Source organism: Xyrauchen texanus, chromosome 6 (genome assembly GCF_025860055.1).
Source record: "Xyrauchen texanus isolate HMW12.3.18 chromosome 6, RBS_HiC_50CHRs, whole genome shotgun sequence".
NCBI classification, from domain to species: domain Eukaryota; kingdom Metazoa; phylum Chordata; class Actinopteri; order Cypriniformes; family Catostomidae; genus Xyrauchen; species Xyrauchen texanus.
In genome coordinates, this window is record NC_068281.1 from 16,715,395 (window position 1) to 17,003,752 (window position 288,358).

General features: G+C 38.7%; 6 protein-coding genes across 14 annotated transcripts in view; 1 reads left to right on the plus strand and 5 right to left on the minus strand.

The window, feature by feature from the left end:
- Positions 1-20,374: 20,374 nt before the first annotated feature.
- dhx9 (DEAH (Asp-Glu-Ala-His) box helicase 9) lies at positions 20,375-36,179 on the minus strand. 2 transcript variants are annotated; one of them, XM_052129186.1, is made up of 28 exons: positions 36,082-36,179; positions 35,509-35,629; positions 35,287-35,427; positions 35,044-35,176; positions 34,703-34,833; positions 34,244-34,392; positions 33,264-33,310; positions 30,436-30,572; positions 30,261-30,350; positions 30,013-30,168; positions 29,769-29,846; positions 27,376-27,567; positions 27,127-27,268; positions 26,864-26,946; positions 26,560-26,716; positions 26,288-26,385; positions 25,898-26,111; positions 25,663-25,757; positions 25,503-25,576; positions 25,033-25,185; positions 24,708-24,868; positions 24,484-24,595; positions 23,480-23,641; positions 23,236-23,363; positions 22,886-23,115; positions 22,672-22,787; positions 21,990-22,190; positions 20,375-21,834 (listed from the first exon to the last, which is right to left on the minus strand). In XM_052129186.1, the coding sequence occupies exons 2-28, from the start codon at positions 35,617-35,619 to the stop codon at positions 21,507-21,509; spliced, it is 3,819 nt and encodes a 1,272-aa protein (XP_051985146.1). In that variant the 5' UTR covers positions 35,620-35,629; positions 36,082-36,179; the 3' UTR covers positions 20,375-21,506. The 2 variants fall into 2 exon arrangements, with proteins under 2 accessions (XP_051985146.1, XP_051985147.1); XM_052129187.1 differs by lacking the exons at positions 34,244-34,392; positions 34,703-34,833; positions 35,044-35,176; ... (1 more) ...; positions 35,509-35,629; positions 36,082-36,179 and adding an exon at positions 33,433-33,531.
- Positions 36,180-39,009: 2,830 nt separating this feature from the next.
- rasal2 (RAS protein activator like 2) lies at positions 39,010-189,483 on the minus strand. 7 transcript variants are annotated; one of them, XM_052128706.1, is made up of 18 exons: positions 188,593-189,483; positions 122,477-122,604; positions 121,684-121,810; positions 92,351-92,460; positions 89,573-89,685; positions 68,021-68,174; positions 65,494-65,592; positions 64,819-65,373; positions 64,230-64,374; positions 61,544-61,688; positions 61,168-61,404; positions 60,074-60,275; positions 58,070-58,269; positions 54,794-55,751; positions 54,551-54,682; positions 53,063-53,265; positions 50,616-50,703; positions 39,010-39,688 (listed from the first exon to the last, which is right to left on the minus strand). In XM_052128706.1, exons 1-18 carry the CDS (start codon positions 188,720-188,722, stop codon positions 39,521-39,523), a joined length of 3,894 nt encoding a protein of 1,297 aa, XP_051984666.1. In that variant the 5' UTR covers positions 188,723-189,483; the 3' UTR covers positions 39,010-39,520. The 7 variants fall into 7 exon arrangements, with proteins under 7 accessions (XP_051984666.1, XP_051984663.1, XP_051984665.1 ...); XM_052128703.1 differs by lacking the exon at positions 188,593-189,483 and adding an exon at positions 158,363-159,143 and having other exon boundaries at positions 92,351-92,457; XM_052128705.1 differs by lacking the exon at positions 188,593-189,483 and adding an exon at positions 158,363-159,142 and having other exon boundaries at positions 58,070-58,248; positions 92,351-92,457.
- Positions 189,484-189,824: 341 nt separating this feature from the next.
- On the minus strand, positions 189,825-192,506 carry ankrd45 (ankyrin repeat domain 45). Its single transcript, XM_052129258.1, has 5 exons — positions 192,254-192,506; positions 191,593-191,760; positions 191,420-191,514; positions 191,142-191,280; positions 189,825-190,952 (listed from the first exon to the last, which is right to left on the minus strand). The coding sequence occupies exons 1-5, from the start codon at positions 192,489-192,491 to the stop codon at positions 190,921-190,923; spliced, it is 672 nt and encodes a 223-aa protein (XP_051985218.1). The 5' UTR covers positions 192,492-192,506; the 3' UTR covers positions 189,825-190,920.
- Positions 192,507-271,242: 78,736 nt separating this feature from the next.
- LOC127645168 (uncharacterized) lies at positions 271,243-273,987 on the plus strand. The gene is given in 5 exon segments (XM_052128682.1): positions 271,243-271,695; positions 271,698-271,752; positions 271,755-271,794; positions 271,796-271,934; positions 273,898-273,987. Coding segments are annotated over 5 exon segments (777 nt in total).
- On the minus strand, positions 273,036-279,277 carry plk3 (polo-like kinase 3 (Drosophila)). Of its 2 annotated transcripts, none has more exons than XM_052128786.1 (15): positions 278,989-279,277; positions 277,981-278,088; positions 277,752-277,868; positions 277,527-277,656; positions 277,324-277,411; positions 277,147-277,242; positions 276,792-276,990; positions 276,500-276,626; positions 276,291-276,400; positions 275,676-275,793; positions 275,272-275,355; positions 274,995-275,157; positions 274,646-274,775; positions 274,407-274,520; positions 273,036-274,281 (listed from the first exon to the last, which is right to left on the minus strand). In XM_052128786.1, the coding sequence occupies exons 1-15, from the start codon at positions 279,199-279,201 to the stop codon at positions 274,084-274,086; spliced, it is 1,995 nt and encodes a 664-aa protein (XP_051984746.1). In that variant the 5' UTR covers positions 279,202-279,277; the 3' UTR covers positions 273,036-274,083. The 2 variants fall into 2 exon arrangements, with proteins under 2 accessions (XP_051984746.1, XP_051984745.1); XM_052128785.1 differs by having other exon boundaries at positions 276,291-276,403.
- A 2,422-nt stretch (positions 279,278-281,699) lies between these two features.
- The window catches only part of LOC127645252 (calcyclin-binding protein-like), an 8,057-nt gene continuing 1,398 nt past the window's right edge, over positions 281,700-288,358 (minus strand). The window contains exon 6 of the mRNA XM_052128808.1: positions 281,700-282,136. Coding sequence (XP_051984768.1) covers positions 281,977-282,136 — 160 coding nt within the window. The 3' untranslated portion in view covers positions 281,700-281,976. The remainder of the gene's footprint in view (positions 282,137-288,358) is intronic.

The following is a 288,358-nucleotide window of genomic DNA, read 5'->3' on the forward strand; positions in this document are numbered from 1 at the left end:
TACAGGGGTGGGCGGGAACAGAATTTCATACCTGTGATTCCAATCGAAGCGATAGACTGACCATTAACCATCCATAAACATATTTACCTGTTCGAACCAAGCCTTAAAGGAATGCTCCGTGTTCAATACAAGTTAAACTAAATCGACAGCATTTGACTCGTCCCTCCTTTTCTTTAAAAAAAAAAAAAAGCTAAAATCTTGGTTCCAGTGAGGCACTTATAATGGAAGTGTTTATGTTAAATACTCACTGTTTCAAAGTATAGCCACAAGACATAAAAGTAATTAGTTTAAAATTATTTGTGTGTGATAAAATCACTTATTAATTTTTGCTCTCTTAAGTTATAGCCTAGCCAATTTTTAAACTTCATTACCATGCCGGTAATGTCAACAAACCCTAAAACGACTGTAAAAATTAGGATTTAAACAACTTTACAGCTCAAATAATGCATGAGTTTTAACAGAAACATTTATGTAAGCCTACTTTTTTAAAATTATAAGTTTCAAATGTCTTTTTAAACCCTCCAAAATTGTCGGCATTCACTTTCGTTGTACCCATTTAGTTCCATTGTATATACCTCACTGTAAAACTGGATTCTTGCCATTTTTTTGTGGTAACCAACATTATGACGCAAATGCTGTCGATTGAGCTTAACTTGTATTAAAACCGGGACATTCCTTTAATGCTTCATCAACAATTGTAAAGAAAATTATTTTGATTCACCAGACCACTTTATTATGTAAAAACAGTGTAATGTCAATTTCCGTTTCAACGTATGGGCATGATTTTTTCAGTATATAAAAACTAAAGCAGCAACATCAAAATAATTATAATAATAATTATATTAAATAAAATAAGGTATCAGTAATGCAAATAAAAATAAAAGTAATAGCAATATTGGCCTTCAATAAAATTAAAATAACACTTTACAATAAGGAACAATACTTTTACAACATTTATCATTCTTGGCTAATGTTAAATTCACAGTAGCCTATACACAATAGTACATTTTTTTAATCAAAAGTTGTATGTTAACATTAGATAATGCACTATAAAGTAACATGAACTAACAATGAACAATTTTATTTTTATTAACTAACATTATCAAAGATTAATAAATGCTGGTAAAAAATATTTTATTCGTTTGTTAATGATAACTGATGCATTAACTAACATTAACGAAAGGAACCTTATAGTAAAATGTTACCATAAAAATCAACAAAATGTTAATGAACAAAGAATACAGATCTACAGATATGTTACAGATCTACACAGACAGCTCTAAATTACATTAATTGAAACAATATCACACCTTCTTACAGTGCCATCAAAATTAGATATCCAAATAGTTTAGCAGCCTTCACCTAATTTTTAGTCAATGTAAACATTTCAGTGACCTCTACTTTCACATTTATCTAGAGGTATCTTCAAAGAGACATAGTTTTGGGATGAATCCCCAGTGCTATGAATAACAAGAAGATAGTTGTTGCATGGGGTCAAAGAGCAAGGTTATATATATATTCACCAGGCATGGGTATTGATGGGGGGGGGGGGGATTGGAAAATGAGAGCTGGGGTACTGTATTATCTGAAAATGTATAGTCTGTTTTTATCTGTTTTAGTGGCACAGTGCCTTAAACAGATAAGATAATTCCCTAATAATTAATTGTTTAAACAGGATATAATCAGCAGTTCAGAAATGTCATGCTTTAAAAGAATTAAAAATTTAGAGCTGCTCAAATTTCCCCTACAAAAACACATAACAATACCCTTTTGTATTATTACTTTTCCTTATTAGTACTTTAGTGTCTCATAAAGCCATAACATTCCAAAACAAATAACATCTCAATTCTAAACATTCAGAACTAAGAATCTTGACATCTGACAATATTATAAAACTTCTGACCTTGTGCAACAAGCTCTATACTTGATTTCTGTCTATCCATCAATCGACTAGTCTCAGTGAGTCTCACTACATGCAGTCAGGGAAATGAGAGTTATCCATTTGTCAAAATGAGAAATGTGTGTCAACACTGTCAAAAAGTAATTCATACAGAGATGGTGCCCATGATTCAAGCTCAGGCATGCACAGGATGTGCGTTGTCTCACTTCTAATGTTTAACTCATTCATCAGCAATTTTTCTCTAGGGGGCTTAGTCTCTTCAAGAGACAGGAGGTAAGTGACTAACCCTGCAACATAACCCAGACGCTACTACCACCGGTATATGTTCTCCCCAGATATTCATTCTCTGGTTTTGGTTAAATCACATGTGAGGACTATATAAAGACTACAGTACTAAAGAAACAAAAAACTGCAAAGTTTGTAAAAACTTTCCAAACATTATTTATTAAATTAAGAAAAACATACAGAAAAGGAAAAATAAGAGTGAAACGTTAATGAAAATGTAAACACAATTATATTTATAAGTTATGTCAACTGAGCACGAATTTACATACATAACAGACAATTTAATAAATATGTAATCTTGAATAATAAAACATCCATTGGCTTAGTAAAACATAAAACCTCCTCTGTGGTTTAAAGTCTCCCTCTATCGGTAAATAAGCGCCATCACTCCAAACCAAAGAAACTCCGATAAAGGTCACATAGCAGAAGCTTAATTGATGATGATGATGATGATGATAATGATAATAACAACAATAATAATAATAATAAATATGATTAGCCTATTATAAACCTGATATTGTTACATTATAAACCTAATGTGTTAAATAATAATCGGTGACAAATATCTAGTTTTTATAATAGCCTACCTAATAAACACAATGCTATACCATCCGGGATAGTAGCTAAACTAAATAAATCGCCCCTAAACGAATCAAATAAACACTCTGTAGCCTATGTTATTATTATTATTATTAATGTATTTATTAGGTTGGTATGAAGGAATAATAAGAAATATTATAAAATGAAAATGATAATTTTGACAAAAATATCTTTAGTGGTTTCTAATGCGAAATAGTGTTCGATTTCGTGTCGTTTCGCGCTCGTGAAAGAGACTTGCGCTCTCGCAATAGCATGTTATTACCTATACTGTATTTTGTATGGTTTACATAATGGCATCGGATACGTTCACATATATCAAATGTGACGTAGACTGTGGAAGAAACGGAAAAATTCGGTCGATGTAAAAATAAATATATGCCACTTTAAGGTATAGCCTATAGGCTCGGGTCCGCCGGTGTTTTTTGGGCGGCACGCCGCCAGAGGCTTGCCATGGTTGGTCCTCCGCTGGCTGATGGCAATTTGGTCCACTGTGGCAGGTCACACTACATGCTGCTAATGCAGAATGTATTGTTTATAACCACACTTGACAAGAATTAAATTGCACCTCAAAATACAATGCAGATTTGCTTAAAATGGCCATAACATAAACACATATTGAATTTGCATCACAAAATGTATTACTGCAAACTGCTTTTATGTGTGTTTTGTTTAACGCTCATCTTTTTTGAAGACGAGTTTTGGTGAATATAGGACAAAAATGACAGGACATGCATCTTTATTTTACTAATAATAATACATTAATTCAAAACAACGAGACTGGTTTTAAGACACAAAATGCTAAATTTCGTAGGCTATAAATGCTAAAAACATGTAACAAATAATATGCTCTGCATAGGCAAGCACTTAAATAAAGGGGTATGGTGTTTGTAAAACACCATAAACACACTAGCCTGTTTGTAAAACACACTAGCCTATATAATAAAATCTTAAACTACAAAAAAGTGCAGGGGTGGTATTTTGCACCACGGAATAAATTAATATCCATTAATTGACCCTGAAAAACGTGTTAGTGTTACATAAAGATTGTTAATTATTTCTAGAATGTTTTCTCTTTGCATATATTTATCTATACATTTAAGTATATTTTGTTGATGTATTTTAATTGGTGTGGATTGAATGTGTGACGAAGCAGGCGGAGAATGGGGATCTATATGCAGCAGTTTATTCAAAAAACATAAAGAAAAACTCAGAAGAAAGCAAAACAAGGGAGACCTGGCACAGAGCATCCAAAACATGCAAGAACTAACAAGGAAACTAAAAGGGCTTATATACACAAAAGGAACAAACAAGGGAATGAGGAACACATGGGGAAACAATCAGGGAGTGAGAACTAATCAGGGGAAAACCCAATCATAAAATGAAACTACAAAAAGGACTACAAAAACCAAACAGGAACTAAACTAAATTTCAACATAAAAGCACAAAACAAAAGAAAACAGTGAACATGACAGAGCCCCCGCTTTAAGGAGCGGATTCCAGATGCTCCAAAAGGCACAAAAAGAGAAAAAAAAATAAAATAAATAAAATTGTCCAAGGGGGCACAAGGGGCAAACAGGCAGTCCAAGGGGTCACAAGGGGCAGACAGGCAGTCCAAGGGGTCACAAGGGGCAGACAGGCAGTCCAAGGGGTCACAAGGGCCTGGGAGGCGGCCACAGGACGGGGAATGGGTCAGGAGGCCTGGGAGGAGGCCACAGGACGGGAACAGGGTCAGGGGGCCTGGGAGGAGGCCACAGGACTGGAACAGGGTCAGGAGGCCTAGGAGGAGGCCACAGGACAGGGACTGGGTCAGGGGGCCTGGGAGGTGGCCACAGGACAGGGACCGGGTCAGGGGGCCTGGGAGGAGGCCACAGGACAGGGACTGGGTCAGGGAGGCCTGGGAGGAGGCCACAGGACAGGGGCTGGGTCAGGAGGCCTGGGAGGAGGCCTCAGGACAGGGACCGGGTCAGGAGGCCTGGGAGGAGGCCTCAGGACAGGGACCGGGTCAGGAGGCCTGGGAGGAGGCCTCAGGACAGGGACCGGGTCAGGAGGCCTGGGAGGAGGCCACAGGTCAGGAGGCCTGGGAGGAGGCCACAGGTCAGGAGGCCTGGGAGGAGGCCACAGGTCAGGAACAGGGTCAGGGGGCCTTGGAGGCGGAACCACGGAAGGCCCTGGAGGCGGAGCCGTGGGGGGCTCGGGAGGCAGAGCTGAGGGGGGCTCGGGAGGCGGAGCCGAGGGGGGCTCGGGAGGCGGAGCCGAGGGAGGAGGCACCATAGGAGTCTCTAGAGGCAGTGACCTGTAAGACTCTGGAGGCAGAGCCGAGGGAGGCGGAGCCGTGGGAGGCTCAGGAGGCGGAGCTGAGGGAGGCTCAGGAGGCGGAGCCGCGGGAGGTAGCACCGTAGGAGGCTTTAGAGGCGGAGCCGTGGAAGGCTCGGGAGGCAGAGCTGAGGGAGGTGGTGCCGTAGGAGGCTCTAGAGGCGGAGCCGTGGAAGGCTCGAGAGGCGGAGCTGAGGGAGGTGGCGCCGTAGGAGGCTCGAGAGGCGGAGCCCTGGGAGGCTCGAGAGGCGGAGCCCTGGGAGGCAGAAGCGTCGAAGGCTCAAGGAGCGAAGTCTTGGGAGGCTCGGGAGGAGCAGCCCTGGGAGGCAGAGCCCTGGGAGGTAGAGCCGTGGAAGGCACTAGAGGCGGAGCCCTGGAAGGCTCTAGAGGCGGAGCCGTAGGAGGTGGAGCCGTGGAAGGCTCAGGAATTGAAGCCATGGGAGGCTCGGGAGGAGGAGCCCTGGGAGGCTCGGGAGGAGGAGCCCTGGGAGGCTCGGGAGGAGGAGCCCTGGGAGGCTCGGGAGGAGGAGCCCTGGGAGGCTCGAGAGGTGCTGGCTCTTGGACGGTCATGGCTGCTGGCGTTGGCTCTGGGACGGTCGAGGCTACAGGCGCTGGCTCTGGGACGGTCGAGGCTACAGGCGCTGGCTCTGGGACGGTCAAGGCTACAGGCGCTGGCTCTGGGACGGTCGAGGCTACAGGCGCTGGCTCTGGGACGGTCGAGGCTACAGGCGCTGGCTCTGGGACGGTCGAGGCTACAGGCGCTGGCTCTGGGACGGTCGAGGCTACAGGCGCTGGCTCGCTGACCGTGGCAGGCGTAGGCTCTGGCTCGCTGACCGTGGCAGGCGTAGGCTCTGGCTCGCTGACCGTGGCAGGCGGAGACTGGGGAGCAGAAGCCTTTCCTCTTCTCCTCCTCCTCCGAGCGAATGGAGCTGGCAACGCTGGCTCGGTGGCCGTGGCAGGCGTGGGCTCGGTTAGTTCTTCTGTGACGAAGCAGGCGGAGAATGGGGATCTATATGCAGCAGTTTATTCAAAAAGCATAAAGAAAAACTCAGAAGAAAGCAAAACAAGAGAGACCTAACACAGAGCATCCAAAACATGCAAGAACTAACAAGGAAACAAGGAAACTAAAAGGGCTTATATACACAAAAGGAACAAACAAGGGAATGAGGAACACATGGGGAAACAATCAGGGAGTGAGAACTAATCAGGGGAAAACCAATCATAAAATGAAACTACAAAAGGACTACAAAAACCAAACAGGAACTAAACTAAATTTCAACATAAAAGCACAAAACAAAAGACAACAGTGAACATGACAGAATGCTTGTACTGCTACTGCAGAATGTACTCAAAGCATGTTGCATGTAACCACTTGATAATAATTAGTAAGAGAACCTCAAAATACCATTTTGATTTGTTTAAAAATGCACATAATATACTTTTAATGTGTGTAAAAGGCTCAGCGTTCTGAAGGAGAGTTTTAGTGAATATTTTAGACAAAAATGACAGGAAATGCATCTTTATTTTACATCTAAGTATATTACAAATAAAAAATTAAGAAATAGCTGAATAAAATAAAATGGTGAGACTGGTTATGACTAAATCTTAAACTATAACTAATGTGGCATTTTGCCCCATTATCATGGCCCTAGGGTGGCATTTTCCAAACATTATTAATAATAATGTAATAATTGAATTAAGTTATTATTTATGACCATTTCAAACACTCAAATAAATATTTCACATAACTAATCTGATGACATTTGCCACTGTCACTGAGACTGTCACACAGACTGTCAGAAAGAGAGACAAAACAAAAACAGCATGAAAGTGGCCCAGTCCCAAATGGTCGAAATGCAAAAGAGCCGTATGCAAAAATGCAGTACACTCACTTCTCTGTGCAGATGTCCAGTGGGAATAACTGTACAGTTGAGGAACAAGGAGTTGTTCTTGTGCAAATCCTTGTGGTAGAGGAACATGGAGACCTTTAATTGGGTACAAAACTTTTAGGAACAAGACAGATCTTTCCTTGTATCCTCTGCCATCATCACAGCTAGACATTTTTCTCCTCTCTGGACTGAAGGAAGAACTTCTTTTCACCCAAGCAACAAATGTTTCTTTTTTTTTTTTTACTTTCATGCAAAGATGGCTTTGCTGGGATGCCATTAAATCACTTGAGGATGTGAGGTGTCAATATGATTTATTTAAGATTTTTCATTATTTCAAAGGATAGTATCAAACACATTTTTAGCTATTGTATTTCTTTAAGGCCAACTGTGTAAAACTACAGTTAAATGTAAAAAGGTCTGTATGGTATAGAAAAGTTATCTTTGTGCAGTTTTGCAAAGACTGTTTGGTGAGACTGAGTTACCCATTTGTCTTTTTGTTCACAGTTCAATGTTTGCTGTCTCAGCAATCTGGTGCACCAAGGACAAATGTTATTGTCGCTCCATATAAGAGCCAAGAAAGATTACGGAAGGCAGTGATGTCACATGAACGGCCGAACATTGACACATTGGAGACCGCACCCAATTGGAGTACTCATAACAAAGATTGAATCCTTTAACTGAATATCAATATACAGTACTAAATGTCACATTTGCCAACATTAATGGTTAAATTGAGAAGCTTCTGTTTTTGTGATGTTTTCAGATTCATATGTCATGGCCCAGGAATGTCGGGTTCGGGCAGAAAATGGTTCAAGCCTGGAAACAGAGCTAGAGTCTCACCAAAGAAAGAGAAAGAAAGATTTAGATTTTGGCATAAAAGGAAACTAATAACTACACTATACCCTCTGATAACTTCATGCTTGCTGTCATTCCCAGGGAAAATCCTAAATTTGTTCAGACTGTCTCACCAGTGACAAAGACACCCAAATTTGCCCCCAATAGGGTTTCTACATTGAAATAATATATGAGGAAGATTTCAATTCTTGGTAAGGAGTTGTTAATGCAAAGTATCATTCTAATTTTCACTACCTGCATTTATTTGTACAATTTGCAATAGCACCCCCAAGACCCTGTTCTCATCCCTCTTTGTCACTCTCAGCTGAGGGTAAGTCTGAGTCCAATTTTAACTTGTCACAGACTCGGACTCTAGGCTTTGAGACTCTGGAGTTTTTCCAAGTCCAGCCGAGTCTGTGATGTTTGTGATGCAATTAAAAATAAAATTATAATAATTAAAGCTGGATGCAGAGATGAACGGGCCCTTGCACCCTGGTGCACGTTGGGGCTGCTGTGCCAGGGGAATGTCACTCCAATTGGTTTAGCATTTTTTAGCACTTAAATGTTGTTAAGAGTGTATCACAGTGTAAAACATGCCATTTCCTGTTGCCAGTAGGTGGTGCTATGACTATAACTGAATATTGGCATACAGAAGTGTTCAGGCCAGGACTCTTATAAAACATGTGAAGTTTGGAGCAGATAGGACATTGTATGTTTGAGTCACAACAGCTTCCTGTTTCATGGCTAACGTCGAAATATGCCAGGCCGCCACAGACATGCCGTTCAAAGAAAACTCAAAAGCTTCGCAATTTGGCATCGCCAAGGCCTTTAGGTTAGAATAACAAAATATAAAGTAGATCTGATGAAATCTCTAGGAGGAGTTTGTTAAAGTACGAGGCCTGGAAATGGCAAAAATTGAAAATAAAAATGGCTGACTTCCTGTTTAGTTTAGGGCATGGGTCCCACACCTAATTCTGAAACCCATATCAGATGTACATTTTCACCACTTCTGATGCGTGTGCAGAGTTTCATGAGTTTTCAAGTATGTTTAGGCCCTCAAAAATGCGCTAAGTTTGGGGGGAAAATTATAAACTCCTAGAAGAACAATAGGGTCCTCACACCATCGGTGATTTTTATTGTAAACCACCAGGTAACATATGCATGTCTTTTTTTAGCCTATATTTCTGACACTTTTGAAGAACAATTCTGTTAAATTTATGTTAAATTCACTTAATTCTAAGATTTTTACACTTTATACAGCAGTATACAATGTGACCACAATACATTCATTTTTAAGTATTTCTTAAAATTTGTATTTATTATTAGGGCCCAAGCACAAAGTGCGTAGGACCCTATTGTTTTCGTTAGGATTATTATTATTATTATTATTATTATTAGGGCCCAAGCACAAAGTGCGTAGGACCCTATTGTTTTCGTTAGGATTATTATTATTATTATTATTATTATTATTATTTTATTTTTTTTTTACGACTTACGGGGCACTTTTGGGGCTCTTAACATGCTCAAAAACTCTTGAAACTTTGCACACGGGTCAGAACCTGCGGTCATTAGGGCCGGCCTGAAGCTGGTACCCGGGCGTGGCAGGGGGGCTCGACAGCGCCCCCTGGAACAGGGGCCGAAAACTTGGTCTATAACTCAAACACGCTTGCATGTAATAATATGAAACTCGGTACACATATAGATCTCATCATTTCATATATCCTTCATACTTTCACTTTTTACCCCAGACCAACAGGAAACCGTCTATTTAGGGTTGTTTGAAAAACGCACGCAATGGAATTTGGAATACTCCTCCCAGAGAACTCCACCAATCGCCACCAAACTCGGTCAGCATGATGTCAAGACATTGACCATGAAAAATTGCCGGCAGATTATTGATATCTCCAACGGTTTGGCCGTGGCAAGGAAACGAAATGATGGCGAGAAACGAGAAACAGTCAGAGTGTTATAACTTCTACATACATTAATTGATCTCGATGAAACTTCAGCGGTGTGTTCGCTGTAAGAGGCCGATCGCATGGATGTGACTATTGTGAGTCAAAGTTATAGCGCCACCAACTGGCAGAAGGAAGTGTGTCACTTTCAAAATGCTTTAAAATCACCCACTTATTGTTACACGATTTACTTCAAACTTTAGGTGTATAATGTAAACACACGGCAGATGTAGACGTGTGAAAGAATTATTGATATCTTAAATACTGCTGTCGCGGCAGCTCTTCAAACTTGAATTTTCTTTTTGATGCCTGGTGCAGGGGCTCAGTAGCGCCACCTTCAGACAAAAGTGGGGTATTGGTTTCATACTTTGACCTACAGTCAGATATTTTGGTTTGAATGTGGAACACATTGCACAAGAACTTTGAAGCTCAAAAAAGCACATAAATGAAGCTTAAACAGCAAGGAAGTGTGTTATAACTTCTGCATACATTACTTGATCTCGATGAAACTTAAGCAGTTTCTTCACTTGAAGAGGCCGGTCGCGTGGATGTGACTATTGTGAGTCAAAGTTATAGCGCCACCAACTGGCAGAAGGAAGTGTGTCACTTTCAAAATGCTTTGAATTCACCCCCTTATGTCTCAATTGAACAAACAGTTGATAAAGAAATCGGTATCAATATATTGAATTATGAATTATTTCACTGATCAACTGTGATGTCCGGTTAAGATGAAAATAAACTATTACTCTGTCTAAGCGATTATCTTTCTGAAACACGTCACAAAAACTTACAGAAACGGATAACACAAACATGACGTTGGAAATATACACTTATCAGTATAGTTATATTAAACTTGTCTATTTCAGTTATAAAGCTGTCTCATATGTAATTTCTCCTTTAATTCTATAATATAACCACTAGATGGAGGTCTAAGCACATTTTCTGTATTCTCGTTGTTTTAACGTAAGAAGAACACTTGTACGTGTTGACTGTTGAGAACGGTGTTTGGAGATTTTAAAAGACGCGGACCAGACGGAAAAACAAGACATACTGCATCATTGCGTTCAATATTTTAACGAGGGCCACTCGTACGCTGTACACGGTGTAAGCATCAGCTTGAGGACTCTTCAAAATGTATATAGGTCTCAGTTCTGGATGGAGTTATTTGCAGACCTTAGAGATGCTGGATACTTCAACGGGAGTCGTGAGCGTCATTGCTTTGGTGATACAATAAAAAAATACTCTACAAAAAAAAAAAAAAAAAAAAAAAAAACAGGGTTTCCACGGGGTCTTAAAAAGTCTTAAAAAGTCTAAAATTTCAAAATCACAATTTAAGGCCTTAAAAAGTCTTAAATTTGCTGAAGTATTGTGTTCTAGGTCTTAAATAATTTTTAACAGGTCTTAATTTTCCTACGTCCATGTAAATCTCATTTAAATGCTCCCGCAGCGCTTTGGAATGTTTCTTTTTTTTACTTCCGTGGTGTTGTAGTTTCTTATTTCGCTAGTCCAAATATAATTCGCTGTATTATGACTACAAAATAGACCAACATGCAACAGCCAGCTTTGAGCTTTCGTGTTATTGGCGCGAGTCTCTCGGATACAACAGAAAGACGTTAAACGGATTTTATTCAGCTATGAGGAAGTGCAAGTTTAGCGATACTTGGCTTGAAAAATCTGAATTTCGTGCTTGGTTAAACCCAGTTGCAAATAACGCATTTGAAGCCTACTGCTTATGCAAGAAAGCTATTAAATTGGGAATGTTGGGTGTACGGGCGCTGGAGTCTCATTCAAAAAGTGAAAAATATCTAACTGCTGTCAAGGGTCTCCAGCAAACTACAGCCATCAGCCATTACGCGCTTTGGAATAGCGGATGATGACTAATTTCCAAAATCACGGGACCGTTCGTGCTGATGTTCGACGAAAGTCTTCATCGCACCACCAAAACGAAACAGCTGGACCTGCACGTACGTTTTTCGTCTGCTGCGAATGGGTCGAGACTGCAATAAATAAAAATAAAAAGGAATAGGCTACAATGAATGATCTATGGCAGGGCTAGTATAATGGTGGCCCCCAGATCATCTTTATCTGACCCTCCAACAGTTTTTTTTATTTTTAAAAACCCTCACAATCTGATATCAAAGTGCCCTCTCAGCAAAGGTTTAGCGCGTTCATAGGCAACCGCATTCATCGGTGAGTTTAACAACGCTCATTGTGGCGTACAACACCATTCATCGGTGAGTTTAACAACGCTCAACTGCAGGTAAAGCAGCACTCAGAGGTGAGTTCAACCAAAACAACGCTAAACTGCATGTGGCTAATGTTTACACTCAGGGTACATTACGGCATGTTTTCCATAACGTTACGACGTTCTCAATATAATTCATAATCACACGTTTATAATGAACAACGCGTTATGGTTATTGTGTTATTAAAAACTGTGTACGCAGGTGTTACAGTTAACATGGTAACACTAAGTTACACCTGGTTTACTTGTATGTTACTGATTAAGAAGTAATGTAAAAAAAAACAGTTATAACTGCATGAAGATGAATGGTAACACAATACTGGCAAAATACTGTTTACATCTTGCAAATGCATATGATTCAAGACTACAATTCCCCCAGAACGGAGGGAGGGGCGGGGTGACCAAACCTCATTATCATTTAAAGTCATATGCACTGAAACGGCGTGCTGAAAACGGAGCTGTTTTTGAGCAGTTAAAATTTGTGTTTTCTTAAAACACTAATGAGAATTTTTAATAAAAGTATATTACAAAGTTTTCATTTAGACCCTAAAGATTCATATTAACTTGTACAAAAATGGCATTATATGACCCCTTTAAGGTTACAAATACACACACACACACACACACTCCATCATTGCAATCTTGACATTGCAGCCTGTTCATTATAGCCGCAATAAAATATAATAATAAAATAGTAAACCTACCATATAAAAATTACTCTGTTTAAATAGTCAGTAGTACAATTCGTATCATTCACAGTAAGCACCGCTCCACTGTGATGTTTCCAAGCATATTTTTGCGCATGCAAAGAGGATGATTTTCTACGTCGGTATTGGAGCGTGAGTAAAGTACAAAGCCTATAATAACTGGCAGAAGGCAGTAAGAGAAACAGGAAGTCTGTTATAACTTCTGCATACATTAATTGATCTCGACGAAACTTCAGCAGTGTGTTCGCTGTAAGAGGCCGATCGCATGGATGTTGCTATTGTGAGTCAGTTATAGCGCCACCAACTGGCAGAAGGAAGTGTGTCACTTTCAAAATGCTTTTAAATCACCCCCTTATGTCTCAAGTGAACAAACAGACCAACAGAAAGTCAGATATTTTGGTTTGAATGTGGATTTCTTGGAATTTGCACACATCTTCTCGACGGTCGAAGCGAGCTTACGTTATTGCCCGTCGTGCGCGGCGACCCTAAAGGCCCAGGGGTGGCGGTGCCACCGGCTTGGGCCCGTCATCGCTGCTCGCAGCTTTAATTATTATTATTATTATTATTTTTTTTTTACGACTTACGGGGCACTTTTGGGGCTCTTAACATGCTCAAAAACTCTTGAAACTTTGCACACGGGTCAGAACCTGCGGTCATTAGGGCCGGCCTGAAGCTGGTACCCGGGCGTGGCAGGGGGGCTCGACAGCGCCCCCTGGAACAGGGGCCGAAAACTTGGTCTATAACTCAAACACGCTTGCATGTAATAATATGAAACTCGGTACACATATAGATCTCATCATTTCATATATCCTTCATACTTTCACTTTTTACCCCAGACCAACAGGAAACCGTCTATTTAGGGTTGTTTGAAAAACGCACGCAATGGAATTTGGAATACTCCTCCCAGAGAACTCCACCAATCGCCACCAAACTCGGTCAGCATGATGTCAAGACATTGACCATGAAAAATTGCCGGCAGATTATTGATATCTCCAACGGTTTGGCCGTGGCAAGGAAACGAAATGATGGCGAGAAACGAGAAACAGTCAGAGTGTTATAACTTCTACATACATTAATTGATCTCGATGAAACTTCAGCGGTGTGTTCGCTGTAAGAGGCCGATCGCATGGATGTGACTATTGTGAGTCAAAGTTATAGCGCCACCAACTGGCAGAAGGAAGTGTGTCACTTTCAAAATGCTTTAAAATCACCCACTTATTGTTACACGATTTACTTCAAACTTTAGGTGTATAATGTAAACACACGGCAGATGTAGACGTGTGAAAGAATTATTGATATCTTAAATACTGCTGTCGCGGCAGCTCTTCAAACTTGAATTTTCTTTTTTGATGCCTGGTGCAGGGGCTCAGTAGCGCCACCTTCAGACAAAAGTGGGGTATTGGTTTCATACTTTGACCTACAGTCAGATATTTTGGTTTGAATGTGGAACACATTGCACAAGAACTTTGAAGCTCAAAAAGCACATAAATGAAGCTTAAACAGCAAGGAAGTGTGTTATAACTTCTGCATACATTACTTGATCTCGATGAAACTTAAGCAGTTTCTTCACTTGAAGAGGCCGGTCGCGTGGATGTGACTATTGTGAGTCAAAGTTATAGCGCCACCAACTGGCAGAAGGAAGTGTGTCACTTTCAAAATGCTTTGAAATCACCCCCTTATGTCTCAATTGAACAAACAGTTGATAAAGAAATCGGTATCAATATATTGAATTATGAATTATTTCACTGATCAACTGTGATGTCCGGTTAAGATGAAAATAAACTATTACTCTGTCTAAGCGATTATCTTTCTGAAACACGTCACAAAAACTTACAGAAACGGATAACACAAACATGACGTTGGAAATATACACTTATCAGTATAGTTATATTAAACTTGTCTATTTCAGTTATAAAGCTGTCTCATATGTAATTTCTCCTTTAATTCTATAATATAACCACTAGATGGAGGTCTAAGCACATTTTCTGTATTCTCGTTGTTTTAACGTAAGAAGAACACTTGTACGTGTTGACTGTTGAGAACGGTGTTTGGAGATTTTAAAAGACGCGGACCAGACGGAAAAACAAGACATACTGCATCATTGCGTTCAATATTTTAACGAGGGCCACTCGTACGCTGTACACGGTGTAAGCATCAGCTTGAGGACTCTTCAAAATGTATATAGGTCTCAGTTCTGGATGGAGTTATTTGCAGACCTTAGAGATGCTGGATACTTCAACGGGAGTCGTGAGCGTCATTGCTTTGGTGATACAATAAAAAAATACTCTACAAAAAAAAAAAAAAAAAAAAAAACAGGGTTTCCACGGGGTCTTAAAAAGTCTTAAAAAGTCTAAAATTTCAAAATCACAATTTAAGGCCTTAAAAAGTCTTAAATTTGCTGAAGTATTGTGTTCTAGGTCTTAAATAATTTTTAACAGGTCTTAATTTTCCTACGTCCATGTAAATCTCATTTAAATGCTCCCGCAGCGCTTTGGAATGTTTCTTTTTTTACTTCCGTGGTGTTGTAGTTTCTTATTTCGCTAGTCCAAATATAATTCGCTGTATTATGACTACAAAATAGACCAACATGCAACAGCCAGCTTTGAGCTTTCGTGTTATTGGCGCGAGTCTCTCGGATACAACAGAAAGACGTTAAACGGATTTTATTCAGCTATGAGGAAGTGCAAGTTTAGCGATACTTGGCTTGAAAAATCTGAATTTCGTGCTTGGTTAAACCCAGTTGCAAATAACGCATTTGAAGCCTACTGCTTATGCAAGAAAGCTATTAAATTGGGAATGTTGGGTGTACGGGCGCTGGAGTCTCATTCAAAAAGTGAAAAATATCTAACTGCTGTCAAGGGTCTCCAGCAAACTACAGCCATCAGCCATTACGCGCTTTGGAATAGCGGATGATGACTAATTTCCAAAATCACGGGACCGTTCGTGCTGATGTTCGACGAAAGTCTTCATCGCACCACCAAAACGAAACAGCTGGACCTGCACGTACGTTTTTCGTCTGCTGCGAATGGGTCGAGACTGCAATAAATAAAAATAAAAAGGAATAGGCTACAATGAATGATCTATGGCAGGGCTAGTATAATGGTGGCCCCCAGATCATCTTTATCTGACCCTCCAACAGTTTTTTTTATTTTTAAAAACCCTCACAATCTGATATCAAAGTGCCCTCTCAGCAAAGGTTTAGCGCGTTCATAGGCAACCGCATTCATCGGTGAGTTTAACAACGCTCATTGTGGCGTACAACACCATTCATCGGTGAGTTTAACAACGCTCAACTGCAGGTAAAGCAGCACTCAGAGGTGAGTTCAACCAAAACAACGCTAAACTGCATGTGGCTAATGTTTACACTCAGGGTACATTACGGCATGTTTTCCATAACGTTACGACGTTCTCAATATAATTCATAATCACACGTTTATAATGAACAACGCGTTATGGTTATTGTGTTATTAAAAACTGTGTACGCAGGTGTTACAGTTAACATGGTAACACTAAGTTACACCTGGTTTACTTGTATGTTACTGATTAAGAAGTAATGTAAAAAAAACAGTTATAACTGCATGAAGATGAATGGTAACACAATACTGGCAAAATACTGTTTACATCTTGCAAATGCATATGATTCAAGACTACAATTCCCCCAGAACGGAGGGAGGGGCGGGGTGACCAAACCTCATTATCATTTAAAGTCATATGCACTGAAACGGCGTGCTGAAAACGGAGCTGTTTTTGAGCAGTTAAAATTTGTGTTTTCTTAAAACACTAATGAGAATTTTTAATAAAAGTATATTACAAAGTTTTCATTTAGACCCTAAAGATTCATATTAACTTGTACAAAAATGGCATTATATGACCCCTTTAAGGTTACAAATACACACACACACACACACACTCCATCATTGCAATCTTGACATTGCAGCCTGTTCATTATAGCCGCAATAAAATATAATAATAAAATAGTAAACCTACCATATAAAAATTACTCTGTTTAAATAGTCAGTAGTACAATTCGTATCATTCACAGTAAGCACCGCTCCACTGTGATGTTTCCAAGCATATTTTTGCGCATGCAAAGAGGATGATTTTCTACGTCGGTATTGGAGCGTGAGTAAAGTACAAAGCCTATAATAACTGGCAGAAGGCAGTAAGAGAAACAGGAAGTCTGTTATAACTTCTGCATACATTAATTGATCTCGACGAAACTTCAGCAGTGTGTTCGCTGTAAGAGGCCGATCGCATGGATGTTGCTATTGTGAGTCAGTTATAGCGCCACCAACTGGCAGAAGGAAGTGTGTCACTTTCAAAATGCTTTTAAATCACCCCCTTATGTCTCAAGTGAACAAACAGACCAACAGAAAGTCAGATATTTTGGTTTGAATGTGGATTTCTTGGAATTTGCACACATCTTCTCGACGGTCGAAGCGAGCTTACGTTATTGCCCGTCGTGCGCGGCGACCCTAAAGGCCCAGGGGTGGCGGTGCCACCGGCTTGGGCCCGTCATCGCTGCTCGCAGCTTTAATTATAATTGTTTTTATTGTTGTGCATTGATGTCACCGATACCAATTTGGGAGCAAGAGCAGTTCTCTGCTTGATCAAATCACTGCACAAAATTACTATAAAACGATATATTTTTTAGTCTTGTTAGTTAGTTTAAATATTTAAGAGAATAACTTTAAACGTTTGCCAGCGAGGTAAATACAATTATAAAATCACACGCTAACCTATAATGAAATTAAAATGAAAAGCGATAGCCTATTTATGAGTGATAGCCACATTTCAGCACCTCTCATATGGAAAGCGAAAGTTCGTTGTTACATGTATTTAAAAAAAATTATCGAAACGCCACAAATCTAAACCAAAAATATTTCTAAATTCAAGTTACACTTCAAATGAAACTAAAAAGAAATCATGTATAAACACCTCTCCATATCCAGACATTTTACACTCTCCAACTTCCTTTGAAGTGCTGTAAATATCACTCTATAACAACAGGTGGAAAATTAACAATTCAAATAAGATTATAAATACAAGTGTAAATACAAAGATAATAATAATATATCTTGAAAAACAAACCATGACCTCAAGAAACACAAATCTCACACAATTTGTTTTTCATAATCAGCTACAATAGTGATTGAACATAATTTGATGATCCACTCACTGAACTTTTTTTTACCACTTGCTGGTTGAATCTCTATACTATAACTGGAGATTAGATTCTGCAATAAATTGAACGGCATCTATGCTTATATTATTCTATTTGTTTCCCTGTCTCAACCTCGGGACTCCTATCCTGGGGTCACCAGAACCGGCTGGATCAAGCTCCGTTCCTGCTTCGTGTTGGACTCAACTGCTAGGTGTCGCTGTGTGATGATGACTAAATGCAGCCGGTGCCAGCCAAACATCAATTCAGTCTATTATGATGGACTTCAGAGGACAAACTGATGCCAACTGCAACCATAAGACATGGGACACTTCATATGCCATTGCTTGAACCATGGATTTAGGATAGACCTCACTTAAATTACTGGCCAGGTTGAACTGCGATGCACATCACTGATTTCTGCCTGCATCACCTCGGTCTAATGATTAACTGCACTCTTGAAATGTAATACATAGACTAACAATGAATTGCCAACAAAGCCTTTCATCAGCCAATTAAGAAGGACAATTGCATCTATGTGAACTTCTGCAGTTAATACAGGATGGACTTCAAAGACATTAGTCATTAATCTTACAGTTCATACAAAATCTTTGGGTTAAACACTGACCCTTAACACTTACTTAGATTAAACATTTTAAACCATGACTTGCAGTAGAGATAAGTATTCAGACTGATTTAATTTTAACAGGGTAAACATTCTGCACAATCTGCTTAAGAAAACATGGTTTTATTGATTTTAACTTGTATTGGTCAAATGTATAATTTAGCATTTTTCATTATTAAACAAGTATAATAATAATATGTTATATATGTATATATAGCTATACAAGATCATAAAATATTATTCAAATTAGTTAGATGAATAAAGTACACTGATGACAATACATACAATTTCATGTCAATTAAACACATTACTATGTGTAAATGTTTATTTAAAAAAAATCAATGAAAAGAAATTGGCCAGAATATTTGAAAAGAAACAAATCTAAATATATGTCTAGCATAATAAACATACCTCTTAAAGTGTAGAATTTATTTTGCATACAAATTGCTCATACTTTCACTCTCTGTGAGTTTGTTGCATCTTTATTCTGCAGTGTTTTAATTCCTTCACCGGATTATTCTTTGAGAAAAAACAAAAAACAAATGCTATGACAAGCACTGTTTCTGCTATCCTTTAAACAAAGCCTCAAAGAAATATTTTCTTGTTTTCTGTATTTTTATCAGGTGTGAGCATTATTCAGCAAGCTACACTTCAGCTCTTTGCGGTATGAATATATTATGCAAATGACTACGTATTGCTCATAACTTCAATGTTTGCAGATTTTATATATGCTGCTGTTATTATATTTGTTGCAACTTGCAGTTATTTCTCATTTTGTAATTATTCAGAGCTCATCTTATACTTATGTTGCCTTTGGATATCACCATTATTGTGATTTGTATGTGAAATAATGAGATCCACCCGAGGTACATATGTACTTGGTAGTGTGCTAACATGTACAAGTAATAAAAAGTAATTTAATTTGAAATGTGTGTTACAGTTTTTATTAATGTTCACTATGTATTTGGGTCTGCACAGGCATGTTGGAGCCCAGGGTGGCTGCCTATGGTAGAACGAGCTTGTACTTGCTCAGCAACGGGCCAGCCAAATTACTCAGCAGCCCAAGGGAAAAATGCCCGGGGTTCTCAGTGGCCAGTCCAACCCTGGTGTCATGTATTGGGGCAGATTGCTGCCATCTGGTGGGGGGGGGAAATCATGTCTTGACAAAAATAACTTGTAGATTCTGGAGAGAACTATTAGACAAACTAATTTATTTGTGTGTGATCTTCATTGTAAATGTGTTATGGTTTCAGCCATGCATTTCTGTCTCTGTGTTGTGCATCGTGGCTGAATTATTGATTTAATTTGACAAATTTCTTATAGTCTCACCCATTAATTTCTGTGTTGGTGAATGCATGCGTTCTGCATTATTAATATGTTACAGACTCACCCCTTTATTTCTGAAGCAAGATACATTTAGATTATAAATCTACTTATAAGCCATTGAATAAAGTATATGAAAAGTATAGATAAATAAGTTTAAAAAACCAATTATTTTTGCCAAATTGTGTGTGCTGTGCATAACTATGCTCAGAGGATCACATAGTCACTTCACCTGTTTTTCAATCGGTTGCAGTCGAGTCACACATGCACTACCTATGTAGTGTTCCAAATTGGTTTCGTATAAGGCATCATTTCAATTATGATGTTGCCAATGAAGACAGCTGCCTATGTAGGCAGGAGACAGCTCACCAAGTTTTGGAACAGACCCATAGTCCCACCCATTCATTCATGTGTGTTTGTGAGTGCATGTGTACTACATTATGGATGTGTTGTAGTCTTTCCCTTTAACATCTGTCTGTGTTTTGCATTGTGGCTAAATTATTTATTTTATTTTAAAAAGAAAAACAATGCTCTGTGTTATAGTCTCACCCATTTATTTTCTATTGAACAACACAAGTGTCACTTTTGTCACATGGCCTACTATTTAATTTTTTTTTTTTCAGATGGCAAATGTAGGAAAACAAGTAACCAAGCCTCAAGCCACTCAGGTGAAGTAGACAATTTTTATTAAAGAAAAAATATTGATTTCAGTCAAAAGAGACTGAAAAGTGCATAAGTGTTAAAATGTTTGAGTTATCAAAGACGATGGTTTCTCTTCTGAAAGATCTTTCCTTAACTCAAAATAACGATCATATCCATGGCTAAAGGGTGAACAATGTGAAACAAACAGCCAAGGTAGCTAATGCAATGGAGGACTTGCAGTTGCATCCCAGAGGGAACCAAATCAATCAGAGGTGTCAAATGCTTACTCAGCATGAACATCAGCATGGGCAAGGTAATACATTTTATTGTCAAGTTCCATCACAGACCTTATTCAGAGTAGTGGTACATTTTGTTGGGAATGAAAACAAGGCTGTAAGGGATAGATTTACAGTTGCTTTAAATGGGCTGTACAGTTACTGGTTTAAACTAGGTTTTTTTTGGTTCAGCTGCAGAAACATTGAAAAAAAAAAAAATCATTTTCAAAACACACCAGAAAACTAGTTTATACAGCTTAATATGGTTCATGCCATTGAAAAGACTGCAAGTCAATACCTCACAGCTTCATTTTCATTAAAAACGATGATGCGACTCTGGTTACTCAAATCTCAATAGTGAAGCCCCGTTGTGGAGATTTGAGTCATCGTCTAATAATGGAACTTGACAATGTAATACGGTTTCACTACGGTTCCTCACAGATGGAAAATATGTTGTTGCACTCAAATTTATTAGAATTATTTTCCCCCAAAGTAATGCTTATTAAACTATTTAGTATCAGAAACACCAAAGGTCCACCAAAAAACACAGGTAACAACAGCTACTAGGTCAACTGTTTAATTTCTGTTAATATTTTTCATGATTTTTTAACAAATAATATTAAAGGAAAGTTAAGAGAAGTTTCAATCAAGAGATTGAGCAATTAAAAAAAGTGACAACAACTAAACCCAAACATACTTTTATACCTCCAAAAGATACTTGTATTCATGGACACATGCTCAAACATCCAGCTTTAAAAGCCACCTCTATTGCCACCCCTGTTTCCTCCCCAACCTCCTCTGAATCCCCTCCCTCCATATCCTCCACCCCCCCTGTATCCACCACCACCACCACCATATCCTCCAGATCCCCTGTATCCACCCCCACCACCACGATACCCTCCCGACCCTCTAAAGCCTCCTCCACCACCCTGGTAGCCTCCACCTCCTCTGTATCCTCCACCAGACCAGGATCCACCCCCACCACCTCCTCTGTATCCTCCTCCACCTCGGCCCCTGAACTCTCCACCTCCTCCAAAGTCAGTACGGGCCATCTTGGGTGGCCTTGGACCATCTCCAAAACTGTTAAACACAAATACAAAATGAATCCAATTCCTAATGTTAGCAGTAAAATGAGAATGAAGGCAAGATTCTAAATTTTAAAAGAACTCTTTTGCACCAATTTACATTAATCTTAAACAGGCTACACAATTTAATACAATGAGAGGTTTCCTCACCGCTGGTTGGTGGCCATGAGGTTGATGCCCGCCGACGAGGGTCTAGACACAAGCCGTATGACGTTCAGCAAGCGCTCATTGAGGGGATCCAAATTTCTGATGTATTCTGGGTCTTTGGTTACCTCCACCACCAGGGCTTCCATAGCTGCCCTAAGGGCTGCCACGCCACCAGCTACATCATGGGGAATCTGCAGTTTGATCCTACAAAAGAAAGGGATTGTCTTGATGAAAAAGGTTTTGATTTGTTAACTTATCTTATTCAACAAGATAAGTATTTTTATTTTTTTTTAATTCAGACAGATTCTCTAATGACTCTTTCAGGCGGATTTGTTAAGAACCAAAGCAATATTTGTTTCCGTTCACAAACCAATATAAGCTGATAAATTAGACATCAGTATGAGTTGTGAGCAAATTTTACTCTACATAGGAGTAATACCTAGCCAATGAGAAATGTCCATGACTTTTACATTAATTTAAAGATTTGAATCATTTCCATGACTTTCCCAGGCTTGTAACACTCTTTTTATAAATTTCCCACCATTTCAGAATTTTCCAGGAACGTGGGAACTGTGCTTTGGATACAATTATGTGCTCAATATAAATTATGGTTATAAACCTAGGAATACTGGAGCACAATATTTGTTTTTGTTTTGTTTGTGGCTTAACTTTATGAAACACTTACCACTCATCAAGCTCAACAATTTCCCCATTGGAGGTGATCTTCTTTGAGCCAAAAAGAATCAGCTGAAGAGGGCTGACAAGGGTCATTCCTTTGGCTGAGATGGCTCGAGTTCGGATCTGGAATTACAAATTAATTGAAATGGATTCATTTCAGTGAAATAAATAGCTAAATAAAACTATTATTTGAAGTAGAAAATGTAAAGTCTCAAACTAACCTTTTCCCCAAAGACAAAGAAGGGAGATGGGTAGTTCATATCATGGTTGCTGAAAGGACAGTTGACTGAGGATTTGTGAATGAGAGCATTTCGGCCTTCTGTTGTCAGAATCTTCCTTTTCTCTTTGTGGTAACACACGTTGGGGTAAGAGCCAAATGTCAGTAGAGAGATCACCACATCCAAGTTATTGTCTGGTCCCACATTGTTAAACATTTGATTCATGAGGCACTCTAAAAGGCACAAGATATAAAAACAAAATCAGCATCTCAAATTACATTGATGTTTACAATTAATAGAAGCATTACACCAAACATTATTGCACATAAAAGTGTCTAGAAGCACTGGTGAACCTTCAGGAAAGCCCACGTTGACTAGGATATCTTTCAGTTGGACCTTGGCCTCCCAGGTCATCCTCAAAGTAGGCATATTCAGCCTCTTGTGTTCACAAAACCTGATTTCTGCATCCTCACCTCCCATTCTGTAAGCACAGTAGCATATAAAAATCTGAATCTGTTTAAATTGATACTCCCCTAACAAATTAGAATATCAAATGTGAAGCGTCCAATTTGAACTGTGCTGTCCCTTATGACCCACCTGACTTCATCCCAGGCCTGGAAGACAGAGAGTAAAGCCACGTGGTCTGAAAAACGTGTGCCAGCATAGTTCCTATGGACGAAGCCGAGGCGTTTGCCCTCATTGATGAAGGGCTCGGGGAAACAGGATGCTGCTGAGATGGTGCACACTGCATCTCCAACACTAAACAAATGCACCAACACATGCACTGAGTGAATACACTGTGGTATATTAATATATAAGTATAATTGGGTGAACCACACAAAAAACATGCCCATTTCACATTTCATCCCAAAATTAATGTTTTTATACAAATGATATAAATATAAAAAAGAGCATTGCATTATTATTTTGACAAATTCCTCAAATAATTTTTTACCATACTGTGTCCAGAACCTTTACTGTTGCTTTTGCAACTCCTATTATTCTCAAAGCTCACTCTCATAGTCATTTTTATTGCAAGAATGATTTTTTTCTGTTTTACACCAGCATGAATTAAAAGCAAGACAACAAATGTTCTAGGGCTTCACCATCCTATTGTACCCTAGGGTGGCACCAGGAACTCCACCAGCTGCACTTCCTTACACGTTCTACGTTATTCAAGGACCCGATAGCAGTCACGGAATCGATAGCATCGCAGCTTGCACCATGTCAGATTACCCACCCCATCCAACAATAGCGGAACCCTACACAGGCAGGGCATCAGTTTGTCCAGCGCTGACCCTGACTACGATGATGATAAATAATTTACAAATTACAATAAAAAGAAAATGTGTTTTGTTTTAAAGATTACAGTAATAAGAATTAGATTTTTGAGGCATCCTTTAATAATAATATAAACTGTACATAAAATCCATCAGATCTTTTTTTCTGCTCTGATCAATTAAAAGGCAAAAATTTCTTGAAGCAAAACTAAATATAATTTAATTTCAGGTTGAAAATGACCTGGACATGTTCTTTTTGGGTTTTGTGAAATTTGCTCATTTCAAAATTTCAACAGCCAAGGCTGGGTAAACAACTCTTACTTAAAAATGCATCCCATGATCATCATCTTTCCCAGACGAGGTTCAATTGGCAGTTTGGCCAGAATGCGTCCCAGTGGAGTCAGCTCATCATTACAGTCTAGAGCATCCAGCTCTGGAGAATGACAGAAGATCATCACGGTAAGAATGCAATATTAAGCATTAAACGCACTGCTATGAGCTTTAATTTTAACTGGTTCTGGCAACAACTAACAGTGAAGCTGTACCTCTAAGTGTATGTTCTGCCTCAATAACAGCATCCAATGGAGGGGGCTCAATGGCTTTAGACAGGAACTGCCCAATAGCACCAAGTCTCAGTAGCTTAATACTGAGGGCCACCTCATGCAGTGGAGTGCGGAAAATTTCTGGAGTCAAGTGAGTCTCTAGCCTGCCAAACAATCATTGCAATCATCAGTTGATTTCTCGCTCCAGAGTTGTTGTTGTTTTTTGGAGTATAGCTTTCTTTTCTTAACTGGATTTAATTAAGCTACTGATGAATGAAAATGGATTGTGCTGAAACAAGTAAAAGCCCATTTCTGTGGCAATTCATACTTGTCAAAACGAGCTCTGCTGCACAGGTGAAAGCAGAAGCCTGGTCTGACTCGACCAGCTCGTCCTTTTCTCTGCTCAAGGTTGGTCTTGGAGGCCCAAACGGTGGCGTAGTTTGTCATGTTGTTGTGAGAGGTGAACAACTTCACTTTCTGCCTGCATGACACAAATTAATTTTTTACACCATTTGTTGAAAAACTTAAAGAACATGTAGTGGGAAAAAATACATGCAGGTTTCAAACAACTTGAACAATTTTCATGCTTTTTCTATGACTTTTCCAGTCATTTGTCATTACTGGATAAGGATTTATTTTTAGCCAATTAAATATTTTAGAACGGAGCACAATTACAAAAAAATTATATTGATATATTTTAAGATTTTTTTCCAGCCTGGAAATCACAATTTTAAACTTCCCAAATTCCAAGTTTTCCATTCATAGGAAGCATGTACATGAATCAAAAGAATCATTTACTTGCAGGAGTCAATGACGAAGACCACATCATTGATGGTGATGCTGGTCTCTGCGATGTTGGTGGACAAAATCACCTGTGATGTTTTTGCAAAATGTCAGGTATTAAACCACAAGCATATGTGAATTCATAAACTAAATCAGTAACCAAAATTCTACAAACCTTAGTCACGCCATCAGGGACAGGTTCAAACACTCTCCTCTGTTCCTCTCTGGGGATCTGAGAGTGGAGTGGAAGAATTCTGTAAAGATGACCACCTGAGTAAGACACAACATGGGAGGAATCACTAGAATGAACAGTTTAGGTGATGTATATCCAAGTCAAAACACTTGAATGGACAGTCTCAGTGAGATGAATTCAGATAAGAGTATAATCAGAGTAATGTTAAATTATTTACCGAAGTGCGGGCTCATCTCCAGATGTTTCTGCATGGAATAGATGAGGTTCCAGCCTGGCAGGAAGACCAGCACTGCTCCGGGCACTTGCAGTGTTTCAATGTACTTCAGCAAAGCCTCAATCAGCTCAAATGGAGTTTCCTTCTCATTCAGCTGAGACATGGCACGTTTGGTCTCTGGAGTATATTCTGGTCCACAGATAACATTACAGTTCACCTAGAGGCATGAAATATTAAAAACTAAGAATTTCAAGATTCAGTTTCAGGAATATTTTTCCACATACACCTGACACCTAAATAACAACACAGTATTCTATGGGAATTTCTGGTGCCAATTTTACTCCAGCGGTTTTATACATCATATTTTACAAAAACTCATAACATTACACGTACCTCTTCGTCTCCCCCCTCTTCATCTTTGTCTTTTTTCTTCCTATCTGTAGGTGGTGGTACAAACTGGGTCATCTGGATGCAGTCTTCCAGAAAATACTCTGGAAATATTAAAAGAATAATCAGATTGACTTTGAGGTCATTCACTCATCATTAATGAGCAATGGGCTTTCAAACATAAATAAAAAATATTTTATCTATTACTTAATGTTAATATTTAAGTATTGTAAAATGGCATTATAATACAGAGCATTGTGAAAATTAAGCTATCTGACCTTGTACGGCATGTGCACGTCCATGCACCTCGATGACAGGACAGTTAAAAAAGTATTCCCTAAACATGGTGGTGTCAATGGTAGCAGACATAAGGATGATGCGTACATCAGGGTAGGCCTGGATCACATCTCTCAACACTACCAACAGGAAATCAGTCTGGAGAGACAAAGACACAATAACATACTCCACTTCTAAGAATGTGATGAGAAAAAACACCTGTAAATTGCCAATTGTCAGATAATAGCAGTGAAAAACATGAAAAGTAGAAGTATCCATTATGATACATGTTAACATTGGACTTACATTTAAGTCCCTCTCATGGATTTCATCCACAATCACATGACTGATACCACGGATACCAGATTCCAGCTTCCTTAGCAACACACCTGTAAATAAATGGTAAGTTTATGGTTACTATGTCATATCATACAATTATCTTTCTCAGGATGACAGGCTTGTGATAAAGTGAGATATATACTGAACACCAGAGGACAGAATTTATACTAAAGAGTCTACAGACACTTTCCGCTCTGTGCAGCAGTGAGAGATTAAGAAGTGGAATGTACCAACTGTGCAGAAGAGGATGCTGGCGTGAGGTCTGGGAAGGACAGACTCAAAGCGCACACTGTACCCACAGCTTTTCCCTGCCTCCTCTCCTCTCTCAAAGGACACACGTTCAGACACTGACACCGCACTGATCCGTCTCGGCTAGGACAATAAGCAATAGCATGGGTCACAATACAATAATACATAAGTGCTGACTGAGTAAACAATGGGACTTCTTCAAACAGAACAGCTTTCTGTACTTGACTCACCTGCGTAACAATGATATTGCATTCAGCTGCCTTGCCTCTATGTATAAACTCATCCAAGATGTACTGAGGAACTTGAGTGGTCTTTCCACAGCCTGTGGCTCCACGGATGATGACCACTGGGTTATTGTGGATGGCAGACATGATTTCTTCTTCAAAGTTCTTCACTGGAAGCTGACTTCGCTCCTTTAGAATCTGTCGGAGACCAAGAGAACAAGATGCTAGTTGATCCGAGGACCCAAACACTGTATGGACCACAATTCTTTCTCTGTTGGCTATACCGGCATTATATTTTTCCAATTTTGCCTACTTTTAAAATCTTCACTTAGGGATTAACAATGCTCAGAGAAAAAAAAATGGGCTTCCAGGGGCCAAAGAGAGATAAAGCAACAATCCCGATAGTGCTACGACGTCTGGAGATCGCCCGTGCTTATTGCCCACGACAAATACTGGCGCTCCAACATATGGCGTGCACATCTCTTGCCACAGCAAATAATTATGGAGTACTTTTATGATGCCTTTATGTGCTTTCTGAAGCGTCAAAAATTTGGCACCCATTAACTTGCATTGTGAAATATTTTTCTAAAAATCATAATTTGTGTTCTGCAGAGGAAAGTCAGTCATACATGGCATGAGGGTGAGTAAATGATGAGAATTTTCATTGTTGGGTGAACTATTCCATTAACACTCTTTTAAACACCCATATTTGCAGAAGTGTCATCACAAATTACAATAACAGCATAAATGACACATATTATGGTCATGTATAGGATGTTAGTGCCATGAATTCACAAGGAAAACATTACAAATTACACATTATCCACTGCGCATATATATATATAAAACTTAAAAAAATCATTGAGTAGTTCATACAGCTTCTTTTACTAATCTTGTGTGATTTCCACTCATAGAATGAGACATGAAGTCATTGATAACACTGAGCATTGATAATGTCAAATTACTTGATATTTTACACGTACTCTTGAGCATTCTCATATTAAAATGTACCTCTAAACTAGTGGTTGACCGATATGGGTTTTTTAATAGCCGATGCCGATATCCAGAGAGCAGGGTGGCTGATAAAATGCAGATATATCACACAATATAATAAATAACAAACATAAAATTGCTAAATAAATAAATAAATAATAATTAAAAAAAAATATATATATATATATATATATATATATATATATATATATATATATATATATATATATATATATATATATATATATATATATATATATATATATATATAAACTCTTAGCACTATATTTACTATTTTAAATGGTAGATGGCAGTTTCTTCAGATTTCTGATTAGTCATCTATTTGCGCAATAAGAAATTGTAAATATATTAGGAAGAAAGAAATAACAGTACACACAGTAGTCCAGCAAACTTGGATGGCATGAGCACATTAACAAATCACATTTACTCAAGAAATACCGAATCAAACCAATTGTACATACAGTGCATAGTGAATAAGACATTTATTATAGCACACGAGAAGCACTTTTACCTTGGGCTGCATCCGCAAACGTAGACAGCTGATTTGCTACTTTGCTGCCTAATCAATTAATGGCTTAACTGAGAGCTGTTTTGAATTAATGGAACTATTAAGGAAACTGGTCTGCATGCAGTTTGAAAAGCACCTTATTTTCATCCTACCTCCGTATACAGCCTCCGGAGGCAGCCTTGAAATTGCACTCAAGCGCTCGTGCGGAGCAGCAGCAATCTCCTGACAGTTTAAATGGCCTGGATCGCCTGCTTGGATTGAAATGGACTGACCATGATGATTTGGTCATGAGGAGAGAGGAGATTTTGATCCTGACGTTTTTGATTCAGGCTGATGGAATACGCGCTTAGATGAGCTCTAGACGGGAAAACGCTGGATTTTTGTGAGGTTTGTGAATTACACCGGTTAAAACACGATATCTGCAAATGGCATATAATATACGTTTTATTGATATTTGCCTTTTTATCATTAGACAAGGCAGTTAAGTAACAGGGAACTCTTGAGAGAAAAAAATGAAACAGGCCTGTCAGGCCAGCACTTTGATATGTGAACCGTTTAAATGACACTGAGTTGCACACTATTATTGTAGTAACACAATGGCATGTAACAACAAAACGAACCGTGACTGGTCGCTTCACATGCAAGCAGGCAATTCTCGGCACCCTCAAGAAACATATCGGCCAATGCAGATAATTTAAAAAAGTCCACTACTCTAAATGCCTCCCCAGCACCAGGGAAGGTGTCAAAATGTCTGAAAACAGCTGTCTCAGCCTTCTTTTTGGCTCTGAGCAAAGAAGCACTTTGCCATGAGAGTGCTGGGACCTTAATACACTTATTTTAATATTCACATAGACTTTCAGAGGTGGTTTTTGCTCACCGTCTGTAGGTTGTTGTCCTGCTCAAGCTGATAGTTCAGCTCATGCTGCAGGTCTCCACTGATCTGTTCTGGGGTGCACTGCAAAGCAGGTGAGCAGCGTTGTCAACACATTGGAGGAATGCAGTGGGTATTACAATATGTTTTAACTCCAAAAAAAGACATGAAGTATGCCATATCACACACAATTCTATTGCTTACATTCAATTAGTTAATACAAATGCTCAATGCAGAACTGTATACTTACAAATGCCAGCGGTCCTTCATCTATGTTGGAACTGGTCCATGGGTTCCAGTTCACCTGTGGAGGAGACCACGGCACCACTCCTGCCATGCTCTGCCTCTGAGAAGGCTCAAAGTGTGCTAACTTCCCTTGAACCAGAGAAACTGGACTGTTGGGGTCCTGAGGCAAGAACAGGACACACAAAGAAAGTTCTTTAGCACATACTGCATGATTCTCACTTCCTGACACTTGAGTTTTTAAACTACACTTACAGGTGGAGGGATTTGGATGCCAAGTTCCTGCACAATACTTTGCACTTGTTGCTGAAGATCATCACTAAGATTTACTTCATATACATCCACCTGTCATATCAAGAAAAAGAGACAGTTAGATTAGTCAGTAAGCACAAAGAGGTCCAAGATTGTTGATTCGGACTGCTGAACTCACACTTTCTCCTTCTTTCTTCTTTGTCTGCCCTGTGTAGGCTTCTATAACCCCCAAATGGTAAAGCTGACGGACCAGGGACAGTGCACAAGACTGGGCGGCCATCTTTTTATTAGAACCATGTTCACGGGCAAAAATCTCTGAAGAATTAGGACAGCATTAGCAGGGACAAGACTTTGTTGATGTAAAACTGTTTCAGAAGGGATTTTCACACTTGAAATGGTTAGGAATTAACCCTGGTTATTCAGGTATTGATGTTTCATACTGTACATTTGTAAACCATGGGTTAACGTTTTTATTTGCATACTTATGAGGTTGCTAACAATGATTTGACAAAAACGTTTGGTAAGCACTGAGGCATTATATAATAAGCTGCCTGTTGTTGAACAACTTTCTGAAACATTCTAACACTGCATCATTTTACACTGTATAACTTTGGAACCGCAAATGTGGTCCTAGGGCTGGGCGATAAAACGATTTCGATATGGCATCGCGATAATATTTATTTAGACTACGATGATAAACTTTTGACATGTTTACTCGATATGGATAGACCTAACAGCCTATTACAAAGCAGAAATAAACAGACAACAGCCAGTCAGAACGCAGATTTTGGCTTGTGCGTCTAAGTACACGCCCATTTGCTAGCAGAGCACTGTTTGAGCTACCGGCAGTGAAGAAAGTGAATGTAAAGAAAAAATTAGTGGAAACGACGAACACGAAAGCGACGGTGAAAGTGAACTCGAACTATCTTCCAAAGCTGAGGAAATTTTTGACAAAAAAAGGTAACAAGGCGTCAATTATATGGAAGTGGTTTGGATATCTGAAAAGCGACGACGCGCAAATAAAGACGGTCTGCAAAATATGCCATCGGTCGGTGATAACCAAGACGGGAAACACAACAAACCTTTTCGGTCACCTGAAAAGGTACCATCCCAGCGACCACACCGAGAGTATGAAAATGCGGGCCCATGTTAATGTTACTTCGTCCACAAGTTTTGCCCAACATGCTAACGTTAGTTAACGCCAGATGCTGTGGACAGACTAGTCTTTCTGGCAAAAAACCTATAATAGGGTAATTAGGGTTACATATGATGAGCATTACCTAAATGGTGTAGCATAGTGACTAGTTTACAATGTTTACATTTTGCACTTTTTACTCAGATTTCTACCTCCAAAACATTTGTACGGAACAGGATTAGGGACAAGCAATAATAAAAAAATAAAACCATCTCGAGATTAAAGTCATTATAATGCGAGATTAAACTCGTTAAATTTCGAGAAAAAAGTCGAAATACAATCTTGAGAATAAACTCATTAAATATCGAGAATAAAGTCATTACAATGCGAGATTAAACTCGTTAAATTTCGAGAAAAATGTCGAAATACAATCTTGAGAATAAACTCATTAAATATCGAGATTAAAATCATTATAATGCGAGATTAAATTTACGAGTTTTTTCTCAGAACACAAGTCGAACTTTATTCTCGATATTTAATGAGTTTATTCTCAAGATTATATTCGACTTATTCTCGAAATTACGAGTTTAATCTCGATTATAATGACTTTAATCTCGATATTTAATGAGTTTATTCTCAAGATTGTATTTCGACTTTTTTCTCGAAATTTAACGAGTTTAATCTCGCATTATAATGACTTTAATCTCGAGATGGCTTTATTTTTTTTTATTATTGCTTGGCCCTAATCCTCTTCCGTACATTTGAGATATTTAAAACCAGTACACAATTAATATTTTATTTATCTGACAGTTAAGTACTTAAATCTGCCAGGGACTTTGTGGTTCACTTGTTTACATTTGTTGTCTTGGTTGTACCTCTACAAACATTTTGAAATGTTTGCTGCCCTGCCAAAGAAATTTGATGTGATAGTACTGTAGTCACAGCTTTTAGTTTTATATTTTATAATAAGTTACAAGGCAAGCTAACTTGCATTGTTTTGTCAAGGCAGATAAAGCATGTTTGCTAAAAGTAAAATGTTAACATTTAGATTTAAAGTTTATCAATATTCTTTTATAACAAAATATATTCTCAACCAATCCATATTTGCACAGTTAAATGTTTGCATTGTTATTTATTTATGTTAATAAACTATATAGTTCAACAACTATTGAACCTTCTGGTTTCTTCAGGCATCATTATCAGTATATTTTTCAAACGGGCAGCATTATTAAATTATATATCGTAACAAATATCGATATCGATCAATATGGAAAAAAATATCGTGATAATATATTTTGCCATATCGCCCAGCCCTATGTGGTCCTATCCCTACTCTGGTGCGGAGTTTCATAACCCCTGGTCAAAATCAGTGCTATGCCCCTTTCAAAACTACAAGTGTGAAACATTGCTTTTTATTGGGTTAATACAGGGGTCTAAAAAGATGACAACCCAGGGTTAACGGCAGTGTGAAAGGCCCAGTTGAGTGGCAAACTGTCTGTATGATACTTCTCCACATTGCTGCCACAGCCTTGTTTGGCCTTAAAATTATGTAAATGGTTGTGAAGTAGTGGTCAACCGATTTGGGTATTTCAATGGCTATTGTGGATACAGATATCTAGAGAGCAGGGTGGTCGATGGCAGATATAGTTAATACAATTTATGCATACAAAATAACAGCAAATGAGAATTGTTTTTTATTCATTGACAAGGCCGTTGGTAGACTTTGGTAATTAAAAAGAGAAATTTAAATTTCTGATAATAAGCAAAGCCAATTATTAGTCAATAATCAAAACATTTACAAATATCAGCCAATTAATTGGACTGAAGTTTTTCTTGATTACTACTTTCAAGTAATTGAAATAGCTACTTACTTCTACCCAGCTGTCGCACAAACAGTGTCATCTCAGCAATAAAACTCCTGAAATAAAGCAAGATATAATAGCGAGCTGGCTGGACAGAACATTCAGTTCTCAGGTCTTTAAAACTTCACAAGCTAACAACAATGGTGAACAAAACAAAAAGCATACTCCACAGACTGACCTCTTAACTGGACAGGTCACGAGTTCAACCGTAACATTTCAACACAGGGTGTGTACAGGATAACCCAGTCTTCGTCAGGTGTTTTCTGCTGGACTTTAAACAGGGAGTTTTTTCCTCTCTAGGTCATGGAGGCCTCAACTCCTGATGGACAAGTGACACCAGAAATCACAACCAGACATTACTTTGCCTCTACCATCTCTTAATTCAACCAAATCACAGACTCACCATGTGACCTCTTAGTGCAGCCTAAGTCATGTCACATGTTTGTCCCAATGTAAGGTTGTGATTTCTGGCATCTCTATTGCCCTCCCTCTAGATAACATATAGTGCATGCATGGGTGAATCTCACGAAAACATGGACAGGTCATATTTCAACCCAAAATAATAAGAAAAACAAAGAAACATACTTCATGATCTTTGAGCAAATATAATTTGTGCAAATATATAGATTCTAATTATTTCGATTGTAGGGTGAAATGTGACCTGAACATGTTTTTCACAGGTTTCATGAGATTAACCCATATACGACACATATTCTGTAAGGGAACTTCCAAGAGGCTGTGTACAGTATGTTCTCTGAGATCTCCTTGAGGTTAGATGCACATCAAGGAGTTCTCTGTCATCGTTTCAGTCCAGCAGAAAAACAAACCCTCAATATGTTAAATTTAAGATTTCTTGATGAGGAGGATTTAGTGAATAATTAAAACTCTTAGCCAACAAATGAATAAATGCCTAAAAAGCAGGTGAAATTCAGTAAATTACTGAAAAACAAAGTTGTTGTAGTAAATGTTTTTGATGGGGACATTCTGACCTGTTGTGGTCAGGCCCCACTTGGCTATATTTGTAGTCAGTTTGGTTTTTCTCCTTTTGAAAGAACTGATTCAGACGAGCCTTCGCATTGTCCAGTGTCCAGTTCCCATGCAGGCCAGCATTCAAATCAACCCCCTCCGATTCTAAAGTCTTGAGGAAGTAAAATTTTATGAGAATCAGTACTTTCCCCATTCTGTAATTCTTTTTATATTCAAAATAACATACTATTACAGTACTCATCCTACTTCTGTATGCATAATATGCGATGTATGTTCATTTTATGCATGCATGGAACACCCAGATGACCTCTGCCTTTGCCAAAACATGCAGTATACAACAGAACACACAGCAAACAATATTGTGCCGTTTACTTGTCATTTAATTTCCAATCTGACGAATGAATCTTTTTTTTTTTTAAATCTTTTTCCACATCTTAGTATTTGATCTGATGAAGACCTACTGCTTTAGCCTCCTGCTCATCTCTCTTGGAGAAGTACTCTTGCAGGTTAGCTCCTCTCTCCCATTGAGCATTACCAAAGCCTGAGTAGCCCAAACCTGTGACTCCGGGGACAGGTGCAGAACCTTGAGGTTCTGAGACATGGGAAGAACTTCAGCATTAGAACAGTTCCTTTTTAGTCAGTGTCACATATAAATAAAACCACTGTCATTTCATGTAACTTGAATGTTCATTCATGCTCAACTGTAGCCTGCACAATCACATATTCAATAGTACAGGGCAAGGCAAGGGCAAAACAAAAATAGTCATATTCAAATTCTGCTGTAGTTACTATCATAACTTACCATTACATTTTTCACCTGGTTCTTTCTTCACAGCCAGATGTGGAGGTAGTGGACAGTTGGATGGAAGATTTCCAAACTCAATATCACCACCACCACCACCACCACCACCATTTCCTCCATCAGGCACACTGACCTGAAAATAAAAAAACTCCAACTGAGACCTTTGCCTTATACCAAACCATACAACAAATATGTAGGCAAGAACTTGAGAGAAATGTTAATAAACATAGATGTTGTACTGACCCCTATTGCAGGAACTTCATTAGCATTTATCTCTTTTGTTCGGACAAGATAATTCACAAAATCTCGGGCAGCATTAGACTGGGCATCTTTTTTGTTGGTGGAGTTTCCCATGCCGATGTAACTGTAACCCTCAACACGCACCTTAGAAAAGAAAACATGGTTTTTGAGCAAACTTTAGAGCAGCTACAAAATAAACTACAGATGGATCAGCACTGTTCTTACCTCACAAGTGAACTTCTGTCTGTTTTTATTTCCAGCTGTTCGGGTGTCATAGTTTGGCGTTAACTTCTTTTTTCCACACCAAGCATAGAGGAAGTTTTTAATGTCTGCCATTGTTGAAGGCCTGCATGTGAATTAGATAAATGCCATGAAAGCAAAGATTTAAGAATAACAAACCACCATTAGAAACTCAATATAGGTAAACTAAGCAAACACCTACTCACTGCAGATCAGAGATAAATCTAAACATGCAGAACTGATTCCAAGAATGAAGGCCAAATAGAAGAGTATATTTGAACAAGAATAGGTATATCCAAGAATCTACATAGATTGCAAACTCGTGAACCTGACAGCACAAGAAATAATACATCTTTAAAAGAAAAACAGACATTTCTAAACAGGTTTTCGCAGCATATGAGTGCATGTAATCTAGTGCAATGAATGGGCTAACATTAACAAGCAAACACGCTAGCTAGCCGTCCTTAATGCGTACAAAAACGGGTTAGACAGCCATATCCACTTCACAGAAGAATATAAAATAAATTAAATTCAATAGAAAAAGGCCTCTGTTTATACCTAATAACGGTCCCCTTTTTATAAATTGACACAAGATGTTCAGTGAAATGTGTCTGTTACACGGAGACTCGCCATACCAGTGTGAACGCGCAGATTAGAACAGGAAGTGACGTAAAGGTGCCCAAATTCACAGATCCCAGTACGCACTTCCATGAGTACGCACAACGCAGAGGATGTTCATACCATTCTGTGGTTCGTGGATTTGAAAGAGTATGGCATCCGCTGCAGGAGTCCATACTTGTATAGGTATTTCTTTAAGTACAATAATTAGGTGGCTAACGTTATTAGCTCAGAACCGTTGTCAATGAAACAAAAATGATGATCCTCCACCAGGGGGCGCACGGGGACTCTTAAAGGTAAATCTCCCTTTCCGCCCAATTAAAATCTCAAAGTTGTTTTCTCGCTGGAGACATACTGTACAAAATGTATGATCGTTTTTAATGTATTAATTTCTTACTATTGATACAAATTAAATGCTGTAGAAATTATAAAAATATCCAGTAATAACAAACAATGTAACTGGATAATGTAACTGGTACCATGTAATGCCATATGTATAGACTACTTAAAGAGTGATGAGGACATGCACATTTTATTGGAATTCTTTTCTTGAAAATGTTCACCAAATTCTTGCATTTCTAACAAGATAAGAGAAGTAAATTTTCCGAGTGTAATCATGAACAATCTCTTTATAAACCGATTTATATTTCTCTGTTTTTTATAGTAACAATTAAGCTGTTTAGCACATTATTCTTATTATTATTTTTGCGTAGTAAAAATGTATTCATGAGAACAAATTTTTCAATAATAAAAAAAAAACTGCGATCTGGACAATGGTGTAAATCTAAATGACACTTAATTGCCTTTTAATTGTAAGCAAGTAGTGATGAGTATAAAAACAGAACAATTATGTAGACTAAACATACATGACTAATGGAAGACAATGGCAGAGTCTGAATTAACACAGCCTACCTCCCCACAGTTTAGCGTGGACATACTCTATATGGACATACTCTATAAAAAGAGTATGTCCAAAGCGTCAGTATTCATAAAGAGCAGGTGAGAAAAACCTGGATGACCTACTACATTCGACGTGCGCATCCAGTGGACACTGTACTATCCCATAATACCAAGGTACATATTCGTCACATTCAAAACGCTGAATTAAAAATTAAATAAAAAAATAAATAAATTATATATATATATATATATATATATATATATATATATATAAAATAGTAAAAAAACGGCAGAGAACCATGCCATCAAGTGACTTATTCCAACTGTGAGTGCTATGTTTTCAAAGATAGTTTGTTAAACTGTTAATTGTTAATCAAAGTTAAACTGTTATTGTTAAAAAAAACAAACAAAGTAAATCATTTTTGTGGTTGTTGTTATTATTTCATATATTCAGGCCAGAGGACAATTCCAGCAATTTTTTCCTAATACTCACCTGCATACCTCAAGAACATACAATATTACCGGTCGAGAAGTACGTTCTTCCTCAAATGCAGTGCATACTCTGACAATATGCACATTTGGATGCAGCCAATGGCCGGATTGTTAAACCCCCACCCATTTTAAGCTAATTACAAGGGCACCTACTATTTCATTAGTTACAACAATCAGTCTGAAAACTTTATGGAAAAACAATATATTTTTTTTTTTTTCACATTTCAATTTCAAGAATAAAGAACTTTAAAATTGATATTTTAAATACTCTGGTTATTTTTGGCTTCAGAATGTAGTAATATATATATATATATATATATATATATATATATATATATATATATATATATATATATATATATATATTTGTCAAGGGAATGTCTTCTTGATAATGTGCAAAGAAAATATTATGCATTCTACCATGCCACTAAGGAGAATAAAAGATAGTAGAAAATCAAAAACACTGAAAGTTTCAGATCACACAATGTAGACAACATAATCAATGAGGCCACAATCCATCTTTATTCTATGCTCAGCTGTCAACTTCTGAACTTTGAGACTGACCATCAAACATATCACTATGAGAACAGCAAACACTGAAGAGTTCTGTTCCACAAAATGTTAAAGAGATTGCTGTTCATATGGATAGAGTGAGAACATTGGGAAACAAAGGCATTCAACACAAGATGTCAACACAATAAACTGGATCAGAATGAGGGCAGTGAGACTGTAGGTTGACGGTTTCACAGTACTCTGGTCAGATACATGAAACCAATATGAGGCAAAAGTTTTGTTAAGATAAGGTGAGTGACAGCCCTCCAGTTGATGCATCATATCCCCAATATATCCGACCAAATAATATGGTTAAATCATCATAATATTTAATTTAATCAATTCACTATTTCATTTAATGGTCTATAATTTTGTAACAAATTATAGGCATAGTTCACCCAAAAATGAAAATGTTGTCATCATCTCACCCTTATGTCATTCTTAACTTGTATGACTTTCTTGCATGTAACCCAAAAGCAGACATACAGAAGTATGTCTAAGCTGCTCTTAGCTATACAATGAAAGTGGATTGGGACAGACATGGTCACTATTGACTTTCATTTGCTCCACACAAGAAAGAAATTCATGCAGATTTGGAACTATATGAAGGTGAGTAAATGATGACAAAAATTATATTTTTGAGTGAACTATCCCTTAAATAAACATGTACTCTTATTTTCTGATTAACTGAACTGTGTCTGCATTCAATGTCTCTGTCACCTCAGTCACAACAACCTTTTGCAAGATGACAACATAAAATAATATAATACAAATAATAATAATATATATATATATATATATATATATATATATATATATATATATATATATATATTTATACATATATATATACATAGTATATATATATATATATATATATATATATATATATATATATATATATATATATTACAAAGTTGTGTTAGAAAACAGTGCAAAAAATTACCTTCTGTTTTTACCTGTCAGCTTCTGTTACCTGCAGACATTTACGACATATGACTAATACCTATGTGCTTTTATTCATATTTTCTTTTAAAACAATTTAATTTTTACGATATGTACATCTCCTTCATATATCTTAATATCTTAATAATTACAAACCTTTTCACAGTCAAAAATCTGCATTTAGGCATATATCAATATTTAAAATAAAAAACAAAAAACCCACAAACTTACTGACTCAAAACTCTTTGCTGAACAGTCCCACGCAATTTAAAACACTCCTCTCTGCAGCAGCATTTATGTACATAAACAATATTAGATAATGTTAATTTACATTAATAACCAGACATTCCTTGCAATTGCATGTATACAGTAGTCAGTCAATTTAGCCTCCAGCTAAGGGTGCCCTGTCCATCTTGAACTTCACTAATCAGTGCCAGAGATTTTTCTTGTTGCACCATTCAGTATGGCTCTTCAAGTCCATGAGCACCAATCAGCAACTGCTGTTCTTGAACTCTCCATTCTCAGTGATGGAGAGCTTGGTGGGGTTGGTGGGCGACAGTCCATTGCGGAGGTTGTGCATGCTGTAGCGTTCTTTAACCTGAGTCAGGGCACTCATTAGCCGTGAGTTAGCTGCATCCAGGGAGCTGATCCTCTTCTCCTGTGAAAGAAAGAGAGAGAGAGAGACAGACAGACACACAAAGAGAGAGAGAGCGAGAGAGAGAGAGAGAGAGAGAGATGTTCATAAAATGTACAGGGGGATTTAGTGGATATTTTTAGGTCAATCTGACAAGAACCGATAAAATAAAAATAAAATAAAAAATAAGTCTATTGTTGTATTGTTTTTATGACAATTAAAGATGCACTAAGTAACTTTTTGTTCATGTTATCTTGGACTTACAATGACACAGTGTGGATGCAGCATAATTCAAAATCGATAGATTTCAGTTGCTGATGCCATTGTAGAAATTCACTATTCACAATCAGCCATGATTAATTTAATCCATGAGTGAAACGGTTACTGAGATTAAGCGAGTAGTATTCAGCAAATTATGTGATTCTAAAATTGCAGCCCCCATGAGGGCACCCCCTCCCCCATGTAGAATAAAATAGCTTTTATAAGGTTACACCTGATTTATAAACATGTTTCAAAATTACTATTAATTTCTTTAGGAGTAAAACTTTTGTAATGTGGAAAAAATTACTGAGTGCATCTTTAAACACCCCCTAAAAAAACTTTAATGTAAAAAAAAAAAAACTCATTATTATAATTCCCAAATTAATAAATAATAATGCTTCATTATTTAAACTGTCAAGTATATATTTCCTGATGTGAATTTATAAAATTATTTTCAATTAATCATGGATGTTAATATAAGGTTTTAATTATAATTAAATTATATATATATATATATATATATATATATATATATATATATATATATATATATATATATATATATATTGGGGCAGATTAATGTAAGGGGCAGATTCACCAACAGCATTATTGAAGGAGCAAAGTGGATCTATTTCAGGGAGCATGTTTCTTAAATAAAGATTGACTGGGTAAAAACAGTGTAACAGTTTAAAGGACACATCCTTAACCTTGTTAGTAATTAAATATTTGTGAGGTAAAGACCATACGACCTGCGTCAGACATGCTTGTGTCGCGTCTCAGGTGTGTTGCGTCATAAAAGTAAAATGTTTAGATCAATGTGTCAAGTGAAATATAGTTTAATACTCAATCTTTAAACACATCTTGTGATCCCTTGGTTCGCACGTTTATGTTATGTGTCCGCTGAAGAGTTGTTAATGTTTTGTTCACTGTATAAACTGTGAATTGCTCACACAGCTGAAATTTCACTTACTGCCCTCTGAAGTAAACAGGTGGTACTACAAGCTTGAATCTCTCAGGAAAGCATTGCGATATATATATATATACACTCACCTAAAGGATTATTAGGAACACCTGTTCAATTTCTCATTAATGCAATTATCTAATCAACCAATCACATGGCAGTTGCTTCAATGCATTTAGGGGTGTGGACCTGGTCAAGACAATCTCCTGAACTCCAAACTGAATGTCAGAATGGGAAAGAAAGGTGATTTAAGCAATTTTGAGGGTGGCATGGTTGTTGGTGCCAGACGGGCCGGTCTGAGTATTTCACAATCTGCTCAGTTACTGGGATTTTCACGCACAACCATTTCTAGGGTTTACAAAGAATGGTGTGAAAAGGAAAAACATCCAGTATGCGGCAGTCCTGTGGGCTGAAAATGCCTTGTTGATGCTAGAGGTCAGAGGAGAATGGGCCGACTGATTCAAGCTGATAGAAGAGCAACTTTGCCTGAAATAACCACTCGCTACAACCGAGGTATGCAGCAAAGCATTTGTGAAGCCACAACACGCACAACCTTGAGGCGGATGGGCTACAACAGCAGAAGACCCCACCGGTACCACTCATCTCCACTACAAATAGGAAAAAGAGGCTACAATTTGCAAGAGCTCACCAAAATTGGACAGTTGAAGACTGGAAAAATGTTGCCTGGTCTGATGAGTCTCGATTTCTGTTGAGACATTCAGATGGTAGAGTCAGAATTTGGTATAAACAGAATGAGAACATGGATCCATCATGCCTTGTTACCACTGTGCAGGCTGGTGGTGGTGGTGTAATGGTGTGGGGGATGTTTTCTTGGCACACTTTAGGCCCCTTAGTGCCAATTGGGCATCGTTTAAATGCCACAGCCTACCTCAGCATTGTTTCTGACCATGTCCATCCCTTTATGGCCACCATGTACCCATCCTCTGATGGCTACTTCCAGCAGGATAATGCACCATGTCACAAAGCTTGAATCATTTCAAATTGGTTTCTTGAACATGACAATGAGTTCACTGTACTAAAATGGCCCCCACAGTCACCAGATCTCAACCCAATAGAGCATCTTTGGGATGTGGTGGAACGGGAGCTTCGTGCCCTGGATGTGCATCCCACAAATCTCCATCAACTGCAAGATGCTATCCTATCAATATGGGCCAACATTTCTAAAGAATGCTTTAAGCACCTTGTTGAATCAGTGCCACGTAGAATTAAGGCAGTTCTGAAGGCAAAAGGGGGTCAAACACAGTATTAGTATGGTGTTCCTAATAATCCTTTAGGTGAGTGTATATGTAACATTGTTTCCTGACAGGATGCTTACATTACTGTCTATTGGTATCACATGCATTTTTTATTTTTTTTTGCATAACAGAAATGAGAATTTGGTTGGCAAAATAACCCTTTTATTCTAGAAGAGGATAAAATTTGTGTATAAATGGCAAAATTTATGAATTTTTCCAGAAAAGGATTAAATAAAATATTTTATAATTTGTGTATCTTCAAATGTATAACCAAAATAACTTAATTCAAAAAAAATCTTAAGTAAATGCGACCCATTCGTAATTTGTGCCAGTCAGGCGTGTGAACAGTAATGCATGCTACAACAGAGCTGCCTTCAACAGTCCACTAAAAACAAGAGCAAATTTGTGATGGGAGCAAGAGGACATTAACTGAAATCCTGCAAAAACAACATAAGCAAACATAAAACATAGAAAAGAAAGCAAGGCCTTCTTCACACTACAAAATAACTGCAGTGGCAATTTGTGTGGAGTGCACACCTAATATGGCTCAGGGAGTGAGGCAGCAAGGGAATCGGAAAATGACTAGGCAAAAATAAGGTGGGAAATAAAATCAAGCAGCCAAAAGCTAGAGCTCACAGATACCAGGAACTGCTCACTATCAACACACATTCCTCAATAGCACCTTTTGAATACAAAATCTAGAAATGTGTAAATGGTGTGAATGTTCACTAACCCTTTTTTCTCTTTTATGTTTGCATAATTCAAGTATCTAAAGCCACACAATTTTAGGCATTCTTCATGTCTGTAGCACTGTACGGGACAAGTTAAGTGAACTTTGGTACTTAAGGCCATTTTATACTTCTGCGTTGTACCTACAATGGTTACAGTGTAGCCTGACGTGAACCTCTCCAAAAAATTATCTATGCGTCGTGTCAACACAGACCACAACAGCTGTGATTCGTCCACTTTGTAACCAGAGACCGTCCCCCAGGATGACAAAAATTATATCTTAAGTTCCGTCGTATTTTCTCCTAGATTTTTTCAAGAACTATGCATCCTATCACTGATCTGTCGTACTTGGACTTGTTTTGTTTTTCGGGACTAACATCTGTTTTTATATTCTGTTCATGTTTCATGAAGTAACAAGCGAAAATGCAACAAAAGCCACATCTGTTTATAACATATAAACTCTGTTCTTCTTTCCTCTGGGCTTTTACTAGATACAGGTATCTGGTTTGAGGCTCTGAAACAATTTTTGTTGTATTCTACTCGAGGACTTTCTGATCTGTATGTTTTGACCTTATGATTGACAGTATTGTGCAATAATAATATTTTATAGGGGTGTAACAGTTTATCGTGGCACGATACATCATAATTAAAACATTTTGATGATGCCCATGATGGAGATGGGAGGGTTTAAAAAAAATAAATAAATAAAATTCATAAAATGAATCACTTCATTGCACATAAGGATCTCTAAAATATGATTGTACACTAGCAGCCACAGGTGTTGTATGATGAATTTGGCTTAAACTGTGGAAACTGAAACCAGTAGTGTTAGAGAGATGCACCTTTTCAGCGCAAGGGATCAAATACCCATTTGAAGCGTAAGAATGATGTGCTCTGACTGCGTGAGAGAAAATGAAAGTTTAATATGGTTTTATGGTTGTGCCATATTAATCTACTATACGTAAATAATGCTGATCGCTGAATATTATGTATAACAATGCTATGGGGGAATATAATCCTCATTTCATCAGTAAATTATTATTATTTAACTGGATTAGCAAGCACTTCCATTAAATATGTATTTTTGAAAATAATATTTAGATGTAATCAGCGACAATACTCAATTTTATAAAATTGTATTAAAAGTTTATGTTATCAGTGATAGTGTGTAAGCTATATGTATCTAAAATAATTCCATATTTTCTGCAAAGCAGTTATTCATATTTCCATTTGGTGTTTAAGATTATATATGCAGAAGAATTCCAGCAACATGATTTGGATCTTGGAAAAACCCAGCCTTTCAGTTTGGAATGTTTCCACATCATAAATTACAGGCCGTCAGCCGGAACCCCCACACAGTTAAACCAAGCTTTTCTGTGTATGGTTACAAGGACCATCAGATTTGCACAACTCTAAGACATTTCATCTTAATCTAGCCTTGCTAGATAATGCTGAAAATCGCTTTGAACTGTGGTAACATTTGTACCTGACAAATTAATGATTATAGACTGATGGAACTCTTTAAAATGTGTGTAGCGATGTGCAATCACCTATAATTGATAAATCTTTAATTTAGTATGATTCATCTCATTCTACTAAGAATGGTAACTATAAGGCTTAACTTGATAAAATGCAATCCAATGTGATTTTGTAACCAGGGATTTTCATGCTTTGTTACCTACACGTATAACAGCCATGAACATTTTTTATGTTTAGTATGTAAGCGTTCGCTGGCGTATGCAGAGAAAGCTGAAGACAGCGAATATCATGTCTCTTGTACCATTCTCAAGATATAAAATTTAATGATTAAATATGCACTCGTTTTGAGCTGGATATTTTTAAGAGTCTGAAACAAAGGACCATAACTCAACTGTCGGAAAAGACAGTCCAGCTGACCATGTGACTCTGAAAAGTCACTTCTGATTGGCGCAGGACACCTTTGGGGATGCGGCCTATTTCAGTTAAAATATTTCCAAACAGGAAGAACACGCTCTCTTGCCTCTTCTCTCTTCATCCTCTCTTCTTGTGGATCTTGAGGCTTTTTGACTCTCCGCACTTCTGCCTGACTCCGCTGACGGCCAGGTCGTCGCCATGTGAGGTCCAAGGGAGCTTGGGACTCGACGTCCTGAGAAAATTCATCACTCTCTACGGCCTCGCTTCAAAGCTAACCCCATAATTCATACAGACAAAATCATCATTCTTACAGAGATCCAAAACATCAATGGAACAAACTTTCGACAAAGAACGCAAGGAAACACCAAAGACATGCAAGTACATCTCCAATACTGTGCTCAAAGTGCTGTGTATTAATTAAATAATTTGGGTAATCTGATAGCAAAACGATATAGACTCAAAGAAGTATAAATTGTTCTTAAGGTATTAACAATAGACTCCGTGAAGTTCATTTTCACTGTGTTGATCATTTATTTCACATTCTGTCACTCTTTTCTCCAACCTGTCTTATATGTGTTAGATTAGATTTATGTTTAGAATAGTAATAAAGTTTGTCTGTGTTCAAAGACGACTTGACTGTGGTATATTTTGATAAATAATCTCATTCCTTTTTCTAAATGATTTCACTTTAATTTTATACCTAAATACGTGTGATATTATTTTCAATAAGTCATGAGAATAATATTACTCCAATAAGTTAATTAATCATATTTCACTTATTAAAGCTAATTCCTTACAGTAGAAATTGTGAGCTGATACAACTAGACGTTGTATTACGAATTCAATTCTGGAGAATCTATTAAGACAAATAATCTAGTTATTTGTCATTTATCTAATTTATAATGATTGTCGAACGCGACTAATTCCATTATACATTTCATTACCTAATAAGGCACAATAAGGACAGTTTAATTTAGTCTATAGCTCACATATTTCAAGACCATAAATTTAGCATACCAAATATCCTTACATATAATGGTGTGGGAATGAGGGCAATTTAAAGTTCACTCCTAAATGTTGCATTTCCTTTATTCCCTACACAGGCTTAGTTTAAAGAATTGTGAACTGAACTGTGAGTTCAGTATCACGAACCAAACCATGAGATTAGTGAATCGCTACACCCCTAATATTTAATAAGTAATGAAAATGGACCATTTTTAATTTGTCAGCTGATTAAAAAAGCACCTGGTGAAGAGTTATATTACCTATATACATAGTCAAGTCCAGCTTCAAAGCTTTAAACAACACCAATTTTGTGTTGGTCAAGTGAAAGTTACTTATTAATTTGATGATTTTTCTTTTCAGCATGGACCAGCATACAGTATATTCCTGATTTATTTTCTCTCTGCAAGGCAGGCAACATGTATAATAAATAATAACTACCTAAATACTACATATCTGGTCTGCAGAGAAGGTGACTGGCTGCAATCTGCCGCCGCTCCAGGACCTGTACGACTCCAGGACCCTGAAGCGTGCTGGAAAGATTGTGGCTGATCTCTCCCACCCTGGCCACAATCTCTTTGAATCACTCCCCTCTGGCAGAAGGCTGAGGTCCATCAGGACAAAAACCTCACGCCACAAGAACAGTTTCTTCCCATCCGCCACTTGCCTTATCAACAATGCCCGGTACTCACCCTGACACTCTCCACACTCCATCTCCGGCTCTATATTTCACTGCACTACTCTGCTCTCTTTTATTTTATACTTATTTTGAATTGATACTGCGTGGACATATATATATATTTATATTTATATTGCTTATATTTTAATTCTTGTTCATATATTTAGAGATCGTGTGAACGCACCTACAACACAACAACAAATTCCTTGTATGCGTAAAAAACGTACTTGGCAATAAAGCTTTTTCTGATTCTGATACTTTGATTAACTTGTTGATGCTAAAATAATGTAATAAACACTGCTAAAAATTGCCTATGTTTATTTTTTAAACAAACAGGTATTTCAGAAATGAAAGCATTTCTCTCGATACATTAGCACTTGGCTGTGTGATCCCAGAACAACCCAGACACACAGCAACGCAGAACTATAAATGCAAACCACTGCATTGGCCACTGCGCGGAGCCTACGGCATATGTTCAATGCAGAAGTATAAATCAGCCTTTAGTGTTAGGGGTTTGTTCAAATTCCTAAACCCTAAGTATGAGCAATACTTTTCAAACACAAACAGGGTTCCAAAGCTCTCCCACACCTAAGTAGTCCAACCCTAAACTCATGCCAAAATGTCACAGAGCTGCATTGCTAACACTTCTCACCAAGTCGACCAATGAATGGCTTACTTGTAGCGGTCTCTGCACATTAAGCTGGGATTGGAGAATTGATTTAACATGCTTTAACCCTTGTTTCATTATATTTGTCTGAAGTGGAGGGAAACTAAATGGCTTAGAGGATTGAGTGTTGCACAGGTCCAGGCCAGGAATGGGTGTTGGTCTGGGGTGTGTGCTTAAACAAGCCTAAATGCTGAAGCAGCAGAATTGTCTGCTTGTACTTGCCTGCTGGTATTACCTCAGTTCCATTACCGACCTGGAATTCAGTAGGACACAGTAGCAATGAGCCATTCAGCAGCCTGTTTTTTTAAATACCATCTGAGGTTTAGTAGGGAGTTCATGGCATTTTATTGAGTAGCAAGCACAGGCCTTTGCATCTCAACCAGACAACAGACTAAAGGGCTGACATAGAAGATCTCCAAACTCACACAAAAATTAAGACAGGTAGGACATGGCTACTATGCAAGCACATACAGTTGAAGTCAGAAGTTTTCATACACCTTAGACAAATACATTTAAACTCTGTTTTTCACAATTCCTGACATTTAATCATAGAAAACATTCCCTGTCTTAGGTCAGTTAGGATCACTACTTTATTTTAAAAATGTGAAATGTCAATAATAGTAGAGAGAATATTTTATTACTTTCATCATATTCCCAGTGGGTCAGAACTTTACATACAATTTGTTAACATTTGGTAGCAATGCCTTTAAATTGTTTAACTTGGGTCAAACATTTTGGGCAGCCTTCAGCAAGCTTCTCACAATAAGTTAATGGGATTCTGGCCCATTCCTCCAGACAGAACTGGTGTAACTGAATCAGGATGCTAGGCCCCCTTGCTCGCACACGCTTTTTCAGTTCTGCCCACAAATTTTCTATCAGATTGAGGTAGAGCTTTGTGATGGCCACTCCAATACCTGACTTTGTTGTCCTTAAGCCATTTTGCCACAACTTTGGAGGTATGATTGGGGTCATTGTCCATTCGGAAGACCCATTTGTGACTGAGATTTAACATGCTGGCTGATGTCTTGAGATGTTGCTTCAATATATCCTCATAATTTTCCTTCCCTCATGATGCCATCTATTTTGTGAAGTGCGTAGTCCCTCCTGCAGCAAAGCACCCCACAACATGATGCTGCCACCCCCCTGCTTCATGGTTGGGATGGTGTTCTTCAGCTTCCAAGCCTCACCCGTTTTCCTCCAAACATAACGATTGACATTATGGCCAAAAAAAAGTACCATTTTTGTTTCATCACACCAGAGGAAATTTCTACAAAAAGAAAGATCTCTGTCCCCATGTGCACTTGCAAACTGTAGTCTGGCTTTTTTATAGTGGTTTTGGAGCAGTGGCTTCGTCCTAGCTGAGCAGCCTTTCAGATTATGTCAATATAGGACTTTACTGTGGATATAGATACTTGTCTACATGTTTCCTCAAGCATCTTTACAAGGTCCTTTGCTGCTGTTCTGGGATTCATATGCACTTTTCGCACCAAACTACGTTCATCTCTACGAGACAGAATGCGTCTCCTTCCTGACCGGTATGATGGCTGGGTGGTCCCATGGTGTTTATTCTTGCGTACTATTGTTTGTACAGATGAACGTGGTACCTTCAGGCATATGGAAATTGCTCCCAAGGATGAACCAGACTTGTGGAGGTACACAAGAAATAGATTTTCCCATGATGTCAAGCAAAGAGGCACGGAGTTTGAAGGTAGGCCTTAAAACCCATCCACAGGTACACATCCAATTAGCCTATCAGAAGCCAGGGCTCATAAAATGCATGCGCAGCTCCAGCACGTTAGTGAATGGCGCTGCTCTGATTACACACACACTCGTGGCTATTTTTAGCCTTCACAGCCGTGTGCAATATTTGAGCGCTAATCACGAACAACATCTCGGATGTAGATGCTCAAAAGTTCGGTTCACTTATAATAAGCGTTTAGAATGGCAGTGGAGATGCTTTTTTTAAACTAAAATTTTAATAAGGAGCTAATTAAACTACTGTGAACTTGCCTATAAACAGACACATTTACAGGACTTCCTGGAGAGTTCAGAATGTCAAAATAAAAGCACGAGGGTTTAAAAGATAAAGGTGCACGATTTTGATATATTACTATATATTACAATTATAATATATTATTATTATTATCATTTATTTACAAATTATAATAATATTTAAGTTGAATGGGTTCCAAAAAATAACAGTGTGAATGAAAAGTGAGCTGATATCTTATAACAAATTGAACAAAAAAAGTCCAGAAACAATTTTGCCAAAAAAAAAAAAAAAAGACTTTGACTTGAATAATACTGGAATTACTGTTAATTTTGCTGCTACATTATCCAGTATACTAGTTAACAATAAAATATTTCTTAATAAGCTATACATTTATATTGAAATAATGTGTAGTTAGAGGTTTGTGTTTCTTTACATATTAAAGAGCACACCCAATTAGCTCCCCACAATAATGTAAATATATTCTAAACTGATTAGGCAAAAAAAACAACACTGTTCTCGGAAGAGAAAAAGTGGTATTGGAGTCGACGTGTTAATTTTGCTCATCAAAACATACTTTTACTCAAAACATGAGTAAGTAACCTAGAAAATTACAGTTTATTTTCAACGAGGTGCCGACTGCTTAAAGGGTTGAACTATCTTTTATTCTGAGTGCATGTCATGTTTAGAATGCATTAGATTTATTTTAGGCTATATTGGTCTTTTCACATTTTTTTCTATCCTATGGACACTTTATTTTTTTTACATTGTAACTGTTATTGGTTAACGTTCTTTACTGAACAGCTGTCATATTAGATCAGTGGCTATTGCATGACTGCATGTCGTGAAATAAGTTTTCAGCACATTTGTTTTCTCTCGTCAATTTTGCTTAGTCTACCTGTTAATTATATTCAACAATGCCCTGACTGTTTTAATATGTTAAGAAACCTTTACGTGGTGAATTCTGTTTAGAATAGGCTGGGTTACTCTATTGGTCCTGCACTATTCATTCAACTGTTTGCTAACGTTGATTCAGTGAATGCGTGTCATGATCTATATTTAATGTACAATGAACATAATGCAAGGCAAGTACGTTGCAGATAAATGCCCCTTTTCAGTGGAATTTAGCGTCGGATTTGGAATAGATTAAGTATTTTAAATGGGTCGCATAAACAATTTTCGTCTTAAACATTTTCGCTTAAACGTCAGTGAAATTAGTCACATCCCTAGATTTCTAGAGAGGACATGTTAAGTGTAAAGGTGTAGGGTTGTTGATTAATGTTCATATGTTGATAAATCTTCAGTCTTGTTAAAAGTTCACAGTTATGTTTTTGTCAACGATCCAGATTATTAAATAAACAGGGCACTTTTTTAGGATTCGTTAGAATTTTAATGCATTTTGTTAACATTTAATAGCCATTTATACAGCTAATTTTAGAAAACGTCTGACTTCAACTGTACATTCTAGATCCCTTGCATTTAACGTACAGGTTAATCTGGTTATCTGCAGTACCTGGGCATCAATTATCTTCTGTTTGGCATCTATGACAGCCTGCATTTCTGCATGGTCTCTCTTCAGTTCTTCCTCCACGGCCATTAACCTGTTAGAGTAAAATGACACAGACAACTAATAAAATGACCATTAATTAAATGTTTTTGACATTATAGTTCTTAATGATTACATTTCTATATGGTAGTCATCAGCCTAAGACAAATGAAATCACAGCAAATATTATATTATTATATAATATAATGTACACCATTCAGCCACAATATTAAAACCACCTGCATAATATTGTGTAGGTCTCCCTCGTGCCACCAAAGCAGCGCCAACCTACATCTCAGAACAGCATTTTTCTCACATCTCCAAATCCCAGGAGATCAGAAGTTACAGAAATACTCAAACCAGCCCATCTGGCACCAAAAATCATCCATGCGATTATCTAATCAGCCAATCGTGTGGTAGCAGTCATGCAGATAAGGGTCAGGAGCATCAGTTAATGTTCACATCAATCATCAGAATGGGGAAAAAATGTGATCTGTTTATTTGGACCGTGGCATGGTTGTTGGTGCCAGACGGGCTGGATTGAGTATTTCTGTAACTGCTGATCTTATGGAATTTTCACACACAGTAGTCTCTAGTATTTACTCCGAATGGTGCCAAATTTTTTTTTTAATTCAGTGAGTGCCAGTTCTGCGGATGGAAACACCTTGTTGATGAGAGAGGGCCAGACTTGTTCAAACTGTCAAAGTCAAGTAATTTTTATTTGTATAGACATTTTCACAACACACATTGTTTCAAAGCAGCTTTACAGGATATCATACATTACCAAAAACAAAAAATTAAACTGTAATATCTATAAATATCTTACTAGGGCCTATTCTCTTCAGCCTGTATGTGAACGAGCTGCCTGAAGTGTGTCCTGAAGTTGGTCTTCAGATGTATGCCGATGACACTGTGGTTTATGTGTCCGGCAAAAGCCCTGCTGTTATCAGCAGTACACTGACCAAAAGTCTTGAGAAAGTGTTTAATTGGCTAAACAAATCCTGTTTAACACTTAATCTGAGGAAAACTAAATCTATGTGTTTTTCTATAACAAGAACTCAGACAATAAATGCCCTTAACATTAAAATGAATGGCAAACTCATCGATCAGGTAGAACAAGAAAAATATTTAGGAGTGATTTTAGATTCGCAGCTAAATTTGAAAAGTCATATTAAAAACATTTCAAGAAAAATGAAGGCCAGTATGAACTGTTTCAGAATGATCAGGAGCAGTCTAACATTTGAATGTGCACATGTCTTTCTGAACACAATGATCCTGTCCCACCTGTCGTATTGCACCACTGTTTGGTCTCAGACCAGCTAAACTACCCTAAAGCCTATTGAGAGGCTTTATAACCGTGCTCTAAAAATTTTAGATAAAAAGCCCATTCGATTCCATCACTGTTATATTTTAAGTAAACATAAAATCTTACATTTTGTTAATTTTGTTAATCTTAGACAAATAGTTGTTTTTTAAATGTTTGACTGGACTTGGACCTGAGCCACTTTGTAAATTTGTGAACAAGCTGGAATCCTCCAGATCAACAAGAGCTGCTACATGTGGAGACTGTAAAGTTCCATTTTGTAGAACATCTTTTGCCCAAAATGTTTTTTCTGTTAAAGGTGCCAATCTGTGGAACTGGCTTCCTACAAATATAAAGACTTTAACTAAACTGTCCACCTTCAAAAAACTAACAAAAGCCTGGTTCATACAGCAGCAGCAGTGTGATCATGCCATATGAAATGTATAGCTGTGTGTATGTGAGGTGTGCATCTGTGTGAGTTCGAGTGAATGTGTTTATTTACTATACTAACTTTTATTGGTGCTAACTGGTTTCTGGACATTTTATTGTATTCACTGTAAATTTTTATTCCTTTATTATCTTAACTGTTAAAAGCCCTTCTAGGGACAGGTGTTGCGAATTAGCCACGGCTATAAACACTGTGATACAGGCATCGGATTGTTCTTTATGTAATAATCTATGTTTTCTTTTTGTATCTGTCCCTATTCAAATAAACAACAAATAAATAAATAAATAAAAATAAAGTTTGATCATTGCGTAGTTTGATTAATTATGATTGTAAATTGTGTATAGAAATGAAATAATTAAATAATAATTGTATTTAGATCCCCTGTGAGCAAGCTGTGGCATTGAACACAAAACTCCATAAGATACAACCTGAGCCACAGCCGCCCCAAGACACTACTGAACAGAACACTAATATACTGTACAGGTAATAAGTAAATAAAAAAGAAACGTGTAAGCACAAGATTTAAAACATTTAAAGCCTTAGATGTTTTCTGTGCTAAAAGGATGGTTAGGATGGTTAAGTCCCAAATCCTTAAAGAATTGTTGCACTTTATGCTCTCCAATTTTGCTCATATTCACAAACAGCCTTTGTTCATCCACTCACCTGCAGATAATACTCTTCATCTGGCTGTCTTTCTCTTCTTGCTGTCTGCGCAGACAGTCCTCACTGTCCTCCAATCGAGCCTTGTATTCCAAGAGCAGCTTCTGCATCTGCTGCTCCTGTGCCAGCAGCCGTCCCTCATACTCCTCCAGTCGCTGACTAGACGCCCGCAGACGCTCCTTCAGCTTTGAGATCTCCTGTTCATACTTCAGAGGGGAAGGGCAAAAAAAAAAAAAATGGCTAAGACCTCTTACAGAGAGTATCTGTCACATATTTGAAGCCAGTTAAATAGTAGACACTTTTGCTTTGTGCTTGAATCCGTAAAAAATACACATATTAGTTACTGACTCTGAACAGTATCACAACAACCGTTTTGGTGGGAAAAATTGCATTCTGAATGTCACACCTTAAAACTAATTATAATAATAAATCATCCTAAAGAAAAGAATGCTCAAAAATCAAGATTTTCACATTGACTGGCAGTGTTTGATAGCCACACAAATGTACACCAAAACAAAATATGCTTAAAGGAATAGTTCACCAAAAATATAAATTCTCTCATCATTTACTCACCCTCATGCCATCCCAGATGTGTATGACCTTCTTTCATTTGCAGAACACAAATTAAGAATTTTGAAGCTCAAAAAAGCATATCAAGGCAGCATAAAAGTAATCCATATCACTCTAGTGGTTAAATCCATGTCTTCTGAAGTAATTTAAAAAGTGTGGGTGATAAACAGATTGATATTTAAGTCATTTTGTCCCTATAAATATCCACTTTCACTATCACTTTCGCATTCTTCTTCCTTTGTTTTTAGCAATTTGCATTCTTTGTGCTCATCGCCACCTACTGGTCGGGGCTGGTCAAAGGTGAAGATTTAGTAAAAAAAGGACTTAATATCGATCTGTTTCTCACCCACACCTATCATATCACTTCTGCAGACATGGATTTTAAACACTGAAGTCTTTTATGCTGACTTTATGTGCTTTTCTGAGCTTCAAAGTTCTGGCCACCATTCACTTGCATTGTATGGACCTACAGAGCTGAGATATTCTTCTAAAAATCTTCATTTATGTTCTGCATAAAATAAAAAGCCATCCAAATCTGGAATGGCAAAAGGGTTAGTAAATGATGAGAGAATTTTCAGTTTTGGGTGAACTATCTCTTTAAAATGTAAATTTTTATAATCAAGGGCTTCCTACAAACACTTACAAGGAAAAAGCAATCATGCTTGGGTCTCTTGGGATTACTGCTAGTTCAAACTGCCCCAACAAATACCAACAAACATTAAATTCCAATGGTTAAGTTTTGTTGGATCAGTGTTTTAACTCCTTTAATTAACATTTAATTAATGTTTGTTAGGGCAGAGTGAAAATTACAGTTGTTTCCAAACATTCTAAATGCAATAGCCAACTTTATGGTATCTGAAATATTAAAGTTTGTTCAGGAAGTGTGAACCAGCCTTGAGAGCAAGTCTTTTTATACAGTACCTTCTCTACATGTTTGCCATCCTCTTTGCTTTGACCTTCCTCTTCTTCATCCTCATACTGGCCATTATTCAGAACCCACGCTGCTGTTCTCTCCACTGGGGACATGGTGACCGATTCTACAGGGGACTGGACCTTATGAACACATGCAAACATAACATTACTTGGGGCTCAGCACTTCCTAAAAAAAATCTAACTCTATTGCCAGGTAATGCAAATGCACTTTTTCCTCATGTAGGCTTTTACCTGTTTGATACCTCGCCCTCCAGGTACCGAGCTGTTTCTGGAGCACATGGACTGCTGCTTGGGTCTGTCTCCACTGTGCTGCATTGGTTCAGTGTTGATGCTGCTGCTACTATGCAGGGAGGTGCTGTGAGGAAGAGATCTAGGGGTTCTCGCTCCCACATTCCCTCCTGCCAATCCTGCTTCACGACTCTGCTGCTCTACTTTCACAATATGTGCTGTCCCTGTGCTACTTTGCCTTGGCACTGCCACAACCTGTGCTCCAGAGTTCGAGTCTGCCAGGGGCGGGTGCCAGCGTGCTGTGAGAGGAGGAGTCTCCTGCCCTTGTATGCTTTTGTGGTTAAGTTCCTCCTCCACGCTGCTGATTGAGGGCATCCTGGCCCTGGGGGTGGCACACCGCCCTGATGTGCTGGGGCTGGCGCTATGAGAGCTGCCTGTGCTCAGGTTCTCTGAGCTAGAGTCTGGCTGCAGGAATTGGACAGAGTGTGTACACTGAGTCGAGTGCATGGATTGTGCATGCAGGTTGCTGAGGTGGTACACGGGGTTCTGGAATGAGAGCGGCTGTAGGCTGCGTTGCTGGCTAAGGGAAAGGTGGAGAGGACGGCGCACCTGGGGAGCACTCTGAGGCAAGTTGTCCCGTAGCTGGGGGACTTTTGGATGGATTGCAGTCTGGTACTGGTGTGGAGGAGGCAGAGGTCCGATGGATGCCTGAGAGCCCACCTGTCCTAACCTTTGTGGGGCTTCGTGGAGAGAGGTGGGTGCTGGATGGCCCTGTGGAAGGTAAGAGTCCTGGAGGTCCATTAAAGATATGCTGCGTCCATTAGGGAGGGGACTGTCTCGCTCCTCTTTGTCAGAGAAGCTCATGCTGTGCGCAGAGGACTGCTGGCCCAAAAAGGGATGCTTTCCTCTGGCTAAGGCCTCCATGTGCTCCTGGACAGGGGATTTGATGCTCCTAATTTCACTAAGGAATGAGATACACAAGAATGCAGAAATTAGGCTAATATCAGCTAGTAGTTATAAATGTTTTATACCTGTTGGCAGAATAAAATAATTAGACTTAGGGTTTTAGCATGCCATCTGCATTGATGCCTTGTTAAAGGGATAGTTCACCCAAAATGAAAATTCGGTCATCATCTACTCACCCTCATGTTGCTTGAACAAGTTGTTATTCACAAAAAATCTTGCCTTCCACCCTAGCTCTCAAATCGCATTCATGCTTTCACAGGATCAAACAAGGTTTGACCATTTCATTTTGGTCTTTTCCTTACACAAAGCTGCTGTATGGCTTCAGAAGACTTAGAATATGGTTTATGAGACTAAATGTTTTCATGATGCTTTCTGCTCGTCTACCACTGGTCTCCACCCACTTTCAAATATGATAAAGAACAGCTTGGACATTTGCCTACAGGCAAGGCTTTGGGGCCAGATGGTTTTGCTGCTGAAATTTTTAGATCTTATGCTACAGAACTGGCTCCACTTTTGTAAGAAGTTTATACGGACTCATTAAAGAAAGGAAAGCTTCCGCCAACCATGACACAATCCCGGATCAGATTCTTAAAAAGGACAAAGATCCAAGAGAGTGTAAGAGTTACCGTCCAATTTCCCTGATCCAGCTAGACGTAAAAACTTGGGTTAACCGATTAAGTTATGACATCTCTTATACATATAGTTCAGGTGGGGTTTATTTGGGTCTGTAGCTTTATTTGGAATGGTAAATGTCCCAGATTACATTTCAACAAGTTACATAGGCTGATTGACAAAGGTGGGCTAGGCCTACTAAAATTTTGTTTTATTATTATGCATTCAGTCTCAGACATTTGGCTGATTGGTCGCTCCCCACCTGAGAGAGCCCCTCCCTGGTTTCATATTGAACAGGAAGTCCTTACCCCTATTTCCCCATTACAAAGTCTTTCTATCAAACTATCCAGAGAAGTTAAGTCACACCCTGTTATCTCGCATTTGCACGTGGTTTGGACAAAAGTGTCCAGAGTGTTTAATTCAACATTTATTTAAATGTTGGCTGAACCCTAAATTATATATTAATTAAGTCCCCTTTTTGTTGGTCAGAGTGGATTGGGAGGGGGGTTTCTACACTTGGTGACCTACGTATATGAGAATGGAGTGCTGAGATCTTTTGAAAATTTGGTTCAACATTTTGAGATTCCTAGATCCCAGTTCTTTAGGTATTTACAGCAGCTCCACCTGTTCTGTACTAGTTTTGGGAGTAGTATACACCCTGGTAAAGTGGCAGATACTCTGGAAGTGGTGATTACTGCTTTTGGAAAAGGTCACAAAGTATCGGTGTATTACTCCTAGTTAATTCAGAGTCAGGGGGACGGAGATTTGTCTTCTCTCAAGAGATTATGGGAGAAAAATTTAAATATGGTATTGGAGGAGGAAGTGTGGGCTAGGATTCTAAAAAGCATCAAGTCTATATCTAGAGATGCAAGCATGATGCAATTTAAGATTTTACTGGACTACCTATAGATTGTATAGGTTGGGTCTTAAAGACACACCCACCTGCAGTTGGTACCTGCAGTTGGTGCCAACAGAAGACAGGACACAACACGTGTTTGTTCTTGATGTGTAAAGATCCAAGAATTTTTGTACTTTATGTGTGAGGTATTGGAGACTGAATTTTCATTTAGCCCCAGACTCTGTATCATTGATGATGGGATGAGTCTTAAAATTGGGGACAGATCTTTAAAAAGTTGGGTCCTAGCTGGAGTCATGATTGGTAGGAAAATCATCCTCAGGGCATGGAAGTCGGCTGGGGCACCCTCATTTAGGGAGTGGTGTGGGGAGATGGGTGGGTTTTTAGAGGGTTCTCAGAGAGGGGCTGTGGAGAGGGATTTGTAGTTTAGGTGGGTATGTATTTTATTGCTGTTGTCTGAATTAATATCTTGTTTTTTTATTAAATTATTTTATTTGTAATTACATTTTTTGATGCTCTAGTTGTTGGTGACCACAGGTGGGGGGTGGGGGGAATGTTCAGGGGGAGGGGGTTTAACGTGAATAACTGATTCCGTTTTTTATGTTGTGTTTGTAAGTTTTTATGTTTGGAATCAATAAAATTGTTAATAAAAAAAAAAAAAAAAAGAACAGCTTGGACATTTTATTGATTGCAAAAAATAAAATAAAATATCACATGTTGAGCAACATAAGGGTGAGAATATGACAGAATTAAAATGTTCAAATGTTTCAAATCGTAAATGATTAATTGCACTAGTGTTGCAATTTTTCTTAAAACTGTTTGTGAGGTTTCCTAGAATGTCCTACCTGTCTGCTGGGTCTTCAAATATTCTTTGCAGTCCTGAGGAAACACTTCCACTGATGTCGTGAGAGGAGCTATGGTCCTGGAAGCGCCTGAGTTGCTGCTGGATAGGGGTGGGGCTAGAGAGCGAGCGGGTGATATCGCCAAGGATACGTGGCAGGGGCCCCAATTTGGCCACTGTTGCCTGCAGGAAGGAATTGTCACCCTGGGTTGGAACGTTACCATGGTAACCAGATTATGGGACACATCCCGAGAGTTTGAGCCCGAGAGTTTGAGGGTGTAGATGGCAGATTGGTGTGTTGACAGGAGGGTTTTTGTTTGGTCGAAATATGAAGCACCATAATGCATTGGTGGCAGAACAGCATAACCATGGAGACACAGTGTGTCGGACAGGAAAGGGTAGAATGGAGAGTGGCATGTGTAAACAGTGGAGAAAACAAAAGGAAAATTCAAATTAGGGATAAATAAAAGAAAAACAAAGACATGCTTCTACAAATATCAAAAGCCATTCCAAAACAAACTGGTAAAAAATGGTCAAATGCAGTGCATGCACCATGTCAAAAGACAAATGAAGGTTATGCTTGAGACTAGATAAACGAAGGGTTAAGATGAAACAAAAACATTATGCCAGGGAGGTTTTAATTGCAGTCAAAAAAAAATCATGCAGGTGAGGCAAGAGTTAGAGGGAAGAGCATGTGGGAATGCAATGACATTGCACAGACTGTTTCAATTTAAACAGGGCTAAAACATTGAGGATTGCTTAACATAAGCATTGAGACAATGTCAAATAACACTGCAAACAAGTGCAAAGCCTTTTCTGTTACACACGTCTGTTTGACAGTAATGCAGGTCAGGTTGGCAATAACATTTACAATAAGCTACAAGATAGCATTCCTGACATAAAGCACACAGCTGAACATAACTAGATATTTGCACCAATACCTTTACAGTATAAATTTTGGTTCCTGATTTCAAAGTGGCTTGGCTGCCTGGGAACTAATCCTTAGGAAATTTTACTAACATAAATTCTATGTACTAGGCAGATGTGTTTATACCGAATAATCCTACACAGAAAACATTATTTGTTTAAATCGAAGATATGTACTAAAGCCCTTAAGTTTAATCTTAAATCAAGACTTTTAGCCAAAGGCAAGTTTCAATATAAAGACCAAAGTATACTTCAATTTTGAAATGTTTGCATACAGTCGAACGTGAGCCTGTCTAATTATACTCCATAATCCATAAAAACAGAGACGGAACGGACGATTTCTCTTCAGGAGTTTAGACCCATAAAGATGTCTTTATATTCCTTCAGACATGAGATATACAAATGCAGATATCTCCTGACCGCCTCACACATGTGCGCTTAACGTGCATATCCACTGTTGTTTTTACCTTCGTCTCCTATTATTTACCAGCGATTATGTCTTCTAGCGTTTCTTCGTGACAGCAATGGCTCAAATGTGAGATTTGCCACCTTGTGGATCCACTATATTTGAGCAATTGTTTGCAATTCTTGCAAATAATTCCAGGCACATGCGCATTCAAAGATGAGCGGTTAGAAAAATCGCTCTGCACGCATTCAGTGCTCAAGCACTCTGCTTGCGCACTGAATTTATTGATTGTTAAATATCTGCTTGATAACGAGATTTGCGTCACACGTCCTGTCTGACCGAAGTATACTTTGAGCTTAAGAGGTATTGTTGCAGCTCAGCGAGTATTGATGCTGACTACCACCTCTGGAGTCACGAGTTCAAATCCAGTGCGTGCTGAGTGACTACAGCCAGGTCCCCTACGCAACCAAATTGGCCCGGTTGCTAGGTAGGATAGAGAATCATGGTGTAATCTCCTCATGGTCGCTATAATTTGGTTCTCGCGTTCGCTCAGCAAGCCATGTCTCAGACCCGGATTGAGGCGAGTCACCATGAGGACATAGAACACACTGGGAATTGTTCAATCCAAATTGGGGAGAAAAGGGGAGAATTGTTTTTTATTATTGATTTCAATACCTTGTCCAGTTGAGACACCACCTCCCACAATAGCGCGTGCAGCACTGATAGCTCGCGGCCCAGGTCAATGTAGCCCTCAAAGCCTGGGGTGTTGGAGATGGTCTCGAGGTTAGAGATCTCCAGCAAGAAACGAGTCATACCAGCCCACTCGTGCTCCAGAAAGTCATTCATGAAGGCCATGTACTCCTCTTTGTTCCCAAATCTTATGTAACAAAGAATGAGAAATGCATGAGAAATTCTGAAGTACTAAATTGCTCTAAGCAGACAGAAACTAAAGTTGACAATGTTTGAAAAACCACAAGCATATAAAAGTATGTAGGGAGAAGACTTTCATACAGTGGGGGATAAAAGTCCACTTGCTACCTTTCTACTTTTGGTTCAAATTTCTTCTATTATACATTGTTCAAATTCAATACCGTTTCCCCCACATAACAAATTATATAATAACTTATCAGCATAATATTATGATAATAACTCTAGAGTTATCAGATTTGTTTTTCTTTATCAAGCTGTGACAATTTGCAATTTTTCCCCAAAAAACTGTTGTTTTGATACTGTTCAGAATCAGCTACTAATATGTGTATTTTTTTGTTTTTTAATAAAAATAAAGTATTCATTAATTGTTACAAACAAACATTGCAATTGTGCTACGCTGGTATCAGAGGGTTGAAGCACAAAGCAAAAGTGTCTACTATTTAATTGGCTCCAAATAGGTGATAGATATTCTCTGTAAGAGGGTTTCACTCACTAGAGTGAAAAGTTGAACTGAAAAATGTACATGAATTCAGAATATCTTAATATTTGGTAATTCCCAAATTTTCTGTCACAAATTTACTTAATTGACTAGTGACCTAGAAATAGTGCAGAATCTTGAATATTTCTTATTTATTTACATCATAAAGTTTGTTTGATCAAACTATTTCCAGGTTTAAAAATCGATTCTGAATTACAGATGTTCAATGTAGATTTATTTGAACCCCATTGTATATTGTACATCTTATTTAAATCCTAAAACCACTTGGAAGTTAATATTTTGTGTTTGATTTGGTACATTATAAACATTGTGCATGGTATGAGAAGTGATCTTGACATACTTGGCAAAGTTAGCAAGATTCTGGATGACTTTGGCGATGAGGGTGAGTGTTCGCGAGGTGCGGTCGTCTGGATATTCCTGCATGAGACTGAAGAGGGATGGGGACATGATGGCAGGACAGAGGAAACGCAGGAAGAGTGATGCGCTAATAAGACGCTGACTGATGTCCTGCTTCCCTCGAGCATGACACTGCTGCTTCCATGATGCAAATACCTCCTTCAGCTCCCGGGGAAAAACACTGACCAGGGCACAGCAGGAAGTTAGGATGGAACTGAAGCAATTGCAAGCATGAGCACACTTAGGCATATGAATAAAACCAAAAGGACTGCGAAGGATGATGTGTTCTGGGTGTGTAAAACTTTTGCTAGTGTATTTACCAGTAAGAGTTGATGATCTTGCAGAAGGCCAGCTCACAGCACATCTTCAGGTTACTCTGGTGTTCTTGCAGCTCACTGTTGGAGCACTTAGATGGATCCACTTCACAATTCTCATCAGACTCATACAGCGCTTTAATAAATTCTCCTACAAAATAGAGCGCACACATACAGAATGTTTATTTGGTCTTCATTAGTAGGGATGGGAAATGTAAGGGATGTAACAATTCTGGTTCAGATTCTATTTAAAGTTTTTTTTGTGTTAAAACCGAAACATTATGCCACAAATGCTGTATATTGAGCTTTATCAAATCAAATCAAATCACTTTATTGTCACACGACTATATACACAAGTGCAACTGTAGGTGAAAGTCTTGTGTGCAGTTCCGAGCAACATAGCAGTCATGACAGTGACGAGACATATACCAATTTACAATAAACAACCTATTTACACAACACAATTTACAAATCAAATGTACAGTAAACAATACACACAATTTAGAATGCACATACAATAAAAAATAAAAAGTATATATATAAAAATATATATATATATATATGCTGTAGATCTATTTTGGAGAATATAATTATTACAGTCCAGTGTGAGATAATAGATTAATAAAGTGCAGTGCTGGTGTATATTGATCATGAGAGATCAAGTGTTCAGAAGTCTGATTGCTTGGGGGAAGAAACTGTCATGAATGTATGTATTGAACCCATAATAATACTTTAAAGGTGCTGTGTGCATTTGAGCTGTTCTGGAATTAAAACTATTCTTTGAATTAGACATGCACCTTAATGAAGGTTAATACATTCTCCTATCCCAGCTTAATATTCAAAGACAACTTTAAAGGTGCTGTAAGCTATTTTTTTATGGAAAGTATGCCAAAAATGTTCCTACTCCCTTAAAGATATTAATGAAATAAGTGTCCTGAGATATCTCACTGATCTTTACCAGTCAATCATTCTGCTCATTCTCAAAGTGTTGTTTTTGAATGTTGAATTTGACAGCCACAGGAACAAACAATGCTGCTCTTTTGCTTGGGTTTGGTCTCAAAATTATCTTTTTGCAGGATTTTGGTATGAGGGGGCATGGTGAATTAAACTGCTCAGTCTCGTGAAAGCTTCAGAATGCTAAAATCACTTACAGCACCCTTAAAGTAAGCCCTCCCAGCAACAGAGTTAGTGGTGGGACTATCTGTTTGTTCGATCTGTAGCAGGAGGGGGGCATATTTGGAAGACTGTTTGAAAACAAAGTTTAATTTTGCGATTCCGTTCGGTGGCACAGAAATTTCAGACATACGCTTTAAAGATAGTGATTTTTAACGACATCATGAACAATTTTACTAGTAATTTAAAAGTAGAAGGTTTGGAAAATGTCTAGGTTACTGTTGTCCACCACAGCAAACAAAGAGCTGCTCGGAATCATCTAGAGCACAGTGTGCGGTCCAAAATATGTGCGCAAAGCACGCACCGGACACGACAATGATAAGGCTGGGTCTGCCTTCTCCTGGGAGAGTCGCTTGCAGGTTCACTGTCTAGCCCTGAAGGGGGGCTTTAGGACGTACAGCGATGACGTGAGCGTCTGCTGGACCGGGCTCCAGGCAAATGTCACTGAGCTGTGACTGTAGGTGTTTGGCATCAGACACCCATGGGAATGGCGTGAGTGGTTTCCCTGCCGGCCCTCCACCAGGGGATGGAGTGGTTTAGAGGCCAGCTCCGTAGTGGCCATCTCGCTCTCTGCAGGGAGCTCTACGCTGGGGCCGAGAACTGGGCAATCCCGATGGAAGAAGGCGCGGCAGGCGGCTGAAGTGGCTTTCCCCCGGAGGAATGAAAGCCGCGATCGTAATGCTGCCATGGTCATGTTCTCGCAATGAGAACATGAACCATTCGTAAATGCTACCTCAGTGTGATCGCAGCCCAGACACGCGAGGCAGCGCCCATGACCGTCAGAAGCGGAGAGATATCTGCTGCATCCAGGAACTACACAAATGCGGAAAGGCATATTTAAAAAGACGCATCTTTAAAAAGATGTTCAATGCCAATGTGTTACTCTTTTAGAGAAAATACTCTTTTAGAGGGTGTTTGCTCTTTTAGAAGCGCTGTTGAATCACCCAGGGGAGCAGACTACACTGGCATGCAGAGAAGAGAAAACCCCCGGCAACGCGCTGTAAGATCCAATAGCAAAAGCTCTGTAGCTTGCTGAACACACAACCCCTCTGCTCCGAAGAAAAAATCTGACTAAACAGATGCATTATTCTCTCTTTTTATACCCATATGTTGTGGGGAGGGACATGCAAATTCTGTTTGCCAATTCTCATTGGCCTTTTTTAAAGCTCAGTGGCAACTGAGGCTCTAAAGAGAGACCCCTAGTGTCACTTCACCGACACAACGTCGAATGAGTGACAGAAGGGGAACAAATCTCATCACTACCATCAGCAGCCTGTTGTTAAATGATTGTTAAATTTCTGTCATTGTCAAAATAAAAGACAGATTTAAACAGAACAAACCAGAAACTGTTTTATAAAAATTATTGTAAAATTGGCATTTTTACACTTTTACCTAAATCTGACCTCATTAAAAGTGTTCCAGAACATTAATGGAATTAACCATGATGAAAACAGTTCAGTCGGTTCTACATAAGTTCTGAATATTTATTGTAATATCCCACAATAAACACGTTATTTACCTAGTGCATCATGTAGGTACTTCTGTCCCACCACTTTTAGGTATTCTTCTATGGCTTTGGTGGCTAGCGTATTCTCCCTAAAGATCAGCACATCATGGTCAGCACAGCGATCCACCTCTGACATCACTAGATCCGTCAGGAAGTCCTGATTGAGACAGTTTAGATCAAGTTTTAGAGACCTATTCAACCTTAAGCACTCTATTTAAATCACAACATAAAGCCAAATTCTTTGACTTAAAAAGACTTGATAAATTAATAGTTTAAGGGATAGTTCACCCAAAAATGAATCATCATACGTATACTTTCAGGTTGTCAGAAACATATGACTTTATTTGTTCCATGGAACAAAAAAGGTGTTGGGCATAATTCACCTGTTTTAATACAATGAAAACAAATGGTGACTGAGGCTGTTTATCCCTAACATTTTACCTCATCTCATTTTGTGTTCCACAGAAGAAAGAAAATCATTTTTAGAACATGATTAGGTTTGGAACAACATAAGGGTCAGTGAAGATGACAGAATTTTCCTTTTTGAGTGAACTACCACTTTGAGTGGAAAAGGTTCCTGCGAGTACTACTGGCATTGTACCTTTGCCCTTCCTGTGCTCTGCAGAATGTGAATTAGCGCACTTGCCACCTCCTCTTTGTTCTTCACACTAATGATGGGCTCCAGCACAGAGCACAACATGGTATAGTTATTGGTCACAAACTCGGCAAACTCCTTGTACTGCTCCATGGGCAGGATGGAGATGGTTTGGAAACGAGATTTGATGCGGATTGAGGGGCCTCCACCTTTGGTTTTGCTGGTCGTGGGAGTGCTGACAGGATACCATTTCTCCACAAACTGCCTTCCCATCACTCCCTGCATGGGGATATTCACCAAACCTACATAGTTGTTCTTGTCTTTTTTCTTCTTCTTATCCACATCACGGTAGATGTGCACAGTGATGCTCTTGACCGAAGGAAGGCTGGAGAACTCAAAGTACTCCCCCCAGAACAGGCTGTCAGAGCGGGTTTTACTGGTGGTGCGAGCAAACAGCACGTCATCCAGACACAACTCACAGAAATACTTCTTTTTCGGGGGAAAGTCTTTAGCTTCGATGATCCAAAGGCGAAGGACATTATCAGCCCGCCGACAGTTGTCCTGGTGATGGAATGGGAATGATTAATCACAACAGCTCATTTTAAGTACAAAACAAGCATACAATTGAGCGAGTTTGACTTTTGGACTCATGCAAAGATATATTAAACATCTGACAGTCACCTTATTAGGCTGCACAGTTCTCTTGAGGTTCTCCATCCATTTGTCTCGTTCAGCGGCCGAGGAACAGCTAAAACACTTACTTCCACCCGAGTATGTCACCTGAATGATGATGAGGGAGGAATACAGCAATTTACATAATTTATTTAACCTACAGGATAGAGCTTACAAATTATTTAACACTTAAAAAAGTACTGTAGCAGTACAATGGCTTTGAGATGGCAACAAAATGTAATTCAATTATGGTACCATGGTAATATAAACCATGATATCTTCTGATTTGCATGTCCATGTACTCTGGTATTTCAGTGGTACTATATGGTTTGACCATGGTACATAATATTGCATTACCAAAATGGTAGTGTCCAAAAACGGTACATTCTTTTTCCATGACATATATTTTTATGGTAATACTTTTTGTAAGAGAGAAAATAGAATGCTGCCTCATCTTTACACATACTCAATAGGTAACATTCTAATCACGGAAAGGAATTAAGTTAAGCTCAATTGACAGCATTTGTGGCATAATGTTGATTACCAAAAGTAAGGCACTTACAATGGGAGTGAATCTGGACCATTTTTGTAGGGTTTAAAAAAGGCAGAAATGTGATGTGATATAAATTCATAAAAGACTGTGATATATATATATATATATTTTTCTCCCCATTCCCACCATTTTGGAATGTCCGATTCCCAATGCGCTCTAAATCTTCATGGTGCACTTGCAAAGTGACTCGTCTCAATTCGGGTGGCGGAGGATAAATCTCAGCTGCCTCTGCGTCTGAGACGTCAATCTGTGCATCTTATCATGTAGCTTGTTGAGCACGTTACCGCGGAGACATAGCATGTGTGGAGGCCCACGCTATTCTCCATGACATCCACGCACAACTCACCACGTGCCCCCACGAGAGCGAGAACCACACATTATAGTGACCACGAGGAGGTAACCCCATATGGCTCTACCCTTCCTAGCAATCAGGCCAATTTAGTTGCTTAGGAGACCTGGCTGGAGTCACTCAGCACACCCTGGATTTGAACTCGCGACTCCAGGGATGGTAGTCAGCGTCAATACTCGCTGAGCTACCCAGGCCCCCGACAACACCACATCCTTGAGTAATCAAGCAAAATTGCTCATTTGGTACTAGAAAATCACTTGCAATTATATCAGACACAGTTGAAAGCTATTTGGTTCTTTAAATGAAGCTTAACATTGTCTTTGTTTTTGAGTTGCCACAGTATGCAATAGACTGGCATGTCTTAAGGTCAATATTAGGTCAAAAATGGTAAAAAAGAAACAGCTTCCTCTAGAAACTTGTCTTTCAATAATTGTTTTGAGGAATAAAGGCTATACAATGCTTGAAACAGTCAAAAAAAATACTTCATACAAAGGTGTACACTACAGTCTTCAAAGACAAAGGACAACTGGCTCTAACAAGGACAGAAAGAGATGTGGAAGTCTCTAGTTTGAGAAATAGATGCCTCACATATCCTCAATTGACAGCTTCATTGAATTCTACCTGCTCAACACTAGTTTCATGTACAACAGTAAAGAGAAGACTCAGGGGTACAAAAAGACACTTTTGAAACAGAAAATCAAAAAGAAAAGGTTAGAGTGGGCAAAGAAACAGACATTGGACAACAGATAATTGGAAAAGAGTGTTATGGATCTTAGCCTCATTGAGCTTTTGTGGAATCAACTAGAATGCAAGGTGCATAAGACGTGCCCGACAAGACAGTCACAGACAGTGCTACAGGAAGCGTGGGGTGAAATGTCACCTGAGTATCTGGACAAACTGACAGCTAGAATGCCAAGGATCTGCAAAGCTGTCATTGCTGCACGTGGAGGATTTTTTGATGAGAACTCTTTGAAGTAGTTTAAGAAGTTAAATTGTTAAATTAGTCAAATTGTAATAGTAATGTTTCATATTATTAATGTCCTGACTATATATTGTGAATATTTATTATTTTTTTTTAAATAAAAGGAAGAACAAGTCAAGTTTTTTGTTGTGTAATGCCACAAATGGTTTTTGTTAAGCTTAACTTGTACTGAACCCAGAATATTCCATTAAGTAATATTTGACCAGCATTTTAACTAGTGGTCAAAAATTGCCAACATAATGAAGATATAAATACACTGGAATCGTATGGATTATTTTTATGATGCTAAATGTAATTTTTGGAGCTTCAAAAAGTTGGCACCCATTCAATTGCATTTTATGGACCTACAGAGCTGAAATATTCTTTTAAAATCTTCATTTGTGTTCTGCTGAAGAAAGCAAGTCATACAAATCTGGGATGGGATGAGGGTGTGAAAATAATGAGAGAATTTAAATGTTTGGGTGAACTATTCCTTTAACAATGCTGCCACTACACCCCTAGGTGTCAGTATAAATCCAAGTCAAAGTGCTTAAAAAAATTACTGATTATAATGGCTGAACTTTAGTCTGGCTCACTAACACAAATTATAACCCATTTTGGAAAACTCCATAGAACTAAAATGAACATCAAAAGATTAAGTTGGACTGTGTACCTCAAAGCAAAATTTCTGTCCTAGTATGCTGCTGTGTAGGGGTTTGATGTAGACATCCTCCTCCACACTCAGATCGAGAGCTTCAGCAGCACTGCCTGGACTCAGCAAAGACTCATGGGAACACGACTCCTTCAGTTTAGGCAGGGCTCGTGACCTATGACAACACACACACAAAAAGCAGACATTTATAAATTATAGCAGATTTTACCTCAGTTACCCAAAAATGAGACATTGGATTAAACCAGATTAGCATCATTTAGCAATAATTACATCCTCAGCTCCAATTCTGGTATTTCATTGTCCTTACTGGGTACACAATGTCCTCAGCTGCAAGATTAGTAAAATGCAGTTTTGCCTATGCTGAAAGAGATTCAATATACAAAAGTCAATACATTCTAAAAAAAGCCTGTCCTGCTCTGAATTCCTTTCAGCTAAGAAAAAAACCAAGCGATGAATACAAAGTAAGGCCACAAGGAGGCAGCAAAAACAGAGTGAGGCAGTTTCAGCACAGCATATGAACAACATGATTGCTAAAAACACCGGGTATTCCTTTAGCATAGTTAAAACAAAATTTTTAACATCAACTGAAATGTAAAAAACGAATTCTACAATCTCCAGAGAGTTTATACCTACGAAAAACAACTAAAGATCCAATTGAAGGAGTATCCCCAGAGCATATTAGTATATTACTGCATCCCTGAAGATAGACCGAAGATAGTGCAGCAACTTAAAACAAGTATGATGTTTTTTCACATCCTTCTACATTGCAGGTATGGCACAACTCTGCTGTAGCTCAGGTGAGGTTGTAGAGAAGGGCAGCAAAGTCAAACTTGATGGTGATAAACAAGAAAGAAGGCTGGCCAATCCAAATTCCCCATGAGAATGTTACCATGGGGACAGCCCTATGAGGAGTCCAGGAGCAGACTACACAAACATCTCAAACACTTCCACACACATCTCACACCTGCCCCACTGCCACAGCTGCACAACAGCCACACCTTGGCATTTCTCACGTGGTTAATTATGTGTTTATCATGACAAATTCCGCATTTTGTTATATGTGTTGAGTATCTTTCAATTCCAACATAAGACAAGAGGACCAGAGCAAACAAAAGAACAATCATCACATAACTTTTGTTTTGTTTCTTAACAAACATATATAAGACAAGTCCATGGTCCTGTTTTGTCTAGACTGCAAGCGTGTCATAGTTACATCTATAATGGCCATTTGCACAAATAGAGTAAACCCACACAAAGTTTCAGTTCAGTTGGAGAGCAGGTTGGTCAGGAACATCCAGAGGCTAGAGCACGTTCACAAATCTGTATTCTGTATTTTTTAGAAATATCTGGGTGCTTCTGATCACATGGACATTTTTTTGAATCAATGCCAAATACGTAATATAATCCGTTGCAGATTGTTTTACATCTCCTTCCAGGAAGCAAATCAGAAAGCAATTAAATGTTTAGGCTTCACAACCTGAACCCAAAATCCTTTCATGTCAAATACTTGACTTGATAAATTCTAAATACATCGGCTCTAAATTAAATCATCAACAGATTTTACACAATAATTTGTAGGACCTAGAGTAGAATATCAATTGGTATTATACAGTAGTATTACATGCTATTATATGTTATTATAAGTGAGATTATACAGATGTTATAAAAAATATATTTGAATTTATTACGAAGGCACATTTTGAATTTCTGAGGCATTTGTGTCACTTTTGGAGGCATTTTTGCCTGAAGACTTCATAATTTCTGGCACTGCATCCATCATCCATCCATCCAACCAGTATCTTTTTCCCTCTCCTTTTTCAGAAGTGAAGTACTCTGAATGGGACAGCTGATGCAGAAACTGTGAAGAATAAAAGGCTCACTTCCAGCTTTCGATATGTTTCACCTGCGCTGACTCGGACAGCTCAGCATATCAGTGCACAATCAGCCCATATCCGGACACAGCTCTCCCACATTATCCCGGAAATCTGATCACTCCACTGGGACTCGACAGGCACAACATGGACTGCAGTGCCACATTCAAGCTCTTTACCGTCAAGGCTTCCAAATCCACTATGAATACAGGGCTAGTATTTTCATTCAGACCACATAGGAAGAGGTGATTGTGCCACAGCATAGATCAATTACTTCAAAGCCTCTAATGCACTATTTACATGTTGTTTTCAACTAGAATTTCAAATGTGTTCCCGGTTTCTACAGCTGGCTATATAGTTAAGATAAAAAAACAGAAAACTAGCCTTATCCGGAGAGAGTTTTAGATTTTTAAATTGTAATGTGCTACAGACCAAAAAGTAATTAGATTGCAGTAACTAATTACTTTCTAATCAGATTACACCTAACACTGCCATCAGGAGGTTAAGTGTAAGTCAGTAAGTGTGTATGCAGTTTCTTAAAGCTAATGCGGAAGGCAAGATTTTCAGTGAATAATTCCTTAAAAATCTAGTCTGTTCCTAACACAAAGCTTCAGAAGACTGTTTTTGGACTACTTTTATCATACGTTTGTCCTTGGCACTCCACAAAAGGAAAAAATAACAGGTTTTGATTGAAAGTAGGTACAGTATATAATGACAGAACCCCATCACACACAAACTCCTTTCAAGCATTGCTGTATGAGCAATTTTACTCAATTCTAAAATAAACAGATGCACTCAATCCACATGGAGCCACGTGAGAAATCAGCCTAATAGGAAAAAAAACATCTTTATTAAGGGAATATTTCATCCAAAAATGAAAATTCTCTCATCATTTACTCACCCTCATGCCATCCCATGAGAGTATGACTTACTTTCTTCTGAAAACACAAACAAAGATTTTTAGAAGAATGTCTCTGTTCTGTAGGTCCACACAATGCATGTGAATGGTGACACCAAAACTTTGAAGCTCCAAAAAGCACATAAATGCAGCATAACAAAATATGACCAGTGGTTAAATCCATGTCTTTAGAAGCGATCCAACTGATTTTGGATGAGAACAGACCAAAACATACCTCCTTTTCACATTAAACCTTGACATCAGCAGTCTTCTTGGTAATCATTATTTCAAGCTCAGTAACATATTTCAAGCCATCTAGTGCTCTGTGCAAGCATCAAGCACTAGGTAATGTAATCAAGCTTGAAATCATGATCATGCCAAGAGACTGCAATGCCAAAATTTGCAGTAAAAAAGGAGTTACATTTTGGATTGTTCTCACCCAAACCCGATCAGATCACTTTAGAAGTCATGGATTAAACCACAGGAGTCGTATGGTTTACTTAAAGTTTGGAACATTAAAGTTTTTGTCACCATTATCTTGCAGTGGATGGACCCACAGAGCCAAGTTATTCTTTTAAAATTTTTTGTTTGTGTTCTTCAGAAGAAAGAAAGTCATTCACAACTGGGATGGCATGAGGGTGAGAAAATATGAGAGAAATTTAAGTTTTGGGTGAACTATTCCTACTATTCATCTGTAGTCTAACCACAGCAGCTGTGTCCAGTAGAGTGCAGCATTATATAATGCAAATCCACCAGAAACAACCAAAAACACAACCAAAGCCCATTTACACTAGATAGATTTGGCAGATGCTTTTATCCACTGCGTTCAAACTATTCTTTTTGTCAGTAAATGTATTCCCTGGGCATTGAACCTATGACCTTGGTGTAGCTAGCACAATGCTTTACCAAGGACTACAGTAAAACATACAGACTCTTCCAGCCTCAAATAACACAAACAGTGGAAACACAACTGCTGGTTCGTCATCACAGGTAACCAGCACTAATTCACCCCTCAGGCCTGTGAGACATTAATTGTACAGTAATAAATCAAGAGTGACTTTCCCTAATGCTATTAACAGCCCTGCTTAACCATTAATCCTTCAGCTGAAGCAAGATTTACGGTACTTACACACCCAAGTGCGACATGGCATGAATTTAAATCAAGAGACAAATCTAACAAATCAAATCAAAAGAAAAAAAGAAAACAAAAAGCCACCGCCCACGTGACTAGATGTCGACCGATATATCAGATTTTCTGATTAATTGGGGCTGATAGTTGCCTTTATTTAACTATTGGCTATCTGATAAAATCAACTCCCATAGTTATTTTTGGTTTCATTTCTCCGTTGCTGGCGCTGGAGCATTCTCTTACGAGAGGTTCTCTCGTATTGCGTAAGCTAGCTTACGCTACGGGAAAGATTAATCTTTTCTGAGATACTGAAGCCAAAAAATTATCCTTAATTTTTGTATCCATTGTCAACGCAGTGCGGCAGCTGCAGACCTTGAGCGGGCTAGCTAGCGAGCTCATAGGTTGCTCTGTGGCAACTGCTGCAGCCTATAGACGAGCTTGGGCGAACTCGCATCCAATGAGAGGCGTCCGCGCGCTCACTGCATCAAAGCCCGCCAAAATGGGCGTGACTAGAGTGCATATAAGCGTAGTTCGTAGGCTGGAACCCTGATTTTCATCTCTTCAGCAAAGCTCTTCCCATCGCTGACCTGGAAGCCGCGTCGCCGTTCGAGGGGCATCAAGCAAGCGTGGACAGCGCTAGAAGAAGCCGGCCGTCTCAGCCACCTTCAGCCATCCTGCGAGCTCGCCATCCGACGGCGTATCCTTTTATTCAGCAAGCTAGTTCTCACGAACTATTCACAAAAAGTACTGGCGTCTTTTTCAAGATGCCTCGCTCCACTTGCGCCTCATGTCGCGCCCTTCTCAGCACAGGAGACCGCCACATCATCTGCGCTCTCTGCCTGGGACTGGGGCACGCAGAGCTCGCCCTCACTGAGGGCGGATGCGATTCTGCGAGGAGCTACCGATGTCGACCCTGCGGGCTCGACTTCGAGCGATCAAAGCAGAAACCGCCAGCGCCTTACCTTCAGTCAGCGCAGGAAGAAGCGCCGCTCACAAAGGCTGCCGGAAACTGTGGTTGAAGCGACTGCCTCGCCGAGCCTCTCCCTCGAGCATCGCTTTCACCCTCCCGCCCCGGGACGCGCAGTTGCCGCCGGCGGCCGCACTGCTGCCATCTCGGATGGCGAGGCGGAGGATAAGGGCCGCTGTTCCATCATGGCTTCGGACAGCGAGAGTGGTCAGGCTCCCAAGCCTCCTCCTCGGCCCAGGAATCCAGCAGGACCGCGCCGAGTCGAAGGGGAGTTAACACGCCTCCTCACACAGGCCGTCGACTGCCTCGGGCTCGAGTGGTCACCGCCCCCTGAGCAGGCACCCAACAGACTCGACGGCTGCTTTCTTCAAAGCCATCGCCGCTCTACACCCGAGGCCCGGGCCGCTCCCTTCCTGCTGGAATTACATACGGAGCTTGCAAAGTCGTGGAACGCTCCTTTTTCAGCCAGGACCCGTTCCCACGTCTCCACCTCTCTCGCGTCGGTGGACGGCGCCACTGAGAGAGGCTACTCCTCCATCCCCCCGGTCGAGGACTCGGTAGCAGCACACTTTTGTCCGCCCTCCGCGAGATGGCGTTCCAAGCCTGTGCTCCCGTCTAAAGGTGCGTACACACTGCCAGCGACATCGCGCGCAACAGCGACTCAATACCATTCATTTTCAATGCGAGCACAGCGACTTCCGGCGACACGAGCTGTCGCGACCGTTGGCACTAGATGTGGGCGTGTCCAGCGACGCGACAAAGTTGAGAAAAGTTCAACTTTGGAGCGACTAACGGAAGCGACAGCCAATAGGAGAGACGACGGGAGAGCTCACGTGTCCCTTCTCTCTCTATCAAGACAGATGAAAGGCTAATTCTTGCTGTTAGAAATTTCCCAGTGCTCTATGATATGTCTCTTCCCACGTACAAGGACATTTTTAAGAAAAATACTGCGTGGAAAGTTGTATCTGAGATCGCGGGGATTTTATGGACCCAGAAAGACCGGCATTTGCATTTTCGCCGGAGATAAACAGCCGCTATGGCAAACAGCACGCCTTGTTTCTCATTCATCTTTGATATAAAGCATTTTATGTACTGATTCCATTTATATTTAGTCTTTTCCCTCCAAAATGTTTGTTTTTAGTGGCAAGAAAAGAGATTCACTGTCAACAGCAATGGAATGACATCCGTGAATGTCATTTATAAACGTTACTAGGCAACCAGTAGTGGGAACACCCACTAGCGACTTCACCGCCAGCCACTGGCGACTTGCAGCGACAAAGTCGCTGGCAGTGTGTACGCAGCTTAAGGCCTGCAGAGCGACTTCCGCCTATGTTGGCCGCGCCTATTCCGCCGCCGGCCAAGCCGCATCTGCTCTGCACTCAATGGCCGTTTTACAGATCCTACAAGCAGACCTTCTTCGGGAGTGGGATGAGAAAGGCAGGCACCCAGAGGCTGTTACTGATCTACTGGCGCGACAGACCTGCGCCCTCGGCTACCAAAGCTGCAGCCCAAGCTCTAGGGAAGTGCATGGCCTCGCTGACTGTGACCGAGAGACACTTATGGCTAACACTAGCCGACATGGGAGAAGCAGAGCTCCCACGTTCCTCAACGCACCGCTCTCTCCGACCGGTCTCTTCGGCTCCGCGGTGAGTGGCATTGTTGACCGCTTCTCAGAAGTCCAGAAAGCCACCCAAGCCATGAACCTCTTCCTGCCGCGTCGCGCTAAGCTCCTCTGCAGGCCGCTCACGTGATCAGCCTCCTGCACGAGCCTCTTCACAGCGCCCAGTTCAACAAACTCAGACTTCTCAGCGTCGACAGGGCGGCCGCCCTCGATCAGCGCTCAGACAGCCGCCGCGAGACCGCCGCCCCAGCGGGCCTCGATTTAAGGTAGCGCTGAAACCAGAGCAACCGAAGTCTTCTTAACTTTGTTGAACAAGCGACGGCTCAGTCCGCCGCGGCGGACCACCGTCAAAGCTTTGCCCCTGTCAGTCCCCTTCTCTCAGGCTACTACAGTGGTGAATTTAGCAGCCAACAAGCCGGTGACACTGCCCGCTTGCCTGCACTCAAACGCCGTTTTCACGGCGACCCAAATAAATCTTTAAAGAGCAAACATGTCTTATGTGTAGAAAAAGTGCCCACAACCCAGTGTTCAGCCCTACACACAAGCATAACACATCCCGTGCCCCTATCAGAGCACGCTCTCATAAAGCGATTCACGAACGGCTCGGCGTCAGAGTCAATGAAGGCGCCCACAAATGCGTCGTGCGTGCCCATTCTCTGCCGGCTCTGTCACACGACCAGCCCTATGTGTAGAAAATGTGCCCACAATCCAGTGTTCACTTCTGCACACAAGCACTGCATGTCTCGTGTCCCCACCAGAGCACGCTCACATAAAGCGATTACTGAACCGCTCGAGCGTCAGAGTCAATGAAAGCGCCCACAAATGCGTCGTGCGCCCATTCTCTGCCCGCTCTGTTACACGGCCAGCAACCATTCCTCTGTGTGTAAGTCCCGTGCCCATGACTATGCTTGAGCATCACGTAACAGATGTGACTCTTTCCCCATTCATTCCAATCGGAAGTCACTCACAAAACAGCCTGTTCATGCTGTCTGCAAGCAATCATGCATGAACACACTAAACGCAGCTCACACATTTTGTTCACGCTCTGTGTGCGGCAATCAGAGCGAATTGGCCATTCACCCTCTAGCGCTACGCTTCAAAGCGTGGGAAGCTATTCCAGGGATATCCAAGTGGGTGTTAAGCACAATACAACAGGGCTATTTGCTACAGTTCGATCGCCGCCCCTCGCTTCAGAGCTGGCTCGAAACCACTGTGAACACGGAAGCAGCGTGCATGCTTCGTTCAGAAATAGCAAGCCTTCTGTGCAAAAGTGCCATAGAAAAATTGCCACCCTCTCTGAGCGAAGTCGGGGCTTTACAGCCGTTATTTTCTTGTTCCCAAGAAAGACGGCGGCCTCAGACCCATATTAGATCTCAGGGTTTTGAACAAGGTGCTTGCAAAAGACCGCTCAAAATGCTTACAATCAGGAAACTCCTCGCAGCATGTACGCCAGGGGACTGGTTTATTTCTCTCGATCTGAAAGATGCATACTTTCAGATTCAGATAAATCCCGTCACAGGCCATTCTTGAGATTCAGCCGACGGCCAGGTTTATCAATACACCGTCCTTCTGTTCGGCCTGTCCTTAGCACCCGTACTTTCACGAAGTGCATGGATCGCGGCGCCGCACCTCTGCAGAGTCAGGGTTTGCGAATTCTGAGCTATTTGGATGACTGGCTGATTATGGCTCAGTCACATATGGAGCTTCTGTCTCACAGAGCAGTTCTCCTCAGCCATCTGAACAGTTTGGGTCTTGCAGTCAATTGGACCAAGAGCTCACTACAGCCCAGTCAGACCATTTCCTTCCTGGGAATAGAACTAGACTCCGTGGCAATGACGGCTCGCTTATCTACACAGCGCGCACGCCGTGTTCAGCGACTAGCCGCATCTTTTCAGATGAACAGCCTCACACCTCTGAAGAAATTCCAGAGAGTGCTAGGTTACATGGCCACAGCCGCAGCAGTACTTCAGCTGGGTTTACTGCACATGCGCCCGCTTCAGCATTATGTATATCAGCTCTGCAGCCCTGGACAGTGGCCGAATGGTATCAGCGGGGAGTGACAATGGGAGCTGTATCTCGCCGAAAAGTCATCTCGACAGACGCGTCCAACACGGGTTGGGGCGCCGGTCTCGCGCAGGGCTCTCCGGTTTTCGGCCTATGGTCAGTTCAGGAAAAGCTCCTTCACATAAATTGTCTGGAAATGATAGCGGTCGAGTACGCCGCGGCGCTTTCTCCCGGTCATTCAGGGTCACCACGTCCTGGTCCGTTCGGACAACAGATCTGTGGTATCCTACCTAAACCGTCAGGGCGGTGTCAGATCCAGGAACCTCTTCCATCTGACAAAACGCATACTGAGTTGGTCTCAGTGCCACCTGCGCTCGCTGAGGGCGACGCACGTGCCAGGCCACCTGAACGACGGCCCAGACAGACTGTCCAGAGACAATATTCCCCCAGGGGAATGGTCCCTGCATGCTCAAACAGTCCAGACGTTATGGCACCTATTCGGCAGAGCAGAGCTAGACCTCTTTGCGTCCAAAGAGAACTCTCACTGCCCAATATTTTTCTCGAAAAGCGAGGACGCGCTGGCCCGGCCCAGACACCCGCTTTACGCCTTCCCTCCCGTCTCGCTATTGCCACAGGTAATGCAGAGGATCAGGGAAACGCGTCACTCGGTGCTCCTCATAGCCCCGCGTTGGGAGAATCAGACATGGTTCCCGGAGCTTACGCAGCTGTCACTGACAGCGCGTGGCCCATCCCAGTGAGAGCAGATCTCCTCTCTCAAGCTCAGCGGCACAATCTGGCATCCCCACCCAGAGCGCTGGGCTGCATGCGTGGGTGATCAACGACTACCCGTCGCTCTGCCAGAAGGAGTAATAAACACCATCATACACGCTAGAGCCCTTCCACGAGAAGACTCTATGCGTCAAAATGGTCTGTGTTCTCAAAATGGTGCACCGACAGAGACCTGGACCCGCGGACATGTGGGGTGTCGTCGCTGCTCAGTATTTCTACAAGAGCTGCTGGATAAGGGCAGATCCCCATCCACGCTCAAAGTGTATGTGGCAGCCGTTGCGGCGTTCGCTGAACCCCTGCACGGCCAGTCATGGGGTAAAAACGAGCTGGTCATCCGCTTCCTCAGGGGAGCTAGAAGGATGAACCCCCGCGCTCCCATCGGTTCCTATCTGGGATCTTTCTATAGTTCTCGAAACTATGAAAGCCCCCTTTCGAACCACTTCAATCCGTGGATTTGAAATACCTTTCACTCAAAACCGCTTTTCTGACTGCCCTGTCATCAGTCAAACGTGTGGGAGACCTTCACGCGCTGTCTGTCAGCTGTGTGTCTTGAGTTTGGACCAAGTGACTCCAAGGTCATTTTAAAGCCTAGACACGGCTATGTTCCCAAGGTGATCGGTACTCCTTTCAGAGCACAGGTCATTTCACTATCGGCGCTGCCAGCATCCGATCATGAACGCGACGCCAATCTCCTTTGCCCGGTCAGAGCACTGAGATCGTATACTGCGCGCTCCGCTGCTTTCAGACGCTCCGAGCAGCTTTTGTTTCGTTCGAGGGCGCACCAAAGGTCTCGCCGCCTCGAAACAGACACTATCTAGATGGATAGTGGACGCTATTGCTGCTGCATACGGCGTCAAAAGACCTGCCATGCCCGTTGGGCATTAGGGCTCACTCCACTAGAGGCATGGCATCCTCGTGGGCATGGTCCAGCGGGATTTCCATTCACGACATATGTGTGGCAGCGGGATGGACTTCCCCTCCACCTTTGTCAGATTTTACAATATGGAAGTGCCCGCTCTGCAGGCAAAACTACTAGCGGTTTAATACGCTACAGCTCCCCTGGTGAGCTGCACTGATGGGACGCATTCCACACAGACCGGCACCGCCGCTCTGTCGTTCCCTTCCCACTATGTGCTTATGTATTACACAATCAATGACCCGCATTCTTGCCGGCCAAATATTATTTCCCCACTCATAAGGGCTCCCCGGGTCCCCCTTAATTCCCTGGGGCTCATACAGTGGATGCTTGGCGACGCGGCGTTGACAATGGGTTCCCATAGCGTAAGCTAGCTTACGCTAATATGAGAGAACCTCTCGTAAGAGAACGTATCGGTTACCTAACGTAACCTCGGTTCTCTCTAGATGAGGGAACGAGTATTGCGTAGCCGGCCGTGCTTTCGCGCCACGGCGACTTTTTCGCTTCAGTCAATGAAAACCAGGGTTCCAGCCTACGAACTACGCTTATATGCACTCTAGTCACGCCCATTTTGGCGGGCTTTGATGCAGTGAGCGTGCGGACGCCTCTCATTGGATGCGAGTTCGCCCAAGCTCGTCTATAGGCTGCAGCAGTTGCCACAGAGCAACCTATGAGCTCGCTAGCTAGCCCGCTCAAGGTCTGCAGCTGCCGCACTGCGTTGACAATGGATACAAAAATTAAGGATAATTTTTTGGCTTCAATATCTCAGAAAAGATTAATCTTTCCCGTAGCGTAAGCTAGCTTACGCAATACTCGTTCCCTCATCTAGAGAGAACCGAGGTTACGTTAGGTAACCGATACGTTCTACAGTCTGAACTGCAAGGTTCAACAATACAACAGCACCATCTAGAGTTAAAATGAAAAAAAAAAAAAAAAAGAAAAACACTGACTCTGCGTGGAGTTTCTTTTGCAACATGACTAGGCTATTTATGGAGATGAACACCTCAAACGCAGGTTTAAAACATTGACATAGAAAAGCCAATGTGTTATTATTGTCAAGGGACAATAAATCAGTAATTTAAGACAACTAAAGGTGGTTTGATAATTAATTTGTTTATAACTAATCGCTGCACTGGAGAATTGCATTGCCGACAAGGTGGAGAGGATGCTAACATTAGCTGTTAAAATGGTTAGAACAGTGCTATAAAGTCAAGGATGGAAACTGCTTACCTTTCCTCTTAATACACCGGTTTGAATACAAAAAAAGTCACTTATAAATTTGTGAAGATCCGTTAAGGTTTTTTTTTTTCTTCTCAGGGTTGGGGCATCCAAATTGTTACAGTCAGAATATTAAATCAATCATTAATGCCAACCTTATATGAATATGCTGCCTGAGTTTTGCATGCTTCATAAGACCAAGCACGATCACAGTACATTGCATGAATGCACGTACAGAGGAACAGTTTTATAGTGTTACATGTAATAGTTTTTTTTGTATAAAGTTTCCCAAAGTTTTCTCCATACTGACAAAATGAACTTCTGTACAAGCTTCCTAATTTTATGATGTAGTTATGTACAAAAACAAACTAAGCATGGTCAAATACCTGTATATCCATCTTAAATAAATCTGCTATTCATGAGAGGGCACATTGTTATATAATACAGTGTGTTCATGTGAGGGCACATATACTATAGACAATGCCATAAACTTAAGACTTTAGATCAAAATGTCATTAAGATCACAAGATCAATAAGCATATATTTAGTCATGAGTCAAAATGTTTAACTTGTAATGTAGGTGCATTTTAAGTTGTAGCTTTAACCCAGGAGCTTCCGATAGACAAACTACCTCAATAGTTTCAGCCAGAAAGTTTGTCAGACTGAACAGTTTACCATTTCTTTTACAAAAGATCTCATGGTGCGCCAGGTCCCAGCACAGCATATTTTCCAACCAGCTGCTCTCCATAAGACACAGTCATGAATTTAAAAGAAGACTAGCTTTGCTATGCAAGTAAGACCCAAACCCTTTACTTACACTGTGACAGTTGGGCAATCTTCAGTTGGTCGATTGATATGGGTTTTTTAAATGGCAGATGCCGATAAAGACATCTAGAGAGCTGGGAGGCCAATCAGCATTATAATGCAGATGTATTTAATACAATTTAATGATAAATAATAAGATGCACACAAAATAGAGCAGAACACTTGAGTTCGGAAAGTAAAAATCTGGTTAATTTTCTCAATTGACAAATTGAATTTTAATGATAACTTATAAACCTTTAAACACAGACCTATCATATGCTCAGAGGTTGTTCATTGATGGTATATACCTCTACTGGAGCCATCAGTCTGCATTATTTCAACTTCGCTGCTTAACAAAAAAATGTCTTGGTATGTGCACGAGTAGTCGAATATTCGAGTATTCGTTCTGCAATAATTATGTGAAAAGTAAAAATGCTATTCGAATTTTACAAAGTTTTGCTTTGCTGGCCATATATACAGTGAGATGCATTTTAAATCCTGAACACACAAACTAAAACTGGCAGTTATAAGAAAATGCACTGGGTTGCACTGTTGAGAGTGGACACAATTTGATCACATTTGATGAGCAAACCGTTCTGTCAGTATGTTTAGATGTACACCAAAAAGTTGGTTATTGCGAGAATGTGGCATACTATGAGAAAGCTGGTCTCCAGTTTAAATGTACTGGATAAGCGGCGTACTCTTTACTCCCATATATTTGCAACTCGTCAGAAAGCAGCGTCCCTGTTGCAATGTCATCCCTGCAACGCTTCTGTAAACAACATACATGGCATCCGAGAAAGACTATGCTAGGGAAGGTAAGGGACATTCCATCATTTAAACTGGTGTGTATAAATGAGTATAGTTTACTGAGCACATGGATATGCTTGTTTTTCTCAACAAAAACATGACATGAGATACAATATAAACATAACTATTTTATGTTGAGTGTTTATATTCGTCCTGTTCACTAATTGCTTCAGTCTACTTTATTAGCGGTTTATTTTTCTTCGCTTTGCATGTTTAAATGCTTTAATTCTATACATTATTGATGAATGCCCATCCCTAATTGGTTAAATAGAAGAATTCCTGCAGAATGACTACACTATCCATGATCCAGCAAAGAAAGATCCACCAATCAGAGAACTGCAGCCAATAAAGTGTGCCAAACAAGTTCTGAAGCAACCGCTCACTCACAACGCACTGTTAATCATGCAATCAAGTCAATCTCCCTACAATCTCAAACTACTTGTATATTTGACAATTTGACAGTAGCAATACAACGTATATATATTTAGTTTCTATACTTATAGTAACCAACTTTAAATTAATAGTTTTATATTTTCTATTGTTTTTAATTAGGTTACATCCAGGGTCTGAAATTAAAACCCACCAAATGCAGGTAAAAATTGTCAGTGGCCGGTAACTCCGTCACTCTTACTAGCCACTTTGGCGGGTGACGTTTTTAGGGTTTTTCCTGCATTAAATATTCTGTGAATGTTAGGCGACTCAAAGCAAATTTAGTTGTATTTATCTTGTGCTCAGCGTTAATTAGCACTAAATATGCCTCAGAGAAAAGATCGCTAGAGCTATGGGACAATGCAGAGCAAAACTTGCTTAGTTCAGTCAGGCTTCACTTGAAATCGTGGCGGCCGGTGGAGACCATAAAATTTATATGACCCATTTGAATTCTTCAGAGAACGTTAAAGTATAAACTAGCGCTATATGGCAGAATTCAAACCTCTCAAACTGCTAGACAGCCCAAAATTATAAACCACACTGGAGACAGTGTGGTTTAGAGTGGAGACAAATACACACATCAGTTTTTAAAACACACATCATCATCCTTACTAAAATGTTTTTGTTTTTTTTTTACTGATAAATGGTATTGATTAATTTTAATCAATAACATTTTTATCTATTTTATCTATTAGGATGAATCTATTACACTTTATTTTTAAAGGTTTAAATTTGTTTAGGATTTTGTTTTTTCCTAACAAATACTATAGTTTATTTAATTTGTTTAGTTTTTTAGAAAAGACTATTTACATGAACTAAACTACAGTCATGAGGTGCCATCCATGGTCTGACCTGTGCTAATGACATTATCATTAAAATGCCACTGTTTAACAATGGTAGAACAATGGCAAACTTTCATATATAGAACAATTTAGAATTAAGGGGTCTAAAATGCAGAATTTGGTTAGCGAAAATGCTGAGTTGCTAGTGATCTTGGAACAATACAAACCACACTGGCCGGTGAGCAAAAAAGTTAGTTTCAAACCCTGGTTACGGCATTTGCAATGTTCCATAGGATTGTAGTTTGTGTCCTCATTAAAGAAGGTAAGTATGCACCTTTGTCTTTTTGTCAAATTTTCAAATATTTCTTTGCTTAAAATCAAAGTTTGTAATGTGATTCACCTTGGAGTTGGTTGGTTTGGTTCATGTCCTAGAACTCTTTTATGAAGTATTTTATGAAATCCCATTGGAAGAAATTAATGGGAAAAACACTTCCGGATCCCAGATGGCTGAAAAGGTATGCAGGCATTGTTGCACTCCATTACTTAATTTAAACGAACACTTATTGTACACTAATTTTCTAATATTAACAAACAAGCAAACAAAGAGAATTCCCCAGAAAATATGATTTATCCATTGACGTGGCTGTCGTTAGATTTGGGAATTGACATTATGTAATACCTGGCTCATATATCTGTCTATCACTAGTGTTGTTTACTCAATATTAAAGAAAAAAAACCCTAATCACTAGTAACTATCAGAGCATGTGAGTGGAGCGTGGTCTTAAGTGTGACATTACCAGAAAGCACAAGGATGAATATGATGAATATGTTAGCTTAAAAATACTGTACATTGGCAAAACATATTTCCTTGAATCCTGGCAAACACACAAAAAGTCTTTGCATCAAAACTAATAAATATGTATGATCTTGCGGATCAGTGTGTCCAAATTTGCAGATGCAACATTCTGCTTTCATGCCTCCATTGTACAATTGAACATTTGATCATTTGATTGGTAAAGATTTCCGCTGTCGCATAGAGAATTTCATAGCGGAACTCACTTAATTGACCGCCCGTTGCTTTGATTTCTGCACTGGGATAAAGTGGGACATAACTGCTGGTCAGTTTCCCAAAGCCAAATCAGCACCTTAACGATTACTAGCGTTTACAAAAAAAACCAAAAAAAAAACCAATGACACTAGATTAGTGGTTGCGGATAACATATTTCGACATCGCTTGCTGGATTCATGCGCAGAGAAAAAAAAGACATAAATGATTATAGCCTACATTAGAAAAAACTAAATGTAAAACTTTTTAAAACCTTTTTTAAGACCTGAACAAATAAAATTAATACCTTGTGTCCATAGCGAAACACAAACCCACACAATCTTAAAATAAATAATGTATCACCAATTCTTTTACTTAAACAGGCTGGGGCACACATTCATCAATGTGAATTAACACTGAAAACAGGTTATCAGTTTAAAATACTCAAGACATATTTTAACACACACACACACAAACACGCAAATTGATTGATTTATCATTATATCACTACATACAGTACAAAGTCCCCAAGCCACTGGGGCTTGCGTCAGGAAGGGAATCCACTGTAAAACCTGTGCCAAGTCGACCCCTAACGAGAGCAGCTGAAAGAAGAAGATGATATCACTACTTATAAATTAGAGGCTGACCAATATTGGATATTGCTGTTATGATAATATATTGAAAGAAAAACAATAACGGATTAATCTGACAATGGTTGTTAAAATGAATAGCCTTTATTAAATGTGTAAAATAAATTCCAAGTCTTTCCTTCCTGTGACGGGGCGAGCCAGAGAGGCTTCAAGAGTCCAAATTTTATTAAATCCCAGATGCAGTTTATTGTGTGACCATAATACCAATAACAACAAAAAAAATTTTTTTATGCATAATGCAGGACTTTTAACAATAAAAAAGACCAAAATACACCAGTGACTCATATTTAGAAATGTCCAATGTCCGTGCATCACTGCTTCCAGCTGCTCATTTAAACAGAAAGGGGAAATAAAATATGCTCTCTTACAATAATCTACAACGTCTTACAATATAAATACTTCTAACACATCATTATTCATCAACAGTGAATCATCAGTGATCCCTTGTCATAAATGTTGGGTACTCACTGATTGCGGACCCCTTTACAACCACTGGAAACAGTATCACAAGCTCCCAGAGTGCTTGGAACAGTGTTGTATCTTTTAAGGACACAGGGAAGGCATTTATTGATTTAAATCATATACTCCTTAAGTTAAATAATCACATTATTGTTTTAATCACATTATTATTGTTCTAAGATATTTAAGAATTTTTATGACCTTAAATTTGAGAAAATTGAATTTAAGAAATGTTTTGACTTTTTAAGGACCTGCGGGAACCCTGATATAAATTTTCAGGACACTATAATTTAAAGATAATTAAAAAAAAATCCAAATAACTTTACAGATCTTTATTGTAAAGGGTTTAAACAATGTTTTCCATACTTGTTCAATGAACCAATCAATAAACAATTAATTAACATGCACTGGTGGGAACGGTCGTTAAGACACTAACAGCTTACAGACGGTAGGTAATTAAGGTCACAATTAAAAAAGTTAGGACACTAAAGAGACCTTTCTACTTACTCTGAAAAACACCAAAAGAAAGATGCCCAGTGTCCCTGCTCATCTGCGTGAACGTGCTTACGCATGCTGCATGAAGGAATGAGGACTGCAGATGTGGCCAGGGCAATAAATTGCAATGTCTGTACTGTGAGATGCCTAAGACAGTGATACAGGGAGTCAGGAAGGACAGCTTATTGCCCTTGCAGTGGCAGACCACATGTAAAAACACCTGCACAGGATCGGTACATCGAGACAAGTACAGGATGGCAACAACAACTGCCTGAGTTACACCAGGAACGCACAATCCCTCCATCAGTGCTCAGGCTGTCCGCAATAGGCTGAGAGAGGCTGGACTGAGGGCTTGTATGCCTGTTGTAAGGTAGGTCTTTAACAGACATGACCAGCAACAACTTCGCCTATGGGCACAAACCCACCTTCGCTGGACCATACAGGACTGGCAAAAAGTGCTCTTCACTGACGAGCGGTTTTGTCTCACCAGGGGTGATGGTCGGACTCACGTTTATCGCTGAAGCATTACACTGAGGCCTGAACTCTGGAGCGGGATCGATTTGGAGGTGGAGGGTCCATCATGGTCTGGGGCAGTGTGTCACAGCATCATTGGACTAAGCTTGTTGTCATTACAGGCAATCTCAATGCTGGGTGTTACAGGGAAGACATCCTCCTCCCTCATGTGGTACCCTTCCTGCAGACTCAATTTGACATGACCCTCCAGGATGACAATGCCACCAGCCATACTGCTCATTCTGTGCATGATTTCCTGCAAGACAGGAATATCAGTGTTCTGCCATGGCCGGCGAAGAGCCCGGATCTCAGTCCCATTGAGTACCTCTGAGACCTGTTGGACTGGAGGGTGAGGGCTAGAGCCATTCCCCCAGAAATGTCCAGGAACTTGCAAGTGCCTTGGTGGAAGAGTGGGGTAACATCTCGGAGCAAGAACTGGCAAATCTGGTGCAGTCCATGAGGAGGACTGTTCAGGGAGACATTATTCCATTTCTGTTAGTCACATGTCTGTGAAACTTGTTCAGTTTATGTCTTAGTTGTTGAATCTTTTTCTGTTCATACAAATGTTTACACATGTTAATTTTGCTGAAAATAAAAGCAGTTGAAATTGAGAGGACGTTTTTTATATATATATATATATATATATTGGACAAAATCTCACTTTATGCAGGACAAATATTTTTTATTTTTTAAATCCATGGTTAAATCCTGCTGTACAAATATAGAGCGCATGCACAACATATTATCTTTTGATGCATATAAAGTCCAGATTCTGCTGGACTGTATGCTGCTTTAAAAATATTAAGGAAAAACAAAGGGGGCACATGGTATTTACTTATATAATAATTGAAGGGAATAGGCTATTAATCAAACAACAATACTGAAAAAGAGAAAAAAATTCACTGCTCTTTTCTCGATTACTTAATTTTAAAGCTGAACACAAAATTAGGATGAGAAATTGCTCATTTTAATTTACAGACCCCAAACTCTGATAGCATTAGATCAGTATAAATATCAAATCTACAGAGTAATCATTCCGTAGAGACTGAAAACTGAAAAACAATTGTGAATTTCACGGTTACCTGTAATATTTACCTGTAATAATGAAAACATATACCAGCCCATGTTTTCATTATTGCCATCAACAAATCGAAAAAACTTTAAAGTTGAAAAGACTGTTTTTCTGGGTCGGTTGTGTCACCCAGATCCAGTTTAAACTGAAAAGTGCAAATTTGCACGTAGGCGAGTTTCCACACCACTGCACATAGAATGTTTCATCACTTGTAGAGGCATGTTTGATGACGTGTTTAAAGTAAATGAAGGTGATTAGAACTGAAAACAAAAACAATTTTATGATATTATTTGAAGATGTTCAATGGCATATGTGCTAACAGAGAAATTTGACTGTTTACAAATTATGTAATTAGACCCAATTATCTAACAGCCATTGTAAACCAGTACAAAATAAACAGCGAGATTTTATATACTAAAACATAACAATACAATCACATAATTTCAGATTAGAGGTCGACCGATTAATCGGCCGATTTTTTGCATTTTTTTACATAATCGGCATCGGCCAATATCCAAGTATATCAAGCCGATTATTAGGCAGGCGCATGTGTTCGACGTGCACACGTGTTCGACGCACGCTGCCCCTAGAGTCATTTTCCAGCAGAGTGAGCAGACCTCATCCAGTGCCTAAGGAAGGAGCTAAGTTCCTTGGAGAAAACAGTAAGGATTAAATTTGTATAACTTCTTTATATTTAATTAAAAACTTTTGATATGTTACTGCCAACTTCGAGAAAAAACGCGACAAACGCGATAGGCGACATGACATTCGGCTACTTTGGATATTGATAGCGTAGTTGAAGTTGCATTATCACAGCAGAAGGGTTGCTATCATATCACAATAAGTAAGCAAGAATTTTGCAATTACAGACAGTGAATCTGACACTTTTATTTGTTCTGTTTGTGTGTCTTATATTTGAGAGGGTTGTCACTCAATGCAGAGAAATAAGTAATAAAAAATATACCAACGCGCTATATGCTATTGAAGGACTGGCTTTGGTAAGCTCGGACGTTATCGGTTCTGCTGTCGGTACTGGAGAAATTAAGAAAATACATTTATTATTGCTATAAAGAGAAAGTTATTTTATCTCGCCAGCCATTTCTATGTATAATAATTCTATGAAACCATTTGTCTGTGATGCAATTTAGCTATTCGCTGTCAGAGAGAGAGAGAGATCTCGCGCACAGCGAGCACAACACAGCCCTGCAAAATGAGTGACAGAACTAAACATTCAAACGTAGCCTGGTTACACTTTAGATCTGTGATTATTAGTCTGATTTTATTTTATATTTCGCCTTCCAAAGATTATAAAAAGAATATTTATACATAAGCCACATTCTGTCTAGCACAATTTCCTTCCCTTCACAGCGGTGCACTGACATTTCTCCCTAAAACTCAAACTTAACGTCAGAATCAGCACGATCGGTGATTGTTGTAAAATGCAGTCTAGCTACTGTTGCTAAATTGCGGGACGCGTTTAATAATAAAAAGAGCGCAAGAGACACCGTTCCCAAGGCAGCGCGCGCTCCGAAACACACCGCAACGAGACAAGCTAGGCTATTTTGGGTTTCATGTGGGCGTCTAAACGATCAACAATACACAAAAATATGTCTAAACGACCGGCTTGGAGATTCACTTAAACACAGTTTATGTCTTAAATGGACGTAGTTATGGAAATAGTTGGGAGAAAATATGCTGCATCAGGAGTCTATTAGATCTGAACTTGGTCTTAAAGGGGAAGCAGTCTAATCAACATGCTGATGACTGAGCCATTACTGCGAATCAAACAACAAAAGGCAAAGAGAAAATCACTTACAGCTCTTGAATGAATAACTTCTGCATTAATAAGCATTAATCTATCTATGATAAACTATGCAGTGTTATTTTACAATTGATTACTTTATTAGATTTCTTTTTAGACCACACCTGAACAGTAATGTTAGTACACCTTCCTGAAATTAAATCACTGTGCCTATATAACATTTATCTTTGTTTAAAATATATATATATATATATATATATATATATATATATATATATATATATATATATATATATATATATATATATTATAACAAAAAGAACCGTTAAGAAAACCGTTAAAGTACCGGATCGATAAGCAGTATCGGTAAGATAGTAATACCATTAAAACCTTAACGATACCCATCCCTAGTTATGCCTGTGCTTCTCTTGGATGCTCTGAATATTGGATTACGTGTCTGGATTGCCCCTTAATTAAAGCTGCATTTGGATCTCAACCTTCGTGTCTCGGAGCAGTTCGTAACACCTGCTTTGTTTATTTTATATATTTGTTATACATTATTTATACAATATGTTTTTACATTATACATTTTTAATTTAAGTGTCAAGTGTTCAATAAATGTATTTGTTGAGAAATTTTGTCTATCTTAAGTAATTATTTGTGTTACATTTTATCTTTCAAATAAAAGGTTCAAATAAGAGGTTAAAAACAAGCACATATTGGCCAAATATCAGCCAAAATAAATCGGCAGCATTAATCGGCCATCGGCCGACCCGGATTTCAAAAGATCGGCATCGGCATCGGCCTGAAAAAATATCGGTCGACCTCTATTTCAGATGTGTATGTTACTAAGCATTTCGTAATTGAACAAATGTCATCATATAGCCTGTATGTCACCAAGATGGGCACCTCAGTCCATGTGGGCAAAGTGGCATTTGCTCGGGCGTGTGTGCATGTCTCAATTATACTACAGAGAAATTTCATGTTGGAGTGGAATTTGAGCAAACTTTTTTACAGGTGAACGTGAGTGCACGCGCATGGAGCGGGGTGTCACACCGCTCCGCTTCGCTCAAATGCTCTGGTAACTATTAACCATAAAAGAGTCAGAAAAAATATATATTTGACCAGTATAATACAATGTCACATTGCCAGAAAAATGGCTTTGAATCTATTATCCAAAAGGTAAATATTCTTTCACAGTTGAAATCTGGGTGGAGACACAGAGTCACAATGATTGAGGGAAAATGAATGTAGTATTAATTTCAATTAAACACCACTCTGTGTAAACTCTTGAGAAAAAACCCAGCAAAAGCTGTACCTGTCGTTTTCTGTAGGTCGCAGTGATGGTAGTCTAAAGCTTGTGTTGCGGTCAAGCTTTGTCTGACTCTTTGTCCTTTTGATGGATCCTTTCAGTCGTTTACTTAAGAACCCCTGCGAGGTAGAAAAGGAAAGAAAGTCAGATGAGTTGCTTTTAGAAACTCATGTTCTTAGTGAGTCAGTAAATGATGGACTGAGAATGCCTATGTGCGACTGTGCCCTGCATGACTCTTGCTCATGGTTAAGTGTCTGTACTATGCACTGCATATGACTGAAATGTGATGATCAATTATGCATGGAGAACCCGAGGAGTGAACACTACCATCACATTGAAGCATACAGTAACTTCACAAAGACTTCTGTAATCTTTCAAAAGCATGTTTCATGCTTTCGACAGACATATCAGCCTATCTTGGCCATTAAAATGCACTCGCAGAGTAATAAAATGCAGCCAAAGCTGGCTGGATGGTTTAACGTCTGCATGAAGCACAGTTAGTGTTTGCACAACATCTAGAAGGAAAACATATAAGTCGGTGAGTTCAAAAGGCCACCTGCATATTTTTTGTGAGTAATAAAAGGCTCTACTTACAAGGGTGTTCAAAACAGGAAAAATAAAAAGTACTGTGGCAGGGCGGAGGGCGGGGCCGGGTCGTGATTCTACCAACCCGGTCCCTTATCAGGCTAATCAAGCATCCGAGAGGGATAAAGGCAGAATGCGGAGGATTGTGCGGGAGAGAGAGATAGTTTACGGACATGCCCGTCATATGTGTGTTGTTGTCTTTTAAGTTTATAATTAAAATATTGTTTATACAGTCATATCGGTGCAAATTCTGAAGAAAAGAGGAAGGAGGAGGAGGAAACAGAACACTTCTTTATGGACATGCAGTGTAGTAATCACAGAGGGTATGCTTAGTGACTATTAGGGTTGCAGCAGTATACCGGTTTCACGGTATACCACGGTATGAAAATTGCCGGTTATCATACCATGTACATTTGCTTATCTACGGTATTGAGAAAAAAATGCAACCGGACGGAGAATCCTCCTTTCCTCCTCGTCTGCCTGTCAGACTCGTCAACTTGCACCACACCCTCAAAAAGGAGACTTTTTTTTTTACACATACTTCAATTTAAAAAAAATGGTTTCAAGTTTCAATTATAATAAAGTGTTCATTTTAAGGGTCATTGTAACTGATAATAGTAATTGTGTAATACCGTATACCGTGAAACCGTGATATTTTCTGAGACGGTTATCATACTGTGAAAATCTCATACCATTGCAACTAGAAGCTATGTATTTAAATCCAGTGCAATGATGATATGAACTGTCTAAAACACAGGGCAGGGAATGTAAGTGGATTTGCCCTGTTCAGATCAGTGATAGCCAGTAGGTGACCATTTGGCTACTAAAAGGGCCATTAGCAGAGAAAAAGAGCAAGACAGAGAGAAATCATGTGATGAATTAGTAAATTAGGAGCAGATATTCATCTTACATAAAAAAAAATACAACTTTAAGATCAATAGATGAAATTGAGGGAAGCAAATTTTTTTTAGTCTATATTTTTACAGAACAGTAATATGGGGGTAGCGTAATAAAGGCTAATAAGATAAGGATAAATAGAGAGGGAAATTACAGGAAACAAGAATGAGACAGATCAGAGAGGATTTGAGGGCAGGAAGTCTGTTTACTTCCCATTTGGAAGACAGTAAAGAGAAATGCACTCACACATACAAATAAATCATGTGATGACAGGTTATTTCTTAAAGAATCTCTGAGTTCAATACAAGTTATGCACAGTTGATAGCATTTGTGGCATAATGTCCATTCAATGGGACAAATTCAGGGTATAGTGCAGGCTTTAAAGCAGTATTCACATACTTCATTTATTAATTATATGCTGCCTCAACAGAGCCATTTAATCCCACATGCTAATAAATGTCCTCATATAATATCAAATTACTTTTGATAAATCTGCAATGAGTACTTAAGGAAACGAATGAAATGATCAATCAGTGTGCTTGTTCTGTCTTGATTTTTTTTATACTTTATTATCATTATATATTATTATAATGAATCACTTATAAACCAAAGCCCAGAAATGCTTGGGGTATAAATATCTGCCTTGGCCCACTTCCTGACTGGATAAAAATATCATCAAACAATTTGTAAAGCATCTCATAGGTATAGACTGCTCACAATATATTTTGTTTTACAATACTTGTGTTGGCAAGAGCGCTTGTTCATTGTTCAAACATTATGTTTACTGCAGCATTGAAAAGATTGCTTTGTATATGTTCAAAAGCATGTTTGCCTTTAGACATACAGTACATGTAATATATAAATTGCCGATTTCAGTTTTGAGCAAACTCTGATTGAAACAACTCTGTCCCCACACAGGAATTTGCCTGGAATAAGGAAAACCATCCGTGGCTGACAATAAACGGAGAAGGACTGCGCATCACTAATCAGGGGCTCAGGAGGGTAATTAAAGTGGGGCATTTATCCCAAGAAGGAATTCTGGTCTATTTCTACATCAGAGCTGTCTGACTATATAACAAGTCTCTTGACAGAGCTAATGACTGATGGAGTGAGCAAACAGGCGTAGGGTGCTATAATGGCACTTGAAAGAAAAAGAGAAGACATATTGGAGGCCCAAAAATCAAATAATGGCTATCTGAAGGATAAAAAGCATGGCACTGCTGACTGAGAGAGGTAGGCGGTGGCCTGTCAGATGTGATGAGTTGGTGTAATGCTGATAGGAGTGCAGGAACTGTTACTCACAGGCACTTTGAAGGGCGAGGAGTTGGGGCCATCCAGGGAGATGTTCTTCTCCGAGCTGTCCAGCCCCGTTATGCTCCTCCGCCTGGGAGAGTGCTCCGCAGATGCTTCTGCTGTGAGGGAAGAGAAAAAGGAAGGGATTTAGGGCTGTCACAATTATGAAACTTGGCTGACGATTAATTGTCAAACATGACATCATCATAAATCATGTATCATAGACTCTTATTTAAACAGACACACATTCAACATGGCCTTAACATTAATTTATCAGTAAAACAGGGTAAGATATATGCAAATTAAATACTAAATACATTTTTTCTACATAAAAATGTGTTTATGTACCATTATATAAATAAACACATATTAGAGGTCGACAAATATTGGATTCTGCTTATAGGATAATGTGTTCAAAGAAAAGCAATTGATCTGCCTTTAGTTTTTAAAATTGGTAGCCTATATTCAATGTTCTTGGTATTTCCTTCCTGTGATGGAGAGGGCCAGACAGAGGCTACAAGAGTCTTATTTTATATGCACAAATGTATGCACTTCAATGCGTCCAGCTGCTCATTCAAACAGAAAAGGGAAATAAAATGTGCACTCCTACAATGATCTATAGCATATTACAAAATAAACAATTAAAGCTTGAGTATGTAATTTCTGCGACACTATCGCCACCGAACGGATAATAATCTTTGTTTTTAAAACAGCTTTCTGAATACACCCCTTGCCTGCAGTTGTTCAAACAGTCAGATAGTCCCGCCCCAACTCACGCCATTGGCCCGGTCCTAATACCCAATCTTGCAGTCTCGGCCACTTGAGTGTGCGTGCACGTGACAGGAAGTAAGTGTTCAAGACTGTCCCATGTCTAAAACATGCCAAAGCTCTGTGCTCTTAACTCACACTAAATCGCCACTAGTGCAAATCCCGCTTCAGAGCGGTCTTTCAGGCCAAGTGTATCCCAGAGTTAATCACTTTCAGGAGCCACACTCGTCTAACCATGCGATCGGTGTATTTTCGCCATGATGACATCAAGGAAAGTTATTTATTTATTATAATCAGTTAGTGAAACATAATTGAAGCATATATTTATTTTAATATAAATTAAAGTATTCAACATTACATAACATGTTTAGGATGGCTTAATAGCAGCATCATAAATCATATTCTGTAATTATTTGTATTTATATATCTTTTTGTTATCCTTCTGGCCCAGTAATCACCTTATTTTGCTCTTGCCTAATACTGCTGGTCATTTTGGTCATTTATCAGCCAGTGAGGCATACAATATGCGGTCTAGTAAATGTTGTTTTAAAATAAAACATTTATCAACTACTACTACAGGCTATATCTCATCTTTATGTATTTAACATGTAAGTTTTAATGCTATTTATTAGGGATGCACCTATCCAATACCTCGATCAGTATCGGGTCTGATACTGAAGCTTCTAGACGGATCGGATATCAGTCCAACGAGCCCGATCCAAATCCGATACTGTGTGTTTGTCATGTCCATTAGTGTCAAGCTCCATAAATTACATAAAAGAACCATATAAACACCATTAAAGCAGTTTATATGACTCAAGCATTTTATTCAAAGCCACTTGAAGACGTGCGATATCTCTGTGAATCACAAATGCTGTGTTTATTAAGTAAATATATAGTTAGTGCAGCGCCAGCGCATTAGTGAATGGTGCTGCTCTGTTGACAAACTCACACTGGTGATGCAATTTTTAGCCTTCACAGTGGTGCACAATATTTGAACGCTACTCAAGAGCAGCATCTCAGATGTAGATGCTCAATAGTTCGGTTCACTTATAATATGCATTTAGAAGGGCACTGGAGGTGCATTTTACCAGAATTTGAATTAGAAGTGAATAAAACTACTGTGAACTTGCCTATAAAAAGACACATACAGGTCTTCCTGCTGAGTTTAGAATGTCAAAATAAAAGTGTGAGGGTTTAAAAAGTGCACAATTTAAATACATTACTGTTGCATTTAAAATGAAAAGTCAATTATAATAATATTAATAACAATTTATTATCAGTGCATCCCTACTTTTTATTTGTTGTATGAAACCACATGCTGATAAGTTGTGTAAAGCAGTCTTTGATCCTCTTATATAAATGACAAGCCAAAGCATATCATTTAAATTGTTTGTATTAGTAGCTATTAGTGGATCACACAGGTTTATAGAATAAAGATTTCATTTAAATTAAGTTTTAAGCAGTGTACTGAGAAACAAAGTAGAAATAATTTGTTATATTTCATATTTTACAGCAGATAAGGACAACACAATTTTACAGTTACGTTTTTTTATGTGCAAAGTATTGAAAATCAAAATGAATAAAAATAATGAACTTTTACAATTATTTACAATACAATACACTTCCAACAACCAGTAGTGTATTAATAAATGAAAAGATAGGTACAATTTTCAGCTATTTATTATTTTAAGTAGGCTATAACTACTTAAGGATAATAGTCTACTATAGCTACCAAAAACAATCAGTCTTCAGCTGAGTAAAAAGACAATAACAGCTGACGCAACCATAACCAACATCTCTAATTCTAAAAGCAATCAACCGGTAATCAAAAGTCATACACACACACACACACACTCGCAGTCTTCACATCTACTTGATAAGACGCAGTCTTCACATCTACTAGTGTTTGGCCACACTAGTGGCCAAACACCGGAACCATGTAAGACAAGTGGGTAAGTAGGCAAGACCAAAACTTCAAGTGGGGGTATTGGGACATGGCCACAAAGTGCACAGGCAGAGAACGTAGTTCTGATACAGGCTGATACATAGTTAGACAGGCAGGTAGGACATCCAATTATTGCATTTGGGATGAATGCACTGATTGTACGGGCCTTTTACAGGCCTGTGACTGCCACAGATAATGGATTTTTTTATTTTTTTAATCAGAACACTTGATTTATTGATTGCTGTCAGAAAGCAAAGAGACTTTCAACCAGTATAACAAAAAAAATGCTTTGATATAAATTGCATACTCCAGTTTTAAAAGAAAACATTGTTATATTTCATCAACACTATATCATCATCAATCGTTGATCATAAGTGATCACTTGCAATAAATGTCTGATATGGCTAAATGATTGCAAATTGTTCTTCAACAGCTGAAAACACTCACAGCCCCTGCAGTGCATGCATTTGTTTAATTAAATCGTATTCTTTTGAAGTTTGATAATCACATTAGGTCATATCACGATTCTGGTCTTTTCACCTAGGAATAAACTATGACTTCCTTTTAAGGCTTTAAAAACATATGAATGACATGAACATACTTAGATATCGCTCTCAATTTTAGTTTTGGTCAATTTTTCATGTACAGTTGTTTTTATATATATATAATATATTATTATATCTATATTATATTATGCAATATTTCACACGTTATTTTAATGTTCTGATTAAACCCACAAGCCCTTTTTTGTCATAAAGTAAAACGTTTGAGATTTTGTTTCATCATTTTATCACCACACAAATATAGTAAGCATGCATCTCCTCTGTCACTGCATGTCATAACACAGTGTGTATGAACCAGCAACATTTGCCATTACACAATCTCTTAACGTTAAACCGGAATGCTTTGTTATCAAAGTTTATACTCGTTCGTTTTAATTTTCGTGGGAGTTTGGCGTGAGCCTCTGTTGACAGCGTGCGCATCAGAAGCTGGTTGACCACCGCACAGTGACGCTCAGACTATGAGTTCAACTGAATGACACACAAACATAATCGACATAATCAATATAATATCGATATAGTCACTGATACATCATGATTCCCTAATATCAAAATGTGTCCCCAACTTGTTCAAACTGACTTATACTGACAAATCTTAAAAATGGAGTCTGTCTAATGAAGTCTCCTGCCTTCTGTAAATCAATGTCTCTAATAATGATGCCCAGCAGGACACTAACAGTACATCAGTCTTGCAGATTCACAAAGAGCTTGCGTCTCGCTGAAGTGCAAGTCATACAGGCTTAAAAGAGTGATTTAACCCAAAGCTTCCAATAAGTCCGCTTAATAAACCACTCATCCACCAGTAAATGTACACGCTACCTGCCGACATCAAATTCCAGATGGATGCCTTTGTGGCTCTTATATAAAACCACTCTTAATAGCTGAATGTAATATTAGTGATTTTCCTCTTAGAGTGAAGTTCATTTTTTATTTTCCCACATCATTTTATTCTGCATTTGCACAGGCCATGCAGTCTATGTGTGTCAAGGATACAGCTAGGTGCAACCTACATCTTCACTGCTTCACTTAGGCTCCCCCTTCTTGCAGATCAACCTGTAATGAGTTAATTCACCCTGAGCAATAAAAACCCAGTCCATCACTGAGCAGGAACTGCTGCAGAACTGACGCCTCAATATGTCTGCATTGAATCAGGGGACACGGTTTAAATTGTCCCTGAGGTCTTGGCCAAGATGCTCGTTCTGGTTTCACTTGCAGGCCTCAGTGAATCCATAGAACAGAGATTGAGCAGCCCATTGCTACTCAAGTTGGAAATGGAACAGTTCTTCCACTCACAATTGAGAGCTTAATACCTCCATTACAAAACACACACACAGGGATGTGCAAAACTACATGTTTTCAAAACCGGCTTACTGGGTTGTCTGAATGACTAGTTGGCTTTAAGGGTTCCAGCCCGGTCCTCCCCTTTAGTTGTCAATTAGGCAGGTTGAGGGTCATGTCCATTAGACATGTTTTTCAAAAGGTGTTCACATAGGCCAGGTTCACACAGTCATTTTTTGGGTGTCATGACAGCAGCTCGAATACTGTCTGTATAAACTAACAAACACAGTCCAGCCTGTATTCTAAATAGGGATGTGCGTAATGACTAATTTCACTGACGTTTAAACGTAAATTTACATTTGACTAGTCTAAAAAGTAAGAAACCCTCAGAAAACAGTGTTTATGCGACACATTTTAAATATTTAATATATTCCAACAGACAAATCCGACACCAAAGCAAGGGGCATTTATCTGCAGTGTGCTTGCCTTGCATTATGATCATTGTAAAATATGTACAGAAAATGACAAGCATTCACTGAAACAACATCAGCGAATACAGGCATATTTTTTTAAAACAACTGAATGAATAGATCAGGACCAATAAAGCAACCCTTATAGCCTGTTCAAAATGGATTTCAATTAAAAGTTACTTAACATATTAAAACAGTCAGGACCTTGTTGAAAATAATTAACAGGTAAGACAAATCTACGAGAGAAAAAAAATACACTGAAAAGTTGCATTGTGATCTAATATGATAGGACATTTTCCTGCACGTGCCAAGAGTGAGAGAGGGAAGAAGCATGCTCGGCATGAGGTTACATGGAACTTTGTATACATTTGCTCCAGATATCCTTTTTTATTAATTGTGTTAACTATATTTGAAATGTAACATTAACATGACAGCAATTTAATTTACATAAATGTGTAAAAAATGTTGAACAGATTAATGGAGAAACATTTAGACCACCTAGTAATTCCAGTGTCGACTAACAGCATCTGTACCGTTTAATTGACTAGACTTGCACATCACTAATTCTAACACCAGTAACAATAGTCACAGTAACTAAAGTCAATATCAAATAAGGCGGCATCTATAACACTGGCTAATCTTTTCACAATTTCTACAATTTCGGATGACACATGCCTAATTTCTCCATCTCAGTGAGTTTCTGCATTTCCAGAAGAGTGGCTCTTGCATTGTATGATGTACAGTATTAGACAAATTAAGGGGCAGTCACAATAGGTTTTCAACACACAAATTTTTGACAATGTAACGAACCCATCAGGATGTAAGGGCTTCTGGTGTATGTAAATAATATATCATAAATAACCAATAATAATATATAAAACATTTTGAAAGATATTGTCTACTCACTTTCCTGCAACAATAAAACTTGCAGCTTTGAAATATGTATGTAAAGCAGTTCAAGGGAAAGGAGGAGGCGAGAATAATAGTATAAATAGAATAATAAATAATAGTTTAATAATAAACTGAACGGAAAACACACAAACACACACACAGAGCAGCTGCATGTCATTCTCTCTCTCGAACCGTTGTCATCGGCCGCCCTTTCCCTTGCGCGCTCCCATCAGGCTGATTGGGAAACCGGGCGTGCATTGTTCCAGCCCGGTCCGCCCCTTCAGTTGTCAAGTTCAGTCCCGTTCACACAGAAAGGGTTTGCCAAAAATGCAGTTGAGAGTACTGAAAATTTACGAGCTCACTTCGGTTATACAATGTGGTTGTCCCTCTTGTAAATAACTGTACTGTGTGTGAATATAACTGTATTAAGCACTCAAATACAGGACCGAAATATGTATTCTGCTGTTTTGTGGATGAGGCCATAGAATGAGTAGTTGTATTCAAAAACAGCTGTGCTATAAAATAGTTTAACTATTTTATAACTTGGCATGTCATCTTAAAAGCTCATAGCTCAGAGAGTAATTGATTTGAAATGTTATGTTGAAGACTGTAGATATATGCTGTCATGGTATTGCTTTAAAGCATGCTGTGAGAAGTTGGGAGGATTTTTTGGGAGGGACTCCTCATTCCCTCAAAACTCACTGCAGATTAAAGTACTGAAGCTAGAAATTTTTTGTTAAAGTCACTAGTCGACCACACTTATAAACTTGTTGGATGACTACTCTACCATACTGACCCATCCCAAACACACAAACACACAGTATAGTCCACACCAACGTATCTCTCATCAAACGAACACAAGATGTAAAGCAACATCTCTTCTTTTTCTCTCTCCCCTTTACTCCCCAATTTAGAATGACCAATGCTCTATTAGTCCTTGTGGTCGTGTACTGACTCAACTCAATCCTGGTGGCGGAGGACGAATCTCATTTGCCTCTGCTTCTCAGACCATCAATACGCACATCTTATCATGTGGCTTGTTGAGCGCGTTACCGCGGAGACATAGCGCATGTGGAGGCTTCACGATATTCTCCGCAGCATCCATGGATAACTCACCACGCACCCCACCGAGAGTGAGTAACACATTATAGCGACCACGTGGAAGTTACCCCATCTGACTCCCTAACAACCGGGCCTATTTGGTTGTTTGGGAGACCTGACTGGAGTCACAAAGCAACATCTCTTAAAATCTATGCATCCGTCACACTCGCATCTGGCTCATCTCCACAGAACCAGTGATTAACAGCTAAATTTAGCTACTTGACCTGTTTTTGCAGCCGAGGACTGGCCCAGTCAAGTTCTGTGCAGTCTGTCTGACAAACCCAAGTCTAACAGAAAATCACAATGCTACGCTCACACAGTCAAGTGTTTGGGATTAGCAACTGTATTTACCAACAAGTGTCCTGTACATAAAACAGCTTGTGATAGCCTTGAGTAATGCCTACATACCATGGTGTATAAAGACTTTGTATTGCACATTTAAGGATTTTTTTCTCCAAAACTATTTCTTTAAAACTATTTATCCTCTCAGATACGCAGCCAAAAACTCTCCCTTCCTGATTTTTTTTTCTCCACCCAAACACTAAACTTCTTGCTCTTGCACATTTGTTTTCATAATTTCTAGTGATGCTCCGATTGATCGGCCGCCGATCATGATCGGCCGATGATCATGATCGGCCGATATTGGCTTTAAATAGCTCAATCGGCAACCCCCAAAAGCGCCGATCAAAAAAGCCGATCACGTGATGTAAATAACTCGCGAAACTTTTCTGCATGTGGCGCGCGCAGGAACACAATAGCAGAGCAGAGCTGGCTAGACAGCAGCAAAATGACTTCTCCTTCTCCCGTCTGGAGGTTTTTCAAAGTGTCAGACAAAGACATAAAATTAGCCATATGCAATACATGTCGTGCTGAAATCCCTCGAGGTGGTATACACCAACGGCATTTTAATACAACCAACATGATTAGGCATCTTCGAACACGCCATACAACAGCTGAATATGCAGAGTATGAGAGACTAAACCAGCCGACGCAAACACCCCCATCCCTCAATCAGCCGACTGTGAGTGATGCCTTTAAACGACGTGAACCATACAGCCGGGATAGTAAGAGATGGAAAGACATCACGTCCAGTATCATGGAATTCATTTGCCTCGACGAACAACCTCTATCCGTTGTGGAGGATAAAGGGTTCCGTCGCCTGCTAACCTGCCTTGATCCACGATACGACCCCCCAGGCATGAAATATCTAACTGATGTGTGTCTCCCCGCGTTGTACAAATCCGTGCACACACACATTGACAAGCTTCTGAATGATAGCGTACATATTAGCTTCACAAGCGATATATGGAGTGCAGACGCCTGTCCAATGTCCCTGCTAAGCTTAACAGCGCACTTTATTGACTCAAACTTCAAAAGACACAACATTGTGCTACACTGTCAGGATTTCACGGGGTCACATTCTGCGGAGACTTTGGTGAACGCATTTAGCGGCATGTTTCAGTCATGGGGGATCCAAAAAGAGAAAATCAACGCAATTCTAACCGACAACGCCAAAAACATGCAGAAAGCAATGAGAGACGCAGATTTCCCTGGCCTGCCGTGTATGGCACACACTCTCCAGCTTGCTGTGCATGAGGGGGTATTGTCCCAGCGAAGTATTTTGGATATCACAGCCTCAGGGAGACGCATAGTTGGGCACTTTAAACATTCGCCGTTGTCTTACAGCCGGCTGGAAAATGTACAAAAGCAACTCGGCCAGCCTATTAAAAAACTTCGCCAGGATGTGTCCACTCAATGGAACAGTACATTGTACATGCTCCAGAGTCTATTAGAGCAGAAATTGGCGCTTGCAGCATATGCTGTAGAATACGAATTGCCATGCACGTTTACAATTCACCAGTGGAAATTAATCGAAAATATGATCTCCATCCTTGCCCCGTTTGAAGAGCTGACACAACAAATCAGCTCCTCAACTGCGGATGTGATTCCGTGTATAAGAGCTCTCACCCGACTCTTGGAGAAGACGGAGTCTGACCATGGCATGAAAACATCAAAAACAGTGCTACTGGAAGCTGTCAGAAGACGATTTGCTGACATTGATACACAGAAGCTATATGCAATTGCGACTATCCTAGATCCAAGGTAAGAGAAACTTATCACTTATCATTAGTCTTCCGTCTTTCAGTCTCAGGCCAACTACCTCTTTGTTTAAAATACGTAATTATGCTTTTCTTATGCCTTATTTGAAGGGATCAAATATATTATTAAATTAATATAGTAGACTTGCTAGGCTTTAGTAATCTAAAATATTTTTAAACTATGTAATATTTTTTGTCATAGTTGGAAATACTATCGAGTAGGCCTATTTCATGTTTTGAGATGTAACCTGTAGGCCTATGCATTGCTCATATTGACCGTTTAACCGTTAACCTAAATTTTTTTGACCGATTAATAGCCTTTTTTTTGCTGCATGGTTAAAAAAACTATATGGCTATGCCTATATTTGTTAACTCAATGTGGCGCATCGATATGCAACTATAGCCTATAGACATATTTCAAAAAAATAAATAAATCCGGTTTTCAGCTGAAAACTGATTCAGTGTTTTCTTTTTGTCGTCATAATTTAATTGTTTAAGTTAAAACTATATTTATTTTAGGCCTATTTTATGTTTTTTATTTATTATATTCAGTTTTTCTCTGTTGACACTGTCAGCAATGCTGCAGGTGTGTGAACATTTTATATGAATCCAGATTCTGTTGTTGATCTGTTTGCACGTTAAACCCGTGATTTTTTTTATTTATTTTTTACGGGTCACAGACACTCGTAAATTAAATTTTGTCTGTTGAAAATTAACCGAAATGAGCATTCTGACACAAATGGATGTGTGCATGGCATGTCACTCTAATTGATTTTACATAGTTTTCAATTTTTACATCTATTTCATTTCAGGTACAAAGACAGATACTTTCCAGAGGCACTCAAACCAACTGTGCATGATCTGTTTCGGGAAGCCGTTGGAGCCCATTGCAGCACTGAACTGCCAAGCAGCGTGGAGGTGCCCGTTTCCAGCAGGTCAACAGACAAAAGCCCACCAGCTTGCTCTTTACAGGCAATGTTTGCTGAACTGATGGAGGAGGATACAGGACAAACTGATGAGGAAATCACAATAGTCTCGCAGATCAACCAATATCTAGCAGAGCCCGTAATGTCACACAGTGGACATCCACTTGCTTATTGGCAGGCTGAATAAAGGCCGTTTAGCAGCACTTGCACAGGCAGCAAGAGCATATCTTTGTTCACCGTGCACAAGTGTGGATAGTGAGCGACTATTTAGCACGGCTGCAAACGTTATTGATGACAAAAGAAACCGTCTGACATCAAAAAATGCAGAGATGCTCATAGTCATCAAGAGAAACTTGCCTTTAGTTTATGATTGAGACCTGAATGATTTTGTCCTTTGTGAGGCCAAGCAAGTTTTTGTTTGAAACATTTTGTGGCCAATTGTTTAATTTTATTACATTAAAAAACACTACATTTTACAAGTAGCCTGGGCCTAAATGTGACCTCATCCTATCCCAAGTTCATGTGGGTTGGTAACTATCTGCTTGGCCTCCTTTTGTTTCTCTGCCTTGTTATTTATGAAGGATGGCATTGGCTTACAGTAGCTAATCTAGCTATACATTATTTTATTTTTTGGATCTGATGTAGTTAGTTCCTCAACTACATCCATTGTAGTCTGCCTGACCCCTCTTTGTTTTGAAAAATGTTACTCTGCCTTATTTGGAAATGATGGCATACAGTAGCCTTATGTTATCTTGTTTTCTAACTACAATCAAATAAACATTGGTGGTTCTTTAAGATTTTCTTGACTCTAGCATATTTCTACTGATAAAAGATTCCCATTCCCCTGCCATTCTGTGATCGGCAGTGATCGGCAATCAGCAGATCATGATTTTGGTGATCGGTAATCGGCCCCAAAAATGCTGATCGGAGCATCACTAATAATTTCATAATTGAGATTGACAACAGAATAGCTAATGAAGCAAACACCTAATGCCACATGTATGTAAATGTCAACAGTTCTGTTCATACAGCAAATATCAACAATGTCAACCAGAGTCACTTCGGTTATAGGATTTCTTTGCTTGTAGATCTCTTTCAAAACCTAACCGTGCATTAATATAACCATAATTAATCACTCAAAATACGACTAATAAATGTATTCTGTCGCTCTGTGGTTTCATGATAGGTTCAGACACTGAAGCGATATTTAAAATACCGCTGGGGACCATAACGATATTTGTAAAGAATTGCAACTTGTTAGGGGTAGTTCACAAAGGATCTGTTCTTGCATTCAAAAAAGTAAGACCCAACATAGGGGAATAGGTATGCTTTTAAAAGTTGAACTTTAAAAAAATTCACACAGCATCATAAAAATTTGCCGTGGTGCAAGACGCCAACAAGCAGAAAGGCGCCTCACAATTATCAAAGATTTCCACCTCCTAGCATGTTTACATAGCAATTTAAAATAAAAATGAAAATTTTAAAATGTATCTTGAGTGAACATCCCCTTTGGCTATATCTTTGCTCCCCTTTTCTTTTTCTTACTATTAAATCGAGATTGTTTCTGGGTTAGACTTGCACTTCTTAGAAGCTGCTCTGCAAAAACATCGAGTTTTCTCTTTTTCTCCTCCTCTGCAGTACAGCTAAGCTTTAAAGACTGCCTGTTGTCTCATCCACTCCAGCTCCTTGGACAAGGGCAAGCAAACATTACACACACTCTCTGTTAAGTTGCTGTGGCTTATGTGAGCGATCTGCAGTGCCGAACTTGACATATAGCAGCAATCCCTCTGACTAAGCATTGCTGTACTTGTTCTGTACTTATAAATGACAAGCAGACATTAAGAATAATAGAACACCACCATTCGTCGCCCTTGAACACACACAGATAAGTTATAAAGCACCAAATAGCTTTTAACAATGTATTCAGTGGCATTTCAATCAATATAGACTTTTTAAATTACTCTCTACAGTCTTGGAGAGGGTTGATAACTTAATCAAATAAGCTAATCTAATATAATGCAGCTAAGAGCAAGAGAGAAAGACAGAGTACCTCTATCACAGCTGTTGCCCATCACCTGCTGAATAAATGGACCTGGTCACCATCGGATTGGCTGGAGAGTGACCATCATCCCTCTTCCAATGAGCAGAGGCAATTTCCCTTTAATTGTACAATTCCGCTGCACTAATAAACTGTAGCCCCTTCATTGTCCTTCTCCTGCTGTGGTTCATTGCCACATCTTACTCTCTCTCTCTCTCTCTCTCTCTCACTCTCTGTACAAGCTCTCCAGCCCTCTATCCTTTACTTCTCCCCCTCTTTCTCTCTGGGTCTATCTAAAAACACTGTAATGTTCTCTGCTAAACCTACTTCCTTTTCTCTCTATTGCTATCTCTCGGCAGCAATCCTAGTCCTCAATTTATCAGCTTCTGCTCTTCTCTTTTTTGGCACACCACCGGAATAAATTTGACCGCATTTACCCAATCAATTGTTGTAACCTCACTCCTCTGTTCCTTTCAGCAGAACTGCAAGCACTTCCCATCTCTCTCTCTCTCTCTCTCTCTCTCTCGCTCTCTCCCCTCTTCAACGCATCTGATCTGTCTGCTTGCTGCAGCTTTACATACAGGAGCGTGTGCAAGCCCACAATAGGAAAAATTAAGGAACACACTTCTCCTCAAGACTTTTGTTTTGGTACTTCATGTGGGACACGACTCTGGGGGCATTGGCTCATTTGAATGCAGATAACTTGTGTGAGGTGTTTTAGAGGTCGGTAAAAAATAGAGAAGAAACAATTGTGTATCCGATTACAGTAGACATATGGGTCAGTCAGTGTGTGTGTAACGTTTGGAAGGAAGTCATGAGAGCTGGATCTAGATCTAGAAGCAGTGGAAGGAGGATACTTAGGAGGCGAAGACGTGGCAGGCTCGAGGGGCTAAGCCGTAGAAGGCAGAGCCATGGCAGGCTCGATGGGCAAAGCCATGGAAGGCGGAATCGTGGGAGGCTTAAGGGACAAAGCTGTGGTAGGTGGAGCCGTGGGCTTGAGACAAAGAGTTCAAGATGACTGGGAAACGACCTCCGTGGTCTCGAACATGGGAAGAGACTCGGCAATGACATCTGTAGTCGTAGGCATGGGCAGAGTCTCGGGAATGACCTCTTGAGGGGTGAAGCCGTAGAAGGAGGGGCGAAGCCGTAGAAGGCTAAGACGTGGCAGGCTCGAGGGCGAAGCCACAGAAGGCAGAGCCATGGCAGGCTCAAGGTGCGAAGCCATGGAAGGCAGAGCCGTGCAAGGCTTAAGGGGCAAAGCAGTGGTAGGTGGAGCCGTGGGCTTGAGACAAAGAGTCCTGGATGACTGGGAAACGACCTCCATGGTCTCGAACATGGGAAGAGACTCAGGAATGACATCTGTAGTCGTGGGCATGGGCAGAATCTCGGGAACGGCCTCTGTGGTCGTTAACATGGGCAGAGATTCGGGGACGACCTCTGTGGTCGTGCACACTGGCAGAGACTTGGGAACGAACGCTGTGGTCGTGGCCATGGGCAGAGACTCGGGAACGACCTCTGTGATCATGAACACTGGCAGAGACTCTGGGATGACCTCTGTGGTAGTGAGCATGGGCAGAGACTCGGGAATGACCTCTGTGATCGTGAACACTAGCAGAGACTCAGGGACGACAACTGTAGTCGTGGGCAGAGACTCAGGAACAACCTCTGTGGTCGTGAACACTGGCAGAGACTTGGGAACGACCTCTGTGGTCGTGGGCATGTGCAGAGACTCGGGAACGACCTCTGTGGTCGTGGGCATGTGCAGAGACTCGGGAACAACCTCTGTGGTCGTGGGCAGGGGCAGAGACTCGGGACCAACCTCTGTGGTTGTGGGCAGGGGCAGAGACTCGGGAACAACCTCTGTGGTCGTGAACACTGGCAGAGACTCGGGAAGCACCTCTGTGGTCATGGGCAAGACTTGAGGGTAGAAACCTTTCTTCTTCTCCTCCTACTCCTCCTCCTCCTCCGGACAGCCAAAGTTGGCAATGCTGGCTCTGGGACGGATGAGACTTCCAGCTCGTTGGCCGTGGAGCAGAGCGTGGAATGCTCGGAAGCTGAGATCGGGATTGAGAGAGGGGGAACCTCTGAAGCGAGAGTTTCTAATATTAACTTCACGTATTCCTCCCACGTGTAATCTCTGGTCTCCATCAATTCCCTCCATTGGCGAGCTGTGAGTTTGATCTGGTACATGGATTTCAGGGTGGAATCATCAAAACCTGTGTGCCAGGCTATGGTGCTGAAGAAGTGGGAGTATTCCCGATTGATAAGTCCACCCGCTCAGTTGCACGAAGTATGACGCTAGATCCATTTTGTGGTGAGTTGTTCTGTAATGTTTGGGAGGAAGTCACGAGAACTGGATCTTGTCGGCTGCCATATCACCCTGCGGCTATTGCCTGGTTGCCCACTAAAGCTAAGCAGGGTTGAGCCTGGCCAGTACCTGGATGGGAGACATCCTGGGGAAAACCAAGGTTGCTGCTGGAAGAGGTATTAGGGAGGCCAGCAGGGGGTGCTCACCCTATGGTCTGTGTGGGTCCTAGTATAGTGGGGCACAGTATAGTGACGGGGACACTATACTGTAAAAAAGCACTGTCTTTTGGATGGGACGTTAAACTGAGGTCTTGACTCTCTGTGGTCATTAAAAATCCCTAGGGCACTTTCTCGTAAAGAGTAGGGGTTTAACCCTGGTGTCCTAGCCAAATTCCCCCATTGGCCCCTATCTATCATGGCCTCCTAATAATCTCCATCCCTGAATTGGCTACATCACTCTACCATCTCCTCTCCACCAATAGCGGGTGTGTGGTGGGTGTTCTGGCGCACTATGGCTGCTGTCGCATCATCCAGGTGGATGCTGCACACTGGTGGTGGTTGAGGAGATTCCCCCTATACTATGTAAAGCGCTTTGAGTTTGAGAAAAGCGCTATATAAATGTAAGTTGTTGTTGTTAGATGTGGCAAGAAGTTTAATAAAGAATACAAGCAAAGTAGAGGTGTGAATCTTCACTGGCCTCACAATTCGATTCCGATTCAGAGGGTAACGATTCGATTATAAAATTATTCGATGCATCTTGTCCTTCAATACCTTTCTTTTTTCAGTTTCTTCAAAAAAAAAATATTTTTTTTAAATCAGAAAGAGTCACATTACATAAAAATAATTAAATGAAAACATCACCAACATCTCCATTGCCTCGTCATTATTTTCTTCTGGGTTTTCCCGCATTGTGTGTAAATCAGTGCAATTATGGGTGTGAGCTCATCTTTCATGTTGTTTGTTGGCTTGCTATCATGAATAAACTCTCCCGTTGCTATGTGCGTGGGTTTGTGAAAGAATTTTAGGATCGTAGTTTAATTCGGGCACAAATGGTCATGTGTTTGATACAGCTGGTCAGCAAACAGTCTTGTTTGTGCACTTGACTTAAGTGTAGGCCTATGCACTTAACTCACATCTTTGTATCCACATCTGTCTTTGGCACGCACCACTGCTCTTCCTTGATTTAAACTAAACTCAGAATCTATTTTGATTCTTTTCGAGAATCGAGTATTGAGTATGAATCGCGATGCATCGCTGAAATTATTTTTTCCAACAGTTCTAAAGCAAAGTATAAAATAACTCTGTAAACACAGGAACAAGGCAGAACTTGGAACTAGAAACAAAACAAATGAAACATACACAACAGGAACTGGTACATAAGAACAGGGGAGAAACACAACTCAAAAAGACTGGGTAGATATCAGGGGCATTATATACACAGGGGTAAATGGCGACATGAAACAAAGGTGAGAAAAATAGGGAACAGCTGGCAGAGGTGAGGGCAGTGAATTATGGGAAATGTAGTCCGGGGGAAACAATAGTGTATCATGACAGTTTGTTAGAGCTATTAGCTGGATGTGACCTACTGAAATAAAAGAGGCAGAACTGTGAACAAGAACATATGCAGGAATTTTGCTGATTGTGAACAATGCATTAATAACCTTATGGGAGGTACAGTGGAGGACTTCAGTTGCTGTTTAAGCATGTCCTTAAAAATGCATCACATATCATGGCATCCTACACGTTGACAAATTAAAAAACAAATGCAACTGGAAATGGAATCATTTAAAGGATCTAAAGATGGACACAGTTGAAAATATCAACTGTGTCCGTGTTAGAGGTCGACCGATTAATCGGCCGATTTTTGGCATTTTTTAAAATAATCGGCATCGGCCAATATCCAAGTATATCAAGCCAGTTATTAGGCAGGCGCATCTGTGGGCAGCCTAGTGTTGTTGTGGAACACGTGCTCAACGCACGCTGCCCCAAGAGTCATTTTTCCAGCAGAGTGAGCAGACCTCATCCAGTCTCATCAAGGAAGGAGCTAAGTTCCTTGGAGAAAACGGTAAGGATTAAATTTGTATAACTCCTTTATATTTAATTAAAAACTTTTGATATGTTACTGCCAACTTCAAGAAAAACCGCGACAAACGCGATAGGCGACATGACGTTCGGCTACTTTTGATATTTTGCAATTACAGACAGTGAATCTGACACTTTTATTTGTTCTGTTTGTGTGTCTTATATTTGAGAGGGTTGTCACTCAATGCAGAGAAATAAGTAATAAAAAAGATGCCAACGCACTATAGGCTATTGAAGGACTGGCTTTGGTAAGCTCGGACGTTATCGGTTCTGCTGTCGGTACTGGAGAAATTAAGAAAATACATTTATTATTGCTATAAAGAGAAAGTTATTTTATCTCGCCAGCCATTTCTATGTATAATAATTTGAAACCATTTGTCTGTGATGCAATTTAGCTATTTGCAGTCAGAGAGAGAGAGAGAGAGAGAGAGAGAGATCTCTCTCACGCGGTGCCACAGCGAGCACAACATGAGCCCTGCTTAATGAGTGACAGAACTAAACATTCAAACGTAGCCTGGTTACACTTTAGATCTGTGTTATTAGTCTGATTTTATTTTAGATTTCGCCTTCCAAAGATTATAAAAAGAATATTTATACATAAGCCGCATTATGTCTAGCACAAATTCCTTCCCTTCACAGCGGTGCACTGACATTTCTCCCTAAAACTCAAACTTAACGTCAGAATCAGCACGATCGGTGATTGTTGTAAAATGCAGTCTAGCTACTGTTGCTAAATAAATAATAAAAAGAGCGCAAGAGATACCGTTCCCAAGGCGGCGCACACTCCGAAACAGACCGCAACAAGACAAGCAAAGTATAGGGGTACAAAGTATAGAAACCCAAACTACTTTGGGTTTCATGTGATCAACTATACACAAAAATATGTCAAAATGACCGGCTTGGAGATTCACTTAAACACAGTTTATGTCTTAAATGGACGTAGTTATGGAAATAGTTGGGAGAAAATATGCTGCATCAGGAGTCTATTAGATCTGCACTCGGTCTTAAAGGGGAAGCAGTCTAATCAGCATGCTGATGACTGAGCCATTACTGCGAATCAAACAACAAAAGGCAAAGAGAAAATCACTTACAGCTCTTGAATGAATAACTTCTGCATTAATAAGCATTAATCTATCTATGATAAACTATGCAGTGTTATTTTACAATTGATTACTTTATTAGATTTCTTTTTAGACCTCACCTGAACAGTAATGTTAGTAGACCTTCCTGAAATTAAATCACTATGCCTATATAACGTTTATCTTTGTGTAACTGTTTATCTTTTGTTTATCTTTGTTTAATATATATATATATATATATATATATATATATGTAACAAAAAGAACCGTTAAGAATACCGTTAAAGTACCGGATCGATAAGCAGTATCGGTAAGATAGTAATACCATTAAAACCTTAACGATACCCATCCCTAGTTATGCCTGTGCTTCTCTTGGATGCTCTGAATATTGGATTACGTGTCTGGATTGCCCCTTAATTAAAGCTGCATTTGGATCTCAACCTTCCTGTCTCGGAGCAGTTCGTAACACCTGCTTTGTTTATTTAATATATTTGTTATACATTATTTATACAATATGTTTTTACATTATTCATTTTTGATTTAAGTGTACAAGTGCAGATTGGTCAAGTGTTCAATAAATGTATTTGTTGAGAAATTTTGTCTATCTTAAGTAATTATTTGTGTAACATTATATCTTTCGAATAAAAGGTTCAAATAAGAGGTTAAAAACCAAGCACATATCGGCCAAATATCGGCCAAAATAAATCGGCAGCATTTATCGGGCATCGGCCGACCCGGATTTCAAAAGATCGTCATCGGCCTGAAAAAACCCATATCGGTCGACCTCTAGTCCATGTAAGTTTAAATATGGCACATGAAAACCTGTCGCTCCTGGTTTGACATCAATTATGCAAAACACCATTGGCTGTCGCAAATCTTGTAACCAATTGGGTTAGTTTGAATTTGCAGAGGCGCAAATGAGAGTTGAGTGCTACCGCAGAGGTACAAAGTTGGGGTGGGTGATATACCGAAGCAAAAATGTATATTGCGAGATTCCAGAATGTTTGGACAATAACGATATACATGATGATATGCACATTTTTATGGTTAGAGATTAAAATGTAAAAAAAAAATTATGAAAGTTTTTATTAAAAATTTTAAACGATGCCCAAAGTAATGGTAGACGTGTTATCTCCATGACTGTGACAGAACAGATGACATCAGCAATAATAACTACGCCCACACTAATGTGTTTTCGTTTGAAAATGCCATCTTTGCGTTGTAGTGTGGACTGGACGAGACATTGGAAAACTATAACGTATTTGTTGTCATGTGACGCAGTCATGTGATCCATTCAATCCAAAACAATCAAAATGGCGGCCCGTGTTGTAGAGGCAATATTATGTCTGATACCCACTTTGATAGCATTGCATGAAACATTTAAAAACAAATGCATCTAAATTAATGTGGGTGTAGCCTTAATGGAGGCTCATTTTCATGCCATGAAAGATGCAGCTTTTAATGGTTGACACATTTCTACTGGTAATATTGATTTAACTGGAATCTCCCCTAACTAGAATAATTACATTTTATATATTTATTATTATTTACTAAATTTTTAAAACACTGACAAATAGGAAAGAGTTTTAAAGTTTTGGGGGTGAACTATTCCTTTAATAACATGCTTAAACTCAAACAAAAACCCTGCCGAATAAGTGCTCTTGGCCTGTTAACTCTGCCACCATATACCTGTTGGGATCTCTTTACTTTCAGTGTTTGTAGGTCAAAAATACCTATTGGAAAAGGTGGTGATGAGAGGGAATAAATGATGACAGAATTTATTTTTGGTTGAACTTTCCCAAAGAACGACTAACTCAGGACAAAAGGCTGTACACATTTTTTTAACTATGAGCGAGCAAAAAAACAAATCAAAACAAAAACAAACCAGCTATTTTCTCAGTGACTACACTTTCATTTGGTTTCCTTAAATACAGTTATTACATCACACCTAGAAATATTCCTGTCTCTCATTCCTAGCTGTTAGCCCATCCATCTCTTCTTAATGTGCAGCCTAGTAAACCAAGGTTGGACTGTCCCTGACTATCCTATGTCCCCTGGCGTCGGAGTCGACAGGTCTCCCTGTCAGCCCCTTTGTGAGGCCAGCACAGCGTCTCTCTTTCTCTCTTCCCCTTCAGGCTATGACTGCCGCTGAAAATTGACTTCCTGCATTGATTTGGCCCAGCCCTTCTTTGGATAAATACAGTACTAGTGGAGATAACAGAGGGGTTCAAATGAACACAGCCAGACCTCAAACAAGGTCGGGCTGTAATTAAAAGTGATGCGAGCGCTCTGGAGTTGTACAGTAGGAGGATGGATGGGTGGGGGATGGGGGAGAATGGGTTGTCCCAATTTAGTGCAACACCACTGTATAAGGATTTATTGCCTGCTGAAACAATTAATCAATCTGTGGTAAAATGTCATTTGGAAGGTGTAAATGAATCAATACCAATTTACCTTAAGATAAAAATGTTAAACCAATGATTTTGCACATGGTGCCTTTTTAGTGCCACTCTGCCAGCAATATAATTGCACTTACATTACCCAAGATTCTCTGTGCAAATGAAAAGAGCTTCATTAAATGTATTGATATATTAATGCATTGTAGGGGAGATATAATTCACAGGAAAACTAGATTTTTTACACTTTCTGAAGAAAACATAAGTGTTGCTGGTTCGTGCAAAACTTGCTGCCACAGTTTTATGGATGGTTGCCAGGAAGTTGCTATGAGGTGGCGTAGGTGCTCTGAGTGGTTTTTGGCATGTTGATATGCAGTTGGTAGGGCATTCTGGGTGGTTGCTAACTGGCCCAAGTCAAAAGAGTCCATCTCAAAGACTCTATGTCATTGAGATCCCTAGATATAGCTCAGGTCCCTCCTTTCAGTCCAAGTTTGGAAGTATGGAATCTTTTGTGCCCATTTTATCGCCCACCAATCGCCACTATAAACTTCCACATACCACTATATTTTGTGCAAAGTGTGTGTGACACAAGATTTGTCATCAGCACAGTGTGGACAGTGTGGACTGTCTGCATCTATGCGCATCGTCTTCTCATGCGCCTGACATTAACTGTACTAAAGCATACAGGGCATCCGGAATGCGGTGCAATACTTATGTACATGTAATTTTTTTAATTTTTTATTTTAACAAACAAAATGTCGAAAAAGTGAAGCGCTGTACTTTCCGGACGCACTGTATCTAGAATCAGAGATAATTTAGCAGAAACGTGCCACTTTTATATAAATGAATGGGACAAACGGGAATGCCCAGCGATCAACGGATTTAGAAATGTCCCACATTAAATGTAAAAGAGCCAAACACTTTTTAGATACAGGCATCACCTGTCAATCAACTTGAGAACACACATGCACAATAAAAACCACTTGACTTGACATTAGCTAGACAAGCTGGGAAAAGTGTGTTTTTTGGCGCAATCTGATGTAAAAAAGTACAATATATGATACCAGTGTAAGAAGCTGTAGTGTCATGCGGTGAGCGCTTCTATACAGGCTTGTGTCAAAAGAGTAAACTTTGAAAGGCTAGAGTGCCCAAACGTGCACAAAACGAAACTACATGTGAAAAAGATAAGACTAGACTAGCCTTTAGGTTAAGAGTTTTGTTCAAATCCCTAAGTATGATCAATAGAAGGAGCAGGCACCACTACAAGACTTTATTTACGCAAGCGCCATCTTTGAGTTTTAATGGCAATGGCAATGACAACGAAGCTGTGAAGGATAGACTTTGACTAATATTGCGCTAGCATAAATAAGGTTTATTATCCCAACATGACCACAGGAAGACCTCAGAGAAACCTTCTTCATAGGACTTTACCAATACTAAACCCCTGCCCTAAAATGCGTGGAATCAATGAAAAGGCTGTATCCTCAGGCTTCTTCATGACATCATAGCAATGATGATGATATCTGATATGAAATGTTCAGGCCAGTCATTAATAATTTATATTTAGTGGAACAGCATGGGCAACAGTGAAGCTGAGCAAGGCTCTATGTATTCGCCACATGCAGCAATTATCTGTACCATATTGCTTAGAAAGGGTAAGCTATGAGAAATCCTGCATAAAAAGCCACTGCAGTTCTAAACTGAAATCAGGGCTGGGCGATAGGACGATGTAATCAGATATCAAAGATGTCTTACAAAGATCCAGATGCTAATTGCAAACAGATGATGATCGCCAATATTGGGAAATGGCAAAACCATGGATCTGGGAAGTCGTCAAATGTATTAAACAGTGGCCAGGGTGTGAAACTAGTTCGCAAGTTCCAAATGCCAGCAGCAATATCCCCCTGTAGCTCAAGACTGGTTGCCCACTTAAGCTAATCATGGTTGAGCCTGGCTAGTCCCTGGATGGGAGACCTCCTGGGGAAAGCTAAGGTTGCTGCTGGAAGAGGTATTAGGGGGGCCAGCAGGGGGTGCTGCTCAACCTGCGGTCTGTGTGGGACAGGGATAGTGACAGGGACACAATACTGTAATAAGGCATCGCCCTTTGGATGAGATGTCAAACTGAGGTCCTGACTCTCTTTGGTCATTAAAAATCCCAGGGCACATCTTGTAAAGAATTGGGGTGTAACCCTGGGGTCCTGCCCAAATTCACACATTGGCCCTTCTCAATCATGACCTGCTAATAATCCCCATCAATTAATTGGCTCTATAACTCTACTCTCTCCTTTCCACCAATATCTGGTGTGTGGTGAGCTTACTGGTGCACTATGCCTGGATGCTGCCGTTGCATCATCCAGGTGGAATTCTGCATGTTCAACAAAAGTGAATAAATCATAAGACATGTTCACCATGAACCTAAAATGTAGTTTTTTTTTTATTTAGGCAGCATTAACTGTATTACCAAAATGCAATTCAAACACAAATTCGATAAGAACACATATTTGGCAGCATTATTTTGGGAACACAAGGGAATTTTGCCTTACATTTATAATTGTCATTAGTTCTTAATCTGTCAACATTAAGTTGTGCACTAGCATATACATAGATGGCCCCAATGCTAACATACATAGACTAAAAGCCAGAAAACTCCAATTTTGATTTCAAGGTTTTTGATTTGTTTTTTATGGCACTACAGCACCCCGCAGGATTCCAGAACTCTTTGCTGACTTAGTGTCAACCACTCTCTCTTGCCTTGTTCCAACGGTAAACATTTTCATTCAGACTGGTACACCTTCTTAAATACCACTGCTCTTGAGAATGCATTAACTAATCAAACAAGTGCAAACAGAAGCACAAAGAGTTATCTGTTCTCTTCACTTCTCGATGCCAAGACTTCTGGCACTATTTACCTTTCCATGTATCCGTTTTGCATGATTCCAAGTGTTGGGAATGTAGTGATGTCAAAGCACTGAGCTGTGAAACACGAGACTCGCAAAACATCCTTTCCACTCTTAAACTTAGAAGACAGGTGTGGCACACTATGTAAAAGTTGCAATGAAATGTAAATTAAAGTTTTGTTCTTTCTTCTTGAGTAAGTGTTCTTTATTCTTTATGTTTAGTTTATTGTGATTCAAAACATGGACAAATTAGCTTCTACTCACTTGTTTCACATTCATCTGTATTTGCCAAATGGCTCCTGCCTTGTACTAGCGTAAACCAATTCCCCACCCTACATTTGTTTTCTCGTTCGAAATGCCGTTTCACTCAGAAATACGTCACAATACAGTACTCCAATAAAGTCAGTCATAACTTCCGTTTCATGGCGACTTTAAGATCCTCACAAGCCACATATATATATATTTTTTTAAGACTAATCAACCCATTACAGAATCCATTGGGATCGTCCACCAAATCCTTGGGGAGTATAAATAATACATTTTCTTGAAAATGCATGCCATATTCTGCCTTTGTAATGCCTCAGTGGGCTTTCTCAGAAAACAATCCTTGTGTGCCCCCAAATTTTTCCAAATGTTATTCATGATCTCAGCTGTGTAATCTAGTCAGATCACTCACAGACAACACTCTGTAGTCAACGTGGACCAATGGCTTTAAGTACTGCCCAAAGCAATCATAGTAAAGAAAGAGTCTACTTCTTAATTACTACCTTATATGATACGCACATTTAAAAAAAAAAAAAGTTTATCATCAAGTTGTTGTCTATCTAAAATGGAAAGACCCTCCACACCTTAGAAAACCTCTAGAATGTAATAATTGATAGTTAAAATTCAGGGTGTTGTGTATAGGATTACTTTCATGGAGGCATCCCATTGCCTTTTAATAATCGGGACATTTAGCATAATAAGATTGATGACATTAAAGGTCAAATAAATAAAAAACAGCAGCAGTGGCAACCCTTAATGAAGGATGGAAGCGCAGTCAAGCGAAAGAACTGCTTTTTTCCGACATAAAAGGCAAGACGACAGCGAGGTACTGGTTGTAAATTAAATAGGACAAGGAAAGTTTACTTAAAAAAGAAAAAAAAAAAAAAAATATATATATATATATATATATATATATATATATATATATATATATATATATATATATATAACTCTGAAATATACGTGAAACAGCCGGTAACAGCAGCGGAGCAATTTCAACTGCTTTATGACATCTGTTGCTTTGATTAAAAAAATTAAAACCGCGGGAAGAAAAAAAAAAAACCGTCAATACATCAAAATGAGATTCTCGAATTCCAAGATCTATGACGAAATATCTTTAGTTGTGGATCAAATACACTGAGTCAACGTAATATTGCGCTTTACTCCTACAACTTATAAGTGCAGACCATTTACAACTTGCTGTCGTGTGGCTCCATCAGCGTTGAATATCATTTGATGCGTTTGAAAGTCATGAGGCAAACCTACCTATATAATCCATGTTGATATCGATCCCGCAATCTCTTATATTCACATCCCTCAGCGAAAAAAAAACCCAAAACAATTCCAGAGAAAAGAGGAGCTGAGCCGGTGTTTTAGCGAGTGAAGTCTCTCCAGTCAAACCCACTCTGCTTCTCTCACTCTGTTGTCTATTGGAAATAGCACAGCAATGGCTGTCCTATCCGAGAAACCTTTACTCCAGTGGTTATCAACCTTTTTGACTCCAAGGCCCCCACCCCCACCGTCCAAGACAATATTTTAAGGCTCCCTCGACCGATTCTATACATGTCTGATTAAAATTATTAATGTATCATTTTTATTCTAGAAGTTTCAGAAAGAGTCTTTTTATAATTTGTGGGCATACAGTCCATCTTAAAGTATTTTTTTTTTTTTTTTTTTATTAAGTTTGATTATTTTAATATTTCTTATTTTAAATTAATTTTATGTCATCTTGAGGCCCCCTTGGAAGTGTGCTGAGGCCCCCTAGTGGGTCCCGGCCCCCTGGTTGAGAACTGCTGCTTTACTCCATAGATGCAGATCCACCATGCACACTGTCTAGATCTCCAAATCGTCAACTACACAGGATATTTAAAAATTATTTAAATTATACTTCCCACGAAAAAACAAGCTATTCCACTTTTGAAATTCCTTAGTTTTAATAAGAATCAGCAAATAAGTGGATATTGCATTTATACTGTTAAACGACAAGAATACATATTATAAAAATTGTCTTATTTTACTCATTGCGTAACATTCAAGAATTTTCACCTGTTACATGCTTGAAAAAAAAAGAGACAGGATCCCTCATCGGAGTAGAACAATAGTGGAATGAATGAATGGGGAAAGTGAGTGAGCTCACATGATTTCAACTCATATATATGCCATTATTGTTTTTATTTTTATTTATAAATGTTTTCTCCCCTTTTCTCCTCAGTTTGGAATGCCCAATTCCCAATGCACTCTAAGTCCTCATGGTGACGTAGTGACTCACCTCATCCATCCGGGTGGCGGAGGACGAATCACAGTTGCCTTGGCGTCTGAGGCCGTCAATCCATGCATCTTATCACATGGCTTGTTGAGCGCGTTACCGCGGAGACATAGCGCATGTGGAGGCTTCACGCTGTTCTCCGCAGCATCCACACACAACTTACCACACGCCCCACCGAGAGCGAGAACCACACATTATAGGGACCACGAGGAGGTTACCCCATGTGACTCTACCTTCCCTAGCAACAGGGCCAATTTGGTTGCTTAGGGGACATTGCACTCAGCACGCCCTGGATTCGAACTCATGACTCCAGAGGTGGTAGTAAGCGTTTTTACTCACTGAGCTACCCAGGCCCCCCTGATTATATGCCATTATTAAACAACTGCATTATAGCTAAAGATGTAAATTAGCAAACAGATTTGCATTTCAAAAAATCAGAAAACAGTTTAGGCTATAGATTTTCATCTTCCTTAAGGAAATACCAACGTTTGCAAGCCACAAAAGAATAGACAAGTATAAAAGTAAATTATTTTAGGTTGCAGTGTAAATGTGATATAAATAATAATAATAAAAATAAAAGATGAAGTTAAATATATGTAAAAAAAAAAAAAAATACCATTTATAATTCAATTTGTAAATACGTGCAAGGAAGAATACCAATTGCAATTACATTTGCAAATATTATTTTTTTTATATATTTGAACACTATTGTTATCGGGTTAGATCTTGAACTGTAAAGTTTCTAACAATGTAAATGGTGAATTTTTCAATACACATGTTGTCTTGCAAGCATGGGCATAGATTCCAGGGGAGATAATAAAAACAAGGAAGTACAATGTTCCATGTTCCATGTTCCATGTTCAAGACAAATATACGCCCTTGCTTGCAAGCACAGTAATTAAACAGATCAACTGTGATAGGTAGCACTGCCAACTCAAAATACTTCAGTAAAATGTATTTTTATGAATTTATTACAATTATTTTACATGAATGGATGACACACGTTTATATGGTTTGGGTGGAAAAAAATTTTAAATTATTTTCTTACAATGGTGCAGAAGAACTTTATTCCCTTTTCCCAAAGAGCAAAGCATGTTATTTGAACATCAAAACACCAATAGTGTTCAGATGGCTTTATCTTGCCCTAAATATGCCAGAAAGTATTTTGATCTGCCTCTCCCACCTTGTGAATCTGAACCTGCTTCGTAGTACAGCTAGCCCCATGGCTCATCTCATGGAACTATTTTCATCATATTTCTTTGTTCAAATTAAACAGAAAAAAGAAGCTGTACTGAGACATCAGGGAAAATAAAGAGGAACGGTATTAGTAGATACTGCAAAGCTTAGTCATCCTCCTTACCCCCTACACTTATTAATAGCTAAATCAATTGGACATTTTATATGGTGCAATAATACAATGAGATGCATTTCATCCACCCAAAAGGTCTCCATTAAATGTAAACTGAGCCTTTTGATAACATACAGATAATTCTGTGTTTACTTCTTTACCTTTTGTTTTTATTTCAAACATTGCACAAGTTTTCTATTCTAAAGTCTTTCTATTGTTACAACGGTGGTAGTGTGCGAAGGAAAACAGACAAGCATGAACACATTCAGTACTATTTCACAGATATCTCTGATTGCTAATTGAGAGAAGTCAGAACCTCACTGCCTAGACAAGGCAGAAGCTTAATGACAACAAAAACATGTATGATTCACAGATTGAAACCATACAAATTCAAAACATTTGATCTAATTTTTTTATGTGTGAATCTTAAAGGTTCCTCCTCCTGTGCTGAATGGCCATAGAAATCCGAGTGAACATAGTGAACATTAGCATATAAATAACCCTCTTCTCTCACACTCTGAATCCACGCCGGTGCAATTTAGGAGCGTCTGCAGAATGAATGACTCTCTTAGTCACAGAGATTTGTGCATTTCTCTGAGTGCTGCCTTTTGCAACCGGCCCTGAACTGAAGTGTCCGCACCCCCGCACGCACTGGCACTGAACACAGGACAAGTCAGAGGGCAGCTTCAGTTATGACCCCCCGGGCCTGGGAGGCAATGCAACACTGTCTAGAGAGGGAAATCTAAACACACTGACTCACAACAGTGTGTTTTGTTCCACAGAAATACATTCTTTTATACTCCTTCTTGCTCAAGCACGTCTGGCCCACAGAGGCCGCATGTTCAAACATACCCAAACATACTGAAGTTACTCAAATATAACGAAGCTTCACGGAAGAAGTGAAAAAGAGAGGCCAAGATAATGAATGGGTGTGAAATTCTGGGAATATAACATTATAATGCATTGTTCCTAACCACATGTCCCAGTCCAACATGTCCCATTAAATTCCCCCTAATTAATCTGATTTCAATTTCACTTTGAAAACACTGGATGAGGAGAGTCTCTGTGCCAGCAGTGCAGAACGTTGGCCTCAATTTCCATTTACTTTCATTGCATCTTTTCCCTATACAATGAATGTGAATAGTGTTTGAGGCTAACATACCTGATGACATCTCCTTTTGTGTTCTATGGAAGTCATACGGGTTTGGAACAACATGGGTGAGAATATAGCGACAGAATTTCCATTTTTGAGTGCACTATCCCTTTAAGGAAGACAAAACATTACACTGAGGAAACAATGAAGTCTCCATGGTTATATGAAAGAATTATGCATTTCATTGTCTAGTACAACTGCCTTTTGTTTTCTAAAATATTCTGTATTTTGAGAATGTACTGTATGCATGCAGTATTTCACCCCAATCTGTTGTTTCTCTAAGCCCAGCCTGCGGCATTGGCTTTAAAATCCACTGCTTTATTATCCTGATCCTCCATGCTCATGGCAGATATTTCAGAGTAATGGGCCTTGTGATACAAATGCACCTAGTGACATGATTTTGTTCATGATTCACCTCGTGCTCAGCTAGCTAGCGCACTAATCCATATGCTAAGTTTTGCCATGTAAGTGTGCCGGTTTAACAACATCTTAAAGCTACAGTAAATACTAAAAGAGCACCACTTAAGCTCCTGGTGCTTCAGGGTTGAAAATCTACAGATAAAGCAAAAAGTCTCTGCTACAAGCAACCAAAGGGTATTGTTAATGTTTGAATCAGGGTTCCCACACCAGGTTTTGACCAATGATTGACTTTGACTTTTACAGTTGTTCATGATATATGTATTGTGAAATATTTTTATAGAGAAAGTACTTTTTTAATAGATTTTTCCAGTTGATCCATGATTCATGATTACTACATAAGGGTTTATAACAATAATAATAATAACAATGATATAATATTTACAAAATAAAAAATATATATTTTATTATTAATAACAGTAATTTGTAGCCAATTAAATATTTTTGTCTGTGGATATGTAGAAAAAAATACTCAGTATAGAAAATGGTGAATATAAATACTGAATATGGAACATTTTATTAATTTATCAGTTGTTCTTGATTACTACACAAGGGTTTTATAATAATAAAAAGCAATCCTAATAAATTAACATAATAAATTATAAATTCACAACATAACATAATAATCTTATAGCGGTAGAACTCACAAAGAGCAATTTCAAGCCCATAAAATATTTTTGGTCTGTGCTAGACAAAAATAAATAAATAATAAAAAATTGAAAAAAATAAATAAATAATTGAACTAGAAAAAAATTTGAAAAAAATATACTCATTGAAATGTTTTGAAAAAAATTGTGAATATCGACATTTATATTTACACATTATAGAAATCTTTCTCTTTTTTAAGATTTCATTTATTCCTATGACTTTTCCAGGTCCGGTAAATCAAAAATTTTTATCTGTTTATATGTTAAAATCCAGAGATATGTACAGGTTTTCCATGACAGTGGGAACCTTGTTGAAAATGTGTTAACAGGGACAATAACAGCTTGAAATATGTGTAATCCTTTTAATTTTGTTTAATGTCATTCTGAATGATCACACTGTCTCTTACCTATCATAGAGATGCCCTCTACTGGATACTCATGGAACTGTCCTTCAGAGGGCACACTGACTGTCCTTCTGAGGCTGCGGCCCTTTGACGAAGAGGCTGTGGGGCTTTCATGGACCTCAGATGGCATCTGGGAACAGGTCAGAGGTCGAAGGTCACTGGGTTGAGGTCATTGAGGTACAGATTCTGACAACAGGTTAGTCTCTTTTCATCTTGTGGCTAATAATTAACTAACAGTTTAAATTAATCTGAAAGCAACCTGTAAATCACACAACATTTTAATTCATTAATTTAATAGTTTACTCCCTTTCATAACCTGAAGGTGAAATTGGTTGCCCTGCACAGTGAGAGTGATGTGTTGGAACTCAATAGAGAAGGGGACAAATCATTAAAGGAATCGTTCGCACAAGTCATTTGCACCACTTTACGATGTGGTGCAAATTTGTCATTTTGTATCTTGACAGCCCTAGTCCTCATTCACTTTCATTATATAGAAAGAGTATATTCTTCAAAATATCCCCTTTCGTGCTCAATGGAAGAAAGTCATATAGGTTTGGAACAACAAGAGGATGTTGACAGAATGTATTCGTTTAAATGGAGCATAAAAAAGATCTAAAGCTGCAGGTCAATAAATTACTTCTAAATGCAAACACATTTAACTCTCAAAAGGGGAAATGCACAACAAAGCACAAACATCAGCATCGTGTCTTCCCCTCAACCATCCTTTTCTCTTCTTTATGATGGAGAGGAAAGAAGAAGAATGAGTGGATAAAGCATAGGGGAGGTGCGCTCTCACCTCTTCCTCTTTGTTGAGCAGGATGAGCTGGCTATCAGTCAGGATGCAGTACTTCCTCTCCCAAACACAGGGCTCTGTGAACGGCGACTGGCCACAGGAGAAGTGGTAGCTGGGCGGCCCCTTCACATCTGTACATAGGGGACAAAAAATGCACCTCATTGTAGACAGACACAGTATAGGTTCCCACAGAAGAGCACCTCCACAAAAGCAGGCTCTTTTCATTTCAGTGACAATATTCCTTAGACTAAAGAGACTTCAGCACTGAGCAAAAGTTTTGACTTTATTCTAAAACGTGAGATCATATATAACCCTTACTTGCAAAAATAAACAGAAGAGAACAAACGCCCCTCTCTTCTTCCTTTAATCACCAGCTTGCCACAAAAATAGATTTTAGACAACGAATGCTGTTCATAAGATAATAAGTCACACAAAGCTAATTTAAAGTAATTTCCACACCACTAGCAGGACCAAATGGAATTGCAAAACTGTTTCCAAAACAGTTTCCTCTGTCTTTCTTGTTTGGTCGAACAGGTAACCCCACCACCATTGGCAGAGAGCCAGAAAGCATCTACAAGTTTTCTAATTGGTTAACACATGTAGTCCGCTGTCAATTACTTTTTTGCTGTTTACAGCCTGTCACACAGACAAGATTTTTCAGAACACCAATTTCAGTTATATCTGTCCGGTCAAAAGGGACATTTTACAGTATAGAAGATATTGAAAACAACTTAAAGTTAACTTAAAAACAGTGCTTGCAACCCATTTTACTGCCGTAATGTAATGCATAGGCCACGCGTCTCTTCTGCGAGAAACAGCAGCGCATCCTTGCAGGAAATAAAGTTATCTATGGGGTCCTACCCCACATTTTTTCTTTAATAAGTTCGTAATAAGCTGAGGTTATTGCTGCTTCAAGGACAACATTGGGCAGTCACTTACAATTCATCAGCACACTTGGTTGTGATTGGTTAATGTTGTGTCTAAACTGTACATCTATATACTGTACACAGAATGGCAAAATGTCTGGCTGTTTATTCAGTCTTTATTTATTTTATTGATGTTACTTGCATGCAGACATATAAATTGTAGTGTACTATAAGTTTGGTTTGAATAATTTTGATTTGCTTTTGTGTCTCCAATAATCTCCTGATTATTTTTTTGTTGTATTGTACCCAGAGCTCAGCTTGATCCGTGCAGCAGAAATAGGCTCAACGCCGACACTATCCACTCACTGCCGTGCCTGGGACATTTCTGTAATGCTTCACCTCGCGACTCATGCTTGCAGTGTAAATGGTGTCAACTGTTAATAAAGTGCTGCTTACACCTCAGATGTCATCCCAGATGTGTATGACTTTCTTTCTTCTGCTACACTCAATCGGAGAACTTTAGAATTATTTCTCAGCTCTGCAGGCCCATACAATGTAAGTGAATGTGTGCCAAAATTTTGAAGCTCCAAAATCCACATAAGGGCAAAATAAAAGTACTCCAGACGACTCTGCTGGTTAAATCAAAAGTGATTTAATAGGTGTGGGTGAGAAACAGATCAATATTAAAGTCCTTTTTTAAACTATAAATTCTCCTCTCTGCTCAGTAAATTTCCACTTTCATTTTCTCCTTCTGTTTTTGGTGATTCACTTCCTTCGTGCATATCGCCCCCTAATGGGCAGGGAGGAGACTTTATAACAAAAAATGACTTAAATTTTGATCTGTTTCTCACCCACACATATCATATTGTGTCTGAACACCTGTATTTAACCACTGGAGTCATATGGATTACTTTTATGCTCCCTTTATGTGAATTTTGGAGTTAAAATTTTTTGACACCCATTCACTTGCAGTGTGAGGACCTATAGAGCTGAAATATTCTTCTAAATTTCTTACTTTGTGATCTGCAGAAGAAAGAAAGTCATACACATCTAGGATGGCGTGAGTATATTTATGAGAATTTTCATTTTTAAACTATTCCTTTAACTATTTAAGAAACTAGATGAAAGTAGACCTAACTCAGATTTGCTATTTCAAATGTTTTTGTTTTAACTTAATAATTTTAATAGAATTGGTCTCAAATTTATGTCATACAATAATACAGCTTACATTATGAAGAATATAACTGATTATCGGTCAGTCATTAAATAAACGTTCTCCTCCACAGAATTCCATATATTCCTTCAGTTGCACATGCACACGGCAGAACTGAGACAGGGTCCAACTTGACCTAATGGTGACATCACATGAAACAACTATTTGAAACAAAACAACATTCCCCATATCCTCAATTTTGTACTTGATAGTTTGAGTTATTAACACTTAAAATTTAAAACTATGGATTTTTAAGAAGGAAGAAAGTTCAAGGAACTCAGATATTTGAGTTGTGAGTAATGACAGCATTAGAGTTTACAGTGTATAATAATGTGTAAGCTGCAGATAATTTGTGCACAATAAGACCAGGAATCTGTATTGAAGTAAATAAGGTCCATTTTAATTTCATGCAGACTTTAAGATTACGACTATTGGTTGTCCTGCACACTTGTGCCTATAGAGGGCACTGTAACACTAATATTAGTTTACACTGTTATTCATGTTATTATTTGGTTCTATGTTTCTCTTGAAGGGATCGAAATCTCAATGGGGAATAGGATCTTCCTGTAATTCCAGGAAGCTCACATTATACTTCGCATCTCTATCAGAGAGAACAAACAAACCCTGAAGTGCCATCATCTGCTTTCTGTAAGCAAGAACTGAGTGAAAGTATTAGATGTGATCATATTAGATATGTTCTGGCTTACAGGTCACCTTCAGAATAACACAGGAAGAAATATTGGAAATGGCCACATATCATATCTCGCATACCAATGAGTGGAAACACTTGTCAGAAACCATTACCGACAAAAACACCTAGCAGTCCTTCTTGTCTATTAATTGATCATTTAGGCCTTCGCTAAGCTTCATCAATCAGTTCTTGCTGATAGATTTGTTGTGTGGTTGACCACAGCGGGACATAGAAAGAATATGAGTCAGAGATCAGAGGTCACCCCACCCTAATGTCACTCTCGATCAAGAGAGTGGGCCATTTGTGGCTGTACTTTAGTTTTGCCCAGGCCGCATGACTAAATTACCAACATTACTCCACACAGACGCAGAAGAAAGTGACGCAAGGTTTCTCAAGAGGACGGGTGTGACTGCTGCATCTATGCTTGGTTTATTGAATGCAGGCTCCACACCAACTATCAGCAAAAAATAATGCTCGACAAAAATCCACCGGGGAGACAGAAAACACCCTGTCTCTTTGAACATTGTAAGATCAGGAGGTAGAACAAACAGAGGTACCCATAAGAGGAGCAGAAGTTGTTGGAACGAGGAATCCATGGAAGATGTTCTGGAGTAGCGGCAGTAGGGTATCAGCATGTGGTTTCTGAAAGTTCCGGTACCCTGGGATCGGCAACGTTATGCCAACTCATTGACATGCTGCATTTCCCACCACACATTTTTGCCTCGGTTTCAGTTTGTTTACATTCCCACATGGCTCTACCAGCAGCGCATTGCATCAGTAGCATTAGAGACCAAGGTTCGTATCCACTTTGAAACCAGGAAGTAATTGCATGCCTAAAATTACATTTTTATTCCACTAATGGTTAGGTTTAGGTTTGGGGTTTGGGCTGGGGTCCATAAAATATGTATTCCTCTTCACTGTATTGCATCCTGTACAGCTGAAAAGAACTTGCTTCACAACTAGCTTTTGGCAAATCTCCTGGACATAAATGGAGCTCACACGTGCCTGTACGCCCTAAAACACTTCCCACTTTAGCCACTGGGGGCAGTGTTTTACATTTTGGTCAGCAGCTAAAGAAAAATGTACCTACTCGTTCGGATTTCACTGTGAGATCAGGCAGAATGAAGTGAGGCCGTAAGACATTGTTTGTTTTTCCATTGTAATAATGATGACCACAATGTTCCTAAATTTTTCACTATTTGACAGATCTGACCAGCTTCATGTAACACATCTTTTCCAAAAGCACTTAACCGGTCACTAAAAAAAAAAAAATATTTACAATTCTTGTTGCACTTAAATCTGTTTTGTATAGTATACTGATGATAGTGAAACTTTGTAGTATGGAACTTTTCATACCACTGTCTCCTTAAGATGATTCGCGTATGTTTTCCTCTTTTGTAAGTCGCTTTAGATAAAAGCATCTGCCAAATGAATAAACATAAATGTAACAGAGAGTATAAAAAAATGACATAGTCATGTCACACAACTCATGAATGCAAATGCTATAGGCATAGTTCATCCAGAAATGAAAATTGTATAATCATTTACTCACCTTTATGTTGTTCTTAGGCTTTTTCCATTGAACACAAAAGGAGATGTATGGTCCAGTAAAAAATTTTAAAAAAGCAGCGTCAACATTCTTGAATATTTCTCCTTTTTTTCCACGGAAGAAAGTCATATGGGTTTGAAATAGCATGAGGGTTAGTAAATAATAATGATTTTTGTGGGGTTGGAGTGGCTGGGTTTATGTAACTATCTGTTAGTAGTTATCTGTATAACTGTTTCTAAATTATACTCTTTTATTTTTTGGAAAGGTGCTTTTTTGGTCCTTTTCTCTGCCTTTTCTTCAAAGAAAGAAAGCATTCATATAAAAACAAAAGTTTAAGTTTTTTTTTAACAAGTTTGCAGGTAGTATGATTTGAAATGATAGATTGAGAAACTAGTGAAAAAACAACAAAAATAAAGAACTAGAAAAAGCCAAGTAGGTGTGAATGAGACAGATAGCAACAGAGAAAAATCGAGCTCAAAGTTGTTAACATAAAATCTGTTCTTCTATTTACTGCTTTGGAAACAGGCATCCAACTGAGTAAACATACATGCTTTAATGGGTGTTTGGATAAGTGCTAGAAGGGAAATGAGACAGATAGGCAGAGCTCCACTCAAGGCAGCTGTGGAGAGATGGAGATGAAATGCGTAGGATTGGCGGGAGCTGGTCCAATCTAAGTCTGAGGCAACAGCTCACACTCAGAGGCACAGTGGCAGCATATAGCATATGGTTAGGTGAGATAAAGAGCTTTCTCTAGAGATCTCATATGCCATTAAGAGATGTGTGAAGTTGTTGGGAACGCAGTTGACAGCTCCGTCTGATGGAACACAGCATCTCCCATAATAATCTAAACACATTCAGACGTTCCACGATGGGTGTGGAAACGGACGAGAGAGATCCGGAAATAACTCTGTCTGGTAAGGCCAATATTGGCATTAAGGAACAAATCTAAATGGGTATCATAACATAAACAGGCAACAGTTACATGGTTGCAGTCTCCACTAATAGAAAAGCATCATGTTACAACCCCAGGTTTTTTGGACATGATGCCTTGGTAGTACCACTGTCTTTATTGAAATACCTTAGAGTACCATGTAAATACCATGGTAAACGAATAGGGTAACCATCATAATACTGTAATAATGCCAATATTGCCATTACAGAACAACATTTAAGAAGGCGTCAAAACAAACATGTATCCTATTTGGACATGCATCATGGTACTACCTTGTGATTTTTTGCCACACCATGGTATAAACATTTGTTCATTTAATTGCATCTGTACAGATTCACCACCTCAACGTTCTTGTGAGGGACAGGTCTTTACCTGCTCCAGATTATACCAGCTATTAGCAAAACACAGTCTCTTTCTGTGGAGAGTAAAAGGCCAGTGAACATTGAGGATCAGATAATTTTCGAAAACCAGCAGATGGAACTACCTCTCAAAGGTCTTTATTCTTGTCTTTGTAAGGAACTCAATGGTGTTTTCATAGCTCAGAATTCAAATTTACATCTCACAGAACTAGTCTTGATTGGAGGGCTGGCTAGACATAGTGGCTTCATTTCCAACATTAGTTTCACACCATAATGTGCAGACCTATGACAACTATTTGTCATCTAAGATGTAAAATAACCCTGTTTAAGCTGTAAGAAAACCTTGTTTAAAGGGAATATTCTGGGTAAAATGCAATGCAATATCAACAGCATCTGTGTGATTCTAACAAAACTGGTCAAGAAAACATCCTTGTACAATTTTACTCCAAATAAAAAATGAAACCTATTTTTTAGAACTATGAAGATTTTTTATATTAAGGCATTTATTTCTTGACAGTTACGAACATTTTACCCCCTGCATTCTCATTACCACAACACCAAAAAAGATGGTCATTACAATATTCTTATAGCGGCAATAGGAAGAAAAAAAGAATTTTAATTTTGTAAGTATTTATACATCATAATAATCGTTTATTTTGCACAGACGCGTTTCGGCGTGTGCCTTCTTCAGGGCACACTGAAGAAGGCACACTGAAACGCGTCTGTGCAAAATAAACAATATATGCATAGTGCGGCCACTTTTTCTATTTTATATGTTATCTTTTAGGCCAGCACTCTTAAAATTAATTATATACACTGAGTGAAGCCTGCTCTCATCCTCACTTACATCATAATAATCCCCATCCATTAATTGGCTGTATCAGTCCACTCTCATCTCTCCACCAACAGATGGTGTGAGGTGAGCGTACTGGAGTACTATGGCTGTTGTCGCATCATCCAGGTGGATGCAGCACACTATTGGTGGTTGAGGAGATCCCCAGGTTCACTATGTATAGCCCTTTGAATGTAGTATCAGAAAAGCATTATATAAATGTAACATCCATTCATAGTCCTCCCTTCACTTTTCATTTTTGCTGATTTTAATAAAGAAAATAAAACAATTGTACAACAGCATAATTAAGTGTAATACAGTCAAAAAAATATATATGGTTACGGTAATGTGAATCATCATAAAAAAAAACTATGGAAAATGTAAAAGTGAAATACCCAATTAATAATTAGAATTGGGTGGATTTGAATCATAATAGTCCTAAATATAGGCTTCATTTTATTTATACAAAACATAATTGTTTTTATTATTTGGGGTTTAATATGACCTGGACATTTTCTTGGAAAATTGGAAGCTTATGGGGCAATCGTACCAGAGGGTTTAAAAGCTGAAGAAAATGTGGCTTGTTGAGCACGTTACAGAGGAGACATAACACGTGTGGAGGCTTCACGCTATTCTCTGTGGCATCCAGACACAGCTCACCATACGCCCCACTGAGAGCGAACCACGTTATCGACCATGAGGAGGTTACCCCATGTGACTCTACCCTCCCTAACAACCGGGCCAATCTGGTTGCTTAGGAGACCTGGCTGAAGTCACTCAGCACGCCCTGGATTCAAACTCACGACTACGAGGGGTGGTAGTCAGTGTCTTTAATCGCTGAGTTACCCCGGCCCCCGAAATAAGATTTATTTGTTAAAACAAGATTCAATAAAAGATACAAATAAAAAATTTATAATAATAATAATAATAATAATATATTATTACTGACAGTGGCAAAACAAGTGCTCAAAAAGCAGTTGAAACTGCACAGTATCAGATAACTGTATAAAAATAAAAGCTCTGCAAAAACAAAAGCTTCATTTTAATGTACAAAACAAATGACAGAAATATCACTACTGTATAGCTATGTGACATTCACTGTAATAATAATAATAGTTGTGCAGCACTTTATTTGACAAAAATAACTATCACTTTTGTGTTTTGAGGATCTGTATGAAAGCAATTCAGATAATAAAAATACTGTTATGTTGAAAACGAAAAGTAATTGTTCTATTTTAATTTGATTAAAGTTAATAAATTCATTTAGACACCCTTTGATGATATCATTTGATGAAAATGCATGTAAGAACCCACAACAACCAAAAATAATTGAAAGTAAACAACTGTTCAACTGAAACAGGAACGTTTTGTGTTCACTATTGTTAGCCTTGTCTAAACTTTTAAAAGGCATGCGTGCATCACAGCTAGTGCTTTACTGCAAATGGCATCACAATTTTTGAGCAAAGCCACAGCAAGTTTTGTCATTTTGGACCATAGAAAATCATTCTGGTGGGACTGAATACAGCAGCGGTAAAAACGCTAGTGTGTCATCTGAAATCGAGCGTGAATATCACATCTGTCCTGACACAGTCCTTCATGGAGACCTCTGTTGTATGACCTAAGCAGAAACTCATTCAAACATAAATGATGATCACCTTTCACTGCAAATAGTTTAAGCAATGACAGAATACATGCAAACTGCAAAGGACCGTGCTCTGTGTGTGGCGGGCGCATGCATCACAGGAATGTGATGCTTTGTGATAAAGGAGATACTAATCATTCTTTGAATATGACAAAAGGTTTTTTTAAATATCAAGAGAGAACAGGTGCAAAAAGTCCAACAAAATAGAAAATAAACAACATATCTTGCTCTAAACAAATTTAATCGCTGTAGTAATTCACGAGTAAGAAAATGTGGCAGAGATAACAAACCATGCATTTCTCTAGTAATGAAAAAACAACCTCAGAACCACAAGCTAGATCACTAACAATAATTGAAGGGGGTGGGGTGTCGGGGGTTGGGAAGAGCAGAAAATGACAGAAAAAAACGAAGCCATCACCCTGACAACGGTTGTCAAGATCCTAAAAGTTATTTTTTTACTAATACCAGTGAAATCTCATGCTTCTTGTACTAACTTCACAAATCAGTGAAATTTACAAAGTATCATTTTCATATAAATATTCAATTAGAAGAATAGCATAAAGTAATGCTCAAGTAGTTCTCAGTTAAAACATTGTACTGAAGTTTTTTTCCAGAGTAATTATTAAAGTAAAGAGTCAATAATAAAAAAAACATGGCAGGTCTATTAGGCTGTATTTACTCTGCAATACGCAAATCAAACATTCTGACAAATTAGCAAATCAGATTTATGTCCCCCCAGCTTACATTCAATTAAGACATAAATGGCTGTGTTTACATTAATACCTCAATGAGACCACTATTTTTGACCAAGAACTGCATTCACATGCACGGCTGCAATTCTGGGCACTCTTTGCAAAGCATGCGTGAAAATATGCATACAAGTCTTTGAAAGCAGCCGCTTGTCAATCTGAATGCATAGTGGTAACACATTAAGTCAGTACTCTCAGCACTCTCCAGACAGTATATAGGGTCATTCAGACTGAACGTGTTGTTGTGCTAAAAGAAGCTGGACCCAGCGCAACAAATATTACTGAAAACAGGTGTCTCAAGACGTGTTTTTAAAAGTTAAAGCTCTTTTTAACTTGATAGATTGTCTAGAAAATGTGGCGCTCCTGTGTAAGTCACACAAAAAACAGCAAGAGGAAACGTAATGGTCACTGATGTCCAGCTAGAGCATGTTTACATAGAAAACTATTTAAAAAAGTACTGTAGATGGATGCAAAAATGTATTTGGAACGGACCCTAAGACACCAATAAGACTGTAACTGTGTGGGTGTCCTGGACATGGGCCTACATACTCCCATATGTTTGTTTGTGCAGCAACACAGCTTGAAAACAATTATTGCATGGTGGCTGCCAGTTTGTGACCCCATAATGGAGCCGGAACACACAATTAGTGCCTACCTAAGAAGTCATTGAAGGTTCAGACAGATTTGCAGGAAGTGAGTGTGCATGTGTTGGATTGAGGCCCCATGATACAGGATATTGATGTGTGATTTTAGCATGTTCTGAGACATATGAGGTAATATTTGGGTTAAGGATGGGACATATTGATCGATTTTATATTTCTAATGGCTGTGCTTTCATAAATGTGCTGGGCTTTAGCTGTTACACAGTTGCAGTTGCAGACCATTGCAAAGCAACTCGCAATATTTATTTTTGTCTTGCACAATAAATGTTGCATTGAGACGGCAGCCAAGTTCATGTTTTTAAAACGTGTCTCGAGACCAGTGCTTTTTGTTGCAGTGCGATGTGCCCCGCCACCTGTTTTTGAATACTTATGCGTGTTTTGTGGCCATCCCCTCAAAAATGTGTCAGTGTTATGTTCCTGTGTGATGTTAATGGGTTTCTTTTGGAGTTTTCTCTCTCGGTTTCTGTCTTTCACTTTTCGCAGGTTTAACATTCTGGTTGGTTTACTCTACTGCCAATCATCCGACTTGATGACGTCACCGTGATGCCTAAGCCCATAACCGGAAGCCCATGATAATATAAAAGGGTACGCCAATGCCAACACTAACAGCTCGCTCCACATTCGGATTCTTCCGGATGCATTTAATGTTTCTCTTGATGTCTTGTTTGACTGTGGTTTTGACCTTGTAAATTCTTTATTCCTTCACGTCTCTGAAGTGTTGGACTATTTCAATGTACCTGTGCTGGCTGGAGGAAAAAGGAATAGGTAAGTTATGTGACGCAATATACATTTTGCACACTAGGAACGACTTGCTGTGTAATCACACTAGGTCAGGGGCAAGTGCCACCTGCTGTATTTCTTTTTTGGGTTTGATAGTATAGATACGACGTCACGGATGTTGAAGATTTTTGTTTCTGCATTTTCTTTTTTGATTTAGGTAGGTGTGGCAGGGCGGAGGGCGGGGCCGGGTCGTGATACTACACACCCGGTCTCGTATTAGGCTAATTATGCCTCCATGAGGTTTAAAGGCTGACTGCAGAGGGCCGTGCGGGAGAGAGAAATCGTTAGCGGACATATCCGTCATGTGTGTTTGTGTCTTCTTTTAAGTTTACCATTAAACCATTATTTATATTGAAAAGCCGGTTCTCGCCTCCTCCTTTCCATTGATCCCTTTACACTGGTGCCGAAACCCGGGAAGGAGGAGGGATACGCCGTAGTAGAGTTCTCGCCACTACCGTCCACCCCAATGGAGCAGCCCCTGGCAGACGGAACACCCCGCCACGTTCTCGGGGAACAGAAGGGGTCTCCCCCGCCCCTGGCAGCGGTCCTCTCGCTCCAGGCGGTCGGCAGTGAGCCCCTTCTCCCCTCAGGCCGGTCAGCTCGGGCCATCGTCCCTCGTCTCAGGCGGCTGGGCTCCTCGTCCCCCGGCAGATGGCTGCGGCTGCTCCGTTGGGGTGGACGGTAGTGGCGAGAACTCTACTATGGCGTATCCCTCCTCCTTCCCGGGTTTCGGCACCAGTGTAAAGGGATCAATGGAAAGGAGGAGAAGAGAACCGGCTTTTCAATATAAATAATGGTTTAATGGTAAACTTAAAAGAAAACACAAACACTCATGACGGACATGTCCGCTAACGATCTCTCTCTCCCACACGGCCCTCTGCTGTCAGCCTTTAAACCTCACGGAGGCATAATTAGCCTAATACGGGACCGGTGTGTAGTATCACGACCCGGCCCCACCCTCCGCCCTGCCACAATAGGCTTACTAAATCAAAAGATTAGGAAGATTGGACATTTTTGTTTTTATTCATTTCTTTGATTTGGCATTGTCCAGTTCCTTTTCCTCCCCGTATGCAGTTTTGATGTGCATAGTGTAAATATACCTTTTTGATTGTTTCGTATTGTAAACGGTACACAGTTGGTATTGTAAATAAATCTGTGTATATACTTTACAATACTGTTTCCGTCTGCCTCATTCACCCTCTCCCAGTGTATAAACGGTGTGTTTGGTGCTTTGGGTGGGACAATGTAGCTCTCCCTACTCCCTAGACAACGATAAACAGGGGAGGGTCGTAACAGTCAGATTAAGGTCAGGTGAACCAGAAACTATAATTATTCAGGGTGTCAATTTTAAATGACCGTGTGCATGTGTGAACTGTAAAGCAGATCCAAGCCAATGTTGCATCTGCATGATGGTATGCCAATCTTAAAAAATGATGTTTGCAGGGGACACTTGCATGCAGTCATATCACAGATTGCAAACATCCGTGAAGAGCATGTGTGTGACACTGATCTGGACAGGCCTAATGTAGATCTCTATTATCATAGACACCCATTGAGGGTGTTCATTTCAATGGTTAATACAAAAAATACATAAATAAATCATTCATTTTGGACCATTGCTCAAATGTTTTCCCATTTAAGGAGAGGAGACAGCGGAAGAGGGAGAGAGACACATGAAGCTGTGAGCAGTTTATCCCACTGGCTTTCATGCAAGAAGACGCTCGAAATTGGGACAAGTGGCTTGGACCCTATTTTTTGCAGTACGAGAGATCCCACAAGCCTCCACTGGGTTCTCCCCATTCAAATTATTGTATTTCTGATGACCGCACGGCATGTTCAACATCCTACAGGAAAATTGGGAGGAGGGACCTTCAAACAGAAAAAAATAAATGGGCTTTTTGAGGGTCAGGGAAATCATTTATGAGTCAGAGAATGTCAGACTTACCACCTCAATCTCTTAAAACCATGGAGAGAGGTGGTCCCCATAATGTTGGTGATGTTATTCCGCAGAGGAAGGAGCTCGGATCGGAGGTGAACTTAAAAGTCACCGATCGAGTCACCCCGGTCAATTGCGGAGACCACCACTCACCGTCACAAGTCATGGAGGTTACCAGGATGCAAGGAAAATTCTCAGCCATGTTCTTGCCTCTTCCCAGTCATACAAATCTCTTACAGCACCATACCAAAACAACCCCAGGGGTAGTGGTACGCAGTCGTCCCTACTGATTATCCAAACACAAAAAAAGTGGTTCAGGACGAATTAAAGGTCATGATAGATATGGGAGTTATAGAAGATTACCACAGTGACTGGGCCAGCCTGGTGGTGTTGGCTCCAAAAGTGACAGCTCGGTCCAGTTCTGTGTGGATTATAGAAAAGTCAATGCGGTGTCTAAAAGTGATGCATTGGGTATCAATGCCTCAGCTTGATGAGCTGCTTGATCGGTTAGGTGTGGCTCACTTTTAATCAACACTGGATTTAACAAAGGGATATAGGCAGATTCCCTTAACTTCCATGTCCTGTGCATTTTCCACACTGTTCGGCTTACAGCATTTTGTCACCCATCCTTTTGGTTTGACCGTTTGCTTCATTTAAGCGGCTCATGGACAGAATAATCAGACCGCACGCTGCTTACATGCTGCCTATCTGGATGATATCAAAATTTACATGACAGCGGCACCTGCAGCATCTGAGGGCTGTCCTGAAGTCGATGAGATGGGTGGGACTCAGGGAAAACCCTAAGAAGTGTGCAATTGGACAGGTGGAGGTATGGTATCTGGGCTTCCACTTGGGTCATGGACAGGTGCGGCTGCAAATTGAAAAGACGATTTCAGCCTGCCCTAGACCCAAGATCAAAAAGGAGGTGAGACAGTTCCTGTGCTGACTGGCTATTATAGTAGGTTTGTGCCTAATTATTTGACCGTCACCAGCCCGTTGACTGATCTTACTAAAAAGGGGGCATCAGATCCGGTGAAGTGGATGGAGCCATGTCAGTAGGCGTTCATGCAAGTAAAAGCTACACTCTGTTGTGGGCTGTTATTGCACTCTCTTGACTTCTCTCTCCCTTTTATCTTGCAGACAGATGCATCGGACAGGGGGTTGGGAGCAGTACTATCCCAGAGTGTGGAGGGGGAGGAACGCCCTGTGCTGTATATTGGTCACAAGCTCTTGATGAGAGAGCTCTCTCAAAGATGTGTCTTTGCAGTATTTCAATGTGCCCAGACTTTTTTCTCATCACATTCAGACTGCAAGCTCACAACTCACAAACACAAAGATTCAGTGGCGATGGAGTATCGCCACTCAATATAAGATAATTAAGTTCCATTATTAAAAAGAACAAACCGATTCTTAATTTCCAATGATTCAATGTACATTAAAATAATCAAATTACATCAGCATTTAGCAGATACTCAAACATCCAGTCTGTTACCTGTTTTAGAAAAATTAGTTGGCTGAATATCCAGAGTGCTTTCACCCCAATGTGTCTCTTCATTATGTTGGACTCTCATTAGTTTCATATGACCAAATGCCAAACTCCCACAGTGCTTGCCAGGTGTGTGCACACCCTGACACACAAACACACAGACAAACACATCGCTAAGGAAGAGAACAGAAGATGCTTTGTGTCGCTCAGCTTCCCATCCTGCCCTCTCTTGAACCAACCTGCACAGTGCCCAACCAAATGGTCTCCACGACAACCCTTTAACACAAACAGCTTGTCTAATAACAATGCTTCAGCATGGAGGAGGGGCTTGGCTACAGCAGGTTGACAACCGATGTGGAAGAACATTAGAGTCAGCACAAGAGAGATAGAGAGCTTGTCATACTGTGCATATGCGCGAGAGAGAGAGAGAGAGAGAGAGAGAGAGGGTGTGGTACACTAACCTCATGCCCCTAACTGACTGCTCCTCTTATGTTATGTAAATAGGCCATGAAATGGCGAGAGAGCAAATGTTTTACCTCGCCACCACACACTAACAGCAGCACTGAAAAAAAAGATATTCAGTAGCCTACCATGTTTCTGAAAAGAAATTCCAAGTACCCCGTATATGTTTTTTTATAAGCAGTTAAAAAATCAATTCACCAGTTCATTTACGTCATCAGGTAATAATGACGTGACTGTACATAATGCTAATATGCTGGCGTTGTAGAATACACGCTCAAAACGCTCTGAATAGCATCTTGTTAGGCTCACATGAAATAAGATTTCTTAATATTTTTTACTTATCATCCGAAGATAATTGCCTCTATAGGCCAATACTAATGTTCGGGCGAAACAACCAAGCGTCACTCCCATATACCATGGCACTTTTATATAGACCATGGTACTGAACGATTAAAATATTAATGTGTTTAGGTATTACCTTGTTCTCCAAGGTAATTTATCAAATTACATGGTATTACCATGGTACATGTCCAAAAGCATGGTATTACCATGGCAACTGTTGAAAAGAAAACCATAGAAATACCACAGAACTTCTTACGTGAAAGGTAAAGAGAAGGAATCAAACTACTGGAGATCTTAATGGACTCCAATTTCCCACAGGGGATCAATACAGTGACTATCTAAGCATCATAACAGATTAAGATTAACAGTGAGCCAAATACAGAGGCATCAACTGCCACCTCACTCTGGGATGGTAATTCTTAAACCCTTCAAATTAGCATCTTTAATTGGTGTCTGGGGAGATGGGGGGAGCTAGGTCTACAGAGAGAGAGGAAATGACTGCAATCTGCAACAGATTGGGCTATGATTGCAGCTCTGTGAGAATGTGTTTGTGGAGCTTCCAGCTGGAGGAACATGGGATGCTTAGGAATTTGGAACTTTTTTTTACCAGAATGCAATGTGATGTGGTGTGTTAATCAGTAATCCAAAAGTGGGCTGATCCAGCCTGTGAGGAACAGCTGTTGACTGCGAGGTAATGTGGGGCAGTACTCTCCTCTTACCCACGATGACCTCAGGACACATGAAGACAGACACACCAAAAACGACTTATGGTGAGGGAAGGTGGGCATGGACTCTGAACTTCATTCTATTCATAATGATTATTGCTTGTCAGATTGTACAATATGACCCTGGTGAGATCTTAAAGGGATAGTTCTCCCAAAAATAACAATATGTCATAATTTACTCACCTTCATGTCATTCTAAACCTGTGTAACATTATTGAGTACAAAAGGAGTTGAAAGTGAATGGTGACCTTGGTCCTTATTCACTTTCATTTTAAGGAAATAGATTAGCTTGGATACTTCTGTTCCACAGATGGAAAGTTCTACAGGTTTGGAAAGATAATGAAAATAATGACATAGGCCCATCAGAGTTTGTACTTCCTTCGCCAGCTGAGGAAGTTCAACCTGCCACTGTTGATATAGTTCTACTCAGCAGTCATTGAGTCTGTCCTCTGCACTTCAATAACTGTCTGGTTTGGTGCAGCTATGAAATCAGACATCAGAAGACTACAGAGGACAGTTCAGACTGCTGAGAGGATTATTGGTTGCCCCCTCCTTCAAGAACTGTACACTTCCAGAATGAGGAAAAAGGCTGTAAAAATCACTCTGGACCCCACTCATCCAGCCCAATACCTTTTTGAACTGTTGCCTTCTTGCCAATGCTTCAGAGGTCCGACACAGGAACATAACATACTTTTGCACTGTATATAACATACTGTATTTTTTAACTTTATATAAGGGATTTGTTTTAGATTTACACTACGTATGTGTATGTGTGTATGAATGAAGGTGTATGTCTGTGTGTATGTACGTATATGTATAATTCTTTTTATAATTGTTTTTGTGTTGTTTTTTATATTGTTGTGCACTGGAAGCTCCTGTCACCAAGACAAATTCCTTGAATGTGTAAGCATACTTGGCAATGATGCTGATTCTGATTCTCAATCAACTCCCTAGCTCCCTATGTTATGAATCAGTATATCTGGAACACGAATTTGGGCACTGACAAGGGTTTTCATCCAATGATGTACTGAAGTGCAACTGCTATTAATCAACAACATTGTCATATAAATTATACTATCGTTCATAATCGTTGAAGATTTTCAAATGCAGTGATATTATGAAAGATAAATGACATTAAATAAAGGAAAAATTATAAAGTAGTGTATTTTAAATCTTATTTTAACAACTCTAATATTTAAATGATTGTTTCCATTCATGGTAATTATGAATGAAAGACATTCAACAGTATCTATAGTTTTACACTTGTGCTCATCTTCTAACGACTTGAGAGACTTCAGAAGAAATAACGACGTTTCCAGTACGGGAACATAGTGACCAACGATGCTCCCAAGTTTTTTTTTTAAATAACTTTTTATTTTGCTTTTCATTTATTAACAAAGGAACAAGAAAGAAAGATCATTCAAAAAAATAAATACATACTTAAATACATTTATTTTGTTGACAGATACAGAAAAGGCATACAAGAGTAACACAAAACACACAAACAACAAGAATATATATATATATATATATATATATATTAGGGCTGTCGATTTAACGCGTTAATAACGTTCGATTAATTTGACAAAAATTAACGCGTTAAAAAAATTAACGCACTTTAATCGCAATGCTTAACTGAGAAATTCAAGCTTGTAGTACCACCTGTTTACTGCAGAGGGCAGTAATTGTAATTTCAGCTGTGTGAGCAACGCACAGATTATACAGTGAAGAAAACAATTTACTGCGTTCAAAACACTTGGAGCGCAAATGCGATCTTTAAGGGATCTTAATATGTGTTTAAAGATTTGAGTATTAAACTATATTTAACTTGACACAGTGACCTAAACATTTTATTTTTATGACGCAACACACCCGAGACGCGACACAAGCATGTCTGACGCAGGTCGTACGGTCTTTACCTCATACATATTTAATTACCAACGAGGTTAAGGATGTGTCCTTTAAACTGTTACAGTGTTTTTACCCAGTCAATCTTTATTTAAGAAACATGCTCCCTGAAATAGATCCACTTTGCTCCTTCTGTAATGCTGTGATGAAAAGTTTGTCTGTTTGTACGTACCTCTATTTTAACTAGTTTTCTTTGCTTTATAAAGACGTTTTATTTGGTTTTCACAGATTTGATAACTTAACCTAAACAAACCCTCACAATAAATCTCCAACTGATTGACAAATTCACTTGTGAAATGGATTGCTGTAAACTGTATGCCAATGATTGACTTATGATCAATAATATGGTAGTAAACAATACATTGTATTCTAAAGCCGCTTTTTGTATTGTCTTATCAATGATGAACTCTTCTGCTACAGGAATGTAATGCATTTTTATTATCTGAACATTTGTTTATTTTATATATTTCAAATTTTTTATATTTAAAGTTAACTATGTATACTTATTTCATCATTATATATTGAATTGTTGTTATATGAGGGGCTTTCTCAGCAAATATTTGTATATGCGATTAATCGCGATTAATTAATCGGGACACCATGTAATTAATTCGATTAAAAAATTTAATCGATTGACAGCCCTAATATATATATATATATATATATATATATATATATATATATATATATATATTTTTTTTTTTTTTTACAGAGCCTGTGAGGGAGTATGAATATAGTCATTCAATCTAACTAAATTCTTGTCTTTATTTTCTTTTTATATTAGCCATTTACCCCAGTCTTTTTTAAAAACCTCTTCCTTTGTTTTTAGTCTGTAAGTTAACATTTCTATTATTGAAATTTCCTCTATAATATCAAACCATTGATTACGAACAGAGTCAGCTTTAAGCCAATTCCTAGTAATGGTCTTTTTCCCAGCCACTAGAAGTATCTTAACCAAGTATTGATCAATTCTAGGTACTATTCCTGTAATGCTTCTGAGACAATGTAGTTTTTGGGAATTATATATCCCAACACCTCACACAGAGTTGAATGTATATCATCCCAGAAATCTCCAAAAAATTTGTGTGTGGTCTGCTCCTATATGGCCGCATTGCCTCCAACAACCTTGTTGTTTAGCTAGTTGCTTACTTTTAATCTTGGGAGAGATATAATAATGAGCCTGGCTCTTCCAAGCAATCTTTGGAATCTTCCAAAATCTTTGAGAGTTTGTAATTGTATTGTGCATTTTCCACATGTCATCCCACATTTTTTCGGTGATTTCGACTTTCAGTTGTTTTTCCCATTTTGCCTTGATATATAATGTTGAACAAAGCCTTGATTCCATTAAATTGGTGTACAGGGAGCTTTTATATGCACCCACGTTTAGATTAATTAATGGATGGTTTCTTGGTTGTTTGTAATTCTGATTTCTTTCATATAATAATCCCTTATCTAAACAAATCCTGGTTCCCAAGACCAAATGTCTCCTTTAAATCTTGGAAACGTCTAATTTCTCCCTTGTGAGTGACCGTGCATATAACTGCTGTTATCCCCTTTTCAATCCATTGTTTAAATGTTGAATAATTAATTCCAGGTTTAAATTAACCTTCAAATGCAATCCATTTCAGAAGTCCAAGTTCCTTTCCAAGTTTTAATTGTTTACAGATTGAGTAACATATTTGTAGAGTGAATGTTATTATTGGGACGAGTTTATCTTTACATTTTTCAGGTATATTTTTCTCCCCTATGAATTTGGAAGGTTGATACATGCCTCTATATCTTTCCATTTGGCTGTATAGTGAGTGTTACACCAGCAAAGGATTTTGAGGAAGCTGGGCTGCGTAATATTCCAGTAGATTTGGAAGGGCCATTCCCCCCTATACTTGGGTAGTTGGAGTGTGGAATACCTTATTCTAGGTCTTTTTCCATCCCATATGAACCTAAAGATCAGTTTGTACCAGTTACTAAATTGGTTTTGTGGAATATCCACTGGAAGGGATATGGTTGGATATTAATTTTCACAGCTTTTATTCTTTCAATGAAATCTAAAGGGCAAGCTGACCACTTCTCAATATCTCTCTTTATATTTAGGTTTAAGTTTTCATAGTTGGCCCTGTATAATTTAGACCAATTATTCTGTTATATTCACTCCTAAATATTTTACAGAGTTGTTTCCCAATCAACTGCATATTCTTGTTCTTGTTAAATCCTTTGTTGGTGTACAATTGAACAAGAATATTTAAGTTTTTGAGATATTCAGTTTATATCCAGCATAACACTTGAATTGTTCCAAAATCTTTATCAGCTTTGTAAAGCATTTTGTTGGCTCTACCAGGTAAATCAAGTCTGCAAAGAAACTTATTTTATGTTCCTCTCCATTGATTTCCATTCCTGGCAGAATTGTGTCTTGTCTGCTCATTTGAGCCAAAGGTTCTATGTATATGGCAAACAGAGAAGGGCTTAGGCAACACCCCTGTCTCGTTCCTCACTCTAGTGTTAATCTATCTGTTAGAGAGCCCTTACTCTAGCCATGGAGCTGTGATAAATAGCCTTAACACACTGAATTTATTTTTCATTAAAGCTAAACTTTTCCAGTGTTAAATATAAAAAATTCCAACAAACCCGGTCAAAAGCTTTTTCCGCAACTAAACTATAAGACTACAAGTAGTTTGTTTCTCTGTATTCTGTTTATTATACATAATGTTCTTCTTATATTGTCATGTGTTTGCCGCCTTTGACAAAACCGGTCTCGTATGAATGCTTGAAGTTTGGTGTTTATAATAGAACTATATAACTTATTGTCCACATTAAGCAACCATAACGGTCTATAATTTTGACAGTACTCCTTGTTTTTGTAATCCTTAGGGATTACTGTAATTATGGCCACCTTCCATGATGGAGTTTTCCCTTCCTTCAAAATCCAATTAAAAGTAGTAAGAAGCAATGGGGAGGTTTTGGTTGCAGTTGATGTCTCTGCATATAGTTCCTTAATATGTTCCCTATTTCTTTTGTTTCATATTTGAGTTGGTTTGAGTTTGGATCACGTAATTGTAAACTGTATTCTCTGTATGGTGTTTATGCAGCCGTCATGCCATTAACTTCATGGCCTTTGGGCCTATCTCATAGTAAGTTTACTTTAAGAATGTGTCTTTTTTCTCTATATCCTTGTTTAGCAAGTCATTTATTTTCCTTTGTACTTCTTTTAATTGTTGTAACGTCAATCGGTCTGCCTTTTATTTATGCTTAGACTCCAGTTGTCTTGGGTCTGAAATGAGTAGATTGTATTTCGTTTTTTTTACATATAACTGTAATTGCTATCAGTCTGCCTCCTATGACTGCTTTCAGTGCATCCCACAGTATTGATGGATCCACCACTCCATTGTAAATTTCCTCCATATATCTTTTGATTTCAATCTGAATTTGTTCAACTACTGACTGATTATTTAATATCCCTACATGCAATTTCCAAAGTGTTTCTCTCTTCCTTATTTAAATAGACATTCAGGTAGATAGCAATATGGTCAGAAATATCTGCTGCTCCAATTCGACAATCCTGTATCCTATATCTGTTTTCCTTTTGTGTGAAAAAGTTATCTATTCTTGAATAGACAATGTGTGTCTGAAAAATTACTGAAATCTCTTTCCATAGTATGAGTATCCCTCCATACGTCGAATAGCCCCAATTCCTCCCAAATATTATTGACTAATTTTGTTATATGTTTCCTATTTCTCTTGAGACCCATGTGTACAAATCATAATCTAACAATGATTAATGTAATTTTTTTTTCACTATCTGGTTGAGCGTAGATGTTCACCAGTGTTACTAAATTATTATACATTTTTCTCTTAATAATAACATACCGTCCCCTCTTTATCTTTTCTTTCTTTACAGCATTAATATTTTGTACTATTAGAAATTAATATTGCTACCCCTCTTTTTCGACTATTTGGACAGGAGCTATAGAAAGTTTCTCATGTTCCTTCTCTGATCATTGTTTCATGTAAAAAGTAATCTTTATTTTCTCTTTTTTCATTTTAGTAATTACTTTGGCTCTTTTGACTGGGTTACCCAGACCGTTAACATTTAAATACATAATCTTAACCACTTCTAATTGGTTCTCATTTTTATGACACATTTCTCACATTTGTATCTCCACAGGCTAACATTAGAACAATTATGAACCAGTAAACACAAGCAAACATTTCTTAAATTAACTATGTATATAACAGCTGACTTCCACAAAGGGGTGTTACCTCTCCACCTTGTTCATAGAGTCCCAGTCTCTATTGAGGGGGGAAGCCTTGCCTTAAAAAAGGGCCCTCTCCTAGTTGTGAGGAGTAACCCATGAAAGGTCAACTTGCTCACACTAGACTTATTTTATTCATCAATTACTTGTCCCTTTTCATAGAGTAAATAAAAAAGAAATGCTCAAGATGCTCAAAAAAATGCTTTTTCCATGCTCAAGAATCGGCCATACATAATGTTCATTTGAATTGTTCATATACACATGGAAGTCATTTGTGTGACTGTATATATTTCTATTAATGACGACCCTGCTGGACTCATATGTTGAAATTCTTGCAATAATTTTTTCGGCCATTTTCTTGCTTCTATGTCCCTGCCACTTTCCGTGTGTTGCCACGATGCGATCGCCGATGCCTGAAGCCGTTCAAGAAGCACCAAACCACCACTATCATCACTAGCTGGCTTGTCCCTCATAGCCACTTTTGCGCAGTTCACTTGCAGCTTCTCTTGGAGTATTGTAGTTTTTTACAACATTATCCTAGTGGATACGCATCTTTGTCTGAAAATGAATACCTGCGTCTTTCAGGATCTTTTTTATGTCAGAATATGCCTTCCGTTGTGGCACCAATGCCACAGGATAATTGTGATAAAAAAAGATCCGTCAACTCACTGATTTTAATCAATCTCATTTCCCATGCTTTTCTCAGGACCATCTCTTTTACATTGAATTGCAGAAAATTGACGACGATTGATCTCAGAGCTACATTTGGTCTTGGCTTCAGCATCAGGGCTCTGTGGGCTCTTTGAATTTGGAAGTATGCATTTATCTTGAGTTCATTACGGAGAAATTATTCAACAAACTGTGTGGTTGACTCGTACTCTGTATCCTCCGGAATGCCAAAGATAGGTTGTTCCTTCTGGACATCGCCTTCAGGTAATTCAGTTTATCTGCCATCATTTTCTGTACTCATATTGTGTCCTGCAGTATTTTGTTTGCCTCAGAGCCTAAACATTCCACTTCTTCAATTCCTGTCCGAATTCCTTCAACTTTGCCATTCTGTTCCTGTATCTCCATTGTTGCCGATAACTTATAGTTAACGTCTTCCTTGAATTCTACAAATGTGCTTTTTATTTGGCTTTTGAGATCATCTTTGAACATCGTGAAATCAATTTTAAATTCTTTTTGAAAGGCTTTAATCTGCTTCCTTATACTATACAAACATGTGTGAAGTGAATCGTTCGGTTCCGGTCGCTATCTTCTGCTGTCTCTTGCATATTGTCTTGCTCTGCTCGATTAATGGCTTTAACCTTGTTTTTCTGGGGTTCTTTTAGTCTCCACTTTGTTTCCTTTGCATTCATTAATTCATTCATTAAGCATTTTATGACTTTTGATTTGTTTCTAATTTAGCAGGGAGTATTATACCGACTTTAAGGGAGCTCACCGCTTACACAACCAAGCTGTTTTAGCACCCGACCGGAAGTCCGCGCCTAGGTTTTTATGGTGCATTGTGGGTTTATTTTATGGAGCGAACGTTTCAGTGCACTGGAAAGATTTTGTGATTGAGACTCCCTGATCAGTGTCCTGACTACTGAACTAAGAAGCTGACTGAGATGTACCCAGAATTTTTATTTTTGTGTAAACTATTTATTTAAAAGCCAAGGCAGACTGTGATACATCAACTGTCTTTTATGTCAACTGTACTTTATGTCTGATATTTAGTTGCAATTTACTAAATAAAAGACTTTAGTCATAATTGACAGCATGGGATGGGCTGGGCTGGGCTGTCTGATATCCACATTTTGGCAAATGAAACTGAAATGGTATCACACAAAATCAAGCAAGCCCTTGCACTAATGTTTGCAATGATTCACCTGGAATAGAAAAAAAAAAGTTGAAGAAAACTGAAGTAATTTTGAAAACATGTACAGGTTACACAAAATAATGAGATATTAAGTTGCATATCGTATACAAGCTAGTATGCCAAATGTGAATAATAACACCCAAAAATTTTGACATGGCAAAGAATACGAATAGGAGGCTAAGATTCACTGAAATGCAATTAATGCCCTAACACACTTAAGGAGAAGAGCATCTTTGTTTTTCCACTCAGAGCCAAAAAGAAGTTCTAAACAGCTGAGCAATGATATACTGTTTACTGAAGAAGCAAATATATATATATATATATATATATATATATATATATATATATATATATATATATATATATATATGTATATATAAAAAGAGTGAATGGGCACTTAAGATTATTTGAGTAGATGTTATTCCTTTTGTAGACTAATAAAAAAAATCCCATGATATGGTCTTGGAAAATGTCTCTATGCGGACGATCGTACAGATGTACATACATTTGCAACAGCTCGCTAATAACTCTGCATGCCAATGTGTTCATGTTGACTGATCTTAACTGACTGAACAGGAATTAGCTGTTGGCCTCAAAGTAGGTGGGTCTCTAGCTCACACCTACTGATGATGTGGACCAATGGCAGTAAGGTGCAGTAAGGTGTTTAGCAGCCAAGACATTTTACCTACAAATTCTCCCTGGCGAGCTGTTTGTTCTAAATGACATTACACCCATTTGTGCTTTGGTTTCAAAGGAAGTATGCATGGGCCTTTAATCAGCCATCGATAAGCATGTTACACTAAGCGATCGAAGACTGCTTTTGCCCAACACTAAAATATATATATTTTTTAGATTATCAAAATTTGTGAGAAAAAAACAAAACATACCATGTACACCTGGCTTTAGAAAATCAACGTTCATATATTAAGAAATCTAGGCCATGTTATGACAAAGACTGCAGAATATAAGTGCTCACCCCAGAACAACTGCTGTTAAATGGATTTATCTTCTCTTTAAATGATTTTTTAAATTAAACTTTGAGTGCATTCATAAATATAAAAGCCGCCCTTCCGGGTCATTTCCTCAAAGCAAAATCCAACACAATGCTTCTGAATAATAGAATGGGTTGTTTGGGTGAGTCTGTGCCATCGCAGTGACAGAAGAGTGCCTCATGTCATTCATAATTCACATCAGCGTTACAGCCTTTTACCATTGTACCACTGTAGCCATGCAGCTCAGAGCAAGCTGATGCCATCATCCCTTTGCCTTTTAATCAGTACACCCAAAGTACTTGTAATCTTCCTAAAATCTGAAAGGCAGGATTAGTTCAGTCAGTTGTGAGTAACCAGTTTCAAGGGCTAACTCCAGTCCATCACTGATAACTCTGAGCACTTATTTAGCTGGGCTGAGGTGGGTGGATGATTTTTTTGTTGTGTTGTACATTTGAATGAGGAGTTAGAGGCCTGTTAGGACACTAGACCCCATGGATTGAATGTAATTAATGAAAGCCTGAGTCATATTCATATATAAATATTTCATTGAAACCACTCATTTTATTGTGCAACTGAATTGGTGTTTGATTTAACATTCATCAGGCCTGACTTATCTGGTATGTTTTGTAAAACATGATTTCTGCTAAACTGTTTTACTTAGAGATAGTTCATCCAAAGTTGACAATTCTGGAAGGAAAGCAAGTCATATGGGTTAATAACCATTTGAGTGAGACATTACAGTTTTCATTTTTGGGTGAACTATTCCTTTAGAATATTATAAGTGGTGAAGAAAATACATTTTAATTTTTTGAATTTGTACACAATTAGCCCTCTGGTCACAACTCATCAAATGTTTTTATCGCAAAAGGAGGTCATGCATTTCTCACAGTCTGACATCTGTCATGTTAAATAATGTGCCGTGCTGGTATTCCTCTCCTCTATTGTGTTACAGACGGGACTGGAGTGAGAGCCAGGGCACAGAGCACACGCTCTTTTGTTCACCTCGTGAGTCTGACACTCCGTCACTCAGATACATTGTTACATATTAAAATAGGTTGCCGTCAGCATGCCTAGAACATTTGCATCTCTCCCTGCTAGCCACCTCCCCAGCAGAAACATACCTCATGCCATTTCCTGTGTGTATGTGTGTCACAAGACAATTGAGGCCCCTAGCCTTCCGAAAGCCTCAAAAATCAAGCTGGATTAAGTGTCTTTACTTTCTTCTTTCTCTTGTTCTTAAAATAGTTCAGCCAGAAATTAAAATTCTATCATTACATACTCTCATGCCATTCAATGACACCATAGGCTATAAAGCTCCAAAAAGGACAAGAAAAACCATAAAAGCACCATAAAAGTCATCCATATGCTATTTTATGAAATACTAAATTTAAATGATTAATCATCGGTAATTTTCAAATCAGAAAATGTAGATTGTTTCTTCCAATTATACTTGCATTTAATCTAAGCACAAACATGACATTTTGAGCAGATTTCTCAAGAACACTGAAGAAGTTATGTGATGTCTTGTGCATGTAATTTATATGTATGCGCTTTTTAAAATGTTCCTTTTCAGAAGTTTATTTCCTTTAAAACCACATATAACCAGCAAAGTTTGGTGTTGTTCAAACACATTCGAATGGATGAGTGTTTACATTACAAGTTCAAATTTCCAAATGAAAGGTATACACCTGTCTTTAGCGTCGTCCCATTTCTAATGGATCACCCAACATGTATCTTAGTACAAGGTGTAAACAGGGTCTCTGATGCCAATCTCCATGCCAGAGCCAAGCTATCTGAAGCAATGCAACCCGACAAATTCAACAACACCCCATTTTCAGCTGCAGGTCTATGGTGAGCCACTCTCCCCACCCACTGTGTTTCTGTGAGGCTGGGGCATTCCAGGAGATACCAGCTCATGACGAGAAGACTTAAATTAGGAAACTCTGCTCATTATTTCCTCAGAAAGACCTAAATAGCAATTTCTACATTCTGCTTTAACACGGAATTCCGTGTTATTGATGCCACTCGTATGCACCCAGCTCTGCCTCTCTCTCTCCCTTAAACACTGTGCGACCTTCGGGACATTTTTGTTTTTTAAAAACATTTTGGCTGTGATAATGCCAACAGCATACATTTTGCCAAAGGTGTATATTTTTATGGGAATTTTAAATTTCAACCTTAGTTCCTATAATACATCTATAATACACTGTGTACACAAAATAGTTACACTCAGGAACTTAAGGACAAACATTTTCCCATTGAAACTCATTAAAACTGCAATATTTGATCTCAGGGCCATTAAAGCATAAAATCAAGAATTTTATGATATCATGCTTTCATTCCGGAACCCTGGCTTCAAAATTTTTATTTGTAATATTTTTCACCAAATGGCACCATTTTTCTCATTTTTAGCCTATGGAGCAAATACATGCTTTTTTCCTATTTTCTGTTTGCTGTATTATAGAGCACTGCAGGCCAATAGAATAAATGATGCAGCTAAAATTGTGTGGGTGTGGTGATATGGATGTCAGAGTGTGTTTTGTACGTGTGTATTGAGAAATGTGTATGTTTAAAAAACAACAGTGGCATTATGTAAACAAACTGGCATTTAAAAGGTTCAAATCCTGAAAATGAATGAATATTTAGTAGTTATGATCAGGAATGTTGTTGGTTAAAAAAAGTCAGTGTAGGTGGAAAATAATATTAATATATAATATTTATATTCAGGGGTCTGGGTAGCTCAGCAAGTAAAGACACTGACTACCAAACCTGGAGTCGCAAGTACCTAAGCAACCAATTTGTGAGAAAAAGGGAGAAAAAATAAAAATAAATAAATAATATATTTACTTATACACATTGTTTAAAAGCAGCTTTACAGGAAATTAAACTGTAATATCTATAAAGCCTTAGAGTGATCATTGTGTAGTTTGACTGAATATGATTGTAAATTGTGTATAGAAATGAATAATTAATTAAATAATAATTGTATTTAGAACCCATGTGAGCAAGCTGAAGGTGATTATGACAAGGAACACAAGACTCCATAAGGTGTTGGTTAATGGAGAAAAATAACATTGGGAGAAACCAGGCTGGCTCACTGTGGGGGCCCTCTAGCTGAACAACATGAATATATTGCCAATATTAGTTATGTACATGCAATGCAAGTCATGGTTTTAAAATTAATTAAGCTTTAAGGTCCATTGATTAAAAACATTAATAAAATACATATATATTTTTTAACTTTAAGATTAATAACTAATATTTTTGAAGTCCATCCTGGATTAACTGCAGAAGTTCACATAGATGCAATTGTCCTTGTTAGTTGGCTAATGAAGGCTTTTGTTGGCAGTTAAATGACAGTCTATGTATTCCATTTTAAGAGTGATGCCGCCTGCAGGTAATTTCTGTGAGGTTTGGTGGGCTCCATCCTAAATCCAAGGTTCAGGCATTGGCATATGAAGTATACCATGTCTTATAATTGGAGTTGGCATCAGTTCATCCTCTGAAGTCAAAAGACTTAAGTGAAGTCTGGCTGGCACCAGCTGCTTGTCATCTTTCAGCGACACATAGCAGTGGAGTCCGACACCAAGCAGGAACGGAGCTGGATCTGACTGGCTCTGGTAACCTCGGGATATGAATCCCAAGATTGATATATGGAAACAAAAAAAATTTGATTAGCGTAGATGCCATTTAATTTTACGAGTTATAGATCATGATGGATGTTTCTGGTTCCGGCAGACCTAACTAAAGCAGCCTAATTGTTAGTTGAAGTATAAATTAGATGTTTGCCTGGCTAAATAGATGCGTCTTTAGTCTAGACTTAAACTGATTGAGTGTGTCTGCGTCCTGAACCCTGATAGGGAGACTATTCCATAGTTTAGGAGCCAAGTATGAAAAAGATCTACCTCCTTTTGTGGATTTTGATATTCTTGGAATTATTAATAAGCCTGAATTTTGTGATCATAATGAACTTGATGGAATATAGCATGTCAGAAGGTCACTTATGTACTGTGGAGCTAGACCACTGAAAGCTTTGTATGTAGTTAACAGAATAAAAAAAATGAATACGAAATTTAACTGGTAGCCAATGTAACGACAATAGAATGGGGCTAATATGATCATATTTCTTGGTTCTAGTCAGCACTTTGGCAGCTGCATTTTGAACCAGTTAAAGTTTATTTATTGAACTTGCTGGACATCCTCCCAGTAATGCATTACAATAATCTAGTCTTGAGGTCATGAACGCATGAATTCATTTTTTGGCACTGGCAACAGAGAGCATATGTTGTAATTTTTCAATATTTCTCAGGTGAAAGAATGCTGTTCTACAAACATTGGAAATTTGATTTTCAAAGAACAGAGTAGTATCAAATATAACACCTAAGTTATTTGCTGTAGAAGACGATGTGGACAGTACATAAATCGAGATTCAAATGATATTTTAGCTGCTTATTTTTAGAGGTTTTTGGTCCAATCATTATTACCTCATTACCTCTGTTGTGGATGTAACCCGATCTTTCCGACGGGTGAACATCCGTAAAGCCGCGGGCCCAGACGGCATTCCGGGCCGCTTCATCAGAGCGTGCGCGAATCAACTGGCTGGTGTTTTTACGGACATTTTCAATCTGTCCCTCTCCCTGTCTGTAGTCCCCACATGCTTCAAAACATCAACCATTGTGCCTGTACCAAAGCAAGCCACAATCACTTGCTTAAATGACTGGCGTCCTGTTGCTCTGACCCCCATCATCAGCAAATGCTTTGAAAGGTTAATCAGAGATTACATCTGCTCTGTTCTGCCCCCCTCTTTGGACCCATTGCAGTTTGCCTACCGCAACAACCGCTCCACTGATGATGCCATTGCATCTACACTACACACTGCTCTCTCCCATCTGGAAAAAAGGAACACATATGTGAGAATGCTGTTTGTAGACTACAGCTCAGCATTCAACACCATAGTGCCCTCCAAGCTTGATGTGAAACTCCGGGCTCTGGGCTTAAACGGCTCGCTGTGCATCTGGATCCTGGATTTCCTGTCAGGCAGATGTCAGGTGGTTAGAATGGGCAGCAACATCTCCTCATCACTGACCCTCAACACTGGAGCCCCGCAGGGCTGTGTTCTCAGCCCCCTACTGTATTCCCTATACACGCATGACTGTGTGGCAACACATAGCTCCAATGCCATCATTAAGTTTGCTGACGATACGACGGTGGTAGGTCTGATCACTGACAATGATGAAAGAGCCTACAGAGAGGAGGTGCACACTCTGACATGCTGGTGTCAGGAGCACAACCTCTCCCTCAACGTCAGTAAAACCATGGAGCCTGTGGTGGATTTCAGGAAGAAAGACAGAGAACACAGCCCCATCACCATCAATGGAGCACCGGTAGAGAGAGTCAGCAGTTTCAAGTTCCTCGGTGTCCACATCACTGAAGAACTCACATGGTCCGTCCACACTGAGGCCGTTGTGAAGAAGGCTCACCAGCGCCTCTTCTTCCTGAGACGGCTGAGGAAGTTTGGAATGAACCACCACATCCTCACACGGTTCTACACCAGTACTGTAGAGAGCATCCTGACTGGCTGCATCACTGCCTGTACGGCAATAGCACCGCCCACAACCGCAAAGCCCTGCAAAGGGTGGTGCGAACTGCCAGAAACATCATCGGAGGTGAGCTTCCCTCCCTCCAGGACATATACACTAGGCGGTGTGTGAAAAAAGCTTGGAGGATCATCAGAGACTCCAGCCACCCGAGTCATGTGTTGTTCTCACTGCTACCATCAGGCAGGCGGTATCTCAGCATCAGGACCCGCACCAGCCGACTACATGACAGCTTCTTCCCCCAAGCAGTCAGACTGTTGAACACTTGATCTATCAGGATCAATAATTAGCACTGCACTTTATTCATCTTATATCTCACACTGAACTGTCAACATATTCTCCTCAATATACTACTTCATATATATATATATATATATATATATATATATATATATATATATATATATATATATATATATATATTTCATATACTCCTTATTGTATTGTATATTGTGTGTATTGTATATTGTGTGTATTGTATATAATTATTGTGTTGTGTAAGTATGTGTACATTTGATTTGTAAATTGTTTTGTGTAAGTATGTTGTTTATTGTAATTGGTATATGTCTCGTCACTGTCATGACTGCTGTGTTTCATGGAACTGCACACAAGAATTTCACCTACTTTTGCACTTGTGTACATGGTAGTGTGACAATAAAGTGATTTGATTTGATTTGATTTGATTTGACCTCTGTTTTTTCTAAATTGAGTAGAAGGAAATTTCTGGTCATCCAATCTTTGATTTCAATGATAAACCCTGCCAATTTGGAGAATTGTGAATTTTCATTGGGCTCCTATAATGAGAAGAACCAGGTATGCTTGAGGTCAGTATCAGGCAAATTACTTCCCATTTTTGGTCCGTTTAGACATTGGAAGTGGACCGAGACTCACTCGGTCCGCTTGTCTGGTGAGCACCAAGGTTCGGATGGCAGCGTTCACACTTGTTCAAATGAACCGCACTAACAGAGCAATCGCACCAGAGTTCGTTATACGAGAGGTAACCTGCCAAGTGGGAACACACCCTTAATAAGTGGTTTGAAAACTGCCATTTTAAAGTTTCTTGGGACATGTCCTAAGGATAGCGAAGAGTTAATAATAGTGGCTTTTGATTTTTTGATTGAAGTTTTGTTAGATCTTCATTAACTATGACAGCGAAGAAATGAAGTTGCTCGTGAACAAAATTATGAGACACTGTTTTCTGAGGTGCTGTGACAGTTGATTGAATATTGTATTTCTGATTATTTCAATTTTTTCAGAAATAAATTCATGAAATCATTATTCTTGTGCTGTGATGGAATATCTGTTTCAGTCAATGCTTTATTCCTAACCAATTTAGCCACAGTAATGAATAAAAACCTAGGATTGTTTTGGTTATTTTCTATGAGTTTGCTAAAATATGCTGACCTGGCAGCTTTTAGCTTTAGTAGCTACAGGCACTATTTCCATGCACCAAGAAACAACTCTAATTTTGTATTCTACCACTTCCACTCCATTTTCCAAGCTGCTCTCTTGAGACCATGAGTGTGAACATTGTACCATGGTGCAAGGCATTTATCTTTAATCGAAGGGGGGTGACACTATCAAGAGTGCTAGAGAAGATTGTATATATACTTTCTGTTATTACATTAAGTTCTTCTAGACTATTTGGCTTACAGAGTATGTGAGACAATTCCGGAGGATTATTAGTGAAGCTATCTTTAGTGGTCCAAATAATATTTCTACCTGAATGATAGCTTGGTGTATGTTGAGTGAAATTAGCTTATAGCAACAAACAAGAAACGAGGTAATGATCTGAGATGTCATCTATCTGAGGTAGAATTTCTACAGTATCAACATCATCTCCATATGACAGAATTAAAGCTAGTGCACGATTATGGCGATGAGTTGGTCCTGTCACATTTTGACTCCAAGAGAGTTGAGAATATCGATAAATGCTAATCCCAATGTGTCATTTTCTATATCTATACTGTGAATATTGAATTCACCAACAATTAAAGCTCTATCTACATTAACTACTAGATCTGATAGAAAATTAGCAAATTCACTAAGGAAACCAGAGTAAGGCCCAGATGATCTATATACTATAGCAAGGGCAAAAAATTACAGATTTTGTTTTATATCATATTAAGCATTATTAGTTCAAAAGACTTGAACTTATATCCTGTCCTCTGAGTAACACCAAAAACCTCATGGTAAATTGTAGCAACACCTCCTCCTAGACCCTTCAGATGAAGCTTTTGTTTATAACAATAACCTGGGGGAGTAGATTCATTTAATCTAATATATTAATCTGGTAACCTTAAGCCAGGTTTCATTCAAACAGAGCGCATCCAAACAATGGTCTGTAAAAATTTCATTAACAATTAGTGCTTTGGTAGAAAGAGAAAAAGTAGTTTAGTAGCCCTACCTTTATATGATGTTTTTTTGATGTTTTTTTTTTCTTTTCATGTTTGACCTTAATCAGATTTTTCTAAATTATTTAATATGAGTTTTGTGTTTGGTAGTTCGGGGAACAGACACACTCTCTGTGTGAAATCTAGGTGACACAGTCTCTATAAGTTGTGGTTTATGTGACCTGTGTGATGCCTCAAGGCAGCTAGCAGACGTTCAGACCAGTTTGTCTCCTTCCTGACCTGGGCCCCATTTATTCAATTACTATCATTATTAAGACTATGAGCCATATTACCAGAGAGGAGAGCGGCACCTTCCCTGGAGGGATGGAGTCCGTGTCTCTTTAGCAGGTCAGGTCTACCCCAAAAATTCTTCCAACTGTCTTTAAATCCTGTGCTATTCTCCAGACACAACTGAGACATCCAGCCATTCAGTGACACTAATCTACTATAAACATTGTCACCACGATGAGCAGGTAGGGGGCAAGAGCATATTACAGTGTCTGACATTGTTTTTGCTAGTTCCCACACCTCTTTAACATTATCTCTAGTGATCTCCGATTGGCGAAGCCAGACATCGTTTGTGCCGACATGAATAACAATTTTACTATATCTATGTTTAGCATTAGCCAGCATTTTTAAATTTGATTTGATTTCAGATGCTCTGGTACCTGAAAAGCATTCAACAATAGTGGCTGGAGTCTATATTTCCAAGTTCCTTACAATAGAATCACCAATTATTAGGGCTTTTTCAATATGATTCTCAGTGGGTGCATCACTGAGTGGGGAGAATCGATTGGAATCCTTAACAGGAATGGGAGAGTGGTGTCGCTTTGCTGAGCGAGTATGCCGCCGTGTGCCAAAAGTGAGTGTTGGTCGCTCTATGCTGTACTACCAGCATCTGAAACAGTATCTACCAGCTTCTCTTTCTCACTGACCTCCACTAGTGTTCGGATACGAGCCCCTAACTCATTAATCTTCTCTGTCAGCTTAAATATTTCTTTACATGTATCACATTTAAACCCCTTCACTGCTGATGGAAGCTATTGTAAACATGTGACATGTAATGCAGGAAGCAATAACATGAGCGGATGCCATGACTCACCGCAGTTGTTTGTTGTTGTAGTTATTCTTGAGTGGTGAGGGTTTGAGATCGATGTGGTTCCTAATCAGCAGATGTTTGAAATTAATACAATAATCTATGTAAAACACAGTGGAGGAAACGAATGCACGCAGTCTAGACGCGAGATGTAGACAATCAGAAAAAAATAGGAAAAAAGAATGAAAATACACACAGTATTGTGGTAAAATACACACAGATGAAAAACTTATTTTGTTGCAGTGTATAATGGGGTGCAGACTACTCTCTTTCACCTATTTGTTCACTTCAATCCATCTTTAACTCACAAAAACACGAACTCTCTCTTATTAATAAAGCTGCTTATTGCCAATTTTCTTCAGGATAAGAAATGCACAGTGACACATATACTTATGACACAATAAGTCGCGAGCTGCAGCAAGCCCGCACATCCGAGGGACAAGTGTCCCCGCACCAGAGTGTACATCAGCTGGGTGCAGTTTCAAACTTCGAGCAACTCATAGAAGAGGCACTGATTGTACAGAGAAATGACAGTTTCATGAGTTTGTAGTTATTTACATGACCAGCGTCCTTATTATTTGAACTTTAATAAAGCTCTAATGCAGTAAATATAACTGCACTAAAGAAGTAAGGCCGGGGTGTTTCCTTTAAAGATGCTTGACACTCAAGTTTCTCTTCAGTGGAGCGACAGCTTCAGCTCCACTTATTCCACAACGAGTGTGCTTCTGTATTTACTTTTTTGGTATGTTTGTATAATTCCCTCATACTTTGCAATCTACATCACCTGAAGCTTTGAAAGTTTAGAGTGCATCGGGACTGTAAGCTGTGTTTTCTTCCTCACCTCAGTCAGGCACGAGCTGCAGTGTTGCTCTCACGCACCAACGTTAGAATTTCGTATGATCTCATGTTACGTTAAATGCCATCAAACGACTATTCGACAACGGAAATTTTTGTCAACAGTTTTTTATTGTCCATGTTGTCGATAACGTTGACTAATCATTTCAGCCCTAGTATGTTGACACAACCCAAGGATCCGTAGTCACCATTGGAAGCACAGAAGCCGAAAACAATGATAATTTACTTTATCAGACCCGTTGTGTGCGGTCATGGTATAGCAATTTACCAAAAATTATGCATTTGCCTTTTCTCGATAAGCAATTAACATGTATAGTCATGATAAATGGGACAGTTCCAAAACTGATAAATTGGAAAGCAAGAAGGAGGAAGTGAATCTAAAGCAAAGAGGAATAGGTGTTTACTCAGATAGTGAGAAGCATGGTTCAATATTTGCCATTTTAGTCACAAACACTTAAAGCTTACGTAGAAACTTAACCAAAGCTTAATTTTGCTATATCAAAGCTTGTGATTTGATGATTAAGCAACTCCATCAGCCCCAGACTCATCATTTGATTTCCCTACAAAATGACTCAAAAATTAGAAATTGCACTTACACAAGCAGCACATGCTGTAACAGATAAACCATGAAAATACAGAAATGCAAAAAACATTCATGTGAAGTCTGTTGCAATCAAATTCCACAGGACAGAAGACAGGAAATCATGTTCCTCTTGAAAAAGTTCTGGCACCCATGTAAGGTACATAATTGAGCGTAATTTCACCATCACTGATCCATGATTGACTCAGTATGTCTGGATGAATTCCATATCACTGTGTTTTGCCATTCTGAAGTCCGCCAAATTTTCATTTCTACAGCTGGCAGCAACAACCCAATTGCTTAGCATAAATGACAACCAGTGCTAAACCAATTCTGGCATTGACAATCAAATTTTAAACAAATCAGGGTGGAGGTTGCCCTTTTTGTTTCCTCAAGATTTCACTAGTCCTCAAATTAAACCATCAACCGTATTGCAACAACACTTACATAGTGTTCAATATGAAATCTAAAAATAAAATGTCTTGTTTTCATACATAATTTAGTGCACGGTTTAGCAACCATTTTGACGTGAAGTGCCATTTTTAATTATTCTTGTTAATCACGGTTCAGTTGGAGCATTTGGCTTCCCATGCAACTAGTGACTAAATAAAACATGTTACATGACGAAAGGCTGGATAAATGAAGTTATTTTGGCATGCAGATGAGAGGGATAAAGAAATAAAATTAATATTAATATTTTAATCAAATATTTATTATTAATATTTCTATTTTCACTTACAAGCAAATGGTGGTCACTTTGTATGGCTGTGGTTGTGACTCCTGATTAAAATGCAAGCATCTATCAGAAATCTTGTTTTAGGCCATGTCCACATTATACCTTTTCATTTGTAAATACATTGAGTTCACACCTGTCATCCACACTAGAACAGCATTTTCCTCCACCGAAAACTGCATTTAGAATTTAGAAAACTTTCTCATTACCGCATAATTTTGAAAACAATGACTTTGGTAAACTGAAAACTGAGTTTTCAAATAAAAATGGTTTAAATGTGGATATGGCCTAGGTATCTCAAGTAGTCAATCTAAGTAGTGCAAAGAGTTATTGGAGTTATTGTACTGCCTTTGAATGCTATTTAAATGTAAACGCTCCTACCGTCTTCTGTAATTTCTCCAACACCAGGCTCAGGAGAGGAATTTAAAATTCTGCTAATTCGCCTTGACATGGAGAGTAGAATTCCTGAAAATGGGAGGGAACTCAGCTCCCATCTGGGTGGTGGAGTTTCTGTGTGAATTTCAGTCCCTGGTTCAGAGGTAGATCTTAAATAAGGGATGGAGCTACGACATAACCAGTCTTGCTGAAGATTAACATGCTCCATTAGGACACCACAGTTGGTGACCCTCTCAGGATATGGGAGACTGTGGACCCTGGAGATAGGGGGATTGGCTGGAGTCATACTGCAGCTTCTAGACCATGTCATGCTCTGTGTGCGCATGTCCTTCCCAACCAGAATCCTTCTCTCATGTGAGTCCAAGGGCTCCTCAGGGGCCGAATTTGAACGGTGCTTTAGCCAGGGCCTGCTGAGTATTCGCCAGCGATGAGCACTTTCCCTGCCAGACAAAGAGCGTGGTGAGTTCCTGCTTGACCTCGTTTTCTCCTCCGGTGTGGCCCTCCATGGTAAATTCATGATCAATGAAGAAAGACCAGTCAAATAGGCATAAAAGCTAAACAATATCAAGCTCTCTCTTTTACGAGACAAGCAAGAAGGCAAACTCAATTTCAGTCCATTTCAACAGACAACAACCGCATCATAGCCTTACCATGATGAGCTAGGCTCGGTTTAACAAAGTTATTTGAACATAATCCTCTAAATTTGATCCCCGAATTAGCAAATAACTTTGCCACTGAGATCTTGTTGAAGAAACATGCGGAGCAAATGTCTCTCGCCTTTCTTAGCTAGCAGCAAGACATCCACTGGCTGTGGCGTGAGTCTCCACTTCCTGTATTCTGAGCTGCTCTTAGGCTTTCTGGGAGGAAATAGGTGTTGTGACATACATGTGCATAGAAACACTTTGCCTAACCATCCAATCAGCTCATGTGCTGCCCATCCAAGGGCCCCAGTCTGTGGTTGACCTCACCAACAACATTTAATGCAAGTAAAATCAAAAGTACAAAAAAATACCTTGACATCAGAGAATGATGTTATTCCATGTCAGGTTGATAAAATGTATGTCATACAGGTTATTGTAGACCTACAAGTTAATTTAGGGTAAGTATTAAACAATTTGTTTAAAAAATAATAACATCTACTTACAAAGAATACAGAAATGTTGTCACTGAAAATGAGAAACCAGACAGTAATTTAAGGGATTTCCCTTTAATCTGTTGTGCAATAGAGGAAAACAAATCCCTAAAAAAACAGAACAAATATGTATGTTTTGTTTTGCAGATTAAACAATGATAGTCAATTCAAAAACAATTTAAATTCTGATATACTTAACGCGTTTCCAATACGATACATTTATTTGGTTATATAACTGCCTGAATGTCAGAAAGTGAGAAGCAATGGCTAAAAAACATGATCAATATACAGTATTAATAAAATATTACAAGCAAGCTTTCCTATATTGTTCAATATCTGTAAGGCACTTTACAAAGAACTAGCACATGATTTTGCCACGTCCTTGTGTGATATTACGAAGAAACAAACAGTCCGTCAGCAGGATTTCATGTCGTACGGAAGAATTTGGGATTGGGCAGGACATTTTAAAGCAGCAGACTTGATACAAAGGTCAAAGCTGTGTATATTAAAAACCACAATCTCTGTTGAGATTTACTCAATACTTCTGTCGAATACACTCACTAAAAGCCTTGAAGATTTCAACAAGAGATCTAGAAGCAGGTATAGACATCTTGGATAATCAGAAAGAAGAAAATTAAGCAGTTTTTCTCAAAGTGTGTATTGAGAACTGATAATTATAAACCAACATACCAAACAGGCAGATTAATACATTTTCAATTTTGAGAGGATCAGCATCGGCTGATTACGGTGTCCCTGTATATGCCACTTAACAAATTGTGTCAGTTCCAAAATCTACCAACAGCCTTTTAAATGGATAATGAACATTTTCTGTTACCATTTATTTTTGGGTGCATTTTAGGTAAATACTATGTGAAATAAGCACTCTTAATTCTTAATATTGTTATTGGCCATATAAAACCTTCATATGTTGACCACTAGTTTAAAGGGAGGGTACTTTAGATTTAGAACCAGTTTATGTCTGAATTTACTTATACAAACAGAAAACACAACAAAAACTCAGTCCTTCTTGGTAAAAGCATTCTGTGTTGAAAACAGAGCAATTGCCAGGCGGAGAACAGATGTGGCTACCCATTATTTTTGCAATGTCTGCTTTTGGACTCTGCCTGCATTAATTCGGGTGATGCAGGTCATCCATAAAAAGTTTTTATAGAATTTTATAGACAATCTATTCTCTCAGGAGCATTAAACACAGGTGCGAAAGAGCGCTGAGAGAAACAAAGCCATGTTTTCTTAACATTATCTGCAGATCATGGATTTAACTTATTTTATTATAATATATGCTTACTATTATAAGTAAGAGAAGCAATTTTCTGCCTGAATGGAAGCTCTGACACCCTCTGAGAGTCCATGCTGGAGAGCAGCAATTAGCACCCTGTTACAGCCATAAAAAAATCCTGGTGCCTAGAGGCAAAGCATAAAAGCAATCATTAAACACCAGTATCCCCTCACCACTGGGAGCATGAGATTCAGATGAATGGCATTATCTCTCGCTGCAGTCTGATAGAAAAAGTGTAAAGGTCACTTTCCTTTCAATGTGACAGAGTAATTAGTCTACTAAACAAATAAGGTTTGACATGTTGGCTATTAGGATTGCTTAAAAGAAGTGCTAATGCAGGACTGACAACACTGGTTGGTTTAAAATAGGCAAAACACAACAGGCCAGAAGGTGAGATTTTCACCTGCCCATATTAATATAGTGTATATATATATATATATATATATATATATATATTCCTATATTCCTCGGTTACCTCTGAACTTGAGAAAAGGCCAATGAAAATTTGGCAGACAGAATATGTCCCTTCCCTAGATATAGTGGTATAAAGGGAGGGAATCATGCCTCTATACATTCAGGTTTTGCACTGAGGAGCCGAGAATAAAGTTCGGCCATTGCAGAGGCTTGGTTCAGCATCGTGGCCAGGGGGACACAACGTCTCGTTCCCTTCTTCAGGGAAAGGATGTTACAATAGTAACCTAGACGTTCCCCGTCTGTCACTCACTTCAATGTTGTTTCGAGTGAAGCAGGTCCCTATTCAATCACGCCATGCGCTGAACTGTGTACGTGCGCTGCTGATGCAGGTGCGGGAAGGCAGTTGCATGCCAAAGCGACAAGCTGCATCAGACTGCACGTAACCTTCCCCAACGCCCCATAATATCATTAATTTGGCAAATTCGGCACACCAAAGGTGGGAACAAAGGGACGTGCCAAGCATGGGAGTAGGCCGAGCCAGCTGCTCCTTTTTTCTAGCTATGTTTCTGGCATAGAGTTAAAGCGGCAGGGCCCATCTTAACGCTATCACACACATCGGGGAAGGCGTTCTTTTCCAACTCCTATTCTTTCAGGGGGAAAAGACCACCACTTGCCCAGGCTGGGGGGAGGTAAAGAGTGGCTAAATACATCATCTGCTGAGAGGGAGGAGTTGCTACAAACACTGCGAAAGGGGGGCAGCCCAAGGGAGACGTGGGTCCGCCTGTAGTGGGACCATACTGCAGAAAATACACACAGGGGCCCATCATGTGGAGCACCTATTCCAGTACAGAATAATTTTAGTACCCGTAGTGGGTCTGGTCGGGGAATTCCTCTGCTGAATTTGCGGACCAGAGGGCTAGGGAGGAAGAACATCCAGGGAGCACAAATCTAGTGGACTCTCCTGGGGGAAAAGAGCGCACGTGATTACCTCAGTGGAGGGGAAGGACGCTCTTTCCTTTCCACTGTCCTCCAAAGCAGACAAAGAGCTGCTCAGAACATCTAAAGCTATGTGTGCGGTCCACATAGGTACGCAAAGCACGCACTGGACACAGCAACGAAAATGCTGGATCTGCCTCCTCCCAGGGCAGCTTCGCTTGCAGGTTCAAAACCTGGTCCCTGAAGGGGGTCGAAGGAACCTTGGGCACGTAGCCCGGTCGCGGTCTTAGGACAACATGGGAGTCTGCCGGACCGAAATCCAGGCAAGTGTCGCTGACAGAGAACGCTTGCAGGTCCCCAACCCTTTTGATGGGAGCAAGCACGATCAGGAGGGCCGTCTTCAAGGAGAGGGCTTTGAGCTTGACTGATTCTAGCGGCTCGAAGGGAGGTCTCTGAAGGACTGAAAGGACCACAAAGAGATCCCATGAGGGGAACAGGCATGGCCTGGCAGGGTTCAGCCTCCGGGCAACTCTAAGGAACCTGATAATCAGATCGTGCTTTCCTAGGGACTTGCGTCGTGGTGAGCCGATATGGCGGCAACATAGACCTTCAAGGTGGAGGGGGACAGCCTCCCTCCCACCTCTCTTGCAGAAATGAGAGCACTGACCCGACTGCGCATCTATGCGGGTCTTCAGAGCGGGAAGAACACCAATTTGCAAACAAGCAAAGTAGGTGGTAGGCCACTTAGATCTTCCACATCCCATCCAGTGGTCAGACATGGAGGTTCCAGAGGTATGTGCGCAGATGCCAGAGTGTGCCCCGTCCCTGAGAAAGAAGGTCTTTCCTCAGGGGAATTCGCAAGGGAGGGGCTTTCGCGAGGAGCGTGAGATCCGAGAACCAAGTCCGTGTGGGCCAGTAGGGGGCCACCAGAGTCCCTCGTCCTCCCTGACCTTGCACAGCACTCGTGCAAGTAGGCTCACTGGGGAAAATGCGTACTTGCGCAGCCCCTGGGGCCAGCTGTTTGCCAGCGAGTCTGTCCCAAGGGGAGCCTCCACTAGGGAGTACAAGAGCGGGCAGTGGGAGGTCTCTTGGGAAGTGAACAGGTCAAACTGTACTTTGCCGAACCGCTCCCAAATCAGCTGACCACCTGGGGGGTGGAGACTCCACTCTCCGCTAAGCGTGTCCTGTCGCAACAGCGCGTCTGCTGCCATGTTGAGGTTGCCCGGGATATGAGTGGTGCGCAACGACCTGAGTTGCTGCTGGCTCCAAAGGAGGGGATGGCGGGCGAGTTGCGACATGTGACGTGAGTGCACGCTGCCTTGGCGATTTATGTATGTTTTAGGAGCATCCGGAACCAGCGCAATTGAGCCACTATGCCTTGTCTGAGCAAACTTAGGCAGTTCAGCACCGGCTGCGTGCGTGCGTTTGTGTCGTTGAGACTGAGTCTATCTCCATGCTGAGAACAGAGATGCTCTGAACCGCGGAGAGCTTGCTGGTCACCTGGTCACAGTGGGTGCACAGAGACTCTCGAGAGTGAGCTAGAATCAGCCAGTCATTGAGGGAATCGAGTACGCAGATGCTCACTTCCCTTAGTGGGGCAAGTGTGGCCTCTGCGACCTTCATTAAGATGCGAGGGGACAGGGACGAGCCGAAGGGGAGGAACTTGTACTAGTACGTCGGGCCATCGGATGTGAGCCATAAGAAGGGTCTGTGTAGAGGCAAGGTGAGACGTGAAAGTACGTGTCCTTCAGTTCTGCTGCTGCGAACCAATCTAGATGCTGGACACATGTTAGAATTCAAGAGCACCTTTGAACGGGAGTCTGTGTGAGGCCCGGTTCAAAACTTGCAGGTCCAAGATTGGTAGCCACGCACCCTGGCTTCTTCTCGGCTGGTGGGATGGCTCTATCACACCCCTGTGGGGCGAGTGCCTGGCAAACTAAACCACGCCGCCAAGTTGGATGGTCCACCGCAACGGGTTGGAAGCATAAGCGATGTGTCCAAGTTAGGTGACCAAAGGAGTTAGGGAACCGCTCTCTTTTTCCTGGCAATGTGGGTACCGCGGCCCGGCAGGGTGCGGCAAGAGGTTTCTCTCCCAGCCCTCCACCGAGGGATGGAGTGGCCCAGATACCAACTCCATAGCGGCCATCGCGTTCCTTCGTTTTTCCGTTGCATGGCTGTGAGCGGCGCCCTGACCCCAATTGTCTAGCCGTGAGGGGTGAGGTGGGGACGGAGGGTTCCAGTCCAGCCCAGCGCTAACGGCGGGCTGGGCAAGCAGAGCGGACATCTGCATGTTAGGCTCAGACCAGATGAGCAGACCCAAAGATGGCAGCCCAGCCAAGTCATCAGCATCAGACACTGCTGTGACACTCTCCGATGCAGTGGCGAAATCATCATCCAGCTCGCGGGTTCCGAGGGAGTAAACAGACTGGCTGTGAGGCGAGCCACTCTCACCTCAAGCCCAAACGAAAGCAAACGAACATGTTTGGGGGCGGGTGGTTCATGGTGATTTACCCGGCGAAACTGTGTCTGCTGCACACCCCAAATCGCCTTCACCAGCCCCAATCCCATAGGAAGGAGGTGCGGCGGGCAGCTGATGTGGCTTTCTCTCGGAGGAGAGAAAGACACGACCGTAACGTTGCCATGGTTATGTTCTTGCACTGAGCACATGAACCATTTATAAAACGCTGCCTGCTTGAGATCGCAGCCCAGACACGCGAGGCAGCTCTTATGACGTCAGAAGCACAGAGATATCTGCTGTATCCAGGAACTACACAAAGGCGGAAAGACATTTTTAAAAAGACGCTCAACGCCAATGCGTATACACATTTAGAGAAAATATACTCTTTTACTCTTTAAGGAAACGCTGTCAAAGCACCCAGGGCAAAGCTGAACTGCCGTGCAGAGAAGGAGAAAGCCGCTGATATGCGCCGTAGATCCAACAGCAATGCTCTACAGAGGTGAGTGGAACAGTAGTGATCTCAGCTCGCTGATCACACAACCGCTTGACTCCGAAATCTGAATGAACAGAGACATAATTCCCTCCCTTTATGTCTTGAGGAGGGACATGCAAATTCTCATTGGCCTTTTCTCAAGTTCCGAGGTAACTGAGGCCTTCAAGAAAGTACCCTAGTGTCGCTTCACTCGACACAATGTCAAAGTGAGCGACAGAAGTGGAACGGAGACTCACATGTGGTAAAAACAAACAGTTTTGTGAAATACGTGCCGGATTTGAATTCATAACATGTATACATTACAAAATAGAAAATAGCAGAAAAATATAAGTCATGCGCTGAAGAGAAATAACTCTTAAGCACATCAAACAACACAATCACTCTGTCAACACACCTAATGAAGCAATTGCTCCACATTAATCTGTATGCTTATTATGATGTTCTTTGAAGTCTTTATAAAGTGTTTTTGTGCGCTGGACAACTTGGGTCATATTTCCCTGCTTCAAATAATTGCTGTTTTTCAAATGAGTTTCATCATGCAACATTTTCCACAAGGCTGTAAAGTGATAGAAGGCTGTATATAGAAGCTGTAAAGCTTCCCCAATTAACAAATTAGTCAGTAGTTTTTGCATCAAGAATTACATTTCACTGGTATTGGTCCCAACTAATGAAATGTTGGTATCATGACAACACTCCCTACAATGTATATTTAAATTGTGCATGGTAGATCTTACTGTAGATCTCATGCCATAAAAATATGAACATCCCAGCAATAGACCCAGTTCACAGCAGCATCATGTTTGATATTTGCACAAGACTGTGAGGGATAGACTTCTTCAATGGGATGCATTGTATCAAGCTGTATAAAGCACCTATATAGCATCTTATTTTCCTCAACTCATGATTTCTGGAGTTTATTTGTCGACTGAAATTTCTTGGAAAGATGTTTTTTTTCTGTAGCACGATTTAGAAAACACTTTAAACAATAGTACAACCAACTGAAGAGCCTGTTTGTGTAGCCTTGTTGTCGTTCCTGACAAAAAATTAAAGCTGGTACTACTGTGACTAAGGTCCATAGTGCAAGTGACAGTACAACTGGCTTGAAACTCTTTCACACTCAGTTTCATGGGGTCATCCTTACTGTTGAACCCTGTATTCTTGTTTCATGGTTCTGTAATATTCTCGGTTTCTTTTTTTCTCTCACTCATCAACACCTCACCCATTTACAAATTAAAAAAAGTCCCTAACCACCCCCCAACCAACCCACATAGCAAAGGGAACACACTGTCTACACTTACGTATCACAGGAAGCAACACAAGGCCTCTGGCTACACCTACTGCCACTTATTCCATTTTTAGCTCATACTACTACATGCAGGAGGAAACCAGGAGGGACAGGGACATGCAAGCATACTCCTCTCCTATAAATAGCACCTCCTGAGAATTAGGCCCTACCAATCTATCAAAAAGTATCAGGAGGGGGACAAAAGGTCATCAAAAAAGCAAGGACACCCACAGAGCATGAGAGTTAAACCTGCGATTAGAGTCCACCCTTACGAAACAAAATATATGTGAATATATTGGAAAATATAATGTGATATATTAAATAATACATTTTCATATATGTGAATCTAGTGCTTATATTTTTCAATATTCTGCAATATATGCATGAACCATGTATGGCTCTATATATTCATACATATACATATACATATATAGCAATAACAAGACAAAAACTACATTTTAACATGTAATAGCTTTATTGAAACACTCAAATAATTTATCTTTCATTAGTAAACACATGGGTTTACATACAGCATTTAATGTCTCAAAAACATATTCCCAAAATCCCAACAAAGGTCCCCAAATCTTTAAAGATTCAGGCAAATGAAGAAATAAATGTAAATTCAGTGACAGATTTGCTTTCCACATATTATTTCATACTGTAGGACAAAATCTACAATCTTTTCTCTCTCTCACACACACACACACACACACACACACACACACACACACACACACACACATACACACACCTTTCAAGGCTGGTGAAACCGATAATGTAAAGATTAGTTTAATGAATCTAAGGGCTGGTGTGCGGTGAAAAAGGACTTGGATAATCTTTCCTGGGCAACCATGAGTTTACAGTAATCTCTCAGCAGTACTGTAAACAGAGCACTCAAACATGGGCAAATTCTTACATGTATTTTTTATGCTTTGTCTGAAAATGCAGACCCTCCGTAATAGAGGGGAGTGTATTTTTAACCCACACTTGCTGTCTTATAGGGAGGGGAAATCTTGCCACCCACAAACATCACCCCAGCACAGGGCCAACAAGAGTGAAGGGAGGAGTGACTGCACAAAAACTTTCCATATCCTCCTCTGTTCAAGCAGGCCTAAATTGGTCTGGGTGTCAAACAGCCAGAGTACACCATGTTATTTGGACAAGATGGAATGTAAGCGAAAATGCTCTTGTATGAATTTTCCCCAAACACAGAGCAGCCAAAACTGAATAACACATTTAATAAATTCAGCAGACAGCCCTTATCCAGTCTTAGAGTCGAAACATTCTCTATGCAAGTACATGAACGCAGACGCAAGTTGGATTTCATGTATTTTTGCATTCTGAAATGTGTCATAGCGCAATTCATAACTCGATGAAGTACACGTAGTATTCTCAGCATTGCCGAGCTATAGTGAGATTAGTGTGAACTAGTGGTCAAAATCTGCACGCAACACACAAATGGGCTTGGTCAAGTGTAATTTAATTCTGAGGTTCTTCTCTGGTTATTGCAGCATCTGTATCCCATTGTAGTCCATTCCTTCAAGCACCAGTAATTTCAACATAAACAGCACATTCATAAAAATGGTAAACATGTTCAACCAGACAGCTCACTGGCGATGCGGTAGCCAAGCATTTGCATCTGCGTTTACATGTTGTATGTCTCAGCCTTTACGGTGAATATGAGGTGAAGTGTGTAATTATTTTTACAGTCATTTCAATGGAAATCTGCACATTTACAAATCAAATCAAATCAAATCAAAATCAAATCACTTTATTGTCACACTACCATGTACACAAGTGCAACAGTAGGTGAAATTCTTGTGTGCAGTTCCGAGCAACATAGCAGTCATGACAGTGACGAGACATATACCAATTACAATAAACAACATACTTACACAAAACAATTTACATATCAAATGTACACATACTTACACAAAACAATTTACAAATCAGATGTACACATACTTACACAACACAATAATTATATACAATGCAGAATATAGAACAGAATATACAATACAATACAATAAGTGGGAGTATATGAAATATATATGTGTATATATATATATATATATATAGCAGTTGTATTGAGGAGAATATGTTGACAGTCCAGTGTGAGATTATAGCTGAATAAAGTGCAGTGCTAATTATTGATCCTGATAGATCAAGAGTTCAACAGTCTGATTGCTTGGGGAAAAAGCTATCATGTAGTCGGCTGGTGCGGGTCCTGATGCTGCGATACCGCCTGCCTGATGGTAGCAGTGAGAACAGCCCATGACTTGGGTGACTGGAGTCTCTGATGATCCTCTGAGCTTTTTTCACACACCGCCTGGTGTATATGTCCTGGAGGGAGGGAAGCTCACCTCCGATGATGTTCCTGGCAGTTCGCACCACCCTTTGCAGGGCTTTGCAGTTGTGCTGCGGTGCTATTGCCGTACCAGGCAGTGATGCAGCCAGTCAGGATGCTCTCTACAGTGCTGGTGTAGAACCGTGTGAGGATGTGGTGGTTCATTCCAAACTTCCTCAGCCGTCTCAGGAAGAAGAGGCGCTGGTGAGCCTTCTTCACAACGGCCTCGGTGTGGATCGGACCATGTGAGTTCCTCAGTAATGTGGACACCGAGGAACTTGAAGCTGCTGACTCTCTCCACCGGTGCTCCATTGATGGTGATGGGGCTGTGTTCTCCGTCTTTCTTCCTGAAGTCCACAACAAGCTCCTTGGTTTTACTGACGTTGAGGGAGAGGTTGTGCTCCTGACACCAGCGTGTCAGAGTGTGCACCTCCTCTCTGTAGGCTCTTTCATCATTGTCAGTGATCAGACCTACCACCGTCGTATCGTCAGCAAACTTAATGATGGCATTGGAGCTATGTGTTGCCACACAGTCATGTGTGTACAGGGAATACAGGAGTGGGCTGAGAACACAGCCCTGCGGGGCTCCAGTGTTGAGGGTCAGTGATGAGGAGGTGTTGCTGCCCATTCTAACCACCTGACGTCTGCCTGACAGGAAATCCAGGATCCAGCTGCACAGCGAGCTGTTTAAGCCCAGAGCCCGGAGTTTCTCATCAAGCTTGGAGGGCACTATCGTGTTGAATGCTGAGCTGTAGTCTACAAACAGCATTCTCACATATGTGTTCCTTTTTTCCAGGTGGGAGAGAGCAGTGTGTATTGTAGATGCAATGGCATCATCAGTGGAGCGGTTGTTGCGGTAGGCAAACTGCAATGGGTCCAAAGAGGGGGGCAGAACAGAGCAGATGTGATCTCTGATTAACCTCTCGAAGCATTTGCTGATGATGGGGGTCAGAGCAACAGAGCAAAAATGTGCATGATGGAAGTCCAGTGGCAAAGAATTTTCCTATACAAAAATTTGGTTCAAGTTTGGTGAACTTTGACAAGCAAATTTACTGCTTTTAACAACTGGAAGTTACTTGGTTTGGCAGTGGCCCCTGTGTGGGCAGTCCTTCGTACATAGCCACACTGAATATTGGACAAGGATATCATTTTAGCAGTGAGTTTCTTTATAACTGCACTCTCCAAGAGTATTTAAAGTGCAGCATAGAAAGAAGCTGCGTGGCAAGTAGTTTTAGCAGGTTTCACATTCGCTTCACATATGTCTACATGTCCTTCGCCTGAGGAATAAAGGTAAATATGACCGAGCCTTCATAGTGCATGACAGACAAGCAGAAAAGTGCATTGCACCTCCTACAGTACCAGAGTCAATGCTCTTTTCATTCAAACAGACGATGAATAAATATTTGTTTTACTCTCAGTGTGAAAATGTTTGTGTTTTTATTTGCTTTGCTTTTTCATTTCGCTCTTTTTGTGAATAGGCCTTTAGAATTAGGAACTGATAGGACAACTGAAGACTCTTTTTTTGGAGTGGAACTGATGAGCTATTTTTTGTGCTGCATCACTGGTAGGTTAGTCAAGGTTGCTTGTAAAAAAACATCTCAGGAATAAGAGCTGTGCTTCAACTGCAATGTGCCTTCTCTGTCTCTGTTCAGCTAAGTGGTTTTCTAAACTCATTCAATGTGCAGCTCTGATAAGACAGTAACAGACAGAGTGGAAACACATATCTAAAAGTCTTGTGTAAAATAGATGAGATAGTCCTTGCAAAATCACAATACTGGAAAGTGACATTTCATGGTGGTGCACACACACACACACACACACACACACACACACACGTTGTGTTTCCATGTTTTATGGGGACTTTCCATAGACATAATGGTTTTTATACTGTACAAACTTTATATTCTATCCCCTAAACCTAACCCTACCCCTAAACCTAACCCTCACAGAAAACTTTCTGCATTTTTACATTTTCAAAAAACATCATTTAGTGTGATTTATAAGCTGTTTTCCTCATGGGGACCGACAAAATGTCCCCACAAGGTCAAAAATTTCGGGTTTTACTATACTTATGGGGACATTTGGTCCCCACAAAGTGATAAATACACGCTCACACACACACACACACACACACACACACACACACACACACACACACACACACACACTCATGTTGGTCTACCTATCATTATGAGGACTTTCCATAGACATAATGACTTTTATACTGTACAAACTATAGATTCTATCCTCTAAACCTAACACAACCCCTAAACCTAACCCTCACAGAAAACCTTCTGCATTGTTACATTTTCAATAAATCATTGTTTAGTATGATTTTTAAGCGATTTGAATTATGGGGACACTAGAAATGTCCTCATAAATCACATTTATAGCATAATAACCTTGTAATTACTAATTTGTAACTTACAAAATTGTCCTCGTAAATCACAAAAACACGCACACACACACACACACACAAAACAATGACTAACAATTTATAAAAAAAATAAAAATAAATTGTGTACAAACAGAAATCCAATGTTGCAGGCAAATGACAACAACACACCCTGTGCAAACATTCATTCAAAATTGATCCAGACATCTATTTATGTAATGGCATCACATCAGTCGTTCTTATCTCAAACTAAATGACAAACATCTGAAACTGATTTCTTGCAGTTATGTAGTGCTTTTTGAGTTGTGGTAATGTAGGTGTACATTAGCAATGGTAAAACCAGGGATGCTTCCCACAGTGGGTCTTGGTCAATCAGACTCCAAGGAGCCTGGAGCTCCTGACCCCATTTAGACATTTTCCATCAAGAAATCAAAAGGGGCTTCTTTTTTTTTTTTTTTTTTTAGTTGCCAGATATCCTTAGGTTCTGCAAAGCTTTCAAGTGCCTTATAGAATGAAACACACTTTGGCAAGTCTGATATTTTCCTTAGGCAGTTTGCACAGTCTTGCAAGGCAGTGAAGTGTGATCTGTGACTGGTATCAGTAATTTCATTTATTTAACATCAGCCAGAGCTAACAGCACACAACGTGACAACATTCACATCCAATATTCACACACCATAATGAGCGTCAGGCCGAAACAGGACATTTCTATTCAAAGAGTAAGAGAATTCAGATGTGAGAGAAAAGTCTGACTCTCGATACAGGTCAGATAATGCAGATAGTGATTGTAATGGCTCACTATTGGATTGAAGGAATAAGGATGCCAGATCAAAACAGAATGAGTAACAAGACACATGAATTAGTATGATTGGCAACTGGATGGTTTCTGAATGGAGAACTGTGGGGTAAATGTTAGAATTTCACGAAAGCAGTAGAGAAATGTCCATATCATATTTCAGCCTAAGGAATAATATATCATCCATCTATCTATCTATCTATCTATCTATCTATCTATCTATCTATATTTAAGTAATATCACATGAGCAAGAGTGCCTACATCAGTACTGCTGTGATTCGGGCGCGTGCTGTAGGTAATCACAGCAGTGGTGATGTAGGGCCATATAGCACGACTGCGAGTGTGATATTGCTTACATACAACAGTTCAATGAACAAATCAATTTTTCAAAATCAGGAAACACAGAGTACAGTCATAAAAATGCATTGGTACATTGAACTACTTTCTTACGTGACCGATCAGAATCTGCCGTTGCTGGTCGTAACAAATGATAAGAGGATAAGTACATCAGAGCCTCTACTTTGAGAAATAGATGCCTCACATGTCATCAGCTGACAACTTCATTGAATTCTACCCACTCAACACCAGTTTCATGTACAACAGTAAAGAGAAGACTCAGGGGTACAGGCCTTATGGGAAGAATTGCAAAGAAATCCAAATTGCCACTTTTGAAACAGAAAAAAAAAAAGAAAGGTTAGAGTGGGCAAAGAAACAGACATTGGACAACAGATCATTGGAAAGTGTGTGTCATGTATCTTAAATCCATTGAGCTTTTGTGGGATCAGCTAAACTATAAGGTGCGTGAGAAGTGCCAACAAGACAGCCACAGCTATGACAAGTGCTACAGTGTCATCTGAACAAACTGACAGCTAGAATGCCAAGGATCTACAAAGATGCCATTGCTGCATGTGGAGGATTTTTTTATGAGAACTCTATTGTAATAGTAATTTTTCAGATTATTAATATCCTAACTAAACATTGTGACCAATTGAATGCCACTTTGGTGAATTAAAGTACTAATTTCCTTTCGAAACAACAAAACCTGTACATTATTCCAAACTTTTGGCCGCCAGTGTCGTGTGTGTTTATATATATATTAAGATAGTTATTTATATCTTCAGCATTAGTGTGTCAATAGGAAATATAAATGTTAGACTCCCAAACATTACTTTTGCAAATAGAAAAGATTAGAATAGAAGAACAGGGAGCCCTGCAACAGATGTCATGGCCCCCACAAAGCCCCCCACTGAACATTGTGTCAGTCTGAGATTACATAAAGAGATAGAATCAATTGAATAGATACTACTGCCTAAATAGATAGAAGAAATGTGGTAAATTCTCCAAGAAGCTTGGAACATCCTGTCTGCCAACAACTAAGAAAAACCAGGTCCAGGTGTACCTAGGATAATTGGTGCTGTTTTAAAGGCAAAGGTGGTCACACCTTTTTTTATTTTTGTATAGATTTAAAATGAATCTATACAAGTTACCTTTGTTTTTCACAATTGCCTGAAACTTTTGCACAGTACTGAATAGATATGTGTGTGTGTGTGTGTTTGTGTGCGAGTGCTGTTACTTCTTTTACACTGAAATGGACAATGAATCAAATTAAAATGAATGATAATCGTCACCATAAAAGATTATTGTCATAAAAGGCCCACTTGGTCGATTAACAGACAAATGAGCTCACCCATATTTCTGTTCCACAGTCTACCAACAGCCTTATCAATAGATAATTGCACAATTTCCGTTTTCAGATGTTCTTGGTGAATGTTCTGTTCATTCTGATTTGAAGAAACATTTCATTTCAGCATAGAATTCTATCATCTAAATTTTAATTGCTTTAAATTTTACTAACCTACATTAAATGTGTGTTATAAGTATAATTGTTTTTGTTGATATTTTTATGAAAAAGGCAAATTAAGTATCCCTAAGAAAACGTATATTTGAAACATTCTTTTTATTAATGATGATTACATTTTGAGCACTCGCATGTATTCAAAGTGCAAGGAAATAATAAATAACCTGGTTACCCCAAATTAAAGGCATTAAATACATTTTATTGTTGATATGGAATTTTTAAAAGATTTCCTATTTTTTTTTAATGACCCCTGAATCAGTATCGGCCATTGAAAAACCCACATCAATCAAGCACTATTTAAGACTTTTAAGAATATATTTAAGAGATTTTTTTCCCCTCCTTTAATAAGAATATGGGTGGAAAATGTGCTTAATTTTCAATAAAATCTTAATGAGATTCACTTAAATAGAAAATCTGTCAGCACAATGCAATCATGGCCATCAAGCCAAACAGCAGCTAAACATACCAACCATGCATCTTCCAGCACATGGACATACATAGCTGGTGTCAGCCAATCAAAAGCATGCACTGCTTATGGGCAAGGTCTTGTTTTGCATCTTGATGTCATTCTGTCCCTCATGCTTTCTCAAAGTCAGCTGAATGAAGCATTGTGTATGACAAATGTGGTCATATGTGTTCAGAGGACTGAGCAGACCATTTGTTAAACTCTGTCTGGGTAGTAGGCAGCAGCTCTAAATTAAGAAAGTATCTTCTGGTCCAAATTTTTTAAAGTAATGTGAAATGTCCAATGATTATTTACAGTAAATATGATTTAGGTGTAAAGGGGTAAATGGTCTCTACAAAGCCAATTTGTAAAAGGCTCTGTAAATAATTATTTAAATGTATATAACACCTTTCTGAAACTCAAGGTCACTTTCGAGAAATGAGAGAGAAAAAAAAAAGATATTAAAGGTAGTACATAAGATCAACAAATGCCCTAATGACCATGCTCTAAACGCCCTAGAACACACTAGCTGAACATAAAGGTGCTGCTGCTGAGGGCAAAAACTGAATGCTGAGGGCTCTGGTTCCTGTCTAAGCATATCAAATAACCTTGGCGTCACAGGAGTCTCTGCCAGTAACATGAGATTGTGGAAGTCCGGTTGCAGTGTGGCTTTTATTCACTGAATGTATTCAGGCATTGTTGCTCAGAGTGGTCATGGTGAATCAGGGCAGGCAGGTGGAAAATTATCACCATGCCTTTTACGATGAGGAAGTGCTACTGTGCCAGATCCCATTTCATTACGGCTAAAAAATATAAACAGCAATGAATTAAAGCAGTGGTGAATGTTAAACAAAAGATCCTAAAGGTTTTTCGCCAATCAGATCTCCACATCTTGCTCTGGTTCCTTTGATATCTCCATCTATCAACCGCTTTCTTCTTCATAGTTGCCCACTATGTATTTCTGTATGGTAGATGTACAATACAGGCCAGGGAGATATACACTCTAAAAATGCTGGGTTAATAATGACCCAATTTGGACATTTTGGCAACCCAATAGGGACAAACTCAAAGCTGGGTTGTTTTGCCCCATCTGGGTTGGGTTAAAAGTTTGACATCAATGCATGAATATTTTGAAGAAAGATTAAAACCTTTAATTATACATCAGTATAATATAATATAAAATCAGTATTTGTCTGACAAAGTACTCATGACTTATTAGTGCTTCTTCTAAAGTATTTGGTATTTTCAGTAACACTTTACAATAAGATTGTATTTGTTAACATTAGTTAACTACATTAGCTAGCAATGAACAATATTTTGAATGAATATGTTTTGAGTATAACGTTTTTAACCCCAATACCTGCTGTGTTTGTTTCCACAATGGAAAGCAGATGAAGAGCCACTTCTCTCTGTTGGCAAAGTGATCTTGTCTTTGAACACAGACACCAGTTCTCTTCGAGCTTGAGTCAGGATTCAAAACTGAGGACGTTTTTAGATACCAAAGTAATGAAAAAATACAAATACTGTCAGATAATTACAAACATTACTCATGGTTTTACTATAGTAAGCATAGTTTAACTATGGTATTTGTAGTAAAACCCTAGTAGCCACAAAATTAACCATGGCTATACAGTCATGGTCACAAAAATTGTATTATAGTAATTGACGAAGGGAATGAGGCATTGTGTGCTAAAGCATATGGGGAGTGACCTTCCGGTGTTAGAGCAGCCAGACAGAGGCGAGTTACCACGATACACATGAAAATGAAATTACTTCAGTGGCAATGTTTTTTTCAGTTTGAACTGAAACAGACACGGAAGAATGGTCTGTACATGCTTGTTCATGAGGTGCGTGTGCATGAACTCCTAAAAAAAGAGATTTAATGGCTTCAAGTGGGCTTTTCGCCAGTTGATACATGGTGCGGAGCTCTTTGAACGTTTCTGGATAGTAGCTTTGCTCGTCCGTTTGTTTGAGGAGCTTAGCTTGGAAGGCCAGAAAACTGCAGGAAACTGCTTCTCGTTGCCTTGAAGATTCCGCCCGCTGACTTGTACAGTAGACGGCGAAGCAGTAAAGGGCTTCTAGACGAGAGATGTATCGCTGTCTTGAAGGAAGTACATTTTGAGAAATGGTGTTTGCGCACCTGCTTTTATACCAGACAGCTTTGTGCCTAAATAGGCGGGGCTCAAACATCATAGCCAATATTAGAATATTGGCATTATTGTAGAGGTTTCAAATAGGTCATGTGGAAGGATACTCCCCATATGCATTAGCATGCAATGTCAAGTGTACCGAGTCATAAGGGAGCCATGGTTTCTGCCACACAAAAAAAAAAAATACAGTAATGGTTACTGCCATAGATATTTATGGTTACTACAATATTTCTGCAATAAAATCATGGTTAATTTTCGTAAGGATTACTAGAAGCATTTCTGGGTGTCTAGGGGCAAAATAGCTAGCTTAGATGAAAATGTTGGCGCAAGAAATTTGTTTGACACAAAAGAGCATCTGCACGAAAATCTGAAAGGTGTGCTCAAATAAATGTGTGTTAATAATGGGATAATTTGAATAATTGAATAATTGATTCCAGACCGTTGAATGTACAACTGCGGTGGTGCGTTGGTCCGTCGTCAAATATTGCTTACTGATAATTATTTACAAAATATTTTTTTAAATGACTTGCATGTCTCTAATGTCGTCTCTTGCTCTCTTCAGTCTTCACAGAGGTTTGAAATTTCATATGACATCCACAACACAGCACCACTCGGTTACAAGTTATTCAGTGAATAATTATAAACCCAAGCTAAAAACCTGAAAATGTGTTGAGACAAACAAATGTATATGTGGTTGTTATGTATTAACTGCGATATCAACGGAATAACTGAATCCAAACCATTGAAGTTTTGAAAGTAAATGCACATCCGAGGCGTAACGGCCGCTTCGTGCCGCAATGTCACTTCAGGATATGCATTAATTTTCAGAAATTCAACATTCCTTCTCCAATTATTCCTTCATATGTTAAAAAATGACTAAATAAACAACTTACATCTTCAAGTTTTCAGCGTTGGTAATCTTTCTGTCATTTGGCAGCCTTCACAAAGATTTGAAACTGTATGTAACGACATATGACGTATATGGTTTCTTTTACGTCCACTTTCCCAACCCAGAATTGCTGGGTTACTGGTTTTAAATGTTTACTAACCCAGACTGGGTCAAATCAACACAACTTCTTCACCCAACAGCCTCAACTCAGCATTTGGGTAGAAAGAAATAACATATTTTTAGAGTGTAATTCTCCCTTGACAACTTGGCTCAAATGATCCAAGATGAACTGAAGGTTTATTGATGAGTTTTTACATTCAACCAACTCACCCGTAATAAATCCCATCCATCAAGGAGTTGTGTGATAAAACACATGATTTACATTAACCTGGGGCGAAAGAACATTTAATTAATAGAATACGCTGCTCAGAGGATACACTCCAACCTTGAGCAACTTCTAATGAATTTGCACCAAACGCAAAGCATGCAGATATAGAACAACATTCTAATTGGATTGGCCTACTTACAAGCAGAGATGAGACTCATGGCAACCACAGAATTTAAGAAGCACCAAATCCTCAATGCATTTGTAATGCAAAGACATGAGCCGGTTAACAAGAGCTAGCTGTTCAGCCTTATGGGTGTTATCTCAATCAAACCAATTAAGCCAATCAATCCTGACAATCAACACTATTGGTGAGGGTGAAGTATCACTGCTGTATAGGCCTTCAAAGAGCATGCAGGAAACATGTGCCACCGGTCTAATACGATATGGTCTGACACGCTCTAATAGATAGCCTAAGAGTGGCATAAATTTCTCTATAAGATCTGTTCCACAAGGAATTAATGTTCAGATGATATAAAACACAGTAGGGAGATGTAGGACATGAGCTGCAAATGCTATATGGGGGTTAAAAAAGTCATGCCCTAAACTAATGAGCAAAATTTAATTCTATGTATAATTAATGAATAATTTTAAGGTGAGTAATGAAACCACTAGTCAATGGAAAGAAAACTAATTTGGGAAGACAAAAAAGGCAATTGTACAAGAATAATATATATATATTAGTACTGTGCAAATGTTTTAGGCACTTGTGAAAAATGTTGCATAGTGAGAATGTCTTCAAAGATAATGCCATAAATAGTTTTCATTTATCAATTAACATCTTACAAAGTCCAGTAAACATAAAAAAGCTAAATCAATATTTGATGTGGCCACCTTTGCCTTTAAAACAGCACCAATTATCCTAGGTGCACCTGGACACAGTTTTTCTTGGTTGTTGGCAGATAGGATGTACCAAGCTTCTTGGAGAATTTACCACAGTTCTTCTGTCTATTTAGGCTGTCTCAATTGCTTGTCTCTTCATGTAATCCCAGACTGACTCTATGTTCAGTGGGGGGCTCTGTGGGATCAATGCCATCTCTTGCAGAGCGACATGTACTACGATTCAAATCTTTTCTATTTGCAAAAGTAATGTTTGGGAGACTAAAATGTATTTTTCCTATTGACACACTAAAGCTGAAGATATAAATCTTAAGACAAATGTTTTTGTGAAACATCCTAAGTGCCTAAAACTTTTGCACAGTACTGTATGTAAACCCAATAGGCCAGCGAAAAGTTCCAGGTTAAAATACCATAAAATAGCCAAAATAAAATGTGATCTGTTAATTTAACAGATCTATTAGCTGAAATCACAGGACGACCCAGTGTAATCAATAAAAAAAACTAGAGACTATCAAAGATTTCATTTTTCTCAGTTTGGGATCACAGGTAATTCAAGATTGCAGTTAAGAGTGCTGAAATTAGAATATGGCTACTTCTGGGAAGGACAGCATCGAGGGCTACGGACAAATTAATGGAATGAAATCACATGGACAACAAAGACAATCGTCAAGGCAATGGTCTTCCCTGCATCAATGAATGTACATATGTGAAAGTTGGACAGTCAATAAAAATAGTGGCCGAAAAATGTATTACCTGGAATTTTGGTGTTGATGGATGCTTTTGAATATTCCTTGGACAGCCAGAAGAACAAATTAATTAATCTAATGAGAGAATTTTCATCAAATCAAGCCGGAACTTTTCCTGGAATCAATTATAAACAAACTGAAACTCATATATTTTGGGCACATAATGAGGGGAGAAGACTCCTTGGAAAACAATGGTGCAAAAACGGTCCAGTACACCTTCAAAACAGCAAGATGAAACAAAATCGGGGTCTCCTTTTTAGAGTAATAACTTGACATGGCGTCTTTAATAAGTGGAGCAAGATGCATGATAACTGACAAAAGCCATTCATCTAGTGTAGAAAAACGTTTAAATCCAGATGAAGGTGTCATGTGTAAGTCCCCTTTGGTGTAATCTCTCATCTCTCTCCTCTTCACCTGTGTGAGTTTGACTGTCTGAGCACCAGTGGGCAGGGCCAAGGGTGCATTGACGAAAACTAGGTGTTGGTGTCTTGCTGAAGAGGCAGTTCAATGCAGATGTATTTGGTCCTTGTGACATCACAAGTTCCACAAAATTCTAAACGGTCCATTTCTAAAGCTTGGTTTAAATAAATGCTATTTTCCTATTGAGGAGGAAGTTTTCAGTTCTGAAACTTATTGTTTTTTATGTTTTCTTGTATTTTTATAGTACAATGACCTCTTATATGACAAAAGATCAAAGAAAATGTGATTCCTCATGTCATGACCCCTTTAATGCTTAATGAGGAATACCAAGAGCAAGGTGGTTGGAAGCTGTCAAGACCGATACGAACAGGAGATTTCAAGACCCAAAGAATGCCCATCAATGACCAAGATAATTGGAGAAACTTTATCCATTGGATCACCAAGAGTCTGACGCTACTTAATGGATAAAAACGTAAAATAGCATTAAAAGAAAATACATTATTGAAAAAATATTCAACACCAGAATGGCATGATTGACCAATCCGAATATTCCAGAGAGCTGTGCAATACAGTAAGATACTGAGTATATCAGAATGTGCTTTGCCACCATGTTCTATATCATTTTATAAGAAGCAAAACATTTATCCAAGAATGATCACAAATGGGCCTGAAAACAGGAAAGGAGGCTTCCTGTGTTTTCAAAGCCTGGAATCCCACGACATTATCTTCCAGCCACTTAGTCTACATGAGTGAAAGGAAAGGGTGGAGAACTGATAGATACCTGCCTGTATGTCCAGGGAAAAACCAAACCATTCAACTCAACTGACCCCTCATGGAACTTAAAACCATCCAAATATGGATGACTGGCCCAGAACTATCCACATGTTCTTCTGAAAGATCCATCGAGACAAATGCACCTTTGAATCAGCTTTGTGAGAGGAAGCAAAGCAGGTGGTCTAGTAAATGGCATATACATAGCATATAAACCTCTTGTGACTACAGTGAATTCCCTCAATTCAGTGGAATTTCTAATTAAGGGTTTTTTCAAACTGAAACTTCAACACCATATAGGAGACTCACCAACATGCTGAGATGGAATACCAGTGCATTGCATCAAATCTGATTGCTTTTGGCTAGGCAGCATAGTATTGTTTTTTGTGTACGCAGCACTTTTTGTGACAGAAATCACAGAAATACTGTCATTATCCCAGTCAGTTCCACAAGAGGTAGTAGTGGAAGATAAGCTCCCCCATCTTTCCTACTTCCACCAAACCTTTAATAGGCTTAGACATAAGAGTCTTTCTCTGAATTATGCACCTCTCAATGGCATGAATCAAGCAGCCACAATCTGCATTAAACAGGCCCTAATCCATAAATGTAGGATTTAATAGACTAAAAATCACCCTAACCCAAACATTTTAATTCTCTCATCATTCACTTCAGAAACAAACCCATTATTAAAACTTTATATAAAACATTTTTTTTTTTTTTTTTTTTTTTTTAAATCGCTTCCAGCTAGCAGCCATATAACCCTGCAGCTCTTGCCTGATTGTCCACTATAGCTAAGCAGGGTTGAGCCTGGACAGTTCCTGGATGGGAGACCTCCTGGGGAAAACTAAGGTTGCTGCTGGAAGAGGTATTAGGGAGGCCAGCAGGGGATGCTCACCTTGTCGTCTGTGTGAGTCCTAATGCTCCAGTATAGTAAAGGGGACACTATACTGTAAAAAGTAATCCCCATCCATTAATTGGCTCTATAACTCTACTCTCTCGTCTCCACCAATAGCTGGTGTGTGGTGAGTGCACTGGCAGCACTATGGCTGCTGTCACATCATCCATGTGGATGTTGCACACTAGTGGTGGTTGAGGAGAGTCCCCCTATACTATGTAAAGCACTTTGGTAATGTATGTATAAGGTAATGTATACAACAGTGGAATGAACAATGGGAGTGGTGGCGTAGTGGGCTAAAGCACATAACTGTTAATCAGAAGGTTGCTGGTTCGATCTCCACGGCCACCACCATTGTGTCCTTGAGCAAGGCACTTAACTCCAGGTTGCTCCAGGGGGATTGTCCCTGTAATAAGTGCACACTGTAAGTCACTTTGGATAAAAGCGTCTGCCAAATGCATAAATGTAAATAATATGTGAGAGTTAGTTAATTTTAAACAGAAATACAGCGCTGAATGGAAGCAATTATTTAAAGTTAAAAAAAATTATAATTATCTATTCGTTTCTAACATCAACCTATTGATTTGCTTCAGAAGACATTAACTGATCGACTGGAGTCATGTGGATTACTTTATGCTGCCTAAATATGCCTTTTGGACCATCAAACAGCCAGCAGCCTGATGGCACCCGTTTACTTATATTATAAGAACCTACAAAGATTCAAATTTTTTTAAAATATCTTAATTTGTGTTCTACCGAAGAAAGACAGTCATAAACATTTGGGATGGCATCAGGGTAAGTATCTAATGAGAGAATTTTCTTTTTTGGGTGAACTACTCCTTTAATGGAGAGGCAAATCAAGGGCACATCTAGTAATGTAAACACAATTAAAATGGACTTTACGATTAGATTTTGGAAACTTATTAAATTTGACAGAGCTGCTGCTCTGGTGACCCTGAACACATAGGTTAACAATCAGGAAAACATGGCTGTGTCTCATTCCAATTTCTAGATCTCTGTGTTGTGAATCAGTAGTGCAAAGTGAACATGAATGCGGGCACTAGCAAGGGCCATGATATTGATGGGTCTTGATTCTTTTGATACACGAAAGAAAGTCACACAGGCTTGAAATATCATGAGGGTGAATAAATTATGTCAGAATTAAAATTTTTGCATAAACTTTCCCTTTAAAATGTGGCATTTATCAACATCATATCAAAAGTAGATTGAGACACACTGCATTATAACTTCACACACAACATTTTTTTTTAGTTCTTGTAATCAAAAGAAGGACCACTGGAAAAGGTTAGCCAAACAAGCTCATGAATAGGGAAGCTGGCGTGGGAGCCATTATTCTTAACAAATATATAAATAAATATATGGCGGCCAGCATCCTTATTGAGATATTTCAGCTCTGGAATGCCATGATGAACACACTGGTGCCAGTTGCTCTCGAATTTTGGATTCCAGTGCGAAGAGGTCATTCTCGGAATTGGCTGCTTACACCATAGTCCCAGCCCTGTCTGCTGACAGCTACAATGAATGAATGAGTTGCTTACAGTGGGTGGGCTGGGGTGTGGGGTGTAGTGGGGCACTCATCCTGAGCGACGGGGCCCAGACAGGGTTGCTGCAGAGTTTTAAAAAACAAATGTAAGACTTTAAGACCTTTTTCAAGACCTGAACAGATAAAATTAATACTGTATCCCCAAAACAAACCCATACAATCTCAAAATAAATAATGTATCACAGACTCTTACTTAAACAGGCAGGGGCACACATTCAACATGGCCTTAACATTGTTTATCAGTAAAACAAGGTAAGATATATGCAAGTTTTAAATACTCAAGACATGTTTTCCACATATACAGTATATCACATTAAAATTGGTTGATGTACCATTATATAAATGAACACAAATTAGAGGTTGAAAGATATTGGATTGTGCTGATTCAATAATGTGTTGAAAGAAAGCCAGTTCATCTGCCAATATTTTTTTTAGTTGGTAGCCTATTTTCAATTTTCTTAGTCTTTTCTTCCTGTGATGGGGAGGGCCAGACAGAGGCTACAAGAGTCCAAATTTAATTAAATTCCAGATGCACTTTATGGGGTGGTTGGTTGGGATTTGATTCATAGCATGGAACCTTTAACTTTAAAGGGACTCTTATTTGTTAAATGTTTGCAATTCACTGCTTCCAACTGCTCATTCAATCAAATAAGGGATATAAAATGTGCACTCCTACAATAATTTACAACATATTACAATATATTCAATTAAAAGTAACCATTGTCATATTTCATAAACACTCTATCATCATCATCATCAACAGTTGATCTTAAGTGATTGTTTGTCATACATTTCCGACATGGCATAATGACTCTGAACTGCTGAAAACACTCACAAGCCTGTGTGCTTTGAGAAAATACAACAGTGCTGGGTTTTCACTTTGAAGAACGCAGCACATGCATTTATTTAATTAAAATCATTTAAGATATTTACAAATTTTTATGACCTTACATTTTGGAAAACTGAATTTAAGACATTAAGACTTTTTAAGGATACACGGGATCCCTGCCAGATCCGTCCGCCACCATCACAATTCCTCCATTCACTCCTCCCCCTCGCCACCCTCTCTCAGCTTCCTTTACAAGACTAAACACATCTAATCAGCAGCATCATGAACACTCAAAGACATTCACTTTCATCCACCGTAGCAGAACATTCTCAGTCTTTTCCATTTCAATATAAGGGCCACAATGTAAGATCAAGCTTAGCATTTGTTGGTAAAACTTTTGAACCATGCGGCAGGCCCAAACAGAAGCCAAATCTGACAGTCCTATCTAGGAACCCATCAACCTTGAGCCTTAGACAACTGTAAATGACAGCCTGGGAGGAAGTATAGGCCATGTCATTTATTTCCAAATTTTCAATAAGATAAACCAAATCATCAACAAACCCCTATGGTTGCATATAGGCTGGCTAATCAAAAGCAAATTGCCTTTTTAAACACAAACACTGTTTACTTTGCAGCCTGATCTCTAAATTGCATGATTGTGGTGACATTTTTGCAAAATTATGTTACGTGGTACACTACGTGTATCGCGGCAGTTCCGAGATGAAATGTCGCTAAAAGTGACGATGTGGTGCAAGATGAGAGTAAAATGTTCTCCCAAACAGATTCTCTATTGAGTATTAAATAACAAAACCTACCTCATTACCCTAAACCTTTAACCTTAACCTAACTGATTGTGTCATAAAAAGCAAATGTAAGATTAAAAACAGATGAAGTTTTGAAGGTTAATGATTATTCGTGTTTAAAATCAACAAAACCAACCTCCCTACCCTAAACAATAATGACAACGTATCAGATAAAAAACCCAATTGCTGAAGCAACCAAATCATTTTTGGTGCTTCTATGACACTTTCGGCAAACATGTTTGTGCAAACCCGTACCTCACTCTTTTGCATCGCAAGAGCAACGCTCCATCAATTGACTTACCATGCAATTTGATTGCAGTAAATAAAGGATTTATGCTCAATAAAAACAGACATTTTTGCCTCTGCTTTCTGAATTTATTAGTCATTTTAGTGTAGGAGAACCCAAGTAAATTCTTGGTGACAGAATCACTTTGGATTACAATGGGTGTTTGTGATGATATGCAGCTCTGAATGCGAACACTGATGAAAACAATCAAATCAGAGCATGAAGTCTTGTAGGTTCTTTAATAAAAAAAACTCATTGGTCACTGGATAAGAACACAAGTATCCGCCTCAGTGACTAAACTATTTTCTCTATCATGTTTGATCTGCTTTTCCAGTTGTCGAAGTCATTAACTTGGCAGGAGTTCTGTTGGTCAAGGGATTAACAACCTCCAGCTGGTAGATGTTTATGAACAATTCACCTCACTCCAACTGTCCGGAGATTACGTAAATTAAGACTACACCTGAAATACACTGGAAAAATGTGCTAGTGTGATGCCGGCTTAACGTGATTCTATGATACCAGGTTGTTACTATGGACACTAACTGCTTTTGAGTAAGCCAGTTGGAGGATCTAACCATGGAACATGAACTATAAAAGAACTGTCTTATTTCCCCAGACAGAAAAACATAAAGCTATAAATAGAAAACATCATCCCAGTAAAAACAAGTTACTGGATGAACGATGCAAAAAAGAAAGCCCTTAACTGCTAATGTTTTAAAACATCACTGTGATTCACTTCCGCTCGTATCTGAGAAAGTGATGTTTAACATGAAGTGCATGTAGCGGTCCTGGCCATTTAATTATGAATGATATGACATCCATGCTGAGGCCAGCCTTAATGTGAGAGGGGGAAGAGGTCTGACTTACCACTAACTTGTCTGTATGGCACATTTCTGTCTCACCAATACAGCGCTGTTTGTGTGAGCTTACACCAATTGGACAGAGTTAAAGACCAAAACCAAAAGAAACATCACATTTATGTCATAGGGTGTTGAACAGAAGTGTACTGCAAGAGAATGGGTGAATTATTTAAGACTTCACACAGCATCTAGAATTTAACTTTTTCCCATTGCAGGCCTAGAAAATAAGAAATAAGAGTTCCAATGCTAGCGCCATATTCTGCCAGTTGAGCTAAAAGGAATTTTTATTTGCAAGTTTTCTTTAAATTCTTATTTTTGGACATTTTAAATTGGGTTGATTCACCTGAGTAAGTATGGACACAAATTGAGATGAAGAATAAGCAGCAGTATGTAAACAGAACTGGATGTCCTCTTTTTCATGTGAAGTCCCTGGTTTCAACATATACAGTACATCTTTAAACAAGAAGACAACAGGCAACCATGACAACAGCCCCTAGCAACATGTCTATAGGGTCTACACAACCTTATAGGAGCTTCACTGTGCCTTCATTTAACACACTTCCATGGCAACATATTAAGTAGCAATGGCTTATTTTTGCCTTTTTTTATTTTTCAGAAAAAAATGTGTCCATACACAAAGACACATGAACAACCCTTTCCACAACACATGGAGCTGTGACACACAAAGGCTTAATTTTCATGTTTGTCAACAATGTGATAAAACCTTTGCCTATTCCTCACTGCACCCTGTCTTCTGTTTACTCTACATGCACATTGAAAACCATATCAACATCCAAACCCATTGTGTGACCAGGATTTCCTATAGAGATGGAGTGGTGGTGGCGTAGTGGCTAAAGCACAGGGCTGTTAATCAGAAGGTCGCTGGTTCTAACCCCATGGCCACCACCATTGTGTCCTTGAGCAAGGCACTTAACTCCAGGTTGTTCCAGGGGGATTGTCTCTGTAATAATTGCACTGTAAGTTGCTTTGGATAAAAGCGTCTGCCAAATGCGTAAATGTAAATGTAGAGCCCTTCCCTTCACCACAACACATAATACACACATCTGAACATCATTTACTCCTGTCATTGTAGTATAGTTTTTAAAGAAACAATCATACTAAAGGAATCCATAGACACAAAAGTATTGCAGAAGAATGAAAAGACTAACAGTTTCAAAGGCACAACATCTGTTTGTTTATTCCCACTAAATAGTAACATCTCCAAAATACTGCCATACAGCTTTCTATATGAAGAATATAAGAACATTGGACCTGACCTCTGGGTCTAGTATGGGCCACATTCAGGGAACAACATTAACCATTAGGCCAACATGCTGATTTGATTTTCTTAGAGGTTTCAGTCCTTTCTGACAATTGTCTCTGTAAAGCTTTACCACAGAAGACACTGAATAGGCTAAAGAATTTTTTTATAAAATTACAATTCCCCAGGTCGTTTGTTAATTTTATTATTTTATTTTGCCTTCAGGTCATCACCTATATCGAAGACTTAAGATGAACGGGTGACTCTCAAGATTCTGTGAAAAAAATTACCTGGACAGGTCATATTTAAACCTAAATCAATACAAAATATATATGAAATTATAACTGTACAAGGAAAATGAGGCATACATTCAGGATCATTAAAGGACTTGTTCACAAAAATGTTTAATTCTCTCATCATGTCTCTAACTTGTATGACTTTCTTTCATCTGTAAAACACAAACAAAGATATTTTACAGGAGATACTGTGTCTGTTTGTCCGTACAATGCAAGTGAACGGTGTCTAAATTTTTATGCTCCAAAGCACATGAAGGCAGCATAAAGATAAGCCAAAGATAAGCCATATGTATAGTGGTTTAATCCATATCTTTCGAAGGAATTCAATCAGTTATGGTGGAGAAAAGACCAAAATGTAACTCCTCATTCACTATAAAATTTTCCCATTGCAGTCTCTAGGCACGATCATCATTTCAAGCTTGATTACACTTCCTAGCACCTGACGCATACACCGAGTGGTAGTTGTTGCTACAAAGTGTAACTGAGCTTGACAACATGATCACCAAGGACACTAAAGATCAAGATTTATTTACATTTTGGGCTGTTTCTAAACCAAAACAAATTAGACTTCTTCGGAAGACATGGATTAAACCACTGGAGTTTTCTGGATTACATTTATGCTGCCTTTATGTCCTTTTTGGAGCTTGAAAATGTGGACACCATTCACTTGCATTATGTGGGCAATCAGACATCATATCCCCATTAATATATCTTCGTTTGTGTTCCACAGAAGACAGAACCTCGTACTAGTTAGAGATGCCAAAGATGAGTAAATGATGAGAGGATTATGATTTTAGGGTGAACTATTCCTTTAAGATTACTTTCATTATGACATTACTTTCAGGCCACTTTGGCAAATTTTACCATAAGAAGACTGGGAAGAGAAATCTGCCTGGGATTTTACATAGGCCCCGTTTAGCTGCCGGCCCACCGGGAAAATACTCGAACTTCCCAATGGCCCGTCTGCGCCGGCCATAAAGCGTCGGGGCACATAACTTTTACTCAATTGATTATGATGCTTCTGATTGTTTTTTTTTGTTTGTTTTTTTACATTGTATTGCAGAATTGGCAACAATTAAAGACAGTACCAATGGAGTACTAGTATGATATATATATATATATATATATATATATATTGCATCGCTGTAATGAGAATTGGGGCGTAACTGATGAAAATAATGCCACAATGTAAAACTCAAATGGCTCTAAAATATAGGCATCATTCTCTATGTGCACACTATAATTTTTTGTTTGTTTCTTTTGGTTTGGAACTAAAATATGACCAGCACATTTATCTGACAGGTTTCACGAGAATCACCCAAACACGCTTGAGAGAAATAGAGCAGCCAGTGAATATCACTTACCGTACACCCGAACCCATCCCTGTTGTTGGCTAAACGAGTCCATCAAAATCCCATCGACCACAGGATCTAAGGACATCATGCCTCCCTGAACCGAGTCCACGTCTCCAACAGCCATTAAATCCGTCTCCATGCAGGATACACCTCCACGGTAACCTCCAGGTAAAGAAGCCAGTCAGACAGATTTCCACGTTGTGTTTGACGAAGACTAGTGTGGAAAAAACAACCTCAGTGCTTTCCGTCCTCTTGTGTTGATTTAGTGATACTGAGTTTAAAACCATCCAGATAAATCAGTCGTAAATAAATCCGGATAAACTAGCGACAGCAGTACTACCATATAGCCTACAAACTCCTGGTTAAGACTTTTCTTTGTTTAACAGTCGGAATAAAAGATTATACACGTGCGATCTTAACCTCTGTTTACATTACTGGACAATTCATCTCTCTCTCTCTCTCTCTCTCTCTCTCTATAGGCCTACATATATATATATATATATAAACAATACAAAAAGCGTTTGGTAGAATATGTATACACACTTTAAAACCCCCAAGTTCTTCTTATCAAACGCACGAATTTGCGAAAGTTTCACATCACCCTTGTTCTCTGAAAATGAATTAGTAGCCAAAAGTTAAAAACAGACGAATAGGCCCAACGGATGGATTGGTGTTTCTTTGGCTTGCCTGTGTCCATAAGTCAGGTCGTGGCAACAGCAGTAATAATGGAATTAGTCCAGACGTCGGCTTTCATATTCCTAAATCGACAGCAGGAGTGTACTTATGGTTATTTGGAGAGAAAGAGAAAATGCCAAAACAGAAGCAAATATCTGTTTATTGTTCTGTTGTCCACTTAAAGTGTGGTGCGTTGTTTGGGACTCCCTCTCTTCCTCCCTGTCCTGCGGTGAGGACGAAAGACAGCCCTTTCACACTTTAAAACCCAGACCGCTTTTCCACCTCAATCACATGCCATTGCCAGCCTGTGCGCTGGGATTCAGGGAAAACCAGAGGATGACAGAGGGACTCGATGAACTCGTATGTTTTGAAACTGCTTGTCAGATGCCCATTTTTAGCTGCTTGGGCACCACAGTTTCCGCTCTCATAAAATTCAGTAATACATAATATGTTTGCTGAACGCAAATAAGTACGAATTTTCAACAATATTTTCAACACATATTTCTTTCTTAAAAAAAGAAAAGAAAAAGATATTAATTGCAATTGCATTTTATTCCTCGAAAGAACATATTTTGTCGATATGACCCCGTTAGCTTCATCATCAATTGCAAAAAAATTATTTGTTTTAAGGCAGAACACGAAAAGAAGTCGTTTGTCTCCACCTAGTGTTCATTAAGTGCATCACAAGATCACTAAACTGACTAATATGTAAATGTAATAATAACAATAATAATATGAAATAATATATATATATACATATACATATATACATATACATACATATATATATATATATGCACCATTTTGGTGATAGCATTATGGAATTTAGCATTAGGATGGACAATAACAGGGTGTACAGTCAGTGAATAAATTAGCCACTACATGGTCTGTAAATGATATATCTAGCAAACATATTAGTAGATTTATATTGATTATTTTATTTCTGTTCACATAAATATATTGAAATTCAAATTTGTCCCTATATCTTCCTTTAACAGAGTGGATGTGTCATGCTTGACCACATATGACTAACATCACAAAATAAAAGAAAACATAAAAAACAATAGAGTTATGTACTAATAAAACAACTCAAAATAATTTTTCCTGAAAGCTGATATCACCTTCATGTGTGTGATGTAATTTCATATGTCTTCAATTAAAGGTCACAATATCAAGACATAACAGTGTGGACAATAAATTAAGGGACACACTCACATACAAAAATTCCTCTTTCGATATTAAATTGACACATTTTACACAAATCAATACATGTTAGTGAAAGAATATAATACTCAACACTTGAATGGGAAAATTATTTTAGTACTTATTTTTGTCAAAGATGATTGGCGTGCAGGGGACAAAACTATTTCAACAGTGTGTTGTAACATGATACATTGACTTTATTATTTTTACTTAGCCTATCAGATGAAAGTAAAATTCTAAATACAACAAACTGTCCTGGTAAAGAATTGTAGGAATGACCCAACCATCTGATGTTAGACTAAACAGTATTGGTATCTATGTGTAAAAGGGAAAATAATTATCCTTAAATAATATGTAATATAAGTATTACAATTGAACAACAATATGCCTTTGGGCATTTGTTTGTGTGTGTGTGTGTGTGTGTGTGTGTGTGTGTGTGTGTAAATAAAAAAAATAGTTCTAATGCTTTCTTGGCTTTGCTGTGGCTTCAGCTGTGAATAGAAAAAAATTGGTTGCAATTTCAAGAAATAAAAATAAGACGTGATATTACAAATAAATATATAAAAGAGACACATTGTACAGACATGTACTAGTTAGAAAGAAAATGTGTACATTTAATTTTCTCTGCTATTTGAAAATTATTGAAGGTTAAAAAAAGTTATATAAGCTATAATACTCACACTGTGTGTTGAGTTTGACCAGAATAGGTGCAAATACATCATCAAGGTGTTTCTTCTGTTCAATGAAGTCTTGCATTGTTGGATTTTTGGCATTTTGTATCCAGTCTGATTTTGCTGAACAGGTGTTTATACATATGTTCTAAATACAAGCAGACACATAATGATTACACAAACTTTACTTTTTGGTTTTCTAAAATTTTTGCACAAGCTTCAACCACTTCACTGGGGATGATAACATGTTGATATATATTGTTAACACACAATGAATAATTCATTACCTTGTCCTCCTTATTGAGCTTTCCTTGAACTTTCTCTGGATCAGCGATAGTGTCACTGACTTCAGATATTAATGCTTGCAGACTTTGTTTAGCCTCTGTTGGGGACATTCACCTGCTTTAATCATAATATTATTTGACCGGAGTAGATATGTTTGCATGTTTCACTTTCTCACCAGCCCATGCGAGGTATTCTGCGCAATCCAGTTTGTCATAACGTTGGGCCATATCAACTGGCCTTTCTCCACGAAAATTTACAGAATGTAAATCAGCTTTAAGCTCAACCAATGTTTTCAAAGTGTCCAGCTGACCCCACATGGCAGAACAATGCAATGGTGTGTAGCCTACCAATAGACCATATTATTTATTTCATTATTTCGCAATAGATTACATTATTTCAAACTGTCCATTAATGCAATGGCTTGTCCATGCTTTTAAATGTAGTCACCCTCATGTCTTTCGAAAACGGTATGACTAGTACCGTTCGAAAACGGTATGACGGTATGGTAGTGAATGGTGACAACAACAGTGCTTTTGTGTCCGTTTAGGAGCTGCACATTGATTGATCGCAGTCATACTGGTTTGGAACTACATGAGAGTGAGTAGATAATGAGAGAATTTTCATTTTTGGGTGAACTATCTCTTTAATTAAACCTAGTTTTGGAGACATATTTACACCCTGTTTTATTATCCTAAATAACAACACATTTGCAAACTACTTTTATTTATGCGGTGCATATTAGATTAGATTCAACATATAAATATAGTCATAGTACATATTTAGAGTACATAGTAAACTGCTTCAGAGCTTCAAGTAGCCAAGCTGTAAGTAATTACCGCGCACGGTGAGCTCATTGACTTCAGCTCCGCTCTTTACAAGCTCGCGCACGATCCCGCTTCGTCCTAACATGCACGCTGTTAACAGCGCATTTCTCCCCACCTCATCTTTTTCATGGAAAATATTCGGCGATAGGCCATTATCCGAGGGAGTCACATTTTCCAGGAGACTCTTAATTCCCTCTACATCTCCATCTAACGCACACATAAACACAGTTTTCTCCTCAACTGAATTCATTGTGTCTTGCGGAAGGGTGACGTTGTCAGTGTTCTGTCTCCATAGCAACCACGAAGCGACGTTGTCAAAGTTGTTGTTGTTTTTTCGTTGGCCACAAGATGTCGCTCTTGTTTCTTTTATGAAAACAAGCGACGAGAATATTGGTCTGGCGAACTGGAGCCATGAATTGTCCATGTCACATTTAATGATTGTCTTTCAGTTGAAATATTATATTATCGTGTCTTGGTGAGAAGGTTCATAGAAAAATAATAACAGAAAACTTTAAGCAATTAGATCAGCCCTTGGGATATTTCTGTTACGTTAGTGGTAAAATGCAATTATCAAACAGGAAATCAATAATTAATGGTGAAGTCTGTTCAGCTCCATTCCCAGCCAAGGGTGTTTAGATATACATAAACGAAATCATGTTGGATCATTTTACATAAAGAAGTAGAAACTGAATAGCCTCAATGGGAACATTGAAGAAAAGCAGGCTACTGGTATTTGAACAAAATATAAAGCTATACATATATAATATGTTGAGTACAGGTTGGTCTTATCATAATCAAGATATAATATGCATAATGGGAAATACATAGATTCGACCCAGAATTGATTTGCTGAAAAGTACAACTATGCCAATTGCAAACGTATTGTGACATATTTAAGACATTTATTCCATTAAACCTAATGCAAATGTTGGTCAAAAATGACCCAACATCTAGTTTGTAAGACTAGATTTTTTTATACAAACCTTTTTTGATCTTCCACTCCAAGAATTCCGCAATTAAGGTGTCTTCTAACATGTGAACTGATTTTATTTTTATTTATTTATTTATTACAAGAGAATTAGCATCACTACCCCTAGAATACATATGTGGGTCATACCCATGTGTTTCCTTTGTGACTCTATTTTTGTAAAGCGTTGTTTTTTTCTTCAGTTCCCATTCTTTGTGTCATGAAATATTTGTTAAATACCATGTTCACGTTAAGTATAGAAAGTTGTCATTCAGTTGTATAGCAAGTATAGAACGCTGTCCATTTCTTCGAATTTTTTTTTCAGTACACCCACCACAACAAATATAGATACAGAGTAATGTGTTAAAATGGTGTCATACAGAAATTTAGATGACATAATATCTCATCTGACTAATATCTCAAGTTTAAAACTATTTCTTTGGTAATACATATTTTATTTTATTTTGTTGAGTCATTTATACTGAAATTGACAATGTGTCTGAAAGTCCTTCAAATGTAATATAAAATATATCAGTTGATAATTAATAAGTATTTTTATTAAAAATAAGCATCTAGATTTCATCTGGGTCTTTTTTGACCCACATATGTATTTAAGTGGTATGAAGTTATGCTTTCTAGGATTAACATACACTGTTCCACTGTCACCCAACATCACTTCGTCTAATATTTTACAGTCACTTTTTAAATGGAATGGAGAGGGGGAATAATTATAAGAAAATAGGGACATTTCTTGTGGATTGTGTGCTATATTTAATCTAAAATGTAAAATAATCAACTGAATGTCTTAAAGGTCATCTCTCTCATTAGAATAAGGAATGGAGAGTGGTCAACTGACAGGGAATTTTGTGAGAGTGCAAATTCAATTTTTTAAACATGTAACATCTTTGTCCTTTCGAACAAACAACAAGAACTTCCTCATTTAAAATCAGTTGTCACAAGTAAAATCAGTTGGCTAATATTTAACATAAAAAAGGCACGATGTAATGATTTCCTCACTTGAAGATATAATAATTAGTAATTAAACCATTATAGCAATATCAAACTCTAGAATTAAGAGCTCTTAATTTGATTGATTCCTGTATAAATAATCTCAACTGCAGTGTTCATTGCTTTGATTGCTTCTTATGACACACCATTTCAAATGAAATGTATACCAACAAAGATGCTATATAAACACTCATCAATTTAGGTCCATTGTTAGTTTCTACATACCAATAAAGAGACAATGGAAACACAGAATAATTGAACACCATTATTAGTTTTATGATTATCTAGGTTTAAGTATTAAATGCACCATATTTTAAAAACAAGCAACTCTCCCAGTCTCGGTCACATTCACAACATACTAGCACTCTTCCATCATTAGGTATGGTTACCTCAGTAGCATTAGTGAAATATGCGATTGATACACTTTTGTCAATAATCCAAGATAAGCACCATTTACATAGAATAGTAGTGACATCAGATCATGCCACATTGACAGTCACGATGAGAGTCACATTACAGATAGTTTGTGTTACCCAGTCACAATGGATTCAATGAATGGATTTGTAAATGTTCTGACTCATGTCATCATTCTGCTTTCAATTGTCCACTTTTAACCTGCTCTGGCTGCCCATGATATCCTGCTCTGTCATTGACATCTATTAGTGGAATCTGTCTGTTCAATGTTTGACATGACTGTATTTACAGTTGCTCTATTTTAGGCCAAAAGAGGAAACTTTTTGATGTTGGTCTGTAATTATTGTAAAATTAGAAGCAGGCAAAATTCAAACTAAATAAAAATAATCTTGGAAAACAAAATTGCACAGATGTCAGCTAAGCCAGAGGGAGACACATGGAAGGCTAGTGCTAATACTGTGTTTTTGTTAAATATTTCATCCTCCCCAACATGTTCCACTCTCCTGGGAAGTCTTTCCTCTGTTTGTTGGAATATGGCTGTGGAGATTTGCTCATCATTGACGTCAGGCTCTGATGTGGGGTGATGGACATGGCTCGCAGTTTGCTTTCCAGTTCATTCCAAAGGCGTTCAATTGGATTCAGGCCTTGGCTTTGTGCAGGCCAGTCAATTTCTTTCACACTAGAGTCTGTAAACCATTTATTTGTGTATTGGTGCATTTTCATGTCGATATGTTGATGTTTAAAAACATTGCTAAATAATAATAATAATAAAGATTTATTCGGTTACTAAACATAAAACAGAATGTATATACAACAAATTCATTACAAACAAAGAAGGTAACCGAACAGGTTGTAGGCTGAAGCCATGGCTTATTACGCCTACCTTATTTACAAAACAACAACTACCCATCAAATTTTGAACATAAACAATATACATGTATAAACATATGTCTACATACACACATTCCTATATACACATACTGCATATATACTCATATACATACATATATACATACATACATTCAAACCTCTGCACTTGATTACAAATATTTATTTATTACTTATGTTATTAAAATTTAAGCACAACAATTATACATAAACTTATCTTAGACAATTTTTCTTAAGCATCCGAATATTTGTCAAAAATTAGGATTTTAAACCTACATAAAGGTGCATTATTGTTTGTCTACTTAAACTAATTTTATAATAGCTTTAAAAGCTTGTTCAGTTGCCCATTTTATCCTCGTCAGTCATGGTGAGACAAACACCTGCCCATCTGACTGTTTTCACCATTTAAAGTGTGGACTGTCAGCATCTGTCCTCTGAGCCATTAAATCATGTAAAGCCATGCTTCAGTTCTCTGAAACCGCAAAACAACATCTGTGCTTGCCCAAGGAGTGCTAATATGCCTGGGGGCTTTCACTGATAGGTGCAGCAAACACAGTTCAACAGTATGTTGATGCATTTTGTTGACCACAGTTGCTTACATCAGCCCTCCTTTGTCTAAGACTGCTTTTGTAACTGATGAATGTTTTAATTACGAGTTTACATTGAGCAGCCTAGTCCCAAGGCTAATCATTGTGGATTGAAAATCAACATGGCCTTGTATTGCTTTTCAAAATCTTTTACATCATCTTATTACAGTCACTGAGCTCAATTTCAGCCAGTCTGTCCAAAAATGTAATTTAGGCTAAAGCTGTTGGATAAGATCGACTAAACTAAAGATCTTTGTGCTGGAAAAAAGCAGTGGAAAAAAGTAACAATATGATACAACATACCTTTTCACTGTTTTGTAAAGTGAAAGTAAACGTTTGCTGGGTAAACTTTGACAGCGTTGAATGGGAGATCAAAGAAAATATAATTTTCACTTACACATTTTCTCCAAAACCAAAATAAAAAATCCACTATTACATTTGAATGACTTTCCAGAAGAGGAAAAAAATAGAGAGCGGTGGATTAAGACAGTAAAATGGGAGAAGATGCCAAATTTACTGTCACTCTCTCAGCAGTTGTCATAGAAACCCCCTCGCAGCTGTGGTAATTTATTTTTAAAAGTAATTCCAGGGTAATGTAACACAAAGCAGAATGTTATAAATTTACACTCGATATTTTAAAAATGCATAATATATAATAAGATTTACAGCTTCATGTATGTTAACCCATGGATTTACCTGGATTTCTGCATAAAATTGTCTTAAAGGGATAGTTAAAATTCTCTCATAATTTTCTCACACTCATGACATCCCAGATGTGTATGACTTTCTTCTGCAGAACACAATCAAAGAATTTGAGTGGAATATTTCAGCTCTGTAGGTCCATCCCAAGAGCTGAAACATGAAAACATAGAAGTAATCCACAACATGGCAGTGGTTAAATCCATGTCTTCAGCAGCAATATAATAGGTGTGGGTGAGAAGAAGATCAAAAAGTTTTTACTCTAAATCTCCAATTTCACATCTGAAAGTTGAAGTTAAATTGGAGATTTAGAGTAAAAAAAGAGTTAAATATTGTTCTGTTTCTCACCCACACCTATTATATTGCTCATGAAGATATGGATTTAAACCCTGGAGTCATGTGGATTACTTTTATGTTTCCTTTATGTGATTTTTGGAGCTACAAATGTCTGATCACCATTCACTTGTATTGTAATAACTGGTTAACATTTCCTTTGGCGGCAATACCCTCCACCAAATGTTTCCTCTATAATTATGGATCATGCACAGCGGTCAGAAGCAATTTTGAACCATTCCTCTTTGTGAAACTATTTCAGTTCAAAAATCTTCTTGGGATGACTGTTGTGAAGTGCTTGTTTGATGTCATGCCAGTCAAAGCATCTCAATTCACATAATTTTTCCTGCAGCTCAGCTGGATCTTAAAACTTTCATTGCTTTATACTAAGTCAAAAGCTGAGCTTCTGACCTATTAATCTGAAATAATCTCTCTCTGATGTCATATTCTATTTGTTTTTCCTCATTCTTTCGCCTGTGTTTTTTTTCTTCCTGTTCCTGCCTTGTAATTAGAAACTGGGCTCGGCTGCACGGTGGCCTAAATTTCTAAACTGCTCTTATAGCTTAATCACGCTGCACTAAAAATAAGTTAGAAGACAGGGATGGAAACTCAGGAAATTATAGAGAGCTTTTCAGTCCAGAGAGTCCAGTAATGTCCACTATTCTACAGTCAGCTCTTGGGCTCTTACTGTATTGGATTATAGTCTGACGTCTTGATGACATCATCATCTGCTAATGAAATGTGCAGTTTTATTCTTCTGATTAACAGTTTTTACTGATTCACACAATTGACAAAGAAAAGGAAAACATATATTCACAGAATAAAAATCCTCCTCCTAATCCCTAACCTCACCCTGACCCTCAAGAAATATCCCTGTGGTCACACTTGAATATACACACAATAACGAAAGAATAAAAAAGAAAAATATATATAAGATAGATAAAAATAATCACACACATTTAAAACAACACTTCTCAACAAGGAATCTCCACTGCCCCCCAGAGCCCTCCAAGAAGGCCAAGTAGCTGCCCCAACTTTTATTAAATTAATCTAAATTGCCTAGCCTTCTATATGACATTTCCTTGAATGCCGCCACCCTCCCCATCTCTGTGCACCACTCTTGAAATGAGGGCTCTAGCCGACTTTCATCCCCTAAGAACAATCTGTCTGCCAAACATAACACTGGCTGGGACCCAAATTTTTATTATTTATCCCCTATATTAATGACTGCTTCATTGCCTGGGGCAAAATGAAATTTGAGTGCCCAATATGTCACACATAAAACAATGAACGCTCAACCAAAATTCTTGGATCTTAACATACCACCAAAAACATGGGTTGTATCCACCTTCTTCTGATTGGCATCGCCAGCAGGTAGGTGTGTCTTTCAGACCAAGCCTATACAATCTAGAGGGGATCCAATAGGATCGATGTAAAATCTTAAACTGCATAAGTCGCACCCTTGCATCTCTAGATGTAGACTTGACGTTTTTAGAATCCTAGCCCACACTCCCTCCTCTAGTACCAAGTTTAGATCTTTCTCCCATAATCTCTTGAGAGAAGCTGAAGCTCCATCCCCCAGACTCTGAATTACCAGGGAGTAATACACTGATGCCTCATGACCTTTTCCAAAAGCAGTAATCACCACTCCCAGAGAATCTGCCGCTTTAAGGGGATTTATGCTACTCCCAAAAATAGTACAGGGCAGGTGACACAGCTGTAAATACCTAAAGAAATGAGACCTGGGAATCCCAAAATGTTGAAACATATTTTCAGAGGATCTCAACACTCCACTCTCATATAGGTCACCGAGCACACCTGATGTGAATAATGTTTCATCACCATTGTCTTTAAAACACAGAGTGCACCTCTCCTCGGGGAGCCAGCTTCAAATTTCCATGTGTGCACACACTGGCATCCTCTCATGCCCAGGACCAGATCTAGGAGGGTTCGGACGAGGTGATGCACCGCCGGACCCGCTCCTCGGGCCCCCTGGGCCTATTAGATGAGTCGCCGGAGCAAAACTGCACACGTCGCAGCCACCAAGGATGCCCTTTGTGCTGTGGACCCTGGAGGGGCGTGTGTGAGACCGACGGACCCAGCTCAGGCCTGGGCCATGCCATGGACACTACCCCGCCCTTTGCTATGCTATCAAATTGCTTTAAATAAGAGAGGGGGGACATCTATAGGGAGAGATTGTAGCAGGTAGTTAAATTGCTTGATGAATGAAATGAATTAAATGAAGCCCACCTGCCCACATCGCTCGAAAACCTTTTTATTAAAAGGTCAAAATTAACTCACAAAATTAAATAAATCACACAAATTAGCTGGGAATAAAATACCCAAAAATGTAATGCCCTGTTTGGGCCACTGGAAGGTGCCTGGTTGTACAGGGCAGTACGCTGTCAGAGCCAAAGCTTCTGATTTAGACCAATTAACTCTTTATCCTGAGAAGTTAGAAAATTAATTAATAATTCTGTGGAAGCAAGGCATAGATCTAATTGGAGACAAATCGGAGACTAATAATAAAATATCATCTGCATAAAGCAAAAGTTTATGCGCCACACATCCCTGGAAAATCATCATTCTTTTTATCATGGCTGCTAATGGTTCCAGGGCAAGACAGAACAATAAGGGGGAAAGAGGGCAACCCTTCTGGGTGCCCCTATCCAGAGTAAAATAATCTGAAATGAATCCATTTGTTTTTACAGCCGCTATCGGGTGTCAATATTTAAAACGTAATCCATCCAATAAAAGTATTACCGAACCCGTACACTTCCAAAATCTTAAAAAGATTATCCCATTCTACCATATCAAACACATATTCGGCATCAAGTGAGATGGCAGCGACCGGAGTCTGATCATTTGCCACTGACCACATGATATTGATGAAACGCCCATGTTATCAGAAGAGCTACGGCTCCGAATAAACCCCATCTGATCTATATGTATAAGAGATGTCATAACTTTACTTAATCAGTTAGCCAAAAATTTGGACAATATTTTAACGTCTAGGTGAATCAGGAAAATTGGACAGTAGCTCTTACACTCGCTTGGAACTTTGTACTTTTTAAGAATCAGACTGATCCGGGCTTGTGTCACGGTTGGCGGAAGGTTTCTATATTTAAAGATTATGTTTTTCATAAATGTTCATATAATATTCACCATTTGTTTGCCAATATGTGAACGCCTTGTAACACAACTTAAAAAATCAGCCCTTCCCGGACTTCCTAGGTTGCCTATTAAAGCCTGTAGACTGATTTTCATGTGAAGGGAGCAGGTCGGTTTTGCCAGGAAAATCCAAAGTATGTGACTTTTATGCATGCTCCCGAGAAACTTGACTCAGTGCTTCAACAGCCACAACAAACTGCAACACTAGGGAACGTTATCTTAGAGCTGGAATCCAGCAAACGTCCGGCTCCCAGCACAACACCGACTCCTTCACAAATTCCAAGCAAGCCAAAAAAACATTTATCTACTGAATCCCGTCTGGCTAAATGGGAAGATGATCGTCGTCAAGCGAAAACTATGTGAAAATCGTCAGGGCATTTGATTCCTGGAGGGACCTTCATTCATTTTTGGGGATCAAAACTGACCCTGAATTGCCATTCTTATTTGACAGGTAAGCTTACATAACTGTAAAGCATGTGAAATATAGTGCCATAAGGATTGATCTGTGTAATTTTAGCTAACTTTAGCTTGCCTGCTAAAGCCGACGAACTGCAAGCTTCCTTGCTTCATAACTTTCAAATAATTTAAACAATCTTCTCTTTATACTAAAAGTCAGGTATAAAGGATAAATTTAAGCAAATACGCTGGTTTCTTGATCGTAATACAACATATGACATACAAAACATACAAAAGGGCAACATAACAGAGCAGTGCAACAGTAAACTGTCTGGTATATTTCAGTAGTATGTAGCTGTATGTGTGGATGTTAGCTGATAAGTAGTTTAGTCTCAAACTATGTAATTATGCTACCTCATCTGTCAGCATGATGCCAGTGAATCATGTTCAGTCCCTTTGCAAGTTACGTCATTGTTTTGGATGCTCGCTCGTGTCCAGGGCCGGCCCAAGCCTTTATGGGGCCCTAAGCAGAATTTGATTTGGGGGCCCCTCTGTGCCGCCAATATGATTGAATATTGTCAATGCTTGATTATTCGCACACTATAAATCTAACACACCCCTTATCAATTTTTTAGTTGTAGCTGTGTTGCTTACAACATACCAATGTCTGCCTGGCATGATTTTACCCTTCTACGGTTTTAAATGTAACAGTAGCACACCTATATTTACCCAATCTTGTTATCCCTCTGTTACCAGTTTTGTGTACTTCCTAGAGAACAATTTGCAGCAGAAGCTGTAGACAGTATCATTTCTATTTGAATAAGTGAGCAGCTCCAATTACATTTTTTCCCCATTAATTAACTTTCTGTAGGTGTAGTGGAAGCTTCGGCCATCAGGTTTTTCAGGGAATGTGAAGTTTTCCTTTATAGGCAATGGCCCACTGCTTAGCAGATCAGTCCTTTCTCAGTCAGACAGGATAGATGACCACATCAGTGGATGCACGTGCTGGGAAGTGCTCCTTGCCTGCAGAGGATGGACCTGATGAAAGATGAAAATAATAATAAAAGCTAGCCATGTTAGATGTCATATTAGAAGGTAATGCAACTGTCTGTCAAAAACAAAGGCATGGTTTATCCATATAAATATATTGATCTGGGATTGTTGAAAAATCATCATCAGCTGTAGCACTGGAACTTGGGGCAGGTGGCGTTGGTTGCGCCCCATGTCCAAAATATTTCAACAGTGCTCTTAGGGAAGTTTCATAAGAGTACATATTTGACAGACTATTTTACAAAATATGTTATTTTCTCAACACAAATTATTATACACAGCAGCAAGCCATATGTACACCTAAACAACAACTCTTAATCTATAACTAGCTAACTGAGGCATAATGATATTGGAATATAATAGCAAAGACCCCAAAATGGTAGACTAATGTAAATAATGTTAAGTTGTTATCAGTACAAAGTTTATGGAACAGAAGCTTATTTTTATTACAAAAATATATACCCAGGAAAGTTATTTTTTCACAGAAGACAAAAACGTTAATCTAAAACTAGCAAAGTAATATGTTGTACTAATAATATATTAAGATGTCGAGGCTATTTACGGATGTTTAATCAAACTTTCCTTAAAAAGAAGATATGCTACATAGGCTATGTTAACTAACTAGCCAGCTAATGTTAGCTCGTAACTTAGCCTAGCTACTTAACATACCTTTATCTTGCTGTTTTTTCTCTTCCTCTGTTTTCTTCTTTTTCCTTTTCTTTGCACCAGAGGATATGTCCATGTGCTGTTTTGCTGTCTGAATGTGCTTGCATCCTGCAGCCCGTAAACATAATATTGCATTTAATATTGCGTTTTTGTATAATTACCATTGTCCATTGACAGTATAATCACAAAAAAATAAAAAATAAAAATAAATAAATAAAAATGTGCTCTTGGGGGCCCCCTGGTGGCCACCGGGGCCCTAAGCAGCCGCTTAGTTCGCTTATGCCTTGGGCTCTGCTCGTGTCCCTATGGAGTGTGTGCACGAGCGTGAGCACTAGCATCAGGTAGCTGGCTGTAGTTCACTTAATGGCCACAGATGTCATTAATAACAAGGGTTTCTGAATCTTACATACTGCACCAATAATGATTCTGTATAAACTTCTAGAAAGAGTGGAGCAAGATGTTGTGAGACAGAATTACACAGCAAAAGGTCTATAAAACAAACTACATCCAATAGGCAGAATAATCACAAAGAACATGGAAACGCATCCATAAAATTGTCCTGAAGGTGTGTTATTTTATAAAATAAACTCCAGCCACTAGGCGGAACCAGCACAAAAAGAATGCACTGATTTTTCAAACAGTCAAACCAATGTTCAGTGAACTGGCCCACTTGGCTGCAACATGAATATAAGCAAATGACTTCCTCACTCTAATGACTTAATGAAGGACAGAAATACTCCACAAAATAAACTCCAGCCGATAGTTTGAATAAATGCAAAGAGTGTGTACATTCATCCACAAAACCATCCCGCAAGTGTGATGCTCTACAAAATAAACTCCAGCCACTAGTCAGAACCAGCACAAAAAAGCATGCAGGATCTTCAAACAGTCAAGCGAATGTTCATTGAGCTGGTCCACTCGGCTGCAATGTGAGTACCACAAAATGACTCACTCACTCCATTGACTTAATGAAGGACATTGCTTGCTGTGGACATGTGAATTTTTTATGGCCATCATTAGCATCTATTCTCAATTTAGCCAGGAATATTAGTGCAAAAGTGACCTTACGTTGATGTAAAAGTTTCTTGAATTCCTTGAATTGATCACGTTTCACTTTGGTCAAGTTCGCAAAGTCACGTAACACAATATCTTTATCAGATGATCTCAGAAATTTGGCCAGAATTGATCAGGCCTGTCTCCCTCAGCGGATCGCAAAGCTGGAACCCTGTGAGCTTGCTTGATTTCCTCCAACTTCTCCCAGACACACCCCAAATCCACCTTGGTCACTAGCTGTTAGCAGATAATTCCCTCTCCGATGACTGCAGATTATCGATCCATTCTTCGACATCCCCCACTCTAGTGACCTGTAAATTTCAGTAAATGTAACCTTTTAATGTTTCCAGAGCCTGAGGATTTTGAATTCTTTTACATATTGAACTCCTAGAACAGTTATGGAACAGTGTGTATCGATTCACACCAGTTTATGACATAAAAGGTATTAAAACTAGCAAAATGTGCAGAGCTCGCCGTTCACATGTCCAATCCTCACATGGCGTCATGTGACTTCCTGAACTGTGCAGCTTTGAAGGGATCACGTGAATGCAGTTGCTCTTAGATGTAAGACCGATATTGGAGTGGTTTCAGTATTCAAGTTTGTTCAGATTGTTTTGCTGACTCATGAATTTGGACTGACTCTCTTAATGACGTAGATGGATGAAACTTTAGCTACACCTGTTGAAAGAATACAGGTTTTATTGCTTTATTGCTTCATACTTTCAATAAACATCAGACATGTAATTTATTAATGAACCCCATTATAATGCAGCTGGTATCAGAATACAATTATACAGGTAATCTAACTTGGTAGTCAATAGATTGATCTATCATGCCATTGAACTATTGATACAAACCACTTATTCTGTTAAAGCAGCATTCTTCAAACAGTGCGTAAAATAATTATCTTATAATGGCTAGATTACACAACACCTTCCTTTTGATAGGTTGTTCTTTTGATTTATGAGCAACACATGAAAATCATCTCTGACCTTCTTTCGTTTCAACATTTTGTTCTTTCTAGGTCGTGATGCAACTAGTTTGACAGTTACTCTCTCCCACATAACTTTGAAAGAAAGTTTCTTTCTGCTATTGTGATGTTTGGAATGACGTTATCATGAGCGAGTGCATTCCAGTATTATTTATGATACTTCCTGAGCCTTAGGTTTTATTCAAAATGCAATCAAATACCATCCATCCATCCATCCATCCATCCATCCATCCATCCATCCATCCATCCATCCATCGTCAACCGCTTATCCTGTGTACAGGGTCGCGGGGGGCTGGAGCCTATCCCAGCTAACATTGGGCGAAAGGCGTGGGACACCCTGGACAGGTCGCCAGTCAATCAAATACCAGTCAAATAAAAAAATCTAAGAAAGGCATTTGGAAAATTCCAACCTGTTGTCTAAATGATACAGTGTTGGTTGGTTGTTTGGTTGGATGGAGATAAAATTAGATGAGATTAGACGGATAGATGGATTAGATGAGATCAGATAGATAGATGAGATCAGATGGATGAGATAAACTCAGATTGGATTGGATGGGTAACTGAAATGAGAGAGATCAGATTAGAACAATGGAGGATGTATGTATGTATGTATAAATGGATGGACGGATATTTTGTTTCTTAGGGCTAATTTTAGGATATTATGTGACTGATGGCCAGGTCAAAAGTTTGAGCCTTTTAGGGATTTTGAAGATCTAATGAAGTCCTTTGAAGTCATTAAACACATACAAGCACAATTTCTAAAAATAGGACTTATACTTGTGCTAAGAAAAGTGAGCTATCTTTGTAATTATATGAAATTTTTATTTGTCATAACACTAGAATAAATGTCATGACCTGTGGTGCCTTTCAAAGGGTAGGAAATTCTATAGGTATGCATGGTGTAATCTTCTGATCACTCTAATTTTAGTAATGAGCAATTCAGCTGCTTTAGTTACATTTTTCAGTATTTGTTTCTTCCAGTACAATGCTTTGAAGTCTTCCTGACAATTTGCATTATCTGAGTTGTCTGACACATTCCTGTAATATGTTTGCTTGCACAATTTGAAATGGCAAACTAAGTAATGCTAAATTTGACTCTTGACTTTTGGTTTCTAATGGGTTTCTTTATAATGAATGCATGATATTTCATTTAAACACATTTTTTTTTAACTTGCTGGCAATACCCAGACAATCATTATTTCATCTTGTATAAGAAATATATTGAATATCTAGTACTGTTTTCACTGTTTCTATGAGTGTCACACAAAGTAAGTCAACATATAAAAATCAATGGGAACTCTTACGATAAGGTTCAACACGTTAATATTAATTCATGTTTAGGTACAAGATCTAACAATGAACATGAATAATTGTTAATTTTTTTTTAATAAATTTGCCATTGTTCAATTTAAGTTTATGCTATTTAATTTTTTTCACAAAAAATATATTAGTAGCCTATATGTAGAAATTGACATTAACAAACTTTAATAAATGGTGTTAATTAATGTTGACAAATACAACCTCACTGTAAAGTGTTACCCAATCAATTTGGAAGTAGTTGTATCTTGTAGTTAAAACATAGAACTAGTTGTCAGCGGTTGTCACAAGTTCAAACCATGTGACAGTGGAAAAGAAAGTGGTTGAAAAAACAGTTGTGCTATTTTCGGATGTCTTGAACAGTGATGATTTCATTTTGCAGTGTTTGTTAACCACAAAAGTCAACAGGAAGCTGACATATCAGAAAAAGGCCATGCTGCATAGAAACAATCCAATGCAAGGAAACAACAGTACACACATTATTTTCATATCAAACAGGCTGTAAACAAACATTTGTGTCACGACACAGGTGTGTATGTTGAGATACTTTTCCACAGGATGTATCTATAAATGGTTTGTGAGTTCATATAGGCTTTGTGTAACACAGTTACATAGATGCACTCATTTTCCAGTGACATCTGAAGCATTTGAGGTGCACCAGAGGTCTCATTATGAACATTGTGCATTTGTAGATAATGACGCTGTGTCATAAACAGGGTTTTAATAAATAAACAACAAATTAAAAAGTAAAAAATACTTAGAATGCTTTTTGTGCATTATGTTCTAGGTATAGTTGAAAAATAATATGAACATGGACTATATATGAAAATTATATGCAGTATTTTTCGTTTTGTAGGTAAGCTTTTCAAAATCTTAGTTTTTTTTTTTACAGTTCACGCACACTGTAAAAAGTTGAAACTTGCAAGTGTTTTATTAAGGAGCTATTTCTACCTGATCTAAACCTTCAGATTGGTTTTGTTGGTGTAGCCTAATTTTTCCAGTTGATGCTTTTTCACTATAAGGCCTGTGCGAGCCAGGGCCATAAACTGGTCAGCCGGGATTATTAGCCTCTGACCATGAGCCATGAGACCAAAATCACTCTGAATTCCAACCATTGGGCCAAAAGTAATGGCAACGTTGCCCTAAATCCCGCCTTTAATATTCCGCCCTGGGGCAAACATCACACATTTCACAAGCCAAACAAACACGCATGTAATCTAGTTATCTAGAATATCAAGTTTATATTGTATGGAAACGTTAGCTAGCTAGAAACATAATTTAATGTTGACAACTCACCGACTTTAACTGCCATGGTGTCCTGAGTGGTCTTTCCACTAACAGCAGGACGATGTCCTAGCACACCATTCATGATCTCAAACCATGGAAAGTTCTTCTTTTGGGCACCGCATTGTCCGTTGTGCATCTTAATGGATTTGTATTTTTTTTTCGCTGAGATGCAGGTGGGTGGCGTTACACAAATATGTCAGTACCCAGAGATGTATAAAGGTAGTGATAAATCATTTTTATTAAATGGTATTGATCAATGAGTAAAAGTTCCTACATTACAAGATATTAAAGCATGTTTAACAAACTCTTGCAGAGGCTGGTGTGCAAAACACAGTAAATTAAACTCTGTTTTGATGATCAGACACCTGTAGCACAAATGCTAGCATTGCAGTATTGTTTATCAGTTGGGTTGCTAGGAAATAGTCAAACTCCGGTTATGCTTACAGGAGTGTTGCAGTTTAGATTGTTTAAACGTCATATTACAAGCATCTGGCAATGTAATTCCTTTATTGTCGGAGTTCAGAGATTTCAAGTGTGAGTATCCCACATCCTATTTGAATGAAATGCAGCACGAGTGTCTTGCTAAACTCTGCCTTTGGCCACGAATAAGCCCAGAGGAGGCATGATTACGGCTCGGAATTGACAGTGGGAATGCAACTGGCCTTGGCTAGTTAGACTGTCGGTAGCCATATCACCCTGCAGCTATTGCCTGGTTGCCCACTAAAGCTAAGCAGGGTCAAGCCTGGTCAGTACCTGGATGGGAGACCTCCCTGGGGAAAAACCAAGGTTGCTGCTGGAAGTGGTATTAGGGAGGCCAGCAGGGGGTGCTCACCCTACAGTCTGTGTGGGTCCTAATGCCCCAGTATAGTGATGGGGACACTATACTGTTAAAAAAAAAAAAAAACGTCTTTCGGATGGGATGTTAAACCAAGGTTAGACCACTCTCTGTGGTCATTAAAAATCCCTAGTTTTCCCAAATTCTTGTAAAGAGTAGGGGTTTAACCCTGGTGTCCTAGCCAAATTCCCCCCATTGGCCCCTATCTATCATGGCCTTCTAATAATCTCCATCCCTGAATTGGCTACATCACTCACTCTACCATCTCCTCTCCACCAATATGTGGTGTAGTGTGTGGCGGCTGTTATGGTGCACTATGGCACACTGGTGGTGGTGGTTGAGGAGATTCCCCCTATACTATGTAAAGCGCTTTGAGTGCCTAGAAAAGCGCTATATAAATGTAAATTATTGTTGTTGTTGTTGTCACCACGCAAAGCACATTGGTTAACATTTGTTCAGTGTAGATAGTACTGTGTGCAACAATTGAATGTTTAAAAGTACAAATACTTTATGGTCATAAAAACTGCATACAAAATAAAAGAATACATGTTGAATTCAATTGTTTTTGATAGTACTGTTGGCCTATAAACATTTTTGAGTACATATTGAATATATCTCCTTTGTCTTTTTTTTTTTTTTGCAGATAATTTAAATATTTTTGAAAATGTCTACACTTTAGATATCTTGACACCTTTGTGGTTGTTTTAAGAGGGCTTTAAATTTGCCCCTTTGAAAAGGTTTCAGACAAATAACTGAAGTTGTTAAAAATAGGCACCATGTTTACAGCTCATACACCTACATGATAGCCATGCATGACATATGGTTCTAATACATTCTTTAGGTTTCACGAGTATAAAAAATTAAGAATTCAAAGAATGATCTGCTACAATATCTTCTCATTAGTTCTTTCAAACTGCCATAATCCACATTTAAAATATTGCAAAGACATTCTCCATTATCCTAGTCTTAAAGGGATAGTGATATTTTAGGGATCAAAATGTTTTCTGTTATCATTTACTCACCCCATGTCATTCCAAACTCATATGATTTACTTCTGTGGAACATAAAAGGAAACATTTTGAATTATGTACTTTTGGGTGTTTTCAACACAGTGGAAGGACATTTTGCATATTGTAAATACTCATTTGTCTACCTTCAATTAATGTATTTTGGGACATTCTAAGATGTAAGGTCAAAGAGGAAATCAGGCAAACATGCAAGGTGATCAGCGGGGGACAGTAACAGCAACACTGTTACAACTGTACCTGCTACGTAAAAGAAACATGGTTGCCAATGCTCCTAGAGTTTTGCTCAGTCAGAAAGCACAGACAGACAGACAGACAGACAGACAGATAGACAGATAGATAGATAGATAGATAGATAGATCACTGAAAATAGATATAACTGAAAACAATCACATAGTATGAAATGTGTCAGTATATTTTACTTACAGTAAGTAAGATACACATTTCTTGTTAGATTCCTCATTTGCATATTGCTTTATATAAAAAAGTCTATTAAATGACTAAATGTAAAATAACTCATAACAAAAATAAAATGTATTTCTTATCCGGGAATTTGACCATGAAACAGCATAACAAAAATCCATGCACCTTTGTTCTTTTCAATGGATCTTTGTTTCTTGTCATTTAGCTGATGCTTTCTAACCAAAATGACACACAAACTAATTGCAGGGAGATTCCCCTTGGGCCTGGAGCAACATAAGGTTAAGTGCCTCTGTCACAGGGACAGGTAGGGCCCAATCATTGTCTGGATTCAAACATGTAGCCAATCCTGTTTACATTGACATCCCACATCCCTATATGGCAACCTTTTTGACATGGAATGACATTTTTTATGTTTCTGGTCAATGGCTGTGCATGCATGCCATTCCTGCATCAAGATTATCAACTATTTAGCCCATTTCAGTTAATCGCACCTGAATGCTTAAAATTTATTTCCAGGTTTAATTTATATTTTGAATAGACTCAGATATTTGAACCCCACCATGTGGGTTTATATTTTCTCTTTTAATCATTTAATGTAATTTTGAATGGCCATGGTTTAAGGAGGGTGTACTTGTAAACTGGGTTGGAAATCTCAAGGTTTAATAGTGGTGTTTCTCTTATTGCATAACATGTTGTTCTGAAAGCAAAAAGAAACAAATGAAACACAGAATGTAGGCTGTCATACGCGCAGTCTGACCAAAGCAAAGCAGGCGTATTTACTTATGCGATTAACAAAAAGTGAAGCGCTACCTGCTTGTGATACGCAAATGGCTTGTTGGGTATACTGCAGTCTCGTTACATTTTTACTTTTTGTTTAGCCTCCTATTCACCTCATAAAAACACGCTGTGTGATCATGAGGAAGGATTACATAAAGATGCAGATTGGAATACAGGTGCGGAATTTATATAAATAAAATGGTCTATTCCGCTTTTGCCATTGCTGTCGTGCCAGTGATTACCACTCTGCGTGTATTATAGGTTGCCTGATACAATGCCTTGCTCAAGGACACAATGGGGACTAGCACTTTAGCCACTTTCTAGCTCATTGGTCACCACAACCAATGTGCATTTTAATCCAGATCCCGAATCATCATGCAACCCCTACCATAACATTAGTGAATCAAGCTCATCTTTCCATTTAATGTCACTGTGCTGCTGATATTCGACCAATTGGTCTGTTAGGTAATGTGTTAAGACATCTTAAGGTATTCATTGTGACACATTAAAGAAGTATTATCAAGTGTGAATCGAGTGTTAATAAATCATCAACAAAAATGGATTATGGATTGGGCCAATGCCCCTGGGGCTTAACTGAGTGCCATGGGCCTTGAGAGGCCTTCCCCTCTAAGAGTACATTTTTACTCTACTGATGGTTAGGTTTGGGGTTTGGGTGAGTGGTATATGGTTAATAAAATTTGCATTCCTGTTGACTTTATGACATAATTTACAACTAAAAATAAAATGTTCTTCATAACTTGCTTTTGGCGCCCCTCTGTGGACATTTCACCTAGAAACTGGAGCACAAACGTATACATTCAACAACACTTCCAGCTTTGGCCACTGTAGGCAGTGGTTAGAATTTCGGTATTTACAGACCAATTTCAGCTGAAGAACTTCAGAAAATTGCGACCTAAATTCTCATAGTTTAAAATTTCGTTCTAATTTTTGGAACATTACATCTCACAATTGCAACAAGATTGGGCCTTGAAAGAAGCTAGTGCCCCGGTGCCTCACAGAATTACCCTTGATTATCATACTGCATGGTCAATCGAGAACATGTGCAAATTTGAATAGGAGAACATTGTCTGGAAAAAAGAAACTGTTGTAGAAGTATCTGACAAATATACTTTAGCATTAAGAGCATGGCCTATTGAAGTGATGCACAGGGTAGAGTGGCCAAAAACTGTACTTAACTAAAAGTACTATTACTTTAAAAAATATTTACTCCATTAAAAGTAAAAGTGCTAACATAAATATTTACTTGAGTAAGAAAGTATCCAATTAAAAGAGTACTCAAGTAGTGGGCAACTCGTTACTTCACCAACGAGTCAGAAATTACATAATGGACGTTAACTACCATATATTCCATTACATAATACACATTTAACATGTATTACAGATCATTTTTTAAGTAATTTTTTGCTAGAAATTCTTCTCACAGCCCAGCAGGGGGTGATATGCAGAGAAGAATGTGAATCACCAAAAACACATAAGGAAGAATATGAAAGTGATCAGTTTCTCATACAAACCTATCACATCGCTTCTGAAGATATTGATTTAACCACTGGAGACTTATTGATTACTTTTTGAGCTTTAAAATGTTGGCACCCATTCCCTTGCATTGTATGGACCAAAAGAGTTGAGAAATTTGAGTTCAGCAGATGAAAGGAAGTCATACATATCTGGGATGGCATGAGGGCGAGTAAATGATGAGACGATTTTCATTTTTTGGTGAACTATCCCTTTAAGGCCTCTTGTCAGATCTGGATGAATTTGTCAATAAGAAGAGAGGTTTGGAAACCTCCACAGGGACATTATATATAATGCTGAAATATAAACTAAAGCACGATCGTGTTTTATTAATGCCTACTTTCGCTATTTCGTAGATTTATTTCTTGATTCAGTGTTGTTACAGTTTTCAGTGTCTAAATTTTTTTTATAATTATTTCAGTACAGCAGTACTGCTGCTCCCTAAATGCAGATTAGGGCAGCACACACAGAAATGCTGTCTATTTGCATTCTAGCTGTCAATCACACATTCGGTAGAGCAAAAGGCATTTACACTTAACTTGGAAGTTTACAAGTATTTATACAGTTAATCAGCGATAGTTTCCAGTAGTTTCCAGTACACCCACGAGGGCGCATTATCATCCATGTCTGTCTCTTGTTTCGTGTACGTTCTTTGTCTGAGTGCACAGGTCTGATTGTTAGTGACTGCTGTGCGTGAGTTACCGCTGTGTGCTCTCCGGTAATGTCACGGTCCTGTCACCTTGTCAAGCTATGTCTGACGAGGACCGTGGCATAATAGTCCCATATCTCTCTTGTGGTTCATGTACATTATTTGTGTGAGCGCACGGGTCCGGTTGTTGGTTACCGCCGTGCGCAAGTTTTTGCTGTGCGCTCTCTGGTGATGTCATGGTCCTGTCACCTTGTCAGGTTAGGTTTTTGTCTGACGAGTACCATGACATCATCGCAATGCTCTGTTTATTTTGTTCAATGCATGTTGACATTTTTTTCTTCATGTGTTTCAGGTGAGGCTGGCATGTTGAATCTGCATTTCCATGGGAACCCTGATTGTTTCCATGTGAATGCTGATCATGCCAACTTTCAGCTGGTGAGCGGCACCTGTTCCTTTTTTGTTCATGCCTTTTTTAATTGATTGTTGGTTGCCCACGTATCGGGTGTGTGGTTGCCTTCCAGTTTGATGAGTGTCAGCTGGTCATCCACGGAGGATAATTCGTCTCTGCCCACATGACGGGAGTGAGGTTGCTTTACAGTTTGCTGCATGTCAGCTGGAAATCCATGGAGGATATCTGCCCACATGTCGGGTGAAGGATTGCCCCTTGTGTGGCCATGGCAAGTTATTGTAAATAAACGCCACCCACTGTATCGAAGTAAAAGTTTAAAAAAAATTCTATGGAAATGTACTTGAGTGAGAGTAAAAAGAACCCACTTTTAAACCTACTCTAAAAGTAATTTTTTTCCACAAATGTACTCAAGTAAATGTAACTGAGAAAATCTAGCACGTTACAACCCACCTCCGCTGATGCATAGAACCTTTTACAGCAGACTGGGAGCTTTTGATGAAGGACCAATGTGTGAATATAGGAAAGACTTTAGGCACTTGAATAAAAGCAGAACTTAGGACAATTGATTGCCATTTATTGTCCTCAACCATGTTAGTTTTGCGTCACACTGTATTGTTTACTGCTGAGTTCTGCTTCACTTAACAAGAATTGTAATAAAACCCTGTGGCTCCAGGGGCAGAGCTAGGGGGTGGCCAGAGGTGGCCGTGGCCACCATAGACCAAGCCTGGCCATTTCCCCTGAGCCAAGGATAATGTACATACTAATATTTGAGTTGTGAGAAACAGAACTAAAAGTAAGACCATAAAATCCTGTAAGATCATTGTGGCTGTTTTCATAAAATCACTCATAAACTTCTATCTTCACAGTTAAGGCCCCGGTATACTCACTTTCGTTATTCGCTTACTGATAATAAGATGGTTGAAACAGCTGAGCGACAGCATACTGTTTTCGAACATTCGGAAGCTGGCCATGCCGCCAGGGGAGGCGTTTAGAGGAGCATTTAAATATGAGAACAGTCATTAGTTGTAAAACAACTAATATGACAGTAAATATAATATAATTTTGATAGAACTTCATGCCTTATTCTATGAGTAGAATTTACACAAGATCAATAAAAGTAGCTGTTTTAACTACTCGATGATGATTTTTAAGTAATATTTATGCAGTAAAGGAATATTCTGGGTTCAATACAATTTGAGCTAAATGAACTGCATTTGTGGCATAATATTAATTACCACAAAAATGTATTAAGATTTTCTTTAAAAAAAAGCAAAAATTTAGGTTACAGTGAGACACGGTAAATGGGGGCCAACTTTTGAACGTTTAAAATAGAGTGTAGCCACAAGACATAAACATTATGCATGTAAACATGATTTTAGTGTGATAAAATCCCTTACTAACCTTTTCTGTGTATAGTTATTATATCCAATTTTACAACTTCGTAGCCATGACAATGTAATGTCATTAAATCCTAAAATTACTATAAAAATGACAATTTAAAAAAATTTACAGCTCAAATAATACATGAATTTTAACAGAAGAATTAATGTAAGTGCTTTTTATTAAATTAAAAGCTTCACATTTCTGCATTTAAATCCTTGGCCACATTTAAATATTGGCCACATTCACTTCCATTGTAAGTGTCTAGCTGTAAACCAGATTTTTTATTTATTTATTTTTTTTATAAAGGAGGTACAAGTCAAAATAAATTTTTGTGGAAATCAATATTATGTCACAAATGCTGTCGATTGAGCTTAACTTGTATTGAACCTGGAACATACCTTTAATGGGCACTTAAGAGTATTTGAGTAGATTTGTTTCCTTTTAAAATCTTTAAACTTAAAAAATTATTACATGATATTTTTTTTTTAAATGTTCCTATGCGAACATTCATACAGATATGTGTACGATTGCACCAGCTCACTAATAACTCTGCACGGTGGTGTGTTCATGTAGATGGATATTGACGGACTGAAAAACTTAAACAGAATTCATTGTCAGCCACAAAGTAGGTGGAGCTCCAAGTTCACATGTACCTTTGACATGGATCAATTTAAAAGGTGTTTAGCAGCTGCCACAAAGTTTTCTTGAGATTTCATATTGTTGAACTCAAAAACACCTTTGTTTTGGCCAGATTTTGTTCAAAATTATGTCACATTTTGTTTTAAGTATGTAATGGTCACCCAAAAAACAAAATAAGTCAGTCACTCATGTGTCACTTCTAGTACCATTTACCCCCAACCTACAATAAGTGAATGCTAATGTACATTTTTGTATCTCTTTCAATAGATGGATGGTGCTGGATGGAAATTCTTCAATAGTTTGCAAACTGTCCAGATGTAATTCCTTTAATCATAGCACACCACTACATAGCAATGTCTCATGACAATGGTAAATGGTCTGCACTTATATAGCACCTTTTTAATATAAGCAGTATTCAAAGCTACTTTACACTGCATCTCATTCACCCATTCACACACACATTCATACACCAATGACAGCAGAGCTGCTATGCAAGGTGCTAGCCTGCCATTGGGAGCAACTTGGGGTTTATTGTCTTGCCCAAGGACACTTCAGCATGTGGAGTCGTGTGGGCCAGGAATCGAACCACCAACCCTGCGATTAGTGAACCAACCGCTCTACCACCTGAGCCACAGCCACCACAATAACATCATAACAATATATTCCTCATGTAACCACTCTAGAAATATTATGTAGTGTTAAAGTTGTGATGCATTCTACAACTTTAAGGAATTTTCCACCCAAAAATAACATAAATAATAACAATAACATCAAACTTCATTAGTGGTTTGATGAAGGTTTTAAGTATTTGACATGTCACCATATTTGATTGGGCTCTGTATAAATGAGTTGAATAATGGCTTAAATTCGGTCTGTTCATATTCATGACCTGTTAATCATACAAAGTGATTGTATGCCTCCAAAAGACTTGAGATATGATGCACAAGTTGCATGGACTACTTTAATGTAAAGTAGGGTGCTATTTTAAGCTTTAATGTAAGTCTCTATAAGCTACCATTGTATTTAAATCAGTGATCATAACATTTTGTAAACAATTATCTTTTTGTGTTGCACAGAAGAGAGAAAGTCTTGGGTTGTACATATTGTTTAAACTGTAGATGGTTCAGTTCAAGCATAAAACCACCAAATGTGTCATACATTGTGGTGTGCGTGTTGTTTTTGACTTTCTCTACATGGAGGCAAGTGCTTCCTTAGTAGTCTGAAACACACTTTGAATTGGGTGATTACATAAATGTGGCATAAATCTCTCAAGAAATGTCACAGTTTTGTTTGCACATGACGCAGTTAGGTCAGGCTTAGAACTAGAGTGACAGTTTTTACTCATAAATACTGTTTGTGTTGTTTGCAAGGGTGGCTGCAACCACAAGGCATTTCAGACATAACAAGTCTGAAGTGACATGTGTGGTTTTAGGGTGGGGAGAGTGAAGTCAAAAACATTTTGATTTTACATTGAACATTTTACATTGCACATCTGATTTGGGCAATTTGGTGTCATTTTATGTCAAATTTGTCTAAAACAAAATGGATCTGTCATGAACTACAGTATGCATGCTTTGTTATGGTTACAGAGGAAACAACCAAATAAAGTTACTCATGGAATGACTCATTAAGCCTTGGTTTAGTTGGATTTATTCAGCAACCATAGGTAAAATAAGATGAAGATTAGCTACAGTGAAAGATTTGAATGAATGAATGGCTAATGACGGCATTACACTGTAAACATGAGAAAGTGACGAAAGCATGCAGCAACAGCATTGTCCAGAGCAATCAGTCTGATAAATAATCAGTGTCACTTCTGTCTGTGTAGTTATGTGTCATGCAACCTCAAATAATCCTTTTGATAAGCAGAATAATAAAGAGAATTTAATGGATAGTTCACTCAAAATCTGCAATCATTTAATCACCCTCATGTGGATACAAGCCTGTATAAGTTTCACTCATTTGTGGAACACAAAATGATGTTAGGCAGAATGTTAGGGACTGATGGATTCAGTCACTTTCATTGTATGGAAAAAAGATGCGATAAAATTGAATGTTAACATCTACTTTTGTGTTCCACAGAAGAAAGTCATGCAGGTTTGAAACAACATGAGCGTGAGTTAATTATGGCAAAACTTTTTTATATCACCCATACCTTGAACTAGTGTCTACCTGATGTGCATTGAGCTTGTGAATATTTTTAATATCATCTGAAACTCACCGAACCAGATAATCAATGTCTTCCCTATTGGTATAAGGGGAAATAAGGCTGTAAATGACAGACATAAAAGGAACTTTCAAATCTGAGAGTAAACACAATTTTCATATGTGAGAGTACAAATGTGTAGATTACGTACAATGTTGTATATTAAACATTGGTGTGCAAAGTCCTAAAAATAGGCTACAAGCCCTCTCAGATAGGGACCTTTCAATTTAAATGACATATTTTAGGTGGTCATGTTTGTTTGTTGTCTTATCAGTGTCGTTGGAACCTCAGTTGCATTGTAAAGTACCTCTGTACAATGCCAAATTACTTTTACCACATCTATGTGTACATATTACACATTATTGAGCATAGGATATTACAAGACAGAGGAGTACAGTGCAACACATGGACACAGCAAAAAGACACTCCCATCACGTACAGTAAAGAAAATGCCACTCTAATGTACATACAGGTTTGGGCAGTAACGAAATACATGTAACAGGATTATGTATTTAAAATACAAAATATTAGTAACTGTATTCCACTACAGTTACAATTTAAATCATTGGTATTTAGAATACAGTTACATTCAAAAAGTATTTTGATTACTGAAGAGATTACTTTTCATTTTATTGTCATTTGTTTCATTTAATATTTAGTCCTTTCAGATGGAAAACATTTATACATATCAATGATGCGATCCAAAATGCATTTGAACAGCGGTAAAACACTTTCTTACGATGTGTTATGTTCATACGAGCAGACAGAGAAGTTTGAAGTAAGTTTGGAGCAAAAGAAATAGAAATAAACCTTTTTATTAGCAAATTGTCAGCTTTGTACTTAGGTAAAATGCTATTTCTAGTCATTTTATATGCACATATTACTAGGCAGGATCATATTTTTTTATCAAGAAAATTCAAGTTGGGTCTTAATTTCTTTTTTCATGTAAGATCTTTGATATTAGGGAAATAAAATCAAAATCCTTAAAACTACATCAATTTGATTGATTTTGTTTTAGAAACAACACTGCATAAGATATTTAGATTTTTCAGAGAATGTATTTTTAACATGTGTATTTTGTCTTACATTACTGGCAGAGTTTTTTTAGTCAAACAAGTGAAAAAAATCAACCACTGCTGAAGAAGTAATCCAAAGTATTTAGAATACATTACTTACCTTAAATAATCTAATGGAATACGTTACAAATTAAATTTTACAGCATGTATTCTGTAATCTGTAGTGGAATAAGGGTGCCTATGTATGTATCAGTGCTTGTTAAGCACACTGCTTGTGTGAACATGACAGGAACTCTGTGGCAATCAGTTCCTCTTTATTTCCACGGCAACAGCAAGCACCATACCACCCACACATGCTAGACAATGATCCCAGAGCGGGGTTTCCTCTCACTCATTGCCTTCTTAGAGCCAGAGCTGATCCCACCTTTGACTGCAGCCGACATGCTTAACGGCAGTGTTCTCCCTACATTTCACAACCACCTACAGATCTTCGACATCTTCCCCTACCCTTTTCATCTTACAGCTCAGAAAAAGAGACTTCTCCACACCTTAAAGAGTCACTTCCGGTTATCAACAAGTCAAAACGCAAACAGAACTAGGCACAGCAGCTTGTCTTCTGTTAATACAGTACGCTCTTGTAAAGTGACTAATTACAACAAGCATATTTCTGATGCTTATTTTTTCTTATTAGTGGCATTTCACTTTGTTATTTGCAGGGTTGGGGAGTAACGGAATACATGTAACGGGATTACGTATTTAAAATACAAAATAAATACAAATAAATACAAAACTGTATTCCACTAGTTACAATTTAAATAATTGGTAATTAGAATACAGTAACATTCAAAAAGTATTTTGATAACTGAAGTGATTACTTTGCATTTTATTGTCATTTGTTTCATTTAATATTTAGTCCTTTCAAAACAAGTGAAAAAATCTACCAGTGCTGAAGAAGTAATCTAATGTATATAGAATATGTTGCTGACCTTGAGTAATCTAACGAAATACGTTACAAATAGCATATAAAGTATATATTTTGTAATCTGTAGTGGAATACATTTCAGTAGTAACCCTCCCAACCCTGGTTATTTGTGATAGTGACTTTTTACAATGCCAACAACCCCATCTTAAGACACTGAGGCCACATCCACACTAATACTTTTTCGAATGTATACAGTGCATCTGGAAAGTATTCAAAGCACTTCACTTTTTCCACATTTTGCTATGGTACAGCCTTATTCCAAAATTTATTAAATTCATTATTTTCCTCAAAATTCTACAAACAATACCCCATAATGACAACATGAAAGAAGTTTGTTTGAAATATTTGCAAATTTATAAAAATAAAAAAAACAGAAAAAAAAAAAAAAAATCACATGTAGGCCCTACATAAGTATTCACAGCCTTTGCACAATACTTTGTTGAAGCACCTTTGGCACCAATTACAGCCACAAGTCTTTTTGTGTATGATGCTATAAGCTTGGCACACCTATTTGTGGGCAGTTTCTCCCATTCTTCTTTGCAGGACCTCTCAAGCTCCATCAGGTTGTATGGGGAGCATCGGTGCACAGCCATTTTCAGATCTCTCCAGAGATGTTCAATCGGGTTCAAGTCTTTGCTCTGGCTGGGCCACTCAAGGACATTCACAGAGTTGTCCCATAGCCACTCCTTTGTTATCTTGGCTGTGTGCTTGGGGTCATTGTCCTGTTGGAAGTTTAACCTTCGCCCCAGTCTGAGGTCCGCTCTGGAGCAGGTTTTCATTAAGGATGTCTCTGTACATTGCTGCATTCATCTTTCCCTCGATCCTGACTAGTCTCCCAGGTCTTGCCGCTGAAAAATATCCCCACAGCATGATGCTGCCACCACCATGATTCACATTTACATTTATGCATTTGGCAGACGCTTTTATCCAAAGTGACTTACAGTGCACTTATTACAGGGACAATCCCCCCAGCGCAACCTGCATTAAGTGTCTTGCTCAAGGACACAATGGTGGTGGCTGTGGGGATCGAACCAGCGACCTTATGATTACCAGTTATGTGCTTAAGTGCATGCCACCACCACCATTCACTGTAGGGATGGTATTGGCCAGGTGATGAGAGGTGCCTGGTATCCTCCAGACATGATGCTGTTCCATATTTTTTTCATCAGACCAGATAATTTTGCTTCTCATGCCCTGAGAGTCCTTCAAGTGCCTTTTGGAAAACTCCAGGTGGGCTGTCATGTGCCTTTTACTTAGGAATGGCTTCCGTCTGGCCACTCTACCATACAGGCCTGATTGGTGGAGTGCTGCAGAGATGGTTGTTCTTCTGGAAGGTTTTCCTCTCTCCACAGAGCTCTGTAAGAGTGACCATCGGGTTCTTGGTCACCTCCCTGACTAAGGCCCTTCTCCCTCAATTGCTCAGCTCTAGGAAGAGTCCTGGTGGTTCCAAACTCATTCCATTTACAGATGATGGAGGCCACTGCGCTTATTGGGACCTTCAATGCTGCAGAAATTTTTCTGTACCCTTCCCCAGATCTGTGCCTTGATACAATCCTGTCTCAGAGGTCTACAGACAATTCCTTGGACATCATGGCTTGGTTTGTGCTCTGACATGCACTGTTACCTGTGGGACCTTATAATAGAACTGAATTTACCACAGGTGGACACCAATCAAGTTGTAAAAACATCTCAAGGATGATCAGTGGAAACAGGATGCACCTGAGCTCAATTTTGAGTATCTTGGCAAAGGCTGTGAATACTTATGTACATGTGATTTTTTTTATTTTAAATTTTGTAATCCATTTGCAAAGATTTCAAATAAATTTCGTTCACGTTGTCATTATGGGGCATTGCTTGTAGAATTTTGAGGAAAATAATGAATTTAATCAATTTTGTAATAAGGCTTTAACATAACAAAATGTGGAAAAAGTGAAGCGCTGTGAATACTTTCCGAATGCAAACATAAACTTTAATGGTAAACTTAAAACCCTCATAAACAAATGTGCAGTGCGACCGCGTGCATCTCTCTCTAAACCGCGTCTATGGCCGCCCCTTTATCTCTCTCTCCCGCTGATCAGCTGATTCAGTGTCAGCCATGCTCCATCACGGCCCAGCCATGTCCTCCTCCTTGTCACAGTAGCCATTAATAAAAGCATGATCTTGCTTCTTTTTATTCAGCATTATAGATGATTGGGCCTGTGGAATATTGTTCACATTTTTCACCTTTTACTTCTTTTCTAATTGACAGATTCATCCAAATCTTCATCCTTAAAGTGATATTTCAACCATAAAGTAACATTCTGTCATCATTTCTCCGCCCCCATTGTTGTTCCAAACCTGTGTGACTCTGTAATTTCTGGAACCCACAATACAGTAGACAGAATATTAGGGAATGGCAGTCTTAGGGTGGTTGCATGCTGGATGAGAAGCTCCAAGCCACACCGCAGTCGTGGCTAAGACATGGCACAGGTATCAAACACGGGGTACGTTGATGCGTTTCAGGTTGCAGATAGTACACACAAAAATGACCAAGGTTTTTTCCTTCTTCAAGAATGAACAATGCTAGAGTAAAAAATCCATGACCTTTGATATTGATTTGGGTTGAATTTAATGGAAAATGGCAGAAATTGACAGATACCAAGTGGCTGTGGCAGTATGCATACCTTCATGGAAAACATTTGTTTAGAATTTTAGAATATGCCATGCTGTCTGCCAGACACGACCGGTGTGCGACCGGCCTTTAGTCACCATTCCATTTTAAAATATGGAGGAAAAAACATGCTGTGAAAGTAAATTGTGACTATAAGTCTCAATATGGCTCCTGTCTGACATCTCTTTAATTGTGTTGTGTTGCAGAAAGAAAGTCAATAATGTTTTGAACAAATGTTTGTTAAATTTTCTGACCGGGGAGGGGGGAGGCACATGAGGGGGGCCAGGCTTCTGTCAGGCCCCCCCCTCTAGAACCGCCACTGACACAGGTGTACTAATAGAGTAACCACAGGTGTAGTTCATCACATTACATAAACATTATGGACCTATTCCACTTAGTTTAACCCAAAACTCCATCAATACCCTACGATGCATTTTGCCCTCAGTAACAAAGAGATTAGCAAAATAATGAAAGAGAATTTTCTTTCAGCTTAATGAAATAAAAAGGCAGCCCTTCCCCTGCACCTCCAGGAGGTCAGTGACAGATGGGGCCAATTCTGAACTGGTTTCACAGACATCTGCCAGGGTTTGATGGTAGAATGTTAAAGGTCAGCGCTTTGGGACTGCAGATCCTTGCACTGCACACACTGATGGCCTGACAGTTAGACACTCTACAGACTCCCTGCCAAAGTAGATTAAACCCATCCCAAAGAGAGGTTTAGTTTGCACTTGGTCTGATGTGGGGGTGTTAATTTGGCGGCTGTCATCATAAATCATGTTGCATGTAGGATTCAGGTATGAGTATAAATGGGGTGCGCATGTGGAGTGTGAGTGTGGGTGGTGGGTGAGGGGGATTTAATGCTAAATGACTGGCCTTCTCCAAGAGACACTCTAACAGGGTTTTCCTCTTTTCTCCAGTGTTAAAACATGCCTGTTCACAAAGAAAGCAACATTGCTGCTCTGCCAGAAAAGGACATCCTTCCTGTGAATGTGAGTAGATGTTTCAAGAATGCATTAAACCATGTGTTTTTTTTCCTTTTAATTAGTAGAAAGTTTCAACATGCCTGGCGTAGCAAGAAAAATCCATGGTCCATGAAAGAGTAACATTTGAGCTATTACATTTTCCTCTTGGACAAATGTACAGTTGTCATTATCTGTAACATGTGAAATCTATAGATAAATCCCTAAATAAGCTTTTTCCAATGTGTTACTTTTCACCCAAACTTCATACAGTTATGGCTTTCTATGGGATTCCCAGTGGCATTTTCAATAAATCATTGATAAAGAGGCACAGAAGAGCCATTCCACTTTGTTGGTCCTGTCCTTCACAGGTCAAACAGAGTGTAAATGATTGTAAAGAAAATCATTTCAAGTGCTCAACTGATATTTGTAGGGCCAGTGTTAAAAAATATCACAGGTCAAACCACAATTTCCTAAGAGCTAAAACTAAATTATTTTGTCTTCATATATATATATATATATATATATATATATATATATATATATATATATATGTATAAATGGCCAAATGGATACATTTTATGAAATTTAAATCTTTTCATAAAATTGATGTGGCTCCATTTAAGAACTAGAGTTTTGGAACCCCTGCTTTCCAGCACTCTCTATTGTTGCGCATGTGTGCTGACTAGAAATGTGAGAACATGTATTGTGCAAGAGAGCTCTCAGTTTGGCTCATCGTTTGAGAATTCTTTGGGTAAATATCACATTTACACAAAAAGCTTATAAATTGCATTAAATATGTGTTCAAAAGAGTTGTATGTTCAAATTGAGAGTTTGTTGTGGGTCATATTTGGGGGATGCATATGGTTTGTACAGTTGAAGACATAAGTTTAAATACACTTAGGTTGAAGCTCTTAAAACAAATTTTTTAACCACTCCACAGATTTCAATTGACTATTTAACCATTCCAGGTGGTCAGAATTTTCATACTTTAAGTTAACTTTTACTATATCTATAATTAACTATGTCTTTAAGCAGCTTGGAAAATTCCAGAAAAAGATGTCAAGCTTTTAGACAATTCGCCATTTCGCTTCTGATTTGGGGGTGTATCTGTGGACCTCCACAAATTTGGTTCATCCTTGGGAGCAATTTACAAATGCCTGAAGGTAACACGTTCATCTGTACAAACAACAGAACGCAAGTATAAACACCATGGGACCATGCACCCATTATACCATCAGGAAGGAGAAGCGTTCTGTCTCCTGAATGTATTTTTGTGCAAAAAGTGCAAATCAATCCCAGAACAGCAGCAAAGGACCTTGTGAAGAGGCTGGAGGATATAGGTTGACAAGTGTCTATATCCACAGTAAAACGAGTCTGTGGCAGGGCAGAGGGCGGGGCTGGGTCGTGATCCTACACACCCGGTCCCATATTAGGCTAATCAAACCTCAGAGAGGGATAAAGGTCGACTGCAGAGGATCGTGCGGGAGAGAGAGATCGTTTACGGACATGTCCGTCGTGTGTGTGTTTGTCCTTTGTTACAGTTTATTATTAAAACTATTATTTGTATCGTCAAGCCAGTTCTCGCCTCCTCCTTTCCATTGATCCCTTTACAGAGTCCTATATCGACATAACATGAATGGCTGCTCAGCAAGGAAGAATTCACTGCTCCAAAACTGCCATAAAAAAGCCAGACTAGTTTGCAAGGGCACATGGGGACAAAGATCTTAATATATGGAGAAATGTCCTCAGGTCTAATGAAACAAAAATGTAACTGTTTGGCCATAATGACCATTGTTATGTTTGGAGGAAAAAGGGTGAGGTTTGCAAGCAAAAGAACACCATCCCAACCGTGAAGCATGTTGGTGGCAGCATCATGCTGTGGGGATGCTTTGCTGCAGGAGGGACTGATGCACTTCACAAAATAGATGGCATCATGAGGAAGGAAAATTATGTGGATATATTGAAGCAAAATCTCAAGACATCAGCCAGGAAGTTAAAGCTTGGTCACAAATGGGTCTTCCAAATGGACAATGACCCCAAGCATACCTCCAAAGTTGTGGCAAAATGGCTAAAGGTTTTGGAGTGGCATCAAAAAGCCCTGACCTCAATCCGATAGAAAATTTGTGGGCAGAACTGAAAATCGTGTGTGAGCAAGGAGGCCTGCAAACCTGACTCAGTTACACCAGTTCTATATGGAGGAATGGGCCAGAACTCCAGCACATTATTGTGAGAAGCTTGTGGAAGGCAACCCAAAATGTTTGACCCAAGTTACACAATTAAAATGCAATGATACCAAATACTAACAAAGTGTATGTAAACTTCTTAACCACTGGGAATGTGAGGAAAGATATAAAAGCTTAAATAAATCATTCTCTCTACTATTATTCTGACATTTCAGATTCTTAAAATAAAGTAGTGATCCTAACTGACCTAAGACAGGGAATGTGTTCTACGATTAAATGTCAGGAATTGTGAAAAGCTGAGTTTAAATATATTTGGCTAAGGTGTATGCAAACTTCTGACTTCAACTGTATGTGTGGAGTTTGGCCACATTTTGTGGACTGGGTATGTGGATTTAGAATTGGTCATATCTAAATTTATGATTTATAACCCAGAGTGTTTTCCAATTAAGTGAACAGGTGTGATGATAATTCTATCGTTTTAAACTGTTACGCATGTCCTTGAAGCCTGGTTGGAAGTAAGTAGGATACTGTGAGTGATTTGGGCATGTGTTGAATGCATAAAATGTTTTGAGTGATAAAAGCATGGACCTGTTTGTATTTTAATTTAACATTATCCTCAATTTCCATTTTTTGTATTTAATATTTTGTATTTCTTTTCCATTTTTCATTTGACCTTTTTTCATTCTACTATGTTTCATTGTGCTGAAATTTATCAGCATTCCTTTTTTTTTTGAATATATGGCCCCATCGCCCTCTGTTACTTTTTCTTTAAAACGGTCATCCAATAAAAACCCCTAAAAATATAGTTTTGCCTCCTGTGTGATTATTTGCAACCCTCCAGCCACACACACACACACACACACACACATACTAGTGGCCAACCTTTGGAAATAATGAAATAATGTACAGATTTTGCTCTTATGGAAAGAATTTAACTGATCACAATTTATAGTCAGAACATTAATAACATGGTGGCTACTATTAATTGAAATCAATCTGATGAGTCACACCTGGGGCTTATTATGAAAGGAACATTTCATCTATGTGCTCACAGACACGGATTTCATAGTTGAAGTTAAAAGATAGTTGAAGTAAAAAGTTAATACATTTTCAATAACCATTTAAAACTAAATAAAAAAAAAATACATTTAAATCTTAACTTTGTGTCATTATTTGCTTTCATCTCAAGTTTCCACCGAAATATACGCCATTTTTATTTGAGTTGTTTATCAAATGCGGAATGTGTTGACTCAATTTACTTCAAGTTCCTGTTTGTAAAATAAACACTGAAAACACCCAAAAAATCACACTACTAGAAGGCACCATTCAACCTGGGCTGAGGTAGATTGAAATATATGTTCACTAGGATTTTAACACTAACTCTTTTTGGGCTTTCACCAAAATTTTTACACCACATAATTTGCTGTATATATATTAATGCTGTCAAAGGTAACACGTAATATGACCTTTTCAATAAACCGCAGTTCATGAGAAGCGGGTTCATTCACACAAACGCTACAAATACTGATGGTGGGAGACATTATGCTGATACCTGCACAAAGCGTTTGATCAATGTAGCACAGCAGTAGAACATGCCCGCAGAGCACAGATAGAGCTTGGAACTTGGGTACTCCTGCTTTGCACTGCGAGGTGGTGTGATTGCGAAGTGAAAGTGTGAGCGCGAGGCAATCGTCTGTGTTCCACAACTGCTACCGGGCCCTTGAATAATGTATAACGTGCCAGTAAAGGCACGTTATAGTTTCTGGTGCCCCCCTAGGGCATTGGTGCCCCACGCAGACTGCTTAAAATGCTTATGGTGGTACTGATTACCGTCTAACGGAAACCCTGCTGCAGCCTCCAAGGTTCTGTCACAGTGTCTCTGTTTGATAGTGCACTAGCCAATGCAGGAGTTGGAGACATTGCTGGAACCGTGCAGGTGATCTACACTGTCAAATCCCACTGGTTACAATTGTGACCGGGGTCTAAACTTAGTTTTTGATGTATTTTGCACAGGCTTGTCAATTGTAAATGACAATGCAGACTTTTTTTGCATGTGTGGTTGTAATAGTCACATGACCAGAGCTATTTAATTCCACTGTTCTCCTTGAAAAACTATTGTAAAAAGCTCTTTGTTCGGTGCAATGGAGGAGTCAGGAGACAGCGAAGCAGATTCAAGGTCAGTCTTTAATTTCTCCAACACACAATCACAATCGACGGTCACTATCGAAATCAAAAATAAGGGATAACAAAGGGAAGCACTATCGGCTTGTAGGTAACTCTCTCTCTCTCTCTTTGGACACTCAGCGTGCCTTTTATGTCTCCCTTCGCATCACTATAACAAGAGACAGGTGTTAGGGTTAATTATGAACCAGGTGACAAGCCTTATCGCTCTCTTCCGCAGACCAACACATGACCACGTCCCCACGCCATATGCCCCCACTGCTGACTCAGGCTGGGGCAACATCCCAGCCCTCTGTCAGATGCATCCGTCTGCAAAATAAAGGGGAGTGAGAAATCAGGTGCACGTAAAAGCGGCCCCCGCACACAGTGCGGATTTTACCTTAAGGAAGGCCTGTTGGCACGACATTGTCCACTGGACCGGATCGGGAGCACCCTTTTTAGTAAGGTCAGTCAGTGGGCTGATGACATCAGAATAACTAGGCACAAACCTTCGGTAGTAGCCAGCCAGTCCCAAAAACTACCGTACCCCCTTTTTGGTCTTGGGTGCCGGGCTGGCTGCGATTGCTGGAATTGCACACTTCTTCGGGTTGGCCGTGAGTCCCGTCTGTCTCAGCACTCTCAGGACAGCCCTCAGATGTTAAAAATGCCACCGCCAGTCATTACTGTAAATTATGATGTCATCTAGATATGCGGCGACATACGCCGCGTGCGGTCTGAGGATCTTATCCATAAGGAAACGTGGCTCCAAACAAACCGAACGGAAATGTCACAAATTGGTGTAATCCGAACGGTGTGGAAAAAGCAGTTTTTTCTCGGGACATCGGAGTTAAAGGGATCTGCCAATAGCCTTTTGTTAAGTCCAGCGTCGAATAAAATTGAGCCGATTGAGTAACTCATCAATTTGCGGCATTGGATAAGCGTCAGATTTGGACACCGTGTTCACTTTCCGGAAGTCAACACAGAAACGGAGTGCCTAGCCGTCGTTTTCCGGTACCAGAACTACCGGGCTGGCCCAATCGCTGTGCGACTCTTGTATTATGCCCATTTCAAGCATTGCCTCTAATTCTTCCTTAACACACTTTTTCTTGTGCTCAGGAAGACGATAGAGGCGGCTACGGACCACCACACCTGGGGTGGTCTCGATATGGTGTTCTATAAGGTTAGTGCGACTGGGCAGGAAAGAAAACACTTCTGTGAATTCTGCTTGCAGTCTTGCAACATCTGTCAGCTGCAAGAGTGAGAGGTGGTCTCCGCAAGGGACCGGGGTGAATGAACTTGATTTGGGAGATGCCTCCGGCCCGAGCTCCACCCTCTCCGGAACCGCCATCGCCAAGGCTACAGGTACCGCCTCCCTCCATGGTTTGAGGAGGTTGAGGTGGTAGGTTTGACGTGACCCTCTCCTATCAGTTCGCTTAACCTCAAAATCGGGATCGCCAACTCATCGTGTGACCTCAAAGGGTCCTTGCCGCTTGGCGAGTAATTTGGAGCTCGAGGTGGGCAGCAATACAAGCACTTTATCTCCCTCCACATCACTATAACAAGAGACAGGTGTTAGGGTTAATTATGAACCAGGTGACAAGCCTTACCTCTCTCTCTTCCGCAGACTGGCACATGACCACGTCCCCACGCCACAATTATATCTGTCAAAACTCCAAAAAAGAAGTGAATAAATCCTGTCATAATACACTTGCAACTACCATTTTGTACTAGGGCTGTCGATTTAACGCGTTAGTTCAGTGCGATTAATTTGATAAAAAATAACGCTTTAATATAATTAACGCAATTAATCGCACTGCCCCGGACGACGGAAGATTCCTGAGGAATGCAAGCTTGTAGTACAACCTGTTTACTCCAGAGGGCAGTAAGTGAAATTTCAGCTGTATGAGCAACGCGCAGTTTATACAGTGAAGAAAACAATTCAGTAGGCAGAACAACACAACATGCGTTACGTTCTTGTGTTCAAAACACTTGAAGGAGCGCAAATACGAACTAAGGATCTCAAGATGATTAGATAATTGCATTAATGAGAAATTGAACAGGTGTTCCAAATAATCCTTTAGGTGAGTGTGTATATATATATATATATATATATATATATATATATATATATACACTCACCTAAAGGATTATTAGGAACACCTGTTCAATTCTCATTAATGCAATTATCTAATCAACCAATCACATGGCAGTTGCTTCAATGCATTTAGGGGTGTGGTCCTGGTCAAGACAATCTCCTGAACTACAAACTGAATGTCAGAATGGGAAAGAAAGGTGATTTAAGCAATTTTGAGCGTGGCAAGGTTGTTGGTGCCAGACGGGCCGGTCTGAGTATTTCACAATCTGCTCAGTTACTGGGATTTTCACGCACAACCATTTCTAGGGTTTACAAAGAATGGTGTGAAAAGGGAAAAACATCCAGTATGCGGCAGTCCTGTGGGCGAAAATGCCTTGAGAATGGGCCGACTGATTCAAGCTGATAGAAGAGCAACTTTGCCTGAAATAACCACTCGTTACAACCGAGGTATGCAGCAAAGCATTTGTGAAGCCACAACACGCACAACCTTGAGGCGGATGGGCTACAACAGCAGAAGACCCCACCGGGTACCACTCATCTCCACTACAAATAGGAAAAAGAGGCTACAATTTGCAAGAGCTCACCAAAATTGGACAGTTGAAGACTGGAAAAATGTTGCCTGGTCTGATGAGTTTCGATTTCTGTTGAGACATTCAGATGGTAGAGTCAGAATTTGGCGTAAACAGAATGAGAACATGGATCCATCATGCCTTGTTACCACTGTGCAGGCTGCTGGTGGTGGTGTAATGGTGTGGGGGATGTTTTCTTGGCACACTTTAGGCCCCTTAGTGCCAATTGGGCATCGTTTAAATGCCACGGCCTACCTGAGCATTGTTTCTGACCATGTCCATCCCTTTATGGCCACCATGTACCCATCCTCTGATGGCTACTTCCAGCAGGATAATGCACCATGTCACAAAGCTTGAATCATTTCAAATTGGTTTCTTGAACATGACAATGAATTCACTGTACTAAAATGGCCCCCACAGTCACCAGATCTCAACCCAATAGAGCATCTGTGGGATGTGGTGGAACGGGAGCTTCGTGCCCTGGATGTGCATCCCACAAATCTCCATCAACTGCAAGATGCTATCCTATCAATATGGGCCAACATTTCTAAAGAATGCTTTCAGCACCTTGTTGAATCAATGCCACGTAGAATTAAGGCAGTTCTGAAGGCGAAATGGGGTCAAACACAGTATTAGTATGGTGTTCCTAATAATCCTTTAGGTGAGTGTATATATACATATTGTATGTCAAACAATTAAAATATTTGACTGCAATTAATTTATATATATTATATAGGCTATATATATTGCCTATTGTCCCTCCAACTTAACTTTGCAATTTAATGCATTTTTTTTAATCTTGCAAAAAACTTTTAAATATATAACATTGCATAAAATTTCATTGCCAGCAATTACCACTGCATGCTATAGCCTGTTTTTATGTATTTAAAAAAATACCTTCAGTTGACTTGAATTTCATCAATGTGCTCCTGGTATTATGGAGAAAGAATGTGAGGATAAACAAGAAATTATCATTGATGTTATTGCATTTTGTCATAAATTGTTTTTCTTTTTTTTTTCTTCTTTTTTTTTTATATAGAGACCTGGCAAATTCTAGCCAGTGTTTGGTATTATAAGAGTTTAAGCATATGAGTGCATAATATGCATATTGCATATTACATGTTCTGTATCCAAATGAATGTAAAGAAAAGCACTGTAGGAAAATCCAACTGTTTTTAGAAGGCTATCAATACTATGCAGGCTTGTTAAAAGTGTAAAATCAGGTTCAGTTTCTAATGACAGAGCAAAGGAGTTGTGTCTGGTTGGGGCTGTATCAGGTGTTTACTTCAGTTGTGCTTTTAGATATGTGCTGAGCCTTCTGGTTTTTACTACAAATGCATGCAGGAACACATTAGGACACAAAGACACCATGAAATAGCATTCCTTTAAGGAGTAACCAGGGCAATGCAGTGACAGGTGTACAGACACCCACATACAAGCACACACGCACACTGGGATTTGAGCTGCATTTCGTTAAGTGAAAGACTGAAAGAACTGTTTTGGTGGGGCCTCTGGTCTGTGTTTGTCTGTGTTATACACTCAGAGTGACAGACGTACAGACTTCCCTATTGTGTGCGCAATGCCGGTGGGTCTCTTTCAGTTTACCGCCAGAGGCTGCAGCATTGGGGTGGTGGGGGGCTGCTACAAGGGTCGCGTGCCCCACTTTCAAAGCAGCAGATGGGGGATGAACGGCTCTCACCACTCTGAACCTCCAGGCCGAGGGGCAGAGGGTGTCTACCCCACCTGTCAAGATTACACAAAAGCCAGACGGCCACTTCACAAAGCCCGAAATGTGTCTGCAGACTGTTGAACCTAAAGTCGCTTTTCATGCAGCAGCAAGCGTGTAAACACGGAGCATACTGATATTCAAAACGGGGCTCATATGGGGTCACATGAATACCAATAACACACATCTGTCCTTGATTCTTCTCACCCTCCTCTGTTCCTCTTTGTAAAATTACGTTTGCATAGGGACCAAAAAATAAAAAAGAGCTTACAAAGATACATTTCCATCCTGTTGTCTGTCTGAAGTGGTCTATCAGAACAGTAAGATGCTTTGGCAGTTAAAGGGAATTTGAAACTGGACTTAGAGCTGATTTATATGGAACTTCTGGAACTGCAGTTAGGAATTGTGTTCAAAAGTTTGGTAATAACTGACATTAAGGTTCCCATTGTTAAGGGTTTATAAATTATGTTTGAGTGATTTATAAATGCATTATAAATAATTAATATGCATTAATATCAACATTAAAAAAGGGCAACATTCATGGTATACTTTCCAAATAGTGAGCCATTTTACCTCACATGTTATACATGCTTAATAATACACATATACATACATATAATTACCAAAAACATTCAAGATTTATGTCATTCAAAACATTCAAAATTCAAGATTTATGTCACAATGCAGCAAAACCTATATTATGCATATGAAATAGCATTAAACCATACAGAACTTTATACTGCATAGGTTTCTAATGTTGTTAATTCCACTTTACATTTGGGTGTATTTTTATGGGTAGCTACTATTGAATGTGTGTTATTAAGCCTTTATAACATGTGAAGTAAAATGATTAACCTTTTGGCAGGTATTGCATGAAAGTCACCCTTTCTATGCATGTTGTTATAGCTGCATATCAATGATTTATAGTGCATCTGTAAATTAATCATTGGTGATTAACAAACCACTTTATAAACTCTTAGAAATTGGAAAATTAATGCAAAGTTTTACTAAACGTTCTAAGCAGCTAAAAGGCTAATCGGCTTGTAATCATCATCCTCAACCATTATATTTTTTGACTTTCCACAATATGCTTGAAAAAGCAATTCACCTACTTTCCCGTACTTTTGTAAATTATTGTAAATTATTCACGTAAAGGGATATTCCACCCCAAAATCAAAATTCTGTCATTACTTCCCATTACATATATATATCTTAATGGATATATAAATGATATAAGATATATATAAAAACATACATAAACATATATATATATATATATATATATATATATATATATATATATATATATATATATATTTTTTTTTTTTTTTGTGCTAAAATCTTTTTTTTTTTTCAACGTTTAGCATGTTTGTGCTACCACTGAAACTGACCTTATGGCAGAGTAATCAAAACTATACACTTTACTGTATATATTAATATATCTAACTACATAAAGCATCCCAAAAGCAATTATATTGTCTGTTCCTAGATAGATGCATGTGTTACGTAAAAGTGTGTTTGGCTCTTGTCTGATGTGATTATGAATGGCGTGCACGTCTGACACCAAGATGACTTCTTTGTGCTGTTTCACATAACTGTCTGGTGTGTGTCTGCATCTCTTCTTTGTGATGCAGCATATTCATGAAAACAGTAGACAGAACCTCCTTTTGGGAACATCAGGCCATCTCAACCAGTCAGAGTCTGAGCCCTGCAATTATACATCTCTCTGTTTCTCTCGCTCTTTCTCAAATTTTCCAGAAACACATTAATGTCTCTCCTCTCCCTCTCCACAGATCACCCCCTTGTGAAGTACTACTAATTGCTCTGATGAGAGAGCTGCATGTTGATTTCTGTGACTTATTTCTGCACCTGCTCCTGGATCATTGAGTAGTTATTTTAGTACTCTGTTTCCTCATTCTGCAAATGAGAAAAGCAATCCAACAAGAACGTACAAGAATCACACCCTTTTAAAGCATATTTAATGTTAAAGCTGTGTCAATGTTGAATTCTTTCGTATATCTCTTTTCCGGAGAATAACATTCCTATCTAGATGATTACATCAGTGAAACTGAGGTCATTGACCATGTTTACATGCACTTAAGGAAACTGTTTATTCCAGGGTTTTTACAGAAGGTGGCATTCTATAACTTCATGCAAACAAGAATGCTTATATACTTACGCCGTTTAAGGGATTAAGAGAAAGTGGTTTAACACATCTAGGTTTCTCTCTGAGAACTTGGCTTAATGTGGTCACGTAAACGCATAAGCGGCGTTCTGATGGGTGTTTAAAGAGTGTGCTTGCGGGGGAACAGGCTGGGATAGCAAATGTCATAGAGCCCAACAACATGTCAACACAGTGAAAAGAATTAAACATTTCTGGGAGTACAGTGGAAAAATCAAATACAATATAACCTATACCCATTTATACACAACAATATAAAATATCGACTGTCCCTCAAGTTCGTGTATGTGCTCATACATGGGAAATTACAGAGTTTTCAAGTAAGAGGGAAACCCCACTATTGCAATGCAGATCAGCTGCAGGTCGCGGTAGAATGTGAAGGAAACAAACACTGCAACAACTCTGTAATATCTGGAAATAAAGCAATGCTGCAGAGTATAAAATAGGAACGTCTTCCTTGGATCCCATGTTTGTTATTAATACAAGCGTCATGGGGAAATTCCGTTTCTGTGGAGAGAGCTGCTTACTGATGGAGCCGCATGTATACGTGAGTAAAGAGTACACTGGTTAAACATTACATGTAAACAGGAACATCGTTTTCTCACAATTACCCACTTTCTCGCCAAGATGCTTTCTAGTGTCCATGTAAACGTAGTCACTCATACTCAGAGTCTTTAAAGGGGTATTCAGTCATTTTTGTCCCCCACCTCCCCCCCAAAAAAGGAACAGTACTCATATATATTATATCTTATATACAGTACACACACACATGAGATGAAGAGTCCAGTCATATCAGTAGCCTAATAAAAGCAAATTTATTTTACATGGAGTGGGAGTCGACCCCCTTTTATATTACACTTTTGGTTATGTAATAAATTAATAATTGTTGACTGTGAATAGTGCATTTCTACAATGTCATCAGTACCAGGCAGGTTTTTGCATAGTTGAGCTACAGTACATCTGTCTTTCCAATAAGGCTGCACGATTTATCAAAATAAAATCTAAATAGTGATATGAATTATTAAACCACAAAAGGCTTCAATTTATTTAGATAAATAAATAGTTCTGTTTTTTTTAAATGTTTTACTTTTTGACTGACTTTATGTGTGTGTACTACGAGAACGTGCATGATAATGCAGATAGGCACCTAAACAGTGAAATATACTTAAAAATTCCACCAAAATGCCCGTCTTGCCAATGTGTTGATGTAAACACAGTCAGTTATGTCAAGTAAATGCAAATAGTAGGACAAAAAGAGGATTTGTATCAAAATGTCTGTCCTGAAGTGTAACATATTTGACCTGCCAATGTCTAGAATCCTTATTCAAATAATAAAGAGGAAACGAAAAAACAAACAAACACTCTATTGGTTGGATAACTTTGAAAAAAGGTTTGAAAAAAAAAGGTTTATAATCATACAGTGAAGACAAGAAGTAGTTTTATGTCACTTTTAATTTTTGTTTTGTTTACCTGAATACTTCTCAAATCTTTTAAAGCTGTTTAAAAAGCACAGATTTCTTCATTTGGATTTTTTGTTCTATTGTTTTTAATTTTGGTGTCACCACACACTTATCACGGTACCCTGCCTGGCCACCCCTGAGAATAAATCCTGGCACCACTTCTGGTGTGAGCACCCCTGTTTTAAGCGATTTTCCAATTTATACACCCCATGGCACTGGCAGATGTTAAAATGAGAAGTCTGTTATACAGCTGTTGTGAATTCAGACACACACAGAAACTTAATGCAGTAGATTTATAGTAAAAAAAGGACTTAAATATTGATCTGTTTCTCACCCACATAATATATAATATAGCTTCTAAAGAAATGGATTTAACCACTAGAGTCATATGGATGACTTTTATGCTGGATTTATGTCCTTTTTGTGCTTTCTGAATTCTGGTCACCATTCACTTGCATTGTGAGGACCAACAGAGGTGAGAAATTCTTCTAAAAATCTTCGTTTTTATGTTCTGCAGAAGTAAGAAAGTCTGATCACATCTGAAATGAGTTCAATTCACTTCCTCACAAATCATGAGTTAAATGGCAGAACAAAACTTTATAAACCCATATATTTTTATGAAATCAAAACACTTTTATTATAATGCATGAGTTAAAGGACTGTAGGATATTATGGGCAGAAGAATGACTTAAATCCAGGATATAAACTGATATTTTCTTCCAGGCAAAAAAACTTAGACACAGGGACCCGCATATTGTTCTAAAGACTTAACAGATGTATCATATCAACTCAGCGTGGCCGGGTGATCAGATGCACACCTTAATTCTCTCAATATTCCACAAATTAATCTTAATTTCCTTGTTGAGCTAAAATCCCTTGCATTTAAATTGTGAACAGATACAATGTGCCTGTTGTATTACATATTTAATGGTGGAACATTTTTATTCAGATTTCTAATGTAATAATTTAGCGTTTATCCTTCATATAGTGGTGGTCGAACGAAGCCAAGATTCCTAAACTAATTTACATATAAATCCTACATATTATTGGTGGATAAATGTTGGCATGTTTAAATCTGCCCATTTATATTTAGCGTTCCATTATACAATTCTTACATATTATTGGTGATGAATGCTAGCAGTTGCAAATGTACCCTGCCACAAAGTTGCTAACATCCTACAGGACAATACGTTTTAATGCATGCATTACATAACAAACTACATATACAAGCTTACTCCAATGTTGCATGGTAGATTAACTGATAGAATGTTGACCTTTTAAGACAGAGGACCTTGATACAAGTCCAGCAACATGTGAATAGAACATGTCATAGAAGTGCCACAAAATGATTCTGTTGATTCAGCTATTTCTTAATTTTATCAGTTAGGTCTAGGTGTTGGGTTTATGGTAGGGATGTCAGCTTTTACTTATTTAAAACTAGAAAAGAAGATGAGATTTTTAAGGCTAGTGATCTATCAATGTAAATGTTTCTCTTAATGACTTTAGCTTAAAGGTTCAGGTTAGGGAGGTAGGTTTTTTCATTTAGAACTCCATGCAACATTAACCCTAAAAGCCTCAATCTTATTAGAAGAACATTTCACTTGCTTTTAGTGCCCCTCAGTTGACATTTCAACTTGAAACTTCAGCAATACATGTTATGAACCTAGTAATTGTTTTTAGCCAAAATGGTGCCACAGTCACATAATTTTTATGAGATTAGGCTGGCATTATCTTAGTCTGTTGTGACAAAAATCAGTCTGGTATCATTTTATTTGGACTAAAGTGTTAAAATGCAATTATTTATTGTTTTAGTCCACCTGAAATCAAACTTTTAAAGTGCATGCAAATGTACAGACTGAGGGCACCCTTAAAGACATCAAGAAATAGAAAGAAATTTGGGTGGAACATATCAATGGGCTTGCCCATTTATTCCAAAAAACAGCATTTGATTGGACATAAATCTTTGTAGTGCAAGATGTAAATTTTTAATGTGTGTATCTGCTAAAGATTTATTTATTTGACTTTTAGGAGCACACTAGCATATTGCTGGCTTCAAAGCTGATACATATGGACTGAATGCCACACAACTCCTATATTGATTTCATGAGGTCTTTAAATAAAGAGCTGTCCACTGCTGTCAACTGTTAAACTTGTCCTGGCGTTTGTGTGCTGATGCCGATTAACTATATTATTTTGCCCTCGTTTACAGTGCTAGCAGAGAAATGGCAATCAGTCTCAGACTGCAGTGGTACAGCTGTACGCACGAGCATCATATCAAAGCTATCAATTACCCTTGCACGGAAGTACTCAAGGACTCACAGTATTTCAGCTTCAAACTTTTCACCCTGCTGCTTTCACATGCATTAAATTTGTTTATTTGGAAATCACGACAAAATGCGAGCACAGAAAAGAATTGCTTAGAAGAACCCATTGAAACTGAATGGATGTAACACAATGGTGTATTTGAGGAAAGAGGGAAAAGAGTGAGCTGGCAACAGGAAGTGCATTGAAGGATGTGATGTGTAACCTAATTCCTCACTGAGCAGATTGCTGAACAGCAAACAGAGAAATGACACCAAGCTCTAGGGCAAGCATTGATCTTTTCTTATATTGATTCAATGCTGGCTTAAGGAGAGGAATTTTTTTCGCTATGTAACTAGTTTATTAAGTAAATCCGAAATGTGATTAGTTATTTGTTTATTTGGAGTTGAATGGATAAACAGAAATAGAATTTTCAATTTTCTAAACCAGACTTTTTTTTTATCCTGTGTTATACAACAGTTCCGGCCCGCTAATCTGATCCTCTGGAAACATGCAGTTAATGTCTTAAAGGATTTTTTTTGGATTCAGTACAAGTTAAGCTCAATCAACAGCATTTGTGTTGATTACATCTGGGTTATAGTGAGGCTCTTACAATGGAAGTTAATGGATGCCAAACCGTAAACGTCAAAATACTCACTGTTTAAATTTTTTGGCCAAAAGACGTAAATAAAATGCATGCTTACATGATTTTAGTGTGATAAAATTGCTTACTAACCTTTTCTGTGTTACGTTATTTTCAACTTCGTTGCCATGATGCCGTAATTCTGTTATCCTGTAAAAACGATAGTTTAAACAACTTTACAGCTCAAATAATAAATGTAAAAGGAGCCAGCAGGTACATGATAGCTGTGCAGTTTATGTAAACCTCACTCCCCTGGCCACAAGAGGCACACTACTAGGGACTGGAGGCTGTAGGCTTTATGGGCCTCATTCTAACCTTGAGATTTGCTTTTTTTTTATTAAAGAAAAGAAGGAATGAGTTGAAATGACATTTTGTGGAAATTAACATAATGCTTTAAATGCTGCCGATTGAGTTAAACTGTATTTGTGACCAGAACACACACACACACAAGACGAGACAGTCACAATGTAGATGAAAAACTGCTTTATTCGTGAATAAAGCAGTGCAGGCAAAAGTACAAACAGGGTAAATCCAGAGAGAATGGTCAAGGGGGAGCGTAGGGTCAAAAGCCGGGGAATCAAAGATATAAAGGGGGCAAATCCGGGAGAGTAGTCGAGGGGAGCGAGGGTCAAAGTCGGGGTAAACAGGATGAAACAAACACGTAGCAAGAGGGGACTAGAGGGAGCAAAAGACAGGGGAACAAGAGGAGCTGGCAAGCTAAGAGGTAACAAGTAGGGAGGTCAAAACTAGACGAGACTAGCGGGGCATAGGTACGGGAAACTAAACACAATAACCAACAAGATACAAACGGAAGGATAGTGTATTTATAGGGGCGAGTGCAGGTGTAAACAATGACAGGTGACGAGACGAGTGCAGGTGAAACTAATGTGTGGGGATAGGAAGCGCGTGAGTGCAGGTGGTCATAATGTTCAGGCTGAAGCGCGTGAGAAGCGAGCATGAGTCAGAGGGGGGAGATAGTTTACTGAGCCGAGCTCAGTAATAGCAAAACCGGGCGTGGAAGCCCGAGGGAGGAAAAAGAGCGTACGAGCTCAAGGGGGCGGAGCGAGGGAGCGGGAAGCGAGCACGCTCGCGGAGTGCATGTGTGCGTGCTCGAGGAAGCGGAGATGGGGCAGAGGAGCGGGGTTTGTGACAGTATTGAACCGAGAACATCCTTTTAAACAATTATTTCTACTAATCATTCCAAATTAATTTCTTTGTTATAACCTACAGTTGTGCTCAAAAGTTTGCATACCCTTGGAGTATTGGTAATATATGTAAAAAAAAAAAAATTAAGAGAACATGAGTGATCAGGCAAAACACATTTATTTTATTTCTTATGGGATTTATATTCAACTGTAGGTTATAACAGAATGGCACAATCATTAAAAAAAAAACATGGCAACAAAGAAAAAAATTATATGACCTCTGTTTAAAAGTCTGCACACCCTTAGTTCTTGATACTGTGTATTGCCCCCTTTAGCATCAATGACAGCATCTTTTGTAATCTTTTTTAATAGTTGTCTATGAGGCCCCAAATTCTTGCAAGTGGTATAGCTGCCCATTCGTCTTGGCAAAATGCCTCCAGGTTATGCAAAGTCTTTGGTCGTCTTGAATGAACCGCACATTTGAGATCTCCCCAGAGTGGCTTGATGATATTAAGGCCAGGAGACCGTGATGGCCACTCCAGAACCTTTTTGTGCTGTAACCACTAAAGGGTAAACTTGGCCTTGTGTGTAGAGTCACTGTCATGCTGGAAAGCCCAAGAGTGTCCCATGCGCAGCTTTCGTGCAAAAGAATGCAAATTGTCTGATAGTATTTTCTGATAACATGCTGCATTCATCTTGCCATCAATTTTCACAAGATCCCCGTGCCTTTAGAGCTCAAACACCCCCAAAACATCAGTGAGCCACCACCATGCTTCACAGTGGGGATGGTATTCTTTTCACTATAGGCCTTGTTGACCCCTCTCCAAACATAGCGTTTATGGTTGCGACCATAAAGCTCCTTTTTGGTCTTGTCACTCCAAATTACAGTGTACCAGAAGCTGTGAGGCGTGTCAAGGTGTTGTCAGGTATATTGTAACTAGGATTTTTTGTAGCATTGGCGCAGTAAAGGCATCTTTCTGGCAACTCGACCATACTGCAAATTTTTGTTCAAGTATTGTGCTCCTTGAAACAACCACACCATCTTTTTCCAGAGCAGCCTGTATTTCTCTTGATGTTACCTGTGGGTTTTTCTTTGTATCCCGAACAACTCTTCTGGCAGTTGTGGCTGAAATCTTTATTTGTCTACCTCACCTTGGCTTGGTAGTGATTGAACAGTACTGACTGGCATTTTTAAGGCTTTGGATATCTTTTTATCCTTTTATATCTTTATAAAGATCCATTATCTTGTTACGCAGGTCTTTTGACAGTTTTTTTCTGCTCCCCATGGCTCAGTATCTAGCCTGCTCAGTGCATTTACGTGAGAGCCAACAAACTCATTGACTATTTATACACAGACACTAATTTCAATTTAAAAAGCCACAGGTGTGGTAAATTAACCTTTAATTGCCATTTAAACCTGTGTGTGTCTGTAACATTCAAGGGTATGCAAACCTTTGATCAGGGACATTTGGGTGATTTCTGTTATCATTATGATTTAAAAAGGAGCCAAACAATGATGTGGTAATAAATGGCTTCATATGATCACTATCCTTAAATAAAAGACAGTCGTCATATTTTTAAAATCAGTGCCAAAATTTCACAATTTCTGCCAGGGTATGCAAACTTTTGAGCACAAATGTTATTAAGTCTGGTTGATTTGGTAATTTTAAATAATATATTTGCCTTGAATTAAACCAGTTATTTTTTACACTGTACTTGATATTGACTTCTTGTTAATAGAACTGTGGTCTGAAGCATCACATCTACGCCTGACTCACAGCTGTTCTGATATTCAGTATATCTGTAGTCCTGCTTAAATGGCATTGCTTAATTAATGCCAGTCTGCAAATAACTCACAGGTACCTCTACAAAGTACAGTATGTAGGCACTTATATAACACAGTCAATGTTTTTTTCTGTTTGAGGAACAAAATAACTTTCCAGTGCCCTAATGCTGACCACAGCTAATAAAATCCAAACAATGTTCAGGTCTTTGCTACTCACTGAAAAAATATTCCATGACCCTGTAAGAGAAACAGTGGTTTCTGGGTATTCTTAAAACCCCAAGGTTTCCACTAGCTTAGTGTCAGATGATGGTAATATTAGGCATAACTGAGATGTCATTTGTTGGAAGACTTAGAAAGGTACATTATAACACATTGTCAACCAAAATGAATGTTATGTGTAATGATTGCTCAGAGTAAGCATTCGTTTGATAGCACAACAACTGCAATCCTTCATGCTATCTATTGTGCTAATTAATTAGAATGCACTGTTGTGACTTCAAACTTAAGGTGTGTGTGACTTTTCCCACACACATTTCACACTATATGTTTTCTGACCAATTGTGGACAGGGAGTGTTTCATAAACCCATTTGTAAATAGGTAATGGAAGAAAATTACAACCTAAGTAAAATCTCATAGTTGTTTTACGTTGTGACAGGGCGGGGGGTGGGGCTGGGTCGTGATTATACACTCCCGGTCCCTTATCAGGCTAATTAAGCCTCCGAGAGGGATAAAGGCCGATTGCAGACGGTGGTGCGACGAGAGAGAGATAGTTTACGGACATGTCCGTCATGTGTGTTTGTGTCTTTTAAGTTATTCATTAAAATATTATTTATATTATCAAGTCGGTTCTCGCCTCCTCCTTCCCATTGAACCCCTTTACATAGGTATCCTCACATTTTTAATAATCTATTGTTTTAAATAGGCTCTTGATGGTTCACTGGCTCAAGTCTGACCCTCTGCCTACAAAGGTGCCACTCTTCTGCTGTAAATCTTTTATTGCTGTTATCTTGTTTTCTGGAAAACTCTTTTGATTTTCCAAGATCACTTGAACAGGAAGCCATAGACTCGTGTCATAGCTCCAGGAGTTCCTGAATTATAGATGTGTGTAGATGTGTGCTAGTATGAGTGTGTCTGTCTCCTTATATGAGAAATAAGAATTCTCTCACTGAATTCGTTAAGAACATTTTATGATTTATTCTGGCTTTGTTTTTTTATTCCCTAGATTATTTCAGCTCACTTACATAATTATTTGCTTTCTCTCATTTACTGCTGCTCTGGAGAGGTGCACATTGCTGGCAGCGGTGATTCATCATTTGGGCTGTTTGCTGTGCACACTTTATTTAATAGAACTTGGCAACATGCCATCGTGCCTCAGTGCTCATGTGGGCCATGTGAACTTTCTTCTAGATCAGCTGTTCTAACCTGCTCTGCTGCTTTTTATTTGATTAAAAACTCTCTGTTTAGTTGGTTGTAGGGAAGTAAAGTTGGTTCAAACCTATTGAGTTCAAACCTATTTTTATTTTGTATTTAATTAACCTTCATTTAAACAGGTTGGTTCCATTGATATTTGAATCTTTTTTACAAGAGAGACCTGGCCAAGAAAGGTAGTAACCAAACCTAATGGCTGTTGTTGTTCCATCAAATGACATTACCCACAAATCCCTTGTGGCCCCATTTTAAACCCCCTCTGTTCTTCTCTTAAAACACCTCTCACTGTACATCTATCACCCTATGAATCACTTGTTCAGTTAATAATGATGAGAAGTCTTTCGCACTGTTCTACAATCTTTAACAATCTCATGCATGAAGGCAAAGACGACAGTGAGCAGAGTTGAACTACACTACCCACAGTATACTTGAATGCCAAAGTTTAGAACTGCCATTACTAAACATCTTGATTTCATGAATGGTGTCTTTGCTTTGATGTGTACTCAAGGACCTTGGAAAATGGGCCAGAGTTTCTACATTCCATGTGGAATCTAGATTAAAGCCAGTCATGAAGATAATACACTCTCCCCCTCCTGCTCATACACACACACAGAAAGAAAAAACAAGACTTTATGAGCGCCTATAAGAGGAAACCAATGTTTAGAGAGGTGTCAGAGATGCCTCTGTGAGAAGCTTGCGTGGTGTGCTATTTCACTTGAGAGTTGCTATTAACTGTGCAGCATGTCACACCTACGTGTTATAAAGCTAGCAGAGACGGGGCTTAGGAAAACACTCTCAGACACCCATGGTGACAGTCTTCTCACCCCACTGTTTACATTCCTCTCTCACACAGCATGGGAAATCACCCTGCATTTCTGCCACCAAAACAGCATTGCCCTCACTGTCAGAAAAAAGACCGGTGACATGGAGTGTAATAGCACTGTTTTTGTTACAGCTACATTATGCAGGAGTGTCTAACCAGTTAATTATGTGTTGTGCTGAAATGCACAAGAAACATGTTTTCAATAAGTGATGACAGCATAAATGCTTAAAAATCTGTGTAAACACATTGGTCTCAAAAACTGATTAGGTGACAACATTAAAATATTCTTATAAATCTGTGTAAACAAAATATTCTCTTTTTTGTTTTGTTTTGTTCAGAGAGTTGCTAAGATGGTAAACAAATTAATATACAGTACATTACTGTGCTATGAAATCGGTACATTATAAAGAACTTGAGATAAGCATACATTCATGGGGATCTGTTTAAAGGAAAATGGCAAGTGTCTGTAGTACACTCATTTATTGACCCACCAGGATGATGAAGTATAAAGTAATATGGATTTGCTTGTGGATGACTCATCATATTCTGGATGTAATGATAGGTTTGGAGGTTTCCCGTGGCAACAGGCACATTTCCATACAGAGGTCCCGCCTAACTGCGTAGACAGATCATCAAAGTGACGCTTAATAACATAAATAGACTTCCAGGCCAACAGTCATAACTATTTTTTTCTTTCTATGCACGCCAGTATCAGTTGCCATTGTCTGAATGGCAAACAAGGGCAAACAATCCTCAACACAAGTGAAAGCAGTTATCAGAGCATGGAGAATACACTTCTCTCACCGCTATGTTTATCAAACCATCTTGTGATGTACTGTACATAATGGTTACAGACAGCACATTTCATTTAGTGGCAAATACTGTTCAGTGTTTACACAGTATCTACAAGGCAATCCCTCCTTTTCACAAAGCCACTCATATTTAAAAACCAGAGAGCACTGATGCACCTGGAGCATGTGCATTCCGACTGGACTGTATCAGATGTACTGTATACTGGAAAGAAGGTAGGTAGAAACAAGAACATCACCCCAGGAAACTGATTTGAGGAAGAGAGAGAGAGAGAGAGAGAGAGAGAGAGAGAGAGAGAGAGAGAGAGAGAGAGATAGAAAGAAAGAAAGAAAAAAGAAGGGGGAGGGGGCAGCTGCCTGAGGAGACAATGTGTGACTGGAAATACAATGAGCATATGAGAACTTTCACTCTCTTTCTCTCACATGTTCTCTCTTACTCTATCTCTCATTCTCTCTTGGTGGAAAGCCCTTCTGCTGTCCTCAGCAGACTGTCCCCTGATTATTCATTGGTATCGTGTTGTGAGATTAATATAGAGAGCAGCTCTGTAGTGCTTCGGGAAGTAAACACAAAGTGAACACAGAGCACATGGTGGGGGGTACCAGTAAATACTAATGATTCAAAGGAGTCTTGCTGCACCTGTGCATGCCTGACCCATATGATCAATCAAAGTCAGTGCTTTTAATCTGCTCCTGGAATACCCCCAACACTGCATATTTGGGATATTTTCATTAGGGGACTAAATACAAATTATTTTTTAATTTAGTTTTGTTCTGAGCAGACACAGTATTTTTTCATTCCTTTTGTGACGTTCCGCAGCCTCCTTTCCAAATGGTTACCAATTAGAACTAAATTAAAGAACAGTTAATAACATTATTTTTAAAAAGACAGTACTCTGTGCTAAGGGTGGGTGATATACCAGTTGCAGTGTTTCTAGATCACACAAGAGAAACAAGCAGGGTTGGGGAGTAACGGAATACATGTAATAGGATTACTTAATTAAAATACAAAATAGAAGTAACTGTATTCCACTACAGTTACAACTGAATAAATGGTAATTAGAATACAGTTACTTTAAAAAATTTGTTTGATTACTTTGCATTTTATTGTCATTTTTTTTATTTAATATTTAGTCCTTTCAGATGGAAAACATTTATACATATAAATGATGCGATCCAAAGTGCATTTGAAATTTAGAGCAGAAGAAATATAAATAAACCTTGTTTAAATTGTCACCTTTACGCTAAGCTAAAATGCTATTTCCAACCATTTTACATGCACGTTACCAGGCACAATCATATTTTTTTATTAATAAAATTCACGTTGGATTATAATTTCTTTTTTTCTAGTAAGACCTTTGATATTAGTGCAAAAATCGTATTCTTGATAAGAATTTTTTTATTGTTTTCCTGTAAAACTATCTAAAAATCCTTAAAAAAATATAAATTTGATGTTTCTTAGTTTTAGAAAGAACACTGCATAAGATAAGGAAACAAGACACCTGTTTTGGCAAAACAAGCTCAAAATAAGGGTCATGCCTCACCCAAGGCCGGATTTACCACCGGGCCGATTGGGCTGGTGCCCGGGGGCCTCCGACCTGTAGGGGGCCTCCAAGACCCCACTAACTGTTTGGCCTCATCCTTTTTTTATTTTTATTTTTTTTATTTAAAATAAAATTAATTAATGAGTGTGTGTTTGTGTGTATGTGTGTAAACAACAATTTATTTGCACACCAAAAAGTATTATGATCAGTTTTTTGGCTGTGTCGGCTGTGTCTGATGATAACAATGAGTCAGGTTACCGCAGAAACTGTTGATAGCGGCAAGACTGGTGGTAGAAGATACTGTGAAAAAAAGAGAATTGAGGACATCGAAAAAACGAACAACATGGATATAAAACGGTGGAGCGATGAAGCCACAAACGGAAAGCTAAAAGGAAGAAGGGGATAGCAGAGAGGATTTAATTAGGAGAAATATTCCAACCATCTCCACTTTTTTCAAAAGTCGGCTCCTGTTCAAGTGCCCCCCACCACCACGGTCTCCGACTCTGCTTGAGACCGAAACCGCCGCTGAAGGATGGTGGGTAGTTTAACGTACATTACCAGTTTGACAGCCTCAAAATGTAGGTCTATCTATTACTTTTTCCCCTTATTAAAAACCCTGATTATTAAAGATGCCCGGATCGGCGCCAAAGCCTTCCGAATCTGCGTGCAAAATAAATATTTTGTGCTCCAAGATTTTGTGCCCAGGGGCCTCTGCTTTCTAAATCCATGCCTGGCCTCACCCAATATAAGCAAATATAAGCAATACAATTTTTCCCATGTGGGGGGATTTTCAGGACAGAAATCAAAACAAGCATAGTATACAGTAGCCTATATAAAGTATTTACTTTTCAATAAATGTATTCTTAAAATTAAATATTTATATCCCCAAAAACATATATTTTTTTTAATTTGACCATCTAAAATCAAATAATAGCCTAAATCTCTCTCTCCTGCATGCATGCACACACCGCGTAGGCACGCTTGGACTAAAAGTCACATTTCTCAGGCCAAATTATTTGAATTTCAGAATCAAATTCCAAAAATTCACTGTGATAAATCCTTTGGACTTTGGTGTTATGAAAAAAAATCTGAACAAAATGAACTGGTTATTAACCAGTTACCAGCATTTAAAAATAATGTTTTCACTCCAGAAAAAATTGGAAGGTATTTCGTTCCCATTTTTGGTTACGTTCTGCAAAGGGTTTTGTTCATTTCAATTTTTGGTTTTGTTCCTTGAAATGTTTTTAGCCCCTAGTTTCCATTTTCTAACACACCTGATATTCCTGTTTAGCACAGTGTGCTTCAAGACCTGAATTGGGTTTTTCAAATAAGGGAGTCATCCAATGCTCAGTGCAGGACCAGCGTTGAGGGTCAATGAGGCCGGGGTTTCCTGGAAAGGGGTATTGGAGATTGTGATAGAGATATCAATGCAGAAAATTATTGAATAGAAATATCATTAAATAATACATTTTTGCTATACTTTAAAGAAATCAAAATAGAATTCTTGATCTCATAAAATTGATTACATTGTTTAGCTGTTTGCAAATAAAAGCATATTTAATATTATTTATTTATTGATTTTTACAATAAGGTAAATATGAGGTAACATTTTCAGATCATAGGAGTTTTACTGTCAAAAATGGAATCCCTGATCTAGAATCAAAATCAGTGGCAAATAATGGAGGATCCATTAGATAATGGATGGTCTTCATATATGTATTTGGCATTGATTTGTATGGCAAAACCACATGGACTGAGGCATAAATACCTTTACACATTCTGTGTTGATGATTCACTGCAAGCACGGCTAAATCGAATCATTCATAGACCATGTGTTTTATTGAAATTAGTTACTGGACTTGGACCGGACAACTCCTCCTTTAAATCTCTGAATCATGTTGGTTTTCATGGAAGGAAAAACTTCTCAACAGAAATGTAGCTAGTTTCAAACAGCAGCATTTTTGGCTGTGGATGTCTGGCTCTGAGATATCCTCATGAGGGAGCTTTGGACTCAGTTGATTCCTTTCTGTCAGCAAAGCATTCATGCAACCCCTGAAAAAAACATGGGCTCTGCTGAGAAATCACAGCACAGACCAATGTACAAAGACCATTGCGTCCAATGTACCCGGAGAGAAAGCACAATGTTCATTTTTACTGACTTGAGCAACAATGGATAGTACAGTTCATAACTGTGTACAACAGTGCATAAGAGAGTCCAGACAAATCAGTCAAAACATATCTGAGTAATTGCACAGATCAGGCAGATTCCATCTGTATCTTTACTCACATAAAACATTCCTTAATACAGCGTACCGCCAGTTTTTTATATTTTTCACAACAGACAGACAACAGGGAGTTTCACTTGTCACTCTCATAAAAACTTTTTTATCTGTTGGCCGGCTTTTAGAAATCTTGCATTTCACAGATAATCCTCTGAGTTAATATCGTTCACCACACATAATAATAATAATAATAATAACTTTATTTTGTATAGCGCTTTTAAAAGTTAATTCTCAGAGCGCTTTACATAGCAAAATTTAAAAAAAAAAAAAAAAAAAAATAAAAATAAAAATAAAAATAAAAATAAATAAATAATAAAAAAAAAAAATAAAAAATTAAAAAAATATATATATATAAAAAACACATAAAAAGGCATGATCACACAATACAAAATATTTCACACAGGATTACAAACCTAAAAACAAATTATAAATAAATATCAAGACAGATTAAGACCATAAGATACATCTCATTGACAACCACCAATATTACCTTTACCCAAATGCTTCCGTAAAATAATGAGTTTTAAGTGATGTTTTAAAACTTTTCAAAGATGGTGCAGATCTGATTTCGGAAGGCAAGGAGTTCCATAACTTTGGGGCGACTGAGGAGAATGCCCTATCACCCATTGTTTTTAGCTTCGTTACCGGAACTTGCAAAAGACCGGCATCAGCAGAGCGAAGATTACGTGTTGGGATATAGGGCTTTAAAAGCTCGGCGAGATATTGAGGGGCGAGTCCATTCAATGCCTTGTACGTCAACATCAGAATCTTAAAATCAACACGAAATTTAACAGGTAACCAATGCAAGATCTCTAAAATGGGTTTTATATGATCTCTTTGTCTTGTCCTAGTCAGAATACATGGCCTGAGAACCAAGGGTTTGCAGAAATAACCTAAAAAAATGGAGAGCTTTCTTGTGTTGTTGACCCTTATTTGATATCTAGTAGGGTTGGAAATCAGTAGGGACCTGGCGATACAATAATAATCACCATACCATAATATTGCAATTCTTTATTATGAGTGTATTGCGTTTCAAAACTGGAATATTTTTGCGATATTTTACTCCGTTGTTTCTCACACATCTTCACTAGATTTCGGTACTTTGCGCAACAAGTGCTTAACTTAACGTATAGCCATATAAGTAGTGTAAAGTGTTATACAGTGTTAAAAATAAGGAGAGGAAATGGTGTACCTGGGTTCTAGTATATTTATCATGAAATAAAAACCTCTAGCTGTTTGAAGAATCTGCATGGACATCCTTGAATTGAAACAATTGAGATGTAAAAATGTATTAATAATATTTATTCTTTGTGTAACTTATTTGTTATAATTTTTGTTATTTGAAATATCGCCCCCTCAACACCACCACCTCTAGTATCGAAGACTTCGAGATCTTTGTCCTAATGTGTTTTGGTTCACCTCACCTCAGCGTGTCCTCTCGCTGTGTTAATCTACTTGTAAAGGTCACCCACGTTGAATCAGCACTCCAGATGTAGCGTGCACCTGCCTCCTACTGAAATGAACTAACACTGCTAAAGTTACTGTGTAGGCATAGACTGCTCTCGCTGTCACCTCTTTGTCTCTCGTGCACTTGTTAGCTCTGTTCCAAAACAAGTCAAGTTCTCTATTGTCATATACACAGAGAAACAATAAAATGAAATTCATACTTGTGCTTCCCACAAACAGTGCCCTTGTTGTTTACTGTCTGTCTACACAGACAGCTGCCTTCCAAGGCAACATCCTAATTGAAACTTACATTATATTTACTTTGGCATATAAATGTATCCAAAGCATAACATATACACAGGTATATATTTATCAGTTTGTCTGTTCCCTGGCAATCAAACCCATGGCCTTGGCATTGCTATCGCCATGCTTTACCAGCTGAGCTACATAATAACTGCATACAGGACAACGGCATAACTGACCAGTTTGGAGCTCTCTTTATAGGTAGCAACTCTGTACTCCACACAAAAAGCACTCATAAAACAAAGCACGTGGAAGACTCATCTTACAATAGAGTCTGATGTTAGCATGTTGCTAAGCTAATGATACAATAACTACTCTAATTAGCATACATATTATACAAATATTGGTTAAAAAATTTTTTAAAACAATTTCCAGTATTTAATTTAATCTAAGTTGCCTATTTTTATAGTCAACATTTCTCTCATCTCAGACTGCAATTTTGGACAAACTTTTTCACTGAACACTGTACAGTGAAGTGGAATGGCGCAACAGTCCCCACACACTTTTTCAGTCATCTTGGTTCTGGAAGCATTTTTCCCATTACTCTCTGCCATAAGGATTTCATAATATCCTTCATAAAAGAGTTCTAAGCAATGAACCAAACCAGTCAGCTCTAATGTACTGTGTACTTACCGTCTGTCATGAGAACATGAACTACAATCCCATGAAGCATTGCGAATGATGTAATCCAATTAAAAAACTATGTAAAAAAATTGAAATCTATTCATTTAAAGTTGTTGATTATAAGTATAGAAACAATATTTTAAAATTGTATTTCAAAATATTTAGATATTTATAAATATACAAGTAGTCTGAGAGAGTAGGAATATGAACTCGTTGCTGCTAGTTTGGTGCATTTTGTTGGTTGTAATTCTTTGATTGGTGGATCATTTCCCTTCAGGATCATGGGTAGTGTAGTTCTACAACAGGAAATTTGCCTTTAAATATGATTTCTAAAAAATTGAAATAATACAGACTGATGACTTCAACAGAAGCATGTACCATCGATAAACAGCCTCGGAGCTCATGTAAGGTCTGTCTATAAAGGATTTTTAGTTATTGTTAAAAAGAATGATTTTTTTTAAGCATTTTTAGGACATATTTTTACTTCCGAAACCACACTGTTGCGGCCTATTACCTCCTCTGTAAAGGAAACATAGATTTTGCCTGAACAGATGTATCTAAGAGGGCCACATTATCGTGCTGCCCTTCTTTTGGAACAGCAATTCTGTTGGAACCATTATGATGCCTTAAAATGCAGTCTACATTAGACAGCTCACTAGAGAAGAGCTATTGTCTGTCTTAATTAGTTTTTCAACTGCATTGTTAGCTTCATTTTACCAATGACAGAATTTCTACAGCATTGACGGTAGATTTATGAGGACCATTATGCCCCTGCCAGACTAATGTTATGTACGACAGTGCGAACATAAATATGTCCAATGACAAATATATCTTTATTCTGTTTACTTTACAGTGATATTAAGGCCTTACATTTGTTTGTAATTATGTCACTGAGCTCTGAATGTGTATGAACTTTAGATTAATGATAAGGTCTCTAAGCACACACAACTCAAATGCCAAGTCAGGGTACAGTGAAACACCACAGTAACTGTGGTGACAATGCAGTCAGTGGATGGACATTTTCATTGTGTGGGATCAATGGGTTTTGCTGTTGTTTCAGTATTTGTTTTAGGTGGTCATTTTGAGTGTGGGCATACTGTGATGTGAATAACCCCTAAGAATTGACTTGTGATCCTTATCAGGTTGATAACATTTTTGATAAAACACACACATGCATTCACGCACGCACGCACGCACACACGCACACACACACACACTGGTGCAGCTATTATTATGAGGACCTCTCCATAGACATTATATTTTCTATCTTTACAAACTATAGATTCTATTCCCTAACCCTAACCCTAAACCTAACCCTCACAGAAAACTTTCTGCATTTTTACATTTTCAATAAAACATTGTTTAGTATGTTTTTAAAGTGATTTAAATGGGGACACTAGACATTTCCTCATAAACCACATTTATAGCATAATACCCTTGTAATTACCAGTTTGTAACCTAAAAAAAAGTCCTCGTAAACCACTTAAACCTGCCCACACACACACATGCACACTCACAATTTGGTCCCCACAATGGGGGTTAAACCTGTGCACACACACACACACACACACACACACACACACACACACACACACACACACACACACACACACACACACACACACACACACACACACAAATAGGGAGTGTGAAATTAACTTTCCATGAGTGGAAATTTTCATATGGAAAAACCATGTATACTATATCCAGTACACTGATAACGTCTATACATTTGCTGTCCACTTTAGCTTTAAAAACAATGTTCAAAATATACAGCTACCCATGACTGAAAACATATAAATATTAAAATACTTTATTCATATGCCATCTGTTGAAGCAAAAATTACAATAAACTCAACGCATTTCTTGCTCGCTTGTTTTTTTTTTTTTTTTTGCTCCCTCTTGTTCTATTCAAGAAATAAATGAGCAGCAGATAGTTGAGAGATGTCTGGTTTATGACTATGAGGAACAGGGGAGTTTTTTTGAAAGACAGGCATGGGGCAGTCCCAGCCTGACAAAGAACTACAATAGAAGCTACCTTAAATTCCATTGTTTAACAGAAAGCTTCTGAGGCTCATCCCCAAAATTTTGGAGGCCTTATTTTCTTTATTTTTATTTTTCTGTTTAACAGCATTTATTAGTATTTTTATATTTCTTAATCAGTATCTTTCTGTTGTTTTCTGTCTATACATCCTTGGAACAACAAAAATGTATCTCAGAAGCAATATAGCCTTGTAATATAAATATAAATTTAAATGTATTTTGTACAAAACTGGATTAGGGGTTCTTTCCCCCCAAAATACTCTACCTGAGACCAAAAAATTCTCTTGTCCATTTACCAATCTCTGAACAGTCCTTAAGCCTCATATTGGACATTCAGTTCACCAAAAATGTAAATTCTGTCATTATTTATTCACCCTCATTCTGTTCCAAAATATTGTACTCAAATATGGCAGCTATGTCTATAACATCAAGTCTTATTTCTTACATTGCACGTCTTGGGTGATCTCTCTAACTTTGTTCTAAGCAAATCCTATTTCTATTGGGCAGAACTTTTGGCCACCTTGCTGGTTATGGAATAGGAGAGAGGAGATAAGCTGGAGGCCAGGAGAAGATGGGCAGTGATTTGGCCACCACTACCGGCCCACCAACTGGAGGGCGTTACAGTTAAGGGTCGAAACACACAATAAAGGTTGGGTACTATCTGATGACATCAGTTCCTGACCAAAGGCATATTTTATATACATTTTAAATATTATATTATAATATTAAAATACCACATTTTTGATCGGTACCAATACTAGTGAAATTTCACAGTTCTTATTATTAAATATTCAAGTCATATAAGAATAGCCTAAATATTAAATAAACTAAGAACATACAGTAGTAGGCTAATATTGAAAAATAAATCATGGCTTTCTTTCAAATATTGTTGTTTGATTAATATTTAAAACATAAAAGACAGCTGCAGATCTATTAGGCTCCATTAGTGCAATTACACTACAATGTCTTAAGCACACATATGATATTTTGACACATACCTGATTAGTTAAACTTTTTTGCCCTGACATATTACATAAGAAACTGGTAATGTTAATCACTAAAGGGAAAAAACTGACCATAAACACATTTAACCACCACAGCACTATTTCTGCTTTCACCAACTGCGGCAGAAGAATAAAGTATGTTAACACATAAATGTTCTCAGTCATAGGCAGCTGTATATTTTAAACATTTTTCTTTTGATGCTAATGCAGTTGAAAAGCCACAGAAAACCAACACAACTAAAGCGGACAGCAAATGTATGGAGATAATTTCCATGAACATGAATCAGCACGGTTGTTTTTTTTTGCGCAGCCGCATATGCGGGCAGCTTAGTGGGAACATTGCTCGTGACCAAACCTTATTACTAAATGTTGCAAAAAGTCACAAGACGTGACAGGACTAGTGAATTTTGTTGTTACTGATGTAGCCGCCATATTTAATTTAAGTGTTTTATTTATGTTTTTATCTAATTTGAGAGTGAATAACGACCTTCAGAAGACATATGATACATGGACTATATTTATGACACATCTGGGTGCTGCTTTTTTAAACTTTGATTTTAGTAACTGTGACGAGGAGGTGGGCATGGCCGGTGATCAGCGGGAGAGTGAGATAAGGGGCGGCTGGAGACGGCGGTTCAAGAGATGTACGTGGCCGCATTGCATGTGTCTGTTTATGTTGGTTTTATGTTTATGTTTACTGTTCAGCTGGCTCCCGCCTCATCCTTGCTTGTCCTTTACCTGTTACAGTAAATATCAACTGCCATTGTATAGACATTCTTTAACATTTCTTTTTTGTTCTGCAGAAGAAAGAAGAGTCAAAGGCTTTTGAAATGACAGGAGGGTAAATAATTACAGGAGGGTAAATAAAGATATAATTTAGATTTGTATGGTAATTATTCCATTAACTTTTAAGCCAGCATCAAATTTTGTCTTGCTTTTGTAACTATTATTATTATTTTATTATTAGGAAAAGCCCCTGTAGGGTTTTCCTCTGCCTAAGAAAAGCCGTCCACCCACAGTCTCACAACCCCCAGTCTCTTTCTGTTTCAGCGTGAAGAGTATGATGCACAAAGTCTGCTTGTCTCCCTCGATTACATTGTCGTCAATGCTGCACACCTTCAAAACCATAACTACTGCTCTGAATTTCACCTCTGAAATACCCCATCAACCAATCAAGCAAAAACACCCACATATTTCTGTGAAAGAACAGAGCAACTGTGCAATGCTAATTTCCCCAACAGCAACGTGTCTCATGTTATGATAAACTGAGTAAATATTCTTAAATAAGCATTAGGATAATTGGTCATGATAATTTTGGGGACACAGAATCTTTCCAGAGGGGGCTGATTTTTTTTTTACTCTTGCTCAGTCAGGCAATGCTCACTGCTGTTACTGCAACTGGATTTATTAAAGATTAAGTGTGTAATTTTTTTCAAAGTTAAATGACTTTCTCCTATCTCACCTTAATATGCTGTGCCACTGGTAAGCCACAAGGGGCGCATTAACACACAGGCTTAGACGGGCTGATGCCCAGGGGCCTGAATCCCACAACTCCCAGGGTGGATACTCTCGCTGCTTCCACCACTCCATTCTCCAACATTGATGTTCGTTGAAGGAGTGCAAAAAGAGTAAACACGGTGGTTTACACATCAAAACATTACTCTGTTTGTTTGAGCATTCCAACCAACCGACATTGCAACATTCACTCAACCAATAGCACAGAACTCTATGTTTGACTGACCAACAGATGGATTTTCAGGTGGAGAAAACTTTTATTTTTCCATTTGTTGAAGCTAGTAAAAACGTGTCTCGAGACACCTGCGTTCTGCTGTATTCGTTTTAGCGCGTTTTGCTTTTACATGAATGCTACTCATACTCGTGAAAATATATAAATGCTTATCCCAAAGTCAACAGAATTGAACGCTTTGATGGACCATGCCCATGGACCCCCCATATATAATGTTTATTATGCAGATTTAGAGGTCTGCAACCCAACCCGGACCCGACTGGACCTGAGAACGCGACAGGTTTCGGGTCGGGTTCAGGTTTGTAGTTAATGAAAAAATAAACAGGCCTACTGATCTTATTTCACCCACACACTCTAACTCACAGACACACGCAAACGGACGAGTTAGGGGCCATTCACACCGAATGTGTTTTGTGCACGTCTGTTCTATTTTCTCATTGTTTAAACACTTGCTGGACTAATGTCTTTGACGTTCGCTTTTTCCTCAGCATCTCGTGCAGGACCGGCACTGTTGAAACACCAAGTTAAAAAGTTCAAAAGATCATGTTGAAACACCTGCACGCTGTTTCAATCTTTGCGTGCGTCTATATTGTTTAGGCGCTGATATCACAAAGATTCAACATTCTAAACGACGTCACTGGACTTCCTGTTCCTGTTGCAGACGGCATGCTGCACGAGTGTTTGTAGCCTGCTTAACATTGCTTATTCTTATTCTCATACATTTGTCTTTTTATCCTTTGTCATTTTACTTTGTGTTTTGTGTTTTTCCTCTTTTCTACTGTTTCATCTGTGTATTATACCTGTTGCTGCAGACGCCTAGCTCGATTCTGTGTTTGTAGCCTGCTAGCTTTATATAGCATTGCTTATATATCAGTTTTCAGCATTTAATCCAAAACATCTGTAATTTTTCAGCATGTATCAGGTTTCCCCTGCATTATTCTATTATCGCGATTCAACTGCGTGCATTTTCCACTTGTGAAACATTTGGTGGCCAAGGAATGGAAGAGAGGAGACTCAGGAGTAGAACCTTAGAGTCTATTAATTATAAACACTGAAGTAGAACATTCTCAGGAGTGGAAACAAACGCTGTAGTGGAAACAAACACATTCAAAAACATAACCATTCAAGGACAGACAAATACTAAACAAAACTAGAGGGTATATATATATATATATATATATATATATATACACACTTGCAAACTAATGAGCAAATGGAATACTGGTGGGGATGGCAATGAAAAGATGAAGTGATTAGGGCAGTGGACTTTAGGAAACATAGTGCTGTGGAAAACTTCAACATAAGACTCATTGAACACAGTGGAGACAAACTGTGACATTACCACCCTCCTCCTTTAAAGGGCAACTCCTGGCGCCCCAAAACAGATGATGGAAGGGAAATGCAACAGGAGGATCCCAGGAGGATGATCCAGGGTCCTGGGGGGCGGCTTCAGGGCTGGGAAAAGATCCGGGGGGCTGGGGGGCGGCCACAGGGCAGGGACTGGGTCTGGAAATGGAACTGCTGAAGGAGGCAGAGCCGTAAAAGACTCAGAGGGAGGCCTTCAGCCAGCAGGGAGCGTGGTTACAGGGATGGTCGAGGGTACAGGCACTGGCTCTGGGACGGTCGAGGCAAAAGGCACTGGCTTGCTAACCGTGGCAGGCCTGGGCACTGGCTTGCTAACCGTGGCAGGCCTGGGCACTGGCTCGCTAACCATGGTCACTACTGCTGACTGCGGCAGTGAATCAACCACGGGAAACAGGATAGGATGAGCCCCCCCTAAACAATTATTTAGGGCAGTTGAATGGAGTGGAGTTACTTTGGAGACAGAGGGCGAGGAAGGAGTCGTGGAATTTTGGAGAAGGAGGGTAATAAAGGTAGATGGAGGACCAGAGTAGCAGCAACATACTCCACCAGGGAGAGATTCCCCACCATATGAAGCGCTGTTGTACTGTTAAAGTTTAATCCCATACCATAAATGGGTTTGAGGTACTCATCCAAAAAGTCTGTAGTAGCAGTGAGGTGAAGGAACCTTGTAGAATATTCCAGTAGGGGAAGATCCTGCCTGAAAAGCACCAAGAATAAGGATTTTCACTAATTTTTCTCCTCTGTGTTACACAGATTATTGCATTGATCTCAAAGCACAGCTTATCAAGAACAACCAACAACAACAAACAATTGCATGATGCATTCACATCAATCTTAAACCCTAACAAGCTCAGGAACAACCAACAACAACAACAAACAACTGTGGAAAGTCATGGCATCTGCTCATGATATTTCTTCCTGCATTGCATGTCACATGTTTACAATAACCTATTCCATCAGCAGTGAGGGATTCACATGTGATAAATGTAAGGAATTAGTTAGAATGATTGAGAAGGTTATTGAGTTAGAGACACACGTCTGAATGCTAGTGAAGGTCAGTGAGAAAGAGAAGCCAGTAGATTCTGTTTCGGATGCGGGCAGAACAGAGAGCAACACTTACACTTTGGTTCCGACTGCAGCAGGGCGTTTGGGTAACGTCTCGCGGCATACTTGCTCAGCAAGGTGACACAACTCTTCCATTCCTGTTAGGGTTTCCAATAAATTTCCATTCAGTGATGCACCCACTGAGAATCATTTTGGAAGAGCCCTTCTTATTGGTGATTCTATTGTAAGGAACGTGGAAATAGAGATTCCAGCCACTGTTTTTAAATTGATTTTGTGTGCCAGATCGTCTGTCATTAAATCAAATTTACAAGTGCTGGCTTATGCTAAACGTAGATTTTCTAAAATTGTTATTCATGTCGGTACTAACGATATCCGGCTTCGCCAGTCAGAGATCACTTAAGATAATGTTAAAAAGGTGTGTGAATTTGCAAAAATTATGTCTGACACTGTAATATGCTCTGGTCCTCTCCCTGCCCGTCGTGGTAATAAGGTTTACAGTAGATTAGTGTCACTGAATGGCTGGATGTCTGAGTGGTATCTGGAGAATAGAATTGGATTTGTAGACAATTGGAAGAGTTTTTGGGGTAGACCTGACCTGATAAAGAGAGATGGACTCCATCCTTCCAGGGTCTTAATAAAGACAGTATTTGATTAACTGGGGCCCAGGTCAGGAATCAGACAAATTGGTTCATCCGAACGTCTGCCAGCTGCCTTGAGACATCACACACATCACATAAACTACAACACATAGAAACTGTATCACCTAGCTATCTCATAGAGACTGTGTCTGTTCCATGAAGTACCAAATACAAAATCCACACTAAATAATTAAAGGAAAAATGTGATTAAGGTCAAACTTGAACAAAACAAACTAATTAAAGATAAACATCTTATATAAACAACACATAAAGATAGGGATACTAAACATTAGATCCCTTTCTACCAAAGCACTAATTATAAATTAAATTATTACAGATCATAGTTTGACTGAAACGTGGCTTAAACCGGATGAATATATTAGTTTAAATGTATCTTCTCCTCAGGTTATTGTTTTAAACATGAGCCTCATCTGAAGGGTTGAGGAGGAGATGCTGCCACAATTTACAGTGAAGTTTTGGTGTTACTTAGAGGACAGGATATAAATTGAAATCTTTTGAAATAATAATGCTTAATGTGACACCATCAGATATAAATACAAAAAAAATCGTCTTTTACTATTGCTACATTATATAGATCACCCGGGCCTTTTTCTGATTTCCTTGGTGAATTTGCTAATTTTGATCAAATCGTGTAGTTACTGTAGATAGAGCTTTAATTGTTGGTGACTTCAACATTCACATACAGTAGATAATGAAAATGACATATTGGGATTAGCATTTATCGATATTCTCAACTCTCTAGGAGTCAGACAAAATGTAACAGGACCAACTCATCGCCATAATCATACGCTAGATTTAATTCTTTCATATGGATTTGATGTTGATAATATAGAAATTCTGCATCAGAGCGATGACATCGCAGATCATTACCTTGACTCTTGTATGGTGCGATCAGCTAATGTTACTCAATCTACACCACGCTATCGTTCAGGTAGAACTATTCTTTCCACCACTAAAGCTTGACTAATAATCTTCCAGATCTATCTCATACATTCAGTAAACCCCAAAGCCTAGAAGAACTTGATGAAATAACAGAAAATATAAATAGAGCCATCTAAAGCACTCTTGATAGTATCACCCCCTTTTCAGTTACAGAGATAAAAAAACATTAAAGAAAAAAGCCCTGCACCATGGTACATTGATCACCCTCATGCTCTTAAGAGAGTAGCTCGGAAAATGGAGCGCAAGTGGAAAAATACTAAATTAGAGGTATTTCACGGTGCATGGAAGGATAGTGTCTGTAGTTTCTGACAGGCACTAAAAGCTGCCAGGTCAACATATTTTAGTAAATTCATAGAATATAACCACAACAATCTTAGGTGTTTATTCAGTACTGTGGCTAAATTGGTTAAGAATAAAGCCTCAACAGAACCAGATATTACTTCGCAGCACAAGAATAATGACTCCATGAATTTTTTTACTGATAATATTTAAATAATCAGAAATAAAATTGGAATTATGCAATCATCTGTCACAGCACCTCAGACAGTGTCTCATAATTTTCCTAACGTGCAACTTCAATCCTTCACTGTCATAGTTCATGAAGAGCTAACAAAACTTATTGAAAGTCACAACATGTATGTTAGATCCAATACAAGCTCTTATAAGAGTTATTCCCTTTAACCTCAGAACCTCTTCTTAATATTATTAACTCCTCGCTATCCTTAGGACATATACCAAGAAACTTAAAAATTGCTGTTTATACCGCTTATTAAGAAGCCACAACATGATCATGTAGAACTGGCTAATTATAGACTGCTTTCAAATCTCCCGTTTATGTCGAAAATACTAGAAAAGGTAGTATCCTCCCAAATATGATCATGTTCTACAGAGAAATAGTATATATGAACAATTTCAGTCAGGATTTAGGCCTCATCACAGTACAGAGACTGCACTTATTAGAGTTACAAATTACTTGCTCTTATCATCTGATCGCAGCTGCATTTCAGTTCTAGAGCTTTTAGATCTTAGTGCTGCATTCGACACGATAGTTCACGACATTCTCTTGAATAGGCTAGAGAATTATGTTGGCATTTGTGGAGTTGCATTAGCATGGTTTAGGGTCTATTTTTCAGACCGCTACCACGTTGTCTATGTAAATGACGAATTGGCAAACCAAACAATAGTAAAGTATGGAGTGCCACAGGGATCAGTTTTAGGGCCTCTGCTTTTCTCCTTGAATATGCTTCCCTAGGGAGATATTATCAGGAATCGTAGAATAACTTTCCACTGTTATGCCGACGATACCCATCATTTTATTTCTTCAAAACCTAATGAGATTTCACAATTCTCCAAATTAGCAGAGTGTATCAATGAAATAAATTATTGGATGCAGTAATTTCCTTCTACTCAATTCCGACAAAACTGAGGTACTAATTATTGGACCAAAAACCTCTAAAATATAATTTGACTCTCTATAGATGTACTGTTACATAATCTACAACAGCGAAGAACTTAGGTGTTATATTTGATACCAATCTGTCCTTTGAAAATCTAATTACCAACAGCATTCTTCCACCTAAGAATTTATACATTCATGACCTCAAGACTAGATTATTGTAATTACTGGTAGGATGTCCAGCAAGATCAATAAATAAACTTTAACTGGTTCAAAATTTAGCAGCCAGAGTGCTGATGAGAACCAAGAAATATGATCATATTAGCCCTCTTCTGTTAATGCCTGATATTCTGTAAAGCTGCTTTGAAAGGATGTGTGTTGTAGAAGGCGCAATACAAATAAAAATGACTTGACTTGACTTAAACAAGTTAAGGCTGCACAGAGGGGACTGTTGCATTGTTTCATTTTTTTCCAGATTGTTCTACACCAAGTGAAGTTTCAGCAAATAAACGGTAAGTCAATGCTTTTTTCCCTTCTGCTCCAGTGTACTAAGGGGCTTCTGTAACTTGTTAAAACTTTGAATGTTCACTGATTCAGTACTGTTAAGAATGTTGCCGATATGCTTATATAAAATACTGCTTTACAAGGAGAAGATACTAGGAGAAGAAATTAGATTGTAAGCAATTTTGGGTTCGGGCTTCAAATCTGTTGGTATCGTTCGTCTAGGGTTAGGGTTTCATTTTAAGGCCCGTGCAGACCTCTAGGCAGATTTCTGTGCGTCAACCTAGTTGTGCAACACAAGAAAAGGAGGTCATGATTTGTTTGTGCTCAAATGACTCAAAAGAGTTCAAAGGGTCTCTAACAATTGTGAGTTTGGTCTATTGGTTAAGATAATGTATGTCACTTCGTTTTGCCTCTCTGAATCATTTCTTCACAATATTTACACTGTGTTGCAGTCAGTCTTACAAAAATCAGCAGACCTGTACCCTAACTTTTTTAGAGGTCCTAAAGCTGGAATAATATCATCAATGCTTCTCATTAGAGACATTTTTGGGAGTGAGTATACACAAACATTCAATAATATAATCACTGAATAGATATAATGCTTCCACTGATAAAATATGCACGTCAAACAAAAACTTTGTACTTTTATTGAGTGATTGCACAAAAAAATTCAATATAATAATTCTGGCTTTAGGTCATCAAAAAATGTCCTGCCTTTACTGATAAAATAGCCTGTCAAACAAAAACGTTGAACTCTAACTTAGAGGGAAAGTACAAAGTCATGCCTACAGAAGTAAACATGCCTAAACATGTAGAAGATACAATAATCCATTAAATTCTTTAATACTTAGACTTCAAGCCTTTGTTGTTGTGTTGCTGTTGTGCTGCTGTGAGGTGCATCTGGGGTCTAGGCTGCCATAATAATCAGCAGGAAAAGCAGTGGGATTTCCCCCCATCTGCTATTTTAGAATTCTTTGGAAATGTTGGGGTTTGTAAAAAGATTATGTTCAGAGAGAAATATTATTTTCCGAGAGAGAGACAGAGAGAGAGAGAGAGAGAGAGAGAGAGAGAGAGAGAGGAAAGAAAAATTAAAAAGAACAGATATTGTTTTATCAAAAATATAGTTCTATAGAACATTTTAAAGCAATTTTTGTTCCAGTTTCTTTCTGTTTTCAGCCTGTGAATTTGTATGCATAATACAGGCAAAGACTAAAATATCCTTTGCTCTTCATTGTATTTTCTCCACAGGAGATTTTTCATATCCACCTTACCTTAATTCCAGTCATATTTCCATTTGCGTCACAATGAAACATTTCCGGTCCAGATGGTAGATGATCAGGGAGAGCAGGTCATTCAAGTTATTCATAAAACACAGTTTAAGGAAAGACCAGGTATGTGTGTGTCATGTTACCTGTGATTATTAATGGCTGAAGAATCTCAGACTGGTATGAGCAATCAGAATGAATACCTATGGGAAATCATCCACGACTTCCACTGTGGATTATAACAGCAGAAATTGTCAATGAGTAAATCAGGCGATGGTAAAAGATTACCAATCAATAAAATATAAGACAAGAAAAAAAGTATTTCAGGAGGAAAGAAAAACTGCAACTTTTCTTAGTAGTAGTTACATATAATTTATACAGTAAATTAATGCCATATATATCGGTAGTATTTCGCTTTGCTGATTGACTTGTCATTTTATGATACATTATACTGCAACTGAAGTGTGTAATTTCTCATTTAAATAATTTGTAGTCACTAATCAAACAGAACAGCTAAAATAATGAATGCTTTAAAACATACTACTCTTTTGTCATCGGTCAGAAACAGGTAGTTATGCCCCAATGTTGCTGTGTCAGGCTGGTCATAATGCTCAAACAAACAGAGGAATGTTTTAAAGGGGTCATGACATGAGAAACCAAATTTGCCTTGATCTTTTGGTATATAAGAGGTCTTTGTATCATTAAAACGTCCTGCAAGTTTAATATTTTAAGACATCCTCCCCATTCTAAACGAATCATTTATTTAATCAAGCTCAAAATACAGCTCGTTCTGGATTCATGGTTAGAAGTGACGTGTCGGTTAGAAGTGACGTAACAGCGTTTGCATATGACCGCCTCCAGCACAAGATAACTACGCTTTAAGCGCAAGACAACTACGCTCATTTCAGTATCGCCGTCGCCTCACAAGTGTTCAGTCGATGGACAGCGAGCTCTGACAGAGACTACTTGTGAACAGAAAAAATTACGATGCCACACAGATGTGCTGTTCCTGGCTGTGGTCAAACAAAAACTCTGAATAAGCTGCCGAAAGATCCAGACGTCAGGGAAAAATGGATGCAGTTTATTTTTTGCGGACGTCCCAGTCACAGCAAGGTTAACTTAAGCGTTTGTTCTGTACATTTTAAGGATGACTGTTTTGAGAACAAATCTCAATATGATGCTGGCTTTGCCAGAAAACTGTTGCTGAAAGATAAGTCCGTGCCGACTATTATGGGAACAACGACGACGGAAACTGTAACTTTTTAAAGCGCAATTTCATTCATTATGAATAATCACAGTGTTTTTACTTAGTTTACTTGCATATTGTTCTGGCTGGGGGCGTCAATAATTGATACATAGCACTGACGTTAGCCAATCATAACACTGGGCGTTAACACTGAAGTCTTAAATGGAAAACGCCCCCAAAACAGACTGTTTGAATCAGAGGATGAGAAACAGGGTGGGAAAAGGTCATAAATCACTAGATTTTAAAAGTTTTTCTTAAAAAAAAATATATTAATACTATAATTGCACCTAAGGGAACATAATAATACAATAAAAAAAACCCATGTCATGACCCCTTTAAAGGAATAGTTCACTGTGGCAGGGTGGAGGACGGGGCCGGGTCGTGATCCTACGCACCCAGTCCCGTATTAGGCTAATAAAGCCTCTGTGAGGGTTAAAGGATGGGCAAGGAGGAGGCGAGAACTGGCTTTTCAATATAAATAATGGTTTAATGATAAACTTAAAAGAAGACACAAACACACACATGACGGACATGTCCGTAAACGATCTCTCTCTCCCGCACGGTCCCCTGCAGTCAGCCTTTAACACTCACAGAGGCATAATTAGCCTAATACGGGACCGGGTGGGCAGGATCACGACCCGGCCCCGCCCTCCGCCCAGCCACATTCACCCAAAAGGGAATATTCTCTCATCATTTACTTACCCTCATGCATCCCAGATGTGTGTGACTTTCTTTCTCTGTAGGTTCAAGGGTGACCTGAAATTTGAAGCATATAAAGGCAGAAGAAAAGTGATCCATAGGAATCCAGTGGTTAAATCCATAACTTCAGAAACAATATCATAGGTGTGTGTGAGAAACAGTCCTTTTTACCATAAATCTCCACCTGTGATCATCCCCGACCAGAAGGGTTGGGGATAAAAGATAACTTGCATTCTTGGTACCCATTCACTTGCATTGTGAGAACCTACAAAGCTGAAATATTCTTCTAAAAATCTAAAAAGAGCCGTAAACATCTGAGATGGCATGAAGGTCAGAAAATTATGAGAGAATAAAATGTTTTAGGTGAACTGTTTCTTTAATATTACTACAGTGCCACAGTGTTTATATTTTATAGGGATATCAACCTATAATGGCTTATTTATAGATGTTTCTGCATATTAAGCTGTAATAAAAGAAACTGTTCAAACATAAACAAAATTTTACACTTTAACAATTTGTAAGGAAATGCACAAATTATGCAATAACTACTTTACCCTTCAGTGCTGCACTGAATGAGAGGTGTAGCTTACACAGCAAAATAAAATGTGAGTGCTTTTGATCTTGTGGAGAAAACTTTGGCAGCAACAAAGAACAAGTAATAAGAGGTGCCTGCACCCTTGGCCAGTGTAGAAACATCTTGCCTGTGATATAGATCCTATTAGTTAATGTTTTCACTGAACGGGACTGCAGCTGACACATCAGATCTTGGAAGCAAGCAAAGATTTGCAGTGAATATAGGAGTCTTAAGTCTTTTTATTTATAAAATTGGCCAGGAAACTTAATTTACCACAGTGTGACTTTTGCCACATATGTAGTAAACAATAACTAGTCTGAAAAGAATGTTTCCATACCACACTGAACCAATTGTGCATGAATCATTCACACTTAGTTACAAATGTTTCTGGGTTAATGACAAAGAGACCCCTTACACAAACAAATTCACCCTCATTATTCTGGTTTTAAGACAAGGAAAAAATTAAGGGGGTTTCCATGAAATACTGTTCAGGCTTCGGTAAGGTACTCAACACAAAGCTCTGCTTATCTGGCCTTGCCCTGGGCCTGTGCTGGTGTCCAGAGGAAGGCCATAACGGTCTCACATCGCCCACCACCCATTCAATCCCTGCTTTTGTCAGGAAACACTGAACAAGCCAGCAGACAAGGCCCTGTTTGGTCTTCTGAGTGTTGCCATGTGCTGGGACAGAGGAAGTTAATAATTAAAAGCAGTCACAAACTCTGCTAAAAAGCAGCAATCACTCTTTCATTAGGTTTCACCACTTCCTCTTTGTGTGTATTTATCACCAGTGATTCAACTACACATGCCAAAAAAGAGAATATAAATGAGGTATAGTACCAGGTTTTCTTTTTTTTTTTTTTGTCAACATGTGCCTACATGCTAGTGTACTCTTAATCATTAAAAAAAATCACTTTCAGCTAATATTTATATTTAAAATGTGCAGTCTTTCTACCCCAGGAAAATGTACCAAAAATAGACTCATCATTGGCTCCTCAGGGATGCGTTCTCTCTTCTCTGCCCTTCTCTTCCTGTACACGAATGACTGCAGTGCAAACCACCCCTCTGTTAAGCTCTGGAAGTTTGCAGATGACATCACGGTCATTGGCCTCATTGGTGATGGTGACAAATCTGCATACAGATGGGAGGTTGAACAGCTTGCTGTCTGGTGCGGTCACAACAACCGTGAGCTGAACACACTCAAAAAGTGGACTTCAAGAGAACCCCCCCCCCCCATCCTGAACAGCACTGTGGCAGCAGTGGAGTCAGTCAGGTTCCTGGGCTCTACCATCTCTCAGGAACTGAAATGGGACACCCGCATAGACTCCATTGTGAAGAAGGCTCAGCAGAGGTTGTACCACTGGAGCTGCTGACTTAGTTCTACTCCGCCATCATTGATTCTGTCCTGTGTACATCTTCTGTCTGGTTTGGTTCAGCCACCAAATCGACAGAAGGAAACTACAACGGACAGTCAGGACTGCTGAGAGGATTATTGGTGCCCCCTGCCCACCCTCCAAGACCTGTACGTCTCCAGAGTAAGGAAACATGCAGGTAGAATCACTCTGGTCCCCACACACCCTGCCCACTCCCTTTTTTAAATGTTACCTTCTGGCTGGCGGTACAGTGCACTCAGTGTCAGGACAACCAGGCACAAGAACAGTTTTTACCCTCAGGCCATTTACCACATGAACAATTAAACTGCATTCAGGACTCCCATAGTGCAATAATGTATAAATATATCATGTACATAATGTAAATTCACTCATATTTAATTAAATATCTGTACATACCCCTACCTTGCACATACATTACCACTTGCACATGTACATATGCCATTCTATGTTATATTTCCTATTTTTTGTATGTCTATTTATACTCTTACCTTGTTTTATATTCTGTGTCTCACTGTAATGTTCTGTGTGCACTTGCTTGTTTCTTCTATAACACAAAATAAATTCTTTGTGTACCTGAGCACACTTGGCAATAAAGCTCATTCAGATTCCATGCACTACACAGGTTTCTGTCCAATCAAAGGCTCTTTAGAATGTGAATGTCCCTCAACTGACTATAAAGAAGCAAGTCATAGTTCAAATAATTCTGACTTGTCTCATGTTAAAAAACAAACCAAATCAAAAAACATATCACGGCTACAGTAAGGCACTTACAATGGAAGTTAATGGGGCCAGTCCATAAACCAAAAGTATAGCCTCAAGAAAGTAGACATTATACTTGTTAACATGATATTAGTGTGAAAAGAAAAGCTTTATACCTTATCTGTGTAAAGTTATATCCAATATTACAACTGACAGCATACCACGGGTAAACTGTGTAATGCCAATAAGTGATTTTAAAACCATATAGAACTGAGATATTATCTCACTAAAGTCATGTGAACATATAAAATGTTTATGTTTTGTGAATGTACTTTTGAAACAGTGGATATTTTAAAATGTATAGACTGGCCACAATCACTTCCATTAATAATATATAAGATATCATTGATTGTGGTGGTCAGCATTATTATTAAAAATGACTTGGCTACTTAAAGAAAAAGTCACAAGCCCTTTGATATGCCATGTCCAAACTTCCTGTTTTACCAGAAAATGCGTGAACACAGGAAAGAAAACTGATATTATGGGGTTTTAAAGATTTTGTAGGACATCTAGTCAATGCAGTGTTTGTATAAGGGTCTGTCAGTTTATTTACACTATTTTAGAAGAGATGTGACCTGGCCCACTGTGTCACAGTTTGTGTTACTCAGCAGTGACTCTCAACTCAACCCACCAGCTGAGCTCGGCCAAAAATGGAGACAGGGTGCTCTCTGAGTCTGTGCTGAGGAAATGGAAGAAAGTGTCAGAAGGAAACGTAACTCCTCTCTGAATCCATTTTGTTGTGGTTTCCAAATTAATTTCACCCTCTGCCTCTGTATATACTGGCAAGTGGGTGACCACATTACTCAGTCAGAGTGAGAAATGCACTTAAGATTTTTACTGTTACTTTTTACACACACAAGCTTACTCAAACCATCCATCAACCCCGATGTTGAAATTTTGAAAGTTGTGGGATATTTATGAGGCAAAAGTCGTTAAATACGAGGCCTTTCATTACATACTAACTTTCGCCACATTTATTGGTTAGTTTTGCTTAGTTCCATGACCATATTTTTATAAAAAATATTAAAACATATGTAATCAAATAGATTATCATAAAAACTAATATGTTAGTGCTGTATATACGGCAAGTGTCATGGTAACTGTGCTTCAGGAAATGTTCTTCCGGAAACAGGCCATTTAATTGTAATTCAAAAAAACAAGTTCATCTGACACCATGATTAAACTTGATGAAAGATGCATCAGCTTGGATCCTGATGAATAATGCAAAGAAACAAAATACTTTGATATGATAATAGGTCAATATGTCGATTCAGGTTTGGATATGTGTCTTGTTTTTAATGACACATCAAATGTCTTGAGAAGTCTTTCAGTTTGAGGTATATTTGCTTTCATTTCAAAGTGGAGAAAAGCACTTCTTTAACTTTTTGGAATGTTGATAGAATGTGCCACTGAAAAAAACAAACACTTTTTTTTTGGTGAAGTAAATATCAGACAAGTACTTTCTACATTGAATATGTTAGTTGAAGTGTAAATTTGAAAATAATAAGTACATTCTAAATGTGTACTCAATTAAAAAATGTCAAATGAATGTTCTAGCTTTTAAGTAAATATTATTTATGATTGTTTGTTATCTTTTCAATGCATCACCAGTCCTACTGTAGAAACCCTTGTCATATTGTTTTGCTAATTTGAATACATTTCACTGGGAATTAAAATAAGTACTTTTTTTGGGAGCTGGTGATCCCAGCATGCACTAGGAATTTAATGAATTAGATTGCATGGTGTTTTTTACACCGTTTTTATTGTTGATACGTTTGGTAAGTTCTTGTTTTGTGAAGTCTGAAGTTCATTTTCTAATCAAAATTACCCGACTATGATAAAAAAAAACTGTTGATTGTTAAAGTAATTGTGTTTTGTTCAACAAGTGTTAAGGTCTGCGAACACAGCTCTGTATTTAGATTTTATTGGCAGCAATGCAAGGCGATGTTGTCTAATAGGCTATACATAGCATGTATTAAGCTTTCCGGTGGAAGGCTTTTGTATGATATATAATTACTCTTGTTTATAAGGAATGTTCAAAATTTGAATTGTTCTAATAAATTATTACTTTAAATTTTACAACAATTATTTAAGTACAATGTACATCAGATGTGTAAGTAAAAATTACAATTTTAACTAAAATGTTTAGGTTAAGTTTACTCTCACTTTAATCAATATTATTTTATGAAGTTAAGTAGATTTTGCTTTCTATACAAATTTAATTTGTATACTGTGCATTTAGTAAATGTATGGTGTTTATTAAAAATATACAAAGCTTTGTATAGTGCATACTCCTTTAAGCTGCTGGCTCTCAAAATAAAATAAGGTTTAAAAGTCTTAAAACCAGCATTTCATGAAGTTACATCAAGTAGTTATGAGTTTCTCTTGGTTGGCAAAGAAAAGGCATCTGTTATTTCAGTTCCAGATTGAGCTCAGAGTGATCCAGGGCTCTTCTAAATCTTTCAGTTGGGTGACATCATTAGACCTGATGTTTCACTGTATTTAAATTCTGTAACACTAGACCACTTAGTTCCACTGTATACAGAACAAAAAGTTCCCCTTGGTGCTGAGTTTCATATTATTGTCTCACTGTGTTCTTCTAATTCCTCGTGAATCAAAATCACATGCTGAACTAGTTCAGTTTGACCTTTTACGGCAGTCTGTAAGAGAACAATGTTTATTTGTAATTATAGGTCTGTACTAATGAAAAAACAAAAATAATTTAGTCAGCAGAAGTTCTATGGACAGATATAGATGGTCAGAATGGTTTGAACTGATAAGTCTATGGTAACTCAGATAACTGCTCAGATAATGCCATTCTGAGATGCGTGTTGGTGCTGTTTTGGCAGCACATGGGGGACCTACACAATATTAGGCAGGTGGTTTTAAAGTTGTGGCTGACCGGTATATACATATATAAATATACTGTACTGTACATAATTCCAAGTGAAATTATGTCAAATATACCATGTCATTGGTGAGACAAATTAGATAACTCATAACTACACTGGACATCAGCCATATTTGTTGATAAGCAAATCAGGCTTCAATGGAAAGTTAAAATAAAAGTCTTTCCATGACTACAAGCAAGTTTGTGGCAGATAGCCAAATTCTACAGTTCTCATGCCTGGCTTGTGGGACGTTGTTTAGTTTGCCTGTCTGTATAGCCCCATTGACAATAATTTACAGGGGCACTCTTTGCATAGAGAACAGTGCAACAGAGAAAGTTGACCACTTAGTGACAACATTTGTTGAGGAAATATTCCCTCATCGGAAAACTGATATTAATGGTATTAATATTTTATTGAGTTCCTAGATGGGTAAGAAAATCTTTTGGTGTAATTCATCAGCATGATGATATGGTTAGGTGATGACGATATGTTTTTCAGTAAAAAATATATTATCATCCAAGATAAATTTGGTTGAGAAGTTGTGTAAGATATATGAAACTGAATTCAGAATTTTTTTGGTCCACTTGCAAATACTTATTTCTTGTTTTAAGTATGTAAACCTCAATAAATGTTATGTATGCTTACCAAAAATAAGTAAATGACCAGTGAAAAAATAGAAAAATAATGAGAAATAATAAAGAAAAATTATTAATTATTATAAAGTCTTACTTTTTTATGCAGTTTTCTCTCAAGTAAATGTGTCTTGTTTTAAGAATGTTTAGATTTGTACTGGAAACAAGACTAAAAACTGATTAATATTAAAATGTTTTATACCTGTTGATACTTTTGTCAATCACACTGTATGTAAAATCAACAAATGTACTTACAGTATTTGAGAAACTTTAAAAGACAGTGTAAAATTGATCTTGGCACTGATTTTTTAAGTTCTTTCACCAGAACATCTGACTCAGGAACCATTAACCATATTCATTCTTGTTGTGAATGCTGTGGAGGCTGACGATAAGGCTGCACTTTTTTTCTAGTAACTCAGTCATGAAAGACTCATTCTTGCTCTGTGTTTTACCCATACCTGTACTTTCATGTTTACTTGCTGTAGCTCTTTTACATATGTGTGGAGCGGTAAACTGTGTTGTGTATATGCTTTGGCACATATATTCTTATCACTCAAGAGTGTTGTGGAGGCTTGAGACTGTGGATGGGAAAAGAGAGGCGAGTGACTCACACTGAGGATTCTAACAGGAACTCACTGTACAGACAAGTGGGTAGTTCCCTTCCAAAAAAGTGTTGATTAAGAGTTTCATTATTTAAAAAACACCTTTTTAAGCTAGGTGCCCACCACCCAGGCATGATAATGGTTTTCAATTCTAATCGTTGACTGTAGGCTACAACTTGGTACTGGTTCAAGCGGTGTCTCAAAAACCATTCCTTTATGTCTGGGTTTGAAATGTAAGTTTAAATATATTTTTTTTTATATAAAATATTGTCATGAGAATAAAATAAATTCATTAACATTATCATTTATAATCATTATCATTTTTGGGAGAACCATCCCTTTAAAACTGAAGTACACTGGCAAAGGCTTCAGTGATCAAAACATTTTTAGAATGATGTGTCTACTCACAGATTTCTCCATCAAGGCCAATCAACCTGTACCACTGTCTCAGAAGACCTTGGCTCAGTTCATTTAACCCTTGGCCACAGAACCAGGAGCCTCTGGGCCCCCAAGTTGGCGTGCTGTCTCTATCTCTACTCGTCTCAGTTCCAAAGACCAGGCCCACCATAGGCCACTGCACCTCAGGGGTGTGACTGGCCCCTCATCTGAGTCATCTTTCCTGAGCCCCAACGTGAACAATTCTCACGTTTTCATTGGCAAGCGGTTCTTATTCGAGGGCTGGCAGCAGGGAGGTAGAGTGAGATTTTCTGGATTGTACCTCCAGCAACCCATCCAGGAGATCAATCTAGAGAACATATACAAAAGGGGCCAAGAACCAGGGAGCCACTTCAGTGCCAGCAGAACTCAGCAGACCATAAATGCTACATTGGACAGTTATTTGGATGGTGTACTGTATGTTACAGTCCTAACAGAATTAGCCAGCTCTATCAGATGTTGACTGATCTAACATCAGTAAGTTAAAAGATGTAAACCCACCTCGATATAAATTTGTGTCAGGTAGTGGTTGGGCAAAATGGTAAACAATGTATAAGGGTTTTAAGCTGCAGCCTTATCAACACTGACAGCTACGCGTCTGCTGTTTACCAAAACCACTCAGTATTTGCTGTGGCTATAGTAGTGTTTATTGTAAATAAGGGATCTAATGACCACAAATCAAAGTCCCTCATTAGGGGTTTGACACCTTTTGTCCAATTAATTTCCATTAGTATTTTACATTTGTTCATAACTGGATATTCATTAAAAAATATTATATGAAGTCTGCATTGATAGAGCTTTCTAGTCAATAAACCTATTGTCTTTTTAAGAGCCGATCACAACCTTAAAAAATAACACACACACACACAAAATTTCAGTGACTTTATCTCCCATTCATATATGATTACTGGATAACATTTTTCATGCAGAAACTTTCCATGATTTTCCCAGGCTTAGGAAATTACTCCCATGACTCTGGAAAACCTTATTTACTTTAAAAGAATGGTTCACCCCAAAAGAGAAAATTCTCTCATGATTTACCAACCCTCATGCCATCCCAGATGTATGTGACTTTCTTCTGTTTTAAATTAAGATTTTCAGAAGAATATTTCAGCTCTGTAGGTCCATACGATGCAAGTGAATGGGTGCAAAAATTTTGAAGCTCCAAAATCCAAATAAAAGGGAGCATAAAAGTAACCCATAAGACTCCAGTTGTTAAATTCACATATTCAGATATGATATGATCAGTTGGGTGGGAATGTAAAGCAGAGATTGCCTGGGCAGGGAGGAAAATTTTTAGTAAAAAAGGACTTCAATATAAATCTGATTCTATAAATCAAATTGCTTCAGAAGATATGGATTTAAGCACCAGTGTTTTCTCAAATACTTTTAAGATTTAGATTAAAAAGCTGGGGTCAGAGAGCAGGGTCAGCCATGAAACCACGCACCTGGAACAGATAGGTAAAGGGCCTTGCTCAAGGGCCCAACAGTGGTATCTTGGCGGTTCTGGTGCTTGAACCCCCGACTTTTCGGTCAGTAAACAAGAGCCTTAACCACTGAAATATTCTTCTAAAAATCTTAATTTGAGTTCTGCAGAAGAAAGTCATACACATCTGGGATGGCATGAGGGTGAGTAAATCATGAGAAATTACTTTTTTGGGCAAACAAACCATTTTACTATAAAATGTAAACAAACGCAGCTCTTACATAAAAAAAAAAATAAAAAAAAGACTCAAATTTATATTTCTCAATAAACTTTATTCCCCCCCCAATACATAAAGTGATCATATTGAACATTTCCCAATGTTGACAGCACAATTCTTAATAAATAAAAAACTATAAATAAAAATATAAATAGAACACGTGCCACTATTAATAATACTAGTTAGGATTTGTCTGATAGGGTAATGGCTTTCACAATGATGGTACCGTGTACACCCATCACGTACAACCAGGGTCACAGTTTTGAGGACGTTAGTTATGATGGAGCATGTAAAGTAAACAAAGATGGAGGCACACTGAATACATAGTCTCTCTCCCCTCCCAAGTACAGACATTAAAGGATAGAATACCTTTTAAGAGCAAAAAGCATCAGGTTTGTATTTGTAGTGTTTTCCCCCACTTCCGTTTAATCGCTTGGAAAACCGAAAACGACATGAAGACTAAACAAAGCCCATCTTCTTTCCCTTGTGACTTAAGCTTGAGGCAGAAGGGCCATTATTGCACAGAGGAATCCATCAGCAAGGCACTTTAGTCACTACCACACCTAACTGCTCCACTTTAAATTACACTTTGTTCAACAGCCATCATCAGCAATTCACCTCTGCCATTTTTAAAACTAATCTCTTTAAAAGAATGAACTTTGGGTGTTCATAGCTCTTCACATTGGATGTGTACCATTTAGTGAAATAAAATGTCTATATAAAAAAAAAAAAAAAAAAAAAAAGCAAAGACCACCTTGCGGTGTTTGGAACACTGAGAGCAAAGCTAGTAATTTAAGAACCCTGTGAGTCTTATGCCATCTGCACTTCAGTCCAGCTCAAAATTACAAAAGAATACAATTTTGGTTGTGCACACCGTGAGTTAAGCTGGTAGTGTGATACTATTGGTGTAGGCTCAGTCACAAAATGAAGAAAACAAACAAATAGTGCACCATAGTTCAAAGAGGCCAGCCGATGGCCAAGGACAGGAGATCTTCCGCTGATTTCTGTCTTTAGTCCTTTTTTTGCTTCCAAAACAGAAGCAGTAAGCAGCAGGTTTTAATACAAAGCGGAACAGTGGTTCCGCGGGTTTGAAGAGTTTACACGTTGGTGTAGTGCTGGAGAAGCTGTACCACATAATGCAGGCGCTGCTGCAGCTCTGAAGAGCAGCCCCATTCGGAAAGCACACTCAGAGGGTAGGAGAAAGAGACACGGTCCTTGCTAATGTAAGTCAGTAGGTACAATGAGTCCGAGGACTTGCTGAGAATGATCTTTGTGTGGTCGGTGTAAAAATTTACCTGTCAAAAAAAATAAAATAAAAAAAATTAGGAATGCACATAGACCAAGCTATTCAAAATAGGTCTTGCGGTTTTACCAAATAGTCAATACTTCATTTGATGCTCCTGGAAGATCAAGACCTTACCTGTAGGGTTCGGTTGTCAAAGAGCATGACTAAGGCATGGTCAGTCTTAATCCACTGCAGTAGTAATGGAGAAGAGCTTGGAGGCCGATTATTATCACAACTGACATCTCCACCCTAAAGAGAAGAGAACCAACTTCAGTTTAGCTTTAGGTTGAGTTGCATAGTTTAAAAGGTTCCAGTGAATGGATCAGAGGGCCAAGAACATCTGAACCAGTGAAGTTCTGGACTTGATCACTCACCTCCATCAGGTTCTGCTCCATGTAGTTAGCCATCATTTCCACTATGTGTTTTTGATTCTGGAGCTTCTCTGGTAACGCGTCAGTAGGGAATGTAAAGTGCTTGTTGTTTGTTAGACAGTACCGTACAGTCCTTTGCAAAAACAGAAACGCAGGAGAATTAGAACATCACACGGATGAAGAAAAGCCATTTAATATAATTTGCTAAAAGACTGACCCAATTAGTAATTGAGACCCTGTCAAGGGTAAAGCACTCTTTGGGATAATCAGATCTTAGTACCAAGGCTTTTTCTCACAAATGCCAAACCGGAGCATTAGAGAAAGAGTGCAGAAAAAAAATTAGCCGTCTTACCTGCGCTGGTCACAGAAGCTCAGATGAGTGCCTTCATTGAAGAGAACACCAACATTATGATTAGAGAGCTGGTAACCAAAGCCATATTTGTTAGAGTAGTCCACCCACTTGGTTACCCAGATAAAGGGCTTGGGTTTAGAAAGGCAGGGTGGGTTTTTTGAGGCTGAAAAAGAAAGGAAAAGATTTGAGTATGTAGAGTCAGTGCCTAAAGAATAAACCATTAAAAGTATATAAAAAAGTGCCTTTGCACTAAAGTGTGAAAATTGTGGGAACAAACCTGCTGGCATGGAAGACAAGCAGCTGTTGAGAACCTTCATGGCAGACTCCGCTACGGCAGCAGGGGTAGGGATGTCTTCACAAGCTGAGAGAAAAATCAAAACACAGTGATTTATTATAAGAGCAGCAACTACAAAAAAAAAAAAAAAAAAAAAAAAAAAAAAAAACACAGACATAACCAAGACACCACAGAATGATATGATGGATAAAAATGTCGAGTCATCTTGTGCCTTAACTCATTAAAAAAATTAATGTATAAATAAAATAGACCAGGACGTTTTCCGAGAAACTTATAGCAGCCCTTAAAGCCTGGGATTGAGCCTAAAATAAAATAGGCAGCACACATACACATTCAAATTAATTTGCTGCTGCAGGTCTGGGCAAATAACTTAAATGCCCCCTTACCATCAGTGCTGCTGGCGAGGGTGCCTTTGAAGGAGCGTGATGCAGACTTCCTGGACTCCTCCTCTGCTGGGGTGTCCAGAGGGCCAGAGCTTGCCAGATGAACTGTGGGTGAAGTAGCCTGAGTATCAAAAGAGGAAGGGTTGCATGAGCAACAAATAAAAAAGGAAGGTGTAGGTATTTGAATGGCTCTTCAATACATACAAACTTGAATAAAATAGTGCGATCTAATTAAAATTACCTCAAAGCCAATAAAAATAACTTTTCCAATTATAATTACCTCCTTGGACTGAGCATTAAGCAATTACTATAATCTGATTGATAATCAGATTAAACTAAAGCTCTATTTGTCATTGTGATCAATTCTGAACTTGTCAAAGACCATGTGGTTTGGTCAGTACGGAGCTATTCTGGGACATTCAGCACAATAGCTGGACTATTGGAATGTATTATTAATCTAAAGCAGCTTTCAAAATGAGTCCCCACAGAGCCAACTTTAGCCATGCTGCAAATCCATAGACATACTGACAGTCACGAGTCAGATGTTCATGGTCAGTTCAGCAGTTTTATTAATATACACCAATATAGAGTGGAAACATTATTAATATGCATGATTACCTCATTCGCACCCATCGTTTTGTAGCTCATTTGCCGACAAATGGAGTGCTTCACCATGCCTGACACCAGTTTTGAGATGTCATCTTTCTCCTCACAAGGAATCTTCTCAACTGCTAGAATGACATTTCAAAATTATTAATGGGATCCTTGAGAATAGCACATTTTACTTCAAATGGTTTTAAATAGATAGCAGGTTTCCAAGTACATACCTTTAGATTTTCTCTTGCGAAAGAGGCTCTTGGCCATCTTGGTGAAGAACTTCTTGGCAGGACTGGGGGGATTCAGCTCAGGCACCATCACGCAGCTGCTTGGGGGAAGTTTTTCTGGGGTGAAGCCCTGAGAGAGGAAGGAGTAGGTGGATTGTGGGATAAAGATTAGAAAAAGATTGCAGAATTAAAATGAGTAACTGGCAAAGAACAAAGTAAACTTTTAAGATCAGCTTATTTAAGGATAATATGTAATTGGCTCCAGGTGTTTACTGTACTATTGCAGTACACCAACCTTTGTGAAATACTCATGGGCCATTATCTGGTCCAGAGTAAGGCGGTCAGCTGGGTTTTTCTGCAGGACTGCGGAGATCAGCTTCTGTGCGGCCGGAGTGAGGGATGGAGGAAGGGTGTACTTCACTTCCTTGATACATTTGTAGGTCTCTTTCAAGTCTAAGGTTTCAAAAGGTGGATTGCCACATAGGAGTGTGTACCTAATTGCACAAAACAAGAGCTCGTCATCAAGACTACCTACCACCAGATATGATGCATTATAAATGCATCATAGTACTCAATATGGGCATTCCATAATATGAATGAAAACAAACAACCAGTTGAGATATCGGTGCATCTCGATAAGACTGACTTACATTACACAACCCAGCGACCAAACATCAGACTCTGTCCCATGACCTTGTCGGTTTAAGACCTCTGGTGCAAGGTAGTTTGGGGTTCCACAGATGGTCCTATGAAAGAATATTTTATGTTAGCACACTGATCTGCTCTTTAACGCTCTAAATGTAAAGGATGAAGGTAGGCAAACTCACTTCTTCCTTTGCTCAACCGTTTCCAACTTGGCTGCCAGCCCAAAATCTCCTAACCTCAAATCCATGTTCTCATTCACAAAAAAATTACCTGAAAAAAAAAAAAGAAAAGAAAAACCTGGCATGTTAGCATAAGAAAATATCTGAATTTTAATGGATGTTACAGAATTGTAGATTTCACATTAGGTTAAACAAACAAAACATACCTAATTTGAGGTCTCTGTGGAGGATGCCTTTGTTGTGGAGGTATTTAAGTGCAGATATGATCTGTCTGAGGTAGTAACGGACTTCAGGGTCTGTCAGCGTATGTCTTGCTTTCCAAATGTGTGCCAAAGACTGTAAATATGAAGCACAGGGTGATATATAGTGCCTGTTGTTCACCACAGGGAATGTGAGACAAAGTGAGCACTGTTCTCGAAAAAGCAATTCACCTTTCTGCTGCAAAGTTCAAGGAAGATATAAATGTTGTCTTGGTCTTCAAAATGATGTGAGAACTTCACCACATGCTTGTGCTGGAGGCTTTTGTGAAGCTCGATTTCATTAATGATCTATGGGACAATGATCAGAAATATTTTTTTTAGATGCAGTTAAAAAAATAAAAAAATAATCCTGGTGTCATCTACATGTACGTTTAGGTGAACTCTTCCATTATGCACTTACCTTCTCTCTCTGGTGTGGCTTTGAGACTCTGCTCTGTGGAATAACTTTAACTGCATACATCTTGTTGTTGGCAAGATCAGTCATTTCATAGCATCGTGCAAAACCACCCTGAAAAACAAAATCCATAGTTATTAAATCACTAAAGACAAAATGCTGCAATTACACCCCAAGGTGAAGATCACAAAGTGCTAGGCTGCAGGTGTCTGCGCAACGGTCTCTAAACAGGAGGAACAGGACGTTTCAAATGGCTGCCTCAAAAACAAGTGTGCTGCCCACCTAAACGGCATCTTTGGGCATTTTAGGTGAGTTCATTTGTGTAAACACGACTATAATGTCCACAGAAATGCTATCTGGGTTTAGACACAGCCAATATGTTCCAACAAATGTACAATAGGAATGACGTAAAATGTTTCCCACTTGACCAACCACTCCTTCCAGCATCGCACAATGATGCAGCACTTTAAAAAAAAATGTAATTTGCACGAGACTAATAATAATCGTTAGCCTAATTCAAGTTAGCCTTTTTTGCATACACAAGAAGGGGACTGAAACGGTGTTCATCGGCTTCGTTGTTAATTAGCAATGAAACATCGCTGCCACTCATTCATTATTTCATGGCATCGAAATTCATCAAACATAAAAGATGTGAACTTGTATTACTAAAAACACAAATTCATTCAACTCCAAACTCGAAGACTGTATATGCAGAAATATGTAATTGACTCCATATTTAAAACGAGAATACAAGCAGGTAGGTTCGAGAACACCGACAGGGCGGATTGAGTTCCAGTGGCTCTGGTGCATCCATTCATCTCACAGTACTAAATGAACTCACACAAGTACGCACGAGACACGCACGAGAGCACACTATTCTCGTTTGACGACATTAAGAAACATGATTTAAAAAGAATGCAGTGACAGAAATCTAACTCATTAGCATTTAAAATGACAGTCATTCTAAAAGATCAATCAGTTCCGATTAGTAATACAAATATAAATAAGCGGTACCTTTCCCAAAAGCTTTCCTTTACAGTATGATCTTCCAGTCTTGGCGTCAACCACCATCTGCGCGAGCTCCGTTTTAGCATGTTCAGATTTACTCCGGTTCAGTCTGGCAGGCGGTTGAGCCGCAGGAAGACGGTCCGGAGACGGTTTGAACAAATCCGGATTCATAATTTTACAGGAAAGACGCTGCGCGGAGGTAAAACAAGCAGGATCCATTCATTAATAGAGATCCTTCGCCCTAGAATAAACTCCTTATGTTAAGTTCCAAAGTCTGCCAGGCGAAGTCCTCCAGTCCAATGTGTCAAAACATTGCCCAGACATTGAATTCCTGCAGTATATAAACTGTCTGTGACGTCATGGGAATGGGCGGGGCGATAGCCGGGGACGGCAGGAAAGAACTTAAGTAGTTGGCTGGTGGGAATTCAATCAAAGATCAGAGCGACGCATATGAAAGTGCAGCAGAAAAGTGAATGAAAACCTATTGCATCATGCGATCACGGTTGACTCGATTATGTACCTTCGGACCCTGGCTGGTCAATTGACTGTATATCTTTCTCATATGTTTAGGGTTTTAATAATGGAAGATACTGTATGTTTTAAAGAGTGTAAATGTGAGCATTTATTTTGCATTCTGAATTTGGCGTCGCATCATCTGTTACGGGCTAAGTGTACAATTATTCAATTCTGCGTAAGGGTTCATTAATTTTTTTTATTCTGCATACTGCAAAATAATAATAATAAACAGTAGAAATACTAGATTTAATCTACACTTTACATCATGAGGATTGAGAGTGTCAAAATTACGTCATTGTTGAACATCTGTGCAGAACTGAACTGAGAAACTCGTGGTCTCAGTCGCCTCCTTGTGGCTCGTAAACGAAAAATAAATAGGGGGACGATTTATTGTATTGCATAAAACGCACATTGATTGGACATGAGTCATGAAACATCATCAGAACGAATTTCGGTCTAAATCGTTAATAATTTCATTATTACGTAAAGTGCTAAAATTGAATTGCGTCGATTTGCGTAAGATATAAACGTAAATTCGTTCTCGCTCGTGCTGCATGAATAATGCCCATTATGTCATTTTAACAAAGGTTGGCTTGTTCTGTGATCATACTAGAATGATTACAATCAGCACTGCTTTTCTTTATGTTCAGAGTTTAATTAATACAGTTAAGATCATTCCTGGCATGATCGATTATGCATCACAGATATGAACTGCAATCCCACAACACAACAATGCATGTCAGCAAAATGGTGTTATGTATAACCGGCCATATACATATAGTTACACATTTCTACCTCATTCTGTACAATGCACCTTCAGTTTATGCTTCTTCATTTGCACCTTGTACTGTATTATATATATTTGGATTGAGCTGGTCGCTGCTTCTCTACATCATAACTTTGCACTAAAAAAACACATATTGTATATACTTATATATATACACACATATTGCTATTTGCACTTCTGGTTAGATGCTAACTGCATTTAATCGGCTCTGTACTTGTGTTTTGCACAATGACAATAAAGTTGAATCTAATCTATCTAATCTAATAAACATGCAGGGTTGGGAGGATTACTTTTGAAATTAATTCCACTACAGATTACAGAATACATGCTGTAAAATTTAATTTGTAACGTATACCGTTAATTACTCAAGGTCAGTAACGTATTCTAAATACTTTGGATTACTTCAGCAATGGTAAACTTTTTCTCTGCCAGTAGGCTACATTAAGACAAAATATACGTTAAAAATACATTCTCTGAAAAACCTAAATATCTTATGCAGTGTTTTTTCTAAATCATGATCTTGATTTAAGAAAAATCCTTAAATCAAGATCATGATTTAGAAAAAACACTGCATAAGATATTTAGGTTTTTCAGAGAATGTATTTTTAACATATATTTTGTCTTAATGTACTGGCAGAGAAAAAGTTTACCATTGCTGAAGTAATCCAAAGTATGTAGAATACGTTACTGACTTTGAGATATTTTTACATGAAAACAATACAAAAAATTCTTATCAAGAATAATGTTTTTGGCCTAATATCAAAGGTCTTACTAGACGAAAAGAAATGATGATCCATGTGAATTTTCTTGGTGAAAATATGATCATGCCTGGTAACACACGCATGTAAAATGGATAGAAATAGCATTTTAGCTTAGCGTAAAGTTGACAATTTACACAATGTTTATTTCTATTTTTCTGCTCCAAACATACTTCTCTGTCTGCTCGTATGAATGTAACACATAAGAAAGTGTATCACCGCTGTTCAAATGCACTTTAGATTGCATCATTTATATGTATAACGACCAGAATCAGAAGGTCGCTGGTTCGATCCCCACAGCCACCAACATTGTGTCCTTGAGCAAGGCACTTAACTCCAGATTGCTCCGGGGGGATTGTCCCTGTAATAAGGAAGTCGCTTTGGATAAAAGCATCTGCCAAATGCATAAATGTAAATGTATAAATGTTTTCCATCTGAAAGGACTAAATATTAAATGAAACAAATGACAATAAAATGCAAAGTAAACTCTTCAGTAATCAAAATAATTGTTTTAGTGTAACTGTTCTCTAATTACCAATGATTTAAATTGTAACTCGTTATATTATGTATAATGTATTTCGTTACTCCCCAACCCTATAAAAATGGATCATTAGGTACATAGAAAAAACAAACCGACAACAACCCAAGAATCATGTAAATGTCAGTCTTCCTTTATTAGCATGTTCCACTGCCAAGGTAAAAATAAATGCAAGAATGTGGTTTGCGAAAATCAATGAACATTTTTTCATCCTTTATACAAATGCAACATATTAAACGTCAAAATTTAACCAGTCAAAATAATAGCTGGAAAAATTCATATCTTTAATTAACAGTCAAGTCCAAATGGAACAGAGTATTAAAAAAAAGAAAAAGATCCTAATAAACTGGAAAGACAAATGCATCAGGTGCAGCTTGGGTCATTCAATGTGAAACTCAGAAGTCAAAGTCATCTCCTTTGGCCTTCTTCTCCCGAGACTCACACCACGCCTTGTTAATAATGCGCTTCATCTCGTCATCACCATCACTGTAGATCTTCTGCAGCATGTTCATCAGTCCCTCGCTTGGATCAGCCTTCACATCCATGTTAGGTTTACTGACACGGATACGTTACAATATAAACATTAGTTGTATACACAAATTAAGTATAATTGTGAAGTTGAACACATTACTGATGTCCAGTACTGATATGTGCTTTACTGTTAATGTACATTATATCAAGCTGGACAAGTTAACGTGACAACTGTGCTGATAAACACTTTCTATGACTATATATCTATGACTTTTCCAGTTATTGTTGTTGATTTTTATTTTATCTTTTTATCAATTGGAAATGTTTCAGAGAAATTTATTAAATGAAAAGAATCTTCTCAAAGAATGATTCTCTAACAAACTAGATATGACTATTGCAAGCAAGTACAGTGAATTCCAATGTAAATATCCACCCATTATGTATATAAGTTGCATTTAAATTGTGGTGCACAATTTATTTAGTATAGGCATACAAACCAGGGCTGTTAAACGTTTAAAACGTTTAAATGAATCAATTACATGATGTGCCGATTAATTAATTAATCAAATTAATTGCATATATCAATATTTACTATTTACTGAGAAAGGCCCCAGATAAAGATAATTTAGTATATGATAATTACAATAATTATAAATATATAATATAAATTATTTAGTTTATTTAAAAAAATCACTACAATTGTACAGAGCAGTTATCTGAGTTACTGTAGCCTTTCTGTCAACTCAAACGAGTCTAGCCATTCTCCGTTGGCTCATCGACATGTCATTTCTGTCCACAGAACTGCCACTCATTGGATGTGTTTTGTTTAGGCACATTCTGAGTAAACTCTAGAAACTGTTGTGTGTGAAAATCCCAGGAGATCAGCAGTTACAGCAATACTCAAACCTAAATCACAGAGATCACATTTTTCCCCATTCTGATGGTTGATGTGAATATTAACTGAAGCTTCTGACCCATATCTGAATGATTTTATGCACTGCACTACTTCCACACGAATCACTGATCAGATAAATTGCATGAATATGTAGGTGTACAGGTGTTCCAAATAAAGTGCTTAGTGAGTGTAAATTGAGGTAGCAGACATGAGGCATTTCTACAATGCAAAGAGAGGCTCAAAAGTTAAATTATCATTTGCTTTATTTCCATGTCATTTAATTTAACCCGTTATCCTCAGATGGACGCTTTTGAGTTGTCTCATTTTGGTTGTGTCGCATCTCACTAGTTTTCAGCGTCTCTACTCATAAGTTCTCTGTTCCTGACACATGCTGCACGAGTGTTTGTAGCCTGCTTAGCATTGCTTTTTCTTATTCTAATACTTTCGTTGTTTTATCCTTTGTCATTTTACCGTGTTTTAGGTTTATCCGCTTTTCTACTTTCATCTGTGTGTATTTTCCCTGTTGCTGCTAGTGCCTAGCTTGAGTCTGTGTTTGTAGCCTTCTAGCTTTATTAGCATCACTTTTCTATCTGTTTTCAGCTTTTAATCCTTAACATCTGCCATTTTTCAGGTGTGCATCGGGTTTTCCCCGCATTATTCTCTTATCGCGATTCAACTGCATGCATTTGCCGTGTGTATCTGCTTTCTATTTTTATCGTGATTAAACTGTGTGCATTTTACAACGTGCACCCATTTTTTGCATGTCACATGATTACAATAGCTTCTTCCATCAGCAGTGAGGGATTCACATGTGATAAATGAAAGGAATTAGAAGACTTAGAGACATGCATCCGAATGCTAGTGGAGGTCAGTGAGAAAGAGAAGCCAAAACTGTTTTGGATGCAGGCAGTACAGAGAGTACAATCGATTTCCAATTGATTCTCTCCACTCAGTGATGCACCCACTGAGAATCATGTTGAAAGAGCCCTTGTTATTGATGATTCTATTGTAAGGAATGTGGAAATAGAGACTCCAGCCACTTTTGTTAAATGCATTTCAGGTACCAGAGCGTCTGATGTCAGATCAAATTACAAGTGCTGGCTAATGTTAAACATAGATTTTCTAAAATTGTTATTCATGTCGGCACTCATGATGTCCGGCTTCGCCAGTCAGAAATCATTAAGGTACGTACACACTGCCAGCGACTTTATCGCTGAAGGTCGCCAGTGGCTGGCGGTGAAGTCGCTAGTGGGTGTTCCCACTACTGGTTGCCTAGTAACGTTTATAAATGACATTCACTGATGTCATTCCATTGCTGTTGACAGCGAATCTCTTTTCTTGCCACTAAAAACAAACATTTTGGAGGGAAAAGACTAAATATAAATGGAATCAGTACATAAAATGCTTTATATCAAAGATGAATGAGAAACCAGGGGTGCTGTTTGCCAGAGCGGCTGTTTATCTGCGGCGAAAATGCAAATGCCGGTCTGTCTGGGTCCACAAAATCCCCGCGATCTCAGATACACCTTTCCATGCAGTATTTTTCTTAAAAATGTCCTTGTACGTGGGAAGAGACATATCATAGAGTACTGGAAAATGTCTAAGAGCAAGAATTAGCCTTTCATCCATCTTTCCGTTACTGCAGGAGCTGAGAGAGAGAGAGAGAAGGATCACGTGAGCTCTCCCGTCGTCTCTCCTATTGGCTGTCGCTTCCGTTAGTCGCTCCAAAGTTGAACTTTTCTCAACTTTGTCGCGTCGCAGGACACGCCCACATCTAGCGCCAACGGTCGCGACAGCTCGTGTCGCCGGAAGTCGCTGTGCTTGCATTGAAAATTAATGGTATTGAGTCGCTGTCGCGCGCGATGTCGCTGGCAGTGTGTACGCACCTTTAGAGATAATGCAAAAACTATGTCAGACACTGTAATATGCTCTGGCCCCCTCCCTGCTCATCGTGGTGACGAGGTTTATTGTAGATTAGTGTCACTGAATGGCTGGATGTCTGAGTGGTGTCTGGAGAATAGAATAGGATTTATAGACAATTGGAAGAGTTTTTGACCTGACCTGCTAAAGAGAGACGGACTCCATTCCTCCAGGGAAGGTTCCGCGCACCTCTATAGTAATTTGGCTCATAGTCTTAATAATGATAGTATTTGACTAACTGGGGTCCAGGTCAAGAAGCAGACAAACTGGTCAATCTGATGACATTTTTACAGATTGTAGTTTGGATGTGCTCTGTTTGACTAAAACCTGTTTGGTATGGAAGGATTGTGTCTGTAGCTACAGACAGCAACTAAATGCTGCCAGGTCAGCATATGAGTAAACACAGAAAATAACCACAACAATCCTATATGTTTATTCAGTACTGTGGCTAAATTGGTTAGGAATTAACCAGATATTACTGGATATTAACCAGAGTCCACAGAACCAGATATTACTTCACAGCACAAAAATAATGACTTCATGAATTTATTAACTGATAAAATTGAAATAATCAGAAATAAAATTGGAATTATGCAATCATCTGTCACAGCAACTCAGAAAACAGTGTCTCATAATTTTCCTAATGTGCAACTTCAATCCTTCACTGTCATAGTTCATGAAGAGCTAAAATAACTTATCAAATCATCAAAAGCCACATGTATGTTAGATCCAATACCAACCAAGCTCTTATAAGAGTTATTCCCTGTAATTTCAGAACCTCTTCTTAATATTATTAACTCCTCGCCATCCTTTGGACATATCCCAAGAAACTTTAAAATGGCAGTTATCAAACCGTTTATTAAGAAGACACAACTTGACCATGGAGAACTGGCTAATTATAGACTGATTTCAAATCTCCCGTTTATGTTGAAAATACTAGAAAAGGTAGTTTTGGCAGCGGGGGCGTGGTCAAGCGCCCGTCCGGGGTAAAAAGCGGTTTGGGCGCTTGCACCTGAGCTAAATTATGTCTAACACCCGTGCTCACTGAACTTAGAGACAGATGTTAAGACATAATCTTAGCTCAGGTGCAAGCGCCCTTACCGCTTTCTCCCCCAGACGGGCGCTTGACCACGCCCCCGCTGCCACAGTAGTATCCTCCCAAATATGATAACTTCTACAGAAATAGTATATATGAACCATTTCAGTCAGGATTTAGGCCTCATCACAGTACAGAGACTGAAATTATCAGAGTTACAATTGACTTATTATCAACAATTGGCTCTTATCATCTGATCGAGGCTGCATTTCACTTCTAGTGCTTTTAGATCTTAGTGCTGCATTCACCACGATAGATCACAACATACTTTTGAATAGGCTAGAGAATTATGTTGGCATTTGTGGAGTTGCATTAGCATGGTTTAGGTCCTATTGAGCAGACTGCTACCACTTTGTCTATGTAAAAGTAAAGTATGGAGTGCCACACGGATCAGTTTCTCCTTGTATATGCTTCCCATGGGAGATATTATCAAGAATCGTGGAATAAGTTTCCACTGTTATGCTGATGATACCCAACTTTATATTTCTTCAAAACCTGATGAGATTTCACAATTCATAATATTAGCAGTGTATCAATTAATGTATTGTTACATCGTCTACAACAGCGAAGAACTTATGTTTTATATTTGATATCAATCTGTCCTTACAATAATAATCAAATTACCAAAGTTTGCAGAACAGCATTCTTCCACCAAAGAAATATTGCTAAATTACGACTCATGCTCTCTGTTGCTGATACCAAAAAATGTATTCATGCTTTCATGACCTTAAGACTAGATTATTGTAATGCACTACTGGTAGGATGTCCAGCAAGATCAATAAATTAACTTCAATTGGTTCAAAATGCAGCAGCCAGTGTGCAGACTAGAAACAAGAAATATGATTAGAATACAAGATTGTATATTAGCTCCATTTTATCATCGTTACATTGGCTACCTGTTCAATTGGATTCAGCTTTGAATGGTCAAGCTCCGCAGTACTTAAGTGACTTTCTACCACGCTATATTCCATCACATTCATTTCGATCGCAAAATTTTGGCCTGTTAATAGTTCCTAGAATATCAAAATCCACAAAAGGAAGAAGATCCTTTTATTATTTGGCTCCTAAACTATGGAATATTCTCGCTAACACTGTTCGGGACACCGACACACTCACTCAGTTTAAGTCTAGACTAAAGACTCATCTATTTAGCCAGGCATACACCTAACTTATCCTTCAACTCACAATTAGGCTGCTTTAGTTACATTGATCGTGATCTATAACTCTGCAATAACTTTGCTAACAATTAGGTTACGTCGGACACCGGATTGATTCCATCCGCACTGCAAGACTTCATGACAACAGTTGCACCCTCTCATCGTCTCTAGTAAAGAGCACGACAGAACAACAGTGATGTGGACAACAGCTCTGATCTTTCTGCGCTGTAATCTTGAATATTGTTCTCTAGCACCAAACATGCATCATATCTGCCGTCCCGCTCCACACGCGTTGCCTCTTTTCCCTGCATGTGTGTAGACATGAAGTGCCGCATGAGTTAACGTGGTTTCAAAGCACCTTTCAGAAAAAGATTATCGCGATAACAATTTTGGCCATATTGTCCAGCCCTAACTATACATAAGTAATATTTACATTATATTCATGATGTTAGCCAGAGGGGAACTGGCCCCCACAGTGAGTCTGGTTTCTCCCAAAGTTATTTTTCTTCATTAACCAACATCTTATGGAGTTTTGTGTTCCTTGCCACAGTCGCCTTCGGCTTGCTCACTGGGGTTATAAAAACAATTATTATATAATTACTTATTTTTTTAAACACAATTCACAATCATATTTTATCAAACTACACAATGATGACTCTAAGACATTACAGATATTACAGTTTAATTTTCTGTTAATGCATAATCTTCTGTAAAGCTGCTTTGAAACGATTAACAAATAAAAATTAATAGACTTTAGAAAACTGTGTCAAGCTCAACTAGTTTGAAACCTTGAAAAATACATCTCGAGATGCCTGCATTCTGTTGCGCTCGCTCTATCGATCTTTAAGAGCAAAAGCGTGTCTGTGAAAGGCCATGCTCCCTGTTGTTCTCATTGGCTTGACAAGGCATGTTGCATGAACATCTGGAGCTGACTGCCCCCTACTGCCACATCCAGGTGGTTAATCAAACCTAAATAGCTCTGATAGAACATTCTTCTTAAAGGAATTTACATAAAGATCAGTGCATGATTAATTGCATTAATTTGTTTTAACACATTATTTTTTATTTAATTAATTGCACTAAATTAACATGTTCAATCTGCCCTAATATGAACAATTCTATTATTTTGTATCTTTATATATAAATCGGCAGAATTTCATGTAAAATCCAGCTTTTACATGTAAATTTTTTAAAAAGGAATATGAAGAGAAAATTAAATAGTGTTTGTGTGTGTTTTA

Excerpts from the sequence above, each read along its gene's own strand:
- dhx9 (XM_052129186.1), bottom strand. The coding sequence starts at position 35,619 with ATGGCAGACATTAAAAACTTCCTCTATGCTTGGTGTGGAAAAAAGAAG. Across the intron at positions 26,717-26,863 it reads TCCATGAGAGGGACTTAAAT|ACTGATTTCCTGTTGGTAGT; the intron begins GTAAGTCCAATG and ends TTGTCTCTCCAG. Across the intron at positions 21,835-21,989 it reads CTCATGGCCACCAACCAGCG|TTTTGGAGATGGTCCAAGGC; the intron begins GTGAGGAAACCT and ends TGTGTTTAACAG.
- ankrd45 (XM_052129258.1), bottom strand. The coding sequence starts at position 192,491 with ATGAATTCAGTTGAGGAGAAAACTGTGTTTATGTGTGCGTTAGATGGA. Across the intron at positions 191,761-192,253 it reads CAATGAGCTCACCGTGCGCG|GCTACACACCATTGCATTGT; the intron begins GTAATTACTTAC and ends GTCTATTGGTAG. Across the intron at positions 190,953-191,141 it reads GGTCAAACTCAACACACAGT|CTGAAGCCACAGCAAAGCCA; the intron begins GTGAGTATTATA and ends TTCTATTCACAG.
- plk3 (XM_052128785.1), bottom strand. The coding sequence starts at position 279,201 with ATGGATCCTGCTTGTTTTACCTCCGCGCAGCGTCTTTCCTGTAAAATT. Across the intron at positions 277,412-277,526 it reads CCACAGAGACCTCAAATTAG|GTAATTTTTTTGTGAATGAG; the intron begins GTATGTTTTGTT and ends TTTTTTTTTCAG. Across the intron at positions 276,991-277,146 it reads TGGTCGCTGGGTTGTGTAAT|GTACACACTCCTATGTGGCA; the intron begins GTAAGTCAGTCT and ends TTGTGCAATTAG.
- rasal2 (XM_052128702.1), bottom strand. The coding sequence starts at position 158,894 with ATGAATTTACCATGGAGGGCCACACCGGAGGAGAAAACGAGGTCAAGC. Across the intron at positions 121,811-122,476 it reads TGCTCAACAAAGAGGAAGAG|ATGCCATCTGAGGTCCATGA; the intron begins GTGAGAGCGCAC and ends ACCTGTTCCCAG. Across the intron at positions 53,266-54,550 it reads ATGGCAAACATGTAGAGAAG|TATGAACAGGAGATCTCAAA; the intron begins GTACTGTATAAA and ends TCCCCTCTGAAG.